The 216,404-nt window shown below is 40.8% G+C and overlaps 8 protein-coding genes and 3 long non-coding RNA genes across 30 annotated transcripts; 6 read left to right on the top strand and 5 right to left on the bottom strand.

The window, feature by feature from the left end:
- The first annotated feature begins 17,380 nt into the window (after positions 1 to 17,380).
- Positions 17,381 to 22,354, top strand: LOC137481383 (uncharacterized). The gene is made up of 2 exons (XR_011003472.1): positions 17,381 to 19,361; positions 19,502 to 22,354. It is a non-coding gene; the product is annotated as an uncharacterized lncRNA (long non-coding RNA).
- Positions 22,355 to 30,992: 8,638 nt separating this feature from the next.
- Positions 30,993 to 59,625, bottom strand: GAN (gigaxonin). 5 transcript variants are annotated; one of them, XM_068203101.1, is made up of 11 exons: positions 59,358 to 59,625; positions 46,009 to 46,123; positions 44,789 to 45,139; positions 44,119 to 44,336; positions 43,125 to 43,246; positions 42,507 to 42,626; positions 41,390 to 41,532; positions 40,906 to 41,042; positions 40,285 to 40,413; positions 34,249 to 34,358; positions 30,993 to 33,494 (listed from the first exon to the last, which is right to left on the bottom strand). In XM_068203101.1, exons 1-11 carry the CDS (start codon positions 59,522 to 59,524, stop codon positions 33,313 to 33,315), a joined length of 1,794 nt encoding a protein of 597 aa, XP_068059202.1. In that variant the 5' UTR covers positions 59,525 to 59,625; the 3' UTR covers positions 30,993 to 33,312. The 5 variants fall into 5 exon arrangements, with proteins under 5 accessions (XP_068059202.1, XP_068059204.1, XP_068059205.1 ...); XM_068203103.1 differs by lacking the exon at positions 59,358 to 59,625 and adding an exon at positions 59,104 to 59,126; XM_068203104.1 differs by lacking the exon at positions 59,358 to 59,625 and adding an exon at positions 51,946 to 51,967.
- A 3,923-nt stretch (positions 59,626 to 63,548) lies between these two features.
- Positions 63,549 to 77,772, bottom strand: BCO1 (beta-carotene oxygenase 1). The gene is made up of 11 exons (XM_068203094.1): positions 77,675 to 77,772; positions 74,793 to 74,921; positions 73,373 to 73,502; positions 71,991 to 72,138; positions 70,980 to 71,127; positions 69,802 to 70,022; positions 68,675 to 68,932; positions 67,452 to 67,554; positions 66,761 to 66,855; positions 64,993 to 65,104; positions 63,549 to 64,820 (listed from the first exon to the last, which is right to left on the bottom strand). The coding sequence occupies exons 1-11, from the start codon at positions 77,736 to 77,738 to the stop codon at positions 64,648 to 64,650; spliced, it is 1,581 nt and encodes a 526-aa protein (XP_068059195.1). The 5' UTR covers positions 77,739 to 77,772; the 3' UTR covers positions 63,549 to 64,647.
- A 7,873-nt stretch (positions 77,773 to 85,645) lies between these two features.
- On the top strand, positions 85,646 to 121,406 carry LOC137481379 (polycystin-1-like protein 2). Its single transcript, XM_068203095.1, is given in 44 exon segments — positions 85,646 to 86,374; positions 86,919 to 87,083; positions 89,650 to 89,835; positions 90,637 to 90,747; positions 91,171 to 91,318; positions 91,877 to 92,106; positions 92,760 to 93,164; positions 94,264 to 94,362; positions 95,083 to 95,132; positions 96,219 to 96,324; positions 96,926 to 97,133; positions 97,729 to 97,849; positions 98,103 to 98,244; positions 98,703 to 98,903; positions 99,065 to 99,210; positions 99,720 to 99,914; positions 100,742 to 100,867; positions 102,139 to 102,321; positions 103,331 to 103,455; positions 104,257 to 104,383; positions 105,296 to 105,430; positions 106,118 to 106,343; positions 106,607 to 106,800; positions 107,205 to 107,435; positions 107,657 to 107,758; positions 107,951 to 108,129; positions 108,461 to 108,607; positions 109,112 to 109,372; positions 109,374 to 109,422; positions 109,424 to 109,693; positions 110,202 to 110,406; positions 111,322 to 111,550; positions 112,303 to 112,534; positions 112,977 to 113,073; positions 113,770 to 113,910; positions 114,591 to 114,776; positions 115,615 to 115,942; positions 116,038 to 116,171; positions 117,047 to 117,174; positions 117,507 to 117,667; positions 118,348 to 118,558; positions 119,077 to 119,178; positions 120,348 to 120,479; positions 121,281 to 121,406. Coding segments are annotated over 44 exon segments (7,674 nt in total). The 5' UTR covers positions 85,646 to 85,980.
- Positions 121,407 to 122,131: 725 nt separating this feature from the next.
- Positions 122,132 to 129,209, top strand: GCSH (glycine cleavage system protein H). Its single transcript, XM_068203093.1, has 5 exons — positions 122,132 to 122,288; positions 125,708 to 125,787; positions 126,776 to 126,839; positions 128,385 to 128,516; positions 129,080 to 129,209. The coding sequence occupies exons 1-5, from the start codon at positions 122,168 to 122,170 to the stop codon at positions 129,175 to 129,177; spliced, it is 495 nt and encodes a 164-aa protein (XP_068059194.1). The 5' UTR covers positions 122,132 to 122,167; the 3' UTR covers positions 129,178 to 129,209.
- A 5,795-nt stretch (positions 129,210 to 135,004) lies between these two features.
- LOC137481374 (protein phosphatase 1 regulatory subunit 3E-like) lies at positions 135,005 to 143,161 on the bottom strand. Its single transcript, XM_068203092.1, has 2 exons — positions 138,749 to 143,161; positions 135,005 to 138,703 (listed from the first exon to the last, which is right to left on the bottom strand). Exon 1 carries the CDS (start codon positions 142,598 to 142,600, stop codon positions 141,644 to 141,646), a length of 957 nt encoding a protein of 318 aa, XP_068059193.1. The 5' UTR covers positions 142,601 to 143,161; the 3' UTR covers positions 135,005 to 138,703; positions 138,749 to 141,643.
- LOC137481377 (uncharacterized) lies at positions 142,099 to 143,327 on the top strand. Its single transcript, XR_011003471.1, has 2 exons — positions 142,099 to 142,238; positions 143,157 to 143,327. It is a non-coding gene; the product is annotated as an uncharacterized lncRNA (long non-coding RNA).
- Positions 143,328 to 146,835: 3,508 nt separating this feature from the next.
- Positions 146,836 to 165,081, bottom strand: ATMIN (ATM interactor). Of its 14 annotated transcripts, XR_011003467.1 has the most exons (7): positions 164,832 to 165,081; positions 159,324 to 159,449; positions 158,161 to 158,360; positions 155,237 to 157,207; positions 154,936 to 155,015; positions 152,266 to 152,299; positions 146,836 to 149,301 (listed from the first exon to the last, which is right to left on the bottom strand). XR_011003467.1 is itself a non-coding variant. In XM_068203090.1 (4 exons), the coding sequence occupies exons 1-4, from the start codon at positions 165,042 to 165,044 to the stop codon at positions 155,377 to 155,379; spliced, it is 2,370 nt and encodes a 789-aa protein (XP_068059191.1). In that variant the 5' UTR covers positions 165,045 to 165,081; the 3' UTR covers positions 149,869 to 155,376. The 14 variants fall into 14 exon arrangements, 1 of the variants encoding a protein (XP_068059191.1); XR_011003464.1 differs by having other exon boundaries at positions 154,936 to 157,207; XR_011003468.1 differs by lacking the exon at positions 152,266 to 152,299.
- On the top strand, positions 154,307 to 157,454 carry LOC137481376 (uncharacterized). 2 transcript variants are annotated; one of them, XR_011003470.1, is made up of 3 exons: positions 154,307 to 154,395; positions 155,474 to 155,524; positions 156,377 to 157,454. It is a non-coding gene; the product is annotated as an uncharacterized lncRNA (long non-coding RNA). The 2 variants fall into 2 exon arrangements; XR_011003469.1 differs by lacking the exon at positions 154,307 to 154,395 and having other exon boundaries at positions 155,388 to 155,524.
- A 2,502-nt stretch (positions 165,082 to 167,583) lies between the features above and the next one.
- CENPN (centromere protein N) lies at positions 167,584 to 175,119 on the bottom strand. Its single transcript, XM_068203089.1, has 11 exons — positions 174,994 to 175,119; positions 174,216 to 174,405; positions 173,059 to 173,104; positions 172,448 to 172,504; positions 171,970 to 172,046; positions 170,763 to 170,939; positions 169,960 to 170,061; positions 169,342 to 169,399; positions 168,820 to 168,932; positions 168,090 to 168,213; positions 167,584 to 167,771 (listed from the first exon to the last, which is right to left on the bottom strand). Exons 2-11 carry the CDS (start codon positions 174,384 to 174,386, stop codon positions 167,656 to 167,658), a joined length of 1,041 nt encoding a protein of 346 aa, XP_068059190.1. The 5' UTR covers positions 174,387 to 174,405; positions 174,994 to 175,119; the 3' UTR covers positions 167,584 to 167,655.
- A 126-nt stretch (positions 175,120 to 175,245) lies between these two features.
- Positions 175,246 to 190,168, top strand: CMC2 (C-X9-C motif containing 2). 2 transcript variants are annotated; one of them, XM_068203087.1, is made up of 4 exons: positions 175,246 to 175,378; positions 181,634 to 181,770; positions 185,844 to 185,915; positions 187,797 to 190,168. In XM_068203087.1, the coding sequence occupies exons 2-4, from the start codon at positions 181,690 to 181,692 to the stop codon at positions 187,869 to 187,871; spliced, it is 228 nt and encodes a 75-aa protein (XP_068059188.1). In that variant the 5' UTR covers positions 175,246 to 175,378; positions 181,634 to 181,689; the 3' UTR covers positions 187,872 to 190,168. The 2 variants fall into 2 exon arrangements, with proteins under 2 accessions (XP_068059188.1, XP_068059189.1); XM_068203088.1 differs by having other exon boundaries at positions 175,357 to 175,588.
- The last annotated feature ends 26,236 nt before the right edge of the window (positions 190,169 to 216,404 follow it).

The raw sequence follows: 216,404 nt of genomic DNA, 5'->3' as shown, positions 1-216,404 counted from the left end.
ACAGGAAGACAAAAATCTCTTTTATAGAGGTTCAAATTGTCAGTATCTCATAGTCCTGGTAACCACTTACCTCCTGAACTTAAGCAAAGTGACTGGTCATTGTGCAGTAAACATTCCAGGCAGTTCCCACAGAGCTTTGTACACCATATACTGCGAGGGGTGAATGACACAGGCAGTTACCCTGAAACAAACCCAGATCTACTCATACCTATAAACATGGATGGAACTGCAATAAAAATCATAATAAAATTTACTTGCAAACCAAAGTAGGAAAGGACAGCTTTGTTCAGATGCAAGTTTTCACTGCAGGAACTGTCTGTTTCCAGGAGTTCACAGGCTGCCTGGTATAAGGGAGGCCTGTTCTTGTTTGACCCCAGGCACTGTTCTGGTACAAATGATAATTGTGTTGATAGTAGGACTATTCCCATACACTCACTTGCACCAACACTTCACTCAGAAATAAAGCCAGTGGGACTATTCCAGTGAAAGTCTGTGCAAATGAGCCACCTGCTCAAACCACTGCTTCAAATCTACCATAGTTGTCCTCTCTGAGAGCTGCTCGACAAAGGGAGGACGTTATGTAAGAGTCTGGTGTCCTTAAGTGAATTTCCTGGCAAATTAGAGCAGTTGTTTTCCACTTGTGTTCCACAGAAGGCAGCGAAAAATAAAGGCTGGTCTATAGTGATCAACCCATGAGTTACCTGAAAGGATCCAAGTCTGGAAATCCACCATTCCAAAGTGTTGAAACCCACTGAGACACTGCAAAAGCCACTCCTAGCAACACCTGTCAAGGACAGAGATCCAAATGCTGTGCATTTGCAGCTCCCCCTGAATCCCCACTCTCAGGCTGCAGGTGTTCTTCTCTCTGAAGTAAACTCAGCACAGCGTGATAAGATCAAGGCATGAAATCTCACATTGCCTGCCAGAACAGGGCAACCCAAAACCCTGTCTAGACAGGTGAAATTTAAACAGGCTGCTGGCTGCCCAGCTCACCAAAACGCACATTAGCCATCCAACCCACAATAAATAGCCGGTGTGTGACCCAGGGCTGAACACGTTAAAATTAACACCCTTCCTCATATCTCCTATCAATTATAGCAAACAGAAGTTGGATCAGTTGCAATCCTGGCTTTTTTGTTCTTCCAGACTTCCTCTTCTGGCTCCATGCAGCACAATAGGCATCTCAGGTATACATGCTTGGCAGTATTTCAAGGTGGTGTTTGGGGAATTGCTGCGTGTTTTCTTTTTTCCCCCCAAATGAACAAATTCAACCAGAAATTTATTGTGAATATGAGACAATCATTCATTTAAATAATAAACACTGAGCAAATAAAAAGCACATCAGTGAAAAAATACCTCTAGCTACTCACAAGGTGCTTCTGGGCATGATATCAGTTTTGAATAATTCAAGAATTTGTGAGGTTTTCTATTAAATACTTCATTTCTGTGCTACAAGAGAAACGTAACTCCTGAAAGTGAAAATTGAATAGTGTATTCATTATTGTTGATACTACTATCAAGTAGAGCTACTTTAAGTCAGGGCCTCTAGGTACAGATCAAATTTGAATATGGAAGGAGATAGAGAGAGATTTGTTCTACTCTGCAGAAATATCAGGGCAATTGGACCAAAACTGAAAAGTGGGGCTGGCAAGGAACTGAACAGAGGTAAAGATGTTTTCTCCAGAAGAGAGGACATTGACAGAAGGGCAATTCAGACCCACCTGCCAGTTCAGTACTCCTGGACTCTGCCCACTCCTGGACTCTGTCCTTTCATTTGCACTTCTTTGTATCTTGCCCTCTTTTTATTATTCACTGCCATTTCATAATAGGCTTTGTAAACAGAAGCATCGCTTCCTGAAAGACATTGTAGCCTGGAAACCTGGGATATACCCACCATGGATACACCCACTGGAACTGGACCTACCAGTTTAAAGTAGATATGACTTCTGGGTCAGCAACAGACTTTTTCCCCCCTTTTCCAAAACCAATTCGGTTGTGACATATATTATTCAGAATATTCATCTGCTCAGCTGCATGTCTGTAAAATCAGGAAAGAGCATTAACACAATCACTTGCAAATACCTGGGATTCCAGTCTTAAGAAAAAACTGCTACTTTTTATGCATTTCCAGCATTTGTTCTCTTGGAGATCTACACTCAGTTCCATCAGGTGTTCTGCAGAGGTCATTTCTGGTTGCTAACACAGAAGCAGTCTCCTGACATACCTTCTTAAGCTTAGTAACACCCACCTACAACCATGTCTTAGAAACAAAAGAAATGTGATATTCTGAAGGAAAAGAAAGCAGCATATTTTGTCAAGTGCTCAGTGCCACTAGCACAGGTTTCATAGTGGTGAGGGGCTTGGAGCATTCATGAGAAAACACTTGAGATGCCAAGACCTATGCAGGAAAAAAATATTGACTAAAGTCACCTTGTCTGACTGTAAACCCATACAGTGGATACCTGTCAAGCTATGAGGGAACTAACTGAGCAGCTCCGGCAAGGGCCAGACACAGACGATTAGATGCCTCAACAGGGGATGTGCTGACCACTGTCCCCCCAGGGGCTTTGCAGATTTGTTGTATGCTCTAAAAGAGAAAACAAGAAAAAGGAATAATAATCACTTACTACACTATTAATTACTCCCGGTTCACTGGTTTGTTTTACATTGTTACAACATTAACACATGACTTGGCAAATTCTTTACCCAGTCAATCAAAGAGGGAAGAAAAGATAAATCTCCTTGTAGTGTCTCTCACTGAAATTTTCTGTCACAGGGTGTAAGGGCCTACCACAGTCATGCTTTCTGTAACAAAACAAAAACAAAAACAAAAACAAAAACACTTGTCTGCTTAGCACATCCTTGGGAGTTTTCTGTTCAGAGATGTGAGATTACGGTTTTTCCAAGCAGAGCAACAAGGACCAGGAATTCCCAAATTGTATTCAATATCCGTTTAGACTCTTACACAGCAGCTGCTCCTCTCATGTTTGGATCCTCGATGCATATTAGAGATAATGGAGCTTTCTTCCCTTATTCACAGAGGTGCTGCCTGGATTATGGAATTCACTAGTCAATGCTTGCAAATTGCCACTGTTGACTCAGAGCAAATTCCTGCTATTGGACTCTCTACTCAGCTCATTTTCATAACAATGCTGTATTGTTAAAAATACTTTTAAGCCACTCTTTAGAGAAACTGGGGAATACAACACATTCAAGCAAACACCTAAAACATCAAAGAGATGCAGTCTCAGTAATGCTAGAAATCCTGCATTTGAAGTGTGTTTAAATTAATCAGTGTGATGGTGTTAAGAGGATTCAGTAAGTCATAAAACTTTGGGCAACTGAATTGCTTCCCAAAAGGGGTGACTGACATTTAAACTTAAATAGATAAAGATTAAAGGAAGCCATCCTGCAAGAAGTAGCTGCCCCTAAAGGAAAGGAAAGGAAGGCCTTGATTGGGGCACCGTTGATCAGAGGTGCATAAAATAAAGACTGGATTTGCAAGAAGCTTTCTTTTTCCCGAATTTCTCCTTACCCACTCCTGAGATTAACAGTAACTGTGAAAGACACCTCACAGAGGAGTAGTAAGTGGGAAATCAGACTCTGCTGTAAGCTTGCAATTCTCTGACATCTCTGGCATTCAGATTTCTACTATTCTCCAAATTACTCAGTCTCTGGGTTCTTGCTTTCCAAGTGGATGCACATTACAGCACCGGACTGACTGTGAGCAGTGCAGACCCTGGGGACAAATATATCTTTGATTCCTCATTGACATAATGCACACTCTTGAGTGCATGATGCAGAAATTCTTTTTTTTTCTGCCTGTCATCATCAGATGCTCTGATGTAGGGGGATGTAGGATGGAGCTGGTGGTACCAATTGCTAGAAGGAGCCTGCCATCTGCTGATCTGAGCAGCACTCCAGTCTGACTTTTCCCAGATCTGATTTAGTGGGATGAAGCACTATACAAAGTAGGTTAAATGTATCTGAAGTGAAGCAGAATTAACAGAGTTTCTGTGGTGAAGGGAATAATTTAAATGGAAAGAGGAAGTCCTAACTCTTACAATATCAGATCTAAATCTGAACTGGACAAGTAGAAATAAAGAGGCAAATAAAACCAATTAGTCAGTAGGAAAGAGATAAGCAGAAGATACAGAGAGGAAAATGCCTGAAATTTCTTTTCTTGCTTTGCTTCTCCCAGCCAGATAATACAGCTAAGGTATCCCTCACCTTCACCCTTCCAACTTACAGCAGTTCTAAACTTCTTCTTTATGGCCTTCTTCCAGGGCCATCCACATGCCCAGGCAAGGAAAAAACCCTAGAAAAGGTGAGCTTTCATCAGGCTGCCATGTCCATTTACTTTCATGCTTACTGCCATCAGGATGTATGTAAACAATTATCATTTGGTAGGATGCAGTGAAAAGTCACCATTTCCATTACACTGCATTATTGTTCCCACCTCCAGCTAATATTTCCTATTTCATCAATAGATTACATCCTCCTAGTCATTCCAAGCTGCGAGTGCTAATCAGTTTGAAATGCTCTATTAGCCCTTGACACATATAAAACATCACTGTAAGACAACAAAGCATAAAAAGTCAAAGGGAAGTATGGGGTATGATGCAGAGCTCTGAGCTTGTCACAATAAGGTGAAGTTTCCCCAAAACAGAGGAAGAACAGCTAAGAAAGAAAAAAGTAGTCCCCAGATAAGGGAAGTGTATCTTCTCTCACTGAACCAAAAAATGGGGAAGTGAAATTAGAAGTGGATGAACTGCTGAAAGGCTTGGATTATTTTTTTAAAGACCAAGGGAAGGAAAAAAAAGCAGAATAGGGAAAAAGTATCAAGTATTAACAGGATTAGTATCACAGGTTCTCCAGTGAAGAGGTGCCATAGAAAGATAAGATAAAACATCCTTAATTAATGTTTTTATAATGAAATTCCTGTGTTATAATCCCTTCAAAACAATGTTACACAAAAGGCAGCTGAAGCTCTCCTACTTTTCCATGGTCCTTTCCTTACCTTAATATGAGCTGGGCTATAAAGTAAAGTGTAAACTCCCATCTGATGATAATGCACATCTTCCAGTGCTGGAGACTTTTGTTGTCCTAAGAACATTGTAAATACATCTAACACAGGCCCTGGCCTAAGAAGTGTAAGCAAACAGATACAAAGGACAGGGAGGTGCATCAATTTAATGTGGTTATCTTTCATGCTTATAGATTCACAGATACAGCTAAAGGAACACTTGGGTCATTACATACCTTGTCATTTTTATCTGCTCATCAGCAGAGCATAGATTACTTCTTGGAACTATAATATACTTGAAGGCCTTACAATCCAAAAGGCAACAGAAAACAGAAAAGTAACAGTCATTTGCTTAGGACAGTCCCCAGGTGAAATGCAACAGAGCAAGAAGATGACAAATCCAGAGAATTCTCTGAAAAGAACAGGTGGTCAGTAATAGACAGACTGTACCATATACATAGAAGAAGTGCATCACACATCATAAGCAAAAAAAAAGTCATTTAAAAAAAGAAACTATTTATGCCTGTAACTTTAATAGTGCCCAAGCCTGCAGCTGACCAGTAAAATCAGAGTTTCTGAGCTACTACAACATTACATAATGGAGGTGTTTTCTATGATATATAAATTTCTTCCAGTATATAAGGTTATTTTTTCAGAACATGAACAAGATAAACTGAAAAGAGTGCATTTGGATTAAGCTCTTCATGAATGTTATAGAAAGCTTTAAGATAAAAATACAGAATGAGACATTGCAGGAAAACATCAGCTATCCAGCACCAGCTCTTGAGCCTCTACTAAGACCTTGAGAGCATTAGGGATGGCACAGCTGCTGCTGCAAAACATCTTGTGGATTGGTTAACTCCACCAGCAAATTGCACCAAGGCAGATATCAATTTACATCTGTTTACCACAGCCACACAGGTGATGGGAGCAAAGGGAGTGGATGCAACTGTGGGCAGCAGGGTTGGGCTGTCATTATCAACAGCAGGAGAATAAAGGCATTCTGTGTGTTCCAGGCCTTGTTTGTGAGTGCAGGCAGCTGGGGTTTGTCCTGCAGTCAAGAGCAAAGATCACAACAGTCCTAAACACTACCTGAATTAAACAGTGAAACAAGAACCAAAGAAAATGTTGGGTGAAGTTAGCAGGACTGGGACAGTGGGTAGGAAGGTGTAAGCAGGGATGATGGGGCTGAGTTGTCATGTTTAGAGGCCTCGTAGTATGTAACTTACACCTCACTGCAACCATAATGAAGATACAGGTGAGTCCCATAGTTCAAGGTCATCTCAGGAAATTACAGTTAGCTCAGCAGTAGTTTTTAATGAGAAATCCTGCATGTGGACCTGAAAAGACAGATATTTGTCCACTTTAATTCTTGCAGCTGTTTCAGTTAACTTACATCTATGGCTAAAATGCCTCCTTAACTGGGTGTGGGAGCTAATGCTCCATGCTTGGAGGTTGATGGTCATTGAAGGAAGAGTGCATTAAGAGCTGTGAAGCTGGGTTCTGGGAATAATTCTTCCCATGACTGTACACAGGGATTCAGTTTGCTCTCATATCTTTGAGCAAGAGAAAAGGAAGTCATGGCTGTCCAGAACAATCAAAAGTGGGATTTTAGGGATGCAAGTTCCTGGAACCATTCCTTGCCTGGGAACAGGGGATAATTTTGGGATTGACTGCTATGCTGCTTTCACACTGATTTTTGATTATGAATGTGTATGGGTTCACACTTGCTATGCAGCAGTAGTTGACCTTTCCTAGGACAAGCCAATTAGTCTGCAAGAGTGAATAAAGAGATATTATCACCTTTAAAAGCTGCTGCTGCTGCCACTGCTTTTCCAAAATACTCTCCTGTGGGCATTAAAGTGATGTTTTCATTTATCCACCAATAAAAACGCAGCCTTAACCCATCTGCCTGTCCCTCTGTGTATATATCTGGGTAATTTAATAAATGCTTCTGGGTGTTGATTTACGTCATTGTATCTGCATATAAGCCTGCCTCTGTGAGCATGCTGCTGGTTGTCTCTGAGCATTCATTGTCTGCCTTGTGTGTGTATGTCTGTGTGTCTGAATGTGGTTTTGTTTAAAATTTTTCCCAAGAAAAAACAAGAAGTCAGATGTTTCATGAGGTTGTTCGTTAAAATCAAGGGAGGGAAGGAAGAAGGAGACAGTAAGGGATAATTTAGAGAGAAATAGAGGTAGATTTGGCTACAGTTAATCATCTGCCTCAGTCTTCTCCGGAGGAGATGGGGGAGTTCATTCCAGACATTAAAATGTCTCAGGGGAGGATCATATAGATCATGCTGGAAGAGAAATTGAAAGACTAAATTATCCAAAGGCTCAGAAAGCAATGGAGCCAGACGTCATCTGATCCCAAAGCAAGGATAAAAGCAGGGAGAGAGATATCACAAGATATGCCCAAGATTCCCTGAAAAACTGTGGGTAGAGATAGGGAAAATGATTTCTAACTGCTCTCAGTGAGGCAGATTTCTAAGATACCAGATTAAGGTATCTGGTGTCCTGGTACCCTGGTTCCAGCTCTAATTCCAGCTCACAGGAAAAGGTATTATTCTGAGGCAGAATGCAGAACAAAAGAACATTAAAATGGAAGTAAATGCAAAATTTTCCAACATGCCAGCAACCCCTGAAAATAAGTCTGAATAATGGCCCAGGAACACTTTCATAACACGAGTCTCCTCAAACCAACAGCACAAGGGGTCGGATGGATTTTCCAGCTCCGGTGCCCAGATCACTTTGCACACACAGCTTGTTTTCCTGCACTTAATCATGGGCCTGACTCACCACCCCTTCTCTGCACTATTCACTATTCTCCCAGTTCAGCTGCAGTGTAAACAACTGAACGAGCAGCACCTCACCAGGGGAAACACAGGGAAGCAGCAGTGGCCCTGTCCACGCATTGTGACATTCTCTGTTTCAAACAAGAGGAAGGTAATTCCTGTTTTGGAAGCTGTTACACTCCCCAAGACCACAGATACCATCATGATATACCAGAATCAGAAGTCTTCAGCATTGGTAGCCAGGTATTCCGAGGAATATGGCCACCTTGGAGTGGCCTTTGTCAGGCAGACACTGTGAACACAACATTTTTGTACATGAAAATACTGGGTTTGTTACCTACATCCTCCATGACATCTGGCTGTGATCCAGTACAGTTCCTGAGAAACACCTGGGAAGTTTTCTATATCTATTTTGTTTGCAGAGGGACTCCCACACAGCACAACTCTTCCCTATAGTGCTGTAAAACACAAATAACATCAGCTCTGATTGTTGCATACATTTCCTAGAAGAGGTAAAACAAACTGAAGAAATTAGAACTTACATTCCCATGTATGATCCTTCAAATGAAAACTACCAAATGAAAATATTATCTGAAACAAAATAATATCTTTCTTACAAAGAAAAGCATGACTCAGACCTTGAGACACTTGGACACTTGCAAAATAAATTCCTACTAAATTCATAACAGGAATTCCTAATAAATTCATAGGCCTTTGACAATCTTGTTCACACTTGTTCTTTTCAGGAAGTTTTCCCCATATTTCCAGACATCCTTCCTCTTTGTCTTCCATAAAGTAATTTCTTTCCACAGTACACTACAGCAGCTCCTGCATTTTTCTCCAGCCCCTAGGTTTTTCTCCATCCTGTCTGGGGTGCAGGTGGTGACCCTTCTGCAGGGTCCAACTGTGCCCACAGCCCCAGCCCATCAAACCCAGGCCATTCCAGCACTTTGCTCCGTGCATTACGAGGGGATGTGTCAGCCAGGGCCATTGTTTGGAACAGGAAGCAAGTTTGGCCGCCTCTGTAATTTAGATTGTAGGCAATAAGCAGGGGTGTGGTGTGCAAAGCAAACAAGGCAGGATTAACAGCTCTTTTCACTTCTGGACAAGGAATTGGTGGCCCACAGGATCCTGTCCCGTATTGGCTACGGCTTCTCCTCGTGACCACAGCCAGGAGTGAAAAACCAGAGTGTCCTCCAGGCTTTCAACTGGAGAGCAAAGATAAAAGTCCAGGCCCCATGTTCTGACAGAACTTTATGAGCTAAACATCTTGAAATGAGATTATGAGAGAAAATTAAGAACAGTCTTCTCCTTTCAATAGGTCTTTAAAAACAATAACCAGGCTTTACTGTAAATTCATTTATTTTCTCTCAGTGTGCCAATTCCCAAGCTGATATCTCCTCTGTGTATCAGAGATATATATAGATCTAAATGTGGCAAGAAGACAGAAAGATTTTATTTATTTTGCGTAAGGACAGTAATGTGGGGTGTTCTTTTTTCCAGGAAAAACTCACATCAGAGAGTGAGTTACACATCTTGTTAAATAAATACTATGAAGTAAATAAAATCCAAATTATATTTAGCTCATAGGAGGTGACAAATACTGGTCAGGTTGACTATTGCCTTGCTGGAAGTCAGTCAAAAACCACTGTCAAATAAAGCACAAAAATAGAGAAAATAGAAGAGTCTGTATTCTTGCATTTGCTAAAGTGAGCAACATTTTGCTGTTTATTGCCAGCATGTTTTTTAACCTAGTTTTAAATACAAGGAAAGGTACTTAAAGTCAAATCCTGGCCTGCATTCTGCTGAGATCACTTAAAGGGCCTGGTTTGGATCTCCAGGACAGTCTGAAAACCCCTCACTCAATGGAGGGGTCATCCATAGCAAACTCTAAACATGTGTCCATTGTCCTGCCAGGTCACCGCTGCTGTGGTACCAAACACGTCCTTCTGTACCTTACCAGGGACAAGTGTCCACATCATTCCCCACTGCAGCTGCTGTGGACAGGGCAGTTTGCATGAGACAGGGACAAACAGAGGAAACTCAGGGCTTCCTTGCAAAAACCCAAGCCTGTGACAAAACAGGCCTAGACATCACTGTGACAGTGTGTATTAGCTCAGAGTAAACTCAAAGCAAGCAAGAGGCAGCCATAGGCATTCAGATCCCTGGATCCAGACATTCATTTAATCCATAAGACCTCTCATGCAGAACTGAGCTTTGTGGGGATGTCCTAGATCCATCGGGTGATCAAACATGCTCTAATTTGCTCCCAAGGCAGAAGTGCCTCCTCTCACTGAGCACTCCCCACCCTCTCACAGCTCCCTTCTGGGTCAGCCCTCCCCACAGGCGAGTGGGTGCAGGAGGATCATCATTCTTTCCTGGCACAGCAGCTAATCCACCCAGCCTGACTGCAGAGAGATAGCTGAGTACTATGTGGGGGAAGATTTTTTAACCTGTTCTTGCCTTGTTCCGTGTTAGGAAGCCACAAACTCTCTCACATAAAGGCAGCTGATAAAGTTGCCTCCTCTATCTAGAAAGGACGCCTAATCAGAGCAACTGGAATGTAACTTCAAGAGTTAAAAAAAATTTCAAGCAATCATTTATGTGCATTCTATCAAATGAACATATAATTATCAAAAGATTCCCCCACCTCTTCTTGGTTGTTGGGGTTATTAAGTGAAAGCAAAGGTTTAAAATGCTCCCTGAGACAAAAGGGCCTGCAGAAAGCTGCTGCCTGTCCTTAGACTCTGCTATGCTAACAGTCACTGTCTGCAGTCGGAGTTCCTTCCTTAAGCACTTGAGCACTGTGAAGCCTTGAGGGGACACCGCCTTTGCCTAGAGATAGATTTTGGGTGAGATTTTGGAAGAATGGTTTGCATACAAGTAGCAATGTGATCACTACTGGAATGCTGGTTTCCTGCTAGACACACAGAGATTTTGTGACCCTGTGTTCTTTTACAAAAGACAGGTGACCTGCAAAACCCCAGCATTTCATATCTCAAAGTGGTGTGGCAATAGAACCTACATAAGAATAATGACTCACTGGGAAACAGAAGGATCAAGCTCCAGGGATCTCCTCCTCACTACAGACCTGCAAATACACTGGAATAATTTGCATTGCACAGCTTGCCTTGCAGAATCCACAGATAAAAATCAGGCTTGGCATGGCTAGGATATCTGAGCAATATTTAGCAGCAGAACAATGAGCCAGCTGGGAAAGCATGTACTTATCCAAATTCAAGTGGGCAAGTAATTTTGGGCAACGTGGTTACTTAGGGATTGCCTGCACAGGGAAGTTGAGACAAAGCAAACTAAAGTTTGAATGCATGGCATGTAAACCCATTCCAGAAAACGGTGGTGCAAGCAGTCCAGGTTTTCTCAGGGTAGTGCAGGAGAAATACCTGTGATTTTTTTGGTGGCACCAGAGCAGATGTCCCCAAATACCTGGGGAGCTGACACAGCTGCTTCTTTCTTCTGCCTGTGGCTTGACACTGGCTTTGCACAGTGACTGGAGAATTGCCTGTTCCCTCACTCGTTGCAGAAGTTACTACCTCTGTAGCAGGAACTGCAAAAGCCATCCTTCCTCAGCTCTTCAAACCCCCCAGCCCCTCCTTGCTGGTGTAATTACATGCAGTGATGTGAAAGCTACACCAAAGCTGGGCTGGAAAAGCAAGACAAAATTGAGCCTGCACAGATCTCTCAGTGTAAGCCACCAGGCACAAATGAAGCATGGATTCAGGTCCTATTATTTAGGGCTCAGGCTATAAATCTCAACCAACCACTCTTAATTCCCCAAAGTCACATGTCTGGGTGACACCCCAGTCTCCTATTCCAGCACAGCAACACAAACAGTGGAGATCTTGGGGAAAGCAAAAGCAGAGGCAGTCCCGTGGATGCTTACTGTTTGTAGGTACAACTCCCTTTTAACAGGGAAAAAAAGAAAGAAAGGAAGAAAAGACAAGAAAAGGGAGCCACAGAAAGGGAGCAGACCCCACCAGATGTACACAGAGCTAAAGGCCCAGATCAGACTTCCCTGTCCCTGACCCATCAGGTATACAACCTGACTTGCTAATACTGAAAGAGCACTGGAGGAAGAGGGATTTGGCACCGTGTGCAAGCAGTGGGGAGCTCAGTCCATAGTGCATGACCAAGTCCATGTGTGTTTTCAATGCCTTGGCACCTCTGGGAAGCTGCGGCCCTGGCTGTGTTAGCTCTGGGTGCAGGCTGGGCTTGGCCAGCACCACCTGCCAGCATGTGGGATGCAGCCCACCACCAGAGGGGCATGTGGGATTCTCCTGCACTGCTCACCCACCATCCCATTTTGGGAGCCAGGCCACTTCTGCCTGTAACAGCAGCCACATACAGATCTTTCTGCACTGAGTACCTACTGTGGGTTCGTTTCCCTGTGGGTGCAGGCAGCTCCTTTCTGGACAGAGTCACGATGATGCTGATGTGGCAGAACAACTCCCCTGCCACATGGGAGGGCTGCATGCTGTAGCACGAGGACTTGGAGAGTGTTAGCTGGAACCCAGGAAGTTTCATGAGGCACCATTGCTCCTAAATTCCCTACCCCCTGGGGATGCTCCAGGCTTGGTGCATGCCTTAGGTGACCCCTACTAGGAGTGTAGGCACTGGTGAGCCCCAGGACAGCCATGAACAAAATGGCATTCAAGCATGACATATCTCATGGTTATCACTCATGGTGAGAATAAGTTTACATACAATTTGCATAAAACTTTGGGTGGGGAGCCTCAGAGAAGGTTATGGTGCCACTTGTCACCAAGCAGCTTCATGAAGGCAAATTGAAACGTGAATCTACTGAAGAGGCTTTCCTAGAAAAGGAAGGAACTCATTCCTCTTGCCATCAGAAGTGCAGGGGCATTCACAGGAGGTTCATTTTCCTGGAGAATTTAGTTTCTGAAGAGGATTAAGATGACTAGAAAAGCAAAGAAAGTGAGCAGGGAGGCCTAAAGGTGCGGGAGTAGATTCATCTTGTTCATACGTCCTTCTTCCAGCAGCACTGCTGTGCAGCGAGGCATTAAAGGTGAGATCTCTTTGCATCATACTGGGCCCTGTGGCAAAGGAGATACCCGTCTGTCCCTGCAGCTACGGGGGAGTTTCAGAGCAGGAGTGGTGCAAAAAATTACACTTATCTCACAGTCAGCTGACAGCAGAAGCTCCAAGCAAAGCCCTTCCAATCGTGGTGGTGTCAGCTACCTCCCTGAGCAGCCTTTTCTCCCTCCCCCATGTCTACACACCATCGAGATAGTTCTGCTCCCCAAAAAACCTCTGGAGCTACTGCAGGAGCTCTAACAGCCTCGTTCAGGAGGGGTGAGAGCCTTGGTCGTCAAGGGTCAGCACTGAGGGCCAGTCAGTTCTGTGCTCCCTTGACAGGAGCAGGTCCTCCAAGGTATGACCTGGCTTTGAAGCCAAGAGCTCAGAGGATCATCCTGAACAACTTTCTGGCATAGTCAAAGATCTGCCTCTCTCACCTGCCAGTCACACAGATGTGCAAAGGGCAAGGACAGGAACTGGAGCCACCAGGGACCAATTCTCCATCCTCTTGCTGGACCATTTGTCTTCACTTCTGCTGAGTTTCTCACAATAGCTCTCCAGCACTCTGACCTGCAGCTCACTCACTGACACACTGGTATATTACCTCAGCTAACCAAAGCAAGGATGATTAACTGAGGGAAACAGATAAAATTTTAGGCACTTTTCTGATACCAAGCAACAGTTTTTTGGCATGAAGAAAATTTAAACTACCATAATTTCAAGTTACTAGGACCTCTTTTTTTTAAAAGAAAGAAACAAATGGTTAAGGTTTGAGGCCTCCAATATAAACAGAAAAAGAGAATATTTACGAGATTAGGATTTAGTATTTTTAGGTAATATTGTGAATTTGATAACATTCATGGTTTAATAGGACTGCAGTGCAGAAACACTAAATCTGCTTTGTGCTTTGGACAAATCACTTAATCACTCTGATTCATGACATCCAGCACTAATGAGAAGAGTCTCTTTCACTAAACTTATCACACATGCAAGCTTTGTTTTGCCAATCAGGGCTGTGCCAGGAAAGTGCAAATACCCAAAGATTATAGGCAATGGAAACGGGTGTAGCAATAAGGATGATCTTGATAATTATGTACCTTCAAAAGAGAGGAGAAACTTGTTCTGACTTGCAAATGGAATAAACCTGTCATAGCTCTGATAGGAGTCACCCAGGCTGGCAAGAACTAGGGACTTTTTTTTTTCAGGTCTCTTTAATAAACTGGTACCGTGGGGGAGTGGTGGAAGATTCTGTGAGAAGCTCTGCTGAGAACACACTCCCTTGGTCCTCTGAATTTTCAGATTTCCCAATCTGTTCTGCTTTTAACCACGCACCATTCTAGGTCCAAGCAACACTTCCTTGTCTAGCAGTCAGCTACATTCACAGGTGCCTCACAATGTCAGAGCAAAGACTTTGCAAATAAAAGCCTAAGGAGAGCTCTATATATTTGTTGGATTGGGGCCTTACTTTGCCATTTTAGTGCTGCTCATAATCCAGGGTCTGCCCCAAGAGTGACACTGGCATCATATGTTGGAAACACGGTGTTGATTCAGCCCAAGAAATTTTGTGGAATATTCCTTCCTTCCCAATTTCTCTGAACCCAACAAAGGGATAGAGATGCCTGTGGCTGCTATGATGGTTGTTTCCTCTAGTAAACAACATCATTCTAATGTTCTCCAACTCAGTAACTGTCTTCTCCCAATGGTTAAATGCAGTCATAGAGAAAGAGAGGACATCTCTCCATTTAACCACAAATTCAAAGCACATCCAGAGAACTGACTGTACCAGGGAAATCCTGTAGGAAGATGTTCTCTCACCACACCACCAATGAGACTGAAAAAGTGGAAACAGAGAAGACTTCTCGCTCAAATTCACTTCTACAGATATGAAAAAATTTGAAATAATATTATACCTTTCTTTTCAAACTCAAGGATAAAGTAGGCAACAGCTATGTTACCCCTAAGTTATTCTCAGCATCTATTTAGGCAAGAAAAAGTTAATCTTTAGGACCTTTATAACATTGTGTTTGTACAAAGAAAAACAAATCCAAGGAGCATCTGTCATCTCAGAGCAGGGTCTGAGGGTGGTGCCATTTTAATTACATCAGCTCCAAGGAACAGATTGGATTATAGAAAAAAAATAAAACACCATTCGGCATAAAGAAAAAAGCTGAGAAAAGGTGTAAACATTGAACTGAGTTGTGGTGCACTTGATCCTGAGGCTACATCTCCAAATGGAGACAAGTGCAACATGTCTGTGTTTAAAGCCACTTTTCCAACACAGGAGAATGCTACAATGGCACAGTGTTGCACCTCTACCAAGGAGTGAGTCCAGCACACCTCTCTGAGCAGGGACTGTTTAACCTTCACCACTACTCACACCTGAAGGGTTTCTCTCTGAATGTTCTTCCTCAGCCCTTTGCTCTCTCATTGCTTAACATGGGGGTTACGCACTGCAAACCAGTTTTGTTTTCATTTTAGCTTTCACGACTTTCTGTTGTCTTTTAACAAGTACAAGGTAGTGAGGGGCTTGCTTTGTTACCTTTCATTGAAATATTCATATTAAGATGGAAAATTCCAGAGAGCAGTTATGAACGGAGAAGGCAGGATTACCACACACCAAAGGGAAGCAGTATTTGCTAACTCCTTCGTTTTACATGTATGTGATTCACAAACTGCTTCATGAAAATGGAAAAGTGATCCAGGAATCGAGGAATCGCTCAGGTCAGGAGAAAAAAAAAATAAACTAATAGCAACAACCTAATTTCCATGAAAATGGGCTGGTCTCCAAAGCATCTGCCAAGACCAGACACCGTGGTGCTTGCAGCTTTCCTTTGTTTGCTCTTCAAAGCAGGTAGAGCCAGGAACATTCCCGTGCCTCCTGCCAAGCTGTAAGATGTGGTACACGACTTTCAGATGAGGGAATTTCACATTTCTCCCTGAATATTTCACACTACTACAGCGAGGAGAAAAGCACAGACGCAGCTGAAATGAGGAGGAGATTAATTGAAAGGCTAAAAATGGATTCTTCAGCATTACTCTGTAGTATGGGGAACCGAGAAGGCAATTAAAACCAACATGAAAGGAGATTTAATTACAAATCAGCGAAACCTGCTGAAGCACAGATAGCAAGAGGCGAAGAGTCACCCCACCTGAAGCCCAAGCCCTTCGCAGAGGAGAGCATTGCCCTCAGCTCCACGGGCAGCTGATGGCGACAGATAGGCCCTTCCCCAGGCTGAGGGTGCCGTCCCCGGGGCGCGCCTCCCTCTGCCCCGGCTGCCGTGATTCACCCTTCCACACAGCCACAGCAAGGGCACAAATGCGGGACAAAGCCAGCCGGCCCCTCCGCGGGGAGCAGCAGCACAGCCCAGCCTCCCCTCCCCGTCCTGCCGGGCCGCGGCCTCCAGCGCTGAGGGAAAAACCGAGGCGAGCTGGAAGGAGGGCCCGCTGGGCCTCGCTGAACCGCTGCCCGGCCGCCTCGCTCTGCGCCATTGTTTCTGTGCGTGGGCTTTTAAATCGGAGCTGTAAGGACTCCCAACACCTTCCCCCAGGACGGGCAGCGGGGAGCGGGGAGAAGGGGGAGAGGGAGGCCCGGCAGCTGATGAGGACACAGCGGGAGGACAGGCGAGACTGGTTTGGAGGGGGTGGGCAGCGCACGTGGGAATGGAACGGGGCAGGGTGGGAACACCCTCAGCCCGTCTCTTTGGTCAGGCAGCTTTTAGCATTTCAAAGCGTCTCTTTCCTTTGTGACTCCAGCTGCTGACTAAAACAGGCAAGCAGGTATTTACAGGATCAGCCAAGCCCCTCCTGCCTAGGTGGCCTGAAAGGCATCGTTGCTGTGTCCTGCGAGCAAATCGCGGTGTCTCCTTCAAAGGCTTTCCTGGTGCCGGGGCGGGATTATGGAAAGGGAGAGCAGCGCCGGCTGTGGAAAATGGGCAATGGGAAATGGCAGATTACCAGCTGCTGCTGGTAACGTGAAGCCTGGACTCGCTTCGGGAGCCGTCCCGGGGTGCTCTCCTGGGTGGCAGAGTCCAGACAGGCACGGTGACAAACAAGGGGACAGGCATCCCTGGGTGACAAACAAGGGGACAGGCATCCCTGGGTGCTCTCCTGGGTGGCAGAGTCCAGACAGGCACGGTGACAAACAAGGGGACAGGCATCCCTGGGTGCTCCCCTGGGTGGCAGAGTCCAGACAGGCACGGTGACAAACAAGGGGACAGGCATCCCTGGGTGCTCTCCTGGGTGGCAGAGTCCGAGCAGGCACGGTGACAAACAAGGGGACAGGCATCCCTGGGTGCTCTCCTGGGTGGCAGAGTCCGAGCAGGCACGGTGACAAACAAGGGAACGTGTCCAGGCCCCTTCTGAGCAAAGCACCCCAAGCCAAAAAGCAGCCCACGATCGCAGGCACCTGATGTGCTGCTTGTTCCAGAGGCACAGGGTGGGGTACAAGGAGGAGAATCTGCTTTCCTCTTCAACACAGCAAACATCAAAGCTGTCCTACAAAATTAAAAGCTTCTGGACGGGCTCTTGGTGTATTTTGAAACGCAAAATGGACTCATTTCAAAGCACTCTTTCCAAAGGTCTTTCCTGAACGTACATCACATGCAATGGAAAAACACTGCATGCCTGGCATTTAATATTTTTCACCTGTGACCCAGGATTGATGTCTGTGTAACTCCCTGATTTAATCCAATGACATGTCTCAGCAAGAAAAAAAAAACCCTTTCAGAGTTTGAAAAGGAGTTGGAAAAAAAAGTCACGTTCAACACTTCCCCTTCCCTGGAGAGATAGGAGTGCTGCTTGCCCTTTCCTGACGATAAGCATATCCTGGTGGTTAAAAATACATTTTGCTCTTACCGTAAATTCTCCATTAGCCAACTCCTTCAGCCCAGCCCACAGTGTTGGGGTTCATGATTCCTTAGAGGCCACACGTGACAGAGCTTGGCATGTGCGCACCCAAACGCACTCGGGAAAAAGCAAAAGTAACAGCTCTGATCCTGCTGCCAGTGGCTTCACCTGGAGCAGAGAAATCTGTGGAATGGCAAAAACATTCAGCTCAAATGACTTGTACCAAGACCCCATGGACCCTGCATTAATTTTCTGACTTTACAGCTGCTTCCAGACAAAAAGTTATGGGTTGTACTGAATTCTGAACAGCAATTAATTCTTCTGTTAATTTTCCTGTTTCCAGTGATCATTATGCAAAGGGACAACTCAGTAAAATGGAGCTTAGTGAACAGCAGGGTCTGGCTGCTTTATTTGAGATTCTGAAGGCCAGAAGCCTGTTCTTCACCGGGAAAACTCAGCCTGTTGAAAGATGGCTCCAAAACTTGGGCTGTGCAAAGGACACAAATGCCACCTCATACCAAGGAGGCACCAGCCCTGGGAAGAGCCTGGCTTAGCAAAGCTGGGGCTGCTCACACACCCAGATGCCTCTACAGCAGCTCCAACCTGCAGGGATCATTTGCCAACTGCATGCCTCTCCTAGCATATTCCTGCCAGGAGAAAGCTGATGGGACACTCCTTTCTCAGGCTGAGGTAGAAGCTGGTGAACAACTGTGACTCCCTGTGAAACAAATCACCAGAGTCACAAGTCCAGTTGCGTAAACTTAATACTTTGCCTTCTTGGCAAGTATCTTGCAGTTAAGGAGGCACAGAGAGGCCTTGCTCCCAGGCATCAAGAGCTTCAGCTGAAAATCCCGTTTGAGGAACCAGTTCTGGATTTCTCCTGTGAGATTTAAGGAAAAAGAATTTGAGGGGTTAAAAAGAGGCAGAAATGGGAACTTCAAAAGTTATATCACCTCTGTGCATAAGAGGTAAAGGAAACCAGGCAGCAGCCCTCTTCCTTTTCTGTTAGGATTCCAGGCTGTGGAATAAAGATAAATCCAAGTTCACCCTCCTGTCTTTGTTTCCAAGACTCAGTAAGACAGGGGAGATATGGCAGAGCTCATCTACACAGCCATAACCATAGGAACACCAGCAACAAGGGTAAATCAACACGAGATTCCTTATCATCAGTCTGTGTTTACACTGGAGGCCTCAGGCTCCCTGCACCAACCTGGCTGGCAGTCCTGGACCTTGGTATGGTTGTGGAACTAAGTAAGGAAAGGGAATTATGGTACAAATATTAATTTTTCTGTCCTAGTTCCCATCATCTCTTTTAGAACATTTATTTGCAGCACCTGGTTTCTGCACTCTGCTTTGAAGCTGTGCTACTGCCTTCCCTCTTCACTCCCCTTGCCCAATCTGCCCCAAACCCCAGCTTTTCCTTGACTCCTACCTCACATTTGGCCTTGCCTCAGTCCTTTTGTTTAGGAAATGGTAGAAAGAGCTCTGGGTATTTTCCTGAAGATCAAACCCAGGGGAGGCAGCCCCAGCAGAGGCAAGGTACCCCAATGCCAGTAACCCAATGCAGGCAGCAGCACAGCACGGAGGTAGAATATTGCTCAACTGGAGTTGCAGCTGCTTGGCATCTTAAAAATGTGCAGGTCTGTGAACTTGCAGGGGTTGCGTCTGCACGCTGTGACACAGCCAAGGGTCGGAATATCAGGCAGCCCTGGAAGGAGCTGTTTGTACCTGCCCTTGGGAGCAGTTATGCTTCACATATTTTTCTCCTCCGCTTTGAAAGGTCACATGGAAGAGCAGTATTTATGAAGGGGACGACTGAAGGTGACTGCTGGGGAGAATGGACACCTTGAAACAACCACAAGAGCTTTTCCAGGTGAGCAGAAACTCCTTCCCAGTCCCATTTTTCCTGGGGTGGCCACTGACAACATCCACGGCCCAGCAACAACAAGCATTTACTGCCTGGGCAGAGCCAGGGAGGGACTGGTCCCACCCCCCGTCATTTCCTCATTGCCTTTCCTCCTCCCTTTATTTCCTTTGGGTTTTCCCCTTTGATTAAACTTCTGGCATGTTGGAATGTTTAATAATAAAACAGATAACTCATGGGAGATGATATTTATAAAATCTACTTCTTTTTTTTTTCACTTTTTGTAAGACCTTGAGAGAAAATCTTGAAGTACGTTCTTCCTTTTAAAATTAAAAAAAAAGCAGAAGGTGCAGTTAACAAGTTTTCAAACAATCAATGTTTTATTTGGTTAATTTATTAAACACCTTTAAGACAATTAATTTTGGTCTGTACCCTTCTATAAAATGATTCAAGTTCTGAACAAACCTCCGATACATAAAGCAAAGTTACTTTTACCATACGCAAATTTCAGATCAAAATACAACACTCTGTTTTCTTACATTTATAAAACCCGGTCAAATACAAACGACATTAAAAAAGATAAAACACTTTCACTGATCCTTGGTACAATATTACAGCACAATTTGCACAGTGGCAACTAAGTCCTCAAAGCACAAGTCAAATACTTTAAAAAGGGAGCCTCCCTTTAGTCACCCAATGTTCTCCTGAACACGTAAACAAAGTGAGTGCTACTGAATCCAGGAAAATTCCCATGTCCCTTTTCATAACATGTGTGAGCCACAAAGCAATTCTGCAAGGGAAGCTACTGGTGAATAACCAAAGAGCTTTCCTACTTTGCTGTTACCAGTTTTTGTGCAACTACTCCATGAAAATAAATGAATGGAGGTGGACCAGACTCTGCACTGGGCAATTTATGGCAACTAAAGTAAACCAAGAAATTAGTGTTTTTCTAAAAACAGACCATAAAACTATTTAAAAAAATACCAAATTATCATGGGTACAACTGGAGTAACTGCCTTTTGCTTCACCTTCAAGACATCTAATGAAGACACAGAGTGTTTTCAGTTTTTGAGTTTGTTCAATTGCAAAACCCAGTGTTTCAGCAATGGGTCAAAATACCATTAGAATTGCACTTTTTTTTTCAATTACAGATTGCATGGTTGCATGAAACGCTCATTTGGTGCTACACCTGAAAGCCTGCACTTACACTAACCTGTGAACATGAGGGATCTCCTAAGAAACACAAACAAGAACAAAAATTAAAACTACAAACATAAAATTATAAAACTCAAGTCTCAGTTGATAGACATTCCTGGGAAGGTCCTACTTAGCAAACCTTGCAGCAACACCTCGAGAAGAGAAAGTAAAACCAGAAAAATGGATAGGTCTGATGTGTCCCCTCGGGCTATGCTTTGCACAGGCAGTCAGGGCAGTCGTACCACAGTGCAACTAAAGGGTTTTTGCCTGAAGTTCTGCAACCCCTTCATTTCCCCCACCCCCAAACCACTGATTTTACTCACAGTTCAATTGTAACTTCAGTTATTCAGTCTCATCTAATATGAAAACGTGTACATAATTCAATGGAAAAATACACTAATGGATCTAAATTTCCTCTCTCCTCCCTCCCCAAAGTCACGTCAAACCCACGAGGACACCACGCACTCCAGAACTTTCCCTATCTGTTAACGTTCACATAATCCTGACAGAACAGAGAACTGCAAACTGCACAAATAATACATAGTTAAATAATGCTAAAGTGTAAACAATACAGGATGGACATGGTTTAATAAAACCCTAGTGAGGTACAGCAACAACTTAATTTCCTAATTTAGTGTTTGAAGTGCAATTGAAACACTGCCGTACCACCCTTCTGCAAACACATCTCTCCAGAATTAAGCTGCACTACTAGGCTTATTTCCTTAAAGCTACATACCCATGCTATAACTCATTATATTGACTTAATGCAAATATTTGTGGGGAAAATTAATTTACAGGGTTAATTAAAATCTTTTTAGTATTCAAAAGGAATGATAGTAAAGGGATCAACCATGGAAAATGTGGTAATACATGTTTTTTAAAAGATTTCCAATAATTCTAACACAAAACAGCAAGTATATTTTGAAAAATGCATAGAAACCCTGTCAATACAAAAATCCCCACTGAAATTACACAACTAAGCAATTTTAATCTAAATATTTTATGTGCTTTTCCTATAAAGGCCACTTTGACGTACAAATACAAAAAAATTTACATTTTCCCCCAAAATAAATTATTTGTTCCTCAATTAAAAATACTGAATATGGAAGCATAACAACCCTCTCTCATGCCAGCTGCTCATCTGCAGTGGCTATTTCTGAAGAAGAAAATCTCCTAATATTTTCAGTTACCAAAAGAAATAAGAAATGGCTTCAGCCTGTGGTCTGCTTAGCACTAGGAAAAACCTGGGGGAGGGAATGGAACAGGCTGAGCCCCTCACACTGCGTGTGCTGGGGAGGGAATGGATGTACACAGAGAGAGCTTTCCTGCTTGTCTCCCAGGCTATGCACCAAAATCCCTCTTTGGAATCAGAGAAAGATATCGAGGTCAATCTGAATTAAAGAGAGACGGAATAGTAAAGGGGATTAGGAGGCAGAAACTGTACTGAGGGTGGGTTAAGGAAATGAAGAATTCACGATCACCTGGGAGAGGAGAGCTCCTCACAGGAGGCAGAACCAGGAAAAACTGTACCCGTTTTTTAACAGGGGGAAGAAGAGGAACACAAGGAACAAATTTCATTGGAAAAATGAAGCAATGTGAGAACAAAGAACCTTTACCAGCAGTCCTGACCACATGGGCATTTATCGCTGAATTGCAACAGAAGCAAAAAAGCCAAACCCACACAGAAGCGGCAGAAATGAAAACGTACTTGGACTGATTGGAGACATCACAGGGATTCTTTACTGTAAGCACCAGATCCACAACTGACTGACACAGGGAAAGCAAGACAATGCCAACCCAGGGGGCACAGCAACCCCCAAACACATGACATGCTCTAGGGCAGGGAGGTGCAAACGTGGTGGAGTGGCCCCAGAGGGTAAAGCCACACTGGTGTCCAGTTGACAACACCATGGGACAACAGGAGGGACACACATGGAGATCACATCATTCCGAGCCAAAACACCCAACAACCTGACCTGGCTAAACTGCTGGGTCAGGCAAGGGAGCAGGAGCAAAAGCAGTGAACTAGAGTTGATCTGGATATGAGATTCTTGGGCAGCCATTGAGTACAAGCTCTCCTAACCTTGGACCAAGGACTGGGTTTGGAAGGACACAGGAGCTGCACTTCTGTATCACAAGGAATTCAGCTCTCTGGTGTGCTGTATTGCATAGTTTGATTGAGGTCAAAGAGCATTTATGTCTTATTTTTCCCTGTTTTAAACAGAAGTAACTCAACATACTCTGATCAGAGCATTCCAAACCCTGCCCCCAAATGATTAATTAATTAATTTCTAAAGATTTTGGGGTGGACACATAACAGCTAAAACTCCATTCCCACACAAAGCACAGAAGGACCCACAGAACACTACACACGTGAAAAGTCTATAACAGTAACCACATCTGTAATACAGGAGTCAGAGCAGGACAGCTTCATGGTAATTATCAAGATCTTAGATTTGACAGAACATTGAACCTTTAGGAGAATGGCCGCAATGTGACATCACATTCCAACACCCTCCTATTACTTGGTTCATGGACTACAGATATCATAATTGGATTATTCAATAGTTGTTTCATTCTCTTAAGATAAAGAGAGTATTTGTACTGTACAAAGTCAGACTAAGTACACTAGTTATCATTCTTATAACACATATTCATTTCTTTAACCCAATCCCACAAGATTAATGGAACTCAATAAATATGGTTTATTAAGGGAAAACTCTGAAGATAGAGCATCTCATGTGAAGAAATTTTAGTTTTTCCTTCTGAAGGTAAATGTAAAACAGTTCCAGCTTATCAGGGTCCCACTCTGGATTATGAAGCATTGGGCACACGAACTGGGATGCAGTTTCACGTCTCTGGTTTCTCAAAAAAAGTGCCGGTGGCCAGAAGCTCCCCAAGGCCAGAAGCTCTTTAGGCCAGTACCTGTGGTTCTACACTGCAGACATAGATATAGAACCCACAGTTCCATAGCTCCAGAAGTTTCAGATTTAAATATAACAAATGCAAAATAGCAGATCTCCTATAACAGCCCATAAATCTTTATATCATAAGGGACAGTGTGGACTCATCCTTACCTGTGCAGCAGGGAGCAGCTCCAAGGCAAGGAATGATGCTGCTCCTCAGCCTTCCCTAGCAAGAGAGGATCAGGAATTTGCAAACTCAGTAGAGTTTCTCCATGGCCCCTCATTTATCAGCTGTTTTTCAGAAGCACTGCAGGTAACACAGATACTCCTGTGAGGCCACCAACCGGTGGCTCCTCTGCAGTGACAGCCTGGGTGAGTTCGGATGGTCCAGAGGGCAGCACCCAATGTGTGAAGGAGAAGGACAAGGCAGTCTCTGGACTCTTTTCAAAAGGCTAAAGGGCTGTTAGATTAACATGACTGAGAAATGCTACTGTACCGGGACTGCAGGGCCTACGAGAAGACAATAAATAACCTTCTGTCTGGAGATGGGACAAATTCAAACATCAACCCTTGATCCTTCCTGCTGCTTCAGACAGGGCAGGAGTAGGACTTTATGTGCTTCAGAGAAAGAAAAACCTTCCTGTAGCAGTGTTACCAAATGCCTAAACTAAACCAGATACTGATCAAACAAAAATAAAGACAGCATAAAAAGGACAGCAACAAAGTTCCTATGCAGGACTAAGATTGAGCTCTCTCCTCCATGGCTTGTGTCTACAAGCGCCTCTCCTCGGAGTGCCCAAGCCAATGTCACTGCAATGGCAGCACTTGGAGCTTCCCTCCTCCTTCCTCCTGAGCACCAAACCCTGGGGGGCTGAGCAGGAGGGGTCTGAGACAAACCCTACACTGGGCACAACATCCCAGTGATCTGCCAGCCACGTGGGTCAGCGTGTCCCAGGCACACAGCCACGTCCTGGGACCAAGCCTGGGAAGATTAATATTTATGGAATAGCCACCATGATGCTAATGGAAGGCTCTGGAATTAGCAGCTAATTGGTATAGTCTGCAGAGTTAATGAATAGCTCCTTGTTTCACCCCTACTATTTGTGCAAGGCTACTAAAACGTTTGCTACATTGAATTCAAAGTTAGTATGAGCTGCTCCTCAAAATTTTAGAGGAACATATTCTCCATGAAGCATTTCTTGGTTTTTACCTTTACAAAGAAAGGAAAAAGGGAGCATTTTCCCATTACATTTTGTATTATTAAGGCCTTTGACAGTTTGGAAGCTGTCTTTATGAAAAGGGATGCTTTTCAAGATAGAGATTGAATACTCAAAGAAAAACTCCACAGAACAAACACAAGCTGATTACCAGCTTATATTGGTACTTTTAGAAGTCAAGCACAGTGTAAGGAATTCAAAACTATGTCAAAATAGCACCTTTAGGAGCAGAAGAAAAGATATTTTTTAAAAAACTTTTTCAATCTAAGCAAAATCCCACATACCTGAAGATCACAAAGAAATGGTCAATGACATAAGTTCAGGTATGGAAGGTGGGTGTTGATTTGTACAGTTTTTCCTCTGCAGGTGATTAAATGGGGAACTCCACAGGAAAATATCTAATTAGACATTACAGAAAAATCAGTGAATCTCTCTATTGAGATAATGTATCAAGTTCACAGGCAAAACAGTGAGAGCAGAGTAGAGGCAGAGAGAAAACTATCTGATCTGTCCTTAAAAGAGCAGAGACCTCTATTTTTTAAACAGATCTCTTCCTATTTAAAAATCATCAGGACAGCCTTTCAATTGCTACTCTCATTTCCAAGTATAATAGTTACTATCAAGTAATAGAAATTTTTATTTACTTTTTACAGCAGCTGCAGGTCAACCTTGGTCTTTTTGTACAGAAACATTAATTTAAAATGAAATTAAACTGTCCTTGGGCAATGGTACCATTCTGTCCTGCTTCTTGTCTGCTTTTAAGTTTTTTTTAATTGAAGGACAAAAAGCAATTCAAAACAAAACAAAAAATATTTGACAAAGTGCAAAGAAAGAAAAAATGAGGTAGCTGGGAGTAGGGGCTTTTCCCCCCAGGACAAGGCGCCAGACTTCCAGGCACAGCGACACACATGAGGGACTGGGCTACACCTGCTCTACCTGCAGGTTTGCTTACAGGCGTTCAGGTGATCTCTGACCTGTGGGCATCAGTTTTACAAGCTCCATGAAAAGTTATTTCACTGTGTACTAAGCACTGTCCCCACACACCCTGATGTGCAGAGATGTGCAAAAGCCACAGAGAGCAAGTTGGTGTGGCCACCCTCTGACCCACAGGAGTTGTGCTCCCAGGCCCATGGGCACAGGCCATGTGTTCAGAGGGAGAGTGCAAGCAAAATCCTGTTAATAACAGCAAAAGAGAAAACAGCTGAGGCCAGAGGAAACATCGTGCATGGAACACCCGGGACCTGCCCCGATGGGCTTTGGGGTCCAAACACTGAGGGAAGTCAGTGGTGGCAATTCCATGAATTCTGTACCAAACCCAGCCTCTTGCTCCATCTGACACTCACAGCAAGGCTTGTGCAGTGTAAGGAGAATCTCGTACTGAACCTTCTCCACCCCTCAGCACTGTAAAGGAGCTTCCAGGAGCCCCCCAGAACACAGCTTGCTGTTTACATCATGTAACCAAGATAGGGCAGAACACTCACCATGCATTGCAAAATGCACTCTCAGACCCTTAAATACAAACATGTTTCAATTGCAAGAAGCAAACCACTCAGGTTTTGGAAATCAAGGATTAAAAAAAAAAAGCTTAAAATTGACTTAACAGGTGTTTCCCCAAGCAAACAAAAGCTAGAACAGACTTCATGTTCTCTAAGCAGCCCAAAGGAGTCCTTTGGACTAGTTTAAGACCAGCTCTGAAAGGGTTTGAAAGTATTTCTTAAGAGGGCACTCCCTGGCTTCCCTTCAGAAAGAAACTATAGCAAGAGCTTTACAGAATGTCAGCTGTGTTTAACTTGATCACCTCAGCAGATACCCCTGTGTACTGCTTTATTCACTCAGATAAGCAGGCTTTGCTTTTTAAGACATAAAAACAGTGAAACAAATGACAGGTATGATAATGCTTTCCTGCTATCATTTGTAAATTAATAAAGCAGATTAATAAAACCCACAGCTTTTGCATGTGAGGTCATTCGGGAGAGAACCTCAAGCCCAGCCAAGGATCAGGTTTTTGTAGCACGCTGCCTATTGCAGATGGAAATTTAAACTTTTCAAAATGGCTTTTGCTTTCATCGGGTACAAATTTGTTCCACAGGTTTTTTTTTCCTGTTCTGAAATTGGCAGAGGTGGCAGCCCAATAACAGAACGCACAGAAAAGACACTTGTGAAAAAAGTGCACAGCTGGTGGCAGGAGGTCGGTCAGGCTCTGACAGGGTTTAGAACTATAGATAAAAGAAACTTGCCCTCGACAAAAACTGAGGTTGTCTCAGCATTAACTCAAAAGAAATGGAGGAAAGTCAAATAAATTAAAAAAAAATTAAATAAGTGCCTAAGGTGGTCAGTCAAAAACACCCAGTATTAAAAAAGCAATTAATTTCATGTTTTATCAATAAAGTAACACTAATTACATAGGGTATGTTTCTTTCTATTATTGTAATCAGACCCATCAGCTTTTACCAGGGCTCAGAACAGCCTCATTTCATGATGCAAATTCAAGGGCACAGGTAGGCAGTGGCATTGAGCAGCTTCACATACTGAAGTGCTGTGGCAGGTGTTCTCTGCTCACAGAAACCCTGCAAAACTGCTGGGCATCAAGATTTAACCTTTTTCCATTGAAAAGCTCCAATCTTCCAGCTCATTTCTCAAGATATTTCAATAGATTATTTCCAATAATCTCCAAATATTATTCTATGTAAGTCCTTTATGTATTGCAAATACTTTTATAACTAAAAAGCAGCTACCTAGAATAAGTAATTAAAAAAAATATTAGTCAGATTTTGTATCACCAATAAATATTCAACATAATCACCTGTTGGTAGTAGCTCATAGTTGAATTCTCTTGTTACCCTTAATCCTTTTGAGCAGGTGTTTATCTAGCTGAATGGCTTTTGTCTATGTTTTTAGGTAACCTATTAATCAAAAATTTGAGAGAATTGATTGCTGGAGCACAGCAGCAGTCAGACTGCAGAGTCACACTGGGCATGGCTGGTCAGAGGTGTCACCTTAAACCCTGGCTGCAATCCTTCCTACAACAAGGAATTTCCCAGGGAAAAAAAGGAAAAAAAAAAAACCCATAAGGATGATGGAGATCAGGTGCCAAACTTATTAATAAACTTCAGAGCACACAGAGGTGACCCCCGCTAAAATGAGCAGTTTCCCCCAAACCCCACTGCCTTCAGCTTTTACTGGCTCACCTTCCCATGCCCCGTGCTTTTCTCTCACAGACCATGTGCCCTGGAAACACAGCTCCAAGAAAAAACAAGGAAGAGCATCAGAAATGGCAAATGTCAAAAGGCTGCAGCAGTGACGACTGAAACACAGGCCTGTACTCAGTCCTGAACGGGAAAAGGAAATACTCCTTTGGGAAGATGGAAATAGCAGCTTCTACAAACACGGATGCAATTAACACCCCTCCCACCCACCTGAAGTAGCCGTTTAAGTACTCCAAAGAGCTAAAGAGAACACAACCCTCAAATCCTCAGTGCTAAATTAGAGGCAGAAAAGATCCATTTAACACTAAATTAAATATAATTCCTTGGAAAGCATTGCTGTGAGTGGCAGCAAACCACACCTTAGTTACAATGCTCAGTCTGCCCGTGTCCCAGGGCACAGCCACATTTCCCGAGGCACAGTTTCATTCTGCAGGTCGATAAATGCAAACAAATTGCACTTAATCTAAACAGTTATAATTTTAAATACTAAAGCCTGTTGTCAGCTGCCTTTATTATATACTTGCATGGCACCAGTGTTCTAATAAAGAGTAAAGTGTTCATATGCATCACATGGAGTATGATGGCAACGCAGCTGTGAAGAGTAACACAAACATGCAGAACAGTATTTAAAAAAAAACCCCTTAGATTTATGTTGCTTTCAATAGCATTCATTAAAAAAAAAAGAACCACTGCTCTTTTTTGGAACACAGTGAATTTTAAGCATATCTGTATTTTAGTAGAGCAGTTGAATTATTGTTATACACAGAAGAACCCAAAAGTTTGGCACTTGTAACAACTTGGACTTGTTATTGCATCCTCCGGTCTGCATGGCACATGCATAGTAGCAGAGCCCCTGCACAGAGAAACTGCAGTTAAAACAGGGGAAAACCTCCCCAGACCCCTCAGTCCTGTACTTGTGCATTTTACTGAGTCATGCAGGCACCAGAAATATTGCAAAGCAACCAAGCTGCCTGGTGTGTTCTGGAGGGGGAGTTCCTAAGCCAGGCGGTTCAGTAGCTTTGATAAAAACCTCTTATTTTCATCAAGATCTCTGCTCCTGAAGGCAGGCTGTGTGCCAGGCACGTGCTGTGCAGTCAAACACCAGGGACACAGCCTGCCCACAGCTATCAGTGAGCTGATTTTGAGCTTCTTCTGGTTTCAGATTTACCTCTGTCCTTTTGTGTAATTTTGTATTAATTTGCCTTCAATTTAAAGATGAAGTAGCTTCAAAGCTACAGAAATTCCACTTGACCAGAAGCAGCTGGGCTGACACAGCACTTTCACAATTCACTAAAATTTCAACTAAAATTTAAGGATTAGCTGACAAAATATCTAAGGACAACCAGACCTCGCTATGGTACAGCAAAACAGAAGACTCTTCAGGATGCCTCTTCTTCAAGTATAAAACCAGCAAGGGAGAGGATCTGAAATCCAACCCTGACTCTTTAGGAATACGAGCATCTGTCAAGGCCAGGTAAGGAACAGAGCCAGGCCAGGCATGTGCCTCCCTCAGAAACTCAAGGGATTTATTTTATGAGAGCAACAGCACTTTACACCTTTGCTTCTGTAATCTCTCTCTGCTGTGCAGAGCAGCCACAAGGCTACAAGTGTAAAACAAGCACAAAGGACACTGCTGTGTGCTTATAGTAGCATATACCTTTTACCCAACTTTTCCCCTAAAACTGACAATTCCAAAATTTTTCCAAAATTATCTGTGGCACATGAAAAAAGGGAAAAAACTCTTCTTGGGTGAACTGTGGGAAGAGATGGAGTAAGGGGAGAAAAAAGCCACCACTCATCCCATCTTCCACAATTCCTACCCGGTATTTGGTGATTTTCTGATTTCAGTAGCTGGGGTTGGTCCAATTCCTCACCAGGGAAAGGAAAATGGATGCAGAGGCCCAGCCCAAGTGCCTCAAGCTCAAGGTGGCCCAGCCAGTCCTCATCCTGCACGGACAGCTGGCCAGGACACACATTCAAACAGTCACCTGTGGAGGACCTGGCTGAATGTCAGTGTCAGCTCATGAGCTGGGAGGAATTAAGGCCACTGTGCTAAGCAAGGACAACTTAAACAAGTTTCTAAGCTGCCAAACCACCTAAAACCCCTGGACTGCAACTCAGAAAAACTCCTGGGTTGTTTCTCATGTGGTTCAGCCATCATGTGCAGCGGTACACAGTGCCAGGACAGCAGGGACAGCTGAGTGGTGGCATTTACCAGTGAACCCAGTTCAATCTACAGATGTTTGCACATTCAACACTCAGCAAACTGGTGACCTCTCTCCTCTCAGCACCTCTGGTACCATCACAGCCTCCCTCCCCTTCTGACGTCAACCAGCCCTCAGTAAAGAGAAAGAGAAGTCAGAGGTGAGCTCTGCCTCTTCACTCCTAGACCATCACTGGTACAATCTCTGCAGAAAGGGGAGCCTTGGCTTCAAAGCCTTGCTCCAAATTCAGAGGGAAATTGAACCTGGTTATTGCACAATCCAAGGGATGCACTCACAGATCAGAGCTGGACAGACAGACAGGAAGACACATCCCTTCCCTCCTGCACACACAGAGGCTAGAACAGCTCCTGGATCAGTCCCACAGACAATGCAGATGGGGAATGGTCCCATCCCCTTAGGCAATGCCAAGGAAACCAGTTTTGACATCTCAGGAGTGCCTAAATCTTGAGCACGCACCCCAAACCCCTGGAGAGCATCCCTAGAGACTTGGTCCCCAGCCACATGGAACGTGACACGAGTACAGTGTGCTCAGAAATTCAGTTTGTGACTGGTTCAGGTACAGAGGTTTAAACTTCTTGGTCAAATCTCACTGAGTGCATTTGCAACACGCTCCAATCACCAGCAGGTTTGTTTGTTTGATTTATGTTTTCTTTAAAAAAAAAAAAAAACTAAGAACACCTAGTGTTAATCCTACTCTAAGTGTAAACATTTGGTTCAGTAACTTGAACTGCAAAACACTGCTAGAGTATTTACTTGGATTTATCATGTGCATTTATCACTTACATTTTCTGGATGCTGAATGCCCTCAAGTGTACTGGGAAGCTACAGGGACTCGGGAGATAGCAGCTGGCAATATTCTGAATAACATTTTCTGAAGTTTTCCAAGCCACTTAGAAAACTGAGCTCAACGTGAAAGAGAAACTTAGGAACATTCATCACTTTTGAATATGGGATCTTGACACTTTGTCTGAGGAAAAAAAATTGATCTATGTAAGATTTTTCAAAAAGGGGAAGTTTTACATAACTAACAGCACTTGATTTATTTCACAAGCCAGCCAAGGATGGAAATAGTGGTTCACATTTCTGTGGTAAAGCATTATATATAAATTTAAAATCTAAAGACATATATACACACACCAAGTTTACTGCAATGCATAAATATATAAACTTTTTAATATGGCAACTAATATAGGTCAGAAAATCGATGTATATAGTTCAAGTTTTGCAGCACTTCAGCATTGTAAAAAATAAAAATAAAAAAAAGGTCAATGGGTTGGCTGCTGCCCTTTTCCCCACCCTCCCACAGTCCTCTGCTCAGTAATCAGAGTAATTCCAACCCCACATCAGTGCTATGGAAGGACTGAGCAGAAGGAAGTCTCAGAATGGCTCTTTAAGGACTTTTTAATGAAATACCAATATTTTGAACTAGTTTGGGATTATATTTCAACATATGTAAAATTATTTCAGTAAAGATGACGAGGGTTTACACTAGCACAACTGAGGGCAGAGTTTGGCTTGTCTGAGGTCCACAAAGTTGCAGAGTGGATAGTCTTGTATGTAGTTATAATACTGGTTGTACAAAGTCTCTTTTTCTGAAGGGCAGGGGGTATTATTTCTGTTTTCCATCTCTCCCATTTTATTCCTTTTAAATAAATACAGGTTATGTCCCACCCATCACAACAACAATGAAATCAAAAATTGAGGTAAAACTGTTCTACCAGCTGATCTTGACTACAAACAAAAGTCAATTAAATATCACTACTGATGTGAACAAGGCTTAGTAAGAAATAAAATGCAAGATACTAAGTTCTTCACTATAACCACACCATAAAACCCAGCTTTCAAAGTCAGACAGCAGTAAACAAGACTGTACTGTAGCACAGAAATCATTAAAAAACCAACTTTTGATCCCAATTTAAAGTCACTGTACAAATTTTCCTTAACTCTTAATCTAAATCCCACGTTTTTTGCAAAATAAATATAACCTTGTCATATTTCACCTTTGTTGTAAAGAGACATAAAATGCACCTTTCTACAATCCTCAGTGTTAAAAACCATTCTTAGCTTGCAAGCAATCTGAAGTAAAAAGGAACACAATCTATTTAGTTTGTCCTTTTGCTCTTACGAAAAGCAGCAATCATCACTAACTGTTCCAAACATGCCTTCCCTTTTCACTTCAAGGAAAACAGTCACCAAAGCCCACCCAGAAGCGCATGCCACCCACCTGCAGACCAGTTCATCAGGCTACTCGAATGACAGCGTAGGAGAAAACTGTTTACTTCTTTGTGGTGTACTGTATCCATTTTCTGGGGTGTATCCATTTCAGATTAGTCCATTTTATATATATTAAAAATATTTGTCAGAATGAAACCGTTGCCAATGAATGAAAAACCATATGTACACACCTCCACCATTTTTTAGGCACAGACCTTATCTTTTGAGAAAGGACTAGAAATAAAAGGTGCAACGACCAACACCTCCTGTGGCCTCAGGCTCCAACAGCAGCACACCAGGGAGGTTGGTTATCATGTAGCTTCTGTGTATTACAGCTATCCAGTTCCAGATAGCACATGGATTCGTATCAGTTCCCCGCAGGGGAAATGCACCTGAAAGCTTTTTTTTTGCTTTGCAATAAGCTTCACCAAAGGAAACTGATTCCCACCAGTTTCACACACAAAAATCCTCCTTCAATAACAGTGTTTAAACTCCAAACGGTTATGACTGAAGGTGTTTCCTTGATCTCCCCTTTTATTTTCCCCCTTCTCTCCTCTTTAATGTGTACTTAAGTTATTTGTTCCCGAAACAAGTACTGAGACTCAAGCTTTGTAAGCATTTAAAACAAAAACAGTTACCATACCAAAGCACAGCATACAGTGTAATTTTCAGCTGTAATTTCTCAGCTTTTCCTTTAAATAGAGCTAGATTATGGTGGACTGCACAGAACTCTTCCAGTCTCCTCCCCTGGCAGCACACGGATCACGGAGAAGGTACGCGGATGCGGAACAATCCCTGCTGCAGCTGCAGCCGGAAGAGTTTGCAGTTGGCGATCCGCAGCGCTGCGCAGCCCGTCCGGCGCAGGTCTGAGGGGAACAGCGGCTTCGTGCGCTGCCAGGTGCCCGTGCTTCTCTTAAATTCCCTAACATAGTCATAGTTTGTACCTGAATTAACGAAAAAAGAGAGGAAATGCTAAAAACTCATTGCAGCTGCCACCACGTTTAAGTGTTTAAGCTCTAGTAAGGCAAATACGTGAACGAGAGCATGCACCGGAACACAAATCAGTGTCTGAATGGGTGGTTGAAATTACTGTCAAAAAGGAACTACTATGACATTTCAGATCTACTTAAACCCAACAAATTTGGAATTTTGATTGCTTATATTTTGGAGGAAGCCCTGCTACACACTCATATAGGTACACATGGCCACCAAAGTTCCAAATCTCTTTTACAGAGTGTGGCCAGACACTGGCAGCTGCAAATTGAGTATGTTTGATAGCACACATCTATTTGATTGGGACTGAGAGCCAAGAGTCACTATCACATCCATATGAACCACTGGACAATGCCCCTAGAATGCAGAATTGCCTGTTTCCCACTGCAAAGACAGGTGCTACAACCTCAGGCACTAAACAGGTCTTCTTAGATAAAAGCAGTAACACACTCTTAGTCTTGATCTCTTGTGGTCTTCAAACTAATCAACCAAATCAAGACAATGCTCATGGCACTGAACTTGTTACTGAACAAGTCCAAAACCAGCCTGTGTGTATGTCCAGCATAATCCCATAATCCCCCTGACCCACAGTGACAGAGCAGTGTCCCAGCCTCTTATTCTTAAAATGTTCAGTCTAATCAGTGCCAAGTATTCAAAATATTGGCAGGAAATGAGCATAAAGAGGTTTTTAGTCCTGGCTCTGACCTGTATCGAGATCTCCGATCACGTATATGCTGGCTCCGATGGGCACAGCTCCATACACAAAAGAAGAGCTAGTTGGAATACATAGGTTCTGGTCATTTAGATAAATCCACCTGTAAAAACAACAATTAAAAAACAAGATTTGATTTTTAGTAGAGCACATTTAAAAAAAAAATCCAGAGTCTTTTTGCAGCTGTAATCTTTGCTTCAAAAGCAGAATGTACATATTAATTTGTTATGTAAAGAGAGCATTGTATAGTTTGGGATAGTCCTGGTTTCTCCCAGCCAGGAAAAGCAACTAGTACTGCTGTATTCTGAAGTTACTTAATTTCAGAATTTCTCCACTCATCTTAGTAATCTACATATAATAAATTACTCTTGCAGCCACACAGTGTGACCTTCTGGAAGAGAGCAGGCATGTTAGAGCCAACTATGCCAGTTAATCTTCCTTACAGAGAAAATTTTAGGCAGTTTTAAAAATAGTCTTTAAATTGTCTTTAAAATAAACACATATAAGTTTTAATGATCCATAGTAAGGGAAAAAACAAATTGCTATAGCAGAACCTTGTTATTAAGCAGTGTCTCCCCCATATAATTCTTCAACTTCTTTATTAGTGCTTTATCAGGAACAACAAATCCCTGCCTGCTATGAAGAATGCAGCACTTGGCAATGCTTAACTTCAAACAAGGGATCGAAGACTGGAAATCAAAGTGGTAATGGAATTTGGAAAAGAAATGTCCTTTATCTGGAATTGCCACAGACCTTTCCAATTTCATATCAGGCTCTTTTCAATCCCTTTCCAGCTCCTACACTAATCTTACAACTCCCCTGTGTTCACTGTAAGCACAGGCTCATTTCAACACTACATCAGCCTGATCCTTCCACCAAGTGAAAAGCAGTTTTCCTTGTTGAAGCCTTTGGAAAACAGGTGGGGATGCACTCCTCATTCACGTGGGATGCTGGTTTATAAAGAGGTCCCAAGAGTTATCAGCATCCTCTCTGTGGTTCTGAAACAAATTCCTACAAAATCCTGCTGCATCTTTGCAGATGCTGTCACAGTTACCACACACAGACCCTGACATGTACAAATTAAGGCCAATTTAGGGGACTGCTCTTACACTTTTCATTAAATAATTTACAAAGAACATGAAGGTCTGAGAAACCTTTGAAAATCATCCCATATATTTTCACAGCCATACCAGGTTAATTTGAAAAAGTTAGAAAATGCCCTCCCAGATACTGCTGATCTTTGAAAATTCTGCATTATCTGAACTCTTGATTCAGAAGTAAACCACTTTTCTGGCACTGAAGGAGATGCTGCTCCATATCAATTATCTTGGAGACAGAAATCAATTTTTAAAGGGCAAATGAAAGGATTAGCTGTCCATTATTTTGCCTGTGCTGTACAATGAAGGATTAACATTCTGCGCAATGCAAGGAAATGGTTTGTAGCTGTCACAGAGGAGGAGAGATGTACTAAGGAGAGAAAAGGAGAAGTTCTCTACACTGGTTCAGAAACTCTCACAGGTCAAAACAACTTGCACCATATTTCATTAGCTTCCTTCCCTTACTAGGGAAGGAGAAGGGCACAGTATTTTCACTGCTTTTTAGCAGCAAGTGACCTAAAATTCTGAAAACTGAGTAAGTGGCAGAGAAATGCAGAAGAAAGTACTGGATTTTATTTGGTTTTTAATTCTAACTATAGGACCAGGTTAAAGAAGGGAAAAAACTCAAATCAGGAGCTTATCTGCACCAGATACTCTGGGTTTTGGAGTTGAAATAGAAAAACCTAAACCCACAGGGTGAGACCCAAGCATTTTCCTACTGTGCACCACCAAAGGACAGTATTAAAGTTTCTGTAGCAGCTTGTGAAAATTCATCCTCAGGCTTTCTCAACATGTATGCTTTAAAAAACAGGCACCACTTTTCAGGAACACTCACAGCAGCTTTAGCAGTTAAAACTAGGAAGGAACAAAGACAGGAAGGGCAAGGGGTCATGTTTCATCAGAATTTGACTAAGCTCCAGCTTAATGTGGGTTGTGCCTGCTGTTTGAACAGTATGGAAAAAACACCATGACCAAAAATTCACAATCTTCAGGAATTTGAAAACAGTCCTTGGAACAGAACTCTTGCGTACTTCCCTGGGATGGCTCCACTCAAACCAAGTCCAAGAGGAGCAGGGGGAAGGCAAGTCCTGCTGCGACCACGGGCAGAAGTGATGGCTCTGAAACTGGAACAGGCTTCCACCCAATTTAAACAAAGAAAGGAAAGAATCTTGATTTCTTTCAGTCTTAAAGTGAGACAAACAAAATGATCCATCCACACTGCTGTAGTTGGTGAGTGGGGTGGGGGTAACTGCTTTATTTCCAAGTGGGAAGTAAATAAAGATGTGATACAGAGCCAACATATTCCAGACACGTCACCTCAAGATCACCCCAGCTGAGAAAGGAAGCTTGGAAATGAATGAAAATCCATGTTCCTCTCATCTGACAGTGCCATCAATCAGTGTTCTCATTACATTTGCATAAACATTTGCTTTTAATGAAATTCCTGCACAGTGACTGGAAGAATGTTGCTAATTACACATACTATGTTACAAGACTATTTAGTTCACTAGTTTTATGCTACTGGAAAGCTCTTTCTTATTTTCATAATGTTCCAGTAGCAAAAAGAACATTGTAAAGGATATTTTACCAAAGTACTGCTGCTGAAAATTCTCTCTCACTTTTATCCCCCTTAGTACCTGCAAATTTTCATAATTCCTTTTTGAATCATGAGAAGAAGGAAGAAATCCTACGCCACTTACAGACCACCAGGGAAAGGCAGCAGTGGCCATATACCAGCAGATCTTGCAAAGAATCCTGAAGTCAGTTTGGGCTGTATTAAATATTTCCAACCATCCACATTGAAAAGAAAAAAACTTGAGTGTGTACAGACATCATCCAATTCTCCACTCACCTACACGGCGCAAAAAGTGTATTATAAATTATGAACTCTGCTAGAAAGTCTGACCCATCAAGGTCTTGAGTATGTATTTAAGACTTCCTGCTTTTTATGGAGTAGAGCAACACTGGATCACTGGGTGAAGGATACCTTCACATTTCCATCTTCCATTTTCACATTAATTAAATCTGTTTTTAGCTTGATCGATATTTAAAAAAACAGGATACAATGCACACAAAGCTCAATCTATAGCCTTTGAAAAAAAAATCTACATCCTGCAAAAACCCTGCAGTCTGACATACAGCTTTTTCTATCTTTGGGTTCACTTAAATCCACTCATGCACATGACTCTAAAGACAGCCTGACAAAACTGATTTATTAATTGAAAAATCTCACTTACAGCAGCACTTCAAGTATGAGAATTATTTCCTACATTACCCTGTTCACATTTCATGTGGATGCTACTATTTTGTCTCACTTCATTTATTCTATTACTTGTTTATACAGCACAGCTTAACAGGAGTCTCAATGTTTATTTTTTTGAAGATCTCAGCATATCCCCAGTCTTTGAAAAGTCTGCGTCATGGCTAAGAATAACAATTTTGAAAGACTCTGCACTGTGAGTTATTTTGGAGTAAGTTACTGTCAAAGTAAACAATATTAAACAAGTCCAGTCCTTTAATCCAATTCAAGCCAGAATTATGGCAGCTTACATGAATTAATATGTTTATATACTGATGTGAGTACATCCTTAGACATTCACTCTGGAGTAAAACCTGCAACACAGACACTTGGGCTCTGGGTGCCTGGCATGATGCTCGACCCTGTGCTCTGGCAATGAGGCCTGAGGCACGTGTGGAAATTTGTGCAATGACACAGGTGTGCACTGCTGCACGTACCCCAGAAACAACACCATCCCACAGCTGAACTCACAGTCCAGACAGCTCTCTGCATCCACAGAGAAAGTGAACATAATGGAGTTCTCCACTTAAAAACAGCTGGAAAAGCCCACAGCTCATTACAAAGTATGCAACATTGGCAAGTAACTTTTTAAAAAGTCACTGTGAATTTTGGTTTGAGACTGCTAGAATTGACCTGCTACACAGATCTCTGAGGGTACTGAAACTTGGGATAACTGACAGACCCTGGAGCTGATTGCTGGAATGTAACACAGAGACACTGCACCCTCTTCTGGCTACAGCACACCCCTGGGCTGAGCTGGGACCTTCCAAACCCTGGGAGCACCATCCCCAGGCAGCAGCTGCCACCATCCCAGCCTTCCCTGGTCCCCAGTCTCCACAGAAACGCCCACAACTTGTGCCCTGCCTGCAGGTTCATGCTGAATTAAATTTCTAAGCTCAGGCTGGGCGGTGGCAGAGCAGAAAGGCAAAGTCTGGTATCTCAGCTGCCCTCCCCATGTGCCTCCTCCATCAGCTCCATCAGTCACCTCTGCTGCCTCCCTGCCCCGTGCCAGCCCTCGCACCACACAGCCAGCACTCAGAGCAGTTGGGCAGCTGCAGTTTTACCACTGTTGCACTGGAATCCTGCAAGGCCTGGGGCACGCCACCGAGCAAAGACACAAACCCATCCCAGTGTGGCAGCCGCGGGTGCTGCAGTCAGCAGATGGCACCACGGCCTCACCTGCAGCACCCAGGCTGGGGCCTCCCAGCTCCCCAAACTCCACCGCGTGGAAGCCCAACCTGCATCAACCAGTGCAACAGGTTTGCAGCCACCGCTGAGGAATCATGACCTCCTCAAGAACAGAATCAGGCTGGAAATATTTCAAGTAAATCAGCTGAAAATAGCAAGTAGGATAGAGGGGAGCACTTCTTTCCACAGTTCTTTACCTTTCAAAGACCTCTTGCAAAACATTAATAAGCTTCTACCATTTTCCCAGCCTGCAGAAGGCTGGCAAACACTAAGGGAGCATCAGCAGCAACAGCCCCTCTATCTTTCTGCTTCTTTTAACCAATTTAAAGGCTGTTTTTCTTCAGCTTCATTTGATTATAGCTAGTTTAGACATCACTTTGAACAACAGAGAAGACCTCTTCATACAGAAATTAAAGTCTCTTTACAACCATATCTTGCAAGAAAATTAAGTAATGAATTTACATCTACTGTTCTATTTTTGTGTCCTTTTATACAGGTCACTGTCATAAATCAGTCTTGATCTTCTAATAAAGACATGCTAATCTCCTTCACTTGTCAACAAGCCTTGAAACATCTGACCACAAAGTCTTTCTAAAACTTAATTAATGAAAGAAGAATAATCCAATTTACAGTTATATGCAAGAAAAAAAGTCACTGGAGGAACCAAGCTTGTCAGTTATGACTGGAGAAAAGGGTGACTAAACAAAAAATTCAATGTAAGATAACATTTTGAATGGTTACCACATATAGTAAGGTGGATTCCACTACCAGAGCCAAGAGATAAGAAATGAAGTAATTGGAAGTAAACTCAAAACAAACAGAAGGAGATGAGCCACACAGTGTGGTGAGGTGCCTGTGGTGTGTATAGCATCCATAGTGTCTTTCCTATGGCAAAAGCCTACATGGGTGCCATCAGCTATAAATGCCTGGAACAGAAATGCATGAAACTTCTTATCTCTAGTTTAGGAATTCCCTAAACTGCAAATCTTTGGAGATAGGACTGGATCGTGAAGAAATATCCCTGTACATACATACATTCCTCCATAGAACCATGGAATCATTTAGGTTGGAAAAGACCTGTACTGAGCACTCAACAGGGAGCTGTGGGCACAAGTAGGGGTGGGGGCAGCAGCAACCTGCACTTGGGAAAATTGCAGAGTGCAGGGGAGGAACCACAAACTCCCTGTGTGACCAAGGTGCTTCTCCTGTCCAGGGGCACTCAAGACCCACACGGTGGCTCCAGGGCTTTAGGCTTGGCATGTTAGAGGGAAAAGTGGAGTGGATGGGCCTTCAGTAACAGCCAAACCGGGTGACAAAAAGTGAAATGAGCAACAGACACATGGCACGGACCTCACGTGATTCAGAGTGCAGGAACAAGGGGTGAGGGAGCAGGCAGACGACTGGATGGCAAGTTATTTTCTATGTTTAGAGCTGCAGCCAGTTACCTTTTAAACTCATCATGATAAAATTCTGATTTGCACGTCACCATCTCACTGGCTTGGCTGTCGTCACGACTCCTGACCCCACCAAATACATAAAGCTCAGAGGCAACTCCACAGGCCACTGCCCCAAATCTGAAAATCCAAACGAGGAAAAAATATTAATGCAGTGTACCAAAACCTTTTTGCATACCCTTCTGAACTTTATCCATCTTTTCCTCTATTATTTATTTATACACACAGATGCCTTAAATATCCAACAAGATGAGTCATGGATATTAACTGTAAGCACCTAATTCAGATCACACAAAAAAAACCCCCAGTAAACAGTAAAAATATTTCTCTCTAAAAATATTCTGAAGTTCCAATTGAACTATAATTTCTTGTTTTCACTTTGCATCAGGGAACTAGTGCTTGTAACACCAGGACTATGTTTCTATAACATTTGTATTTATTGCTTGGATGCTTGTCTTTACTCAACCACATGTTAACTACAGGCCACCATGACTCAGAAAGACCTGGTGAGGTTCACAGGCCATCTTCCCAGATTCATCAGAAAAAGGACACTTTCCTCCCATCAGAGGGTTGGAAAAGCAATCTAGTTCCCCCACTTCCATTCTCCCTCACCTCCTCTCTTTGAGAGGACAGATTGCTGTCCACTGCTGAGTCCTGGGGTCGTAACACTCCACAGATTCAAAGAGTTTGCCATAGGAGCCTCCACCCATTGCATAGATTTTCTTCTTCATAGCTGCATAGCAGCCAATCTTATGGAAAAAAAAAAGAAAATATATCTGAAATGACACACAAATGTACAGTATTGAGAGCTCAAAGCTGTCTGTACACACACACAGAGGCATTTGCGTTGCCTATACCCCATGTCAAACATACGAGGCATAAAAGTGCTCAGCTACAGTTTTGTTTTGGTGTATAAAGAGAGAAGAAGCTGCTCACTCCCATTTCATTTTGAAACTATTTGCTACAGCTTCTACTTGAAGCAAAATATTAAAATACATATTTTTATACACACACACACACACATATATACACATACATATATCCGCATTGACTATTTACCAAGAAGCAACACAATAATATAAGATGTAGTTTTTACCTTTCTAACCATGGTCAAGTCTGGCTGCTTGGTCCAGGTCCGGCTATAAATATCATAGCTCTCCATAGAGATCAGCTCCCTTTCACCATCCTCACCTCCCAGAATATACAGAATCCCATCAATCTCTACCACACCAAAATTATGTCGTGCCTAAGGAACATCAATAAAGTCAACAATGAAAAACATAACTGCCATTGTGAATAAATGAACACAATCTTATTTTTCAGAGTATCTGTCTGCAAAGTGCTATTGGTATTATGCCTGGCTTTTGTTTTGTTTTGTTTTTTAATGGTGAAGTCCTAAACACCAGCATAAGATTATTAATTTAATCAACTAAACAAAACAAAGGGTATCAAAAGAAAAGAAAGAAAGAAAGAAAGAAAAAAAGCAGAGCAGCAGAAGCTGAAGAGACCACACGCCTGGGCCCATTCTCTGTGCAAAAGCAGCTCTTCTATTTTGTATATATGAGCCCAGCTACCCTTCAGTCTCACAGCAAACGTATCACAAGCAAGAAATTTAATGCATCATAACTAAAATCTACATGCCTTTGTCAACCAGAGATTGCAAAGAGGAAATTCCTGTGGTAACAACTTCTTAATAAACACCCTGTGCTGATTTACAAAGATAAAAACACAGGTGTATTAAGGATATATGTTTACAAATAACAAACTGTTACTTTTTGATGGAATGTAATTATGAAGAAGGAAGCATTAACTCAAACCAAACCTAAATATGTCTGTGCAAGCCAAGTTCTGTATGTTGGCCAGTCCTCTGTCCACCTTTTCTGCACAGTCCGATCCCTTTGTCCATCTCAGAGGTCTCTTGTTTTAGAAGGCCAGTACACGCAGAACATTAAGTATACTACAGGACTGATTCATTATGAAATTCCTGAAATTTTGTAGTTCATCTTACAGTTAGCTCTTCACCAATTGTTTAGTTTTTCCAGATCCAGCAGTCAGCATCAGACCACAAGAACAACAGGATATAAACAGAAGTCAGTCTGTAGCATGATTTGAATGTGTAAGATGCAAGCGACTGGAGACTCAGAATAAAATTTTGCAGAAGAAAAGGAACATTTTGCCAGAGTAAAAACTTAAATCCCAACAGTTAGATAGAGATCTTGCCTCATGCATTGGTGGTAAGGAACTCCATGAATTGGTGTCTGGATCATATTTCTCTCCAGAGCTTAGCGTTCCCTTGTTTTCATCCTGACCACCAAGCACAAATAAAAATCCTTCTGTAAAACAAAATGTAACATGATCTTAAGAACAGGACTCTCAAGAAGAGGACCCACACCTGCACACCGAGCAAAACAACATGACTGGTGAGCTGTATTCTGGAATTCACCAAGAGATCCAGACCAGTCACAGGTCAGACTCTGGACTGGAGAAGGTAAAGCACATACTTACATCTGACTCAAGTCTGCCCCTGCAGATACCCTTCAACATATTCAGTGATGCAGTAACTAGAATTTACTTAAAACATGAAATTCTCCTGGAGAGACAAATGTAGCAGATTCCCACAATATGTTGCAGGAATAGTGATTTTAAGACACTCAGATGACAGGGATTTTCACAGAATCAAGTACAGTTTTGGGCAGACAAAGGGGAAGCATAAAATAACCCCAGTGCAGTCAGCCTTGAAGAAAATATATTCTTATAAGCTGTATCTCAGATTTTGAGGCACTGGTAAGTTTTCATAACATTGATTTTACAAAGATGAAGCTCCCCTTTACCTGCTGACAATACTCCATGATTGATCCTTGGAATACTCATAGGAGCAAGTTCAATCCAGAGCTGTCTATTGGGATCATAAAGAGGACACATACACCGCATCACTGAGGTTGGTTTCCGTGATCTGAACACAGGGTGGGGAGGGAACAAACAGAAACAGAAAGACAAAGACAGAGTTTTACGAGTTCACTGTCAACACCTCGTGTCCAAAGCTGGCTTGTTCTTGCTTTCGTGTATATTCATCACGTGGCATTTCCCTGGTAAGGAGAAGACCCCCAAACCAAACATGTAAATTGAGTTTGTACAGACTTGGAGACATAAAAAGCTGATTGACTTCATTCCTACTGTATCTGCCCGTAACCTTTTTTATGAACTTTGAACGAGCTAAGAAGAACTGATAGAGAGTATTAGCAATGTCTGAGTAAAGTGATTCACAAACTGACATGCAAAATGTTATCTGAGTGGTTTACTACACTTCTATAAAGAGCTAACATCTAAATGCTAAATTTATTTAAACAGGACTGAATCCTTCCTTCTGCTGCAGGGGTTACTTAAGAAACAAAAGGGATCCTTGTGTGGAACAGGAATTTTCACCTTATCTCAGATGCACCAGTAATGACTTTTTTTTTTAAACCACATCTATTATAAACAAAACTGTTTAAAGCACATGTTCATTACATCTAAGTTTTGTTATAGAAGCTTTTCAGATCATCAGAAACTATTCTGTGTTTAAGTCTATTCAGTTTAAAAAAAACTAGCCAACACTTACTGAACAAACAACCCTACTCAAAGTTTACTACATGTTGAATGTCAGAAACAAAATAACTATTTATTGCTGAATCACCCCCAAAGGTATTTTAGGTGTGTCTGACCAACTAAAACAAACTCAAATGCTAGAGTATCAAGTAATAGGTGCACACATTCTCTGCACTCTGTGTTTTCAGAGAGCCATGAGTGCTGGCACTGGGACCAGCTGTCATGGCACTGCGCACTTACACTCTCTCTTCCCCCCCAACTGTCACGATGCACTCGGAGTAGCCCCGGGGCTTGAAGGAGGCCAGCATGGCCTCTCCCTGCTGCGGGGGTGTCAGGGGGATGTTGTTGCACTCCTTGACGATCTCGCGGACCAGCGGCTCGCTCATCATCTGCTCGCGCAGATACGCCGCGTCCAGCCCCGACACCCACACTGCCGACATCACATCCTTCATGTGGACCTGGGGAGGCAGCAGGGACACAAAATCAGCCCCAGCACAGAGGCACCCGGACATGCAGATGCTTCTGTGCTTAGCAAATACTTGAGGGTTTTTGATACTGGCAAGTAATAAATTATACAAGACAGTGTTAGTAAGAAAATGCACCAAGTCCTCCAAGTTTCTCTATAAACATGCTACTTGCTTTCCCATCATCTAAACAAGATTATATCATCAAATGTCAAAATGGTGCTTTTTTTCTTAATGCCTATTAAACAATGAAGGCAGCAGATAATATACCATCCACTCCGCTTTCACCCTTTTACTGCAATGCCGTGGTCTGCATTTCAGGGAAAATTCAATAAATTCTATAAGATTAGTCCTTAAAGAAACAGATCTATTTCAAGTTCCCACTGATTAGAATGAACACTCCGATTTGCGCCACGTTCAAAATACAAACATTTGGATGTCCTGACCTTTCTGGATTCTGAATCATGAGAAATCCACCTAATCACTGCTTCAAAGACGTATCTTTCGTTTCCAACATTGAGCTTTTCCATCGACAGCACTTCTTTCAGTTTTTGAGGAGTCAGTTCCAAGAATTCCTCTGTGCTGCTGACATCTCGAAAGTGAGTTTCCAGATACTCTGAGGCAAGGTAGTGAACATGATGCAAACAATAGTGCAGTGCAAAGTCCCGAATACCAATACAGTTCTCAGCAGCTATGCAACCTTCTAAAAACTCACAGCAGAGAGTTTTTAAGTCTGTAAGCAGCAGGAGATCAGCTGCCTGTACCACATCTTGGATAGTTTCTTCATTTAGCCTGATCTGCAAGAATTAATTTAGAAGTTATAGCTACTATCACTCATTTGTTCCATGACATGCCCGCATTCATTACACTCATTCCCAGTGGCTGAAAAATGGAGTATTAATGCCAGTGTAAGAATCAGGAGAAACTGATATGACTGCTAACCATTAATTAATTAACACAGGGTTCGAAAGGCATTTGCTTGACAGAAGGTGTGGAGCAGAACTTTTGATAAGTTCCTGAAGTAACCAACCATAAAATTGTTCATCTCCTCCTGGAACCTAAAATGAGTTTTGCTGTAATAAATAAATAATTTTTTAAAACACACATGCAGGAATGAATTTCAAGCCAAATCTGCCTTTTCTTTTTCTGCTGAAAGCTAAACTCATTCAGCAATCTTAGTCTGGTTCCAAATAAACTAGACACACCAACTTTAATTCCTGCTAAGGCTCCTGGCACACAGATCTGACAAGAGGCCAGAGAGGTGGGCACGAGGGGCAGGGAGGAAGGGTGCCTGGTGTACTCCTGGATTACACTGAGGTGTAATCCTCACTGATGGAGTCTCCATCTCTGTGGCTACCAAAGCACCTCTGTGGCTACCTCTGTCACAGCTGACAAACACTGCCTGTTTTAAAGCAGATTACTGAAGGTAGCAACCAATTTTAATACAAGCATTTGACATTGAGTCTAAATTTTAAAGTCCTCCCCTGCTGCACAAGAATAGGAGACAACTCCTGCAGAGCCTACTGCCTCTACTTCATATGCACAGTCCCACTCTGCAGAAGCTTTAGCACAAAACTTTAAACATCTTTCAGAATAGCAGTGTTAAAATTCAAGTTATTTTGCCAAATAGTCCAGGTGAGGTTTAGGGGTTTTTTTAATACCATACCTGCCCACTGAAGATGTAGTCTAGTATCTCTTTCATGATATCAACAGATATCCCTTCAAGTTCAATCTTGTATGTTGAGCCATCATCCTTTGGAGGATTGTAATTCAATTTTGTTCTAAGAGAAGAGAAAAGGAAAAGACCAAAGTTCAAAATCTGGGCATTGCTTGCTGTCAGTTTGTGAAGACTCTGAGATCTCAGAATATGGATGTCTTGAGCCACAACAGAGATGTTAAAACCTTTCAATGTGATGGAAAAACTGTCCCTTGAATTAGCATGTAGGTATGGCCTCTGATACTGCTCATCACATTTCCAAACTGAACAAATCTGTCAGCCTTGCAAACTACCCAGGCCATCAAAGAGCCAAAGTATGTTTTATCCCAGCTCATTCATCACAAGCATTCAAAAACTTCACTCAGACCTTCCAACAGAACAGCAGCTCTGCTGACAGATGAAACACAAGAATTTGCTTTGATAAAGGTGGGAAAAAACCCAAAGCAAAACAAAACCAAAGCTTTTTTTACCAAGGAAGAAATAATTAGAGTTAGCAGATGTGATCAGAATATTCACTGGCAGCACAAACATTTGGATTGCATTACCATTTTGTGTAGTTTATGATGTTATCAGCCTAATGCTGTGCCTGGCTGTAACCAAGCCATGCACTCACAGTTTCAGGGAACAGCCCAGGTGCTGCCCAGCAGAGCTTTAAATATTCATCTACATCAGTGGACACTTCACTTACAAGCCATTTCTTTAAACATACCAGGAGCACTGTGATGTGCCTGTGAATAGCATGGTGGAGGCTAGGGGAAAAGGTGAGGAAGCAATAATAGCACAGCAGACACTTTGCCTTCCACCAGCTGTCAGTGCAAACACTTCTTCCAGGAGAGACAACTTTAAGTGTTCAGAAGGGAGCAGCATCCACCAGTTTGGTGCCAACAGCCACAAGAGCTAATAAAAGATCAGTTTTTAACATATTTTTCCACATTTTGGTCAATGAAGAATACATTATATAAAGACAAGAAAGTTTGTTTCCCTACTTCTGAGTATATATAGTGACCTACATGTATGCCACAGCACACAAAAATAAAAGCTTTTAAAACTTTTTAACATTCATTTGAATATATTCTTAGATAGAATCAGTTTCTTAGTGTGAAAAGCTGTGGCTTTGCTAAGCTGAAAATGTCCAGCCTCCTGCTATCCACACTCATGCTAAGCAAATACATAAATAGGTCTTAGCTAAGGGCAGACTCTGCCTCACTTACTCACTTTTTCTCACAAAATAAGCTGTAACTCACATCAAATAAAACATTAGTCTGTAAGGAGCTATTTTTAAGTGTGAATAAGGGCAGTAATTTTAGCCCTTTAGTTCATCATCCTTGTGGTCCTGTCTTCACATCCCTTTTCTACTCTGCAGAACACCCAGAGATAGCAGTGCCCATGCACCAGGGCTGGAGCTGCTTCACCCTGTCTGTACAGCACCCGGCACAAGTTACAATACAAATAACAACAACAACGTGGCGTGGGTTAGGAAATTGTTTATTTCCTAACACCTGGAAGGAGATTAGGAAAATTGTGTGACTCCCATTAAAGTGCATGCTGCAATAGCAGGCACTGATTTACAGCTTGTCAGCTGAGAACTCCTGCCCCAAATGTACATTTCCAGCAGAATGTACGTGTTCCTCAACCCGAGCCATCCTTGCCCATGTGCAATGTGCATTTTCCATGTCTACAAGCTCCAAACGAGCGACAGAGCATACACACACAGGGCAATGTGCTTCTTTACACACATTTTCAAATCTATCCAAACTACCTCCTGGGATTCTTGGTTTGTAACAAAAGGCACTTCTGGATTCCTAGGATGAAACTGTGTTTTCTTTTAATTTAACATAAAATGTATCAAGGTTCACAGTGTCTGGCTTCCTTCAGTAGAAAAGACAGTTGGGTGATCCCTGGATCTCACATGAGTCAGGTACCTCTAAGTAGCTGTTATGATCAAATACACAGCAGCATCTACACAGAACCTGGGATGTCCAGCACATTGAGGGGCTTAAAACAGGTCCAAGGCATATAATAAGCACGTTGATGCCAGCACTAATGGGGAGATTAGGGAAAGGACTCGTGCTATTTATCACTAACTTTCATCTTAGCATCACCTGTACACACCCAAGCTAAATCACCTTATTGCGTGGACTTTACACTGACGCCTCCTGGTAACAAGAAAGTATTGTTCTGAGTTTTTGGGTCTTATCAGGGTAGATGTCCTAATTACTGTGTACTTTTTCAGACATCAACAGTTTGTGAGCTGTAAAGAAATTACCTAGGCAAGGCCAAAACATGAAGCCAAAGCAGAAAAATAACCTTGAGAACAAATCAAATTACTTCAAAGTTACAGACACTCGTATCTAGGCAAGCATTCACCTTATGCAAATGCTTCCCAGTTCAGATTAAGTTTTGTTCCTATCATCTGTCATGGGAAGCAGTGTGATGCATCTGTCACATGATTTAAATTTGTTGGTTAATAAAATATAAGGTTATTTATTTCAGTACAAGTATTTCTGGGCTATGCCAAGAGAGCAAATCCCAAAGGCAGCTGGAGGTACTCCTTGTCACTCACGTCAAAACTGCAGGACAGCTACTGGCTGTGGGGAAGAAGGGAGGAAAAATATGATGCAAGGACATATTCTAACCAGGTTTAGGGCTGGAAAAGCTTAAGAAAAAAAAAAACATTATTCCAAATGGAAAGAAAGCTGAAGAAGGAGAGAAAAGTAGGAGGTGTGCAAGCAGAGGGCAAGGAGCCACATCTCCTCTTGCATCACCCAGCACCAGCTGTGACCTGCACCCACACCTCGCCTGCAAACTGAGGCCTGGGCATCCCTGTCATAACACCAGAGACAGAAGGAGAAAGTTTCCTAACATATTTATTCCCAGTTCAGAAAGACAATGGGCAGCACATGGAGAAATACTTAACCCTTGCTCATTATCAAATTTCACTTCAGAAAGTAAGTTACCAGCTATGCTTAAGCAGAGGCTTTCCTATCTGTCAGCATCCCAGAAGGAGGATGCCTTCTTTATGCCACGCTCCTCCTCAGGGTGATTTATTCAGCCTGTGATTTGGGTGGCTGAGAGCTGGAAAAGGCAACCAGCAGCCCAAGGTGCAGAGATGGGCCAGCTGCAGCACAGCTGCTTCTAACACAGGCATGTGACAGCTTCCTGCTGCGGACAACGTTTCTAATTACTTTAAAAGCACTCCAAGCTGCCAAGCCACAGATGAAAAGGCTGCCTCAGTCGTCCTTAATTCAGATGGAAGACCAGAACATCGAGATCTAGAAGGAAATAACCCTCCCAGCCAACCAAAACCCCCATGAGTTGGGAGCAGAGCACAGGCAAGACAGAGCTGGAGGAAATGAAACAAGGCAACTTCTTCATCCTGTTTTCTCAAGTAATTTAATTTTGAGCAACTTGACTCTGTACACGTTTTAAAACAATAATTTCCATTTTTTAATTAAGATCATGATTGTAAGTTGAAATTGCTTCCAGTAACATAAAACTGTTCTATAAATGCTCAACATCCACCCCAACATCTTGTGCCTCATCAGGAAAACTGCTGGCACACACAACACCTTGAGCCAGTGGCATAAGAACAAATGGGTTGATGTTGTGTTTTGATGTTGTCTGTGTGACAAATTTAGAATCTGCTGTTCCACATCACTTAAGGAATACGATCCTAATGAGTCATCTGAAATGCTCTACATGAGGCAGAATGAGGATAAAAATTCCAGTACCTCATCTGTATATCTAAGCAGTATAAGCAAGGTAAATCCTCAAAATGAAAATACAGGCTCAAGAACTGATGTTGATACTGCTGGGAGCAACAATTTACCTCTAATGACATAAAACAGATTCAAATAGTAAAAAAAAAAAAAAACCCCACAAGCAAAAAGCAAACAAACAGGTAAATTAAGATTGTCCACAGTTCTTGTTAAAATTAGGATGGAACTTCCAACCTGTTACTTCAAAAGAGCAGAACAAATCAAAGCACAACCAATACTTCTGACCTTACAGTCAATCCCTGTGAAAGCACTGTTGTGGGACAGTTAAGATTTATAAGAAGCAGAATGAAAAAAAAAATCCATGTGCCTGAAAACTTGGTTTTCTTACATTTTACAGTGGAAACTTAGGAGGGGAATAATCACTTTTAAATACTCAACTAGACAAAACAACAAACAAAAGGAAAATTCAAATTAAGAACTTGGCCACCACCACCACCACTTGATTTCCTTAGTCAGACATAATTTTGTGGGAATATTTTCATCTTTGAAATCTCTGCCTTATCTGTAAGCTACTAAGAAAAGACAACTGAAGTGTTTTTACAATGGTCACATAAGTTATACAGAGAACAAGAGCACAACTCTTGGAAAGCTTTAATCCTTAGAGTGCTGGTATACTGGAACCTAAACAAATAAAGAAAACACCTGTCTGCAAAGACTGCCTACGAGAATGCTCCAGACCACATTCACCACAAGCAGGTTGTTGATATTTACAGTGATCAGCCATCAAAAAATCTGGGAAACAAGAGACAGAAGCTTTGGGTTTGATGCTTGCAACACAAAACTTTTACCTGCTCCCACATCACCACAGTGCAACTTCGCTGGCCTACTTACACTGCAGGGTGTCAGGAACCAGACAAGAGGGAGACACTTGTCTTTTGGAAAGGAGCTGTCTTCCCAAATTAATGATTTTGCTCCAGATTAGCCATTAAGGGCTGGTCTATACATGCTTTGCCAGTATTGCCACACTAGCAAACTTTAATATTCAAGTAGCAAAGCTGTCCCTCGAAACTGAAGGGCAATAAAATTGGGGTTTGATGATTTATCCTTTACCTGCACCAGTGTTTTGTCCTTCTCCAGAGAGCATCAGCATTTTAAAATGAAGTTGGACCTCCAACAAATGGTTCCAGCAAAGACATGCACCAAACCTAAAACATGCTCACAAGGATGACTCAGTCTCAAAAATGACAAGTAAGTACTTGGAAATTTTTCATCACTAAGGAGAAAACAAAAAAATCTGCTTTTGATGCAAACATAAGGTCAATTTAGTATCCTGGACTGGGCTTCCTTATGTAGGTTTTAGTCTTTCAAGTACAAGCTTTCCATGGTAAATCTAATTAAGTCCTAGTTAGGACTGACCATTTTAATGGTGAAGTTTTTCATTTGTCTGCCTTTATGCCTGCAATGTTTTCTCCCATAAAGGCTGGTCTTTCTACGTGCAAAAAAACCTCCTTAATAATCACATTATTAAACAGGTCAAACATAAAAACATGATGCAGCAGTTCACTCCACCCACTGCCATCCTCCAAAAAGATATTTTACAACCAAATCAGAAGGTTTCCTTTGAGGTCGCACCCTGGCCTTTAGCACCACACATAAAAGTCAGTCTTCACCACACCCTGCAAAGGGTGCCAGCTCTCAGAGCATTTTGGCTATGCCTCTCCTATGTCTCTCTCCTTAAGATTATCTCTAACTCCAACTTCAGATCTCAAGGCAAAGGAGTCCATTTAACAGCTCAGCACAAAAACTTGCAGAAGGTGCTTTGTTTGCTTTAAGAGAAACAAAAACTGTGACATATAACTTAATTTTTTCAAGTATTGAAAAGTTTAAGTCAGGCAAAAATGTGGCTTTCTCCCTTCCCATAAGAAAAGGAACAAGGCAATTCCTTCAACTGCAGCACAGGGCATATGTACAGGGCTCATGGGCTTTGCTCAATGAAGAGCTTGTTTACCATGAAAATCTGAAATACCCTGATTACACTGAGCTCATCCAGAGCTAGACTGTAATCTAAATTGGAAATCTACCCTGTATTAGAGTGTCTTGCCTAAACATGTGAGTTAGCCCTAAGTAGACAGAACACACACTCAACAAACTGTGCCCAAGGATGGACCCTGGCAGTTCTGAGCAGCACCAGGGACCTGATGTTTCATTTCACTTTGGGTTTCTTTAGCCAGCACAGAAATCAACCAGGCAACAGCAACAGCTGAGCTTGCAAACAAGTCAAACACAAGCAATGCAGATCAGCTGCTGGGCACCTGTGGTTCTGCACCCCGTGCATGGCACGAAGCACAGCTCAGGCTCATCTGTGATGTGGTGGAGCACACCTGGTTCATCTGTGACACAAACACCTGCTGGGTTTAGAAAGGTGGTTTGGGTCTGGTTTTCTTCTGCTCCACTTGACACTCGAGTCCACTCACTGAACTGATGATTCCCAGCAGTGTCACACTTTTTAGGTAGCAGTTTGGAATGAGGACTTCCTCAGAAAAACAAGGGAAGACATTTTTGAAAGAGAGATTTAAGCAAAGAAATGAAGAGTGTCTTACTTGAAATATGTCTTCTTTCAGATTAACTCTACTTTTAAACTTCTTAAAAATGCTTTTTTAGAAGAAACAAGTACAGTTTTATACAGTACCCATGCTGCTAAATTTGCTGTTAAATATATTTAAGAAACGCAATACTGTGTAGCATGTGTCTAATAACCCAAATATTCCTGTATTATTATTATTTAATTTTATTTAATTTAATTTCTGTAAATATTATTATTTAATGAACACCAATAGATCTGCTGGGAAAACTTGGATTAACCAGGTTTTTATACCTCACTTATCCTTACAGCACATGGGAGGAATAAGCAACAGAGTTGGAGAAAGATTTTCATAATAATTGGTAAGTATGAAGTCAAATGGACAAAATTATAAGTGCATGAGTAGTGTTGTGGAACAGCTGGAAGATCCAACTGAGGGAAGCACTGGAATTCTAGATATGCCCAGAGCTGGAAAACACAGATCTGCAAGACTTTCACAGAAAGCAATGCCACAGCCAAGAGGAAAACGGAACCAGGAACACGGATTTCATCAGCACAAAAGCCTCCAACACAGAGCACTCCCCATGTTCATAAACAAGAGCTGCACCAGGCAGCCCACACCGTCCAGGGGATGTAAACCAACATGCCTGAGGACATAAACCAGCCACCAACCACATGGGATTAAGGACATACTTCCTTGATAGGGCCAAGGACTTTCAGAGCTGTGCATAAGCAGTGATTTGTGTTGGTTTTTTGGACATATTAAGCCATGGAAAAGATAAAATATGAGAGGCAAAGACAGGAGTGGAGACTCCCCTGTGCATGGGTAGCACTACATTGGTACTCAGTACCAGCACAGAGAGAAACTTCTGTACAATATTCAGAATAAGAGTCTGAAGAGAGTGAGGAAACAAATCCTTTCAAACCATTAATTACCGTACACGTTTGCCAGTTCACACCAGGAAAAAGTTCCTTTAGTAACTGCAGACGAGACCAACACAAACAAAACAGGTTCAAAGAATTAAAAAAGAACACCACCAAAAAAACCAAAACACAAGTGAAGCATTTCTGACTCATCAGCTCCAGACACATCAGCGCTGTTCCAGCCACAAATCAAGGGGAAAAAAAAGAATAAAAAAGGCTCTTTTAATAATAAAAGTTTTGCCAAACAAGGCAATTAATGCAAGTGTAAAGGCAACCTACAAAGTATAAATTAGCCAGACATCCCAAGCAGCCCCATCCTGCCACACCTTCCATCCCAGCTCGCCTCTTACGTCAGGCACGCAGATGAGCTGTGCGTCTCCCGATACAAAGAAAGGACAAGAAATTTCATCTCTAGTTCTCCTGGGTAAACAAGATGCTCTGATTCCCAGTTCTCCCTCTGCCTGACGTGTAGCAGCAGCCCAACTGTATTTTTTTACTATTTTGGGCTGGGTAAGAGCCTTATGGCTTCTTCCCTTCAGGCAATCTCTAGGGGCTTGTTGGAGCAGGAATATAATTAACAACTCCCCATTCAAGCCTGGTATAGTGACTTCTAAATCCTTTTTCAAACCATAAACTTTTAACATACCTTTATCACTGTTGCCCCTCAACTGCTTATCCAAACATAACATGCATGTAGGCACTTCTGAGTTGTGCCAGGCAAAGAGTTTCTGGCCAAGGCAACTATTTTGATTTACTGCCTCTCAAAGCCACAGCGACTTTACAACTAAGCTACCACTAAAACATAATAGGTAGAATTTCGATTTAATTTTTTTTTTTTTAATCAAAACCAAAACAAAACTATGCCAAATGTAAAAAACAAAGTCTGGAAGCAAACTCTGGCCTGATCTGTTCCTGACTTCCTACTGCCAGGGCAGCCTCCAAAGCTCCCAGGAGACTGCCAGAAACAAACTTCTCAAAAGAAACCTTGAAGACAACAATGGCTTTAGAGCCCTCCTTGACAGTGCAGTTACCACAACACCGCCCTGCACACCCAGTGAAGAGGGAACAAGCCCTGGCACAATTACAGCATGATTTGGCTAAAGCAGAACTTGGGAGCAGGGTGTTCTGACAACCAAACAGCTCCCAGCTCCAGCTGCCATTTGTGTTCATGACTTCAATATTCATCCCAAATTGAAGAAAAGTTTTAAAACACTATAAAAGATCTCTATAAATGTCAGTAAAGACCAAACAGGTACCAGAAAATAAGCAGCAGAAGCTCCTGGCATGTGTTGGCTCCTACTTGACCCTGTTCTACAATATTTACTGTCCAACAGGTGTAACAAGAAGTGACCAGTGGCACCATCCTGTCCCAGCTCCCACACCAGCACTCACGGATGCTCCCAGCCACACTCACACAGGGATGGAGTCTCAGTAGGCTCCCCTTGTGACAACTGCAAATGCTCCAAGTGCCAACACACAGAGGAAAGGGCAGGAGGTCAGTGATGGGGGCCGTGTCCCTCCACATCTCCATGGAAATCTATTTCAGCATTGGCTGTGGCTGTGCAGGGTCTCACAAGGTCTGCAGTGTTTTAGGGATGTCAGAAGGTCAAACAGGACAAGTGAGAAGATGCAAAGGCTATCAGGTTATTTCTGACCAAAACCCATTTACAAGCAGCACAGCTATTTATAAGTACGTAAAAATAATGTGAACTTAACCTTACATTTACATTCTTGTTTAGTTATATTATGCTCCTCTGAAAAAAGATTTAAATATGATTACTGGTCCATTACTGAGTTTGAAAAGCCTTGGGGAACAGTATAGAACACATACGGCCATCTGTAATCTGCTCATGTAGATGGGTGAAAATCAAAGACAAAACTTGCTGAGCTAACAAAAATGTCTTAATTCAATTTGTAATGCAGCAGCACAATCCCTGCATGTAACAACATTAAATTTGTCTAAGAATACGGGCTTAAATATCCTCTTTGTTGAGGTAGCTCCCACGTGCTCCCTGTGATCCAGGCAAGCAGACAGTAAATGAGCAAAATAGAAAGAGGTGCAAGTTTCAGCTGGCCAGGAATGGCTCATGCCAGACAGTGACAGATCTGTTCGGATGGGAACATCTGCTGCTACTGCTCAGGATACCAGGAATGCTTGGACCAAATCTATCCTATAAAAGGTTGGTGGATCTATGCCACAACTCAGGCCAAACTTACTAGTGCAAGCATGGTTTGTTCAGGGAAAAGCCCTCTCACGCCAATGTAATTTATATCAAGCTCTCAAACTAAATAAATTAAACCAGGGCAATGGATCTACACTAAGGCAATTGCCAGGACAAAGAGTGCTACCAAAAAAAGGGCAGGTTTGTTACAGAAGAGAAAACCAAGAACTAACCAGGCTTGAATATAACTGCTCTGGGATGCAGAGCAGCATCCCTTGAGGCAAACCACACTTTGTCCTGTGGTGGTTTCTTCCTGAGGAACCCTCCTTTTCTCAGGCTCAGGAACATACCACAAGATGTTAGAGATATGCAGGGAGACTTCTGTGCTTTGTAAATGGCAGGATTTGCTCCAGGGGCACACAGAGGGATTAGATAAACCTGTACATATAAAGGAATTTTGTAGGAATTCACACAACCACCCCAGACCTCACTGGCCTGAGAGAGCTACAGACCACTTGGCATTAAGCAGTTGAGGCAAAACCTCAAGAATCAAACTACCACAAAAATGAAAATTCTTACTGGTCCCACAGACTGAAAATTTTAAAGTGAAACAGGCTTTTTAAATTTTTCTGTACTTGCAGAAGCCATCCATCCTATGGATCAGACAGGCAGGTGGACATATAACAATAACACCAATAAAACTTCCATTGTGTTTCTGTGCCCCTTCATGCCTTTTTTTCTCTCCCCACTGAAGCTGCTATCTTTGAGCTGCATGGATAATCCAGTTGCCGAATAACTAGTGGGAAAACACATCACTATAATTTACAAGTGTCCTACTCACAACCAGTCAGCCAAACAGCTTCCATGCAAAACCAAAAAACAGGTAACGCTCCTCTCTCAGTGGCTGCACAAATCCTTCAGCACACACAGACTGCTCACACCCAACCACCCCCTCACAAAGTCCATGCCTACTTATTTTCCTACTCACACCCTAAACTAGGCATTCATGCAAACCCTACAGTTTCTGAACTCGCCCACCAATTTGCCCACAGCCACAGCACATAATGAGACAGCCAGACACTGAAAACACCACATCAACTCATACTTCCACTGCCTCACTTCAAGTTTCACGTAAATGCTTATTTTTATTCCAAGTTTTACTTCTGAAATTACTTAATGGATTTTTCTGAGCTTTATATTGGAATTTTTCAAATGAGAGCAATCTGAATCAATTGGCATTTGGAGACTGTAACAGCCTGTGGTACCAGAGCTTTGGAATCAGCTACCCTTAAAATATAGGGACAGGAAATCCTTGTGTCTCCTGCAATAACTGTTTATACAGAGGCCTAAACTGATTTGCACAGACTAGGTACAAGGTGGAGATTAATTTCAACTTCAAAAAAAGCCACTGTGTTTCCTTGGCTGGAAACACAATGCTTCAACATTGGCAACCTACCTGACCAATTCTACCCAATGTGAAGACCAGCTGGACTAAGAGAGAGATCCTGGAGTGATAAAAAGAAGAGAGACAGGCAGCAAGTAAAAATTAGGCTCTGCAAAGGTAGGTAATACAAATGTGTTTCCTAATGTGCCATACGAGAACTAGGTACACATATTTGTAGTTCTTTACATCTTGAAAACCGAGGAGAAGACATGAGTAAGCTTAAAAAAAAAACCAAACCTAACATTTAATCATATTTATATATTAATGCATGTAACCTACTTTCACACATAGTTAATGAGTTCCTTCATGAGATTTGAACCTGAACAATTCTGAGTTTAAAAAAGCCACAACTCTAATGACTACAAGTTTTGTTGCTAATGTAGTTAACCCACGTTTCTCCAGTACATTTTTCAAAGATTAACAAAATGCAAAACTTAAAGATGAAATTCTGTGAAAAGGCACTTCTCCATAAGATAATCTACAGTATCTTGTAGTTAAGCATTTTTTTCACAGTAAAAAAAATAGACATTTTCTGTAAACTCATCCTGCTGTAGCAGCAGAACAGCAGTTTTTCCAAGGACATGACCTCTTACCACCTACAGCAACTCTTCTGAAACCTAATGTCAGGCATATGGTCATCTAAAATATGATGCCCAATGACCTAAAAAGCATTCAGGCATTTTGAAGAGCATGAATCAATGGCTCATTTCTATTTCACATCTTTGATTTCTTTCACCACAGTCTTCCAAACCTGCTTCTCAAGACAAGCAGTAATAAAAAATTATTAGTAGTACATAGGCTCCACCATGTCCTTTTTGCAAATTCTTGATGATCTTCCTTCTATGTGCATTTTATTTCATTTTATATTTCAGTTCTGCTAGCTTGGTGCAGAGAACTGTTCACTTAAGTCTGTGCATGATCACTGCTATTTAAAAGTTATTCACTAGCCTCATATTCTATTTATTATTAGTTTATTTTTGTACTTGAGAATGTTTAAGCTGTACTACAATGGTCACCCAAAATAATGTATTGCCTAAAAGCGGATGCTATGACACTGCACAAGGTTGCATTTTTTCAGATTGTAGCATAAAGAATTCCCATCCTCACCTAGCAAAAAAATGCAAATTTTATGGCAAGTTCACAGGAAGCAGCAGCTGGAAGAAATGTCCAAACAGTACAAAAAGTCTGCTACAGATTTATGATAATCCTGAGTTTAAATGGTACTGAAGGTCTGCTCCTACTCTACATATGAGGACAAATCAAATGTCTTTATTACCTGCAAATGAGTGGACTTAAAAACCCTCTGAAATTAACCACTTGTATGTTTTGTTTACCTGCTCTGACATGCAGACATGTACCATAACATCTCGTGGAGGGTATATTCTTTTCACTTGCTGCCACTGGACTTGTCACTGAGTGTGATGGGGTTCAGACTGGTGTCAGCAGGACTTTCCATGACCTGGGTTTCCCTGCACAGCTGCTTGCCAGGCACCTCAGAAACCATGACTGTGCTAATGCTGCTCGTCCTCGCCAGCACTGGCTGTCAGTGGCACAGTTCTGACTGCACATGCTGGTGACATCCCTGCCAAGAGCTGCCAGCGATCCTGGCCCGGCCAGGCTTTGTCACTCTGGCAATTTCCAAGCGATGTTCTTAGATGTTGTGGGGGCACAAGCGATGGGGAGACAAACCTATATTTTTATCTTTTAATTTAGAAGCCAATGTACTTCAGACCTCATGATCACCACCTGGAGCCCTGTCTTGCTAAAAGGCATTAAGGAGGAAAAAAATGATGCTGAAGTGCTGACTCGGTGCGGCCGAGGGACACGCAGAGCCCAGCACCTCACAGTGCGCCTGGGATGCTGCCCCTCGGCCGGACACCTCCCTCATCATCCTCACAGCTCACGCTTCAGGGGTTACTCGTTCGCACCGGGCGCCTGGCAGCAATGAAGTTGTCGGGGGAAATTTTTTCCCTGGTGGGTGACACAGCCTCTCAGAGCTGGAAATGCAGCGCTGTGATGCCGAGAACACGAGGGCTCCTGCGGAGGGGCCCGGCGGCACCGGCCGGAGGCAGGGAAGGAGGGAAGGAAGGAGGGAAAGATGTGGCCCGGCAGCTGCTCCCACAGAACCACAGAATAGCTGGTGTTGGAAGGGAGCTCCGGAGATCACCCACTCCAGCTCCTCTGCCAAGGCAGGAACAGGACAGGAGCTCCCACCTGGAGCAGGTGACACAGGAACGCGTCCAGCTGGGGTTTGAATGTCTCCGGAGAGGGAGACTCCACACCCTCCCTGAGCGCTCGGGCCAACTCCGGGCCGAGGCGCAGCCGGGGTCCGCAGACCCCCGCGCCGTCCTTCCCCGGCTCCTTGGGGCTCACACGCGGCGGATCCCGCTCCTTACATAACCCCGGCCCCGCTCCGCGCAGCGCGGCCCCTCCGAGCGGCCGCCCGGGGGCTGCGGGCCCGGCCGTACCTGATGTAGGGGCTGGCGGCCGCCAGGATGTTCTTCTGCACCGGGATCTCCTCGCCCTCCAGCACCAGGTGCGCGTCGCAGAACCGCGTCTCCTCCCGGAACGAGCTGAGCGCCCGCAGCAGCCGCGCCGGGTGCTGCGGGTCCGACACGGCGCTCGGGCCCGACATGGTGCTGCTGCCGCCGCCGAGCCGGGCCGGGCCGGGCCGGCTCAGTCCCTGCCCTCACACCATGGCTGAGCGCCCGCCCGCCGCTGACATCATCTCCCGGCATCATCTCCCCGCGTCGCCCCGCGGGGGCGGCCCGGCCCGGCCGCCCTCGGGCACCGCGGCCCCTCCGCGGGCGGGGCGGGGACGGCCCGCGGAAATCTCGGCTTTGACTCCTCACGGCTTTGGAATGTCACCGAAGGAGGTCCAGAGAAGGGAAGGGAGCTGGGGAAGGGGCTGGAGCGCCAGGAGGGAGCGGGGGAGGGCTCAGCCTGGAGAAAAGGAGGCTCAGGGGGGACCCTCTGGCTCTCCACAGCTCCCTGGCAGGAGGATGGAGCGCGGGGGGTCAGACTCTTATCCGGGCAACGAGCGACAGGACTAGAGGAAATAGCCCTAAGCTGCACCAGGGGAGGTTTAGGTTGGACATTAGGAGAAATTTCTTCCCAGAAAGGGTGATCAGACATCAGAACGGACTGCCCAGGGAGGTGATAAAATCACCGTCCGTGGAGATGTCTAAGGAAAAGACTGGAAGTGGCACTCCATGGTCTGGGTGACTCGGTGGTGTTTGGTCATAGGTTGGACTCGATGATCCCAGAGGTCTTTTCCAATTTGATTGATTCTCTTTACAAATAAAAGGCCAGGTCCTGTAAACCTGGCCTTTTATTTATTTATTTGTTCTATTATATGAGCTGGAGGGGAATGTTATGGGTGCAGACACAAGGAAAAGTAAGAGAATGAGAATTAAATACAGCAAGACTCATTGTGACAGTGTCCCTTTCCACAGCTGCCCACTCGAAATGTGGCCTTTTCCAGCAAAAAAGATCTTTAGGACAGTTCACATGGTAAATTTTAGGCTGTTTATTATCATGCTTAATTGCACATTAAGAGTTTACTTGATTCCATCTGCTTCCTTAACAGCATCCAACATTAAAGTAGTGAAACTATTTGCACTGAGTGAAAGTGTTTCACAAACTGTGATCTGCTCTAAAACAGACACCCAGCTGGTGCTGCTGGGAGGGACCAGCACAGCAGCTCCCTGTGCTCCCTGTGCTGACAGGCACAGCAGCACTGGGATCTCCCAGCCTCTGGAACACCCAAATGGATGTCATGCTGCCCATCCCTTCACTGGGAAAATAACATTTTCAGAGGGTCTGATCTAGCAAAGCTGTGGTGGGTCACATGCTTTTGTTACTTCTATTACTTCCATTTCAGTGAAATGTAACAAAATTCTATCATTCATTCAGTTTGATGGTGTCTCCAAATCATTTACCACTTGGAAAATGAAGCGGGGTACCTGGAAACGACCCCGTAGGAAATGAATGCCTTGTTCTTTCCAAGCTGGACACAATGCTGGTTTGTTGTGCCGATGGAGACTGCAGCTGGGACACCCTCACACATCACCCAGCAGTCCAAACCCTGCACCCACGGAAGAGTGAAGAGGGTGCTCAGCCCTGTTGGAGCCAGGCTTTAGAGCTGAACCCTTGCTGAAGTGCTCCCTGACTGGAGAGGGGTCACAGGGAGGAGCACCGTGCTGCAGCTTTGTTGTGCAGCTCTGAACAAGAGTTTTAGGAGCAGAGGATGTAGGACAGAAGGCCTAAACCCACAGCAATGCGCATAAAACACCAGCAGCTCTGCAACGCTTGCTGTCGTACATACCCATTTGGAAAAATTAGAAGGCCACTTGTTTGTTGCTTGGGTGTAGTTATGCAGGATGTCAGGTGCAGGTTGAGGATCCAGAGGACACATTCTCAGCTCTCTTTGAGGGTAATGAAGGCAGAGAGCACACTGCTCCTTGGCTGCAGGGGAAAGATGTATTTTGCTTGTCATTAATACTCAGGTAATTGCAGACCCAAGGGAGCAGTGGTTTAAATTATTGCGAAAGCCGTCATTGAGTGGCCTGGTTATTTGAAAAGAAAGACAGTGGTGTGTTCTCCTGCCACCTGCACAGATTGGTGCAGAGGAAAACATTGTTGCATTTCTGGTTTTTAACGCGTCCTCATAAACACTGTTTCTGCTTCCTCCTGCTGCCTATGTGGGGCAATGGGACACGGTGTAACATAATATCCAGTTCCAGAGAACAAATTCATTGTTATACCTTGTTATTTGTTCCATCTAATGAAAGCATTAACAAAAAAAAAAAAAAACCCTGCCAAACCAAAACAACAACAAACCAAACCACTCTATCAAGGTCCATCTGTAGCATCTCTGAGGTAATTAATTATATGTATGCATACCCGTGGCCTGATTCTCTCACTCAACTATGTACTTTTCTTTTAATGGAGATACTTATCTTTACTATTTTTTATTTGCAGTCACTCCATCTAGATTTATGTTAAGCCATTATTCTAATAATTCCATTAATTTTGTTGGGCTAATTTATGGCTTAAATTGGTGCAAAAGAAGAATCAAACCTTTCTGGCCCTTGAGATTTCATTCACACCGAAGGGTGTCAGAAGCAAACCAAATGACACTCATTACCACGTGCCATGTTACCACTAAAAAAAACCCTATGAGCCTTGCAGCCACTTGGCAAAGCATATCAGCATTTCCCCTTGCTTCTGTCAGCCTGGAAATGATAGTGTGTTACCATATTCAGGGTAAATGTTTCATCAGATTGGTATTGCAACCACTAAAAACATCCTTGAACAAATTTGTGATTAGCTGTATGGTTTTATTCCTATTGTCTCTGCTGCAGGAGGATACTGGGATTAGCAAATGCAGATTCACATCACTTTTTCTCCTCAGGTTAACTACAAAATTAAATCCTGTGAAGTACTGACCAAGGCAATAGGACATATCTCATTTTAAAAATCACACCCAAGATGAGTTCTTATCATTGATTTTCTGCATTATTTCTACACGAATGTAAATAACACATTTGCTTTCTGAGATTACAGGTTGTTTTTATGAGTGTATGCCCTATCCTGTCATCTCTACCGGTAAAAATTATCCCCTTGTAAGTGAACTAACTCCTATCCAAACCTATGATTATCCCAAAACAGCCCTGTGAGTACTACAGAAGAAATTCTAGAGACAAACTCTTAGAAGAAAATCTGTAACAATGGTTAGACTTTTGATGCATTGCCACCTTGTAATTCTAGAAATGCATTTGTGGACCTTTGTTAAATCCAAACTTTTTCATATGAAAAGAAACAATGCGGGAGCTGATGTCTTTTGCCAATATCACAAATCAGTCTTCTCTTCCAGTACTGGTTCCATATTATTTACAAAAATTGAATTAAATTTCTTCTTTAGACGATAATTTTCTATTAAATACTAATGGTAATATGCCTTGAAAACACTAAAAGTGACTATTTCTGCAGACACACCTTACTGAAGTGTTTATTTCCATTTTATGGAATGTGTAAGCATTTGAATGCCCAAACCTGCATATTTTAACTAGATCTGAGCACAGTGTTGGGTTTTTTTTACATTAAAAGTAGCCTGTATATCTTTATCCTAACAAAGTGCAAAGACTTAAGCAGAGGAACAGAGGTCTGGTTGTTACAGAGCAGACAGGAACTGTGGATGATGTTGGTTCAGTTCCTGCTCTGCCACAGACACCTTAGGTAATCCCAAACAGGTCACCAAGCACAGATTCTCATGTGGTAGAGAGGTAGTAAATGACAACAATTTCATTCTGTTCCCTTCCTATGAAACACTATGAGCAGCACAGGCACTGAGGGGATGTGTGGGTCAAAGTGAGAGGTACCTGAGCTGTGTGGTGATACAGACAGACCAGATGAACACCTGAAATGGATGGATGTGCACCTGGTTATCTCCATCAGTAAAGATGCCTCCAACAGCAAAGATGTCTACAATGGGAAAATAAAATTCAAAGCAAAAAAAGCTCACACTTAAAGAAAAGTCAACATCAGGAATACAGTCAGGGGGGTAAAAAATGCCATTTCTGTAACACAACCCGTCACACTGTGCTTGGCACTCAAACTTTATGTTGAAATGTTCATTTTAATTGTGGCTGTGAGTGAGAGTTGTGCAATTTTATTAGGAAGCATCTGGTACAGGCAAGGATAAACACATGTGAGAACATGGATACTCCTAAGCAGACATAAAGCAAATGCTTAGTAATGGCAATAACAGCTTCTAGTTTCAGCTACTGTGGAGTTCAGATGAGACCTAAATTAGATCTTTCACTCTTTCCCTAAACTGTTTGTTGCACATGTGTGTCTGAGTTCTGCTAGAAATACACTGCCCTCATTCACATATATACTGCTATTAACAGAGACTAGTGGCAACAGCAAATACTACAATTCTTCTTCTTATCTTTTACACAATGTAATCATCTAATCACATGAAATGCAATGGCAGATATTCTGCCCAAGGAAAAACTGATTTAAATACAAACTGCTTAAGATTGAATGTCACTAAAGTATAATTGAATGCTACATATAACCATGTACTCTATTTCAATAAATTTACTTGGTTTTATCACCATAAAAGTGAAAAATACACCATGAAATTATTGGAAAAGCTGGCGGGGGGGTAGGTTCTGGATAAGAAAAATGTAGCACCTCAGCATAATACTTTGGTTATGGCAGAGTTTAAGAAATTAAGCACCAAGAGACTATATTGCCATGAATTACTGGTATCGTGGTATCACCATGATACCAATGGTATCACCAGTTTAACATGAGGTTTTCTGGCAGGAAACTACTTTCATTGTCAGCTGCAGCCTTGCATAAGCCCATGGAAGTTACATGACCTGCAGACATGTGTGACTCACTCCCTGTGTCACCCTATGAATACAGTACTTCATTTGCTCAGAAAGCTTTGTTCTACTCGAATAAAACATTTCTTGTTACCTTTCTCTCCTTTCCCTTGCCCCACAAGCTGTATTCAATTTTAGCACTTCATATTGATAATTCTTCTTTTGGAATAGTGATATACCAGTTGTGCACACAATGATTTGTAATAAAGTAATTTCTGTCTCTTTTAAGAGATTATATGTAGATATTGAGGAGGTTAAAATTAGTCATTTCTTATCATAAGAGAAGGCTGTTCCTGAAGGGTATCATCCCACATTCAGTAGAAGGTTATGTCAGTCTGAGCAACACAACAAATAGATTTTACTCAGTCTCAGTTTTTATGTCTTGCTGTGGTATAAACACTCCATGCAGGTCCATATGCATTTCCACATTTACTAGGGCTCGACCCAGCTCTGTGAAAGTTTTAGCATCCAAGACAAGTAGGAAGGGTGGATCCTTTGGATCAGTCTTCACAACACAGGTCAGAACAACACCTGTGACATACAAATGAAGAATTAGAAACATAGAAAAGTTTCACTAAGGAGAAAAGATAACCCCATCTCAAAGTGGAAGCATCAACCCAACTTTCTTGACTAAGAATATTGAAACTTGTAAGATTTAATACAAAACTCGTGTAACCCCAGCTTTCAAAACAGTGTCATTTACCATCGTCCTCTTCTTTTGCATCAGGCCTGGGAACAAAAACGGGCTCGGATGGCCAGCAGTCATCCTCTATCCACTGCAGAATTTCCTTTGTCTGGGTATTAAATTTTGCAATCTACATGGTTGTAACAAGAAAAGAAAAATGTCAGTGACCCATACAGTGGCTTTTTCCAAAGGTACAACATGAACAGACTGCTGACAGGGGGGACCAATGCTAAGAGTTAAGGCAGGTATCATCACAAGAAAAAACACCAGGAAAATGTTAAATTTTGGAGTCACATTTTATGGCAATATAACCACACAATGTTATTTTAATTTCATTTCATTAGATTACAATTGCACCTTTCATTTATAGGTGTTTAATAGTTCACAAATGCTAACAGGCCACAAAAGACCCTTCACTGTAAGTAATGTCCCTCACTGCAGAGAGTCTAAGACACAGAATATTTGTGACTTGTTCCAAATCACTGAGATTCTGTAGTAAAGCAGGAAACAGGATTTAAACTTGCCATTTTCTAATCCTGTGAGTTATTCTCCTTTTATTGCTACTTCCATATTCCTCAAGGCCTTCTATTGTGCAGTAGGGTACATATGCCAGAAGAAAGGCTGTTCCTAGTGAGGTGTAAAGATCAAACCAGTGAGGCAGACACTGGTGTTCACTGAAGGAACAGAGTGTGGATTTTCATCCCACTGAGTGGCCAAACCAATGGCCAGAGGGGATGCCTGGCATTTTCAGTTCAATTCCATTAAGGCCTTTTCTCTACCCATAGAGATGTAGTTCTATTCTTTTCCATTTTGATCTTTAGCCAAAAAACAGGTTTACACACAAGTGAATCTATTCAAATTACTGGAGGAAGAATTAGAAAGAATTCTTTCTTCTAGCCAAGATGACAGCACTTTCACTGACAGACTTTACCTAAGGATTAGATTGTTGTGCTTGCATTCATTAAACTGCAACTGATGTGAAAAAGATCCTCCTACCATTATTTTTTATTATATTTGAGTCAAGCAGAGATTATCTGCACTGTAAATAATGAACTTGCAGATTTGTTTGAGTTACTGTCAGACATGCTGCAATAAATTTTCTTGCATCGTGAAGAAATCTAGCTTTATTTTGTAATCAGTTGTGGTAATTATATGCAAGAACCAACAGTGACTGCAATTTGTGCTGCCTTGTAGTCACAGAACAAGAACTGTAAAGAGTGAGTTTGTCCATATAATACTCATACATTTAAATCTTTAATTTACCTTAATTTTATTTAATATTTAAATCTTAATTAAATACTTTCCCTGTTAATCTATTTGTACTCCAGGCTGTCTTCTGACATCATGTAAACAAAGCATTTGCTACCTCTAATAGAGAACTAGCCAGCAAAATATAAAGCTTCTCCAAAATTAGATATTGTTTTAGTATTTAAAAATTATTAGGTAGTATTGCAATATCTTATTTTTCTGCTAGGCTTCCTAAAGTGAAAAAATATTAAATATATACATGTAAATAATACTTCTTTTTCCTACTCTCTCCTTTGTAGTTCCTGGCACATCACAGAAGGTTCAGCCCAATTTAGCAGAAAAGTGAGGGTCTCAGTAGCTATTCAAGAGACTCCCATGGAACATAAAGCTGGAGTAAGAAGCCTGAGTTTATGAATACTTTATGAGGGAAATGGTACAACATGACTTTATTCTTATGAGAATTTAGGCATTTCATGTTTCTTTGCATGTGAATGGCCCAGCAATGGGAAAACATTGACTTTATAAATGTTAATTATACCTTTGTAGGAACTGGACTCCACTGGACTTGTGTTGCAAAGATATACTTGTATTTTTTGCCATTGTAGTCATAGTTGATGCGAGGCAGTTCTATCCCTGTGTAAAATAAAGTTCAAGACTTAGGAACAAGACAAGAGAAAACCTCAAATGTACATCTATATAGACATACCAATCTTCAGGAAATTTCCCCCTGTAAAAAAACCTTGAAATTACTTAATAAAAGTGTTGTATAGAGTTGGAATGTATGAATTTCTAAGAATCTGAAGATGGGTACTAACACAAGTAAGCCAGGGCTGTTAGTTCAAAAGGCAACAATTTTTTATTCTTAGGGATTCATTAGACTGGAATTTATGAGGGTTTTTCTGGTTTGGGTTTTTTTCTTTCTTTATAAATACATGATGTGAACAACTGGGATAGAATTGGAGGCTACCATTCTACGAAATGACTTTCACCTTAGGTAATTTTGTATTTACATATTCCTGCTATTATGCCCTGATAAGAGGTTAAAAATACTCTTTCGAAGGCAATCTTTATAAAATGCAGCTAAATTTGAAGTACTACTCATAACAGACTTATTTAACTAAAATTACACTTTTAACAAGTAGATTTGCAAGCTATATTAATGTCAGACTTGGAATCCTGTATTAATACAAAACTGGTGTAACATCAGATATTTAAAGGATCTGTCTCACCTTCACATAGTATTTCAGGCTGACAATAGATGCTTCCATCTTTCTCCTTTACAGCAGTTGCAGTAGAGGGAAGTGTGACTAAATTAGAATCCACTACAGCATCCTGAAAGAGAAAAATGCTGGAAATGTCATGGATCTCTAAAAATGTGCTTAAAGTTAGATTTTTCATCAGGTTTGATATTAATATTTACAATTTGCAGATTAAATAAATAAGCTTCAAGAAGATCCTTCTAATGGTATTTTAGATTCTGAGGTTTTCATTAGAAATCTTGTTGCACTCAGAGTATTTTAACACAACATAGAATAATTATTTTGAATCCCACTGAGTCTTTAGAAATGTTTAGGTGCACATGGCTGTGGTCCAGAAGTACCATAAATTTGAGAATTTAACAAATGAAGATGAGTTTCAAGGAACAAGGTGACAAATTTTCACTGAAAATCACCAAGGTTAGGCTTTTGCACCTGCTAAAAATCAATTGCAAAAATAGGTGTGATATACTCTATAACGTCCTACTGCTGAATTCTTAAGATTGCAGAACAGCTGGTATGATCCAATACATCCTTTGTCATTGCTGCAGAGCTGTTTCTGAGAAAAGAACAGAGCAGCAATGTTCTAGGATGTAGAAAGAAAAAGTAATATCCATTCCAAAGGCATCAGGCAGAAACTTGCCCAAGTTGCTGGGCATTATAAAATCTTCCCTGCAAACAATGACGTAAAGTGATGCTTTAAATTAACCTCAAAGATAAAATCTTTTCTCTTCCTCTATATATCACACTTAAATGAAATCTTCTAGTTTTAATTGACCCATTGCACCAGTTGGGAGCATGCACGTATTGTATGTGGGCTTCCAGTGAAGTGTAAGAAACAGATTGTGCAAAACCTCATGCATACCATTGCAATTAACAGCCAAGTGGGTCTACCTGCTTCTGTTTGATGGCATTTAGGAAATAATCTCATTGGGAAGAAAATGACATGGTCTTCACAGCCCTGCTCTCCAGAGTGGATGGTGTCAGAACCAGGATCCAATCCACACAACCATGTCCAGCTGCCCTCTGCCATTTCCCACTGGACATACAAAACCCAAACCTCCTGCACTCTTTGGGTATCACAGAATCAGAAATTTACACATAAGGGCTGGCAACTAATAAAACACCCATTATTCACACTGATGTATTTTAAATTATCCATCAGAAGACAGGTTAAAAAATAAATTTCTTTCTACCTTGTCACACTGCAGAGGAACCACAAATCTTCTGCAGGTTGGTATGGAGGTAAGTTTGGCATTCTTTTCAAAGTCTTTACTCAGGTTTTTTAAATAAAACATATCATATAAGCTATTGTCTGTGTAGGCAATAATATCAAAAATAATGTGGCCATCCTCTTCATAAGCATTTATATGGTGAAAAAATACCAAAGCATCAGTATAAAACTTGGTGGACACTTCTTTTTTAGTCCTCCTGTCTATAAAGTGAAACCAAGTCTGAAAGAGAGAAAATATTATTTAAAGCCATTCAGAATCAGCAAATAGTTATTTAGAAAACTGTTTTCTAATGGTAACCACCAACATTCCAATCACTGTGTATTTGTACTGAAGGATATTAAGAACTCAGTGTTTGCTGCTAGCAGACAAGAGGTTTCAACCTGAAGAAAATACATCAGTAAAATGAGTGTGGAACAGCTTTAAGCTCATTTTACTGTTGCAAATTACTAATTGGGCTAGGCTGAGGATTGAAGTTTTCCAGAAAAACCTGGAAAATCCCCCGCTCTCTTTTTAAGCTAAATAAATCTGCCTTGGTTGAGAGTTTCTGTGGTGGTGGTGCCTTGTACCTCAGCAAGGCTCATGTGCTGATGCCCAGAGCATATGGAAATAAGATCCTCAGAAAACAGTTTTTCCCTCAGGTTTCCACTGAAAGACTCTTCCAGTGAAAAATTATTCTTTTGTTCAGTGCAGGCTTTTCCACCAGTGGGGCTCTCCAGCACATGCAATGCACCTGGAGCAGATCTCACCCACCACAGACAGAATTTTGGACCAGGAGCAACTGGATCTGTCTCAGATGCTAGAGCAAATTGGAATTTTTCTGCTAGCACACTGTATTTCTAGGAATGCCAAATTATCCTCTCTCTCAAGAGCTTCAGCCTCGGATATTTATTTGAGAAATTTCTGGATATGGGAGATAGTATTCCAAAACATACAGCTTCTAAAAAAAATTGTGCAACATGAAAGTCAAAGTTTGGGGAAAAAAAGAAAAAAAGAGTGACTACTGAAATGAATGAACCAGATGAAAAACAGACAGTGTGGAAGAGGTCACTGGCCTGCCTGATTCCATTGCTCAGCAGAAGGAAAAGTACCTTATCATCCTTATTAAAGGCAAGGCAGGAAGCCCAGGTGACACCTCGGATGTAAGCAGTTGCCATTTTGAGAATATCCAGTCTGAAGGGCTGCTCTACGAAGATAATGTAGTTCTCTGTGATTCCAAAGCTGTGGTAGTAGCTGGGGTGGAGCAGAGAGCGAGAAGGGACGGAGCAAACCACTTCCAGCTTCTTGAAACAAGATTTCTTCTTTCCTTGTTCTGAGGATTAATGATAAAAAATAAAGTTCTATTTCTAATGAATTCCATTCTAAACTTGTGCTTGGATTTCTCCCAGGCATGGAAGAACTGGTTCCTCTCAGTTTTATTTGCATTTTCCTGTTAAGAAAGTGTTTATTTACTCCTGTAAAATTAACACAGAACTTTGCATGCAGGAAGCAATGCAGTGAAGTCACACTGCTGGATCCGTTCAGGCACAGCCCCCTTGTCCTGGGATTTGATTCCACTGATTACTGTCTTCAGAAACTCCAGCATGGAGGACAAATATGTTTAATTAAATCAGCAGCTTTAAAAAGGGGTTCAAATGCCCCTGTGTTTTTTGACTTCTAAGGAGATGTTCCCAAACTTGAGCCCCAGCTAGAAATTGCAAACTGGTCTATCAGCTGTGGAAGGCCTCTTGATTGTACAAGAAGGGACAGGTAACACAATAGCAGCTGATTTTCAACAACACACACCAAAAAAAAGATCTTGAAGGAAAAAGAGCAAGGGATTTGCTCGGTGAACAATGGACAACATTTCAGCAAGGGCCAGTATTGGCCAGGTTAGACAGGAATTAACTCCATATTAGGTTTCATTTGGTATCATGCTTCCACTATAATCATAGTATCAGCATTTCAAGAGAAATTTCATCTACAAAGAAATAAAAATTTACAACTTCAAATTATGTGTACTGCCCTATACAGAAAATTATTTTAGAATCTTCATCTAAAAGTAAGGTTCTTCCCACTGAAACACCCTGTTTACACAGTACTCAAGAAGAGCCTTTGTAACAGCACATGCCCAGACAGGCTAAGCAGTTAATATAAAGTTCACAGTAAGTTGAAATCAAGAAAATGAACACCATTGGTTACTGGAACAGCTGTATCACCACCCTTGCCCTTTGAAGAAAAGAAATTGCTAACAAGTTTCTTGAAAATACCAATTACACCTATATCTTACCTGGTACAGAGGAAGGAATCTTAAATAGAAGGTATTTTGTTCTCCCTTTATCAGCTATTGAAGTGCCCATGTTGAGAACATTTCCAGCACTGTCATAGTGTGGGTGAGAAGTTGCCAAATTTATAGCTACATATTTGTTGTAGTCAACCTAGAAAATGATGCAATAAGAAATTTGAGAGATGCGTAAGAGAATGAAAACTGATCTCAGCTAACACCACAAAACCAGATTTTTAGCCCTGGCAGCCTTATATTGGCACCCCATTTACAAATGGCTTTGAAATTTAAATAATTAAACTGAAATACTTGTGTAGTTATTCAAATGATCTCCTTATTCAAGGCATAATCAATTTACAGAATCTGAATTAGAGCCACCTCTCCCTTGAAGCCACATAACATCAGGGAGGATTAGCTAAGCAAGTTATCCTGCAAATGCCCATTTCACCCTGAAAGCACTTTATTTAACAGAGCTGTCTGGAAATCTGCTGGAGCTAAAAGATTTTTCTTTTATCTAAAGTTTGGAAATTGGACTCAAACTGTAGTGTGGGCTAGAAAAAAAATTCATTGTATATATTTCAATACCTCAAGTTCTCATTTTAATAATTAAATAAAATCTTATATAAGGTCCTTGAAAAGTAGTCATATAACTGACCTACTGACTTTTTAATTACGTAAATAATTTTATAACTACAGATACATAATAATGGCAATCACCCAAAATAATCATGTAACTGTGCTATTAATCCTGCAACCTTCCTAGATTATGTACAAGTGAAATTGCTCAAAGCCCAGTTTTTCCCAAACTAAAGATTTAAATTTTAACTCAGGAGTTCTTTCTTAAAAGACATCTTTTATCTTTTGGTATCTTCACTATTTCACTCTACCACAATTTCAAAAGTAAGGCAACAGTAGAAGAAGAGTATTTTGTGTCCTGAATATGTTAAAGCATCCTTATGAGTCAGCCTGAAATTTATCAGCAGACAAAGAACCAGAATGACAGATGGTGGTTTGTACCTTCTCCAATGTCTCCAGAGTCTGTGGATTAATTTTCCTGATGAAGTTAGTCTCACCAGTAGCATAAAAATCATCCCCAGCTTTCATAATGTTGATCAGACAGTTGTCTGTGAACTCAGGAATGGTGTGAGACAAATAGGAGAATGCCCTGTCCAGAGGGAAATTTCATTAGAGCCCCGGAAGCCAGAGCTGCCTTTCCCCCACGTGGAGCACAAGTGACCCTGCAGTGCCACCGACCTGGGGCTGCCTCTCCCTGCTGTGCCCACTCCTGGCAGCTCCCTGCAAAGGGTGGGAACGCAGAGGAGGTGGACTTCTGCAATGCCCTTGGCCTGGGTGAGGGGTAAGGACATGCAAGTAACTGTTTTTGACACACAAATGGGCATCCAGGCCCATTCCCACTGCCAGCTCTAGGACATGCACTGGTTTATCAGGATGGGTTAATTACCCACTCTCATCTGCCTGTCTTGGCAAAATTTGGCCTACTAGTTCCTACCTAAAATCTGGTAGGTTTTTCAGTTTCATCAAATAGATGAATTCATATACTCCCCAACGGAATATTTTTGTTACCAGTGTTATTCCACATCACAATTATGATTTCAAAGAAGATGAAATATCACATAGGCTGGACAGCTTCCTTTATCAGCGCATGATTTCATCACAGTCACTAGAAGCCAAGACAAAGTTGCTATAACCCTTTTGAACTTAAAATGCCAGAGTTACTCTATTGCTATTGGAAGAAGGAAAAAAAACTCAAGGGAACAACTTACAACATATCAGCTCTTTTGCAATAACTGTCTGTGTATGTGTCCTTACCAAATATCAGGTTCGAGGTCACCAGAGAAAGTTCAGTGGCAAGAAGGAGAGAAGGGTGACCTATCTGCACTTATTAGTAAATCCCTACAGCCAATTTTACAAGACCAAGGATAACATGATGGCCTACACCTCACCTTTCTGTTAAACCATCTTTAATCAAAAAGTTTTTGTAATTTTTTTGTAGCTATTGATGCTTCTCTTTTTTTTTTGTTGAATAGACTTTGTATTAATACCTTCCCCATCTCTAAATGTTTTCCTTTCTTGCTGCTTCTCCCCTTACAGAGTATCAAAATATTTCAATAATTGGAGAAAGAAAGGGCTTGTTTTCTATATAATCTACTTGTGTTACTGAATAAAGCAGCAAATATTGGTGATAAAATGAATTTAAGATACTTGTCTTAGACTAACCCATAGGCAGTTCATCTCTCTTGGCCTTTTCAATATTTAGCAATTGTAAATTTACAAATCAACAGCTGTATTTGTACATATGTGTCAAAGGTAAACACAAAGACATCTGTGCTGAAGAGAGAAGTAGATAGAAGAATCTGCTTGGGAAAAGCATTGCTTACTTGGCAAATATGTTTTTGCATGGATCTGGATAAGCCATAGTCCCAAACTCAGACACCATGATTCTGTTTGCTTCTATGTTACAGTTGTACGTGTCACTTCGGAGATATTTACTTCTGTAGTAAACTTCACCTGAGGAAGAACAAACAGGTCTCAATCACATTTTATACTTTGTCCTTCAAAAAATTAGCACAGGTAGAGCCAGAGTTTCTCAAGCAGATAACAATAGTTTGGAATGAAACCAACAATATCCCCAACTGCCTGTTTTAAAGGCTTTATGGCTGCTGAGATTGGCAACAATTTGTCAAGATTTCCTGACTCCCACTACTAATACTGGAGAACTTTTGAGGGGAAAGGAGGGATTTGGATAAACTGTTCCAGCAAATAAAACTATGTGTGCAAAAATGGTTAACTATACAATCCATTTACGGGTGGTGAAAAATCTCCTGTATTGGCAAACTTTAGTCATGGGAGTAACAGACTGCTTGAAGGAATCAACACTTTAATGAATACTTGAACTAACTGAGCTCTGTTTGCTTTAGGTAAGTAAGATATACTGGCAATTTAAAAAACACTGATTATTTCTTTATAGGTTATTTTGTTAAGGATATAGAGCTGGACAGGCTAGAGATCCTGCAATGGCGTTAAATGTTTCCAATCACAGAAATGGGAACTAAAAAGTAAATACTAGGAGTAAATCCCATTTTTTAAAATAGATACGTATTTTTTGCCACAAAAATCCAGGTGTAAACCATCCTGTCTCACACTGTGTAACAGCTGAATAGGTGAAAAATGTTTTAACTGAAAAAAAAAGAAATTGAATTGTTTAGGGTAGATAGCTGCCTGTTCTTCCTCCGTAAGGATGACAAGCCGGAGGAGGGACTGTGGGGTGTCAGATATACTGAGGTTTGACATGTGCAGTGACACAGTGGCCCAGTTTCTCTCCTGGCAGCTGTTAGAGCTGCAACCAAATCCCAAAAGGGGAGTGCTGCTCCTCCCTGAAACTGGGCTGTTCATCCACAGCAGAAGAGCCTCTGGGCACCACAGCCCTTGTGGCGGATCCACAGGAAACGACACAGCTTTTCTTGGCCCGGGTGGAAGGCGAAGGCTGACCTGCAGTGACCTGCTCAGGGCTGGGTTTGTGCTGTGCTGGGGTGACAACAGCACTGAACTTCAGCACTGCAGAAGGAAGGACAAGTAACATCTCCCTGCAAACAGCCCTGCAGACACTCCAGCTGCTGCTGTGAAGGGTCAGGTGCCAGGGAGTGTGTGGAGAGACTTCCCCCACAGCAGCTCCCCCCTCACACAGCACTCTGCAGACAAAACCCACAGCACCCCGACCCAACCCGGAACAGAATTAGCAACGTAAGGCACCAAAATGTGGGGTGTGAGGTCCTTTCAATGCAATGTGCAACAACTTACCATTTTTAAATGTAAAGCTGTGCAGCAGAGCCAGGCCATCAAACCAGTGGTTGTACTTGCTGTCCCCTATGGTGTGCATCCCGGGGCCATTTCGGAGCAGCATCCCCTGCAACCATGTGGGCAGCTGCCCTATAAACAGAAAGGAGTTACCAGTACCCATTCATTTAAGCAAGGAGAATGTTCCAGGATAGTTTTCCAAAAGGCAGAGGCTTCATGTAGTCAGACAGGCTGTAGGTGTGTTGAGATTTGCAGTACCATATAATTATATTGAGTTTGGGTCAACTAAAATTTCCCCTACTCAAAAATGTGGCACTAGTGACATTCTGCATAAGTATTACTATCAGAGATTACTATCACAAAATCAGATTGCTGGAATGTAATTTGTAAATAAAATTGGACCTTTCCTTGCTGCATTCATATTTCACAGTGATATATTTAAACCCTTCTACTCGTGCCAGAAAAAGCTCAAGCTTATCAGAAATAAACCTATTTTATAGGTTGTATGATTTGCATTGGCTTTCAGCACATCAGCTTAGACTTCAGGCTAAATTAATTCCACTAAAATTTCATTAATTAGATTACACAGCATAATACAGTGTCATTTGGGAAGTGCTTTTGTGACACTAGTCATAATATAGTGTTTTGTACACAAATAAAGTATAGGAATATTGTACTGAAAATGTATAAGTGCTGTTGAGACTTGAATCATAAATGTTCCTCATCAAATCCCTGCAAGAAATGCATCACCTACCACTTGAATCACAGAATAATAACAATTAAAGAATGTCAATAGTTTTAAAGTGATTAAAAAAGGCATATCAGATATTAAATAAAAAGCTTGACTTGCTTCTTTGTGCATATGACTCCTGAGGGAAGGTTCACATACTGCTTCTCCACACAATTCCTGCACTTTTTTATGCAAAGGCAATTACCACAAAAGGGTATTGCCTTTGCATAAAAAGCTTTTCAGAACTTATATTTCTGCTTATCATTTAGTTTGTGATTCCACACTGATTATGTTGACACACTGTCTTGTTAAAACCCCTTTACAACAGCTAGAAATGTCCTCCTATGCACCTTAAAAATTAACTTGTTCCAACCCCTGCTTTGGGCAGGTCTGCCAGACCAGGTTGCTCAAAATCCCATCCAGCCTGGCCCTGAGCAATTCCAGAGATGGGGCAGCATCATTAGGGCATAACTCCATTAGGGTTACAGTTCTGGAACGCATGAGGTGCATAAAAAATTGACACAATGGAAGAACTTTCATCATCATCATTATTGTTGTTGTTATTTTCTAGAAGAGCCTGGAAAACCAACCCTTACTTCACTTTCTAACACAAGAAACTCCAAGGCAATAACTATAGTATATTTTTATATAAGATAGTTTTGCTGTCTTTCTATATATGATATAGAAAGATAAGAAAGGAAAATTATCTTTTTAAAGTACTGTGGACTTAATTCAGCTTCTGAAATTTCTGGTGCAATTCCACAAAATTTCAGTATGAAAAACGAGGAGCAAAGGGTCAACTTGTGATGTTTTCAGACAATTCATCTTAGTGGGAATTAAGCATTTCTGTAAATCACACTGGGTACCAAATCAACATCCAAAAGTGTTTATACAGCTTTAAAAATGTGGACCTTATTCTTTTCTGTAATGGATGGGGACACATTAGTGACACAGTGAAATTCCCAAATATTTGGACATTTATTCACTATGGTAACAACAGAACCTCAGAAAATCTCATGGCTGTAGGAGAGCATGGGCTAAATTGAAGCTGATGTTAGAAGTGTGATAGATATTTACAGTGTACATATTGGGTAACAAGGAACAAAAATCCTGGCAGAGCTCAGGATCACCAAAATATTTGAAGGGGACGTGGTTCTTTTTTCTTTAGCAAAGAAGGAATGTCTTGCATTATAACTTTACCTTCTGAAATACGCAGTCTTTGTTAAAATAAACTATTGCATAATACAGATCAGGTCTGATAAGTTGTTTGTTTGCAGATAACTTCAAATGTTTTGGTAATAAGTTGTTATCTTGAGAAAAAAAAATAATTGAAAGGCATAAACCCATAAAAGCATGAAATAATTCAAAGGCATTAAAACAAAGCACTTTGTCTGACTTGACACAAAATCTTTTCCAATTCAGCCACGAAACTGAAGAGGAACAAAGAGGAACAAAGCCTGCAAGTTTTAAGTTTTGTACTTGGGAATGGCAGATTCCTACCATCTCCTGGACTACATATCACAAACAACAGAGCCAAGATTTACTAAGCAGGGGCTCCCAGCAACAAACCTGTCCTGTGGCTGTAGGGAAAAAAAAAAAAAGTCTTCTGTAAAGTAAAAGAAATCGGGAAAAGTAACAGGTTGGTCGAGTGTCATCCCTAGCCCCGAGAGCCACTTCGTGTCGCCGAAGGAAAGTCGGCAGTTTCTCCTGGGTTGTCGTCTGTTTAACGCTGCCCTGTGGCATCCTGTGCGGTGCTTCGCCCCTTAGGAGTGGCAGCGGTGACGAGCCCCGACTGCAGCGCCCGTCCCCGGCAGCCCCGGGGCGCGGCGGGCAGGGAAGGCTGGCGGAGGAGAAAGCGAAAGCGGGAGCAGAGCCATGGGGGAGGGGGTGTCCCAGATGGAATCCCGCGCCCTCCCTCACCCCCAGCTTCAGTGAGTCCTGTTCAAACAGACTTTCCAAAAGCACACAGAAATGCTCGTGGAGTGAGCAAAATCCCTCAGTAGGGGTCACAAATATTATCTGAGATCGGTCCTTTAAACAAAATTCCCTCGCTCCTCTCTCTGTTTCCCTTTCGGGTGAAGAAGAGTCGCAGTTTTTACGGATCGGGGAACACCAAAACAGCGGCTGGTTTTACAACAGATTTTCTTTCACTTACCCTGCACCTCAGCTTTTATGGGCTCTGGGTGCTCTTCCTTGTTCCTGCCATACAGCGTATCCATCTCCGATGAAACCGGGCGGCCGCTGCTGCAGGCGCCGCTGTCGCCCCCAGTGTGGGCTGAGGGCGGCTCTTTCCTGTTCCATATAAAGATAAGGTCAAAGTGCAGCGCGGGCTGGTGGCCGGTGGCTTATAGATTGACTATTTATAATAGCTGATCTTTAATCCCTCGAACATACACTCTAATTCTTGCACATTCGTATTCAAATTAACTCTTTCGCTAGCTCGAAGGGGAAGTAAATGCGCTGAGTCGTCTGTTTGCTCCTCAGGAACCTGGCAGAGGGAGGCAGGCACAGGCAGGGGACAGCTGGAGTGGCTGAAACATCACCTGCAGCTTTCCAGGTAAATGTTAGACACTGCTAGGGATGCTCGTCCCGTTCTCTGGTAGGGAGAGGAAAAGAAAAGGAATCTCCCCTCACTGTTTTGGATTTGGCATTTTGGGAACGACAAACACTTGAGAGCAAGGGATCATCCTTTTCATTCTTTGATTTTAAACTGGGCTGTTCTGTAAATCAGCAAATTGTCACCACGGAATAGTCGTGTGGTGTATTTCTTTATGTACAAGCTGTTCCAGAGTCAACTGAGTGGCACATCTTTCAACTAAATATCTTATCACTCTACCATATTCTCCCATATGTGACCCAAATCCACCTATGAAAGTATGGCAGGATTCCATAAAACTAAGGCAGATTTTTAACTTCATGCTTTTGTTTCTAGATAAGGTACTTAACTGAGTTCAATGTTGTTAATTTTAAAATCCTCGGGAAAGAGAATTATTTCAATATAAAGCATGTGATTGCAGAGTAAATCTTAGGCTCCATTGACCATGAAGGATAAAGAAAATCTTTGCACAATTATATATTATGCAATTTCATATGGGTTACCCTAAAATCCGATTTTTTTCAGCTGAATCACCATTGTTCCCAAAATGTTTAACATCACTTCTTAAGACTGACTGATCTCTTAGAACTATAACAGCTATTTTATTCAAAACACAGTTTGTGCTACAGACTCTTCTGACACATTTATTATAGATTGTTCCTCTTCTCCAAGCCTCCTGTCTGTTTGATGGCTGATCTTCACTCCGGGAGATCATCAGGACAGCCTGCCTTGGTCTCTTTTTGGAAAGCACCGACAGAAGCAGATGATAACAAAATAAAAACCCAGATTAGAAGAGAAAATATAAGGTCTTTGTTTGAATTAATAATACTAATACTAAAGGGCAGGATTGAACCAGAAGGCTGCAGGAGATGCAGGGGATCAAAATCCACAAATACATGGAGATACAAACACAGACATGCATATCCACCATACATATGCACGTGGGTGCTTGCACGTGTGTGAGAGTGTGTGTGCATTGAGATGTTGATTCACTTATACACAAAGCCAAGTAAGAGATTTTTCAGCAATGTCAGGGACTGAAAAGCATCTGGCAAAAAACCAAAGCAGCCCAACTCTACTCTCACTAAGTCCTGGGGACGTTTTCTCTCTCCACCATGTTCTGTTTTGCTTTAATATGTTTGTTTCAGTGCATCCTCATCCATTTATGTCTGCACTCTTAATGCTACAGTTTTAATTATCTGACCTGTGAGATGTCTAATCTGTAGTGATATTAAGATTTCCATGGAGCAAGCAAGCAATAAAAAGATTAATTCAAACCTCTTTTGCCTCCTCCACACCAAGTGTTCATGTAGGTTAAGGTTCAGCCATGATGAGATAATTGGAAATCTTGTTAAAAGTTGTCTGAATGGAAGAACAAGGAGCTGCACATATCCAACAGCTTCTGAAATCAACCTAAATGTGTTTGGTAGCTAATTTTAGGTGTCTGTGAATGAAAGTTTTGTCGAATATGTTGTACGGCTTAAATAAAGAATCTTTATGAAGTTAGTTTTTCCTGCTTGTCAGCAAAAAGTACTTCATTTACCAGCAAAATAATTTTTTGTTGTTTTCATCACACTAATGACAAATAAGCAGTTTAGTACAGTATGTGGAAATTAATTTTCTTGCCAACTGTGTGATTTCCCCTCTTTTTACATTGAAATGGCAAAATATCAAAGCACTGATTTACAATTATAATGTGTAATTATAAGCAGTAGAGGATGTGGATTAGGTGATTTTTCTAATTTTATTATTTCACAATGTTTCTTCTTGATGCAAAACCCTTCAAATATAAACCTTCCCCCAACCAAACCTCACATTTCTCTCCAGTTTCCTCTCTCTATCCACGCCTCATAACAACATTTTTGCAGACACCAGCTCCCCACCACATGCAGATTTGCTTCACTATATTTCTCTCTGCTCTAAACAACTGTGCTGAAGGCCACAAGCTGTTTCCTCTTGGGCCCTTTCTCACTTTCACTTCCCTCCAGTCTCTGCATGCTCTGAGCTTCTCTCCCAGCCTTTAAAAGGGCCATGAAGACATTTTTTGGAGGCTGGAGGTTGCATTTTGGGTATGATCTCTGTAGTTAATCTAAACAAACCTTCCAAGGCAGCAGAGCTTGTTAACTGCATTTCTAGTACAACAATAATGTCATTGACGTGTGCCTACCTTTGTACTTTTGGTTCACTTAGCAAGAAGCAAGTTATTGCCTTATAAATCACAGACAGACTAATAAAATTCCTTATCTCCATTTTACTCAATTAATTTTAATCTCAGTCTTTTGCTTATAGAAATTTAGTTCTAATTAAAGCCCATTAACAAAGGTCAAATTGACTTGATATATATGACTTTAAGCTGTGCTAAGAACTTTCAGCTATCAACAGTTATCTATTACTAACAAATAAAACTCCAATAGCAAAACTGATATGAACTTAGGAGTTGTTTTTGCTGAAATCACACTGATTGCTATCTCACTTTCTAGAAATACAAGTTCTTATCTTTGTTAAATACTCTTTTATTGGCATGATCTCATTTCACAAAACTGCCAGCAGACTATTTAGAAACACGTCTCTTGCACTGTCCAGATATAATTGCAAACATAAATTACTAATGTATTTTGTTCAAATTTAAAAAACAATAGTTTCCCTATATTATTCTGACCAGGTATTATTTAGGTCAAAACTGTTATATAATTTGGACAAAAGTAACTGGTTTTCTGAGATTTTAATTTCCTTTATAAGATGTTAATTTTGGGGAAGGGGAGTTTTTTGTGGGATTTCGCAATTTCTTTGATAAACCGAAGTATTGTTTTCTTTTTGCAGTCATAGTTTTAATACCTACCATGAGAAATATTGAATTGTTCATTAAAATAAATACATAAAGTAACTTAATATTAAAACTCTTCAAGTGCTGAGGCATGGAACTGCTGGCCTACCCATACTGGTATCCATCAGAAGAAGCCTGTCCAGTGGTCATAAAGCCCAGATATTTAAACACTAGACATTAAAACAAATAAACAACCACATTGTCCACATAAACTTCCTTGCTGTAAGACATCTATTATAATCTTATTTGCATCTTTCAACATCCCTATTTACATGTTTTAATATGTAAATTATACAGTTCAGTCATGTGTTTTCAAGTGGGTGGAATGACAATGTGACGGTTGGCACTCACTTCCATGACTGAAGGTGTAGAAATGGGGTCACAAATGGGTACAATGGCAGAAATTAATGTTGCTGCTCTATCCTACCTAGTAGCCTACTGTACATCTTTGGAGGAACATAAAGAAAAACTCAAAAGGACTGCTTTCTGCTTTTAGTAAATGGCAACTGAATGTAGAGGGTTTAGCACAAAAACACTGTTCCTGAACAGAGAGGCTGCTGGGCCTCCAGTCCCCTCATTGTGGGAATTGTGAAGCTGATCTCTCTTGTAAGCTGTTGGATATCTTCTCGTAAGAGACATTATCAATGAAAACAACTTGTAATAAAGCTTTCCTTCCCTCTCTGCTTCCAAGCCCTGTAAGCTCTGAAATAGCTCATAATAAGCAGAAGAAAAATGTGTAATTAAATAAAATAAAACAAACTAGAGGTGGAAACTGAAACACCTTAGAAGTCTGGCCAGCTTTACACTTGTGGAAATCTGGAGAGACTGCAGAGACAATGGCTGTAAATGATGGCTGTGAATTCAGATCCAAGCAATTTATTTTGCCTCTGTGTGTGCTGGGCAAAGTTCAGTCCATTTGTATCTACCAGTTAATGTTTTACCCAAAGAGGGCACCTTTAATGCTTTGAACAGTTCTCTAATTAAGACATTAAGGCAATGGCAGATCTAAATTGTGCCACTTAGTCAAACATGATCACAGGGACACATGAGGTGTCATCAGGTTGTTGAGATAGTTCTGCTCCTTTCTGAGTGAGCCTGGGGCTCAGCTTGGCCTTCAATAACCCCAGCTCAATAAATGTTCTTATGGGGCCCACTTATCCCCTTCTTCCTAACAGTCAAAGTTCTGCTCTGCAGGCAAAAACACAGCGGAAAGAGCTGGGAAAGAGGCAGGGACTGAGGCATCAGCTGTGGCAGAGAGGAAAGGCCAGCTATGAGCCTAAAGGCAATGCCAGACAATTCCAAGGGGACAGTTCCTTGAGAAGACCCTCAGGGACTTATCCAGGTGAAAACTTATCCAAGTAACTATACACATATTTTAAACAGAAATTATGTTCAAACCAACAGCTCCTGAATGTAATCCTACTTATCTTTATCATGACCCCATTATGGCAGGCATGAACGTCTAATTTAATTATTGCACCCTGTACAGATAAGAATTGTTTACCCTGTTTTTATAAACAAGATAACATCAAAATTGCAACTTGGCAGGGATCACTGGTAAGTTCAGTGAGTTGCCTCATGGAAAATTAGACAGTAGAAGCAACAACAAGACCAAACCCTTTTCAGTCAGCAATAACCAGGTCTCACCATCAGGATAAGCAGCACAAGAGAGCAAGGAAGGAAGTTGTGATCCACCTTCTTAAACTAATTGGCAAATGAGCATTTTTAAAGCCAGCTGAAGAGATGGAAGGTGAAAGTGTAGGTGTAGGTGTAGGTGTAGGTGTAGGTGTAGGTGTAGGTGTAGGTGTAGGGGTAGGGGTAGAGTCTCCTCAGGATTCAGTACTTCCCACCTATCAGGGTAACAATGTTCTTCACACTGCAGAAGTTTACATGACACAGTAAAATGAACTACTCACAATCTTGTCTCAAGTTCATGATACCTGAAAATAATCTTTTTTTCTACCTCAAAGTCAAAGCAATAGAAATAAGTTTTCAATTTTTATGTTTATTCAATTAATAGAACACAAAGGTGTTTATATTCCTGATAAAAATATATATATTACATTCAGTAATATTCAGGAATGTAAAGATGGTAATATCCTCCTATAGAGAGTAAATTTACTTGCTCTTCCTCAAGGCAAATGAACAACAGCCAAAATGAACAGGGGTGTGATTTATTCATTCTCTTTGGCAGCTCTTCACTTCCTTAATTCTTCAAATCTAGCCCTTTCTGGTCTCTGTTGTGGATTGTCAAGCTGTTCTGCAGTGCTGCAGTTTGAATCACAGGACATTCTCAGACTGCCATGATGCAGCTCTGATCTGTGATCTGCACTGGGGTACAGATCAGGTCCACTCCAAAGTCAATGACTTCTGGCATAAGAAAGCTATTTAAAAAAAAAAAAAAAATCTGTTGAGGAAGAATGCAAAAGACATGTTTCCCACAAGAAGGTAAGTTCAAGGAGCACTGTTTACCTGACAACAAGTAAGTTCTCACTTATGAGTGAAAAGGGTTTTCAAAAGTTTCTCTCTTCCTGGAGACCCTAGCTGCTAATTTTGATGCTTTAAAAGCAGTATTTTATTTTCATGCAAATGCTTTTCTCATTCTTGTGGTAAACAATAAACTGACAGAATGCTTTCCTGGCACTAAAGTATAAAAAGTCAACAAACTGCCAAAGAGGGAAATTGTCTTTCTTCCACTCTCCATCTGCTGCAGGCAGCTGAAGAGTAACTTATAGCAACCGTAGATTAGGAAAAAAATGCACATTGCTATAGAAATTGCCAACAGTAGACTCACTTGGAGAACTTGGCTTTATTTGTAGATATTTCCAAACATTATTTGTTCTTTTTCAGGGCCTATTTCAAAATCCATCAAAGCCAGAGACAAGACTTCCATTAATTTCAATGCCTTTGGAGCAGATTCACAGGGGAGAGCCTGTGGCACGCTCAGCCCTGGCATTTTTAATATGTTCATGTAGTCAGATTTCCAGCAGCAGAGAAAGAACTGGACAATGCTGCAGAACACATTCATCACAAAAGTGAGATCCTACTGGAAATGTCTGTATCACCAAGCCAGTACACTTAAGTACAGTCTCCTTCATCCGCCTGTGCTTTCAGAAACAGGCTGTGCTTTTCTTATCTAGAAGGATAAAGTGGGAGGGCTGGATGCCAGCTCCTGTGAAGCCTCGCAAGTCTGCAGGGCCCAGGAAGAAGCAGGGAGTCTGGAGAAAGCATCATGCAAACATACAGTAGCCAATTAACTTAAATGCAGCTGCCTTCAGCTCTGACTTCTGCAACAGCTTGAATATAAAACACTTGGATTGGGTGTTCCTAAACTGAAGCCTGTGAAGATTTTTATGGAGCCTGAAAGGGACTCCTAATTTGCAGACACCCCCAAGAGAAGCAGCTGATCGTAGTAGTTACACAGTCTCGTCCGGGAAGGGGATGGGTGTCTGGGCCAATTAGCTAATTAGAATATGGATTGGCCTTCTCCAGAGCTGGGAAATCCAGTCCCAATATTCACATCTTAGCTGCTCCATAAGCTCTCCCTATTAATCAGTCAGAAATTCATGTGGGATCTTCTCCAAGGGCTCCATAGCTGAACTCTTGATTTACAGGCATGGTGAGAAGGAAGACATCCAGAAAAGTGCATTTTCTTCTCCTTTCCTCTTATCCCCCATTATTTTCCTACCCATTAAATACTTTCCAATTAACTTTATCTTGAAAACCCTGATAACAGTCCTGCTTTTTCCAGCTGAGCAAGACAGCCATAAACAGGAGGTCCAGAAAGGTCTTGGGATTGAAGTTCACTTTCAGATGTTGACTGGATGCAGTGCATGCACTTGACTTTGGCAGAAAGCTTTGGAGCTGGACTAGCACACTGCAGGGATGGGCACTGCCTTCAGCCCAGCAGTGCAGTGTAGGAGGCATTTCTGCAGTGCAGGAATCCATCAAACACCGCTGATTCCTCTGTGCTCTGGTAACTCTCACTGAGCCATGTCTAAATATAAATGGATGTTCTTTCATTCTTGGGTTATGGTGGTTTAAATTAATAATAATGGCATCAAAGCCAATGGAGTTAATGCCAAGGACAGGAGGATCACATAGCTAAAAATCCTTATTTGTACTGTGCTTGTACTAAGGTGGTGGCTTTGTAAACCTGATGGATATGTTTTATAAGGAAGTTGAGATGCATTTAGAGATTTCAGCTCCTAAATGTTGCTGGGCTTGCTTCCCAAAGTCCATCATCAGCCTTTGGAATGTGCTAATAGGACTCTCAAGTAGTTCTGATGATTAAGGCAATATTTTCATCTTTCCTAAACCATTGGATTAAGTTATGGCCTTCTCTTCTGCCTCCCAGCAGGTATAAATACTGTAGCTCCAAAGAGCTGAGCAGCTTATCTTTGAAGGGATGATGGGAGCATTTCACTTGGGGTGTGGAATTCTAAGCAGACACAACAGTTCAAAATGAAGCTTACTTGGAACAGATGAGATGAATCTGCACATGCATAAACAGGAGGGCAGGATGGATCTGATACAGTAATTATAGACATTGCATTAGCATCTAAAAGAAGCACATCAATAATTATTAAAAATAAAGCAATCCAGACCAATTAAATGTATCTAGAGAAGCAGTGTGTTTTCCCATCTCATACCTCCTTGTGTTTCTCTTCTTTTTTATTCTCACTATTTGCTGTTTGTTGTTGCTGTTTGTTGTAAAGACCTCTCAGCTTCAATGTTCACACAATGAAGCCTTTGATGTAGGAGCTTTATCTCACTTTTCCACATGTCCAACAGTAGCATATATCAACTTTATCTTCTCTGCTCACAAGGAAAGCAATGATTTAATGTCTTCTCCTCAAACTGATCTCACATGGGATGTGACATTTGTACAATACAGCTCACAAGGGTCAGTGCAGGGGCTTAGCATCAGCACAACCCCCCCCAGACACAATCACAATTATATATTAGAAGTTCTGTTCTGTTCCATGCTCTATTGCTGCTGTTGTGGCAAGGAGCAAAGAGGAAGGAGAATGCTGATGACATGACAAGGATGATATCTCAAGCTTTTGAAGAAGGCAGCAAAAAGAGTGGTGTCCTGGTAAGCAAGACCAGTGGGATGCATGGCACTGAGCTGAGAATGTGGCTGGGGGTCACAGTTCTGATTTCTCTTGCTGTGAGTTTGGCTGTGGAGGAAGCAACTGATGGAGGAATACCTTGTTCAAAGTACCAGCAAGCTTTCAACCATTCATGCTATGAGTTTGTTAGACTCCAGCAAACCTTCACAGGTGCCCAGAGCTGGTGTGAGAGAGGAGGAGGGCATCTTGTCTTTATTCACAATGAGGAAACTCAAGAGTTCTTGCAAAAACATATTGCTGAGGATCAGGAATGGTGGATAGGACTGATCTCAAACTCCTTGCTGAATGAAACTACCGATGGTAAGTGGTTTTAAAGTCACATCTTTAAAATTGTATCAGCTTATGATGCTTTCTTAACATGGTAGAAAATGCAGTAAGTCCCTTTGTAGATATCTGCTGAAAAGCCTCTTTTGTTGCTGTATCTTCAGATTTATATTAAGATGTTTAATTGCCTGCTTCACTTCCTTGTTGCATGTTATCACCCTTTCCATTGGATCTTGTGGTTGTGTGAACACATGGTGAATGAGACCAGCTTGCTGACCCAGTGAAACCTATGTGCTGGGTTAGGTCTCCAGTGGAAGCCAATTCATCCCACTAGGAAGTGCTGCAAGGTCTGATGCAAGGGAAATGGTGAAATCTTGAGGCTGGGAGCATAGGTGGAAATGGCAGTGTCTCTTTTCATGATTGTATCAGTTTCAATATAAAATGTAATTGAAGATCCTTACCCAGACTAAACCATCTCTGCTTCAGTAGCAGCAGGGCTACAGTCCTGCTCTGCAGGCTCTGACTCTAATTGTATTACTGTGGAAAATAAACATTCAGGACACAATTTCTCTGTTCACAGGGTCAATAACTTGGCTGGACAATTCAAATATAATCTACAGTAACTGGTACAAGAATCAGCCATCTCCCTTCTCATCCACGTGTGGGTACATCCTGAAGAATGCCAAGTATCAGTGGGGTGTGACTGAAAATTGCAGCCAGGAATTTGACTTCATTTGCGAGTTTGGTAAGATACACAACAGCTGGAAGAGTGAAGTGAGTGTGCTGTGATCACAATGGGGCATAAATTGCCTTGTTGCTTTCCAAGTAGCTCCTAAATAACTTCATGAATCTTACTAAATGTGAACAAGCAAAAAGTCATATAACCCCAGCAGGTGCTCTTTTTCCAGTGTGCTGATCCAAAGAAGGAAGAACACACAAATCACTGGGAGGTGTAGGTGCTCAGCAACCAGACATTAAGGCCCAGGGTTCCAGCAGAGAGTTGATAAAGTAGAAACAGATCTGAGAATGAGTCTAAGGTGTAGCTGTCCACATCTTCAGTGCACATAAGCTGGCTATGTTAAAGCATGGCTGCAAGAATAAACTCCCACAACGCCATAATACCTGGGCTAGGTAGGACCCATATGGCTGTACCATAAAAACACTCATTAATGTGTGCCAGAATAATTTCCATTTGTAACTGAAGCAAAAATACAGGCAGGCTTCCAGAGGCACCACTCCTTGCAGCCTGGAGTGAGCAAAAGTGAGAGCAAGTTTTTCTTGTTTCTTCTGAGACCCTTCCACCATGTGAAGTTCAAGGTTTTCCCAGGTTAAGGAAGCAGACAGGAACCTGTACTTCCTGTGCTCAGACAGAAAGTCCACAGACATTGTGTCACTCAAACTGTGACTTGGAACAAACAGTTCTGGACAGGAATGCTGGCAATATCGTCCCTTTCAATTTACAGATATGAGGGGAATTTGTGCTCCTCCCATTTTGCACCAGAGTACTTTAAACTGCAGCTAGAACTGGGGTCACAAGCACTGGAAGGACAGTCTGGCTGTGGGCTCACTATTAGAAAAAGGCTTCCAATCAAGTATGTAAGTACAGGTTTCCACAAGCCCTAGAACTGCTACTGCCCAGTCCAGCAGTCTACTACTACTGACATAAATAACAAGTTGTTCTGCAATAAGCAAAGATAATAAAGTTTTTTTTCCTATCCTGATTTCCTGCTCCACATCCCCTCCCTACTCTCCTCAGCACTCCCAGTTCACTCCTATATCCCCAGCATGTCCCACCTCTGCAAATACTTTTCACTGCCTCAGCTCCCTCTCCTGCAGCTGCGCCAGAGCTCCAGCTGTATGTGCTGGCCACTTGAATTCCATGTCCATGGCATTGATGTAGCTCTTTCTCTTCTCCCTAGATATTGCATTTCATGAAATTTTAGGGTGTTGGAGGTTTATATATACATCAAATTTAGCTGAAGATGACTAACATTAAAAATGACTGGGGGAGAGGAAACTGGCGGACAGCACAATCCCTTAAGCTTATTTTTCTTGCAAAAAAAAGACTAAAATTATTTTTCCATTATAACCACAGTAGACAACTGTCTGTTTGTAAAGAAACTCTCATCTGTTACCCTAGGATCTGACTGAGAGCCCATTAAATTGAAAGAGGAACAATATATTACACTACATTCATCATTCCACTACCCAGGAAACCAAGACCAAATCCAGGCAATTCTACCATTTGGTGCTCTGTAGGTTAGCAGTTTATTATAGTAAATATATATGTATCAAAGCTGGGTTTGTACCTAGAAACACAGACCAAGTTTTGTACATCTTTCCATGTAAAAGTTGCTGAGACAGCAAATATTGTGAGAAATCTGCATGTAGAGAACAAAAAAGGCATGAGATAATGGTCCATACTAGAATTTACCAGCAAGTTATTTTACAAGCTTATTTAGAAAGCTCTAATCTGCAAACTGATCATGTTGCTATAGTTACAGCCAGGCTTAGCTTTAGCCTTTAAATAACAATAGCACACAATTATTGCTGTGTGCACACACTGGCACTGTTAATCAAGGGACTTGAGGGGAATGATCCAAACAACAACGGGAGGACAATGTATTTAAACCTGGAAGAGCTGAAACAAAAACATCCTTTTGCAACACTCTCATATGAGAGCAGTTATTCACATCCTCCTCTTCAGGGTATTAAGTATCCTGATTACTACATGATACTAAGAATTCTGAAAGATAATTAACTGTCCCAGATTAATCAAAGAATGAGGTGGATGTATTTAGAGCTGTGACCTTACCCATCTGAGCAGTCCTACTGAATGAAGTCAGTCAAATATCACACAGGAACAAAGGAGTCTCTGTAGCAGAAATGGGATCAGCTCCCATACTTAATATGCAAACTGTTCTCCAAAGCAATTACCTGAATATTATGCAATTCATACATCACCTTCGGAAGTAAGGAGCAGCTTTAAACCTTCCAGTATTTCAGGTCAAACAAATGCTAAGAGTTTTTCACAAAATACTATCTATTTTTATAATTATGAAATTTTTGCTTATTGAAAATGTCCTCAATGTTTTAATGCAGTAAAAACACAAATATATTAATTTTGACCTTTTAAAAATAAAAATATTTCATTCTTTTTAATTTTCTTAAATTTTCTTAATTGTTTAGCTTAAAAAGGAGAAAAGGGAAGAAAGACAAACAAAACAAAATGAGCATGGAGTAGAAAGAACTGTAGCAGGATTTTTCAGAAATTCTAAAAAGGTAATATTCGGGTTTTTTTCTCCTATTAGAATCTGGCCAGAGCATCGCTTGTGATAATTACAATGCCACTGTACAGTGTGGATCAGGAGAAGTGATTCAAATTGAAGACAGCTTCTATGGGCGGACGACCCCTCACTACTGTGTGTCAGAAACTCCTCTGCAGTTTGAACGAGACGAAGGCTGCAGCTGGATCGGTGTCAAGGATGAAGTAGCAGGTGGTATCTTACAGCATTGCTTGTCAGAAGCACTGAGCGTGTACCAAAGGTCCTTGTGCCTCGAATACTTTCTCTTTTTTTCCAGGAGTGTTAGCAAATGGGAAAGTGGATTATTCCTAAAAGGAAGGGAATCACAGAGAACTTCTGACAGGGAGGAGGTTGCTACAGGAGGCTGGATGGAAAGGAGGGGTTTTGTCAGGAGCAAAGATTCAGAGGAGAGGAGGAGCAAATGAAGAGCAAGGATGTGGTTGGCTTCTCTTAGTGTAGGGAGAAAATATGTGAGCACACTGATTCCTTGACAAATTCAGTGGGATACATAAGGTTTGAGAGATGGAAGGCAACACATCCAAGCAAACCTAACTCCAAAGCAGGAGGGGTGAAAAGGCTGTCGCCCATGGGGACACGAGGGCAGGAGGGACCTGCTGCTGCCTGCCCCATGTCAGGCACCCACCCTGCTGGAGCCAAGGGCTTGGATACTAAACAGTGACTGTAGCCCCTCCCCAGGGAGATTCTTGGGGCTTCCAGCCAAAATTAAACAAAACACAAAAACTCTTTTTTTTTTTTTTTTTTTTTTTTTGGTAGCTTTTCAAATTTAACTTTGTTGCAATAAAATGAAGTGTTGCTAAGAAATGCCACAAAATAAGCAACACACTAAACTCCAAGTGATGTGGAAATAAGTCTAGAAATCAGAGACACGATACTGCTCCTCCTGCCCTTTTTGTTTGTCAATCATCTTTCATCTGAGCTGTTGTGGCAGTAAAGTTAAAAGCCACTTGCTGATCTGAAATGCTCCCTTTCCAGGCCAGTGTCACGGGCTGCAGGCCTGCCAGGTGGCAGCAGATGGCACTTTCTTTGGAGATCCTTGTCCAGCTCTGGGAAGCTATTTGTCTATTCAATACCACTGCAAGGAAGGTAAGAGGGGGGCTGTCCACACTAGAAGCCTGTCCTGTTCTTTGCTGTAACACTGAGATTGCTGATATTTATCTTAAAAATCTCTGTTCCATCCTCAGCCAAGAAACTGGAATAATGGTGATCGCTGCAAATAAAAAGGCACAAAAATGTAGATTCCCTGTCATAACTGAGGGTTCTGGGTGGAATACAAAGCCCAGAAATTCAGACACATAAAACATATTTCGATGAAATTATGTTCCAACAAGAATTTTGATTACTAGTCATGGAAAAGAATCAGCTCCCTGTCACACCACTAATGCACACAAATTAGCAGCAGTACCAGCTGCGGTTTGGAGCAGGCTGGCTCTCAATACCTGAAAAGCAATTGAATTTTCTAAGAAAAGTAGACAAACACTGGCACTGAATTGTCATTCTGCTTTGCAGGTCTGCAGCTGATTATGACAGACACATGTTTTGTCTTTGAAAATATCACGCTCACTTTGACCTGGCTGCTCTCTCCATACTCTGGGAACCTTTCCTGTACCATTAGCACTGGAGATGGTCACACCATTGATCCTTACTACCCTCTAACGTAAGATATAGCCTTCATTTCAGACAAACAGTACATTTCATTGCTTGCACTTTATTGAATGTGTCAAATCTCATAAATGAGATGTTAAAAACTAGATAGCTCAATAATAGAACATACCTATAAGGGATTTGGATTCTGCAAAAACCTGTTTTGAAATCAATACAAAATCTTATATTAAGCTGCCAAGTAAAATCTTTCTCCTATTATAACAAGTGTTTCCTATTTCCAAGACTATTTAATCCAGATCTTAAGACTCAAAATTACTGAAATCATCTCAGTAATTGCCAAACTACAAGCAAATATTATTTCCTTAAGTTTAAAGAGTGTTTTTTTGATAACAAAATATAACAAGGACATTCTGTAGTTTTTATTTTAATTGCATAGAAATCCTGCCTTTAATACATCAAACATTTTTCTGCTGGATTTAAAAATCAGATTTTGTTTTAGTGGTAGGAATGACATTTGAATGAATGAAATCTGGGGATGTGTTATCATGTAAGGTGAAGGACATCCCAGCATGGTCTTCCAGAACAAACAGCTCTTCTCTTTTTATTCCAGACTGGTCAGCAACCTCACATACAGGTACTCCTCTCCTGGGGAGTTTACTGTTTTTGTGGAGTGCACCACCAGCGAGTGGCACGTGATGGCACAGAGGCAGGTGACAGTTCAAGATCAGGTGGATCAGCTCAGCATTACTGGGTGCTACAGCCAGTATGAAACAGGGAACAGCTCCTGCTGCCGTACGCTCTTTGGGGAGGTGTTGTGGATCCAAGTTCAGCTCAGTGGAGGTGAGGATAATTTCTCTGCATGATTTTAAGGGAAGGATAACTATTATGGCCATGCTTAGGATAGAAGCAGGATTGTCATTATGCCAAATAAGAATTCTTTTTAGTCAATGCTTTCCCTCTAATTGTTGTATTCCTGTAATTTAATTCTCTCAGTTCCCTTGGAGGGGTTCTTTCTCAGAGATATTTCACCACCTAAAGCATAAGTATAAACCCTTTTTTCCTATTGACAAAGCTGACAGCAGAAGCATACCTTTAGTCACAAAAATCTACATGATGCCAGTCAGAATATTTCTGCATTTGAAGTTAGAAATTTATGGAAATGCTCCTCTGACTAGAGTAAGAGGATTCCACTCTGAGAAGGACACACTTGCTGGTGTACATTTCTTTCTCACTTCAAGTTCCTGGAAGCCACATATGTGCTGAAAAAAAATAAAATTCAGTAGTGAATATTTGAATTCTCTTCTCAAAACATTCCGAGCAGAAAACATACAATGGATTTTCATTAAGTCACCTTAAGTGACTTTATTAAAAATGACTGCTTTGCTGCAGTGTTCTTGTGACTCCTGTATAAACATTGGAATGCTGCACAAAGCAGCTGGAACTTGTCGGCCTGTTGCACAAGCTGTGAGAAATTTTCATCTGTGTTTTTGCAGGCAATGAAGTAACCTACAGTATGTTAGCAGGAAACATGACACTGAGTGAATCCAGTGCGAAGGAAGGTCTTGTCTCCCATAACCTGACACTCAGCAGTGCCTCTCAAGAGCTGATAGGCCCAGGGGTGCATCAGCTCGAAATCCGAGCATCCAGGAACACGATGGCATCGGAGATCACTGGGACTATTGCTGTTCATTTAATTGAGCCAGTATCTGGAATTCAGGCTGCAGTAGCTTCCCACACTCTGCAGCTGGGGGAGGATTTGGAGGTGAATGTCTCTGTGTCCCATGGTGCCCCAGAGAAGCTGATGTTTGAGGTGATTGGATCCAACCAAACCCAGTACCACAAAGCAGACGGCCCTCGTGGGGAGCCGCGGATGTACGGCGTTCCCGTGCCCCAGGAAGGTACAGCACCCTGACACCTCCTGTGCTTCCAGGACAACACAGATGAGTACAGGTCACATAAGGAGTCACAGCATCCTGGGCTAGGGGACAGTAATGCACAGCTGAATTTGGCAGCTTTTCTGACTGCTCAAACTTAGTCTGCAGAGCAGGATGAACAGCACAGTCCTATGTAATTGAGCTAAAAAATGGAGCTGACAAATGGCTCTGCTCTGCAGAGTCAGAGCAAGGCTTCACCTGATTCTTGCAATGGAAGAGACATGGTAAAGAGACATAGGGTTTGTTTTTTCATGGCACCATCTGATTGAAGTACAAATGAGGACATTTTCTTGAATAGCAAAGTGTTTTCCTCCTGTTTGTTCATTATGTTTCAAGTTTAGATTGCTCTGCATTTTACACTGAAGTTATTCATACTCTGAGGAGCTCAAAGTAGAGATGACAAAGAAAAGGCGAGTTTTTCTGCATGCCCATTTCCAACACATAACTTTTGTTGGCGTTAGTTATGAATAAACATTTTAGTAATATTTTCCTTCCATTATTACATAGTCAAAGCCTTTAAAATGTGGAATTAGGCAGATTGTGCTTTAGAGTTAATTAACAGTGGCAGAAGATAAAAAAGTTTCCACCTCTAATGAGCTATTCCAACCCCATGCCAAAGTGGGAATAGAAGAAGCTAATCATGATTTCATTTCATATTTTTAAATTATTCAATATTAAAGTTTTATTTGTTCTCCCTGTAGCCATTTGAACATTCCTTCCCCATAGGCAGAAATTTTCAAAAAAGATAACTGCTGTCTCAAGATGCCTAAACTCATTTGGCCTCCAGTGTTTGTACACCTCTAGCTTCCTGTGTGATACCATAGTCAGCTGACACAAAATTACATGACAAGGGCTAGGAAAAGGGCAGCTGAGTTATTCAGAAGTTGAGATAAAGGGGAAAAACATTCCAGGAAAAGACTTTCAGCAGTGGACACCCACCAGAAACCCCCCTGAAAACTCTTAACAGAAAAGAAGGAAGTTTCCTTTACAAATTGGATATTATACCTCAAACCCATTGGACTGGGCCCACTTCTACTCTTAACTGGCCCTTTGCCTTCTCTAGGTACTTTTCTAGTGAAAGTGGTGGCCATGAATGACTTCTCAAACATGAGTCTGGATCTTGGATTCATCACTGTGTTGGCAAACAGCTCCCATAAAAAAGGTAATTGCATTAATCTGACAGTGCTGGTTTTGACCACCTAAATGTCTTTTTGCAACCAGAGCATTTCACAGAGTGTTTATGGTTTGCATGTAGTAATTGCTTTCCTTCCAGCAACAGTGCTGAAAACTTTTGTGGAGGCTTCTTCCTGATGAAGGCAGATTCCCTGACTTTGATGTAGTCATAAATTAGCATCACTCTATATATGTAACACATTGCACATTTGCTGTTTGTCCTAGAAATAATGAGTGAAGTTTATGGCTTGGGACATAGCTTTGAAACCAGAAAATATTTGCATCACAGCAGCCTCTTAAATTGCTGTCACTAATGGCTTCTAGATGGCTCATCCTTATATTTACAAGAGCAGATTATATCAGAGATAAAATAACCTTAGCACTAATTGTACTGAAAGTTTTCCAGTGCTTTCCGTCGATTTTCCTTTGTACATCAGTGAAACTCCATCACCTTCTGTGAATATATTTTGATTTCTACCATTATGTTTGAAGAATCAGGATCATCTCCTTTGTAATCTTTGATGAGCTTGTTGTTGCCATTTTACATTTTGACTGTGCAGTTTGTCACAGCTCTGGAGTCTGATTCTTACAGCCCCATCTTTCACACTGTCAGAAGTCAAATCCTGTGGATTTAAGTCATATTCACTGAGGATGTCTGAAAGCTTGAAAGGTAGCACTGAAATATTCTGTTCTTTTTTGCATTAAGCAGATTCTGATAAGGAAGAAGGCAGCTACAAAACAAATACCCGAAAGAAAAATGTAAGTATTATTTAAGGATCTTTCTTTAAAATAGCTTAGAAATTTTTTCTTACCAGTGAAAGTGCTGTATAAGACAGGGAAAAGAAGTATTTGTAGCATAGTAAATTATGGACTAGATGTTCTGTTCCCCATATGGCTTAACACAAAATCTATACCACTAGTCTTGGAGACAAATGTGTTTACAGGCATTCCATCTACAATTCATAAAAAAGATTAAAGAAAGTTTTTACAACAATTCAGTTTTGGAAGTAAAGATGTGTTTAGATTAATTTTTAATTCATCTACTTGACTAATGCAAACCTCTCTCTGGAAAGTGATCCTTCAAGTAGAGTTTAATATATTTTATATGGTTCCCAAGTGTTTTCTACTTCTGTATTGGAGTGTTTAAATTATTTTGCAATGAAAAATCTTCCAGTTTTTGGCAAAATGAGAAGTTAATGATACACCAATTGCTAGCAGCTGTCCATATTTAAATAATAAAAATGCCAGATAGAATATTTTATCATCTTAAAAGTCTAGTTTTTAACTGTAACACTAGCAGACAGACATCTGCTATGGGAGATAAACTGCTTCAAGAAGCCATCATGCTTTACAGATTGCCTGTAAAAATATATTGCATCAGAGGAATATAGATCTAATCCAAACCCAAGTTTATCACAGTTTTGTACACAGAAAGACAAACTCAGCTACCCCTTATTGTCTTTGTTTATAGCTGCAATGTATCCAATTCAGAAAAAAAGAGGAATGCACCAGAAGACAAGTGGTTGTCCAAGGGTTAGAAGTCTTGGTCCAGATGTGAAGGTTTTATAGGAATTAATTTCCTAAGTACCTAGTTTTGAAAATGGGAGCTGCACTTCTAAACCAGTTCTGCATTTGGGAGAATTCTGCCACACAACTTTTCTGTGCCCTCCTCTTCTATTCCCATAGCTTCTAGTTCCATCCTACCTCTGCTACTCATATAAACTACAGATCTGCATGCAGTGATTTAGGGTCTAAACTTTCAGACCTTTTTCATTATAAAGAAGCAACATATATATGTGTTTATACATGTTTGTTCTCTAACTGATACATTTACTTCTTATTTAGGATCACAAAATATATATTAAACCGAGTCGCCATGTGGATCCTTTCACAACTGTTACACTTGGCTGGCCAGACAACAACAATAATTCCAGTTTTCTCTGGACCTGTGGTTTGTGCATTTTCCAAACTTTTTTCACCAACTTGTACTTGATGAGTAACAAACTCACTGTTGTGTCAGATCCAGTGTTTAAAATCTGACTTAAGGATGCTTCATTTTCTGGCTTTAAAGTTTGCCACTCACTGTATGTGAAGAACGTCCTTCTACCCAACCCTAGTTTTGGGATCAAACTAATTATGGTATATAACATGGCATAGTACACCATTTTGTCTTCTCCCAAAGGGTTCAGTTTTTTAGTTTTTCAAGATCTACCTGTCCTAAGCTTCCCTCTCATAGCCAAGGATTAGTCCCAAGTGACTTACACAGGCATTTGCAAAGTACATGTGTCTCAATAAAACAGCAGTAATTAACATTAAACATGATGCAAACACATTTCTGACTGAAAACAGGATTGGGATTCAGGCCATCTGTCTTCTATCCCCATAATTATCCCTGACCTCATACATGACTTTGGAAAAGCCTGTACTCTGAATCCAGATTACCAACTCCTTAAATTGTGTTCAAGAAACTTGTCTATAAAGCTCTTTGAAACTTATGGCAGGAAAGTCCTTTATAAGATGCTGTCCTAACTATAGAGGAAATGTTTCTGCAGGAGCTTGCTGGCCTGCCTGGAATGAATGTGTGAAGCAACAGATAATCCTAATCAACCAAAGTGAGGTGCAAATTCCACCTTCCTGCCTTCCTCCTCCAAAATCAGCAGTTACTGTCAAGATTACCATCCAAAACCATGGCAGTGAAGAGAGGCAGGACGAGCAATGTCTCTATGTGACTGCAAAACAAGAACTGCAACTGGAAATCAGGTCTGGTTTTAAACCCTGGTATTCACAGGTTAATATTATTACTGCACAAGCATAGTTCAAGACCACAGTTTCCAATAATAATGATAATACAGTAGTGTTGTACTTTTAGAAGCATAGAATCCTAGAATCACAGAATGGTTTGGGTTAGAAAGAACTTTAAAGATCATCCTGTTCCACCTCTCAGTTATGGGCAGAACACCTTCCACTAGATCAAGATACTCAGAGCTCCATTCAGCCTGGCCTTGGACACTTCCAGGGATGGAGCATCCACAGCTTCTCTGGGCAACCTGTGCCAGGGCCTCAACACCCTCACAGTAAAGAAAACTTCTAAATCCATTTGCACCTTATCATGATAAAAATTACTGACCAAATAAGTCTTGCTGCATTTTTCAGTCCATGTTTCTGAACACAATCCTTTGACAAACTGAAACACATTCTTCTGAAAACCACGTAGGGTTTTTTGACCCCACTGCAGTGTTGGAGATTTCAATGTGTCAACCTCATTGACACAATAGGAATAAATACCATAAGATATGTGTGAAGTTTTTCCTAGACATCTCATACTATGTGTAACTCCCATCTTACTTCCTTACAGGTGTGAGGCAAACTGCAAGCCAGTGAATGTTAGTGATGAAGTTGTTTTGAGTGTCTCTGAACAGGAGGACTCCCATGCCATATATTATAACTGGTATTTAGATAACACATTCCAACACAAGGTGAGAGCACCAGATTGGTCAGAAATACTGCACATACAAAAATAATTATCCACAAAGCCATATGGCCTCAGAGGGATATTTTGTCAAGTGGATGCTTAGAAAATACTAGTGAAGACCGAGACAAGGGGGTGCCTGGATTGGGAGGGGTTATAATGGAGGGTACCAAACTACCATCCTGTTCCTGATAAATCACAACAGAAAGAACAGCAAAGAGCCTCTACTGCCATGTGTTCTTTTCTGTCTGATTTTCCAGTCTGCAACCCTCCCTCTAGCCTGTGGCCTGACTGGTTTCCAGCAGAACTCTTTGAATTTGCTTCAAAGCAACTCATCTGTGTTGAGAATGAGCAGCTCCTTCTTGCAGACACAGGGAGAAGCTTTTCAGATTAAAGTAACAGGTAGGGGCTAACAGGGTTTTTAGGGTTTACAGACTCCTTTGAGATTGTCTCTGCTGACATGACATCATATTGATGTCACACATGCGTAGCCTCACTGACAAATATGAAGGTGTTACTTTATATGTGAGTTCTTTAAAATAATGAGGAGATAAGTTTGTTCTGGGGTGTCACACAGCAGGAGAAATTCAGTTATTTTACTCCAAGCTGTTAATAACTTTGTTAAGGCTCACCTGAAACAAAGTCATGCTAAATCCTTGATCAAATAATAGCGCTTTGCTTTATAATGCAGACATGAAGATATTTTTAATAGCTCTTCTCCTGCAATGGTTTATGCAGTAGCAGGATTTCATTGCTCGTTGGCCCAGCCTGCCGTGTGTGTGCCCGAGCAGACAGCCCGGTGGGCGCGATGCCAAGCTGGGGCATGGTCCTGCCTGACGCTCTGCTCCCTCCACTGCCAGCCACGACTCGGCGACGCTACGGGGAGCGATCGTTCCTGGTGAGCACCGTGCCCCCGCCCGAAGCCCCCGGCTGTGCCCTGAGTCCCGAGCAGGGGTCTGTGCTCACCGCCTTCAGAGTGTCCTGCAGTGCTCCCGGCTCGGAAGGGTCGGGCCAGGCCAGTCCTAGCAGGCAGCTCACATACTGCTTCTATGTGACACCAGGTAAGTCCCCTGGGCAGCTGTTTGGCTTCCCCTGGCCGGAGCAAGGGCACAGGCTGGCCTGCTCTGCAGGGAGACTGCGAGTGAGCATCAGTCCCCTGGTCCCAGAGAGCAGGCCGTGTCCCTGTGGTGTCTGCTCCCTGACCCCTTCTCTCCCCTTGCAGATTCTCTCCTGGACTGTAGCCCGGATCCTGAACTCTTCCCAGTTTATCTTCCACTTGGAGAAGAGGAAAATAATTTTATTTTACATGTGACAATTATTGTTAGCAACAACGTCGGTGATACAGCTCAAACAAATGCTTCAGTGAAGGTACACAGTAGAATTAATTAGTTTCAAGAACTCTCCAGTGGATAACTAAACCAAAACTGACTTTTGGAGCTTATTCCTCTTTTAGATATACTACTTTATATATGCTTATTTCCTGTTTTAGATATACTACTTCCTTCTGAATGTGCCATAATCACCATTTTTCTACCTAACAGAGACTATTCTCTGTGTGCTCAAGGTCAAAAGATCTTCCACTACCCTTTTTTCTAGAACTAAAGTCTAAAATAATTGTTTGGACATTGATTGAGCAGTGTAAACCTATTTACTGAGTCTGGAATTACTCTGTGTAGGCCCCAAAATCTCCTGCTTCTTCCCCAGTGCCAAAGTAAGGATATCCTTATCAGGCCATTGGAAATAAAATATTTAAAATGGGAACATGAAGTTTTATGTCCCACTCTATCTAGGCTGTTATTAAGATGATCCTGGAAGCTGTTGAAAGACAATTATAGCAGCCTTGGCAATGTTGAGAGCATATCTGATTCCTTCACCAGGTTGGACCTGCAGATATGATGGATGGGAACCTGACCCTGCAGGCTGTGGTATCTGAGAAGGCAAACACCATCCTAAAAGATGGGAACAACAGCATGAGTCTCTTCCAGCTCTACAAATCAGTGACATCTGTCCTTAATCAGCAGATCCAAGAGGAAAGTTTTAACATGTCTTTACAGACAAACACACGAAAAGAGGTCAGCAGAACGCTTTCTTGCAGTAAAATGTCATATAATGGACTCTTCACATTTTTTGACAGCTCTTAAGTAATAAAAAGCTCACATATCACCACTTGAAATCAATGAAGGTTTCAAGTTTCTAGCAAGTATCTGTCTCGGTGTTTGGCACAGGTTTCAGCTAGTTTTCACTATTTGTCTACATAAATTGTTTTATCACTCATCACTAAAACAGTTAATTCTCAATTGTTATTTCATTTATTTAAACTAGTTAATCTAAACCTGATTTTCCAAAGCAATTTAAATATCAATTAAAATGGCATCTCCACTGGGATAAATATCCTATCTAATTTTCCCCAAAAGTACTAGATGGCAGGTAATTTACTTTAGTCCACTCTAGCCACCAGTTGATGTTTCAGTCATAAGCTGATATTTGTACAGTGCTTTGAGTGCCTCAGATGAAGAGATCTAGAGAATATATCCATCAATTAAGATTCATTATTTTAATAACATCAATCACACATGGCTCTGCTTTCTCTGGAAGTGGCATTTACACAGTAATTCACATACATTAGTACAAATTCTCACAAGTAACTCTCCTTGCTGTTAATGGATGTTAAGTGTATGAATTCTCTGTGCTGGGACGTAACATAAAACTCGTGATTATATAATTACTAGGGCAAGTAGCATCTTGTCACTAGAGCTAATATCAGCTCAAATGATCTTTGTTGTGGAGCCTTACTCTACTGCATAACTTACAGCAAGCCTGGCTGTCAATACACAGCACTACTTTCACAGTCCTAATTAGCATCTTTTTCCTTTGCCTAATTATCCCTTTTCATGCCAAGCTCCGAGGGCTGATGCTGACAACTCTCTCTGCTGTTAACATAACATCAATGCAGACTGCTCTGAAGATGTCAGAAGTATTGAAAGAAATCACTTACAGGAGTGAAGAGCTGTCTGTCTCAGCACAGGTAAGAAGCAATTCATCTTATATCTCCTCACACTAATAGCAGGGACTCTAATTATCCCACTGACCTTAGAAGAGTTTCAGTGCCTTAGAATTATCTGTTCTTACCCATTTTTTCAACTGTACCAGTATGTGTATTTTGACTAGCAGTATTTGACTCTGTTTAGAGTAAGTAAATTCAAGTCTCAGATACTGTCTCAGCAATCTCTACAATCCAGGCTATGACCATTACATTTATCATACATTTTTGTTATTAAGTATCCTTAACTTTCAGTCAGAAACATGTCAGGGTGCATGTTTTCTCTTGTAAAGCACTTTTAAAACCCTGAAGAACTGCCTCAAGAGGGTTTTTCTGGAATTGCCCACATTCATTCATCCCTGATCCTGGCACTGCACAAAATGCACACAGGTAACGGTCAAGGAACATGTCAGCACCGAGAGGAGCTGGGCTCAAATGTGCAGGTTGGTCTCACAAAAGTATTTCTTGAGTCTTGTCTGGGAACAAGGCATTATTAGTAGATTATGCTATTTATGGTTCCAGGGTGAGCATATGGCAGGACAGAACAAACTGTCACTGGGGGAAGTTTCCCAAATATGCAGGCAATAAAAACAGCTGTCCTGATTTCTGATGTATTATAGAGTTGGAGCCAGACAATGGCTTGGGAGCATTTCAGCAGGATGTGGTTAACTTTGGCAAGACAAGAACAAAGCTCAGATCCAGCTCTTACCCTACAGAAAGGCTGCTCAGTGTTCACAGGCTGTGGGGATGGATGTGTCCAAGCCTGCAGTGAATTTGCTTGGCTCCTTCACTATGCTGGGCTAAAATCTGGCCAATGCTCTCCCAGTCCCAAAGCTGCATCCAGGCACAAAATAAAAATTGCAAAACTCATTCTCCTTTGGCACTTAGCACTTTGGCACTAAGATAGAAACTTATAACCTAATTTACTACTTTACTGTAAATCTAAAAGCTGTCCTTGCCCAGGGTTTGACAGACAAGCTTCTTTCAGATGTTATTCATCTTTTTATGGATTACATCTGTGGAAGCGGGCTGCATTTTTCATGCCTGTGTTCCATTTGGTGTACCATCTAGTATATCATCTTTATTAGCATCTGAAGTACTACCCCAGCACAAATAATTATAGTTAAAATGGCATTACCCACTAATAGTCCCAAAGATTACTGCTGTTGCAATATTCAGTAAATGACACAAGTGTCACTTCTGTCACTTGTAGTGCCAGCACATATAAACTGCTCCTCCCTGTGTTTCTCCTGCAGGTGGAAGCCAGCAACACTCTGAAACATGTCAGTGCCTCTTTGCTTGCTGTAAACACAGAGCACAGCAGAGATGGTCAGGAGTTAAAGGAAGCAGCCAACTATCTGTTTAATGCAGTGAGCAGTGTTCTTAAAGCTTCTGTAGAAATCAGAGCTGGGAACACTTCAGTGCCAGAAGCAAAACAGGTAATTTAGATTTGGTCCAGATTGTACTGTACTGCATGTGAATATTTGTTTGCTTTGGGAGGGTTTTAAAATCTCTGCTGTCTCTGGTGTTTTTACCTTTCCACTGGGAAAGGTTCATTGTGACACCATGATGGACTTGAATATCAGAGGAAACTTCTCTCCAGTTAAACATGTTAGATTGAATATCTGTTAATGAAGATAGAGGCCTCTTGAGATTTGTTACATTGAAAGCTGAACAGGAGAGAGAACACAGCATCAGCTCTGACCTCTAATCCATGACAAGCACATTGTGATTTTTTTCAGATTTGCTTCTATCCCCTCCTTTTGCCCCATAATTCAAGGAAGCCACAGGTATTAAATATTCATGATTGCCACTACTACTTCACAGCTTGAAGCAGCTCTGGTTGCTGCTGACACTTTTGCAGAAAGCTCTGATTATCTGTTCAGAAAGACAAAACATATCTATTTTGTCCTACCCTTTCCTAGCTATATGTGAATTGTCACAGCTAACTCTATGAGTCTCCCGGACTGAACGTACTTTAATTTCATCACTGCAAGGGAGTAGGGATGAAATAAATCTGAGAGAAAAGATCAACTGGACAAGTTTTCCAGCAATAACCCACTAATAATACACAATTGATATGTAATTAGGTCTTGCTTTTCCAAGTAACAAAATACTAACATGTGCAGCTAAGGGCATTAATACACAAAAGTACATTAATTTATTGATGTCATGCTTCAATTCAATGTATTTCAATGTATAGAAGTTATGAATGTAACAATATAGAAGTAAAATCTGTTAGGCATTTATTTGCCATCTGCAATGTTTCAATGAGAATTACAGAAACTGAATTGCAATAGAATAGCTTTCTCTGAGACTAGGAAGCTTATCACCAAGTTAGTCAGCTTAGTAAGACACCAAAATTAAATGGAAGCAATGACAAATAATGTGCAGCTTGATAATCCTGAGTACCTTTGTTGTAAATTTCCTCCTCCAATTCTTTTCCAGAGTTCAGTGTCACACCAGCTCCTGAGTACAGTTGAAAATCTCCAGAGTGCCCTTCTGTTTGGGAAGGCACCAGGTGATGAGCCAACAGTCCTCACCTCTCCCTCTGCCACAATGTACATGCACAGGTAAAAGCTGCAGTGTCCCCCACTGAAGCTTCTGAGAGCTACAAATGTTAATTCCATTGTGCTTAAACAGAATGTTTGGAACCAAATATTGTAGCATAATGACAATTTCAATAGCGTAACAAGTCTGTTGTTAGTGACTGATAGTAAGAACAGTTTGGATTCCAGGAGCATCAACTTAGAAATTCCCATGTTGTGTGTTCTTTAACCAGCAGAGAATTTGCTACAATTTCCTGAATGAGGCAGTAGTCACTTACTTTTGGAATTATGTAGAAAACTCATGTCATACCAGCTAAGGGTTTCTTTTCTTTTCCAAGTTGCCAATAATGACATGTTATATGGAACTGTAAGCAGCTTGGCAGAAGCAAATATAATCCTGAGGAGCCTGACGAGCATTTTCCATTCCCTATAATCATCCCTAAATTGTTCCCCAAGAGCCTGGTTTTCATCCACATCAAACTGTGCATTCAAATCAAGAGCATGTTCACACAGAAACCAAGTCTTTCAAATAAGTACACCTTGGTAAAATTTCCTCTCCAGATATGCCAATTCCACCATTTTTTTGATGATTCTATGGTAGGTTTACATGGAATACTGCATCCGGGACAGATCCATGTACGAAGCATTTACTGGCAGACTTAGAAATAGTTTTGCAACTAAATATATTCTTAAAGAGAGAAAGATTTCTCTGTAGATATGAAGTCTGTGCTATTGATGTTTGGTTTTTTTTCTGTTTTTTTTTTCCTTTTATTATTTTTTTTCTCTTTTATTCTGCTTTGCTCTTGCCCAACCCTAACTGGACAGATTACAAACAGAAAACATGGATAGCACATCCATTAACATCTCCAATTCTAGCTCTGCCAGCTTTACTCTCCCACCTGCTTCCTCTCTCAATGTTTCTGGAGTTGATGGTGAAACAGTGGATATAAGGGCAAGTAAACAGCTTTTATTTAACTCTATTTGATATCCAGCTTGCATTCCTGATGCAATGGTTTTAGATTCGTTTATCCTTTCACAATGAACACATGAGCACACATCATTCTTCCTGTCATGCCAAGAAAATTATTTGAAATTATTGGTCAAAGAAGCCTTCATTTATCTTAATTGGATAAGGTTGGTTGAGCAAGTTAAGGACAACTGAATTCTTAAATTCCCCATCCCATCAGCCCCTTACATACGCTTTGATTCACACATACATGGCAGGAGCAGGCACTGGAATTAATCAATACCTAAACATCTATTTGCTGTTTGTTTACATCTTATGCTCTGAGCCCGATGCAACAGCTCAGAGTCCATATCACATTCAGACTAACCTACAGCAGCCTTCCTTCACCCCAGCAAGAAACACCTGAGTGTGGGGCACTCAGATCCTGCAGGAGACAAATGTGCTGATGGTAGCACGGCCACCATATGAATTAGGACGAGGTGTTTTTTCTCTCAGAACAATAGATAGCATATAGTTGTCATAATTTCATAATCAATTTTCTGAAGATCTCTCTGGTAGGTTTGACCCTCTCAGGAGACACCTAAAATACCTGCAAACATTTTTTTTTTGTTTCACCTTTTCCAAATCTGCCAAAAAGGTGTCACACTGTATGAAAGCAATAAAGATTGTTGTACATGTTTCAGAATGAAAATTGCTTTCAAGGTTTATAGACCCACCTTAGAGATAAGGTAGAATCTTATTTAAATCTGGATGCAGACTTCTTGGAAGTTTACTTCTATTTGGGTCCGAGCTCATTCTTTCACTATTCAGCAGTTCAGAGTGTGAATAAAATGAAATATTGACAATATTGAATATCTGGTAATGATAATATCTCAGATTGTTAATGTCTTCTAACAGATGGTGAGCTTTGCCATGAATCCCTTTTTCTCCAGTGACAGCAGTTTTGACATCAGTGGAACAGTGGGAGGTCTAAGTCTAACTGGTCTGGATGGTTTGATCATACCAGTCAGCAACCTCAAAGAGAACATTGAGGTAAAGCCACTATTTCCTAACTCTTACCCTCTTTCCCCGTATTTTTTCTCCCTCCCTTAACAAACCATCATTTGTGTTATCATTTGTGAGTTGAACACAAATTCTGGTAGTGTTCATTATATTAGATAATAGGCTGATGCTGTCTGTAGTTCTGACAGAGGGATTTGTGTGATGTGGTGAAAAAAAAACCCCAAGTATTTCTGTCTTTTATTGAAAAGGAGGTGTTTTATTCTTCCTTTAAATGAATGTAAGAATGCTAGTGGTTGTGGAAATAGATCCCAGATTACAGTCATCCCAAAGCAGAATGTGAAGTATAATTTCATCAACCAACTACTGTATTTACTGTGCTACTCTTTGGCTTCCTAGCCCGTGTATAAACTGACATTTAAATCACTCATACATGCACTTTATGCAGCCAATGTCTCAGTCATAATCACAGGTCTGAGTTCAGAAATGCACTAACCCTAACACTAACCCTAACCCTAGGTTTTGTAATGAGTCTACACAGATTTCACATTATTTTTTCAGAGGTTAGTTGACATTAAAAAGAAAATTACTTTGAAAGTGGTATTTTTGCTGGCCATGCTTTCCTGATGTTGTGAAAAAAGATAATCTAGCATGTGGCTGCATGTTAAGAAGAAAAATGCTTTTCTGTATTTAAACCTATGTCTTTTTGTTTAAAAACAGATCATGTTACCAAGGCTTTCAGCAACTCAGGAAGATAAGATTCTGTTGAATCTGGGCAATTATAGCACTTTTCAAGTCAATGTTACCTCAGAAAACACTTCTATAGTGATCCACCTGGAATCTGAACACGACATTCCCCTAATACTTTACTTGGGGTATGGTTATCACCCAAATGAAACCAGCTATGATATGAAAAATCATCTGTTCTATAAGAAAACGTCTGGAGGTAAGATAAGTGGTTAGTGACTCATAAACTTGCAGAATGAGCCTTGACCCTGAGTTCAGGTGTCTAGCTGGAAAGAAACCTCATGCTTCAACGTTCCAATCTCTTGAATAAAATGTTCATTAACAGGAGCAAAGATTGGGGTGATTTGATCAATGAGTTGCTAAGAATGATTTCATGCCTGTTTCTTTGGTTCATTTGTTACATGCATGCTTCTGAATTAGTCTTTCTATAGATACATTGAAACAAAAATATTTATGTTCAAGGTGAGATGAACAGCTGGGTTCTCAGCCCAGAAGAACTCATTTTTGGAGAGGGAACCTACTATTTCATGGTTTTACAAGATATGGGAATGGATTCAACAGTCTACGAGGGGCTAACCATAAATACCACTTGCTTTGCATCCCGCTGTGTATTTTGGGATGAGCACCAGGGAGGCTGGAACAGCTATGGATGTCATGTAAGTACAGCAAAACAAAATAATGTGTCTATTACACACTTCAAAGCCAGCCCTCATAACCACCACCTGTAGTAACTGACACCATGAAACACGATAATTCTGTGATGTTTTAATAAACTCAAGAAGTTTAGTCATATTGAAATAACCTTTAAACAACATTCCCATTTCTTGGGATGAACTTCTGTGTAAGAAATGGAACCATTCTGACAAGGCCATAATATATTGTAATGCCCATTACAGGTTAAGTGTTAGAATTAATACTCTGTATTGGAACTTGAGCAATTTGGTGTGCAGCAGCTCTCTACACTAACTTACCAATCTCAGCACTGTCTCTTCATTTGCTTGGTAAGTCATCTAATTCTTTGAAGGCAGATGTTTTATCAGAAATCTTTTCTGAGTTTCAGGTAGGACCAAAAACAAATCCTAGCAGCACACAGTGCCTCTGCAACCATCTGACCTTCTTTGGGAGCTCCTTCTTTGTCATACCCAATGCCATAGATGTCAGCAAAACAGCACAGCTGTTTGGTACATTCGTGGACAACCCTGTGGTGGTGACAACTGTAGGATGCATTTTTCTGATATATGTGCTTGTAGTTATTTGGGCTCGAAGGAAAGACATCCAGGATGATGCCAAAGTAAGTCTCCAGCTAATAAAGTCAATCTATTCAGGCCAATTCCCACCATGCCTAGCCTGTTTTAATAGGAAGTCTTTAACCAATCCTACTCCTTTCCCTGTAACTCTCTGTTTACTGGTAAGTAAACATTGTTCACAAGATCACAAATTCCTACTCACAGCTTTCAGGAATCTGTACTTACAGGACAGCTAACATGCTGCCTGTGTTGTGTGGCTCTGCAGGTGAAAATCACAGTCCTGGAAGACAATGACCCCTTTGCTCAGTACCGTTACCTTGTGACCGTTTTCACAGGACACCGCCGTGGTGCAGCCACAACCTCCAAGGTATCAGTGGCACTGTGTGAGAGGATTTATTTGCTTAGAGAACTGGATGAATAATGGAGCACCTGAGGCTATTAAACAGGACAGCTCAAATGCATGGTCTGAGCCAGAAAGCCCTTAGGTTTAATGAAAGGAGAAATAATCACACTTAGGATTGAGATGTGCAAATCTTCATTTTGCCTTTTTATTTTCCAGGTGACTCTCACCCTGTATGGACTGGATGGAGAGAGTGAGCCTCACCATCTAAATGATCCTGATATGCCAGTCTTTGAACGTGGAGGAGTGGATGTTTTCCTCCTCTGTACCTTCTTCCCTCTTGGGGAACTGCAGAGTATTAGATTGTGGCATGATAATTCAGGGGACAGTCCATCCTGGTAAGTGGAAGTCTGGAGATACTGGGAAGTAAAAACCCACAAATAACTTTTTATAATGACAACAGCTTTCCCTTTCTAGCACTTGAAAATTATCCTTTCTGCAGTTCTAGAAAGAAACGAAGTGTTAGATTCTAGTTTTTGCAGCTGAATAGACCAAATCGTAGCCTAAAGTGCAGGACCAGGAGTGCTTCCCATATCCCATGTCCAGTACAGGATGAGATATGTCACCCCAAGCAGCTGAAGACCAGAGTTGGTCCTCCACAGTCTTGTTGAGCTCTGGATTTCATACTCTCAGTGGTATGTGACCGTGCCCTGTGTGTTTTTCCAACAGGTATGTGAATCGAGTATTAGTCCATGACCTGGCATGGGATCAGAAATGGTACTTCCTCTGTAACTCTTGGCTAGCCATTGATATTGGAGAATGTGTTCTAGATAAAGTGTTCCCAGTGGCAACAGAACAGGACATGAAGCAGTTCAGGTACCTCCTATTTCATGGATTTTTTTACTCTTGATAGCAGTCAGTCTGGAACAATAGACACGAAAAAAACAGACCTAAGCCCTAGAAAAAAATGAAAACAAGGAAGGTCTTTCCACTGTCCTTAAAGGGCTCTGAATAAGGGAGAGAGGAATGATGGTTACATAGATCATTACCCTAACAGTAGTACCATTCTGAAAATATCGGTGCTAAAGAAGGATAGCCTGACAAACCTACAGAAACCCAAACATCTTCTCTTAAGTGTAATTATCTTAACAGTTTAAATTGGAAGTATTTGCTTTCCCCCTATGCTGTGTCCAAAAGAAAAGGACATAAATAGCTATGATCATTCCATGCAAATCAAGCCAAGATACTTGATAATTTCTCCTAGTTATTACTTCTGCTGATAGTGCCTAGAAGCATAAACAGCTTGGGACCCTAAACTAGGGCTCTGTTCTTCCCTCTCCTTTCTACATATCCATTTGATTTCCCTCTTCTCCTTCCCAGCAATCTGTTTTTCATGAAGACCTCCAAGGGTTTCCAGGATGGGCACATCTGGTACTCAGTTTTCAGCCGCTCCCCACGAAGCTCCTTCACACGAGCCCAGCGCGTGTCTTGTTGCTTCTCACTGCTCCTCTGCACCATGCTGACCAGCATCATGTTCTGGGGTGTGCCAAAGGATCCTGCTGAGCAGAAAATGGATTTGGGTAACAATCCTCACCATTGCTTGGGCAGGCAAATAGAGAGACAGCAGAATCTGGAAGCAAGCGTTGATTAAATTGGTTTTTTCACAAGAGAGAGACTTGATGGTTTATTTTGCCTGGGGTTATTTTTCCTTCTCTGCTCTGTTTGACCTTGACAGGTAAGATTGAGTTCACATGGCAGGAAGTGATGATTGGCTTTGAGAGCTCCCTCCTCATGTTCCCCATCAACCTGCTCATTGTGCAGATCTTCAGGAACATTCGACCCCGGCCAGCCCAGCAGGGCAGAGAGAAGAAGCCGGGAAAGAATAGCCGAGTGTCTCCAAGCCTGCTTCCCACTCCAGGGGCCACCCAGGCTGCCTCTCTCACTCCAGAGGCTGTGACAAAGGCAAGTCCCACTGAGTCCTGCACTGCCCTCTGCTGCCACACACTACCACCTTCCCCAGCTCCACAAATTTCCCCGTTCCGATGCTCTTCAGCTGGTCTGAAAGGAAAAGCCAATTACCACTGGTGCAAAGTGCCCACCTAAATGCAATCCTTCATTAAGGTCTGCCTTTGTACATCCCAGCCCTTGCACAGTTATTGCGTGACCAAATCACTGTGTTCAGGAGTTAGAGCAAACACTAAGCAAGACAGTGAAGATAAAAGGTATCATGGACCACATCTTTCTCAGCTTAGGTCCTCAGGCAGGCACGCTGCCCTTTTGGACCCCAAAAGCTGCCTTGCTGAACTCCCTGAAATCTTCCTGTCACATCCAGCACTGTAGGATGTGCTATTCTTATCCATTCTGGAGATCTTAGCAGTTGGTGCAGCTCCCAGCCAGTGGTACTGTCAGATCACATCAGCTTAAGCCACTGCAGCCAGAGTCACTGCTGTGTTGCTGCTGTCTTTCCTAGGACATAAGAAGAATTGCCAACTCACTCTTCAAAGCCCTAAAGACTCCATCAGCACCAGACCTTGAAAAATCAGCTAATATCAACACACTCCTGTCATTGGTTGAGGATGTCATCTGTCAGCAGAACAGAGCTGGGCAAGGGTTTTATGATGAGATCAAGAAGGATGGCCCTATAATTGTCACATTGGGTGCAATGGATATCCAAGGTAAATAACACACTGTGAAATACCTGCTGAAACCCTTGCAATGAAAGCACTGGATGTGATGACCCAAGCTCTTCTTACATTCTGACGCTAAGGCAACTACAGAATCACAGAATAGCTGAGCTTAGAAGGGATCTCTGGATCCCACCGTGCTTCTCAGAGCAGGGTCAGTGGGAGCAGGATTGCCTAAGATCAAATCAGTCTGATGCTGAATGTCCCCAAGGATGAAGATTCCACAAATTCTCAGCTGGAGCAACCTACTCCAGTGTCCAATATCTATGTTTTTTCCTATGTTCAGAAATTTCCCATGTTTTGAGATGTGCCCATTGCCTCCTGTTCTTTCACTGCACCACTGAGCACCCAACTAAGTAAAGACAACTGAGAAATCTCTGTTTCTTACGCTGTAGAATCAAATGTTTGCTACCAGCCTGGCTTGGGAGCTGGATCAGCATCTACAAATGAAAAGACTCACAAATATCGCTCATTTCACAAACTCTTTGACCTTTTTTTTTTCTTCTTGGCTTGTGCTGTTGTTCCTTTCAGTCTGACTCTCAATTAAACAAGAATATATGAGAAACAATCTCAATGATTTCATTAAGACTCACATTTGGCTTTTCCAGGGAGTCTTCCAAGCTACTAATTACACAGGTAAACCACGAACAAATTAACAGTTGATCTGATCTGACCTGTCTATTAAGATTTTAGGACTGCTGTTTAACTCAGTTGCCTTCTGGAAAGAGTTCCAGGCCATTCCAGCAGAAGAGCTTTAAGCTCTAGTGTCCTTTCATATGTTAGTCTTCACTTCATCACATTAATGATCTTTAACTCCAGAGAAACTACCCTTTGTACTGAACAGTGTTTTAATCTATTTATTTTCTCAATAAATAAATAAATAAATAAATAAATATTTGTCTGCAGAAAAAACAAGAAGTCCAACTCCAGAGAAGAGAATTTGTGACCAGTTGAAATACAATGATTACCATCGCTGCTTGTACATGCAACTCCAGCATGTAGAGACAGAGCTGGAATTACTGGGGCCCCATAAACTTCAGATGCCTCAGAGTTACACACAAGCTGTTTGTCAGATTCAGCATATGAAGAACCTCCTGGAGAACCAAATCTGCTCATCAGCATCCATCAGTGAGGGGTAACCCAGTTCTCACTCTAAGTATAAGTAAATTCAGGTCACGCATTCAAAATTGGGCAGGATGACAGAGCCCAAATAATTACTGCTTAACATGTGCTAGATAACTATTATTACATCTGTAAAAATAAGTCTTACTATTATAACACTGCGGGAGCTACAAAGAAATTTCCATGCACTGTGAACTGCACACAAAGGCAATAATGATAGACCATTGCTGTTTGTCATTTTTGCCTCCAAAGTGGAAAGTTACAATAAATGCCGTATGATAGTAAAGGGCTGGGATAATCATCCAGCTCCAAAGTCACAGAAGACTCCTAAAATGTATGGATAAAGAAAAATTAATAAGCAGACAAAAATAGTTCTGTGAAATATGATAATTAAGTTGGAAGTATTGAAAACAATTGCACTAATCACGTCACTTGGCCATTATGGTGATCACAAGAGATTCATTCAGCAGATTTAATACACTCATAGCTTTGTCAATAATTCTACTGCAGATTCAATTATGCATGAACTGAGGAGTAAAAAAGCCCATCACATTTATTTTGATTTTAGCTGATCCCTGCACACTTCTTCATTATTTTTTCTCACTGTACTTTTTGGTATCCATATATCCTATATAACTGCATTAATTAAAAGAATATTTTGATTTTATATCATAAGATGTTGCCTATTCCCAGTGAACCTGATGACTGCAATTTTGGTTCCTGTTCCATCACAGACTGAATTTTCTCTTCTGGTTCACTCTCAAGGTGGTCCCATCCTCTGAATTTGTCCAATGATGACAAGAAAGGTTCTTCTCCCAGAGGGCTGCCCTGGTGGTTTGTGTTCATTGCTTGGTTCCTTGTGGCAGCCACCAGCAGTGTGTCGGGGTTCTTTACCATGCTCTACGGACTCCATTATGGCAAGGAGAACTCCATCAAGTGGCTCATCTCCATGGTCATCTCCTTCTTGGAAAGTCTTTTCATCACACAGCCTTTAAAGGTGAGCGCCTCAGAAATACAACCACTGTCAAGATGAACTCACCTGCTGCCATTGCAGGAAGACAATCTAACACGTTCAAAAGAGCAGCAGGATTTAGGATATAAAATGAGAAGTCCTTGCCCTTAAAACAAGAGCAGGCAGGTGGTTTACAGAGTTTTGCTGGTTTTTTGCTGACATTAACTCCATTAGTTTCATCCCCCTTGCTTTGTCAGTGTTTAATGATGTTTCTGACTAGTGAGGATGTGTCACACAATCAGTTTAGCTGGACAAACCCCAGCACTGTGCCCTGTTCTCATATTTATGGGCTTCAGCTGCATGGGTTCAACAAACCCAAAGCACAGTTGTTTTCCTGCAGTGCCTGGATCCAAAGGGATCCAGGTCAAAGCCTGATCTTCTTTATATGAAACGGGAATATGGTGAGTCTATGGCCGATTCTTTCCAGGTGCTGGGATTTGCTGCTTTTTTTGCTCTGGTTCTGAAGAAGGTGGAACATGAGGATGAAGAAAACACAGCTATTGATGGGCCTTTATCTGCACCAGGTAACTGCCTGCAAAGTTAAAAATTATTGAAGAAAGTGCAGAACTCTCCAAGCTTTTGGAGTGCTTTATGAATGAACATGTGACTAAGCTCAACTGGCTTGCAATAAAACCTCTAACTATTCCACAATTTAGTGAAAATAAATAAATGAACAGTAAGACTGCACCCTTCATGTAGACTGGTAGGTCTTTATCTGACAAGCATAACTAAAACCTCTCACAAAGAAATTTCCCACATCCTTTAAGCCCTATATGGACATTCTCAGGTTAGATACTTTTCCACAGCCACAATTATCTGTATTATTCCCCTAAACTTAGCAGTGGCTTCTGTAGTCATAATCATATCTAAATAAAGCCTTCACTAGCACACAGGAATCCTAGGACATAGCAAAGTTATCTGATCTACAGCTTCCTCCCTGCTCAGCCTCAGGCTATGAATACACCACCTACTGAGATGCTCGGCCTAGAGAGAGACACCTGGACCACACCTGGTCCTAAACCCAACACATATTTTTTGTGAGCTCCTTCCCTCCCCACTGTTTGCCTTACAATTGCTATAGTAATTGTATAAATCACATCCTCTGTATTCCTGAGGGAAAGCATTAGATAGAAATGTTTCCTTAGAAAGTCCAAACAAACAAAAAGCAGGGCATGGATGATCAGTTGACTAATTCCAGGGTTCACTGCTCTCCCTCACAGGTGATTCACACCCTCTCTTCGGGGTCCGCAGGGACAGTAGAAGCAATATTTACCGGCCGCCTCCTGCTGCTGATGTGGAGAAAATGAAAATCAGCTACATGAAGGAGCAGAAAGCATTTGCCCTCATCAGAGAAATCCTGGGTATTACCCATAAGTAGATTATCTTGTTTTATTCAGTAATACTCATCAGTAATTTTACATCGGTGAAAATATTGTTCTCTTGGGTGACAAAGTTTTGGCATATCTTCAGCTTTCTGCCAGCCATTATGATGTAGAGACAGGCTGTTCCCTGGCAGCTGGAGCTGCAGGGAGGTGGGAATGTTAGCTGGAGCTAAAAGTGTGGCTAAGGCTTCATTTTATGGTAAAGAAACACATTGCAAATGCGAGAGATTAAAGAAAAACAGAAAGGCTAAAAGGAGGAGGTGAACAGTTAAATAAAGCTGAAACCAAAGAGCAGATGGAGGCCATCTTTCTAAAAGCAGATACTATCTATAGATAATGATTTATGCCCCTGTTTTATTTCCTCTAAAATCAATGGGGAAAAAAATTACCTCAATTTCACTTGGAACAAAGTTAGACTAGTCATATTATTTGGAGCTACCTTGACTACTTCTGTTCAGCCTTCCCACTTATTTTCTTGACAGCTACTCATATTCCAAATGTGAAACACTTAAACTGCAGCACACTGAAGCAGCTTGGGTGCATTCATTAGCGCTGGTCACTCAGAGTCTACAAAGCACCTCCTTGGCCTAATGGCTGCTGGCAGCAGTAACCGTTCAGCCAGAGCTCACATGTGCTGTCTCTTTCTGTTTTTTTTCCAGCCTATCTGGGGTTTTTATGGATGCTGTTACTGGTTGCCTATGGGCAGAGAGATCCCAATTCCTACTATTTAAACAAACACATTGAGGACAGCTTTACAGATGGATTCCACGATGTCTACAGTTACCAGGATTTTTTCACGTGGGCGAACACTACTTTACTCAAAAATCTTTATGGATCTTACAAAGGTGCAGAGTCGCATTGTTTCCCTTCAGCTTGCCAGATTCTGAAACATTATTTTTAATACTTTAATACTCTAACTTGCATATTTGAGTGGAGAAAGGGACTGTGAGTCTATGAGGCTAGCAAGGAATCTTATAATATGAGTACCAGCAGATAACAAAACCCTACATCTTGACCCTAAGTTAAACATCCCCTGATATTTTCCTTATATTTAATACAACCCAAAAGTTCTGCACTGCAGTGCTAAATTTTTCACATTTTATATGACTTTCTCCAGATATTCAGATATATCAGAAAGTTTTACACAACTTTCTCTCCATAATTAAAAAAAAAATGGCAGACAGGTGGCACCATAAAGCTTTTCCTCAGGAGAGTTGTTTGCATCATGACTTGGGTCAATGTGAAGGCAAATTACGCAATATCAGCATGTTTCTATCCAGCCATATCCAGTAAAAGATGGCCCATTTTCCAGCTCACATTTAAGGGTAAATATTGAAATATATTAGCAGAGATGTTCTTTGGACATGACAGGCCACATGAGCACTGCATAAAGCTACTCTTCTTCTATGGCACTCAAGGTGAGTCACTTTTCTCCTCCAGGCTTCACTTTCCTTCTGTATAAAATACAGGTGGGGTGACAGAACTCTGTGATTTTGAATGTTACTTAAGAACTCATTTCAAATCAATATGAGGGTTTCATTTTCATGACTATTTTGCTTACAGTGTTTCTGAGAAAAGAATATATGGCAAAATATTAATGCATCAGTGAATCATAAATGAAATGAAGAAATATTATTAATTTTGTCATATTGCCAGTGCTGCTCTTTTCCATCTCCTGTTTAGGATTCATTACAGATGGCAATTCCAAGCTGGTGGGTAGTGCTCGAATTCGCCAAGTAAGAGTGAAAGGAGACACCTGCCCTATTTCTCCCAGACTCCAGCACGTAGTTGAGGAATGCCATGCTCCATACTCTCTACAAACAGAAGATACATCAGTTTATGGGGAGCACTGGAATACCTCAGCCTTTGATAACTCCTCTGACTTGAGCTCAGCATGGCAGTATCAGAGTCAGTCCAAACTGAGAGGACACCCCAGCTGGGGTAAACTTGCCATCTACAGCGGAGGGGGATATGTGATTCACCTGGGAACTGACCCTAAAAATGCCTCCAGGTACCACTTGTATTGTAAATTATCAGTGCATCCTCCATGTGATACTGTCTCATTCCTGTATGAATTAGATCACTGGCTACACATTCTTTTGGCAGAATTCTCCAGTACCTTTTCAACAATGTCTGGCTTGACACCTTTACAAGAGCAGTGTTTGTTGAATTTACAGTCTACAATGCCAACGTGAACCTGTTCTGCATTATAAGCCTGATGTTTGAAAGCAATGCTTTAGGTGAGAGCCTTTCCTGAGTTACACATTACAGCAAGAAATGCACCTACAGAAAGAAGATTTACACACTATTAGTATTTTCCTTGTTCTTTCTTCAGGAAAGACAAGTGTATTAATAAATCTAATCATGAGAGATTCAATGCAAACTTTCTAAACCTTTTAGGAAAAGTGCAGATCATAATGGAATATCTTATGTTTGCTTATGCTGTGGTCATCTGCTGATGAAGAAAACATGACACAGAAACTTGATCTTGAGAATTTACACAACAAGAACAAGAAAACTCCTGTTTCCTAATCACTTCAGCTAATCAATAAAATATTAGGACAAAAATGCAAATAGGAGTCTATCTTTTTTGTTCCAGATGACTTCTAATGTATAGCTATGTAATCATGTAATATATAATCTGGATACAACAAAGAGAATAGTGAAAGCAGATTCTGGTTTAGGGGCTATAGGAAAACATTTGGTCTGAGCAGCAGCCTCCGTAGGATGTGTCTAAGTATTAGAAAATGCCCAAACTGAGCTAATTTTGGGTTTAGAATGAGATTCAGCTTTTTTTAAAAATTCCAAATCCTGCTGTATTTCTGCATTTGCAATCCAATCCAAACTCAGACCTACTGGATTACTACTGTGCTATCACACAAGACTCAAGGAGACAAGCACTACCACTCTAAAAGCCTTGACTCTCTGAAATTCCTGTTTGAGGAAGATTTCAAACCCTTATAAGGTCACTTGCATAGTCAAGTCTAAATCTTAGTTCAGTGGTTGGATTCAGCCTCACGCTGATGTGAAAGCAAGAGCAGAAGTCTCACTGGTGAACTGAGTTGTTTGTATGAAAGCAGAAAGAGCCCTGAGGTGACCCCTGTTTGTTTTTTAGGAGCCTTCTTCACAAGTGCCGAGCTGCAAAGTGTCCGGCTCTACCCCTACACCAACAGCCTCCACATCTTTGTGGTTGCAGCAGAAGTCATTTATTTCCTCTTTATTGTGTACTACATGATAGTACAGGTGAGGCCCACTGGAAAGTTTGGCTGAGAGCATTACCTTGTGTCTGCTGTTGATTTCACTTTCAAAAGCTTTAGCACTGTACTTGATTTCAGTAGCATTGATGCTGCACCAGTGGAAGATGGAATCAGGTACAGTGTGAGTATTAAATAATAGGAAGGCAATACTTTATTTGGCTTGGATGCTGTTTTTGAGAAAGATAATGAGAAACTAGTGTAAGCTGTAGTTTTATTAATGCCGAGCAGTCTGCTTTATTGTGGAGGGCATTGCCCTAATCTTCAGAGGTGCATTGTGTGATATGGATCATGAGACTGAAACAGTAAAACTCCTCACAGGGAAAGCTGCTGAAGAGTCTGAGATGGAGATACTTCCATAGCAAGTGGAATCTCCTGGAGATGGCCATTATATTGATTAGCTGGAGTGCTCTGTCAGTGTTTGTGAAACGGACAGTCCTTGGGAGCCGGGACATCAGCTACTACCAGGAACATAAGGAGGAGTAAGTACTAATGCTATGTAGTGCATCCTTTGTTGTTGCTACTTATGCAGAAATAAATCTATTTTTCTTCTTCCCAGATACACCTTTTCTGTGCTAAATATTGCTATCCTAGATGGCTATATATTAATGAAGCCTGTAAGTGTGTCAGAGCTTAGATTTGTGTCAGCAATAGGATTTTCTTCTGATACTGCTCTAATAAAATCCAGCAGATTTGAGCACCAAGTTCCCTTTTTTAGCTCCTACTTTCCTGTCTTGCATCACCCTCTCGTGAAACAACAAGCCTTTCTGCTACAGGGCATCCACCCAGAAAGCACATAAACTAACTTGTTCTTTGTTGTAAAAAGCCATTGGTTAGAGGACAATAATAGAATATTTAGTACAGAATGGAAGATTATAGTATCTTTTTAAAAATGGTCACACATGAAAGAGATGATAAAATCACAGGATAATGAGCAGAATTTGGGCTATAGGCTAGACCTCCTCTCCTTAGAATTCTTAGCCATGCACAACTGAGCTTTTTATGTGCACACAGTAGGAAGTGCAGGTGGGAACACTTGAGCAGGATCACATTAGGTCTCCACTGAAACCCCAGCACAGGCTTTTTTAGCAATACCCACTTATGCACTTCAAAAGATTCTGTGTGCATGGTATATTATGTATTTTTGTTTTTTCCCTAACAGCTCCATAAGCTTCAGTGAAACAGCGAGAGCTGATGCAGTTCTTGGCTACCTGATTGCATTCCTGGTGCTTCTCTCCACAGTGAAACTGTGGCATCTGCTGAGGCTCAACCCTAAACTGAACATGATCACTTCAACACTAAGGAGGGCATGGGGTGATATCTCTGGATTCATCACTGTTATTGCAATCATGTTTCTTGCCTATTCCATTGCTGTGAGTACCACGGTGCTTTCTCTTGTCTGCAGTCTGCTCCCAGGTACTGTCAGGTTAAATCAACTATTTTTGAATGCTAAAAGCAACATAGCTTTGCCATGTAAAATGGAATAAAGCTGCCTGTCTAAATCTTAGTTTAGCAGCTTGGAGCCCAAGTCTTCTGTATGAGCAAAAGAAGTTAAAACATCCACTTTTCTGTTCTTTGCAAACTGAAATTTAGTGAAAAACCAAAAACTGAGCTGAAAAATAAGGACTCTTTATGTGTAATAGATGTGACAAAGAACAAAGTACTGGGAAAAGGATTTTCTGGATAGAGCTTAAATTGTGGAGCATTCAGGAAGTGCCATTTTCTGTTTGGCTAGTTATGAGTGGGAAATAGTTCTATTTTTTACATATTTAGTGTCAGGCTGAGCAGATACAAGACATTCTTGAATCCATGATAAAAGGTCTTCAAGTTAAACACATTTTGCAGCAAGGACTCTGATCATGACACAAGACATGACTTCTGTCCTCTGCAGGCAAACCTGATATTTGGCTGGAAGCTCTACTCTTACAAAACTCTCCTTGACTCGGCAGAGACCATGGTCAGTCTTCAGCTGGGAATCTTCAATTATGAGGAGGTACCACATCTAATTTTGAGAAGGTTACAGCCATACAATTGGTATCTCAGCTATCAAATATGCTTTGACCCAGCAAATAGAAGGACTTTCAATCAGTGTTAAACATTAAACTAATTTTACAAGCTCTACAGCTCCCTAAAGCAGTCATCCTTTCTAAGCAAGAAAAGGACATCAAGTGAAACCTCTTTCATGTTCTATTTCGACCATGAGGGGGCTCATAATGAACCTTTCATTGAGAATCCTGCTCAAATTTTAACTGGAGATGTTACTAATTGATTACAAAAAGTTTTGACCAATTTCCTTAGAAAGCTACAGAAAGAATTGTTAACAAAGCCCTGTGTTTGTTCTGAACACCCCCTCTATCTTCCCAAGAAAGGCAAGGCCTTCCACAAGGGACCTTTATGTTAATTTTTTTTGTTATTCTTTGTATACCACTTTTTCAGTAAGATCTTTCAAATACTTCAATATCCTTTGAACATTTCTTTGTGGATTAATTCTTGGACATCTCTGACTGTGAAAAACATCCTCCTTGGTGGATGTTTTTAGACCATGGATCCAATAGGATATGGGTGGCTTTGAAGATCAGTAATTTGGCACATTTGGCACATTTTCACCTCTACATTCCATTCATGTTAATCATGAAAACATATCCCTATTTTGTAGCTTATATAAAAATTAGTGGTTTGATTTTTCACAACCCTTGGTTTATAAGTGTTTCTGACAGTCTGACTGTGCTTCTTTGTAAAGCATACAGTAAAATAAATGAAATGCATACAGGGATTTCACCTATTTTGAAAGGTGAGGCATTAGAAGGCTTCAAATGTTCTGTGAATAAACAGATCTCCAGGTTTGTGAACTTTCATGTGAAACTGTCATACCATTACAATTAAATGCAAATACTTAAAAACCTCTGAAGACTGCCCATATTCACACACACACATATAAAATATTCTGTTGTCTTTGTACTATATCGTATCAACAAAGGACAATACTAGAGTAGGAGATTTATATATGTGTATAATACATATGTCATAATTGATTAGACACAGGATTTGCAAGGTGATAGACTTCTTAATGGGTCTTAACTGCTTGTATGTATATATGTAGATAGGTATGTATGCTTTTTTGTTTGGTTTTTTTTTTAATATCTTACCTTATGCATTATACAGGTATTGGACTACAATCCAATTTTAGGCTCCTTCTTAATTGGATCCTGCATCGTTTTTATGACATTTGTGGTACTGAATCTGTTCATTTCGGTGATTCTGGTTGCTTTTAGTGAGGAGCAGAAGCATTACCAGGTTTGTTCATCTAAGCTCTCTTGCTTTTAACATTTTTTGTTCAGTGCTTACTCAGGTATTCAGCCATGGATGAAAGCCATGTAAATTCAGTCCAACTCTTAAGAAAGCAACAGTTGCTCAGAAAGTACACTTAAGATTTTCCAGATTAACACTGCCCATTCCTGTTCAGATGAGTCCCTGTTCAGATCTGATTTGTAGCTTTCTGTTCATATACTACATCCATCAAAAAACTCTTAGGCTTGTGCTGGGCTGTATTGAAATCAGTGCCAAACTGCTACTGAAGTGCATGAGGCTTTACAGCTTCTTTTAAAACTCTCACTGTGAGTGCCTGACCCATTCAAGCTATTGACGGTGTGGTGTGAAATCCATCTTAACATTCCAGTACTGCCTAGAATTCCTCTGTGTTTTAAATAAAGTCATGGGAGATGAAAACAAAGGATATGATTGATAGAATACAATATATATTTAGTTTTTCTCATTTACTTCATCTTGAAATGGTGGGTGTCTCATTGTGTATACCATGAACTGTATGGGAGCTGGAAAGTGCACTCCAGGCTCCCGTAGAGAGATTTCTATGGGATTTGACAGCCAAAATTTCTGTAGTGTCCATACTCATGTGGGGCCTCTGTCTGGATAAAAATATTGGCACAATGTTTTGCTTGGCAGTTACTCACGCTCTGTTGAAAGTTGGCTTATTTCACCTCAAGTAGAGATTTTGTCTTGCAACTTGCCCTGGCTTCAGCAGAGATTGAATCCGCTCTGGGTGTGCACCTCTGAGTAACTTATTTGTTACTATTCCAGGCTTCAGAAGAAGAGGAGATTGTTGATCTAATGCTAATGAAACTCTTCAGTTTCTTTGGGATAAAATGCAAGCCGGAAGAGAAGGCGGTCGCTGGTGAACAGCTGGAACGACCTGTCAGCGAGTGAATGAAGAACACCTTGAAAAGTCACTTTGCTTGTGGGCAAAGCATTTACTTGTTTGCTATCAGCCGCAGTGGTTAGTTAGGTTAGGCTAAAGGCTTAGGTTATTACAGCTTCTGATTAATATGGGTTTACCCAAGGGAATGGCTGGAGCTGTGTCAGGGGAGGTTTGTGCTGGATATTAGAAAAAGGTTCTTCATCCAGAGGGTGTTCGGGCACTGCACAGGCTCCCCAGGAATGGGCACGGCCCCAGGCCTAAGAGAGCGTTTGGACGATGCTGTCAGGCACGTGCGGGATTGTTGGGGTGTCTGTGCACGGCCAGGAGCTGGACTTCGATCCTTGTGGGTCCCTTCCAACTCCAACTCAGCCTATTCCGTGATTCTGGGAATACGACGCGGTGTTCACCCCTAAAGTGCTGCCGGCACGTTATTCTGGAGGAATAGCTAAGAAATAGCGGTAACCCTAAGGCGAAACGTCCCGCGTGCACTTGCTGTAGTCTTGGCGCCCGTATTTATTTAATAAACACCGAGCGGCTGTTGCACCGTCTGGCTACATCCTCTCCGTGTCCGCCGCGGCGGCGCACGGAACATGGCGGCTCCCCGCCCTCAGGGCCCCGTGCCCGCTGCCGGCGGGGCAAGGCGCCGAGCGCGGGCCGCTCCCCAGCGCCCGCGGGTCCCCTCAGCCCCCGCCGGCCCGGCCCGGCCCGGCCCCGCCCCGCGGCCATCGCCACCGCCCGCCGGCGCCGCCCCCGCCCGCCCCCGGCAAAGATGGCGTGGCGAGCGCTGCGGCGGGTCGGGCCGGTGCTGGCGCCGCGCTGCCCGCGCCTCCCGCTGCCGCCGCGGGAGCCCGCGGCCCGCAGGCTGGGCACCAGCTCGCTGCTGCTGGCCGGTGAGTGGCGGCCCGAGGGAGGGAGGTGCGCGGCGGGCGGGCGGGACAGCGGCCCGGTGCCGCGGGGAGCCGGCGGTGCCCGTGCCCGGGAAGGGTGGGCAGGGTGGGCTGCGGAGGCTCGCCCCGGCCCAGCCCGCGGGGGAAGCCCCCGCCAGGCAGGGCTGGGTGCGCGGAGCCGCCGGAGTGCGGGTCCCGCTGGCGGCCCCGGGCGGCAGCCGCCCTCTGTCCCTCTGTCCGTCCCTCCTCCCCTGCCTCCCGCCGTGCCGTGGCCCGGCGGCCCCTCGGAGCGCGATGCTGCAGCTGCCCGGAGCCCCCCGGTGTCGGCGGGGCCCGGAGAACCTCGCAAGATGGCTGAACCCCCGGGCGCCCCTCACCTGCCCCGGGCGCTGCTGGCACTCCCGACCGCGCTCCCACAGGAGCAGCTTCACCTCCGTTAGTTGGCCAGAAACTTTTAACCTCAGTTCCACACTGCAGTTCTGAGCACAGCGGCTCAGTCCCCTCTGGGGAAGGAGAAAGAGGCTCCGCAGAGTGGGCCGAGCGGGGAGCACGCCAGCTTGCCCAGAGTAGCGGATCGCTTTTCCCGGGGTTGCCGCTCACAAGCAGCCTGATGTTGGCTCCAAGGAGCGTCAGCAGCACAAGAAAGGGGCAGGGGTGGGTGTCCGGCGAAGGCAGAGCCGCAGCAGGGACTGGCGTGGGCAGCCAGAAAGACCCGGCCAGGCTTGCGGGGCCCGGAGCCGCTCTGGGCTGCACAAGTTTGGCTCTGGCTCCTGTGCAGCCGCAGCTGCACGAGCGGCACGGCAGGGCATGCACCCGTGCATCAGTGCTTGCTGTGATTTTGCATTTGGTGTGCTTAATTCTGAAAGCATCTACTGCTGTCAAAGCTCTCTTTGAATGGAAGTTACCCACGAAAGTCTGAAAAACAGAGCCTGGGGTACTCTAACAAACAGAAATGTTAAAAAGTGGGCAAGAAGAGGAGGAGAACAGGCTGTAAAAGTAATGACTGCCACTAAGAAGAGCTCATCCTTTTCTTTCCAGACAATCTCAAACCTACCTGTTTAATTGCCTTCTGCTGCAAGTGAAAGAAATATTATTTATTGTTCATTACTTGCAAACTGAGTCAAGATCTAAGCTGTTTTTCACTATTCTGGCCAACGTACCCATTATTTTTCTATACATATCACTTGAAGGAATAACAAACAGTTAAAACAGCAAAAGTACTTTTGTTTGAGGCAGAGAGGAAAAGTTTTGTATGCCTCTTTGTGGAGGTGTGAGTTCACTCTTCAGGTCTCTATGAAATACTTATTAGAGGCAGGTTGCACTGAATGAAGGGCTGAGTTCAGAGTGTGCTAGTTCAACTGAAACCAAAGTCCTGTTGAAACGAATGTAGCTAGAGTCAATTCAGCTGCTCTTCTGTAAAAGAATGCAGAGAGAGATTTGGTATGCATTGACATTTCATATTCATTTAGGTTGATTTATTTAATGGGTTGACCACATAAGCTCAAAGTTCAAATTTTGAGATTACTTATTAACTGTTTTTAGTTTGACCTTTCCTTTATTTGCAGTGGTTTTTGTTGCATGCTCAGAATTTTAATTTTTCACTTTTTTTTTTGTTTTGTTTTGGTTTGTTGGGTTTTTTTTCTTTTGTCCTGCAAGAAAGTTATGTGCTCTTCTAACTGTTCAGGACATTTCACTGCTGTATTCCAAACTGGTGTGAAAATCTTCTGATTTTTTTTTATTAGTCTTGCTTAATAAACAGATTCCATACACTATTATTATCCTGAATAAAAATGTACTGGTTGGCTTCTTTGTGCCATGTGTAACATCACTAATGTTCAGCTTGAGTTTGAGATTTGTCAATTGTCATTCCCCATTTTTACGGTTCATTACTCATTTCCAATAGAATCCCCATGAGTTTAACATCTTGACCCAAAATGATTTGAGACATTTAAGACTCTGTTCATTAGAGTGTGTCATGAGATTTTTTTTTGTAGTTATAAGTAGTGCTAGATGAAATTCTGTGGATTTTTGACTGATAATTCATGGGAAAATATTTCATGTTTACAGTTGACTCATGTTTGTTTGTGTATTATACTTGTGAACCCACATATTGTTCTACTGAAGTCTATAATATTTGGGCCCTAAGACACACAGTTTTATCTGAGACTTGCCACTCATGAACTTTCCAGACACAAGAGGATCACTGCAACTGAAGAAGCTTAAAGTATTGACTGTCTGGAAAGATTTTAGCAGGTCTACAGTGAGAGCTTCTGTTTTCCTTCATGTACAATTTTAGAAAATACACAAGGAGTATACCAGTATACAGGTGCAGAAGTGTGGTTTCTCTGGTGTTTGCCTTAAAGAGTTCAGCCCACAGGATGAGCTTGAGAGGAGAGATGAACTCAAAAGGAAGGTGCAGCTGTACTACTGTGGCACTAATCACTCAGGGAGCTGTTTCAGAAATTACCTTTTCCAGTTTCTGCAACATCCCTTGCCTGACTGGATGGGTGCTGAAAGTGGAAAATAAAAATAAATTAATTACAATTTTTTTAAAGTAGTAAGGAATCTACAAGGATATTATGTAGAAATGAGAAAATGGGCATGGCAGGCTGAATATTCTCAGAGTAAGAAAAGTTCCAGGAAAAATGTTAGCAAGAAAAATGTTACTTTCAGTAACTTCTTTTGAAGTTTCTCCATGTGACTTTATAAAAAACATTGCCTGTAATAAAGCTGTTTTGAATCTTCCAGATCTGAAATGTAAGGAGAATTGTAAACTTGCTGTGAAAGGACTTAACAAGGTTTTAACAGACATATTTTAAAGTGATACAGAATAACTACTGTGTTCTTCTCACAGTAACACTATTAACAGAGAGCAATTCTATTAAGTAGCAGTTGTCTGTATGAGTTGCCTTATTAATTTGTCTTGTATTAATTTGCCTTAATAATACACAGAACTGTGCCAGCTTTGCACTTTGAATGAGATGCTGTAATGCTCACAATATTTCTAGAGTCACCAACACTGGCCTTCCCAGCCATAATAAGTATGTATCAGAAATAAGCACTAAATATGTTTGAAAAGCCACTGTGCTATCATAGAAATGTATAACTATGAGTAAAATACACATCTGAAGTTTAGATTTGCACTTCTGTTTGAACTGCTCTTTTTGCTCCTGTACTTTATCAGTCTCCAGATGGTTGCACAGGAACTGATAATACTCTGAGTAGGACACCCAGTGAGCCTCTGCCCTGTCACTGAGCATGTTCTGAGCTTCTGTAAATTGCATGTGCTGGTTAAAATATTTTCCAAGAAAAATGAACAAACTCAGTGAAAAGCCCCACGGTTTAAGCCTGCAAATGTGTTACTGTATTTAAGCGAGTAACATGTCACTTCTTTCTGAAATGTCAGCTTTGTTTCCTTTCAGCCCGCAAATTCACAGACAAGCACGAGTGGATATCTGTGGAAAATGGCATTGGAACAGTAGGAATCAGCAATTTTGCACAGGTATTGATCCCTCCGCCCTTGCCCAGGTCTGCAATATTTATTTATGCCTATCTGCTCTGTCCTTGCTCTTTGGACATTTACGGGGGTTTTTTTATTGTTTTAATTGCATATGCAACACAGTGAGCATTCTTTATGATATTTGTGCCACTTCAGCATTCTGATAAAGTCTCAATGGCTTCAGGTGGAGCCTGTGGAGAGCTGAACTTGGTGAGAGACTTCAGTGTTCAGGTCTAAGCCTGAGCAGTTTGTGGCTGTGTGAAGAGGACATTGTGTACGTTTTTAGGTCAAATTTCCTTTGAACACAACGATGGTGAAATCCCTCTGGCTAAAGAACAGCTGTGAGCAGATGTACAGCATGGCATATAGTTTTTACTCTAGGGCAAGAATTCCTTTGGATTATTTGTTCTCATGCAGGTACTTGATTGGAATAGTCATGGGCAAATTCTGGGCTGTACGTAAAATTTAAAGAATGGGACAAGCTATCAATAAACTGAATTAATGTTTCTCAGGACAAGCAGCATTTCTTTTAATCTCAGGTGTCTGTCAATACCTCTAATACTCTCTGGTCTTTTGTGAGATAGGGTGCATGTGTCAGGGAAGAGTTGAGACAATTTTAATGGTGATAAGGGTCCCAATTAAGTCAGTGAGGACAAACTGTGTGCTAACAGCTCTCTGTAGCTGATGCTAAGATCATCAGGAGATGTTATTCCCCATTCTGCCAGAAGAAATCTGCATATAAACTGAGCCTGAGGGTTATTATCACTGCAATAGAGAAACAATAATTTGGTATTTGGGGCATGATAACACAACAGTTTATTCACATTAAGTATTTGCTAAGAAAAAGTGAAAAATATGCAATCTGTAAAGAATGAGAACAATATTTAGAGACAGAGAATATTTATATGCAGATTCTAGAGTCACTGTAACAGTTCTCTCCTATATGTAGTTTTGTTAATGTATGCTCTAATGCTTTTGTTTTTCTTTTAAGGAAGCATTAGGAGATGTTGTTTACTGTAGTCTTCCAGAAGTTGGGACAAAATTGAGTAAACATGGTAAGCAGTTCTAGTTGCTCCTGAAGTGATTATTCTAGTCATCCCACTCTTCCTTTGCAAAGATAAATTTTCTGAAATAATATTTATGGTTACTAATACCATTGTAAGGCTCCTGGATGCAAAATAAATTCAGGTATTTCTACAAAAGACAGCTTTAATTTTCAGTTCTTACTGTCAGACTGTGCTTAACAGCAGAAAATACATGCTTTTTAAACCGTGAAGATACTGATTCAAAAATAAAGTATTAAAATATTTTTGTGATAATTTTATCTATACTCTGTTTTTAAAATATGATCTGAACTTTCAAGTGTTTATTTGTAATTCTCCAGTTATGCACTTTGTGAGTTGCATAATGTGAAACTTCTAACTGATATCAAGCTCTAATTTTTCTATGAATATAGAGACTCAGTAATTTTGAGGTATCAAATATGATCACAGTTTTTGCTTGTTAGTGGTGTACAAGTTGTTACATTCTTCATCATTCAATTATGTAACTTTTCCTGTTAAAGAAAGTGAACATTAACAGGTAGAAATGAAAAATCTTTTCCTGTATTATGGTGGAGAGCTGTCTCAGTAGTATAAGAAGAAAAAATTGTCATTATTTGGAGACAATTTTTTAAAAAGAAATGAGGGTTTATGAGGTAAAGTAGAAAGACTTTCTTCTGCCATCCTTCTTGTGGAATAGATCCCCATCAAACTGTTTTGGCCAAATCTATTACACTGAATACTGACTGTTAGACAAAAGGTCTCTCTGTGTAGGATTTTAATTAACCAACTTGTAGTTTTGCTTTATTTGAAGGAATTTCATTTCCATTTAAGTTCTTCTCTTTTCTACCCGTTCTGGCCTCAGTCTAATTCCAGGCTTTCCCAGAACAAGTTGTTCTCAGATCCCTTGTCCTGGTGCCTATCTACTCTTGTGACAGCTCCCTGTTCCTTCAGCCTCTGTCTTGTTTGCTTGTGGCTGAGAGCTGCTCTGGATTAACTTTGCTCCAGGCACCATTTCCACAACTCCCTACAAAACAGGAAAAAGGGAAGAGCTGCTGGGTGCTTCCAGTGTGGTGCTTCTGAATACTAATGTGTGTTTTCCAGTGAGTGCAAATATAACTCTTGACTGTGTTTCTGAAGGAAAAATGGGATTGCTGAAATTGTGGCTTTGTTGATTTTGTAACCAAATTACAAATAAAAAGGTTTAAATTATAGATAAAAGGCATAGTTCAGTCTCTTGCAGCAAGAGCTGGGTGTTGTTCCTTCTAAGTCAATATCATGTGTGCTGTGGGCTTCAGGAAAAGGATTAACCAAATGTAAGGAATTCCTGTCCCTTCTGTAGTAGCCAGCTAGCACAAATTCCCCAGAATTCAAGAGCTTAAACATCACATTTAATAAAATGCTGATCCTTGTCATAAAGTGGGTGACTTCAATCTGTTTTCTTGCACAAGATCAAGACATATCTTCACTGGTTAGGTCATCACCAGGATGTCTGACTGAACAAGTGGAAATGCTTTGTGTTTTCCCCTTAGAAACATGCAATCTCATTCTCTGTTTCAGATGAGTTTGGGGCTTTGGAAAGTGTGAAAGCTGCTAGTGAACTCTACTCCCCTCTCTCAGGAGAAGTGACTGAGATTAATGCTGCCCTTGCAGATAATCCAGGGCTTGTCAATAAATCCTGTTATCAAGATGGTAAGATGTCACTTTTATCTTTGAATAATGAACACTGTGTGGATCCCTGCTACTACAAATGACTCTGCAATTCCTGTTCTTCCAGTTTAACGGTGTGGAGACTTAAATGGAATATACTGAATATAGTTCAAGCCCAGTAAAATTCAACAGAAAAGCATTATCACAGTGTCTTCTTTCAACAGCTGTTTTACAACATCTTATTTTCAGATATACACTGTGGCTGAATTTAAATCCATTTGCCTTGACTGCATTTCTGAGTTTTGGGTCTTGTAAGAGTTCACAACACTGAGAGATCAAGCTCCTTTATTCTTTCAAGACAGCATCTCCCTATGCTACTGTCACTAAAACACACAACTGCTCTGACTCAAAAAGTCATTTCTTATGATGAGTTGGTTGTTCATTTTTTAAAATACTGAAATGTTGTTCTGCCTGCACAAAAACCTGGCTGATTCTTCAGTGATCCAAGGCTGGTTGTTCCTGCTGGGAGTGCTTTCCTAAGGCAGTAACATGACTGAATTGTTCTTGTAGGATATTAGCAATTCTTTTTCATTTCCTAACTACAGGTTGGCTTATCAAGATGACTGTGGCAAACCCTGCTGAACTTGATGAACTGATGACCGAAGATGCCTATGAGAAATACATAAAATCCATTGAGGACTGAGCTGGAATAATGAAATAAATTCATATAAAATATCTCAGTGTAGTTTGTCATCAATTAAGGAAATACTGAATATCCAGTTTTGGCAACTTGAAAAATACCACTTAAGATCACATATACAAGACTATAAATGTGTTTCACATCTGTGTACCTGTGAGGATTTTTTATTGTGTTGTCTGATTCATGCAACTGCAGATGTTATCTATAATATTTTGGGAAACAAAATTCACTTGCTGAAATATATAGTTCCATAGATTCATTTGACATCAAATTTAGTAACAACAGCCTTAACATGTTAATTTTGTCATAGGCACATGACTGTTCTCGTGACCTGGACTATAGTTTTCCCTGAAATACTTTTCTATTGCTCCCAAACCACTGAAAAGCAGTGTCTTCCTGACCTACTCATGTTATTCTTTCTTAGGGTTACAAAGATGATACCAAAAAAGGAGAAGCCATATCAACTACCTCTCTGCATGATTTTTATTTTTTTTATTTCTTTACAGAACTTATTAGTCCTTTGCTTTCCTTCTTTTTTAATTTTTTTTTTACTGTATAATCCAGTAGTCCTGCCTTTGAGGCAGGAGGGATGAGGGCCCTGCCTTCCCCTTTCTGTGCTTTCTTAGTGTGCAAAGCTCCTGCAGTGGTGGTTCATCACGGTTCTACAGTGGGTTATTTAGGCTGTATTTTTGTCTAGTGAACACTACCTATGTCACAACTAATTAAGGAGTTAATTTTACATCTTTTGCCTGGCATTTGTGGTGATTTCAGCAGAGCAGGTATGTGTGGAAATAGTGTGACATCACGTATCCATATGTGGCTGTATTTAAGATCAAGTAGCCAACTGCTCTAATGACATCACAGAACTGAATCCAAACTTACCTTTTGCAAACCAGTGAACTAAAGCAGCTGATTCCATTAGACTTAATATTTAATGAAACCACAAATGTGAACTCAAAGTTGATGTGACATCTGATGGTAAGGTGGAGTTGTACACACCTGAACTTCAGGAAAACACAATAGTACAGCAGAGTTTTGGTCTAAAACTTTTTCCCACAATTTTAAAATGGTTATTAGCAGCTAAGCACAAAATGGGAACAAACCCCAGCAATTTAGGTAGATCTAAGAGGAAGCAGGGGAATGCTTAATTCATGTAAGATGACTAAAGCAAAATTCATATTGCTTTGAAAGTTCCTTCTTTCTGAAGGGATGTGAATCACTGACCTTCTAAAGTGCATAAATACACTGTTGGTAATATAGAAACCTTTGTAATGTATAAAAAGGGTTTCTTTTATGATCTGAAGGGATGTCAAAGTAATTGCTTTGGTGGTTTTTTGGTTTAAATCCTAGGAGCAAACCTTTGCTGCACAAGTCACACATCAAAGCCCTGCCAAGAGGGAATCCACTGTGTATTTAAGATGGTTTCATCTTCTCCACAGGAGTTAAACTGCAAAATGAGTAAGAGGAATGAGGGAGTTTGACTGTTCCAAAGGAGTTTGAACTTGGCAGTGGCTGATAAACAGAAGGCTCTTGTAAACCTAGTGTAAATGTTTTAAAAACTCTCACTACTTATCCATTATTCACAGTTCCATGCAGTATTTATTGTGACAACATTCAGGGCTCAGAGAGCTGGGAGCTTGGTCCTGGCCTCTTACAAACTACCTGCCTCAGTTTGTCCTTTACCCCCTGTGCATTTTGGAAGGGAAAGAAAATGTTTCAAATACAGTAAGTGTAGGTAAATGGAGGGAGGAATGCAGGAAAATGTTTCTATTTGATACTGTTTTTTCACCATCTTTTTCCCACTTGGCTAGAGAGTAACAGGCCCTTCATTCTTTGCCATGTAACACTGACCCTTGATCTCCCCTGCAGAGATTATAAAAATGTAACACATTTTCATACCATTTTCCCTTCAAACATTTGTATTCTTTTATTTTGATTAATAAAATAGTAATTTCTGCAATGGCCTAGGGAACCTGGGGAACAATAAAAGCTGGTGAACCTGTTCTCTTCTCAAACTTTTCCCATTTAAACTGTATTAGCAGTTTACATACATCAGTGTGGATAACTGACAACTGTCTGGGAAAAGTACCTGAAACAGAATTCAGCCTCTCTTTCACGGTGTACAGGTAGAAAAGTGATGGTCTGTTGCTTAAAGAGGAGGATCAAGAACATCTCTATCCCTAATTGTTTTACAGTTTTATACAACTTTAAAGTGACTTATTCCTCTTAAAATGGGAACAATAGCACCGAAGTACTCTTGGGTTGTTTTTTTTTTTTTATGTGGTTCACGTGGCTTTTTGTAATTCACACAATTACCTGAATTATGCTGCTAAAACAATGTGTTCTTCCTTGTTTGATGTTTGCTACCCGAGCATCTCATGACTTCACTAAGTTCAGCAGCAGCAGGAAGCCTCAGGCAGACTACAAGAGCATGAATGCAGCACTTGCTGACATGAATCCACAACGAATGTGTTTATCAACACAAAAAGATGGAGTGAATGTGCATTACCTTTGGTCTATGACACAATTTTAAATGCTTTTGTATAAATTGTTGGGGAAAACGCCAAACTTGTTCACCAGTGTGTGCTCCTACAGAAAATGAATAAAAAAGGGTAATTTCTTACAAAAATAATAATTTTATCTGTGACCTCTTAAGTCTTGATCCTGAGATTAAGAACTTAACAATTACAATTACAGAGTAATTTATATAGATTATAGATTCAATATAGAGAGATTTGCTTTACAGCAAGTTATAATCCCACAACCAAAAATTACATCTCTGTATCTCCTGGGGGTTAATTATATCATCATCTTTCTTTGTGCCAACACTTCCTCACTGTTCCACAAGTACCAACCCCTTTATCTCCCCAGTTATCTATCTGACTAATAGAAGCTAAACTTGGAACTAAGTTTTTCAATCCATATTTTATTTCCAAGATTTTTATCAATGCCAGTACCCAAAAGCTTGAATACCTTACATTTTGTCTGTTTTTCAGCCAGTGGGTGTTGCATCTCTCTGTGACTCTTGGGCTTGTAATGTATATAAACAGAAATCATGTATTTACTTCTTACTAGAGAGAGAGGAAAAAAACCCCATTGTTTAAAACTAAAAGAACTAAAATACATCAAAACACTTCCAAGTGTTTTGATGAGCATAAAAGAAGGGCACTCTCATTAAATTAGCAGTGAGACAATCTGTTAAGCAGCTCTGAATAGAAGTGCAGCAAATCTCAGTATCATAGCTTGCCTGAACTGGTGTCTGCAGACAAGTGATGTCCTTGGCTAAGGATTCTCTTTCCTTTTCCTTCACACTGATAGGTTGGGAATCTAAAATATCCCCCTAGAAATGGTTCCCATCCCTGAGTTTTAACCTGCAAACTGACACAGAAAGGACAGACATGCATCTTCAGCCCAGCCGAGTGAACGAACTGAACTGAACTGCAGCAATCAATCAGCCTCTGGCACACGAGGCTTTTCTGCTGTGCTGTGGGCAGCTCCCACCGCAAAGAGGCAAAGGGAACCGCACCCCCTGCACTAAATATTCTGGAGAAGAGAAAGGAAACCTGAGAACATCGCAGAATTATTTAATAAACACAGGTCATCAGTGGGAAAAATGCTTCAGGTCGCGAACGGTGCTCTGACTGAAATGACTGCCATCAAAAATAGGAATGATGGCCCAAATTCACCGCACGGTGGCACCGGGAGCCCTGGAGCAGGGAGCTCCCGGGGCCGCAGGCTCAGCGCCGCTCCGGGGCTCGCACTCGCCCAGGGCAACTGCAAGAGCAGCAGGAAAGATGAAGACACCATTGAAAATGCTTCAAACACACAAAGACACTTCTCACAGCACAGCATGTAACAAAGAAATTAACCTAAACCTCGTTTCGTTGTACCCATCGTGATGTGACCGAAGTGATGGAAAACAGCGCCCTTGGGGATTGGATTTCCAGGGATCAGGGCCTCACGCCTGTAAGGCAACATTAAAACACTCTCGAGCGACGTCCAACCTTTGCAAGTTACCATCAAGATATGCTGCAGACGGCACAGACAGGTTTTGAGGGCAGCTTAGGAGTGTCCTTTATGTAAATTTCTCCACTCTCTCCACACTGAGACAGTCTAAGAACAGTCCTTGGCAGGAGAATTGACTCTGTGGGCCCTGGGTTGCTTAGAGTTTGCCCCACAATATTGATGTCTTTCTCTTCCTGACAAAGCACAATTCAGTCACTTCAGACCTGATCTATTTTAATGCAGTACAAATATCCTACATCCTTTGCTATTAGGCTGCTTTATTTGTTAATTGTTTATAGTGTTTAATTATTTATGCTGTTGAATGTATTTTGTGTAGAGAAGCATTTAAATGCAGGTACAGCACTTGTACCTTTCTCTGCCCACGAAAGTCAATCCACAGGACAGGAGGATGAGAATGCACTTCTCAGGACACAAACTTCTGCTTTCTGCTTTACTGCGTGGGTCTGGATCAAGAGAAAATGACAGAATTAAGTGTTCTTGGCAACTCCTGGCTGTTCTGAGAAGTCCTTACTTGTGCCACAACTGGTAAGGCAAAGCCAGTGATAAAAGTGGTCTAATATCCCCCTTGCACACTCCTTTTTCCTGCAGCATATCACCCTCATCCACAATGATTATTATTATCATTAGTAGTAGCAGGACTGTCTGAATACTTATTTTAATTTCTGTTATTAATAAGACTATCTACAACATGTAATTCTGATTAATCATCAGATGAATTACCATAGTCATATAATGTCCCATGGAATAGTGAACTAAAAGAAAAATTAATCCAAGAACGATATAAAACTACATTAAACTTCATTATAATCTTCACTCAGAACTGTAATCTCATTATTTCAGGACCATTCAAGTGTAACAGCAGTTTTAAATTCAAAGCATATTCTTTACCAAAAGAAATCTAAATTACACTCTATGATTCTAACTAATGCAGTCTAATATTTATGTAATGGTATGTTAAGAAAATAGTTCTGGATTCTGTAATTTATGTGGGCTAAGAGTTCATTTTTACTTGAACAGAAAGATTAGATGGATGTTAAATCATGAAAACTTCCCTCTGGGAAAAAAAAAAAAAAAAAAAAGGAACAAAATCTAGGGCTAATATTAATTACTGCACCTTTCCAAAGAAACACATGCACAAAAAAATTGAGACAGCTAGACAGATGTTTCTGAAAGAGGATAGAAAAATAAGTTGTACCAATTACATGAGAACAAACACGGAACATTTTTTCTCCTTGTGGCTATATGGCTTTTGTGTGTATTATAAAAAGGCTTAGAAAGTGTTAAAGAAAAGCTGAAAACTGTTCTTGGCATTGCAAGAGAAGATGCTGAACACACTAAAAGACTGAATAGCAGCACATCGTAACAATTCAAGAAACAAGTATTTCAAAGTAGGCAATGAACAGAGAAAGAATATTTGGAAGAATGCTTGGGATCATTTAGCTGATAGAGGGACAGCCTCAGCTCTGCAGTTCAGGCAGCCCTTCCTCCATCACAGAATGCTGAAATGGGACTGAAATGGTGCTATTGAAACAAGACAATAAAAACTGCCGTGTGCATTTACACACTCCCATCCCATCCCCACCAGAACTCCTCCTGCAGCTTCCACGGAGAACACTCAATGGAGACACGCTCAGGACAGGCTGGGAAAAGTCTCCCAAATACCTGATATTTGTCTCAGATTTGCAGGTACATCCCAACATGCATGGTAGAGGTTTTGGAACATCGTTGCTTCAGATCCTCAACAAAAAAGTCATCATGGTTTGTGGGTTAAATAAAAAAAAAAGAGTTTATAGTCACCACATGCTCATGATTTGTCTCATTAATCTTTAATGGCAGCTAGAAGCTACAGGTTTATAAATATCTCTTTTTCATAATTGTGACAAGCAGTGACTAGATGCAGTTTTGGTGGAAAGTTTTCTGAAATACTGTAAGGCTAGGTAAATTACAAGGCATTATTAGAAAATGTTGATTTTGACTTTTGGTGGTATTACATTAACTTTTATAAACATTAGAAACAAACATTATTTGGTGAAATACAAACATTGCAGAAGACACTACAACTAAAAGTAATTTACTAGTCAAGTAGAGTTAAGTAACAATCTTTTTTCAGAATGAAGTCCCAGTAAATCAAAGAAACAGCAGTAAAACCCTGCATGTTGAAGAACACTCTCTTCAACAGACAGAACCTCTGTTTGTGTAACGCTACAAGGGAGGAGCTGGGTTTGTTCAAACCTCTCCAAGAACAGCAATTCTGTCACAGCGATTTTCCTGCAGTGCAAACCTGGATTCGTGTCTAGATGTTGGCAGGTTTTGCACCCACAGGTTTTTTATACCACACTTCAGAGGCTTGACACACGAGTAATCCCAGCCAATTTTAGTTTGACTACTTTTGATCAGCTTTACAAACACACTTATTAGCTCTTTGCGTTTAAAAGTGTAGCACAATTCGGCTTCTTAAGATACAGAAATACAAAAAAATTTTGAAACTCACAACAGTAACACAACTTTTGTCCTAGAAGGTGGTAAGTATAACTTGTGAGACTTGATTATGCAATGTTATGAAATATTGTCTTGTTATTCAGAGGAGTTTCTTATGATTTAGTGAAGTCAGGTTAGACAAAAAAGAGCCTAAAGTTGTAACACCATTTAAGACACACAATTTCCTTAATGACACTTTAAACAGAGTACTCTATACATAACACACTGATACATGAACTACACCAGTCAAGTTAACCCCTATAAAAACAGGTGCACCATAGAATTGCATAGAAAGAAATCCCTGGCATTAATAGCTTGCACTGGAGACTAGGACTTTCTCCCTGCCTTTCTAGATCAAAGCACACATGTTTTTTAAAAAGCACATCTCACACTTGACATTATTCTTAGCCATACTCTTTGGAATCACTAGTGCATATGTAATTTCAAGCAATTTTTATACTTCATGCTAGTGTTTAATATGTAAAAAATGAAAATTGCAAGGAAAAAATTTCCCTGCCTTCCCCTCCAAAAATCAAATGTAAAATAATCTTCCTACGTAGCATAAAAATAAAATCAAATACTTCCTCAATAACAGAGGTCTCAAGCAAAAGCCAGAGTGATTAATGAAGAGGATATTCATATGAGATGGGGAAACCCAGCGTCAAAAATCCTTTCTGTGAGGGTATTTTAAAACAGTATTTATAACTTGGATAAAGAAAACCTCCAAGCAATGGTTTTATAGCTCAGTATCCACTTTGCTCATGGAAGACCTACATTCAAGCCCATACACAGATGTAAAGAAATACCTTTATCCCTTCTTTATTTTAGGGTAATTCTCTCCTATCAGCTGAACCTGAGAAAACCTTCACTGAAACAGGTGTGTTTCCCTGAACATGTTTAATTTTGAAATACACCACTGTCTTCCATTCTAAACAAAATACTGGTCAGCTCTACATAAGGCCAGTGGTCTTTGTTTTACAGCAATATTGACTATATTTATTTCTTGCCTTGAACTATTTATGTTGAAAAATCCTTAATTTCAGTGCTCAAAAATATTTCCATTCCATTAATAATCCCTCCATTTACTCCAAGCAGGTGCATGTGGAGTGCATTCAGGAAACAGAATTTCTGAGGATTTGCCAAAAAGCCATGCAGAATAGCTGGAAGGTAAAAGTAACTTACTTCAGGCATTCCTTGCACTGAGCACTTTTGTTTAATGATATAAACCCTGCAGACAGATCAAATCCATTCAAAAAAATTAACAATATGCATTATGCAGCATCAGATAAGTACCATCAAAATTGAAAAGGCCAGGTCTCCATGGACAGATTTCATAGAAAACTAGAACTTCTGGCTTCAGATAGAATATATATTTAGAATATTTGTGCAAGAAGTGAATATATACAGCAAACACACTCTTTTATATTAACTGTAGTCACAATTGGTTTTTTTTTTACATAACTACATAAATGTAGAGGTGTAACAGGAAGACATATTTCTGACTGACATTTCTTTCACTGTAATATGGGAAAATATTATCAAATCTTTCTGGCTGCTGTAGATACACAATTTCTGGCACAGCTAAAAATGTGTCAGGAATTAGGATTATTGTATTTATGTAAAAACTTAATTTTAATGACAAGTTCATTATTGGACTTGTGGTGGGAGAGCTAAGGAACACATGAACTTTATTTCTAAGAAATGCTGAAAGGCACATAAAAATTTGAATATATGATATGTTCAAAAAATCAGATTCTGAGTATTCTGCATGTTACTTTACATTAAAATTAGCAGCTGCTTGCCTGTTGGCATTATGGAAAAACCTTTCACATATCTGTAAAGGGATGATGCTCATGCATGAACAGACATTTGTTCATTCAAGTGATATATTTGCTCCTCACGTCTGCTGAAACAACTGAGTTTGCACTTACTCTGTTGTTTACTGAGATACTGAGGCACACACATTCACATCAAAAAGTTACTTGGTAAAAGGAGAAAAAAAATTAATTTACCTGAAATTATGTACATTTAGTGAAACTAAGTACAACACCTTCAGTTACTGATTTTATGCTAATAAATAATATGTTTAGCTAGCTGAAATTTCATTTACGGCCACTTAATAGTTCTCATTTGTTTTAGGATTTCTAATAATTAGGGTAAATCTCCAAAATATTGCCACAGAAGGCATAGAGTGACATGCAAAAACCCTACCAGTTCCAGTGTGAAGCAGCAAACATCCGTGTCTATCAGCCATACGGTACAACTTGACTCGCTGGATAAATGAGCATTATAGTGCCCACAAAACAACATGGCACATTTTGTAAAGCTACAACTTTGCACCATAAGTGACAGACACATTTTTACACCTGCAGAGACATAAGCAATGAATAATTCACTTACAACTGAAGTACACAGCCTAAGGATTATTGCCTTGCCTAAACCATCCTGGTATCACTTGGAAAGGGAGGGGGCATGGACCCCATTCATGCATATAAAGCCATTTTATCCAGAAACAGATTGGCTTGAAAATTTCCAAATATTTAACTCTGCTTGTGAAAGTTTTTTCTTGAACAGTATTTGTTAGAAATACAATTTTGAAATAATGCTTTGCTCAAGCTCCCAATAAAATAATTGGTATCCTGCCAACTTGAAAATGACCCCCTTCGACACAGGTTTTTCTCCTCAATGTCATTGTTTATGTATTATGTAAATATCATTTGATGTTTCTATTCCTTCTCCACTTACCACAGTGCTTCTAGCAAGTGTTAGATGGAATAGATGGGCTCAGATTGAAATCTAATGGATCGAAAACATGAATGCTGCCAGTGGAAAAATACTCCCAACCACTGAACTGAGCACATATTTGGAAATGTGAATAAACCTTTGTCAGAAATAAATTCATATGACAGAAGTGCAAATGTGTAATATGCTGGCATATTACTAAGTAATATGCTTGGCATATGCTACTGATAATTTCTATGAAAACACCTCAATCTCCTTCCACAGACTTCATCAATAGCATTCTCTGGTCAAAGCTGGCTGGGTGCAGCCTTCCCTTTCCAGGCATTACAATGGAACTGTCTCTAAACCTTCTACAAGACCAGGTCTTTCACTGGACTTGCACATGTCTCATCAATAATCTCTGATCAAGCCCACAAAGTTACTCACAAAATTTAGGTTAAGGTCAGGATAAACTGCTTGAAAGCTCAACAGACTGTTTTGCAAAACCCTCTCCTATTATGCTTCAAAAGGTTGAATATTCAGATTTGTGTTTGGCAATGGTGGCCATAAATAAAAGAACAATAATATCTGAACAGTATTATAAAGCTGTAGCCCAGTTCTGCCTGCAAAATTCCAACCAAAACCAACAGCAAGTTCACCTAAATCATAATCAAAAATAAAGTGAAATACAACACCCTCCTTGTGCACTTGATGCAGGTACATCCACTTAGGTAATCCAAATCGAAAGTGTTTAAGCCACAGGCGCTAAAAGGAGATTTTAAAACTTTTTTAGAGACTTTTGGAGTTTTTTGGAGACCTGCATATGCTGCATAAATCAAATTACAATGAAAACTACATAAATCAAACAACAATGAAAACCACAAATCACTGGGAAATAATTTTGGAGTTCTAGAATTGCTCAGTGTTAAAAATGGTTTTTAGCGCTGTCCGTGTTTTTAAAAGCCATTGAAACAATAAACAGAAAATCCTGTTAAAACTTCATAAGCAAAGTTGATCTAAAATGCATAGAAACTACTTTTTTCTCCAAGCATTTTCATTAGTCCACACAGCTGCTGTTGGTTCACTCTGTCAGTTAAAAAGGCCAGGCTTTGGAAAGCTACAACACATAAATAAATGATAATTTGCTGTATTTCTACCAGATTTCAAAGTGCTTTCAAATGGAGACAAGTCCTTTTCCTTCTCTCCAGTATTAAGGCTCTTATAAAAAGTGAAGTTCAACTAAAAGACACTTGGGCTTGCTTTATCAAATACACCACTTAATATGTTTTAATCATGAACATTTTAAGACCCTAGCTGTGCAATTCTAGCTTTATAAATGTGTTCTAGTAACTTACAGGATTACTGTATTACAAGATGGGGACCTTAATATACTAAAACGTGAAATACTCAGTAGATGCTGACAGTGTATTTCTGTTTAGTTTCATTAAAAGTACAGGGATTAGGACACTGACTGGGAAATTAAAACCAAGCTACCAATACTACAGAAAGTAGCCTTGCTATTACTTCCATTAAATCAGAACCAGTAATCTAGAGAAATGAAATTAAATATTCTTTTCCCATTGAGTTTCCAGACCTCTTTTCCCCCCAGAATTTATAAGTTTAATTATTCTGACTGAATCAGACCCTCAGGAGACAAAACTGCTCTCAATTCTCACCAGAGTCAAAAGGTTCTGTAAGAACTCATTACTCCAGACATTACTCAAGCTGCCTCGGACCCTTAACCCTTCCAAGAAACACAAAAATGCAGTTTAAAAAAATTGCATTTCATCCCAAAACAACCTACAGAAAATTCAAAACCTAAAGGTTTGATCTTACAGCCCTTCACAATCAGAAAATCACACTGACATGGTTTTGCCACTGTCATTAATTATATTTGCAGAGGCCCCACTCCAGCAAACACATTCATGCCTCAGTCCTGGAAAATTAGCACCCAGATTTGGCACCTGCACAACCTGTATCCAGCTGAACTTCTGAAAAAGCATGTTTAAAAAGGAAAATGCTTTGTTTAGCGCTAATAAAATTTAAAACATACCTCTGAAGGCAGAAGTCAGTATGCTGTGTAACTTTGATTGATATACTTTTATACGGCAAGGTAGAACTTTCTTTGATTTCTTTGATTAAACCTCACCAGTTTTGTAAAATCCATCACTTACTGAAATTATTATGAAGAACTTGGAGCAGGAAATTTAGAAAGCAGGTTCCTGCACTGATACTGTTTAATTAAACTGTCAAAAGGAATAAAAATGAAGGTGTTGCTCATGATGCAGACTGGAATTACGGATTCAGCTCGTGTCGTCTCTCGTTCTTTTGGTGCAATTCCACGACTTGCCTGCTGACCTGAACACAAGCAGCTCTGTGGGACCGATCTGTTTGACTGAAACAAACACCAGATCCTAACAAACTTTTCCATCAACGTACCACACGAATTCTAAACCAAAACACTTTCTTTTAAAAATCTCTCAGCGAGTTGTGTTTCAAATAGGATGTAATGTTATTTTTCTGCTTTCTAACTATGATAAAATACTGAAACAGGGTGCAAAAGTAAAAAAGAAAGAAATCTTTGCTTTAAATCAAATACGTTCACTGCATAATGAAACACAGCTACGCCTTGGGGCATCCATACTTTTGTCTTTTTGGGTTCAAAACGAATCTGTCCCTCAGCCTGCACTATCAGGCCCTTGACCCCGCGGGACAATTAACACGAGCGGGTCAGCGAGGCGCTGAGGGCCGATCCAGCCCTCGCCGGAGCCGGGCTTTGCTTGAGCAGGATTAGGCAAATAGGAGGGAGGGATGCCCTGCGGCAGTGCCTTCCGTGCAAGCTGCAGAGGTGACAGCAGCTCAGCCTGACCTCCGGGGCCGGGAGGATGTGCACTCACCTGCGGATCCCGGTGCTGACCAGCAAATCCCGCACATTCCCGGCCCCTGTCACCGGAGCCCGGCCGGCAGCCGCTGCTTTGGTGGAAGCCACAGTGCTCGGGACACTGAGGGGGAACCCGCGCCCGGCCTCCCTGCCCACACCCCGAGAGCGCCTGGGAGGCGAGCCAGGGTTCCCCCCGGCCCCGCTAGTGACACAGAAAACACAGATTACCCCTCTGTAAACAGAACTCGGGAAAACTCCTCCGGGCGGCTCGCGGGGAGGCGGCGGGGCAGGCGCCGAGGGCAATGCGCCGAGCCCCCCCGGGAGGGGTCCCCCGGCCCTGCGCGGGCTCCGCGCTCCCCCGTTTCAGATGAAGTGGATCCAGGCAGAGCTGTCGGGGTCCTGAGGGGGCCCTGCGGCGGGCGGGACGCGCTGCCGGCCCCGCAGCCGGTAGTTCTTGCCCTCGTTGTTGTCCCAGTACTCGGCGCCGGCGACGCGGTAGCGGACGGCGAACTCCAGCGCGGTCTCGGCGGCGGCGGCGGCGCCCAGGGGCAGCAGGAAGGCGAAGCGGTCGGTGATGCCGTCGGCCGGCGCGGGCGGCTGGTACGTGGCGGCAGCCTCGGCGCAGCTGGCCCAGCCATTGAGCGTGTAGCGCACCGACACGACCTTCTCGTAGGCGAGGTTGAGGACGCGCACGGCCCCGCGCAGCGCCGCCGGCTCTGCCCGCACCCACTCCAGCCTCACCTTGTGCTGCCGCACCCGCTCCGCGAAGCCGGGGCTGGCGCCGGGCTGCGGCGGGAACAGCGGCTCCAGCAGCGGCGGCGGCGGCCCGAACAGCACCGGCTCTAGGTCGCCCAGCGCCGGCGGCTTCCTGGTCTTGAGGAGGTCGGCGGGGCGCGGCGTCGGCGGCGCGGGCAGCGGCACCCGCGGCAGGTCGGCCTCGCAGAAGAGGTGCACGGAGGTGAGCTCCAGCCCCAGCGAGTCGGCGAACCGCACGGTCTTGCGGCGCGACGGGCTCTGCTGCAGCGCGGGGCGCAGGCTGCGGTCGCCGGGCGTGGGCAGCGACTTGGCGCGGCGGCGCTGCGTGGGGCTGGGGGGCACGGCGGGCAGCGTGGGCTCCCGGCCGCGGGTCGGCGGCGGCTTCTCGCCCGCCGCTTCCCGCACCACGGGCGTGGGCGCGGCGTCGCCGTCGGGGCTGCAGCCCGCCCTGCACTGCTCGGCCAGGCTGCCATAGAGGCAGGCGCTGCAGCTGAAGTTGCGCGGCAGGTAGAGCCGGGGCGGCGGCCCGGGCACCGAGCTGTGCAGCGAGCCCGCCTTATCCATGGGGTGCCGGCGGGAGCGGCGGCGCTGCCGGCGGCTGGCGCGGCACCCGGGGCTCCTCCTCTCGGACCGTGGCGTGCGGATGGCGAGGTGGTTTTAGCGCCCGGCCCGCGGGCTCTGTCTCTCGCCCGGACCCAGCGGGATGCCGTCGGCGCTGTCCAGGTCGCGGCCGGCCCCGGGGGATGCCGGCGGGTGCATGTGTGCGGGGGCGGCGGCGGGACCGCGGCGCTCTGGCCGCTGCCGCTGGTGACGTGCCGCGGTCAGGCAGCGACACACGCCCCGAGCCATCCTTCCTTCCCCATGGCTCCCACCCGCCCCAGCGCCCGCCTCGGTGTCGGCCTCGCCACGGTCCCTAACTACACCCCGCGGCTCCCCCTTCCCGCTCTCCTCGGTACCGCGGCTACGCCGTCCCTCTCCTCCTCCTCCTCCTCCTCCTCTCCTCGCTCTGTTCTGGGTCTTTCCTCGAGGATCTCATCCAAAAAGAGGAGGCGGCAGGGATTCCCCAGTGAAAGCATTAAAATTCATAGCGGTGCTCTCGGCTCGTCCGATCCCGTTACAGAAATAGCTGCGAGAGGAAGAGGCAAAGCCGGGCTCGGGAAGATTACACGGGCCGATAAGAAACAGCTGGCTTGCAAGTTGGATCTCACAGTGTACATTTAAAGGAAGAAATCCAGCTGATCCGCTGTAATGCGTTTACAGTACATCTGCCGAATAAAATACACCTGCCGCAGTCCTGCCACGCCTCTCCGTCGGGGTAAAAGGAGCTCCGGCCGAAAGACGGGGGGGATGACAGCGTCCAGCATAAACCGCGCCGCCTCCTGTCAGAAGAGCATCAGGAAATTGCTGAGCAATATTCAAATAAATTACATTTCAGTGACAGACTCTGATGTAGCCGGTCCAAGGAGTTAAACCACCACTTTAGTAAGCCGCTTCATTCCAGACTTTCCGTAATCTGGGACTCATTTTTAATTAGTAAATGGCATTAAAAACAATGATCCTACCATCCTGCCAGAGCCTGAGCCTGAACTGTGTTGACATGTGATTCTGATTTAGCTTTTGAGCAGGAGCTTTTTACACCTCTAGCATTTTATCTGCAGCACTTGGTGTTCCTTTGACAGTAGAAATGCGGCTGATAAGATTAAGAATAGGACAAGTAAACCTGATAAGAACTAAGTGCAAAGAAAAAAAAAAGTCACCAGAACACAGGGAAAAGTTATCCACTGTCTCATATTAGAACAATCAGTTTTAATTCCTTTACTAGTAAGTATGAAAATAATTCCTAGATTATTGCTGGTGGCTTCCAAATATTTTTAATGACAGATGATTCATAAGTAGAGAAAATTATGCTCATTGGTATTAAATTTGACACCATTATATTTCATTGTGCAACTGTCTCACATTTGCAGCATGATTACAAGTCTTGAAAAATCAAATAGTAACAACATAAATAAGTACATCTGAATTCACTAGCCCAGAAGCTTTAAATTGTCTCACTTGTCCTTTAACACACACCATGGGAAAATTTTTTTTTAGGTCTCTTTCCTGTCTCCCTCACAGAAATTAGTATTTCAGTAAAAGAACATGAACTCATGTCTGGTTTTTGTCTACTCACGTTAATATGGGGACAAGAACAGACTCAAATAATTGTTCAAACAGGTTTTAAGGCTACATCCTTTTGAATTAATTTTTCCGTAATTTCTCTCTGTCATAATGAACATTTTCTAATGAACTAACACTTGGTTTTGCTGATGTTCATTTCACTTAAAACCAAGTAGAGGACTTTATTTTTTACATCAGTATGCAAAGTCTTTGCATTTTTAAACCACTGTGAAACTATCAGCACTAATAAACTGAATTGGTTTAAACCAAATTACCCATTCAGTCAGGTCTGGATGTTTTTGTGGTATGCCTGGGAACACAACTTTGGAGTAATTTAGCTTCTGCTGTACTTTACACAACTAGGGTACCTCTGTAAATTTGCACTTCCCCTCTTCTGGTAATGTTAGTTGCCTAACTTCTTCTTATCATAAACTTGTGTAATACTATTGCTTTTTGGCTTTCTCAAGTCTCCTCTTTCCTTCCACAACCATGGTATTTCATGGAACCGAAAACCCCAACTCCCTTCTTTGGTGAATGCAGGTGAGGTAGTTCATGTAACTGAGTTGAAAATACAGATTACTGCAAAGTAGTAAGCAAAAAAATACCATAAACCCCAAGAAATCGCAGTGAAAATAAAGGGAAAAAACCCCAACAACACAATAAGCTTTGGACTAGCTAGGTCAAGGCAACATGAGATGCAGGGGCACCTCAGCCTTGTCTCAAGCACTGTCAGTCTGTAAACACTACCAGAATTCCCACAATGGTATTTCTCATTTCTTCTTCCAGTCCAAACATTCCCAGCAAGCCTCACTGAATCAGAGGATGCTGCTGCTTTCTTTTTACTCTTGCCCACTTGCCAAGTGTGCTGTGGGGACTCTCACCCACACCTTTCACTTCTGAGGGTGTCCTTTCTACCAGGCTGGTCTGCCCCCTCTGATGAATTTTAAGACAGATGCAGTTAATTAAAGTCTTGAGCACTAAAATTTAACAAATACACACACAGACATTCCCTCAAATAGCCTGCAGCTTTGTGCATCCTTCTGTGATGTGGAAACTGTGGTTCGAGGTAAAGATGGGAAGCATCAGGCACCGTTTGTAAAAGGAAATTTAAAAAGAAATTTTGGGTTTGCCTACTATAAATATTTGTACATAGCAAATGCTGAAATCCTTAGTGCAAGTAAGCACTACCACACACAGAAACTATGATTTAATGTATGCAGTAGTAGGCAGCCATCCACCACCTCCTCTAGATCTTAATTTAGTTCACAAAATTTTGCAAACTGAAGTTTCAAAGCCTAATCTGTCTCTGCTTTTATAGCACTATGGTAAGGACATTTGTCAAGACTTTTTTTAAAAATAATACTGTCAAAGCCAAGCTGATACAGAAATCATTAGTACTGCCCCAGCTACCCCCTTCAAAGAAATACCCATTATCTAAAGTAGTATTTTTATGACAAGATAATTTTGAAGGTGCCAGCACTAACGGAGAAGACAGCATCCTGTAAATTCTAGAGCTATGCAGGTTTGCTCTGTCATAGGGCAAGAAGAACACAAGGTCTTACATTGCAATTAGTGTTGACAGCCTTAGGAAATGGTGCTCAGGCATTGTTTTCATTCCTCCAGATTCCTCTCCCTCTGCAGATTTAAATAGCACAGTCACAGGATAAAGGTTTGTCCTAATTAACATTGTCCTAATAACATTTTGTTGACCTGTCTCTGCATCTTCCAGATGATGTCAAAATTGTAAAGACAGCCTCTTGTTTGCCTGTGTGAGCTGAGTGCCCCTGTCATTTCTGCCATGCCAAAGTGCATTTAAAATCCATCTGATGCCTGAGAATTTCCAGCTAAATGAACAGAGATGTTTGGTCTCATTTTGTTAAAAGATTTGCAAAGAAAGAGACAGAACTGTAGCAGAAAGTGAACGGGGAGCTTTCTTCTGCTGCATTTATTGATTGTGTCGAGTGCAGGTAATCGAGGAGAAAGCAAACAGCGGCGCTGGGGAGCATTAGGCAGAACTACGCTGGAACCATTAATAGGGCAGAGTGTCTGAGTGCTGGGGCTTATCCAAAGTGGCCCCTGTCACATGTCCACTTTAACTTTCCAGAACAGGTTTATATTTAGCAGGCCGATAAAATGGATGTAAAGGCGAAGTGCATTACGGTTACAGCGGCTTTGGAGATGAAGTTGTGACTCAGTACATGAACTGTAAAGGTCAACTTCTACTCTCATTTGTGCAGCTCCTCTGAAGCTGATGAACTATGTAGGTGTTACATGAGAATATCACTCCCAAATTTAATAATCTTATGTGACTACATGAATGTGACAATGGTATTTACACTGGCAGTCTGTAAGCCTTGCGTGATACAGTTGTTCTGCATGCTTCTACTTTAAAAATACCTTCCCACACTGATGATTAACTCAGACTTTATTTATTTCCCCAAGAAAATATCTTAGTCACATCTAAAGAATTGCCAGATTAGAATTAGATAGTGTGCTTGAGGTATATAAAAAAACAATGGTATTGATTTCTGTGTCAAATATTATCTTTACCAACCAGGTTATACAGTCTTTATTTATTAAAGTGAAAATTATTTGATTCATAGAGTTATATCAAGAATATTTGATGTTAAATCAGTGAGTAAATTCCAGCAGGCTGAAAGTTCTGCTAAACAAGACATGTGACACTTGGAAAGGGTATTTTGTGCTTGGGTATTGGTTTCTAGGGTTTTGGTTTTGTTTTGTTGTTGCCTTTTTTTTTTTTTTTTTTTTTTAAGTATTGGGACCCAAATGAAGACACGGCATTAATAAGAAAATAGAATTTTAAGAGTTTTCCTATGTTCATGACCTTGTGAATTTGCCTTAGAGTATGATGATGCTCACACACAATTTTATTAATTAAGCATTAGCTGTCTGTTGACTTGAGTGGCTAAAGACTTTTGGAGAGAGCAAAAGAGAGTACCCTAACATAAACATCACATTTCTGGAGAAAACAATAAATAGCATTTATTTTTCTTATATAAATAATTTTACACTTTTTAGAAGGACTGAATTTTCTTAACAAGGATTAAGTTACAGCAAGCAGGTTTGGGACTCTTTCAGTCCTAGAACTTTTAACACAACTCTTCATGCAAGTATCTGAAAAAATGCACTTAGGGATGTTCCCAAATCCCATTTTCTGGTAAGAGTCATTGTGACTCAGTCTTCATGCCATGCTGTAAAATAACCACAGGGCCTTCTATCAACTGCAAATGGTCTCAGTAGCACTAGTTCATTACTTTACAGAACCAAAAATAAGCTTGTTGCATACTTCATTTTTTTCACAGTTAGAAGAAAATAGACCATTTTCTTTCCTTATTTTCTTTCCTTCTTTGTACCTTTCCCCTATGGTAAAATATTTTCTAATCTGTTTTCCATATTTATATACAAAATACACGTCTACAAAACAAGCATCCTTCACAAATAGCCCCAAGAAATTCACATATACTTGTTTCAGTTGCATTTTTCACTAAATAGAAAATGCAAGATATATATATATATACATATATATATATATATACCCCTATATCTAGCTGTGAAACTAGAAACATTTTTCAACGTCCAGAAGGAGATAATTTCTTCCATTCAGACAACTGAAAATAATGCTGCTTCAGTGAGAATGCTGAAAAATGAATGCATTTCCAATTATAAGTAAAGCCAAAGCTGTTTGTTATACTAATTTTAAGTTGCAGCCATTGCAGACAATCAGTTTTTTAGGACTACATTAAAAAAAAAGTTGCAGGGAAAACTATAAACATTATTTCCATGTTTTCCAGTGTTTCCTACCAGGTAAGAGTTTTGCTGTGTTTTTTGAAACTGTCAAATCAGACAGATTAGACAGAGGTTTTACTACAGCCTGATACAAGAACACAGACTACGCTCCTGGGTTATTCTACAAGAACTGCAGCAGAAGGCCAGAAAAGCTGCTGAGTAAAGACCTAGAACATAAAGAAACAAATACACAACGCTTCAGCCATCATAACCTTAATCAAGTTATGTGCCTTTGAATACACTGGGTTCTTCCAGCAGAGGAAACAGCAACTTCTTGTTTTTGTGTTAAGTTCTCTCAAGAACAACACCATTCCTGTTCAAGGAAAGGAAATAAAGTTACAGGCTGGATCAGCCAGAAGTGCTTCCTCCATTCAAGGTGCCAAAACAAAACATGTGAATTGTTGACAACAATGTGAAAATGCAATGGTGGAACACCTGAAAGTTAAATCAACATTTTTTCTCCTATTGTTTTAGGTCCAAACATCCAAAGGACTGATTCACTGTCAAATCCTGGAGACAGAAAGAAAATCAGCCTCTAACTGCATTGCTCTGATGGAAAACAATCAGCTTGCCAGCATGCAATTTCTTCAAGTGAAAGAAATTCAGGAACTAAACCCATACCAGTCTGGAACAATTTCACTGCCAGCAAAATTCTCAGCAACAGCAGGCAAGAAAGTAGTTTGAAAATACATGGGGCTCCCCTATCTCTGAACAGCCACTTTCTTAGTCTGTTCTCAATCAAAAGTTAGTTTTTCCTGCCTTTTGGACTGTCTTCCATTTGTGAAAGTTTCCAGTGGTGCAGTCTGTCAAAATATCTGACTTCTGCCTGTAAGTCAAATCCATTCTGAATGATGAAAAGCCTCAAATAACAGCCTAATCTAAAGCAGAACCATCCCTGTGATGGGAATAGGGCTGTTATTCCTAGAAGGATCTTACACATCTGACTGTTCCATGATTTTAAATGCTCTGAACAGGAATTTATTTTCTAGATATTTATGACATCTTCTCCTCTGTAAATACTTCCCTTTTGCCTCTGGAAATACCTGAATGCTGCTGCTTGCAAATGCTTACCTCAGGCTGTGATGGGGCTGAACGCAGCAGCCTCCTGCTGTCCATCAGTGAATACTTCATTCATGACTACAGCTGAGGGAACAGTGCAGAAGAACTTTCAGTCACGAGGCTTCTGTTCATTCACCTCCTCTGAATCACACATGCAAGACTTACAGGTAACAAGAAAAATCAGAATTTTATATCTTCCAACTAACAGAAAATGGTGTATTCATCACTAAGCATGGGAGCTGTGCAGGAAGAAAAAAGACAGAGTATGAGACATACTCAAACCAAGCTTCTCTAGGGTTGGGGGTTTTTCAATATTTACAGTAGCAAAATATTTTCTCAGTTAAATAAAATACATTACAAAATAATTAGGCATTAGAACAGAATCATCATACTGCAGGTGAATTTCTACTGGGTGTTACGACGCTAGAGATCTTAAACCACCTACAGGAGGGGTGGATGGTAAGGTTGAGGAAGAAAGCAAAGGAGCCCTGGCCTGAGAGTCTGTTGTAGAGGTGAGGCATCTGCCACAGAGCTGAAACTGCAGAGGTTTTCATTCCACTGCATGTACAAGGTAAAGATTACATTTTGAGCTGATGAAAGGCTTGAGACAGAGAACCGTTTTGCACCTCCAGAGATCAAGAACTGACATTTTAAGATATGTTTTGAAAGCTTTTCAGTTGGTAGAGATTTCGTAAACTAAAACCAAGATGTTCAGGAGCAATGGGTGGTTCTTGCCAATAGGCACTGGATCCCCCACCCAGGCCTCTGCAGGCAGAGGTCATGGCCATTAAAACAGAAAGCAAAAAATGATTGAAGTTAACTTTATTCCAAAATATGTATAATTTACAGGACTGAATAAGTGCTTCATTTGTGAACAAAACATTTCAATACTTGTGAATAGCTTACTAGTAGCTTTGTGTAACACTTCAGTTTCCAACAGAGGGAAATATGAAACAGTATTTTGGCACAAAGTTTTCTCCGCATGCAATAATGTAATTACAAGTTTCACAGTTACTAGGACAACATTCCTTCTTTGGGATTGTCACTTGTAAAATAGGTCTAAGAAATGAATGCTTGATTTTGTCTGGTCACTGCAAGTTTACTGGCTTAAACAGCAAGAATTAAACATGAACATCCTTTGAAAACTAGATTTGTCCACTAAATAAAAAAATCCCACCAGTAATGAGAAGAAAAATATTTTAAGGACATTTCTCAGCCTTGCTGAGATTAACTCACATACGCTTTGGAAAGACTCACCCATGAGATTTATTACTCATTCATTCCAAATAATTACAAACTTAAATGAGATTGTAATCAGGTGTTGAAGTCTTTAAGCTGTAAAGATATGGCCATCTTTCCTACCTAGCTTTATCACAGATGCACTTGAAAATGTCTGTAGATAGAGGTACTGTCAATCTAGCTCTGCATGCAGGTGCTTGAAGCATGTAAAGCACTGGATGCTGTGAAATGTAGAACTGACATCACCACAAGTCATCTATTATATTCCACTGCTAGTTGATGCAGGTACTGTAAAGCCAGCATATAAAAAACGGTCACAAGTAAAGGGACTTCTGTTATTTAACTCAGCAGTTCCTTGAGGCGTTTCCACCATTTCAGGCTGTCTGGTTATGTTTTCAGTGAAGTGTCACACGCACAAACACAAACATTCCCTCACCCTGACTGCGGGGCTGAGCGCCGAGTTCTGTTCATTGCATAGCAATGGCACTTGAAACAAGAGAATTCAGTCACGTCCTAAGCAGCAAGTCCTTCTCGCACATATTTAAATTCACATCAACTCTTAAGAAACAACAACAAAAGAAACAGAAGATGCATGACTGCACCATACACTGGTTTGCTACCACTAAACAGCTGTATCCTCACAGTGTTCCTGTTATCAATGGTTACTGGAGGCCCATCCTACCAGGACACAAGCATAGCAGCACCTTAAACCAAGCAGGAATGAAAAAGCTTTCAAGGCCCAGAATGTTACCAACAGTTTGGTGTGAATGCATTTGGAACAGTAAATGGTACATTAAGATAATTGTTAAAAAATCAGCACATGTCAGAAATATATTAAAGCAAAGGAAGCTGTACAGCCTTAACGATAAAGGCAAGAACATTTGGTTCACCTCAGAGTTGCCATTTCAGGAACGTGTTCCTTTGCAAGCTGAGCACTCTATGTTGATTCAGTATCAGTTCTATTAAATTTCCCTACATTTAAAAGGCTATTTAACCCCCTCTAGCCCCCTAAGCCCCCAGTCTTACATTTCTACCCAGCCTCACAAAAAAAATCAATTCACATCTTAGCAGCATAAGGATTTAGAATAGTGGAAGGCAGCCATTGTTCTTTGTTCTGTTGCCCCTACACAACTGGGGTCCATATGACTAACAGGGAAATTCAGCCTCTTGTTTCCAACAGAAAAAACTGTGTATTGTACCTTGAAATAAAAATTTCTAAGGAGTTAGTTACATACATTAAGTTACAGACACTGAATCAAGTTGTTCAAAACTAAATGAGGTTTCACAATGTTTCTTTTGCAGCTGCAAGTATATATACATTTTTTTAATGCTTACATATTCTTTGGAACTGAGAATTTTCTAAACACAAGCAGCTTCACATAACTAAGAATATGTAGCATTAGCAAACTCTGACTTAAAACTACCCATTTTTCTAGGCCAACACAAAAAGTCTTGGGGAGGACTCCCTCCCTACCCACAGCAGAAAGTATTTACAGGTGTGTTAGCAGAAATAGATACAAATAAAGCATAGGAAGAAGAAACATCTACTGTCAGACAAACTTTTAGCATTCTGACAAACAAATATGGAAGGCAACAAAACAGACCTTTCATTTTTCAGCTTATTTGTGCTTATGCTGTCACAGAATGCAAGCCCTAAATCTGATGTTTTCTTTGTTCAACTCTTTATATATTAAAGAAAAGCACAAATGAAGCTACAAAAGTACTAATTCAATTTTATAATAGTGTTACACAGGCATCCAGATCAAGATCCAGCAATCACAGCTTAACAGAATTAAGCAAGAAACACAAAGGGTAAGTACACATAACATTAGTATCACTTCCAGATAAAAAATTCTGCTAAGAGGCTACAGAGAATCTGATGTTACTTTCTGTATAGCAGCTCTAATGGCAATAGAGGATACAAAAAAGAGTAAGACAGTAAGTCACTGCTGACCAATACTTACAATACAGTGCCTTGAAAATCAAATCAGAGACAAACTGCAGAAAAAGGGAGATAAGTATCATTTTAGTTCTACCCAGAAATAGTTGTGTCTGAAGTTTAATTTATAACAAAGGCAAAAATAGAAAATAACCCTTTTCTAAGAATTTGTTTAAATGTGAAGAATCCATAATATTCAGCAATAGTGTTTCAGATCAGGTTTCATGAAGTTTTCTGTGGGATTCACCAAACTATGAAGTCTGGCTGCAGTCTTCACATTTTCACAGAAGTACTTGATAAATCCAAACTGAGTGACATATGCCAGAAATACATGATCCAAACCTGTTTTTCACTGTTATGAATAATTTATGGAGAACCAAATTAGTGAAGAAGTAAGTTAATTTTGGTCAGAAGGTAATTTTGTCTTTCCTAAGACAGGGCAGACATTTAATGATTTCTTAATACTGCACTTTCAATAAATGACTTCATGTTGTAGCACTGTGTGTTCACCTAATTAAAGTCCAAACTGTTTTAAACAAATAGAATGAGTGAAAGGATTATGATTTGCATGTTCTAATAAAACAGTCAAAGCTCAGAAAGACTTTTAATTAAAAAGTACAATAACTGGGTAATGATTACATTATAAGATTTCATCCACACAAACTTTTGGGTCTTTTCCTGACAGTCCCTGATGCTAAGAGCTTTGGCTTACACAATAACATGGCAATTATCACTCCAATTTGTAAATTAGTTTCAAAGTACTTTAAACCTTGCTGGTCTCACCGATGGCTACAATTCAAACCCTTCAGTAATTCTGCTCCTCAGCACCCAAGATTCCTTCTCTTGCAGAGTAAAGACTGACCTTCTAAATTCAGAGGTAATGAACAGCTTCTACAGCTGTGGAAAACACCCTTTTTCCAAACCAGGTTTATAGTAACTGCCTCTCTTTCACATGTCAGTACAGACAACTTGCACATGGGAAACATAGAAATCAGTGTATGAAGAAGCATTCTCTGGTATTCCAGTCAGGGGAAGAAAGGAGAAGGAGAAACACTTTAACATGTGAAGTTGCAACATTACTACAAAGATATTGCAATGGAATAAATTAACCTAATTTTGTTATCTTATCTCTCAATTTCAAAGTAGGCAGGTAAATATGACTCAGTCATATCTTCACAAGAAACAAAATTACAAGTGAGGCCTTCCTTTTTTAAAAATATCCCACCCTTCAGATGAGAACTCTACAGACATTGTGAAACCTGGGGGTATTCCTCATAGCAGAGTTACTTTCTCCTGAAGAACTGCAAGATTCCGTTCTGCAGTTTCTTCAGCCAGACTGGAAGTGTCTGAAATCATACCTAAAAATGTTGAAAAATCAAACAGGCAATACAGATGGAGTTTCAGGAGGAAAATGTGAGTTTCAGGATTAAGCTGAAGAGATTATTTCAGTAAAGACACTCAACACAGCAATATAAAGACTATTAGGAAAAGACAAAGGAAAAAAAAAAGTGGAAAAAGAAAGGTATTGCTCATCTGCAACAAAAACAAGCTGGCTGCAATGGATGAGTAAATTAACTCCCACAACCTTGAATTGAGAATATGCAGCACAAAGCATAGGGAGTCCTCAAAACCTAAGGCTTGGACAAACATTTGCTGCTGGGCTGTACAGTAAATACACAGCCAATACCTCTCCTCTAACAATGGAGGAGTAAAGTCTGTTACAGGCCCAGGAATTTGACACAAAGAGTTTTCTTTTAAGGTTACAGAAACTAAAACCTGTCCAGTACAAAACCAGAGGCCTACATTTCACAGATATTATAGTAAGAGATAAAAATTATTTAAGGCCAAATTCCAACATACATTCACAACTGGCTTAATGTAAATGAAAAATACTGCAAACAGTGGCATGAGGAGCAACCTAAACATTAAAAAAAAGGTGTCAAGAGGTCATATGCTTCTTCTCTGAAAAATCAGTTTGTGTGAATTTGACTACACTCTGGGAAACTGTGAAAGTTGCAGAACTGAAGGCTGCAGATCAAAGTGCAAAAGCAAGACAGAGCTGTTCTGGAAGGGCTTCAGTGAGCTGATCTCCCAGCTCTGCTGTATGGATTTCCAATTGTTTTTGGAAGCAGGAAGTCCAAAACCAGAAGTCAAGGTGAGTGTTTTAAGGAATTTAATTGTCCATTTTTAAAGATTTCTCTTAAGGTAGTAAACGACTGTAAAATTTCTCAACTCATATCTCAATAAAGCTAAGAGAATTTCAGCAAAACCAAATTATTCCAGTCACTGAGGCACACACATTGTAACATTTGCATCTTCAAGACAGAAATAATTTGAGCAAATCCCTTCTGAAGACTCTAAAAATGTTAGCCCCATTTATTACACTAGCTAAAAGGATGACATACTAATTTTCCCTACAATTACGAATTCCAAGTTCTTTTCCTACCCTTCAAAGAGCATCAGTGCCACTCAGGGAAAAAAATACTGCTTTCTACACACCTTCTTAATAATAAATATTTTCAACAATTCAAGAATCTCTATCTGTCTAGTGTGTTGGACAGGTATTTGGAAAATGTCAGCTTATGCAGGAGAAAGAGCTGTGAAGGCATAAAGTAAAAGAAGACAATACGGCTGATTATGTTCATGCCGGATTTAAAATACAAGCTACTAAAAAAAGTAAACAGAAGTAGCTTACACTAATAGAATCCTCCCCCGTAAGTTCAGGGAAGCATCTCAATTGAACAGGTCAGGGTTTTGGTCCAGCACATTGGAACCCTGCATGTAAGCCAGGAATAGAGAGAGATATTTAGAACAACTTTAAAAGTTCTTCCACTTAGATGAAAGCAGTAACAGCTTTGTAAAGAAGTCTTGAGGAAAAAACATAGGCACCACATAATTTTTTAAGGTTCAAATGTACATTAAGATGTTACAGCCCCCCCTTTCCCCTCTATTTATACACACATAGTTTATGTAAAGTTACATATTCAATAGAGTACCTTCAGCATGAAAAGTCTCTTAGGTCAACTGCTCTTGACAAGTACATTCAATAATGCAAAGTGGATCACTTGGTAAAGCCATCTCTCCCACCCCAATAAGTTAAATTCAAACCACAAGCAACAGTTATATTATGTAGCTCTCAGTGGCTGGGCTTGTCAGAGCTCTGGAACAAGGAGCATAGCTCTTCACAGGTCTGTGTTTCTACTGAACTGAACTGGGACTCCATTGTATTCCAGGCTAAGTCAGCCAGAAGGAAGTCATCCATTGCTGTCTGTGTTTCATTGCTGGTAAGGAATAAACTCCCCAGATTCTCAAAGCAGCTATCCATGGTCTGTGTCTCAGCACTACTGAGCTGGACTTTGCTTTCAATATTCTGAGCAGGTGTATTTTTAGTAGCCATATATACTTCTGTCTGGGTTTCTGTATCAGATGAGTCAGTGCTCATCGAGAAACTGGACTGTTTCAGAATACTTCCCAAAGGCAGATGGGTAGTACTGTCCAAAAAGAAATTCAAGTCTGTCTGTGTCTGTGTATCGAACATCTCCAAACCTAAGAAGTTAGAATTGCCTCGGCAGTTATATGATTGAGTGGCACTATCTGAAAATAAGAAATCAGTCTGAGTTTCAATGTCCAGTGACTCCAAAACTGGCTCAGAGTTCAGGGTACCAAGCTCACTCTCTTCAGTCTGAGTTTGGATGTTGGATGCTGAAAAGAACTCTTCAATGTCGAAGTCTATCCCTGTGCTCTGTGATGGACCAGATGGAAGATGTGTGTCAGCATTAGAACTTGTCTCAGACAAAAGGCCACGATTATCCAGTGTCTGGCCAGACATGTTTCCTGAAAAGATGTTTTCCAGATCACTTAGCAGATCCATTGTCTGGGTTTGATTATCTGTTGTATTTTGAGATGGAAGTATATTAGTCTGTGTATTGAAGCTGATAAGGGATTCAGACTTAACTGTATCCTCATTCAGGCTCTTGCAACTACTTCTTTGCAGCAAAGTTTGATCTATACTTGCAGGCATTAAATTGTTTTCTGGAAGTTCAATGCGAGTAGAATCATTATATGATGAAGGAACATTGTCAAAAATGTCACTGCACATTACAGCCTGGTCCATCTGTACTCTTCCATCAATACAGTCCTGTGTCCTGCTGGTTTGAGTCTCTCTGGAAATGCCACACGCTGGAAAACAGCCCTGACTGAAAGCATCAGTCTGAGCAGCTATGGATGAAGTCAGTTTGGAAGCAGGCAGAAGTGTCTGTGTCTGTACACTGATGGGTAATGAAACCTGGGAACTGAATGACAGATCTGTCTGAGAACAAGAGGACACAGAAGAATTGGGAGTCCAGGCTGCAGCTGGTACAAAGCTCTGTGAGATATAAGATAAGTCAGTCTGTATATTTATTGAAGAAATTTTGTTCTTGTGACAAACATTCCCCAGTTCTTGCCCTGTGTTATTTGATGTAACCTTGTCCAATTCAACTTGTATACCAGTACTTACTGGCTCACAATCACCAGAAGTCATCACTTTTGAAACAGGCATACTGTCTTTAAATACAAGTGTTTCTGCCTCCAGGGCTGGAATCAGGATTCCTATAGACTGAGGCAATAAATGAACAGTACTTACAACTGAACCTTGATTATCAACAGCCACTACAGCAGGTTTAACAGAAGAGTCTGTTGCAGATACATACACAGGCAAGTGAGCAACCTGCATCACTGGAAGTTTAACCAAAGCCACCTTGGGCTTGGGTAAAAGCATCTTTGGTGCACATTTTGGCTGCATTTGGTTCATGAAGTTAGAACTGCAGGAGCCTTCAAGAGAGGCTGCTACTTTCACTTCGGAGGACTCCAGTTCCTGAGTGCCAGAAGCAGTACTGTGGGTATTGCTGAATGCTTCGTTTGCTTTCTCTGCCAGCTGCTGATTATGTACAGAGGACTCCATTTTCCTTTTCTTACTAGGAGGATCCCTGTGAACATGAGATCAATAATTTATACTTCTTTCCAACACAGAATACCTGCCTTCCATTCTTTTGAGTCACTGCATTGACAATACCAACTGAAGTCACAGATGAGGTTGGGTATAAGAAGACAATTAATCCAGATTAAAACATAAAAAGACTCCATGAAGTTCAATTTTGCTAAATGTCATTCCTCGCGCTCTCATTTTAAAAAAGAATAAACACTACCCCTTATGGAAACCTATTTCCAAATGGATGTGCAGGTTTAGATGGTGTCTTCCCCTTTTACATTAAGCACACTGATTTGAAGACTTTTAATGTGTTATTTTGACACTGACTCAGACTGAGCATTGAAGGGACGGAGCTCTTAAAATATGTGTACGGGTAATGGTCTCTCATGGAAATAAAAGATAAAAATTAGCAATTTTTCACACAAAACTTAAATTTTGCAGCAGCTGAACCTCAAAGACAGGCTAGGCCTCAGAAAGTAGATTGCCCTTTATGAAATATATGGACACATTGAAACTATAAATCTAAACATAGGTGGTAAAAAATACATCCACCAACAATTGCAGCAATCACTAGATGGTACAAGAAAATAACCTGAACTGCATTCCACACCTCAGTAACCAGCTATAAATATCTCCAAATCATGTCTACTCTCACAGAACTGTAAAAGCAGATGCAACAAGAACCACCACCATTTATACCAGGCACTGCAATGTCATCAGTACTTTTTGTTTTCTATGTAGGGAAACCAGATCTTACTGATTAGATGATCACCACTGCCTTCAACAAAACAGAAACTCCTAAAAGCAACAAAGAAACTGCTAACTGCTTTGCAGCTAAAGCAACATGATCCTATTTCCTATTTGATCAACTGAAAGGAGACAAAAAGGCAGCACATGAGACACACAGGACTTGGTGATGAACGTATCATTACTTCACTGCTTCACTTTTACCTGTGTTCTGCAGGAATTTCATGGCCAGTTCTGTAAATGTGGGACAGTAATGCTGTTCTGCTGGCATAAGGGCACCCACAAGTACACTGGAAAGTCTTGCCACAGACCTCTATATGCCGTTTCAAATACCATTCTGTGCCATAGGAGTTACTACATTTATCACATTTGTGCTTCTTTTCAGCATGCATTTTCATAAAGTGCTAGAATACACAAGGGAAAGTAAACATTAGCTTTCAGTGAAGATTAAAAAAGAAAATCATGGTTAGGGGAGAAAATATCTGCAATTTTTAGTTGCTAAGTAGCGCTGAAGTGTAGCATTAATTATTTTCTTAAAGCGTTACTACAAATAAGTTTAAAGAAATCAATAGAGAGGATATGAAGTTTGCAAATCTGCGGATGCTACATGCATCTTAAAAACACAGATAAACATCTACCCATTCTAATGTCATTGAAGGTTTCCTGTGGACATCAATAAATCTATAGATCAACCTTGCCAAAAGAGCACATTAAGTCTATGCTGCAACATGTGCACACTCCTGAGGATCTACAACTGAGCAAATAATCTCAAGTCATACAGCTCAACACTAGAGCAAACACCAGAATTGTTCCTTTTCATTTATGGCACCAAGTGTCAGCCACTCACCTCCTACAGGGTCCCCAGCTCAGCATGGGAAACCAACTGCAGCACAGTGCTCTTTTTACTCACTAATGCAGAAACAAGTCTTATATGCTTTCTTAAACAGGTTAACTAGTAAACAAATGCATTTTGATATTAAAGCAGAGAAAAGCTTTTAATCCTTGACCACTTGAAAAAGCAGTTAAGAACATCAGCAACAGTTTAAACCTTCATCAATTGCTACTGTGATTTTTTTCCCCCTCTTCTTTAATCTTTCTCCATTTATTTAATTTGTGGAGAGGGGCTCTCATCTAGTTTAGAAAAACATACTGGCAACTGTCTGATCAAAAGGTTCAAGTCCTCTAATATAAACATGCAAACATGCAAACTCATGAATCACATGTGCACTTGGAGCTGCTGCATACAGTTCTCTAACTTCTGCGTATGTGCTTAGAGGTTATGCTCGTATCTGTATGCAAAAGCACACACTCTTTGGAGTACAGACAGGACTAAATCAGTGTAAAAATACTTCAGGAAACAGGAATACCTGTTTTACAAGAGAAAATTGGGAAAATGGTCTGTTTGGTCCTCTAGGGCAGCCTTCAATAGGACAGCAGTAGAATTTCTGTGAAGTTTTCAAACCCTTCCTTATTGGTGCATTAAGTTTTCCATCCTGAAAAAGAACCAGTTGAGAAGTTGACAATTCTACAGGTTTGCATATTCAAAACAATATTCAGAATACACATCAACTATGGCTTGCTGAGTTTACGCATCTTAATGAGTTGGAGGGACTTTCCTATGTGATTTGAAAGTTCAAATGGAGTTTTTACTTTGTGTGGATACCACTTTGCAAATATCCCACCAAAATTACCAGGTGCAGCTATAAAAATCTCTATGGAGTAGTGGTACTGTACTATTTACTTTTACCACGACACTCCCTGTCCCATGTTTCCTGTTATTTGAGGGAAAAAAAAAAAATTCCATACAGATACTACTCTAGAGTGCTCATTCAAAGTAGATTTACTTGTTAGTAGCACAGTACATGAAGCTCCATTTAGATTAGTCACTGAAACTCAACACTTCCTTGATGCTGGAATTCTGTTAGCACCGTTTAGAGTTTACTTGTAATAAAAATGAAAAATGCCAAGTATGCTCTGCCACTTAATTTAGATCATAAACCAAATCTCACTTACGTCTATGAAACAACTGGTATGCTAATTCTGACCCTCCAAACACCAAGTGACCAATCTATCCAGGCTTTCCAAGTGAGCTGTCTTACTGACCCTCACACGTACAGAGAAGAAAGCAACACAACTTGCTCAAAGAGGACCTCAAATGTACATATAAGAAGGACATACAAGTGAGACTGTCCACATTGTTCAACCACATGGAATCCCTTCCTTCTAAGGACACTGGCATGGAAAGCAGACAAGACATGTATCTCTAGACATGCCCTAACTGAAAGGGTCTCAGTGGAAGCATCAGGCATCTGTATCTCAGCAAAAAATTAAAACTATTTAAAATCTGATGCTCAGAGTAGCTGAGAGTCTCCTTCCATCCTGAGACAGAACTGGAGGCCAAACATAGTCCCCAGAGCCAGTTACTGTAGTCCATGATGGCATCACCAAGATGATTTTTGAGGGAAGAAATGGGACCATGCCTTGTTTGAACTCTGAAAAGATTTTCCATAGCACGAGGATAGTGAGCACAGTCAGTAATGTAAGGTTTATTTCACACCAGTCACTCCCTAGCTATGTCTTTGGGCAGATCTCCAGCTGGTCGTGTTTACACAGGTTACACCAAGCACAGAGAATGCACAAAGCACAACAGTCCTCCCAGTGTGGAGCAAACAAAATATCAGCTGCCAGGGCCCAAAGGGCTTCACTGCTCACACCCCCTCTTCTTACCCACCTGCAGTTACTCACAACCCAACAACGCTGTCCTCAGCCACTCACACCTTGCTTTTGAAGTCCTCTCATTTATACCTCAGGAAGCTGCGGAGGGCAATATTTCAATGATTTTGTTTCCCCTCAAATCACCTCTTAAACTAAAATAATCTGTAAAATGTAATCCCTTCAAGCAACATTTCAGTTATATCTCCACACACTCAACACTGCTACTTGCTGACATTGGCACAAGTTCATTTTTATTAATGACATACCAGACTTAAACAAGCAACGTTTAGAGCCTCTTGACCAAAATGGTCACCTGCCATATCAAGAAAACCTGGAAGAAGTCTCTAAAAAGGGAGTTTTCGTGTAACATTTTTACCTTCTAAGCACCTTGTACAGCAGTTTTCCCTGTGGACAGCCCATTCATAAACAGGCCTGTTCTATCTCTGCTGAATCATCACTGTGACTATTGTTGTATCTCCTAGAGCCACTGCCCTAAACAGGAACATGACACAAAGAAATCTAGTTGTTCCAGCCCCAATTCCACTTTTTAACCCTGACTTTACACACAACACTTTCATCACATGTCAGAGTCCTCAGGAGAAAAGAAGATCTGCCTTTAAGTCAAAGCCATGCTTGGCCTCTCCCACTGCAGATGATACCAATATGCTGAGTAACTGGCAAATAGAGTTACTTATTCCTAAATAAAAAGTTAAGTGTGTTATATTTAACATCACAAACCAACAACTGACAGGGCAATATGGGAAACATGTTCAGCCACTTAACAGGTCAACCTCAGTCAGGTTATTTAAAATGACTGAAATACTAAGGTGTAGAATAACACCAGGTGTTTAAAAGCTTTATAAATACCAGTAAGATGCCTTTTTAACAGCTGGAACATAGCCTTCAGTGACAGAGACCACTACACATTAGTTGTGACAAGTTGAGACATACTCTACACATATAAGATATTGTATATGGACAGTAATCTTGCTTTGACCTATCCCAAGTGCTCGTGGCTCTAAATGGTTAATCTTGCATCTTCTCAAAGCCCACCTGGCCAGTCCTGTTTAAGACATTCTCACAGCTTCCTTCCTCACCTATCGGATTTTATGTCCCATGTTTCTACAACATCCAGCCACGAAAATTATTGGTAGATATTGGTCCAATGAACTTCTCCCAGTGCAGACACTTACACTGCAGGGAATACTGACATGGCTTGTGACAACATCTGGGAAAGCAGGAATTAATAGTCCTTGCTGCAGACTTAGTCAAGGTGAACTTAGTGACGTCTTGCTTTCCTGCCCCAGAAAGGCTTACTCCAAAGGATTAATTTTACATGATGTTGCAGTAGACTGTAGTCAACTATTTAAAACATGGGGATTTTTGCAACAGAAGCTCAGCCATTTCTTCACTAAATAGGACATGGAGAGAAGTGCATTTATTCTTATGATAACAAACATTGTGATAGTGCAGTATTTGAGTAACCTACCCCAAGGTTATGCTACCCTTTCCAGTTCACAATGACTACAGCCTCCCAGTTATCACAGTAATACACAGAATTCCCTGCTTTACATGAACTCTTGTAGCTTAATTTTAAACTACACACATGTAGTTTCCCTTCTTCCCATAAAATAATATAGCCAAAAGACCAAAGAATTAAAATTAAAAGTTCAAGTTTATATCCACTGCTCTCATGTTTTTAATTGGCTTATCCTCTGTCAAGGAGCTAAAAAAAATATGTATCAACACTTCATATCTTCTTTGTTAGGCAAAACAAGCCAAATTTTTCTAATTTCCCTTTGTCAGAAACACTTGCCATTCATCACCCTTAGCAGTTACTTCCTACACATTTTCTGGGTTCATTTTAACTTATTTGAATCAGATTCTTACCCTACAGTACTGACACAGAATATCCCTCTGCCATATTTTAGGATTGCCCTTCTCACAGCAGCTTTACCCTAAATGCTCATTCGTGTATGACCAAATTATTTTGCAAGTGTTTCCCACCTCAGGTTATTTCTGTTTACAAACCAGAGCTGATCAAACAGTTTGTTATCACTTCACAAGACTAAAACCTGGTACTGCTGCACTTGACTCTGTTTTTACAGGGTAATCTCTATGTAAATGTCTTTCCTTTGCCACTGTAATCCCTTATGGGTTTTGGTATAAAAACATCCTACTGGTGCTACTTTTATTAATGAAAATTAACCAAGTCATCCTCCTTTCTCCTCAGGAGTACTGTGTTCTCTCCTTCCCCAATAGCTTCTTACCATCTCGTTTGCCAAGTTGCCCCTTCACTAATTTCGTATGTCAGTAATAAATGCAATCTACTAAATTATTCTTATCTGGGAAATCAACTACCTCTTAAGAGGGAATGCCAATATTAAATTATTTAGTCTCCCTTAAGCCTCAACAACATTTTAGGCTCAATTACAATGTCCTTGAAACAAGTCAAGAAGTTTCTGAAAGTCTGCATCCATCCACATTTCAGTATTTATTCCGAGCTATTACCAGATTCAGTAATTAGGTGTATGGAGTATGCTCTAATCCTACAGGGCACTGGTGGCTAACAGCAAGCTGGGTGAGAAAGCAGCATCTCCTCACCCATCATACCCTGAGTTACGTAAGCCACCAGCTGCACTGCATGCCCACAGCATCAGCTCACAACCAAAATGACTCTGCTGACCTGAAAGAACACTTGGAACTTCTGCTGTACCCCCCCGCCACAGACACGTGAGATCTAACACATAACACACAGTAAAGCTGTTAGCATGTATAGGAAATGAAATTAAAACATCCCAGAGACACAAGACAGCAAGTACACTTGACACTATTTCCTTTTGTTCCTCACCAACGAGCACGTGTGACCCTCACTTGACTCTGTAGCCATTTCACAGAACAGGGATGTGTATTGTTCACTCACTGAGGCTGCACTTTCAGCTATGAATGCTGCACTTGAAGTTTTCCAGGAATACAATTTGTCCTTGCACACTTGGCATTATAATTTGGGAAAAGCAAGGATATCCTTTCGAAAGGCCCACTCTCAATGTGTGCCTGCTGAACTGTGGTTCTCCTCCCCCCCAGCACATGCTTAGCTCAGGAGTATTATGGAAATGAGGGCTTGTTTCCAAAATGGCATCCATCTGTTTTTGCTGGTTTTTTTAGCTCAGATATTTTTAAAAAAACAAACAAAACCCCAGCAGCCCTCAGCGTTGGGATGGAGATGGTTTGCCAGCTGATGAGGTTAGGAAATGCTGCATGTTTGCACAGCACCTCACAAGTGGGGCTTTAAAGTCTTACTGCAGAAAGATTGGTGATAAGCAAGTAAAACAACAGAAGCTGAGTCCCAAAGAACTCCTAACTGCTTGTGCTATGTTTACAAAAATGTGCAAAAATGGTTATTTTCTGTAAGTAATTTTAGAGGAAACCTCAACACAACTGGTCAGCCCATTCACATACACACTTGTGTATTTATACAGGGACCTGCAGGGACCTTTCATGAGGGGAAATTTAAACACGAGCCAACGAGAAACACTTTGCATTCCCATCTGGAATCGCAGAATGGTTTGGGTTGGAAGGGGACCTTAAAGGGGATCCTTGAAGGGGATCATCTCGTTCCATCCCCGTACCATGGGCAGGGAAACCTTCCACAATCCCAGACTGCTCCAAGATCCATCCAACCTGGCCTTGCACACTTCCAGGGATGGGGCAACGTGCGCCAGGGCCTTCCCATCCTCCCACTGAAGAACTTCCTCCTAATATCTAACCTAAACTCTTCCCATTTGAACCATTTCACCCCTGTCCTGTCACTCCAGACTCTTATCCCATCCTTCCTCTGAGTTCCCTTCAGGTACCAGAAGGCCTCGATTAGGTCACCCCAAAGCACCCTCCTTTCCAGGCTGAACAATCCCAACTGTCTCAGAATCTCTGGGAAGAATCCCAATTCTTCGCAGGGTGGGGAATCACCGCCCCTCAGTCTCACTACGAACCAAACCCCAGCACAGCCAACACCGCAGCCGCCCCCCGGACCCGGACCCGGAGCCGAGCCGGCCGCAGGCCCCGGGGCGGAACGCGGCGCTGCGCCACGGCAGAGCCACGCAGCCACGGTGAGGGGCCGAGCGGGAGGGGGCGGCGGGGCCGGCCCGGCCTCACGGCGGTACCTGGAGCGGGTGCGCCTTGCTGAGGTGCATGTTGAGGGCCGGGCTGTTGGGCAGCACCTTCCCGCAGCCGGGCACGGTGCACAGGATGTTGGTCCGCACTTGGGACAGCTCTGTCACCGAGGGCCGCACCAGCTCCCCGGCGGGCGGCACGTCCCTCACGGGCGCGGGGGGCCGCCCCAAGCCCCCGCCACGCCGCCCGGCCGCCGCCGCCATGTTGCTGTCAGCTGCTCGGCCCCGCTCCGCTTCCGGGGGCGGCGGCCAATCGGCGGCGGTGCTGCTGAATATTCATGAGGCACGTGGCGCGGCCCCGCCCCCGCCCGCCAGCGCCGCGCGGCGGCGGCCGCGAGCGGTGCGGCCGGGCGCGGGCCCGTGCGCGCTCCCGCGGCACAACGCGCGCACACGGCGCACCGGGACGGGCCGGGGAAACGGCCGGGGCAGCCTGGGCACGGCACCCGCCCCGGCGGCCCAGCGGCTGCGGTTATTGCGTTACAGCGGGAAGCGGAGAGGCAGGCAGCGATTTCTGCGCTGATCAGTGACAGGACACAAGGGAATGGCCTGCGCTCCGGCGGCTGGGTGAGGCTGGATGTCAGGAAAAGGCTCTTCATCCAGAGTGTAGTCAGACATTAGAACAGACGCCCCCGGGAAGTGGTCCCAGCAGCAGCCTGACAGTCCAGGAGCATCTGGAAACACTCTTAAGTCACAGGGTGGGATTGCTGGGTGTCCTGTGCAGGGCCAGGAGCTGGACTTGACAAGCCTTGTGGGTCCCTTCCCGACTCAGAATATTCTATGATTTCCTTATATTGGAATCACCAACACAACACACACAAGTTTTTCCCCTCTAGCTGGTCAAGTTAAGGGAAAAGATGAACACCAGTTTTTGGGTAGGAGCAATGGCATAGATGTAGCCCCAGGATGTGTGTTCCTCCTGCAGCCCCTGTGCCCTCAGCTGCAGGCATTCTGCTGCTTGGGGTTAGCACAGGATAGTTTGGGTTGAAAGGGACTTTTAAACATCATCTAGTCCAAGGCCAAACTTCCAAATTGCTGGAAGAGACCAACTGGAATGGGGAAGACAAGATTGGTCTCCACATACCTCCTTCTCCTTACCTCCTCCATGGGGACACCTGCTCAGCAAGAAGGAACTCCAGAGCTGCAGATGTTTCCTGACAAATTAATAAATACACACCACCTTGCCTGGAAATGCTGCATCATTCCTGGAATATCCCTGCTTACAGGAAGTTAGAGATAAAAACATCTCTGAAAATCAGAGACACTAAAAAGAGGATGTTGAAAAGGGGATGGAGGCAGCCTTTCCCAGAAACAAGAGGCTGTAGGCCAGGTACTCACAGTGTTCTAAAGCTCTTGGGAACTTTACCTTTATGGTAAATCACTGCCCTGTCAGGCATTTAGGTTATTTGGGAGAGCACATTATGAAGAACTAGTTGCACACAGTGAAATATATGCTGGAATCTTAATGGATCTGAATCCTGGAAGTATGGTGAAATATGTGAAGAGACAGCTCTTAATGTCTATCACACCAAACCTGGAATTCTTCCACAATCCTAACATTACCTTGTCCAATCAACATTTAAATCACACAGGTGGAATTCCTAAAATCCATACCACTAGCAGATAGTCCTAAAACTATTTTTATGTGTGAATTATAGAGATGCTGAAAACCAAACCAAAAATCTGTATATGATAAGTAATGTTTTCAAGTCAGGCCAAACAAACTTTTATGAGAAGACTTAATTTACACATTTATTTACAGTCCAAAAACAAAAACATGCCAATACAACCTCTGGAAATACGGCTGCTTCTGCACACTGAGATATTGAGAGTACATTGGAATTCTACACACACCAAGTACACATAAAACAATCCAGATAACAGAATTAGAAGGAAAAACTTGTACATTTTAAATGAATCTTCAGATCAAATCAATCTCAATAACCAAAGCAAGAAATATCTATACAATTGCCAATGTATACCAGCTCTAAAGAATTCCATTGCAAAGCTGTTTGCATTAGTGACTGATGCCATCTCGATTCCATAATCTTTCTTCCCAAGCAAAAATCCAGTGGCAATGGGCAAGGATTTCAGAAGCATCAAATACTGACATATTCTAGAACATGTAACTTCCTCAAAAGAAAATATTGCCTCTTCCATTGTATTCTTCCAAGACAAAATTGTATAAGACATTAATAGCAACGGGCAGTTTTTCAAGTATTTCATACTGGCTGTTGCCCTTGGTGAGAAAAACTTTGGAAACTGAATTAATTAATACCTCCTAAAACTAAATGTAAGCTTTGTACTGACATCTGTATTCCAAAAGTCCATTCTCCCCCATGCCCTGAAATAGTCTTACAATACAATTTATCTGCTTAGATCAAGAAATGCCTGACCTGCAGCCAGGGAGCCCCACCCATTTGAAAGGGACTGTTCCCATGTTCCAAACAGGGCAGGTGTTCTGTCTAAAATATGAAAAGCCACCTGGAATATTGTAGCCATTCTACAGCTATGATAGCAAACTGAATAGCTACAGCTATTATTCTGCCTTTATTAACTTCACAAATACTATTAAAATACAGTTAACAGCAGTCATCACATTTAAATTTTTGATAACTATCATCTCTGTTTTAACTTTGCAACTAGCTTTTTTTATTAGTTAAGGCTGACTTCTGTTAAAGACAGCTGTGGAAAAACAGTTCGAGCAGAGCCATAATTTGGAAAAAACTTTAAGGTATTAATAAAGAAATCCATATGATGATTTAGATTAATACCAGTAATAAATAAGTTGTGTACTTCTCTACGAATCAGTTTTAAATTAAGGGCTTACAAAACTTTCTGGACATAAACCTTTTTTCTCTCTAATTTTAAAATAATTCCTAGCTTTATGTGGTATGCATGTAAGGAGTGGTGAAAGTGGTGCATCAGCCATACCTGGGGAGAGAGAGAAAGATAATTGCAGCTGTTCTCAACCACTACTACCTTTAACAACTGCTAATAAAACTGAAACACAAAATGAAACCACTAAAACCACAGCTTGAGTATCCATGTACAAACCAGTAATTCTAAGAATAAATTGTTATATATTTAGACATTAGTTTTTAAAGTGGTAACATTTTTATTCTACTGTATTTCTTTTTCTAAACCAACTATGAAGTTGCTCCCTTATGCCAGATACAAGCAGAATGAAAGATGACAAAAATATTTAAAACTCTGGAATTTCCATCCATTTGACAGAGTTGGAACACTTACCTGCTGGTGCCAAGGATTTCAGTGATTCTAAAAGATGTGGACTAGAAAACTTGACCAAACATCTGAATGGTTCTTTTTTATCCAAAACATCCAGTTTAGGATCACTTTTAAACATAGTCTCAAGCTGTTAACACAAAATTTAACCAGTGAGTATAAGCAATGAATATATTTTATTTGTATGTTATTACATTTAAACATTTAATAAGACTGTTTCCAATTTGTAATGATAACATGATTCCAGCTGGAAGAATGTTGTAGTAAAATCTGAGGGTGCCACCATGTGGCAGAATTTTCTGCTGAAAGCAAGAGGCAGCTTGTTCAGCAATACTGTAAAACATTAAGTATTTCTTAGACTTTTCAATTTATCTTTTCATGCAATAAAACTTGTGCATCATTGAGAAGTCAGTTATGGTGTCATACATAGCATAAGCTTTGTATGTACTTAAGAAACCCCTTATTTCTCATGCTCCAACACACTGCTAGTCTAAGTCTTCCTTTATTACAAAAACAGGTTGAAATGCTGAGTTCACAAGGCTGAAAGACTGAAACAAGATCTAAAACTCTGACCAAATTTCAATCTGTTTCTTACAGAGACTTTTATCTCCTTTAATTTAAAATGTCCTCCCTAAAGTTTAAAAAACCCCATAATATTTCTTAAAGTTGAAATTTAATCTAACTACCGCTACATTAAAATTAGAAAACCCCAAATCAAATTGGTTGCTTTTCTTACCCTGTATTGTGCAAATTCGAGTTTTGGTTGGGGACCACTACCAAAAACATCCTCATTCAGTCTGTGGATTCTTTCTTTCTCACTTCTGTTTTCTTGAACTATCCTTATATCTGCTGCAGGAGAAAAGAGCAGGAAAAAGAAAATAGAAAGACAATGTTGTCAGCTTCTGCAATCCTGTTTTTCTGATCAGATTAATCCAATGAAAATTTGTAAACAATAGTTTTAATGAATTCATTGCACTTTTTTTTAATAAGGTAGTTGTCTCTACCATTTGTATTTTCAGTTCACACCAAGAGGAATACACAAGCTAATGGAAGATGCTGGGCATTGAGTGGATTTGGTTTCTATGCCCAGTACCACTCATGGGAAATACTGACCTCTCTCAGTGCCAGCCAGTATTAAGGCACCAGGCATGGATAACATAATGAGAATGGAGTATATGTGCATTTCCTTTTATCAATCTCATTTCACAAGCCAGTAGGAATGGCATTTAAACTGCCTTTACATTTCAAATATACATACCATTTTCTGGTTCTACATTCCCTTCTTGCAGAGGTTTTGGAGTGTAAGTTTGGAAGTTCTAAATGGAGAGAGAGAGGAAAAAAATTATTTTACTTCAGTTCTACTTCTAGAACCTCTATCTGGAAAGAACTTTAATATATTTCCTTTTATTTTTCATTCTGGAAGAATGATCTTCTAAATTTTAACCATTACTAGAAGTCTGGAAGCCAACCTAATTTTGAAAAAAAATGCCTGTTTTAGGATATTTGTGAACATTTTCCTATTTACAAGTTTTGCATGGATGAGCAGAACAAGCACCCATTCCAACAGCCTTCAACTCATGGTTCTAGGAAGCCTAATGAAAGGATGCTAAAAAAGCTTAGGACTGAATTGTTCATATAATTTTTAGTCTGAGTTTAGCCATCAGGAATTACAATAATAGAGTATATGGGATACCAAATCATTTCATCCCCATTGCAATGTTACCTTCATGAAAGGCTGTCGACCTCAGTAGTTCAATATTATTTTCACTTGATGGTCTCTTGGAAAAGGTGAATTTTCCCCCATGCTAGGGGGTTAGAACTAGGCCTGAAACAAAAAGCAAGACTTATCTTATGATTTACTTGTGAAGTGGCTCACCTGGCTATATCTTTTAAACACAATATCTTTAAGGGAGTTTAAAGAATGACTTCGAAGCTCCATTTCACGGATGTCATGGTAATTGGAAGCAACAATCAGGGCCTTCAAATAAAAATTGAAATTGTTTTAACATCAGTCTTAATGATCACTGTGCTTGTAGTATGTAAAAAACATAGCATCTCTAGACATTGTGATGTTTTTGTTCCAAGGTAAGCACCTGCTCTTTAACAAGGATTTTCCTATCTGAAGAAATGTTGCAGAGATTGTTATACAGCTCCCGTTAATATTTAAAAGCATTTACAGTATTAACAAGCTAAGTCCCATAGTCTTATCAGCTGAAAAATAAACAAACAGAATCATAAAATATTTGAATTGCTACTATAGAAATGTGAGGAAATTTCTAAATAGAGGAAAAAGTACTACCAAAGCTGATCATCACAAGTTAACAGAAATGAACAGCGTTCCCTGATGAGCTCATATGCTTAGTTCTTGAAGTTAACAGTGTTGATCTAATATTCTTCCACTTCTGTGAGACAATTTAAAGGAATACTGCCCAGGACTTGGCTAAGAAATTAAATTCAGGAGCAGTAAAAATCCCAATAAACTGAATTTATTCACAATGCACCAATCCAAAGATCTGGGTTTTGCCCCATTTTTATCATGAGCTAAAGAGAAAAAAAAATATATAGAGTTTAGCAAATTATGTTAAGTGAAGTGTCTTTAACAATCCTCTTAAAAGCTAACCCAATTATAGCTCTACATGACTGTGGTGAAGTCAGGGTCTGAGCAGTTTTAATCTGTACCTGACACAGCAGAGGCAAGTTGCTCTTCAGCACTGAGGCAGAAATGAAGGCGTAGGGAGTCTGTGAATGGTACACAACATAGCTGGGTTTGTACTGGTTTGGTTTTTTATATTGTGTTCCCCAGGCAACTCTAATCCAGATTGCATTATCCTCATATTCCTTAAAGGTGATGGTGACCTGATAGAAAAAGACAAGTTTTGATTTACCAACACATTTAAGTATCCATTAACATTTTCTTATCTCTTAACATCTCTGTTCACAAGACTCAAACATAATTAATTTAGTACCACTGCTTGAATAAGAAAAAAAACCACTAAGTGGTGTAAGGATTGTATTTAAATAAAATTTCCACAGAAAAACAATAACTGCACAAACTGGAATAAAAAGAAGAAGTACCTTTCAAACTCTAACATTACTTTTCTTCCTGTCAATATACATTTTTTTCTGAAGGTTGAAAATTGAAAATAGCTTATTACAAAAGTACTGATGTCTCTTTTGGGGTAACAACACAAAGATGTCTGTTTAGAAGGAGGGCTAGTGGCAATAATTCCAGTATGTCAATTTTTGGAGAAACTAAACTTTTGATCAACTTGTGGTTTTAGACCTGAATTTAATATTTATCACTGCTCAAGAATACACAATCAAAAGTCTAAACATTAACTTTTCTATTCTTGTTGATTTATTCCTTGTTTACTTCTTTTTACCCTGACTCAAGTAAAAACTTAAAAAAAACCCCAACAAAAAAAACCCCCAAAATATTGCAAAACTTTATTGTAAGAGAGGGATGTGAACTGCAGCTGACTGGCTGTGAGTGTGATTTGGATCTGTTGCCCACTTCCCACTGGCTGTCATGGAGTGACACAGGTGATTTCTATTTTTCTATTCCCTTGCCCAAATGAAGCTGGTGAGCTAAAGCAACTAAAGGCTCCTGCAAACTGGGCAAAGATTTGATAAAAAACCACCAACATGCTGCCTTTCTTGAAGCCAGTCGCATTTTAAGACAAACTTACATTTTCTTTTCTTCCAGCATAACAGTGAAGTCGCTAAACCAGATATGCAATACTTTTTTCCTATCTCACATGCAGTTCATATCATTACCAAATGAGCAATTCCATTTAATTCTTGACTCAAACTGTGAGGAACAGTTATGAAAACAACATGTTGACACCAGAGCCATGAAGCAAATTTAGAATGGATTAATTCTTACATTTTTCAAGGTTGACCGAAGTCTTCTTTTAAACTTTTTTTTGAAATCTGTTATGTCAAAACATTCCAATTCTTCTCCTGTTACATGAGACAAAAAATTAAGATTTGTGTTTATAATAAGTAATTTAGAGATGTTTTTAGTTTTGCTGAAACAAAATCAAGCAGAAAAAAATACAGTTGCATAACCTTACACAAAAAGGTGTATTTTAATTCTGACCCATATTATTGCTATACAGAGAAAATATTAATATTTAATTAGTAATTACTAATGTGTAATAATTGCTTGAGAAGTTAATGGAATATTAAAATATAATCTCCATTGAAAAATCCATACTATGCTGCAGTAAAATGTTAAAAATCTCTCTGCAGAAAAAATCCAGATGAGACTACATTAAAATGTGGCTAAAATGTAGGTTATGAGGCAGCACAGCACTAAGTTGCTGAGAATTGTGGGATTACAGCAAGGAAAGACATTTTACCTGATTTTTTCATCTGGTAAACACTCCACATTCTTTTGTTTTGGTAGGTGTGGTTGTCTAGAAAAAATAAGAATTGCCCAATAATATAATGTATTATCAAATAGGAGTTAAAGGAACAAAGAATTTTACAATACTTTTATAGACAGGTTACTTTAAAAATATTACTTCTGATAATGCAATATAATGTATTAACATTCTTAAACTACCACTCATAGCAATCATGAAAGAAAAATAGGTTTTTTTATTAAAAGAAATGTAAAGTTCTTTTCTAATTTGGTGAGTAGCTAATAAAGGGCATGCCTGGGGTTCAATGTTTAAGGAAGAGTTTTACCTAACCTGCTCAATGTAAGACATGTAGACCATTAGAAAAAACCTTGAGATTTAAACTATTGTCTAAACAAGTTGTGAAGTGATATTAGAGTTAGGAGTTACGTACTTTTATTGGTCTCAAGCTTTTTGTAGAAGAGGCCACATCCAATAAGATTAATCTAAAATGTGATGTGCTTCCCTCAAATGCATCTGCAATCCACAAGGGTCATCACTATGTAATTAAGGGCATTATCAACTTAATCAGAAAAAATAAATGCCATTTTAATTCACTTTTTACTTACAAATTATGTCTAGAGCTGCTGCTTGCTTTATGTCTGCAGAATTTTCCTGGAAGGAACAAGAGTGCATGGTGAACTACAGGTCCAGAAGGCCCAATCACACTGTTTATCAAGTCAAAAATAATCTCAGTATTGGTAGTTTAAAGGACATTGCACTGAAACCCACAGCACCTACACTCTCTTCAAAAGCACTGCACCTGGTCCCAAGTTTTGAGAAATCAATAAGGAAAACTATTTCAGCAAGGTTTAAATGTTCCTCTGCTGAGGTAGCAAGAGGAACATAATCCTTACAGTATGATGTACAAGCAGTTAGAAAGAAAGTTAGTGGGTATTTGTGACAATGCACCAGCAACTGGTATTTCACTGTCAGGAGTTTTAACATACTGATTATTGCTTATTTATGCTGTACAGCATGAAAAGATTTTAAAGAAACTACATGACACAATTTATTACAGATACAAGTATTTCAGAAAAAAATGCTATTTGAAAATATGGCATTTGCCATCTTATGAGAATAACTTAAGAGTTTCTTTCCTGTAGGTTGATCTACACTCCAGGTAAGCAATTTTTGAGTATGACATTCAAAAGATAATCATACCAAAAGCTATAGAATTAAAGATGTATCAGTAATACCTGCAGCTATCTGGGTTATGATATTAAAGACTTCTGGTACATATAAAGACTCCTGGTACACTAAAATCAGAGTTAGATCATATTTTTTTTGCTTACAGCATGCTGAACGTAATTAATTCTGCCCAAGGAAAGTTAAAAAAAAGTCTAAAATATAAAAACTAGTGCTATCATTACCCATATAAATAGCTTTAAATCAGGACTTTGTAGTGAGCATACATCTCAATCAATGCCTTTATTTTACAATTTAGAAATACACCCATCTTTTATAGGTTTAACATACCAAAATTTTATCTAGCATATGTAACTTAGAGCTCAAAACATATATTTGCATACTTACTATAGGGCTGCTCTACACTTCGAGAGATCAGACAAAATCAATGGTGTTACCAGCTCAGCTTTACATTTTCCCGACTACAAAGTGCCATTTGAGGCTGTGTTGTGGCCAAAGATTAGTGTTTCAGATTTTTTTCATGATGCTTCTCATGCATCCTACATGTCACTGACATTTTTTGAAGGAGAGGATTTACCTCACAGAGCTGAACAACTTCTTGAGAAATGTTGTCCTTTATCTGGTGGAAATTTAGAGTCTGCAGCTGTGCCTCAGAGAGAAAGCCCCATTTCTGCAGCATCATCTTGATTTCATCCCTTGGGATTTTTAGCACAGTTCTTCGGATGTATTCAGCCACAGTCTCATCCATGATGGAAACACCTGGAAAGCTGAAAGGTTAAAGAAAGTAAGACCAATTCACAGCCAGTCTCAGGGGACTCGCTCCCTTCAAAGGTGTACAGAGCTGCACCTGGGCACAACTGCCTGACATTGGTCAGCCCTAAGTGCAGCACTACTACAGACTGAGACAGTGGCAAGTTAAAATACATGCAGTAACTTACACAGACACTGAATCATAGAATATCCTGAGTTGGAAAGGATCCAAAAGGATCAGAGTCCAGCTCCCAGCCCTGTGCAGGACACCCCAGGAATTCCACCAGGTGCCCGAACGTGTTGTCCAAGCACTTCTTGAGCTCTGTCAGGCTTGGTGCTGTGACCACTGCCCTGGGGAGTCTGTTCCAGTGGCCAACTCCCCACTGGATGAAAAACCTTTTCCTGATACCTAGTCTAAACCTCCTCTGAGGCAGCTTCCTGTCATTCCCTGGGATCCTGTCACTGGTCACCAGAGATCACTGCCTGCCCCTCCACTTCCCCTCAGGAGAGAGGTGTACACTGCGATGAGTTCCCCCCTCAGTCTCCAGTTCTTCAAGCTGAACTGACCAAGTCTCGTCGCGCCCTTAGAAGTCTCCCTTACTGACCGAGGCCTGGCGCGAGCAGAGGGATGGGGCGCTGGGTGCCGCCTAGGGCTGTTGCTCTCAGTTCCGATGAGTGTCCGCTGCCCTCGGAGAGCGGGCACGAACGCGCAGGGGCCCGCGACCGACGGACGGACCTGGCCCGTGACCGACGGACGGACCTGGCCCGACCGACCGGACCGGACCGGGCCCACCCCAGCCGCCCCACGCCGCTCCCGCGCCCGCCTTTCGAACCGACCAATCAGACCCCGCGCCGCGCCCCGTCCATCCAATCACAGGGCTCCCCGCCTGCAGCCCCGCCCCGCTCCGGCGCCGGCGCCGTGCGCGCTCTTCGCTCTGAGGCGGCTTCCGGCCGGGGCCCGCCGAGTGTCTGCGTCCGCCCCGCGCCGGGGTGAGTGAGGGCCGGCCTCGGGCAGAGCCAGCGGGAAAGGGGAAAATTCAGGAGAAGAGGGTGTATAGGGAAACCCTCCTCGCTCCTGCCGTCTTCCGTTCCAACTGTCTGGCTTTGGTGGGGGCACTGCCGAGCCCGGGCCCGCCTTCTGGGACCCTCCGCTCACAGCGCAACGTCCTCCAGAGCTCTCGGAGGGCTTTGGAAGGGCAGGTCTGAGTGGGACCACGGGTTTCTCCGTTGTGGCTGCCGTAAGCTGCTTTTCCTGTGTCTGTGTGTGTCCCGTCGCTTCTTTAAGGCCTCCCGGGAGCAGTGAGGAGCTGCGGAGCTGGTTCAGTGGGACTCCCCATGCCTTAACCTGGTAACAGCAGCTGCCCCAGCCCCTCGTACCCCATGGCAGAAACGTGTTGCAGAACCATGTTCACTTTCTGCCGAGTGCTGCCTGCCTTCCGGCACGGGATCGGTTTGCTAGAGGGGTCAGAGCCTGTGTTTTCCAACATGGAAACGTATGCTCTTTGCTCCCTTTCTCTCTGAAGGGGAAAAGCTGTTTTACAGTAAGCAGGAAGATTCTGATAGGTTCATAGAATTCTTCTTTGGGAAATAATTAAAATGGAGATGAGATGGAATGAAGCCTGGTCTGGTGGATGCAGCTGAAGTACAAGAGCAGCTGGCAAAACAGGAATTTGGCGACAGCACTTTGTCCTTATGTAACTGTAGAATGAGTTGGGTTGGAAGGGGCCTCAAAGATATCCTGTTCCAATCCCCTGCCATAGGCTGGGACACCTTCCACTGGACAGTGCTTTAGTTTTGTGCTTGTCTGAATGTTGTCATTCTTAACTGTATATTCTGCAAAGGCATAACAGGAATGGGAAGAGACAGCTTTAGTAATCTGTGATACAGTGTTGTACTGTGCATTGGTATTGGCTCTATGTTACAATAAAAATAGCCCACTAATCATGCCAAAACTCTGCTGATGTTTCTTGTATAAATACAACCTTAAATAATTGCCAGGAAGTGAAAATATCTTCTAGTGCTTTACTCAATCACCTATTTCAACCTTAAATAAAATTGTAGAAATTAGTATTCAAGTTGGTGTTCCACCTGCTCTGTTCCTTAGGATTAACACCTTCTTAATTTCTCTTGCTAAGTATGAAATCAGGTATGGTGTAGTTTCATCAGGTAATAATAGCAGGTGAGTTCATTCTGCTGCTGTGAGGGAGGTTGAACTGTTGGCAGAAAGAGGTCATGTAAAAAGAAAAAAAATATGAATCTTATTTATCAACATGAAAAAATATTATTCTTTAGGTTTGGGAAAAGTAAATGCATTCTACATCATTAAAAAGATCTCAAAGTAGACATAATTGACCCTTTTCCTGTTTCCTTTCTAGTCTTCATAGATATGTTTCTAAATTATTTTCCCCCATTCTAATAAGTAATGTTGAAAAACCAGTGCATAGTTTTAGAGACTGAAATTCAAAAAGTTGTGAGTAAATTTTGTAAGATTTAGCTAAGCTTGGTTTATTAAAGTGGGTTTTTAAATTTCTTGAAGATGCTGGAAGGTTTGGGGTCATTCTCAGTGCCTGAAGGACAGCAGCACAGAGTGACACTTGAATATCCTGGTGTGGAAGATGTTAATGATATTACTGAAAGGTAGAAACAAAGTCCTGAGTTTTGAGTTCCCTTGGGTTTTGAAATGGTGTGCATCAACTGTCATTTCTCATATCCCTGATCACCGAGTATTCAAAGCTATTTTCAGAATTCTTTGTGTAGGAAAGAACACTAGGAATGCAGGATTTCTGCTCAAGTGTCACGAATGATACCTTGAGGTAAACACCCGCCTGTTAGGTGTGGAGCTGAATTTTTTATGTTAAAAATTTGTACAATCTTAGAGCAGGATTTGAGTGAACAAAAAGTTGTTGAAATTTGTAAATATTTTTTCCAAACACCAAACAGAACAGTACTGTGTAACTGAGCATGTGAAACTCCAAATGTTTTGTATTAGTCAAGTTAGACAGTGACATTAGCTGCAAAAAGGAATGTTAAACGTGGAGAGTTAGAGTGGCTTGGGAGGAGTCGCGGGTTTGTTCCCCTCCCTGCTGTGAATCCCTGCTGTGCTTTGCACGGTCCTGCTGCCGCCTTGTGGGCGTTCTTCGGGTGTTTGCAGCAAATGTTTGTGTTCTGTGTTCTTGGTAAAGAGCTTCATCCTTAGCAGTGTAGGTGCTCAGGTGGAATTTTCATCATCAGGGTTGCTAAACAAGGATTTGCATTTCGCTTAAAGAGGTCATTTTTCTGAAAAGTGTATGAATTCGTGTGGGGTTTTTTTGTTACCATTGACCTTAGAAAGATAAAAAAAAAAAAGATTGTTCTTTTCAAATGGAAAAATAGTAAAGCTCGGTTTCAAAAATAGTCTTCTAACATGTTTCAATTAAATAAGGAGAAAGCATCTTATGGAAACAATTACCTAGATCTGAACCTTCCCTTTTTTGTTGCTCCTCAAGCATGGAAAGATTAGGCATTGGGCTAAGCAGCAAACTAAAGGAACCTAATTCGATTTTCCTTCTGCATCAGGGAACTGGTTAGTTCATATTTATGGGAGTTTCTGAGAAAAGAAAGGAACTTCCCTGGATTCCTGACATGCTGACCTCATAGTTGATTTTGAGAAGAAGTGAGAAGGTTCCGAACTCTTTGTTTCTCCACGCAGGAAGTGTGAAGAAGGAGGGAGGAGAAATTGGCAGGTGGAGAGAAATGAGCATTTTATCCTTAATTTTGGTGTCAAATATGAAATGCCCACAGTGTTTTTCCCTGCTTTTTTTGGGTCAGCTTTTGGTTTCTGCCTATTTCCTGGGTGTCTGCAGTTTTATTTGAATTCTGTAGTACATATAGGTTCTTTTTGCAATTAATAGGAAATATTTAATGTATCGAACACATGTACAGATCAATTTTCAGATTAGGGGTGAGTATCACATGTCAATAATTTATATGTTGATAACATTTAGAAAATTTGAGATGCTTAGTCTCACAGGATTGCTTACACAAGGAATTAACTCATTGTTTTTCTAAACAGAAATATTAGTATTGGAAGTTCAGTGTCATTATCAGAGAATTTTCAGCTTTAGGCTTTTGAAAAAAATCTGGTTTATGTTGGAAACCATACTGCTAGAATATCTTATATTTTCTCTACTTAAGGAGAAACCAGGCAGGATATGATACTGGAATGAGACAATTTCTTAATTATTTTTTCCCAGAAGAATAACATATATCTAGAAACTGGTTTAGGAAGTTGAAAGATTAATTATCTTTATCCATGTCCTCTACATTCAGAGACTAATAGTTTATAGAAACTGTTTATTAGAGATTAGAATAAAAATATTTATTTTTAAGGTGTTTTAACCAAATTATTGAGACACCTATGTAATGTAATTTTTATCAAGAAAGAAAAAATTGCACTGAATCTTATATCAAACACATTAAAGGGCAGAACATTTCTGTGCAAACCAGTGAAATATGTCAGTGCCATTATGTAGAGATAATTTCTTTTCTCCAAATAATCACTTCAGATATTAACATTTGCTTAGCATTCTGGAGTTCTAAAGCAATTCCTGTATTTTCTAAATATTGTTCTTTTACTTCACTTCCAGTATTTCTTGTACAGAAATTGTGTGTTTACCTTGGCATTCTTTACCCCATATTTCTGTTAGTAGTTTCCTCAGAGCAATTTATATTGCTTATTCACGATTTTTTCCTGTGATTTGTTTTGTTTTCCCAGTATTCTTTTATGTATCAATTCCCTTTGAGCTACCACCTCTGTAAAATTCTGTCCATTTGGACTTAGATTCTGGTAAGATGGCAACTTACAATTCTTGTTTTTCATTGGAATGTTGTTAAAAAGAAACTAAGGAAATCAGTGTCCTTTCTTCACACAAATTGTTGTTTCTCTTGAACATCTTTTGTCAGTCATTTCCCTCCAGCAAAAAAGATTTCAGCCTTCCCTGCTCATTTACTGACCACTGTCTAATCCCACATTTCTAAACATCAGTTTAATATTGAGCCCTGGGAACACTGCTCTGTCCTAACTTCAGAAGTGCTTAAAGCCTCCAGGGGAGCTCGGAAAGATGTTTTATTACTTAGTCCATCACATCCTACAAGAACTGAGTGCTAAAACTTGAAAGTTCTAATACTGAATGCTATTTGAAGATTTCAGGAGTGCTGATCTATGAACTGGTGTGACAGTTAAGACCTTTGATTTGTAGCATCTATTCTACAAGAGGGGCCATTGGAAAATCCCTTGGAGTTGTTAGAAGGCTTTTAACCTAAAATGTGCACCATCACCTCTGCTTGTGGCATTGGTGGCTTTCATCCACGGTCTGAGAATACTTTTGCAAACAATGGCAGTGATTACTGTTCTTAGTTTAGAAATAATGACTCTTTCCTTGAAATGCTCCATTTGACTTGATGTGCATTCCCTGTTTCATTAGGACACTGCTCTGGCTTTCTCCTGAGACTGCCAGCTCAGATGACAGTTTTAGGAGGCGCAGGCAGAGGCTGAATGATGAAGAGGTTTAATAATCATCTGGGTTCACACATGTTAAAGTAACACACAGCCACTGAGCTGGTCACCCTCTCAGGGGAATGCTAACTCCAGAGCTATCAAAAAAGCTCTACTGATAAATTTAAAACATATTGACTTTGTGTGACATGCAATCAAAAGCTGGTGGCAATAACACAGCAGGGTTCTTAATCAGTTTGCTGTTACAGTCGTGCTCCTGCTGTCATATTTCTAAAGATTCATTTGTTAATTTGCTGGAAAGAATGCTTAAGCAACTTGTACAGTTTCCAACAACTTCTGTGCTAAAAGTAAATGTAGTGTAATATTAGACTTCAGATAGTATGGGGGAAGGTTTTTGGAAGAGATCACTACAATACTATGTGGAACATATTCTCATGGTTCTCAAGTGGCTTTTAAATGTTTGGATTTTAAAAATTAAGTTTGCTTGTGGGAATCTAACTCTTGTTAAGCTGAACACATAATGGGAAGTACTGGATATATGAGTGTACGTGGCTCTTTAAGCTGAATATATTCCTTGAGCATTCTAGGAGTAGTAGTGGAGATTGTAACTGTCAGCCCTGCAGCTGAATTTTGGGATTTTGCAATAGTAAAATCTGACCATTGGCTACTTCTATTTGTCCACTGTCTAGCAGGAGTGTTAAGACAGTGATGGCTGCTTAGTACAAGTTGTAGTGGTGTCTGCCTGGTGTATTGCAACTAGAAAGGTGATCCCTTTGGGAGAAGGAGAAATAACAAAATACTAAGCAAACAAACAAACAAACAGGCATCTCTCTAACTCAGTGGCAGTATGCGCCACAAAAATAAAATTTTACCAAGATGAGCCCATTTGTCCTGGTATGAGCTGGACTTCTGTCCTCCCCTTCTTGGTGATCTTCCTGAACAAAGATGTCATCTTCCTTCAGCCACTGTCATATGATGCTTTCAATCAATTTCAACTAAAGAACTTGCTCCCTCCCCACAGAACCCTGCAGGAAGGGGTGTGCCCCTTTAGTGTTTGAGAGAGAAAATATGAGGGAAACCTAAGTGCTTCCTTCCACTATGTGATGGAGAGGGGGATTCATGTAGGAGACCAGTCCCATTGCTTTTCAAAGAAGCAAAGCGAAAGAGCAAGAGGCAACGTCATGGAGTTGCAAGAAGGGACATTTCAATTCTTAATGATTTAAAAAAAATATCAATGCTCTTTTGATGAAGTGATTAAGTACTGGTTTTTAAAGCATCACCAATGGCTGGATTAGGATTTTTTTTTAAGTGTATAGATAGCTAAAAAAAAATGCCAGTTCTCAGAGTGCTGTAATGGAATAGCATTATGCTTCCTGTTGTAATCTTTGTAAAAGGTAGAAACAAAACCATATACACTTAACATTTTAAAGCAAGAAAACACAAAATTGAAGTAGGAAGGTGAAAAGAGAATCTGGAGTTCAAGAAGGATTAATGCTGCTAGGGAGTCCCTGAAAATTAAAATCTCAGCTGTGTGTTTATGTCCATGATAGCAAAGAATATAAACTTCTAGTTGATCGTTAACATTTGGGTTGTGTAGAAGATCAGACGTGCTGGATTTAATGACTGTAACAGTGTAATAGAAATTATATGCATTAAATGTATTTTGATCTCAAATATTGTTAAAATAACACAGTGATAATACCTTATGTGTTAAATCAGTCTTGCAAGTGACACTATTTTAATGTTGGCAGGTGGAAATTTTCTCAGATTCTTGTCCTTGTGCTACTAAAATCATCCCTAACTAAAGATGCATCCAGACCTGTCTCCTCATCTGCACACTGAAGAGTGTAACCTAATTATCAGTCTGCTCAAGAAGTGTCACAAGGAGGTAAGAAGTGTTGAGCAGAGAAAAGAGTGGGTGGATTGGGGAAATGAGTGTCAGGTAAATTAGTGGTGATATTATATGATCATGGAGAGAAAACCCTCCTCTAGGCAGAACAGCCACAAAATATATAGCTGGTGTGTTTTCACTGAAGAGCTGTCTGATGACTGCATGTAAAACCATGCCAGTGATTTATTTAGGATATACAACATACATTAAAATTTTCTGTGCTACAGCTTAACACTTAGGGACCTATTTTAAGAACTGAAATAACTTCTACATCTCTTAGCACTGTGTACCCCTCAAAAAGCAATAATAAAATCGGCTTCAAATGCCCTCTTTTTGTGTGCTCACAGCATGTCCATATTCCAGCTGTCCCTGGGGCAGATGCTTCAGTGTGGTTAGAAGCAGATGTGTTGATGGGGATCCCAACAGCCACATGCCTGATGTTCAGTGCTTGGAGCTAATTGGGAATTACTACTTGACTTCCATCTTCTTACTAGCTACCTACTCAAGGATGTGAAATGCTAAGTTGTCTTCAGGCTTCTCCACGCTCTTCATTGCTTCAATATTATGGAATTGTCATCATACTTTTTTAAAAGCCTTTTAAAAAATTTGCTTTTCTACATCTTCTGCATCTCTAGATGTAGAAGATTTGGCCCCTGCATTGAAGACTTTCTGCAGCATCATTGCAATGTTAATTATTTTCCCAGTATATTGTAAACAGATGTTCTGCAGAGATAATCATATGGTATTAGTGCATAAAAAATTAAATTTCATTGTTTTTACTGGGATAAAAATACATTTCAATATTCACTGTGAATGTGAAAACTCTTGATTTACACCACTACATGCAATCTACAATATTTTCACCTCCATGGTTAGTTGTGATGGTGATCCTTTTTTCTAATGCAGTTGGATTCTAAGACAATACAAATGTTAGCTTTAATGTTTTGAACAGAATTGTAAATTTTTCTTTTCAAAAGCCATTGCAGGATGAGAAACAAGGCTGATAATTCACAAAATGTGAGAGAAGACATTTTATCTGAAAGATGATAAATAACATTTTTGCAAGATTTTAACATAGCTAAAGTAACATATTAAAAAACATTTTCAGCACCACACTTTGTTATGCTTTTTAAATTACAGCAATGAAGGGAGCAGAGTTTTTAATACTAAAATTCATTTGCAGGGAGTATATTTTACTGGTTTTCTTCAGCAACATGTAATTTGTTTTGTTGGCACTTGGAGTTCAGTATCTTGAAACATAAGCACCCTGCAGTCTGTTGATACCATCTCATAGGTGGTACTTCCCATTCCACTGTTCCTGTACAAAACATCTCCAAGCTTTAAAACTAAAAGTTGAATTAAATGTAGGACTTACACTTTTCTTCCAAGTTGAGAAATTTTAATTTGCCTAAAAATGCTTTAGGTAGTTTGAGAGATCGTAGAAAATTTTTTCCTTTCATTTTTTAGTTTATTTTTTTGCAACAACTTTAATGTTACAATGTAAATAAATGTTCTGTAGCTAGAATTTAGTGAGAAGACTACACGTGCATTATCTACTGTAGTACCAAAAGGATTGCCAAATGACCATCAGTTAGGAGAATAGGCAGCATGTAAGCAATATAAAGTGAAAGTGTATTAATTATTTTTTCATAATTGTGAAAGCAAATCCAATTAGGAAAGAAAATACATTCAGATTTGTCCTGCATACATAGAGGGGCTTTTTGTGCTTTGAGTAGGAATGTAGCAGAATTCATTTACTGCTTGCAAGTAATGAATGGTTGACTGGCTTTTTGTTTGTGGTTTGATTTTCTTTTGTTTTAAATGAATATGAAGATAGAAGTATCATGGACTTGTGTGATGTAGCTTATTAGACTGCCTTGAGAACTGGAACTAAAGGCTGCACTTGAACTCCTTGGCAGCAAAGGAATCTATTGTCAATCTGACTTATGAAGGCACTGGGGGCAGCAATAATAGTCATGCACAGAATTATATTCTCTTGGTTTTGTTTGAAGTTGATCTTTGCATGAAGGGGAATTACTTTTGTCAGTCTTGTGCTCAGCTGGGAGAGGATGTTTGTGCTGGCAGTTTCAGAGAAAGGGTGAGGATGACTTTTTCACACTCAGTTGAAAGGGAGCAATACTTTTTCATTTCAAATTCAATGGGAATGTACTGAAATATTCTTTTTAAATTGAACTCACTGAATTCTGAAGTCAGTGATATTAATGAGTTATTGGTGACTACGTGCTGTTTTCTTAAAATGCCAAAATGTCCTAAGAACCTTAATCTGCAATTTAAATTGCCATTCCTGAGGGATGAAAAGCAGTATTTTTTAATTGGGTGTCCATTTTCATAACAGTCAATTTGATTTACTTTATCCCTAATCTAGAACCTGCCCTGTATACCAAGTTTTGTATCAAGTGAGGAGAGGTTAATGGGATTCCTATTTGATGTCACTTATTTTTTTAATAATTCCACTCTAGTGCCAAGTATGTGCTATAAATAGACAAATTTTTATAGGTAGCAGCTCAAAGAAATGTGTATTGTCTTGCAGTTGTATCACTGTAATAGGTGTAATAGCTATTTTTGAGAGACTGATTCTTTGTTTCCCTTATAATCTCAGCCAAGAAGTTGGCATTTTAGGAATCTGGCTAAATAAACATAGATTAAACCCACTGTATGCACTACTCAGAGTGGAGTTAGCTTGAAATGTGAGTGTTCACCTTGAAATTTAACATGCAGGTATGCAAGTAGAATACAAAATTAAATCTGTATTAGCTGGAATGAAAATGTAAAACAAGATCAGTGTGCAGTAAAGTGACAGCTTGTTCTGTGCAACTGTTTCAGTCATCTGATACCCTTTATAAATCACAGAAGTATAAACAAGCTAATTGTAGCACTGCTATAGTAAAGTGTTTGTCATAAACTTTATTAACCCACTCCTACTTCAGTTGTGTTCTATTGGATGAGATCTTGTTCACTGTTTGAATCCTTAACAGTGTTCATGTATCACTTGTATGAATCCACCCAGCTGCTGGTCAGCTGTGGAAATGCACATAGGTTTCCCTCTGAAATGTGGAAGGGACTTCATTTGCATCTGTTTTGTTCTTCTTGGTCTTTTTTGTTTAAATTCATTAGTTGTCTGTAAGATTGGCTGCGTTGTCTCCATTCATTGTGTAGCTGCAAATATTTACTAAAAGCCCCACTCCTTCTGCTCTTCTAAATCACTTGGATGCTCTGCTGCCAGGTTCTGCCCTCAGATTCTGTAACATGGCACAAGCATCCCCCTGAAAAAGCAGTGCTTCTGCAGCCATGCATTCTGAGAGTGGTTTAATGTCTGGTATTATGGAATTGCTTTAGGAAATCCTGGCTAAGAGGACAGATTTTTCTGGTGAATACCATCCTGTTAGCTGTGGAGAGCCTTCATGAGGACAAGGCCTGCAGTTTTTTAGAAACTAAGGGACACTTAAATGTGCATAAGGCCCACAGCTGAGCAGTGCTGTAAAGATGGTAAATGAATCTTATTTATTAACCTCAAGATCCAGAGAGATTTTTTCATACTGGTTTTAATGTTCCAGTCAATTAAGCCTAGTGCCTGCATCTTCTGGACCAACAGCACATTCTTCATGTAGCTGGGATAATGGAGCAGTGAATCCTTTGCCTCTCTAGGTCACAAAGAAATAATGAAAACTAATGTAGGGAGGACATTGCCTCTATATCACAACCTGGAGTTCAGAATATTTATTTTTTGTGTTTTATTTAACCTAGTGTAGGATAGAGTTGTGAGACTGACTTCTAGATCAATAAAGTGTATGTTCTGCATTTAAATGATAGCTTCAGCGTCGGTGTCCTCCTTTAGTCTGGTTATGAATACCTTCAGCTTTCAGCCAGGCAGGGGTGGCTCAAGTGAGCTTCAGGAATAGCTTGAAAAAAGTTACCAAACACCACTTTTCACAAGGAAGGGAAAGGAAAAGACCAGGATATGTTGAAAAATGCAAATGAATTTAAATAAATTTAGAGCTTCAGAGGAAGAAACCTTTGAATTATAATCTTTTTTCTCCTTAACTCATCAGCACAATGTTTTGAAGTTTTTTGGCCATTGCAATGATATTGATCGTGAGATGAGGAAATGCTTAAAAAAAGAGGTAAGCAAGAAATGATAAATATTTTTAGTTAAATACTTAATAAAAAATGGGAGAGAACTAGAGTTACTTTTTACTAAGTAGTATGAATCAATAAATGTAAGCATGTTCTGCTGTGGGCACTTGAGACCAAATCTAAACTTTTAAAAATAAATTTGTCAAGGAAAACCTGGCATTAACAAATGGCATGGTGTATTTTTTGATATACAAAAATAGGCAAACACATTTTAATGAAACAAATATTGCACATAGGAACTGACACTTCACAGATTGCTTCTGACTTTCTTCTTAATTTTTTTTAGTAGTGGTATTTGCACAGAATTTAATATAAAGCAGTAATGGTCATCTCTGCAAAAGTAACACTTAAAGCTGAAATAAGTTACACTGACTGAAACTACTAATGAGTTGCTGAGTTAGGCCCTAAATGAAAATATCTGCAGATATGAAGGCATGAAGACAGACTTGAAGTGGATTAACTGTTTTAATAGGCACATTTTCAGAAGAGTGTTCTTTATGGTGGTTTTGCTTACATGACAGAACATATAAATGAATATTTCACATACCTTTTAACTTTAAACTGTACTTTCTAATTTTTACATAAATTTCACCATACTAAAAAGTATCTTTCCACATAATCTCATTATTGTTATTTTTTCTTACACTGAAACCTTTACATTAAAGGAGTTCTTGATGATTATATTTGTCTGCTTTCTTAAAATGTGCTTATATTGATATGCCATTACTAGGAAGCCCCTGAAAGTTGTTCACAAATATTGAATAGGTACAGATGTAGCTTTTAAAGATCCATTGTTCTCAGTCTACATAAAAACATGGATGGGTTATTGAAAAATTAAATATTGGCAAGGGATAAAGTTAAGCTTTCTGTAAATGTTAAGTAATGTTTTGGGTCATTATTTCAGTTATAGACCAATCAGTATAGTGGATGAAAAACTGCAAATCCTTTTCAAAATCAATTTCTTTAGCAGTTTATTACATTATATAGAGAATTGAGTATTTGTGGCTTACTTGGGTTTTATTCTTGGTACCAATTATTAAAATATTGAACAAATATATGCTCTAATCTAAGGAGAAAAATAATTTTCTTCTCATGAAATACATATCATATGATGCATTGATTTTTAATTTTTCATTTGTTTGTGCCATGAAAATGTTTCCTTTTTGTTTGCAATGAAAGAAAGGCTCTTCAAGCTTCTGCTAGTGCAGGGGCGTACTTGAAAGCATGGTGATCTTACACATGTATCTTACCTGTGAAGGCTTTCTTGATTCCATTTTACACTGGAGTCCTGCCTCTGCTGTGGTTCTTGTTTAAACCATCAAAAACCCCCACATGCCTTACCCTCATTCAATCCAAATTTGCCTTTGTTCCTTTCATCTTGGTATCCTGCTTTATCTGTGCATATAATTAATGTCCAGGATCAAAAATAGACCAAGCCTGTGATGACAAATTCATGTTTCAGAAGGCAGATGCACATTAATCAGTGTCTTGCAAAAGGAAAAGAGCCTGACCTGTGCTCTAGAATAGCACCAGTACAACTTTTTTTCCTAGTTCATGTGTGTAGCTGTTGTATGTTAGATCACTGTATAATTAATATTCTTTATTAGAATGTTCTAATACTTTTTAGCTTAATAACCTCAAACTTAGAAACCTGTATTTTAATGGAATAAATGTTAATTTCAAAGTTAAAATGTTAATTTCAGAGTAAAAATGAACCTATATCTAGATATTAACAAGAGCTGTATTTCTAATGCATCAGTCAAACATATTGTTTGTGTTCCTGGGTAAAAATGCTTCTGCAGTTTTAAATTTGACATATCTGTTTAATGGGAACAGCTGATCTATTAATTTCCTTATCTGTCTTCCAGTTTGAAGAAAAAAGGCGCAGAAACCGGGAGAAACGACAGAGGATAATAAATGCTCACAAAGCCTCAGAGAAGTGAGCTGTGCTGTGGCTGGACAGCTGCAGCTCCACAGGGATATTCACTTGCAAGCTGACAGAATACTTGTGTGTCATCACCAGTGTCCAGCCTGTGGTTTGTGAAATGGTGACAAAATAAATGCATCTAATACGTATTCATTCCCAACAAGGCAAACAATGCGAAAAAATAAATACCATACATGGCTCACAACCTAACTTAATTTTTGACCTCTGAAAGAAAGCTACGGTGGCAAGTCTGTTCTGGCACTTTTATGATTGTTAACTAATGAGAATTGGTGTGTGTGAGGTACTATGTGTTCAGGGCAGCTGTGTTCCCCACTTTGTACTGAGTTGCATTTATTTCCTTGTGTTTAGCAGTTTCTCTTTCATATCCTGGGTTTTGTAGGGGTTTTTTGTTTTGTTTTTCAATGCAGAACACTAAATTACTTTTTTCATCACTTTTTGTAGTGTAATGATAACACTTCTTAAATGGATTAGGAAAAAGAAATTTTAAACAGATGTGGCTTGAAATTGGAAATTGCCTATCAAGGAATAATTGGAGTTCTAGTATTTTTATTGGAGCTAAAAGGATGAAGCTACTGTCTTCAGCTGAGAAGATTACAAATCCTCCCTGCCAACCATATGTACAGTGTAGACTGTTGTAAGACAATTTGTTCATCATACCCAAAACAAGCGGCTTTAGAAATTCAGAATGGAACATTTCCAGAGATTTACAAAGCTTCCCCTTGATTTTTGTTGAGTGCAATCAATGTGTGCTGAGTGATTTTTGAAGAGGAGTGCTGCCAAAAATATAAGCTGAAGTTCTTCCATTTTCTCTGGTACAAAAGTAAAGTCCCATTATGACTGTTGAGGTTGAAGCAAAGCTGATACTGAAGTGTAACTTTCTCTGGCAAGTCAATGTGTATTGTGTGACCAAGTTGCCTTGTAAGCCTATAAAAGGTGTTTATTTTCCATCAAACTGCTGAAAGCCCAGAACACGTCTAAGAATTCAGAAGATTTGATACCAAAACATACACTGGTTTGTCCACTGATGGAGCTGCTTCTCTGTGTGTCTGCTGGATTCGCCTTATTTTTAAATAATGACTCTGTTCTGCCTAGCAGCAAAATACTTTTTAAAAATTATATTGTTGAGCCAAATACACAAAGTCTCTAGAAAGCTTTTGGAAAAAAGGTGCCTATTCTACAGAGAATTACATGGTTTGTTGTAAGAACCATTGTTGATACTCAATCTTGAAATTGGCACATGCCCCTATTTTTGGAAGACAATGGTATTTTGTGAGCTTTTTTGAAGGGTGAATTTGATAGAATAATTTTAGTTATTTTTCAGTACCTGGATGGACCAAATTAAATTGTTAAAATTAAACCACCGATATTTTCAGTGAAAGCTCCAAGCAAAGCTGAAGCAATTATTTCTGCATCTTGACATGCTGTTTGTTTCTTAGAACAAGTAAATGATGCACTGTTTGAATTAATACTTGAATGGTTGGAAATGGTGCAGCCTTTATTGGTACTTTTCAGAGGATTTTGAAAGAGTACTTTGTAGTGAACTCCCCTATCTGGGAACTCTGCATCCGTGATACTTCTTCCATTTGAGATGACACAACCTACTTCAGGCAAGCTCCTAAGTAGGATTTGTAGCCTTTAAGTAATAAATAAATAAATAGAGAATTGTTCCAGAGATTAGGTTGAGAAGCTGATATCTGAGTGCAGAAGCACTGAAGCTTTTGTTTCTTTAATCAGCTTCTGTGAGTCCCAATCTTTCACAAAGCAACAAAAAGGAAACCAAGAGCCACTTAACATAGCTCATTAGTCAGAATCATGTTTGCAAAGATCAATGTGCTTAGTGAATGAAAGACCAAATGGCACACACAATTGCCATTGATACTTTTAACTACATTTATTTATAAATCTATTTTACAGATCAGCTTTGTTTACCTAGTGAAAGTCTGAACATGGTCTTCCTTCTGTTTCTCTTTGCTAATTGCCCACTAGTAGTGTGATATAAGAGTGTCCATTGATTCCTGTGGGTTTTGTTCCTTTTGTTTGACAGAGAGTTCATGTTGCTAATTTGATCTTGAAGCTGAAAAACACTGGTGTAAAAATACTGATGATTTATCTGACAGAGAAAGGGGCAAGAGTGAAATACTAAATGCGGATTTTTTTTTCTCATTCCTAAAGCGAGCTTGGGTGAAATAAACCTTTTCTCTACAGACTTTGAAGACAGTTTATTGCAATGTCATTTGTCCATAGGAGCATTTTACCCATTGTTCTTTCTGACAGTGTATTTGAGAGAGAAAAGAAATTTCATGTAATTTGTGTTGAATTGCGTGTGAGAAGCTCATTGTTTCATGTCAGAAAGTGAAGAAGGAGGAAACAGAAAGGGCAAGTGGCAGCTCTGGCCATAGTGGTGAGGATTTTGCATATTGAAGTGCCATAAAAGTCTAGGATACATGGACAGGAGGAGGACAGAGCAAAGGGAATTATAACTGTCCAGTAAAATCCCTTCAGTTTTACCAGAAACACCTGGTAACACTATTGGTACTGTACTTTCTCTTGCTGGAAAACTAAATGACGTTATGTTTTCCTTAAATTTTTTTTTTAAATTTATTTTTTAGTAGAAGGAAAAATATTCTGCTGAATAGCAGCAGCACAGTGTAAGAACAAGCGAGTGAGTTCTTGCTTGGGTGTTAATTTCTTTATACAACAGGGCTTGTCTCCTGTTGAGCTGCAGTGCTGAGTGTTAATATATTATGAATGTACCACTTGTCTTTCCCTGTAAACTTTAGTTGGTAACATCCTCAAGGAATTATGTCCTTTGTTGCTGATACAGACAGTCTGTAGTTTCTAGACCTTGAAGCAAAGCCTTGATTTAGTTGAGCTGACTGTACAGTTTGGGAGAGAGCTAGTCCTGTGAGTTAGTTATTCCCTCTGTTACTGGAAATCACTGTAATGCATATTTCCAATGTGTTATGCACTTTGCTGAAGCTCCACACCGCATGTATAAAGTGTATCCAACAGCCAGGCATTCCTGAATTTGGCACTGCCCATGCTTTAAAAATTTCATGACAACTAATACAATTTTTTCTGATATAAATGAAAACACACTTCTGTGGAATACCTAAAAGGATTTGAACAACTGGAAAACTGATACCAGATTCTGATAGTTGAGTTAAAAATGAATTATTAACATTAGTGCTTAAGCAAAGGAGATTCTCTGCCTGGACAGCATAATGGATTTTAGTGCTGCAACTTATGATACACATTGAGTTTTATTAACATGGACTAGAATGGAGTATCAGCAAATCTTAGTGGTCCCATTAGATTGTTTCTTTTACAGGCTCAGTGATAACCATGCTGCTCATCAACAGAACCTGCCTTGCAGTACATGAAGGTCTTCTAATAAACCTGAAGGTGAATAGTAGATTCACATCATGTTCCCCAAACCTACTTAAATTGGTGTGTAGCAAAAAATATATCAATGAGAACAAAATATATATTTAGCTTGAAAATGGTTCTTGTGGACCATCATGCTTTAAAGTTATTCTTTTGAACTCTTTGGTGACATTTTAAAGGCTGGGAACTTTCATGTGGAGCTATTGCTTTAACCAGTGAGACTTTTATTGGTATTTTAATGTAGATCCTTAGATAAAACAAGATACACTTCAAAGATATAAGTGAACAGAAAAATCTTTTGGGACAGTAATTACCTGGAAAGATGTTACTGATGGCTTGACGGAACTCATTGCCAGCACAGACATCAGCCATCCAGAACACGGAGATTCGTTTCAGCTTGGCAAAAGCATCAAATACCTTGAAGAGTATGGGTATGTGTGGCTAAGTTCCAGGAGCGCTGATACGACCATGTAATCCCCAACACTGAGGTGCTGAGAGCAAAGGACGTGTTTTGTTCACATGACATTAGCGGTCTAATTTTTACAAAAACCTTTGATTGGAAACTATTCATGACCTTTGCTGCCAGCAGCCCGACGCTTGAGTTGTTCGGCTTGAAGTGAACCTGATTTCCCCTGCAGCCCCGGGCTGAGGCGGCTGCTCCCCGCGCTGGCATCACCGCGCTCCGGCTGTGCCGCGATGCCGGCGGAGACTGCGGCTCCGTCCCGGCAGTGCCACTGGGAAACCCTTCCTTACAGACTGCCAGGAAGAACATGGGGAATGTTTTGGTATTTTTCCCGAGGGCTGGCAGAACCGCTCGCTGTCAGCCGACACACACCGGACGTGATCGTGCCCAGACCGGGGCGGCGGCCGGTTCGGAGCTGCACAGGGCGGCCTGCGCTGTCTCCCGGGGCCAGCCGGCAGCGCTTGGCGCCGCGGGATCACCGCGATCGGCAGCGCCGTCTCCACTCGCCGCCTGGCAGCCGGGAACGTCGCCAGGCTCGGCGGCCACGACCCGGCGTCCCGTAGCCCGTAGCCCGGATCCCGTTCTCCTCACGCCGCATCCCGTCCCGCACCCCGCGCTGCGGGCCTCGGCAGCGCCGCCCAGCGGCCGCTCCGTCCCGCGGGAGGCGGTGGCCTTCCCGCCGCGCGGGCGGGGCTCCCTCAGGCCGCGCCGCCATGTTGGCGGGGCCCCGGGTGCTGCTTTTGCCGCAGCCCTGCGGTGTTGAGATACTGGTCTGTGCCCGGGTACTCGTGCTGTGCTAAGGAATGGCCTCAGCCCCTGTAAAAACCGGGTGCTGGTGTCGTGCCATTGCACCTGGATTCTGTGCGGCCCAACCACGCTGTCTGCCTCAGGTGAAACAACATCCACACTTTTCCCTCATGGGCCTAAAGTTGTCACATCTGACCCCCGTGCTCTGACATACTCTGGGGATGCTGCTGATTGCTCGTTGATGCTGAATTCTCTTGTACAATCCTACTTGTGTTTATCACCCAATTCTTTTATTTATTTAAGTCAAGTCCATGCTGTGCTCAGAACGGTTCTGTTGAAATGAGCAAACGTGGTTGGACTTTGCTATGCCCAGCACTGAGCAAGGCTCTGGCACAGGGCCCCATGTGGTGCCACAAAACAGAGCAGGGATTGGCGCTGACAGTACCAAAAAGTCGTCCCTATGGTGTTTGGTAGGATTAGAGGACTACACCTCAGTCTCTTCCACCCCTGGATTGGTAGTTACAGCTATAAGAGATATTTTAGAAGCACCTATGGTGTGCCTTAAGGCAGGCATTCCTGTTTTCCAGAGTTCAGCAGGATGTTGGAACTGGCTGATGCACCTGGCTCTGGAAGCAGCCATGAATAAAAGATCATCCTCAAAGACAACTGGCATGGATGAAGGTTTGATTTATTAGTGATTCATTTTGTGTAGCATAATGGTTGGTTTGTCACTTGCTCTGGGTATTCTGTAATATTGTAATTATTTATCCAGTGGCACCTTAGACCACGCATGCAATGCACAAAATAATCCACCTCAGCTGTCTCTGTTAATTTAAAACTGCAGCTTTTAATTCTTAACTTTCCTGTAGCTTTCAGAGCTTTCAGAGCTGCATATTTGTGTGGCTTATTTAGCTGTGTTTTGGTTTGGTTCATATTCTAACATTCCTGGTAATGAATATATAAAGTACTTTGTGTCTAAGTGGCATTAGTTAGACAGCTGCGGTTACAAACAGCCCACATAATCATATTAAATCAATATTAAATGTGTGCTGCTGAATAGTTGTCTTTGGGATGCTGATGGTCCCAATTTAATTTAAGCTTCATCCCACTAGTGCTCCAAAAAAACCTCAGAGGAAAACAAATCAAAAATCAAATCCCCAAATGAGTAACTCCAAATGGAATAACAGATCTTTCATAATTGGTCCACAGTGGCTTCATTTAGGTGGATGTACAAGTGTGTGGTGTGTGGCAGCAAACAGTCCAAAACCTGTTGGCTGTTCACTGCAAGAGAGGGAACAACTGTGAAGAATGCGTGTAAAGATTTTTTTTTTTTTTGTGATAAGAGAGTCTGTTTGAACTAGGAAAATAGAAAAGGCTCATTTGAGTTACGGTATTTCATGTGAGGAGAAGATATAAATACTACAAGTTTCTTCAGAAAGCCAGTTTGTCCTCAGTGTGATGCAGCCGTGCTGCTGCTGGTTCTGTTTGCAGGATGGCCAGGAATAGATGGTGAGGGCTGAAGAGGGGCAGCCACAAGGAAACCTGACACTTTCCTCTGGAACTGCTTAGTATTCAAAATGGAGACTCTTAAATCATCTGGTGATAACAAGAGCTAGACATTCTCCCTTGGATTTTTTTTTTTTGTGCTGAGCTTGTGTTCATGGGCTTCTGTTTCTTCTTGGGGCTGTGTTCAAGGTGAGGGCAAAAATGATTTAGTTCATCTAAATCTCCTGGTTGGGAAATTGCAAATTATTGCTGGGAGTGGTGCATTGAGTGGAAACCAATTCCAGTGTCCAGTACTCACTGGAGATGTTGTAATTTTATCTCTTCTTGTTAGTTAGGTCTTAAAATGTTTTAGAAGAGACTGCATACAGAAGTTGTGTGCTGTATGTATTACAGGAGAACAGAAAGTGAAGATACATGCAAGGGAAGTGAGAATTCTCCCTTTGAACAGAAGAGCAGGAAGGGAACCTGGTTTGTATGAAAATATGTCTTTTAATAGGTTGAATATTTAGGAAGAATTTGGGACATTTATCATTGGGACTTTTATTTGTGGCTTGATGTAGTTACAGATCATCAGGCCAGTTCTAGTGTATTGTGGTGCTGCTAAGGTGAAGTCTCTTTGTGCCCTCACACCAAAAATGATGCTTAAAAGATGTAGGCAAGTATGCCTGGCAAGTATGGCTCAGGTGAACCTGGGTCTCTGCTGTGTCCATTCCTTAGCTGTGTTCCTTCCATCTGCTGCTGCTCCAGAGGTTGCCCAACAACTCATGTCTGTTTTATGTAAAGGAATTATTAAGGAATGAAATGAAGAGGTAACGGCAGAAATGTTGAATTGTTGAAATTATTAGTAGCATCTAAAATTAGATTTGGAATAGTGCTGTGTGTGTGCATGTGTACCTATATCTGTATGTGTATAAATGTATAAAAATTGGTACAGTGGTGAAAGAAAGGAGGTGACCCATTTAGCCAACATTTCCAGTATGGAAGCGTTATGGTCCTTGTTCTCTCAAGCTGTCAGATGGATGAAAACCCAGCAGTAATACAACAGTTCAGCCTTAGTGAGGGCATTTACTTTTACTTGAGGATATTGATTCACCATATGAAAAGTGAAAAAAATACTACCAAAAATCAAGAGTGAAACCAAAATACATGAATCTTTCTGTTGACTTTTGAGACACTGCAAATAGGCATTTTAATTTTGGTGTGTTTGATTTGGCTTTGACAGTGAGAGAAGCTAAAATAGTTTAGCAGCAGCAAGAAGTTTTGAATTATCATCTGCCTCTGTGCTAACCTGCATTTTAGAATTATGTCAGCTAAGTGCAGAATTACGTTCTGAGTCTTAGCATTCCCAAACAAATCAGATCACTGATGTAATGACAGATGTGAATAGTGTACAAATACGGCAAATAAGAATTTTGCTATTTTTCAGCCCATGGGAAAAGATGACTGACTAGTAGATTTGCATCTAGGCTACACAGATGCTAAGTTTTTTTCCCTTAAATAATTATAATAATTTCTTATAATAAATACCTTTATTTCAGTTTGATCAGCAATGACAAGTAATGCAAGCTATTTTTGTTGATACCATAAAATCTTTCAAGTAAGTATGGCTTACTCTTCAAAATTGGATCACCATGTTTCATCTTCATTTGAGCTTTCTACAAATAAAATCTTTCAAATAGGTATGGCTTACTCTTCAAAATTGGATCACCATGTTTCATCTTCATTTGAGCTTTCTACAAAAGTGGTGATGGATCAATACTTGAGCACAGCCCCTTGAGGTCTGTGGTACATTGCAAAGATCCAGTATTTAGCAGATAAAGCCAAAATCAGCCCAGGGAGACCTCAAGTCTATTGAATCCTTTAGATTTGAGCTAGTGATGGGCTCCTCCAAAAGTCATAGTCTTAAACAGCTGTGAACCTAAGTTCAGATTCAGATCTGGTTTTGTTTTGCAACTTCCTCTTATCTTTGTAAGCAGAACCAAAACCATGGTTTCAAGTCTCTTTTGTCCAGCAGATTAAGTGCATGGGCTTGAAACTCAAATCCAGATTTTGTGGTTTAGGCTTATGCTAATTTTTTTTTCTTTTTAAAATGAAACAAAATATGAACAACCACCTCAGCAGCTGGCCAGAAAAGCTGCCATTTTACCATACCTAAATTGGGATTCTCAGTTTAAGTGTAAAATTGGCCGTTAGGAAAGGGAAGAGCAGAAGATGCTACCCTGAGACAGTTGGCAGGTGGCAAGTTGACAGAGCATTTTCCTCCAGACCTGTGCTGAGCCGCTCAATCTTGACTTGAAACCGAGTATTGGAATGATTATGTGTTATTGCTGCTGAGCAGAGAGTGCTTCCAGCACAGAGAGCAGTTGTGCACGTACAGAGTGGGTGAAGGAATCACAGTACAAACACCAGCCATTTTCTCTTACAAGTGAGTATGTAGACAGGGAATTTGTAATTGCTGTTGCTTTTCTGCAGAAATTGTTCTCTGCTATTACATTGTTTTCACATCAGTATTAGGGAGTTCTTTCAATTACACATCTTTTGAAATTGGTTTAAAAAATTGTATTCTTCTTAGTTTACAAATAGTCACTGGCACCAGGCTAGTGGTTTTATTTTTTTTTGCATGGTTGTGGGGAATTGTTTAATTCTCCTTTCTGAGTCCTCTTTCTCTAGGTCAGCAGTCAGCAGCGAGGAACATCAAGTAAAAATAAAACTCCTATTTTTAGTTCAGCTACATAATGTCCTATTTATAATACTGAAATTTCAGCTACTACCTGGCCCCTTTCAATTCAGTGAACCATCTCTTCTCTGTTAGCCCTCATTGCTCTTTTTTCACATCTGCCCTTTTTGATTCTTCTGCAATTATTTTTGTAGGTTTGGGGATGCTTTTCCAATGGGGCTTTTAATTCTGCACGGTGCTGACAGTGATCAGTTCAAGTAATTTGACTAGAAATAAGGGCAAGGAGCAGCTAGCAGGGGATACTCAAAACTTAACATAATTAATCCTCAAATTTTTAACACCATGAAACTCTTGGTGGGGGGAAGCAGCTGCAATCATAATGATGTATCAGTTGATTCAGATAAATGTTTGTTTCTGCTTTTAATCTCTCATGACTATGAAAACATGATACCTTAACTTCATTTTCCTTAGGATGATTCATTACAGTAATTTTATTCTCTCCCCCCACTCCTTTTGTTTTGTATAAACTTTAACACAGGCCAGTGAGAGGGAGACACAGAAGAGCACATACACAAACATCTCCTGGCTAGCCAATAAACTGCCTAGATCTGGAAGTGAAATGGTTAAAAGTGTGTTGAAAACCTCAGAGTGTAGCTGAAGTCTAGGGTTTTGGCAAGTAAAAGATGGCTTTCAACACAGGACCTTAGGAAAAATGCATTTGTCCGGAGGCAGTTTTACCCTTCCTGCAGTCTTGGAGATAAGGGGGGAATTTTAACAGGAATAGTTCCAAAATACATTTGTCAGCTCAAAGAGCAAGAAGGAAATGTTGATGTGCCACTGGGCGAGGTTCTGCTGCCATTAGAGAGTGGGCTTCAAAATGGGGATTTCACTCTGGTTAAGCCAAAACTAATGTAGAAAAATTTCCAGTTAGAAGCAGCTTGTGAAACCTGATAGACCCTAATTTCCACTGGGGACCAAGCACTGAAAACATTTTATTTATTTCCTCCATATGATGTATCTCACTTGAAAGAAATGAAATGACTTGTAAAGCTACAGCTTTTCAACGGGGTTGAGTCATGCTGGAGACTGATGAGAAGTTGGATGGGGGCGGAGGAGGAGGGAAAGTAATTCTGGTAATGTGGAGACCTTGTCATTGTGTGGCAAAGTTTGAGTTTTAAGAACCATGATTATGCTTGAGCAAAATTTTTGCACGATGTGTATGATACATGGTGCTGAGCTGTGTTGGAAACTGAATAAATAGATTGAGCAAGTGCTTAGCCAGGCACGGTCACGTTGTTGTAGCAGAGGTAGCAAAGTCTGATGGCTGGAAACAGCCATTCTTTAGAAAAATGGGGAGCTGCTTTAAAAGAGACAAAATAATATAAAAGCCCAATTTAAAACCCCCAAGCAACAAACCCTGTAACCCACAGCATTCAGTGGCAGAGGTACAGAACATTTTATGTAATTAGATTCCAGGTACAAAGAGTTCTGCATTTCACAAAATTTCAGTTATCTTCTGAGCAACAACAAAAAGCTATTGTTTCTTCTTGTCCTGTTTAATCTCCTTGTTTGAATATAAATCCAAAGAGAGTTCCTTCTTTTCAGACAGCTCTTTTTTTCTCCTTCTTTAATATGCAGAATAAACAATATAAAGTGGAAATAAGTGAGGTATAAATAAAGGAAAAATATCTATCTTACGACTGCTCTGTCTCAAAACCTTCATCTTTAGTTGGGTAAAAGATTCTTTTTGGAGAGGAAGGTGATGGTTGGAATGAGGTTAGGTGGGATAAATGTGTAATTCTATTGTTATATTTAGCATTGCAGTATCTGTGAGCCAAGAGAAAAGGTAGCAGGGTACAGATGTGCAAAAGAGGAATATTTGAGGGTTGTTGGTCCCTGCTTGAGGAGAGACCATATAAGTAAATGAGGAAAAAATAAGGGTAAAAGAAGGGTAATAGACAGTGTGAAAAAGGGATGGAGTGAGAAGAGCCCCTTGGAAAACGTCCACATGGTGTGAAGGCAGGAGGAGGAACAGACCACTGAATGGAGCGGTAAAGAGAAAGGCAAGGAGGAAGACCAGAGTGTAAACTGTACCAAACTGAAGTTTTAGGGAGAGATGGGTAATTTGTGATGTCAAAGATATCAGTAGGGGTGCGTAAGAGATTTGGAGAAGACTGTGTTGAGTCTTGAATTTACAAAGGTCAGCAGTGATGCCTGGGACAGCTGTTCTAGCAGAAGCTTGAGACTACATTTCTGTAGACATGAGGTGGAGACTCACAGCAGCTTCCTGAGTGAAGAGATTCCCATTTTTAACCTTCTTTACCTTTAACAAGTTTTGATAATTTCATGTCTTGTAACAGACATCCTCCAGCTTTTCATTAAGTGACTAATTTTTGCACTTTATACAGTCATAAATAATGTCTGTTAGATGTGACCATTCCTGGCAGAGCTCCTAGTTCTTTTTCCACCAAGTAACATTTGTTTGCCTTCTACCTAATAACAATCAAAGCAATGAAGACACTGCTATAGTATTTTTGAGGTATTTGGAGTGTTTACTGCAACGTAATACATTCACTGCTCATGGCATTCTCCAAATAATTTATTTTAAAGACAAACACCCACCTCTTTCCTGAACTCCCTTCCTCCATTCACCTTTCACTTTGAGAAGAATCCTTTCCAAAGCAATCAGCTGGATCTGACCCAAGTACAAATATGCTAAATTATGCCATTGTTCTGTTTTCCTGAAGTGTTTTTTCCACCCCCTGCCCCCTTGTCTAATTCAAACCCATTTGATCCTCTCCCCTTGGCTTTGTAGTGCATAGCACATACATTTAGTGAAGCCTTGCAATTATTTCTGTGTATTTAATTTCAGGAACACTTTTTGTAATTTGTTGTCATAAACTTTTAAACAGTTTCAAACTGGTGAACTTTTCAAAGCTCGTGCTTTCCATGTTTCTGGAGCCCAAAGTGCCACGTTAGTATATCTACATCCACATATTCAATTAAACATCTTAGAGACTGGTTTAAGACAGGAGAAAAGTAGTATGGAAAACTTGTCGTTCATAGACCCCATGGTAATTCCCTCCATTTATATTAGAGAAGAACAGTTCATGGAGGCAGTGATGGCTTTAAATATTCTCTATTAATTAAATGAAAAGCTACTATTGCTTTAGAACATAGAATGTGACCACTGGTTGCTTTTGCACACCTGTGCTCTGCCTGCTGTGGATGAAAGGTCCTGAGAAGTAATGAAAAAAGGTGTGAGAACAGTTTACATCCCTGGATCTTTGATTCTTTAAGGTCACCAGTGCACTGAATGGGATTGAAAATACTCTCCATAAGTAGAGAGTATTTAGGAATGTAGATGATGAATAATTTCTCATGGTGATATGACTGTTCAAGCCTGTCTCTTTCTTGGACGTTAATGGAACAGATTGGGTTTGTTCCCTGGGAAAAGGGACCAGTTCCTGTCTGTTGGGTTGTATCAACCAGAATTATCAAATAGAACTCAAGGTGAAATTCCACCAGGAAGGCAGCTGATCCTCTTTTTCTGTTATGTGTGAGAATTATGACTGGAACAGTGTTTCAGTTTTTGCCTTAAATGTCTTGATTTTTTAAATTAATATGCAAAAAATTACTAAGATACATGAGAAATACGGATTCCATTTGATATTTGAATATGTATGAGAAAGAAAAGGCTATTGTAGGGGACATCTTCATATAAGAGAGTCTTATTCACAGGAAATTGGGAGCACAGATCAAAGAATATATTTAAGAAGGCAGCATTGAAGCAGCTAGAAGAGGATGTGTGATGAGAGAGTACTGCATTCATAATAAATAGAAATACAATGCTACTGCACCCAGTAATGACATGGAAAACAGTATGGAACTGTCTTCCACTGAGATGGAGATAATGAAGCAGAGATAAAGTAGGATTTAGGCTTGCGATACTGTGCCTTCCGAATCCAGAAGTTGTTCATTAAGTATTTTGGATACTGAAAGCCTTCGAGATACTGCCTCTTCCTTAAATGGTTTAGTAAAAATTATTGCCAAATTAATTGCAGAGAAAACTATTCTTCTTATTTTGCCTTTAAATGAGGAATCTCACAAATTATTTCCCGTCCTAGATGGAAAACTTCTCATTTTTATTCAATGCTATTCTATAAAGAATAAATGAAGAAGAATGTTGATAGAATTTTATGGTTTGTTACCAACTAATTTAAGTACTGGTTTACTGTGCATCCTCCAGGTTTTCAGTTCTAAATCTAGTAGTCCTGAATAGACTGTTTTTCTGGAAGTTTGAATGATTGCTGGAATTTGGCAAGAGCAATTGTGTAATCACATTTGCAAACTAGGTGGTAAAAAATTTATTTTGTAGAAGACAAAGCAGAGTATGAGTTTGTTTCAGAAAGGCTTTCTGAATGCATTTTGGAAACCAAGACTTTAAAATCCCATTTTTTTTTAAAATTTAGCTCTCACATTGCCATAAATATCATGATATTTGTATAAAAATAGCAAAACATCCCGAAGAGAGACATGCATAAACCTTTGAGCACATATAGAGGACCTGGGGATCAGGTCCTAGGTGTCCATATAGAGGACTGGTAATCCCAAGGTCATTAAAATACCATGAGAGCTCTGGCTTTGAATACCATTTTGGCTCCTCTAGAGCCAGAAAAAGAAGGAAGATGAGCAGGCAGGACTTGCAAAAGGTTGATCCCCAAATCTTTGTGTGGTAGTTCAAACACCAAGTTCTTCATTGGCACATTCTTGCCCTTTCAGCTGAAATGAAGCTTGGAAGAGCTGAAGACTGGTCTTGGATTCTTGAGTGCTCTGCTCTTCAGGACTCTTTAACATGTTCTTTTGTTTCTTGGGTTTTTTTTCTCCCTTCTGGGAGGAAAAAATCCCCTTAATTGGTATTGTGGATTTCTACTTCCACATGGAGATTTTATGTGCTTGAGCTCTTGTTTCTAAGGAAGTAAACTTGAACAAGAAGGAAGCAAAGACTTATGTATCCCTCTTGTGTCAAAGGCTTAGTCATTAAAATGCACTTAGAAAATTTTCTGTGTGAGAATATTGTGGTATTGAAGCAAGAATATTTCTTAAGCGGCTGAAGTGAACTATGGACTTAGAGGGTAGAAACTCACTAAACTAAAAAAACTTCCAGTTGGTTAAAACAGAATTTTTTCCCCTTAAGTGTAGTTCTGAATCGGATCTGTTCAGCAGACCCTTTTTTGACGTTCATTCATGTTTTGCATATGTGTAAGTAGGATTTGTCTGTTCTGGTGTTGGATGTCCCAGGCTCTGAAGGTTCTCACTTCAGTGGAGAAACAGAGAAAAGCAATAAAATTATCAGGTATCTCTCTCCTTTAATTCAGCTCTGGAAAAACTGACTTGTTCCGTCAATCTGAGTGACAGCTTTGGACAAGAAATTATGATGTTTATTTTACTCACAGTCATCTTCCTCATTGTTAAAGGACAGACAAGGAGATATTGTTTTGCTGATGGTAATGTTCATGTCAGCATAGAAAATTAGCTTTAAGTAGGTGTATTTCTGAAATGTATGTTTTTCAGTCCCTGACAAGGATTGGAATGTATTTGCTGTTATGGGTGCAGTTGCTAGTTAACATATTTTTGTGTTTTATTCCTGGGACCTGTTTCACAGATGTCTGTGGCTCGTCAACAAGTGTTCTGTGCATGGTAAAATTTGGTACAAAACTTAGGCTTCTATAAAAACTCCCATTTGTCGTGGTTTTTTTTTTTTGTTTTTTTTTGAAATGAGAACAGAGCCATGGTTCTAGTAGTTGTTGTCCTGTTTGCAAATGGTTAAAATTAATTCATTCTGCATAGAAATAGAATTAAAACAGATAGAAATCCTCTTCACTTACTCCTCCTGTTGAGTTGTCTATTAATGATGGCACTTTAAGAAAAGGAGGAATGTGCTATTCATTGTGTCTTTCCTGTTAACATAAGGCAGTTATTCTTGACTGGAATTTTGAAAAAGCAGTGACAATTCTAGAGGATTATTCCTGACCTGATACTTAGTACCCCTGAAAATATAATTTTAATGCAATCTCCCGAATTTTCTAAACTCAGGTTTGGCCCTTTCTGCTTTTTTTTTTTTTTTTTTTTGGTTATTGTTGTTCCTCCATTACTATATATAAACATAACTAAACACAAATTAGAGTAGTAAGTAGTAAGGATTATATCCCACTCCTGATGTTGTCACTAAAGATTTGTAGAGTAATGTGATCCATTTTGGTTTTCAAACTGAAAGCAGCGAGTTGTGAGGTTCCCCTGCTGCTTTTTCTTCTGACTCGGACCCCTTTTTAGACAATCCTCAGAGTTCCCTGTGAAGGAGAGGTTTTACATTCCCCTCCAGTGTGTGCACATTTTACAGGTTTATGACCCTTTCAGACAGACAGAACTTTTCCTGAGCAATGGAGCACACGGTGTGTAATGGTAGAGGCCCACCTGTGTAACCTCCCTTTTCCAGGGATGAAACTCTAAGGAGTGTTGGGTCTTTTGTCCTGGCTGTTTGTCTTGGTGCTGTTGCCTCTGTCAGTGATCCAGTATTGATGAGAGCAGCCACGGAGGCACATGGAAGTGGTCAGTGGAAGCTGCTGTCAGTGCTGAGGGCACAATGTGTATGGCTGTGTTTTGCCTCGGTGCCAGGCTCTCCTCTAACACCCTTCCAGACTAGTGGGACACTAAGCTGGGTAAGCTGTTTTCCTTGAGTAGCTGTGCATCACACCTATTTTTCCCTGAGCTGGCAGTGATTCCAGAGGCAACAAAGCAGCTCATTGGCAATCATCCAGGAAGAATTGCTTTGTTTTCTTTATTAAACTGTGAGTATAGAAGACAGAGACTGGAATGGGCTTAGTTCTAGTAAGTTAGAACAGCCTAGAGGGCTTTCTGTTCTACCCCAGCAGTCTCCTGTGTACCACTGGTAACATCCCAGCTGCAGTGTAAATCACTGGGTAACTCAGCACACCTTTTATTTAGCTAAATATAAATAAACAGCAGGATACTTGAAAGAAATAACACTCCAGAGAAAACACAATCCTAGTGCAATTAGAGCATTTCTATTTAGATAATTGCTCACAGAAATTATAAGCTTGGATCTAATCCTCAAAGGATACAGAAAATTGGCAGTTCCAGGATGATCTGCTTCTTTCACTCTTTTCCCCCCTTAATGCATTAATATCTTTGTTTCTTAAATCCTAAATGCTGAATTTTTTGGCCTTTTTCCCTACTATACTGAGAGTGATACTGCAAATGACAAAATAGCAAAGCATGCCCTAGAGATAATCTAATTTTTGAGAGAATCTGTGTAGAGAGAGGAGTGATAACAAGCATGGTAATTTACTGCTGCTTGAAAGAAAAACATGACCTCATGCAGTTACAGAGGGGCTTGCCCTAATTATGGGTGCAGACAAGTTGGTCCCTGGGGTATTGGTGAGACAAGCAGTAATCTCCACAAACAAGTATTTACCTCAATGAGACTGTTCTCTCCTATGCTCCCTTTATAGGAATAGGCTTTTTGTGAATATTTTCCCATTTCTAAAACCTGTAGCTTGGTGCTCAGGTGAGAAGGGAGAATTAGGATTCTGTTCCTGACCGTCCTGTTGACTTGGGCTGTGAGTTTAGGCAGGTTAACTCCATTCCTTTGCTTTACCCATGTCTGTGGAGCGGGGATTACCAGCTATGGGTAGAGTGCTTGGAGTTACTCCCCATGCTTTAGTTTGGTTTCTTTTTTCTCTTCTCTTCTCTTCTCTTCTCTTCTCTTCTCTTCTCTTCTCTTCTCTTCTCTTCTCTTCTCTGTTGATTTTTTTTTTAAATCCGTAAATTTTCTGAGATTGAGACCCTTAAAAACTGGAGAATTTGGAGTACAAAAAGAATTCCCTGTTACACTACTCAGCAGAGTGCTCCAAAAGAATAGAGTTTTGGCCAGAAACAAATACTGGCATATATAAAATACTGATGTATAAAACAAATTACTCCTGTAATCCAGGTCACCCCTTTCTTCAGTTGTGTTTTGTTAAATGTCTCCTCAATCTTCTGTTTTCAGTGCATTCTGTGAGACACATTTGCACTTGCAGTTTATAGAAACCCTTGCTGCTTTGAACACCTGCCAAAAAGTAGATTTCTAAAGGATGAAACTAGAATAAAGATCTTAGTTTATGTTGCAGTTCATCAGATTAAAATCAGAAGATTTAAAAATAAATCTTCAACAGATAATTGCTGAAAAATGATTGAATTCATTGATAAATCAAGATGTGAAGTCAGTTAAGATGTGTATGAAATACTCTTACTGGTACTGAAAACTGGCTTGGTATTTGTATGAGAAGGTTCCAGATCAGAAAAATAATATCTTGCCACATGTATGAGTTGGAAATACTTACTGGCTAGAGGGGTAAAACATGCCCTTGAAGTAATTTGCTCTGTATGCCATTTCTTACCTGCGCATTCCAGAGCTCAGATTTTTTTCACAAATATATGAAGAAATGGGTAGGTATCCATAAGCAGTTTCTGTGCATGAGGCCTCTTCCCCAGCTCTTTAACATTTAAGGGAAGGGAAAACGTGTGGGTGTGAAAGTACGGGGGCAGTTTGAGAAGGCACTCTTTAAATGGTATGGGATTGTGTCATTCTCCCTCATAATTTACATCCTCAAACCATCATTTACTTCTTAATCCTACTTTGAATAATGAATATTCATCTAATCTGTTCTTGGTTCTCCATGTAACTCCCATTGCTGAAGAACATCTTCCCACAGCCATAGAAAGTCACTCTGGATTTCACTTCTCAGGACCGCTGTGCCTTAGGCTCGCAGAGGCTGCTCTGCTGCATTTGAGCAGCCTGGCAGGTCTGGGTGCAGGAGGAGGAGATGGAGCTGCTGGAGTGTGCTGGTGTAGATCTGTTCCAGTCCCCAGAGTAAATTAAACCCAATACAGGCCAAGCCTCTGCCTCAGTGACGGGGTTTATTGATTCAGAATTGCTAAAATACAGGGACAGTCTGCTCCCAGTCCTCCCTATTCATTGTCTGTGTGACACTCCCAAATGGGTGCAGAGGAAAAGCCACAACAATTGAGGATTCTTGTGAGCTGAGGAAATGCTTGTTGACAAATTTCCTTGATTTTAATTTTGAATCATGCTGTTAGATCAGGGCACAACAGACTTGATGGCTGATGAAGTCATCCACATTCTCCTTTGTTTCTTGTGGTCAGCTGAATGTTCACTTGTGTTACTGCAGGACACAAGTTTATGAAGTTGATGTGTTGTTATCAAAGCCTTTTAGTGTGGCCATTATACACCTCTTTTTTTTTCCCTCCTCTTTAGCAGTCAGCCATCTGCAAGAGCTGTTTTTTGTAGCCAAATGGTTGTGAGAGGATTCAGTGAGGGTATAAACAATGACAGAGCTGGTTTCATTAGCAAAAGCCATGCAGAATCAGTGTCCAAGTCTGATTTCTTCCTTCTTAAACTTGTATCACTGTAATTCACATTGAAGTGGTTAACTTCTGATTTACTTGAGCTCAAGTAAGAATAGATAGAGGTCCACACACTGACACCATTCATGTTGATGAGAAACCATTTATATTGCTGCCAAATTGTTGGGGTGTTTTATTACAGTGGCAGTGAATGAAAACCAGAGTAAATTTTGAATTTCACTACCTATTATATGAGAGAAACTAAGCTATCTTGTAGGAGCAGCCCTAAACTAATTCAGAGCAATCATTTATCTTCTTTGTTTTCTGCAGAGATTGTCTGAACTTTTTAATAGTTTTGTATGGGCACTGATTATAAAATATTGTTACCTTTCTTACTGTTAAAACACTTCTCAATGATTATATAGTGTTTGTCCCAGAGAGGAAAACAGTAGAAGGGCTCTCATGTAAAATTTTTATTCCTGTCACTTCTCAAAGAATACTGAAAAAAATTCTCATGAATCTGAGCCTTGGCTGCAAAATCTCCATATTTCTGTGGGGAGTATATCACAGATGAAGCAGGTGCTCTCAGGGGGAATTATACCTCATTACTTGGGAAAGTTAATTGGCACTGCAAACCCCACAGAAGCATCTACAAGATACCTGAGCTGTCCACAATAACCTCATTTTCTAGCCTTAAAAAGGGAAAAACAGAAAGCCCTGTGCACTTAAATATTATAAATTTAACTATCTGTGAGCTGCTGAAGTGAGTGATTCCACTTGGTGCAGCACTGAATGCTGGCAGGAATCACATTTCCTGTCTCCCTTCATGCTCCATGGCTGCTCTGCCACGCAGCTTTCAGATGAAATCTCCTTGGGGCAGGGTCACTGTGCACAGTATTGAGAAGCACGTGCATGGAGCGTTGCACGGGGATGATCAGGGAGGGAGTTTGCCACCAAAACCAGCTGCAGGCTTCTCTGTGTCATCAGATTCCTGTGAATTCATGTCAAAGACAGTGGGACTGGAAGACAGTGACTTGCCTGTATGGAACATATTACAGAAGATGTGAGTCAGAGGAACTCAGACACACCAGCGTCCTCTGTCATATCACATAAAAGGCTGCCCAATACTTAAAACAATGTACCTGATTTTCCATTTGCATAGGCTTTTCTGAAATACAGTTTACTTTTGCTTTGAATCTCCTTTAATGCATATACTGATCTTGTTACAGGAACAGAGGCCTTTTATTTCTGTATGTCTGTGAGGAAGCTCCCCATGTCTGTTCAGTATCCCAGCTCAATGGATATTAAAACCAGTGCCAACAATATCATGTCATCACCAGTTCTCTGAAACTCACCACAATGTTGAGTGTTTCTTACAGTACTGCATTCTAGAGGGCATAAAATTACCAGTGCAGGAAAGGGGCTGGATTCTGTGTGAATATAAAAGCAAGATTGTATTAAAGTAACACAACATTTACGCCAGCAAAGGCTTCTCAGCATTCACTGCTGTAGCCTTTGTTACCTCTTAGAGACAAGTGGATATTTCACACTTGGAAAGTCTGTATCATCCTTCAAGGATTTTATGATTTTTCTTACTGCCAGTGGTTAGCACACATCAATACCTAAAACTGTCCTGAAAATACCCTTTCTTGTTCAAACTGTTCAATCAGGAGAAAAACTGCTGATTTAGGTACTTCAGACAGGTTTTGGGATACAAGAGATGCTTTTGTGTCAAAGCAGTTTCAGGAAAGTGCCATTCTCTGCCCTGAGTTGTGGCTCCAGCACTGCTTGCTTTGTACCTGTGCAAAGTACAGGTAGAATGTCACTAAATCCAAAAGGCTGCTGCTTCCTCAGGGACAGATCTATTGAGGTGGGATTGTTTCTTACCTCCACCTCTCCTTTGCATCGCCTCTTTGTATGCTCTCCATGGTCACATAAGCAGCTGCAGAATTCCTAGATCCACATTGCAGCTGTTTCTGCCTTTATATCATTTCATCTACTTCAGAGATCCCTGTGCCATAAAATGAAGCTTATTTTTTCTGAGTTACAAGGACAGTTTGCTGACCTCAGAAACGTATCTTTGCCAGAGGTTTCTGTATTGCAGCAGAAGCTATGTGAAAATTCCCTGGGAAATTCTTCTTAGAGGTGTTAATCCACCTTTGCTGGAGGGCACAGTCCTGGTGGATATTGATGAGAAGGTAGAGATGGGTGTAGACTTCAGCTGAATCTGGCAAAGATGTCTGTCTCTGTGGTTTCCAATGGTTTGTGGACAGGTGGCCATCTTCCAGCCCTGCAACCTATTTCTGTCAAGTTAGAGACCTCTTCTACAGCTTTTTCTTGTACCTTGTCAGATTTAATTGAAACATTTGGGGCAGTCTTGCTAAGCGTGTCTGGAGATGGTGGTGCTGGCATGGTGCTGAAGGATGCAAATTCCTTCTAGACACTTGTGTTTCCAAGGTTTGTGATGTCAATCCGGTGTATGCAGACGTAGCCTATGTTGGTTCACACCAACAAAAAATATAGCCCATAATCCTGGAGAAGCAGGAAAAGCAGATCACAATGAGGATACAGGCGCTCTCAGTGGTTTTTCTCCTTTGCACCACTTAAGTCAGGCTCTTCTACTCTGCTGGTGTCTATTGTTGCTGTTCTTTAAGACAGTAATGTAGAGAGTTTTGGTGTTAAAATATAAGGTAAGGATCATCCAGGATAGGAAAAGAGGTAATGTTATATTCCAGCAATAATAAGGGGGCTGGAAGAGCTAAAGAAATGAAATGCTGTGCCACTTTATAATCTCTCATCTTCCCTCCTCTCAGCTTGAACTGACACTCACAGCCGTGGTATAAAGGCTCCTGGGCAGGGTTATCCATTGGTAAATGTAAAATGCCAGCTCAGGAGTAAAGAGGCAATGTAGTGCAGGGGGTCTCGGTTATGAGGCTTCAATGTTTTGTTTGCCCCAGGACCTAATCCAGCTGAGGTTGAGCTGGAGTTCTGTGCTTTGAGGAGGGGACACAGATCAATGCACGAATGTTGGTAACAGAGGAAGAGCTGACTCTTGGCTGTCACTTCCATCTGGCAGCTGAGGTCAGGGAGGGGTTTCTTGCAGTGGGGGAAGGGACCGGTTCGTTCTGTAGAACCGCAGCACAAGGCGCTGCTGGCAGGAGTGCTGATGCTGATTTGCACCACTGAACTGTTATCTCTTCACAGCCACTCTGAGTCAGATTGGCTTCCTTGTTTCCCTTACTGCCTCTGTGGAGCACTGTGCTTGCTTTGAAGAACTCGGGAGTGGAGGAGGAAATGCGCACACGCGCACGTAAGCATGCACACACACGAGGAAATTAGGAGGAGTCAGCAAAACAAGGAAGAGTCAGCAGCCAAAAGTCATAGCAGTGAGGAAAGAGTAGCATCTTGAGGAAGCCTTATTAGGGGTCCTTTTTGAGTCAAATATATATTTTAGTGATGAACCCACTGAAAGGTTTACTTATCTTAGAACAAAGAAATGGAGAAGGGGAGGATTCTAGATGGTGCTTTTTTTGACAAAGCAGGAAATATTTGGATGAAGTAGACCTTTTTTTGTTTTGACAGTAAAGTAGTGCTTAAAGCCATATTTGGTTTTGTACTCTTCACTGCAGTATTAAAATGCCCCTACCTTCTGCCCTGAAGAGCTTACAATTGTATAGACTAGGCAGAGGAATAAGGAAGTGTGTGAAATTATGAGGCTTTATTGTCATTTTTCAATGACAGATGGAATAGATCAGTAATTTTCATTTTGTCTATGGTAGTGATTTTGTGAGGAAGAGTGTTGTTTAAAGGGGCTACTTCCATCAGGGCCAAAGATTATACTGTTCCAGGGCACTATATTTGTGAAGTGCCTCAACTGCCAGAGATACCTGTTGTATCTAGTCTTTGTTATTGTCAGTGAGCTCAAGCAGACTGACCCTCAGGGATCTGTTCTGCTCTTGTCCTCTGGATGTTATTGATCCTGCTGCAGTGCTACTTGTACTTGCTCTTTTGAGGTATTGTTTGACTGGCTGAATAATGCACTTCTGGCTTAATAGTAATATTTTGGCACTTAAAACATTTTAGCTAGCCAGCTTTCAAGGAAGGAGAATGAGCTGATGTTTCTGGAATTGAATACTTGGAGTTAGGATATGAAGTTAAGCTGTTCTGGGTAAATGTCTCAGGAGGAAAGATTAGTGTTCATGCTGGAATGAGAAAAGCTTGGACTCAGGTATGGAGGGAGGGAAGGGACTGTCTTGTACTGTGAGTAACCCCCAATGCTTTATTTACTACTTTATTTCACCTCAACTGTAGCTCAGCTGTGTGAGGGGAGACAGGGATGGGCTGTATGGAGTGTTCACTTCCACCTGCCATTTCAGTGTGGAAGGGATTAGACATCTCTCTTGGTTCACATCAGTATTATGTCCAACCTGGTGTTTTTGCCATGGGTTACAAACATGGTTGCTCTGGCCTTACCTTCCGCAAGAAAAGCTCATACTGGAGTTCTGTGCAGGGCAGTTTAGTGAATGGGTTAAATTTGTCACTGCAAGATTTTCCCAGCATGCATTAAAACGTGTTAATTATGACCAACACCGTTGGTGAGGGTTATCTATGCAGTGGGCAGGAGAAACTGAAGAGGTCAGAAAGTTTTGGTCTGAGCTTGTTACCATTGTGTTGCAGGAATGCACTTGCCATAGCTAAGGCGTAATTAGCTTTTAGGTTCATATTATAAGGCTTTTGCATTACCTTCCCTAAAATCCACAACACTTCTTCCTTTTGTTTTCCCTTCCCCCCCAAATTAGACACTGTATATCAAAAAATGCACTTACATGAAGAACACACATGCACTGTTTTTCCTCTCCTATTTTTTAATCTTTTAACCAAGCAAACACTTGAACTCAGACATAAAATTAAATGCAGGACAAATGCTGTAGTTATTATTTGCATAAGGAATAAGTATAATTTTGAATATGACAGCATTATCTGTTGTACTCCAAAGCAGAGAAACTACATCTTTTCTACTCTGACAGAAGCAACAGTAAAGGTTAAAACATAATTTCTCAAGTTCTGTAGACCAAATTGACTGATGTGCTGTCTGTTGAAATACACATTGCTTCAAAATTGATGCTGCTGTTAGTTTGTATATGTCTAAACTTTTAGTGATTTGTCTTCCTCAAAGACAGAAAAAGGAGGTGGAGGGAAGATATTCCTAGCATCTGCCCATAATTTTTATTGTTTTTAATAAAAAGAGGATTCTTTTTATTCTGTATTTCAAATCTTTCTTGATCAAACCCATGCCATTCTCTGAACTGCTTCTCAAGAAGGAAAATAGTGTTTAGCCTTAAAGGCAAGAATTAAACAGCTTGCCCTAGAGGGCCCTAAAGTAATAAAAAGGGTGAACACTTGTAATTATTCCTTCTGTGTTTCAGGTTTGAAAAATGTACGGTAAACCAATCTGGATAGTCTTTCTAAGTGGTGAACAGTGAAATATTTTCTTGTCATGAGAAGGATAGAAGATTGTGATTCTAAAGGAGAGGAAGACCTAGGATAGTTTAGACCTGTCTTGCAGTATACTTAGTTTACACTTTTCTGGACCATTCTGTGTTTTATCTGCTACAGAGGAAACATTATATTTCTCATTAAGTGAAATAAAGTAACCTTCCTTCTCCCATTTGTGTACTGAAGATAAAGCCATGGCTTGCTGGTTACTTCAGTTCAGAAGACATGAAGCTGGCAACTGAAGAAGGCTTTCCTACTTTCCCTCTTCTGCTTTTTCTCCTGTTCAATAAAAAAATCATTATTTGTCTATTTAGCATCCTGTGATGCCTGAAGGGGTCAGTTAAATGCTGTTGCTTGCAAGAGGGAGAGGATGAGTAGACTGGAGGGGGAAGGGCAGGGGATGTATTGCCGGTTTTCATCGGCATTTTTCTAACAGTATTAAGAGGTAGGTCTGTGCTAATCTACTTTGTTTTGGCTGAAGCGGTTTTGGTTAGAGAGGACAGCTGAGAGCTGCTCTGAAGGGGCAGAAACCTCTGCAGCTGATGGTGATGAGCATCTGGGGATAAACCTTTTCAACCAATACAGCCTTCACATCACACCCCAAATTCTTCTCTGCAGGCCTGAAGGAAGGGTCTGATGAAACAGATGGCTGCCTGCAAACCCTTTGGGTACTCACTTGGTGTGGAAGCTCTCCATGTTAATTTCCCATTCTCTTATTCTTTCCTGTACAGTATATTATTTTATTGGAATACAGTATTTTAGTTCATTGGAATACACAACTCAAGGAAGTCTTGCTATGATATGTCTCAGGAAAACACACTTGAACATACTGTCACTTAAAGGATTGGCAGAGATCCTTCTGCGTGGTTGCAAGAAAATGTTGAGAATATATTGCTCTTTATTTTCTTTTTTTCCCATTAGTTGAATGACATTTCTTCAGAAATTAATAGCCCCCATTTTCCTTCTCATCTCTTGATCAAGGCCTCTGAGGATCTGTAGTAAGGTAAAGCAGGGAAGAGCTGATGGCAGAAATTGTGTTTCACGGTATTGCCAATCTGGTGCCCTTAATGAGACATTGATTAAGAACCTGTGGCATTGCTTGAAAGAAAAATGAAATGATAACAAAGAGTGAACTCTTATTTCTTTTCTCCAGCTCTGCCACCAAAGTTTTGAAGGGAACTTGGCTGTAAGTGGGTGTTGGCTCTCACTGTAGTGAAGCTACTGCTTGCCTCTGCTCTGGAGCAGCAGTTGGGGGACAGCAGCAGCACTGGAACACTTTCATGTGTGTCTGCAGAGCAAACCTGTTCTGTTTTTAAAGATTGGGAGCAATGTCCTTAAACAGCAATAAATGAAAACCTTTCCTTTATGTGGCATCTCCAGTGGATGTATAGAGTATACTTCTTAAACTGAGTTCTTGATCATGTCAGAAGATGAACCAGCATCTGTTATGAACATTCTTATTAAGAGAATAGTAAGATAAGTAATTAATATGAAATCCTGTCATTTCAGGAGTTCAGTACACACAATATAAAACACACTTAAGGCAGATTGAAAAAATAGAAAAATTTTCTTAGATCATATTCACCATCCACTTTGTTGTCATGTCTTTGTTCTTGATTTTCATGTTTTGAAAAAACTGTAAAATGTCAGCAGCACAGAGCTTGGAAATTAAAACTTGGATAAATGATTATCTAGTACAGCAGAAACTGATGTATTAAAAATTATGGAAGCAAATATCTTTTACTAAAGCAGAGTCTGTGCAGATCATAGCAGCTGAAGTTGGTTATTTAGCCTTTCAGAGAGCTGGTTTATATTTTATGATGGGAGATTAGAAACGTTATTGAAATGTGATAAAAATCAGCTGCATGTTTTGAAGTTAGTGACCCTATTTCATCTGGAAGCTTTGTTTTTTGTACAATTCAGTACCTTCTGTAGTGTAGTGCTCACTAGAGGACCTGCAAAATGAAAGCATCCTAAATTTGATGTTTGTATCATGACCAAGGGACAAAATATTTTAGTAGACATATGGAATGAACAAGATTCTCCATGGATGTAAATTATGACAGCTCCATACATTTTACTACATAATGGTATATAATTTAGGACTTAGGGATCTTGTTCTGAAGAATTTTCTTTACAATATTTGATGACATGAATATTTATGTTTATGTTTCTTGCAGCCATGATAATCTAAATGATTTACAAACATTTTCTGCTTGTATTAAAAAAAAACAACAAAAAACAAGCAGAAAATGTATTATTTGAGAAGTTTGAGAGAAGGAATAGCCAATCCAAGTACTGCCTTTGAGCTTCATGCTTCATTCAGGCTGTGAAAATGACAAAAGTCTTAGCTGGGACAATGTTGGTTTAAAAACTGAGAAACTAAGTTTGAGAAATTGATGTGATCTCAGCTTCCTGCTGTGTTCACTGACACCTATAAAAGGGTATTGAGTGTTGGTGTGCTTGGATAGATTAGTGTTGTTTTTAGCAGATGATACAAACTAGTAAAAATCTGATATTGTTTCCTACAGATCAATAAGAAACAAGAACTGGGTTTAGAATTTGTTTTAATATTATATTCTTTAGCTTTGGCTTCCCTTGTATAAAAATATTATGACAGAGTACTGTGGTTACCAAATCAACCAGCTTCTGCACTGTCATTCTTATCTACCTCACTTCTCAATTTCTGAATTAAAACATACAGAATGAAATAAGTGAAATATGTACAATGCACTGCATTTGTGATCTTGTAAATGCTGCGAACAGCTCAGAGTCTCCCCAGCAGGTCTGTTTGAGTATTGGTGCTTCCCAGTAGGTCTGATGAAGTGCAGCTGACTGGAACAAGAGGCTTTGAGTTCATTCTAAGTACTGCTGAAGACCATGGGATCGGAATGCAAGAAGCTTTAGGGCATGTCAGGAAGGGAAAGTAAAAATCTTATGTTACATGAGGGCTATCTCTGGGAGGCTGAAACAAAATCAGTTTAATTTTATCTGTGGTTGTAGGCTTTGCTGCAGTAATCCTTGCACATGAATGCATGCATTCACAGCTGTTTTTTAACATAATAAGCTGTGCACATACTTTTTCTGTTCCACATTGTGTTTCTTCCTCTTCTTTTCAGCAGTAGTGGAAACTGTTCTTGCAGATGCTGATAGTACCCATATGCAAAGACTGGAGTAAGGAAGCTGGGGCATCCACTAATAAACACATGGTTCTGCAGGAGTGTGTGTATTTTCTGAAGTAGTTATAGTCAGAGTTCAAAAGGAGCAAGTTATTTTTGGTGGCTTTAGTGTTACTGCATGGTTAATTTCTTCTCTCTAACAGCAAGAATTTTTCTGTACTTCTTGCTCTGTGTAGAGCAGAGTGAGTGCAATAGAAAAATAGGTTCTGTTAAGAAAAGTAGTGATGCTGAGGGAGATCTGCATTGCAAAATACTCTGCAGCCTCCTTTGTCATGCTCTGAAAATAAGGGAATTTCAGTATATGCATGGCCCCATCAGAAAACTGAAGGTTTGATTGCTGCTTTCCAGCTCATTGTAGGTTTATATGTCAGCTGAGTTTAATGATGAGTGGTATCCCTTCTGTAAATGTTTTATGCAAAATGGTGAAAGCACATTGTCAGATTTGCTGGAAAGGTTGTCCTTTCAAGAGTGACATTTGTGAATGAACTCCTTGTATATTAAAATGGACAGGAACTTGGTATTTTGGGGTCTTTTTCTGATTTTTTAGTTGACCTATGTACAACATTCACACTCAACAACATAGACAAGTAGATTAATTCCTTCAGAGGCTTTCTTGCATGTTTGTTCTTGGATTATCATTTTTATTTCAAAACAGTCTGAGAGATGTGTGTAGCACCCCCATTTTACAGGTAATAAACTGTAGCAAAGGAAATGAATGACAGTTTAAGACTAATTCTGATGACCTAAATTGTGACACCTAGAACTCAAGTTACCTATTTTCAACGCCCTTGAGGCCTGTACACTCCACGATCAGGGAATAGCTTCCAGTGCAGTTGGTCAGTATTCAGAAACATTGTATCCAGTCAGAAGCACTGAAATTGTGGGACATGTTTGAGCCCAAAGATTTTCCAGTGATGAGAAAGTAAATTAGAGATGGGGATGAAATCCCATTCCATTCTGCAATATGCAGGTGTCCTACCATGAGACATGCTTCTTTTTGCTTGACTTCCTGTGCTTCTCCCTGCCATTTCAAATGTGTTCATGACCTTTGACAGTAACATGGGAGCCTTTTTGTCTGAAACCAAGCTGCACATGTTTCTGTCCTGAGCACCAGTGAGTGTTGAAAAGAATATTATGAAATGACATAATCTAGGGCCATGTGGTACTACATAATATATGGGATGTTTCTCCAAATACTAGTTCTGCTGGCACCTTGCATAGCACCGCCCAAGTTCTCTGCTTTCCCCTCCCACTGAAAAGTCTTATCCTGCCAAATGTGGTTTAGTTCTCTTCTCTATTTTGCTCTCCTCCATCTAGACAGACGACTGGCATGGATGTGTCAAGTCTGGCAAAGGCATTGGGAGTTGAAAGGAGAGCTGCCATGCTGGGCTTTCCCTTGCGGGGGCTGCCAGGCCAGAGGGCTCCTGTAGCTCAGCTGTGGCTTACTGAGCTGCTGCTGTGCCATTCCCAGGCATGGGATTGTGCAGGAGCCTTTATTAGGCTTCAGGTGTAATGATTTGTTTACTTAGAGAATAAAGCAAATAATCAGGTGAATATCCTTCTTAAATGCACTCAGAGTCACTTTGTGTAACCTGTCACTACTATTTGCAATGAAACCTCTTTAATAGACAGACTTTGGGAGAT

This window comes from Anomalospiza imberbis, chromosome 12 (assembly GCF_031753505.1).
Source record: "Anomalospiza imberbis isolate Cuckoo-Finch-1a 21T00152 chromosome 12, ASM3175350v1, whole genome shotgun sequence".
NCBI lineage: Eukaryota > Metazoa > Chordata > Aves > Passeriformes > Viduidae > Anomalospiza > Anomalospiza imberbis.
The sequence above is the reverse complement of the archived record's forward strand: the minus strand, read 5'-3'. Positions and strand labels throughout refer to the sequence as shown.

Bases quoted from the DNA above. Each gene is read 5' to 3' on its own strand.
- GAN (XM_068203101.1), bottom strand. From the start codon at position 59,524: ATGTCGGGCCCGAGCGCCGTGTCGGACCCGCAGCACCCGGCGCGGCTG. The intron at 46,124-59,357 runs GTACGGCCGGGC...CTCTTCTCTTAG, and splicing joins GCCGCCAGCCCCTACATCAG to AACAAAATTGAATTACAATC. The intron at 41,043-41,389 runs GTAAAAACTACA...TTTTTCCATAAG, and splicing joins ACTTGACCATGGTTAGAAAG to ATTGGCTGCTATGCAGCTAT.
- BCO1 (XM_068203094.1), bottom strand. From the start codon at position 77,738: ATGGATACGCTGTATGGCAGGAACAAGGAAGAGCACCCAGAGCCCATA. The intron at 67,555-68,674 runs GTAGAAAGAAAT...TTTCTCTTTCAG, and splicing joins TTCCTCTGCAGTGTGACAAG to GATGCTGTAGTGGATTCTAA. The intron at 65,105-66,760 runs GTATAATTAACA...ACAACCATGTAG, and splicing joins GGAGTCCAGTTCCTACAAAG to ATTGCAAAATTTAATACCCA.
- GCSH (XM_068203093.1), top strand. From the start codon at position 122,168: ATGGCGTGGCGAGCGCTGCGGCGGGTCGGGCCGGTGCTGGCGCCGCGC. The intron at 122,289-125,707 runs GTGAGTGGCGGC...GTTTCCTTTCAG, and splicing joins CAGCTCGCTGCTGCTGGCCG to CCCGCAAATTCACAGACAAG. The intron at 126,840-128,384 runs GTAAGCAGTTCT...TCTCTGTTTCAG, and splicing joins GACAAAATTGAGTAAACATG to ATGAGTTTGGGGCTTTGGAA.
- LOC137481374 (XM_068203092.1), bottom strand. From the start codon at position 142,600: ATGGATAAGGCGGGCTCGCTGCACAGCTCGGTGCCCGGGCCGCCGCCC.
- ATMIN (XM_068203090.1), bottom strand. From the start codon at position 165,044: ATGGCGGCGGCGGCCGGGCGGCGTGGCGGGGGCTTGGGGCGGCCCCCC. The intron at 159,450-164,831 runs GTACCGCCGTGA...GTTCTTTTTCAG, and splicing joins GCAAGGCGCACCCGCTCCAG to GATGGAAAACTTAATGCACC. The intron at 158,361-159,323 runs GTATTCCTGTTT...TGTGTATTCTAG, and splicing joins AATTTTCTCTTGTAAAACAG to CACTTTATGAAAATGCATGC.
- CENPN (XM_068203089.1), bottom strand. From the start codon at position 174,386: ATGGATGAGACTGTGGCTGAATACATCCGAAGAACTGTGCTAAAAATC. The intron at 173,105-174,215 runs GTAAATCCTCTC...TGTTCCTTCCAG, and splicing joins AAGTTGTTCAGCTCTGTGAG to GAAAATTCTGCAGACATAAA. The intron at 168,214-168,819 runs GTAAGAAAAGCA...TTGTGTTAACAG, and splicing joins TCGAATTTGCACAATACAGG to CTTGAGACTATGTTTAAAAG.
- CMC2 (XM_068203087.1), top strand. From the start codon at position 181,690: ATGCATCCAGACCTGTCTCCTCATCTGCACACTGAAGAGTGTAACCTA. The intron at 181,771-185,843 runs GTAAGAAGTGTT...TTAACTCATCAG, and splicing joins TCAAGAAGTGTCACAAGGAG to CACAATGTTTTGAAGTTTTT. The intron at 185,916-187,796 runs GTAAGCAAGAAA...TCTGTCTTCCAG, and splicing joins GGAAATGCTTAAAAAAAGAG to TTTGAAGAAAAAAGGCGCAG.